This window comes from Gopherus evgoodei, chromosome 8 (genome assembly GCF_007399415.2).
Source record: "Gopherus evgoodei ecotype Sinaloan lineage chromosome 8, rGopEvg1_v1.p, whole genome shotgun sequence".
In the NCBI taxonomy this organism is placed as follows: domain Eukaryota; kingdom Metazoa; phylum Chordata; order Testudines; family Testudinidae; genus Gopherus; species Gopherus evgoodei.
Genome location: NC_044329.1, coordinates 95,302,542 through 95,590,899, shown reverse-complemented (window position 1 = coordinate 95,590,899; position 288,358 = coordinate 95,302,542). Strand labels below are relative to the sequence as shown.

Genomic DNA, 288,358 nt, shown 5'->3' with positions numbered 1-288,358 from the left:
CAGTTTCTGGCCAACATTCTGTCTCCTGGCAACTAATGACCCGGGCTCTTCCCCCTGCAAGGGGATGCTAAAGGTGTGGGAGAACAAAGAGGTCAGGTGACCTCCTGGCCCGGGAAAGGAATTCAGCAGAGAAGGAGCGGCTGGAGGGGGTTTCAGCTGGGAGCTGGCTGGGGATGGGAAGTGAGGGCAGAGGTGTTGTCTGGCTCGCTGAGCCCCAAAATGGACCCAGCTGATGGGTCCCATTCTCTGTACCTACAAGCTCTGTTTTAGACCGTGTTCCTGTCATCTAATAAACCTCTGTTTTACTGGCTGGCTAAGAGTCATGTCTGACTGTGAAGTGGGGGTGCATGCAGGACCCTCTGGCTTCCCTACGACCCCGCCTGGGCGGACTCCCTGTGGGAAGCTCATGGAGGGGCATATGCTGAATGCTCCAAGGTCAGACCCAGGAAGATGAAGCCGTGTGAGCTTCTTGCCCTGAAGACAGTCTGCTCCAAGGGAGAGAAGGCTCCCCACAGTCCTGACTGGCTTTGTGGGGAGCAGTTCCAGAGCACAGCCCAGGGACTCTGTGACACCTGGCTCCCCACTGCAGACAGGCAGGTCTGGGGTTCCACTAAGTCTGAGCCTTGTGTGGTCTCCTCGAGGCTCTTCAAGATTAATCCCATTGACTTTAGTTGGACTGAGCCCCCAGATATGGGCTACTACAGTGACACTTGAATTAGAACTTTTGCAATAATAACACAGGCTGCTTGGATCACTGGATTCTACCCTTAGGACTGCAGCAGCCATATATAGAGAACAGACCAAATTCACAGCTGTGTAAATTCACTGGGGCAGATCTTCTGCTGGTGTAAATCAGCAGTACTCCATTGATATCAAGAGAGCTACTTTAATTTAGACCTACTGAGGATCTGGCACAGTGACTTCAGCAGTGATTTTGGCCACATTAGTAGGAAAATTTTCAAACAAAAAAAATGAACAGACTAGTATTGGGAGAAAGTGAAAACAGCTCCCTCACTCTCCTGTCATAATAAGAAGTTTATATTAGATTTTTTTTAAAATTTCCATGACAAAAGTAAGTTCATATTTCATACAGGCAAACTGCTGAACAGCTCTTTACCCATGATGTTCGCTGAAACCTTGTGCCATGGGCAGAGCAAAGCTGCTGTTTCCCCAGTATTTTCCCCAGCATGTGTTTGGGTTTTTGTTTCCCCTTGTTGCCTCTATTTTATTAACATTTTATCACTGAATAAGGCCGGAATTATCATAAACAAAGATGACATTTATTTTAATATTAAGCTTCTCACCAATATTTATCCTTCATGGAAAATTAAATTATTTGTGCATGTGACTAAGAGAAATGCAGTGACATGTAATTAAAACCAACAAATAAGAGTCACATTCTATACAAGCGTAATTATGTTCATGTGGTATCACTGTAATTGAAAGACAGAAGACATTTCATTCTGTATTAAAAGAGAATTTCTTTCAGTGGGTTTCCTGAAGCTCATTAGATATTCCCTGGCCTATTCTCCTAAGTAATTAGATTTTAACAGGATTTTCAACAGATCAGAACAATCTCTGTGGGTGCCAATAGGAGACTGTCCCTCTGGCCTTACCAGCAGGGCAGCATGGATAACATCCAGACTTGGAGTTAATAGGACAATTACTGGCCTCTTTTAAATGAGTTACATTAATGCACTTTAACTAAATGGCTCTGCATATGATTAAATATTAACATCTGCAAAATATGAAATCATGATATGCAATCAAGTTTTGTTGTTTTAATTTCCCCAGCGTCGGATTTCAGTTGTGTATGTGAATTTGCATTGGATCGCGTACGTTAAACTTTCAAAACACACATCAACAGTATCTGCGAATTGTTCTTTTGGAGGTACTCAGTTAAACATCTTAAAATAGCACAAGCTGAAAGGAATCGTAACAACAATGGTATAATAAAAAAGTCCTCTTTAATTGCCTCAGTGGGAAACTGGTCAAGAATCTCCTGTTTACTGAGTACAGAAATAGGGCCTTTAAAGTCAGTGGCAGAATTCCTACAGACTTCCAAGGCGGGGGCAGGACCAGGCCTGCTTATTGTATGAGATGGTCAGTCTGAATATGTTTGCTGAATTTGTGACATTTGGAATAGATAGGATCATTTCACTGTCAGTTTTAAGACATCTAGGAGCTATGCATAAATTTCAGACTTTGCCGCTTTATGTAGTAAGTACCATGTATTCTACACATTGAATTGATACTATTTTGCAAGTATACCTAGAGACTAGTTCTTTGACTAGTACTAATTTTACTACCCCCTAATGCAGTGGCCTCACCATCCAAAGGATAGGTTGAATCAGAGCACAGTCCCATTTCTGGAATAGGGGAAATGGGGCCCGATTACACACTTGCTTAAGCCCACCAATACTGAGCACCAGTCTTTAACACTAGCTTAGTTTTAAGCATGTGCTTAGCTCCCATTAGCTTCAAGATGAGCATATGCTTAAGTGTTTTGCTGCATCAGGGTTCAAATGTACCCCAAATGTGACTTGGGCCTAAATTCTCCAGAAGGTAAGAGGATCAGGATCAGATCCTCAGCTGGTGTAAATCTGAGCTGCTTTGTTGCTATTAATGGAGCTATCCAGCTGAGGACTTGATCCTCATATTAAAACAAAGAAAAAAGTCTAGTGGTTGTTTTTTGTTTTTCTTTTTTCTTTTTGTTCTGATTTGTTGTTGTTTTTTTTAACAGTTACCTGTTCAGCTGCCTGTTAAACTGCAGGAAGGGTGAGAAATGACATGAATAAACTTTGGGAGTACTGACACTGCATAATACTTGCTTACTGACTATTTGCATGCACTATGATTTCCCAAGAAGTATTAATATATATAACTTATTGCAGCTGGATAGGAGATTTCTGCAAAGCAGCCCTTAGAAAAAGTGAACATTATACTTTACCATGCCATCCCTCATAGGTGGGAAAGGCTCCAGTTAAAAGCCACAATGCCACCATCTTCTCCTGCTTTAAGACCATCCTCAAAATGCCTCTCTGCTGAATGCACATGGAAAACGTTCAGCCTGATAACAACCGGGCAGATGATGGCTTGTGATCATTGCTACTGGTTGACTTAGAACTGAATGCATTCAATTACTTTTGTTACTTTGCATCTCCTGTCATCTCCCCATTCATTTTTTGGAAAGGAAAGTTTATTGTCATGGAACCTGATGAGTTGGAACCTCAAATCTATTCTTCATATGTGGACAGCAGTGAGTCAGGTACCTGCATTAGAAAATGATTTATAATGTGTGCAAGAGTGGAGTTCCCAGATTAGGAGGTGTGGTTTTTGGGAGTATGACCTGTTATATAGTGTTAATTTTATTACAGTCACACACTGCAAAGTGTGCTTCTAGCCAAAAGAGGTGGATAAATCTAAAGGAGGCTTTTTTGTTAACTACTGTACTCTATAGGCCAAATTTGGAGACCAATCAACAAAAAACACAATACTGCGTATGTCAGTACCAGGGTGGCAGCATGAAGAGCTATTCTTACAATGCAGAATATGCCTTTTTAAGCATGTTTGCAACTTATTCCAGGAAAGTCCAATTTTGTTCAGTTACACCAGTGCAAATCCAGCGCATCTGTATTGAAGTCAATGGAACTACTCCATGTTTAACTGAGCAAATTTAACATTGGATTAACTGAAGTTAGAATTTGGGCCCAAGAGTTTTAAGTAATTCTTAGTACATAATAATGGACTTACTAGCTCTGATTCAGCTGTCAGGTAAAGTCAGTGAAAGGAATTCCATTGACTTCTGTGGGAATTGGATCAGCCCCATTGTTTGAAGTTTATGTTTACAAGTGTACTGGAAAATATCTGCCAAAACCTACTTATGGAACACACTACCATGCAGACAGATACATAAGAGAGTGTGCACATAAGCGGATGGAGTAATCCAACTCATCCAGCAATAACACCAGGAATCCTGCTGTTGTCAAAGGCGTTGTATGATTTGAGAGGGGGTTTTTGTTGTTCGTGGTGATGGTAAGCTTTTTTGTTTGTTTTTGTTCTGGGGTGTTTTGTTTTTATTCTCTCCCTTATATAACCTAAGTCTGTCAAGGACTGCAAGAACAAGAAGGAATCTGTACCCGCTGAATGTACGTCTACAGCTTCATCTGGGTGCCAGGCAATAATAATAATACTCTGCACTTATATAGCACTTTCTTTTCAAAGTGCTGTACAAATATGAATGAGTTAATCCTCACAACTCTGCGAGGTGGTAGGGAGGTGTTATTGCTTTCTTACAGATGGGAAAACTGAGGCAGAAGGGCTAAGTGATTTGTCCAGAGTCCCAAGAGTCTGTGGCAGAACCAGGATTAAAACCCAAGTTCCTGGCTCTCAATTATATATTCAGCCTAATAGTGATTTTCCATCTTTTTTTAAGATTTTCCCCCAAGCCACCATATCACACAGGCCTTTGTGGCTACAAAGGATGGCAGGTGTTGAGTCATGGGACAAAATAATGGGATAGTTTTGGGTGCTGTGGAGTAACGGATGTTGAGCTAATAGAGGCTGCTACTGCTTCTGGTTGAAGTGGCTGCATTTTGTAATCAATTGCTTTAATTTTTTATATATTTATACACACACACACAATAAAAACTCACAGTGTAAATCCCCTGGGAGCTATGATGCTGTTAGAGCTGGATACATTTTGTATGGAAAGATTTTCCCATTTTGTGTCAAACTTTTCTCACCAGCTCTAGCCATGACCCAATCAGAATGGGAGTATGATGACCCACTTCCGGATCATGCCTCATGGTTTGAGAGACTGTCCTGGCCCACATTGCCTCAGATGGTAGCTCTGAATTGTCACCATCTGTTCTCCAGAAACAGTGCCACTAGAGCTTGACATGCAATACTGGCCTCCTGACAAATCTGAGGAAGAAACACAAAGATGCATATGGTGCAAGAGCTAATGATGGCAGCTTTGGAACCGGCATGGAGAATGTTAGTGTAACAGCATTAGCGAGACAAGGTGAGTGAGGTGATATGTTTTATTGGACCAACTTCTATTGGTGAAAAAGACAAGCTTTTGAGCTACAAAGAATTATTCCAGAGAAGCATGTCTCTCTCACCAACAGAAGTTGGTCCAATAAAAGATATTACCTCACCCACTCTGTCTCTTTAGTATCCTGGGACCTGCACGGCTACAACAATGTAACTACATGATAGCAATGGAAAGCCAATGAGGAATAGCACAGAGAAATGGAGAACTGAATTTGGAAGTATGAAGCGGATATAAATTTGGAGATGTTTCAGTCAATTATACCGTTATTAACAACATATAGATTTGTACCCTCCCAGGAGCTATCAGAGGCAGGCTCCTCTGCGAAGCATTACTATAGGCTGTGCAGATAAAGCCCATAGTTAGGGTTACCTGATACTTCCCATTATAAGACTCTCTACGTTGCCAAATTTTCATTTGGGGGATGCTGCAGAGCCTTCATTCCAGGACAAGTCATGCCTCAGAACTTCACCGAGTACAGAGGGAGAATGCCTGCTGTACCGTGCCATGGGGCAACACCAAGAATGAGCAGTCCCTTCACAGCAGCACAGGGCCTAGAGTTATGCCTCACCTTTGCATGGGAAGTAAAAAACAGATGACTCCCTACGCCTTCCCTCGCTTCGGTCTCCTGGACAAAAGCCAGCCATCATGTAGCTAGCGCACACGCATTCCAGCTTTCCTGGGAAGGTCTCTCTGTTTCCTTTTATGATCAGGACAAATGTGGATTTTACAGTAACATAAGAGTGTTTTTATGAGACTCACCCCTTGCAATGTGCAGATTTTATTAGAAACACGCCTTCCCCTCTGTCATTTATGGTAAATAATGTTTATTGATGTTCACTTCCTCCAGTGAAATAAAGTGTCAAACAGCACGTCAGTATTTGCTCATTTTCTTATCACATTTCATGTTCGGTGCTTTTTATGTTACATGCCCGATTAAAAATTTAAACACTGTCACCATCAGAGTTAAAATACGTTGCCAGAGCATCTCTAATTATGCTTACTTGTCTGCTCTGAGCAGAGACTGACATTTCTGGGTCGAGATCTGGCTGTTGATATGCAGCGTAGGAAGTAGCCACTCACTGAAAAACAGCTTCTTCTCACTTTCACAAATATTGCATGGCATACAATGCAGAGCAGTTACTACGTAGATATTAATTACATTATGGTAATTGCTCTGTAATAAGGATTTCAACTTTCCCTCTGTCCAAATGCAGACTTATCTACCATTCACACTCTGCTTGGAGCACAACTAACACTTCTTTTCTGCATGTCACTTCAGTCTGAAAACAGTTTATTAATCTACAGCAAAATGAGAACAGGCAACCCCCCTAGGATGAAATTCACACCTCTCCAAGGGAACAGTGGGACTAAAGTGATGCATTAGCTGGCCCTCAGTGTGTCCAATAAAGATGAAATTGTCATTAAAGGTGTAATTCACCCCTGTGCAAAGGCTCTGTGGTGATTTTCATAACGGCAAGAAGCACAAACACAATGTTCTTTCTCATCATTCATGCAGGGAACAAACCTCTGTTCTGGCCTTTACAGTGGAAAGAAGAGTTTTGAGAAACAGGTATTCTTGTACTTTCCTTACCACTCCATGTAGACGTAACTAATGCAGTAACTGATTAGCACCAGTCTTACAACATCAGTAATATTCCTTCCTGGTGTTGAGTTGGCAGAGAGTATGCACTTAGAAAGTGGGAGCAAGCCATGACACCTCCGCAGTTTGGAAGTTCTCAGTCAGTATCAAAGTCCTGGATAAAGTCATCCATACTGAAATCAGGTGGCCCTAGTTGTACAGACATTCACAGCAGCTTTGCAGGTTCTGGGTATAATCTCTCCAACAGAGGTTTCCATTTTTCTCCCCAAGAGAAAATCAAAAAGTTTAAAGATACCTTCATGTTTTCTCCCTTTTAAAAACAGATTTTAATTGTCCCTACTTTATGTACAACTTGTCCAAAACCAAAACACCCATCTCCACTTACTAAAACCTCATCATCCAACTCTATGGACATATTTTCAGAGTGGCCTCAAAAACGGCACCTGCTAGATTTCACGTATTTGAACATACTGATTTTACATTCAGTTTCTAGCTCATGCAGGAACTCAGAATTCTTTGCACAAGTTCCGTATGAGCATGCTCAGTCAAGTAGAGAGATGACTAAGAACCTGATTTATAAGGACATATGCAGGTTCCACTCCCCACTATGAGCTTTTGCACATATAAAAATGCCAAGCATGCTGTACATGTTTTGATGCTGAGCTGAGGCGTCTATAGAAATGTGGACAATTTAAAAAACTTACAATACAAGTGAAGCAATTTTAAAAATGGAAACACCCTAAATCTAATCAATAATGACCCAATTTTCAAACGGAGTCAACAGTCAGCTGCTCTAGTTGTTGTTCTTGTGAGCTGGTGGGTGACAGGTCCTTGTGAAAAATCTAGCCCTAAGTTACCAATGAGTATTGACGTTAGATATAATGATGTATGGATCAATAGTTCCCCAATAGTTAAGTATGTCCTTATTTGTTTTCTTCACAAAAGTACCTGAAAAACTAGTTGCAGGATCAAATCCAGACCTGTGTGAGCAAATATATCTCCACTGAAACTAATGGAGCTATACGAGGTCCAAATTTGACCACAACATATATCATTTATAAAATCCAGTATGTTTCAAGACATTCTGTACTTCCAGTTTTGGGGAAATCCTGTGCCATCATTGTCAGAATTTTCTGTGCATTTTTGTTTGCTGTCAGGAGGGTCATTTGCTGTCACTTGATGTTCACTGGAAAAGATTTATAAAGATCTTCTAAATGATCTAACAACCAATTTTAAAAAAAATCTGTGGTGAAGTTCTGAAGATTTTGGCTCAACTTCTCATGGATTTCTATGGATTTTGTAAAGAATTTTTTGTAGGAAATTCATAATTTGTGGTTAATGGGTCCTGATTTTAGAGGAGGGAAAAACACATAATTACAGGGAATTTGTAAACAGCATGTATTTAAATGCTTTGCTGAATCTGAGCCATAAAAATAAAAAAAGGGTAAGTGAAATTTTGAGCCTTCAGTTTCAGAAGCATCACTTTAAATAATTGTGATGGGGTTTTTATCCCACAAAGATGAACAAAACGTTAATAGCAGGCAGAGAAATCCATTAGCCCATTGGTTGCACCTGGGCTAGGCCGGGCAATTCATTATGAAACCCAGCTGAGGGAAGGGAGAGATTGTGCTATAAACAGAGGAAATTTTGAGATCAGGGACTTCAGGGAGAAACTCTGTAATTACTTTCCTGTAGTAGGAGCAAAGGGATCTGTAAGATTCTTGCAGGGCTAGGGAAGGACCCAGGAAAGAGAAGACTGAGAGTTCCTTCTCTCTGAGAATGGTCTCATAGAAGTAAGACGCAAAGTATCAGGGAAGACTAACATTCAAACCTAGGAAGGCTGGAAGTGGATGAAGTTTGTAGTTTTGATTTTGTGAGAACTCCAGGGAAGAGTCCTGTGAGCCACAGTCCTGAAGGATGATTGAAGTCTGGGACCTTGGCAAACCTGAGAGGAATGCAGGTAACATAGTGAACCCAGGAAGGGACTGTGGGAAAGGCCTGCTGACAAGCTGAGGTATGAAGAAGCCCAAGGAGGTAGCAGGCGGTAGGTCTACATATTGCTCTCCTCTTGGTCCTTGAGCTGGAACCAAGAGGAGAGGGAGGCCAGGGGTTCCCCTACCAGTCATGAGGGAAAGTGGTGTGCAAATCCCTCTGAAATAAGAAGAATCAGGAGTCTTGAAAGCTCTGCAACAATAGGGTGAAAGGACCATGAGGCCCAGAGTCGGGGGCCAAAACCAGATGTAACGACATTCTCTCACTCGGAAAGGGTGAAAACAAAATGTGACCTGGCAGGGGACTAAGTCACAAGAAGAAGCAGACCAAGCGTCCCTGGGGGGCATTAGAGGAGGAAAACCTGCTGTGCCATACCCAGCCCCCAGGGGGCATGCCGAAGGTGAGTCTACTCTTCCATGGTATCCTTTTACCTTTGAACATGAGGCCTTATAATCATGAATATTTTAGTGGTGTGTTTAACAAAGAGATGCAAAAGCACATGTATACTCCTGGTCTGAAGTGGTACATCGGCTTTGTGATGAAACTTTGCACGGAGCTGAATTTCACCCATTGAGAAGATTATACACCCTAATGGTTTTATTTATTTTGTCAATGTCCTGAAATTATTGGCTCTATTTTGGTTGGTTGTGGATTTTTGTTTCTTTAAATTTTCAACCGACTTTCACAAGTTTGTTTTTCCTGTGAATTGTCTGTTTAGCTTCTATTGCCTTTGTTGGGACCATGATCTGGCCTTCCATTAGTGGTATTCTGTCCACTGATACCCCATATTAAACATTACACCAGAGAGTTCTCATGAAGAGATCTATCTGAATGCGGAGTTCACATACAGGTACTGGTATTTTACCTGGCTCTACAAGGCAATTACCTGAGCCTTCATCCATAATTTATAGTTTATATTGTGTGTGACACAAAACAGGGGCCTATTATGGGTAGGATCAGACATAATTTTTGCTATTCTGCCATCTAGCACTGGAAGTGCACAAGAGGCAATGGAATAAAGATGGCTGACTGGCAAGCAATATCTGCCCTAGAATCATAAGTGTTACAGCTTCAGCACAATAATCCATGGGAAATTCACAGGAGAATTGCTTCAACACTATTTGCTTATGAGGCTTTTCCTGTTGCTGCCAATACTGTGGCCCAGAAAGTTGTCTGAACAACAGCTGCTTCTTGTGACAAAGGGAAATGGATCGCCAAGTGCCAAGATAAAGACTGGCACAACTTTCCCATGTCAGAATGGAACAGTAGCAGTGATAAAAGGACAATGAACTGATGGAATTTTTACAGACACCTCCAGGAAAAAAAAATCAGTCAAGACAAGAGGTGGAATTTTCACATGCATTTGGTCCCATTTTTCAAAAGTGGTGTAAGCTCTAAGGAGCCTGTGTCCTTTGAAAGTCAGTGGCTCTTAGGCTCCTAAGTCACTTAGGTGCTCTTGAAAATATAACCCAAGATTCTGGGCTCTGTCTTTAGGACAAAGGAAAGTGTTACCATTAATGTGCATGGAATTAGCCTTGCAATAGCTGCTATAAATGTTTGTTCAAACAAAAAGAAAAGTGAGAGAAGAAAATGCACAGTATGTGCCCAGTGTTAATGGAAAATCTATTTACTCCATCAATTTTGGAAAACTTATTGAACAGTTCATCCATGTGAAAATATTAGCCATGTAATTCTATCAAGGTCAATAAGACCCCGAGATTTGCTGAGAAATCACCTTCATTTCACCAAGTAAATAAGACTCGGTTTTCAAAGCAGCCTATCTGAGAAGGCACTCCCTAACACAGTTAAATTGTGAATACAGCACATATGTTCCATATCATATCATTTACAGCACACTTCAGCATAGACATAATGCTTTGTAACAAACTACAATACCATTCACAAAATGCATTTAAATAGCATAATTTAGTTCATTAAATCCAGTCATTTACAGTAAATCAAAATCATCACAGGAATTGAAGAGAGTACACAGTTGTTTGTTTGAATAGTTAAGCTAGGTAAGTCAATTTCTTTTTGAAGGTCAAGGACACAGTTGTTTCCATTTTCTGTTATAAAAAAGAAACAGCCTGTGTCGTGAGATAATTTAGTATCATCTGAATGTGATCAACTCTGTTTTCCCCCCTGGTTGTGCCATATTATATAACTGACATGCCTAAAATACATCTATGTCAAGAAAACACTTTGAATATAATATTATCAAATTAGACCACTTTCTTTCACAGATTGAATGGATGTGTTCCACCAGTTTTCAAAAAAGGATTTGCTCTTGCAAATCTGCAGCATATTACTTGAAGCAAAGATGTATGTTTTTCCCTAGTCCAGCCATCAATTGCTTGGCCTTTGGAAATATTATTATAAAAGCAAAGTGGATTTTTTTTTTGCCTTCTATGAGATTCTGACTCTTTCAGCCCGAGGGGGGCACTGTATCTGAGAGTGCACGGTATATGTGCATGCACAAAGAGGCCTTACTTCAGCTAGAGACCACAGAGAGAATTCTAGCTGAATCAGCCAGAATTGCTTTTGGGGGGCCCCAGAGAAGCTTCTGCCACTGCCATAGCTCTGCTCCCCTAGGAGTGGGTGCAGTACATATTGCCCTTCACAGCAGCTCAGCTCTGCTGGTGGTGTGGAGGCAGGGACAGGACCATAGCCTTATCCTCTCCACATCTTCCTTCTCCCCTTTTCAGACAGTTAGAGCCACTGGGGCTGAAGCAGGGTACAGGGCTTTCTCTGCTCTGTAGAATTGTAGTTGCAATGAAGAGCCATCCACCATGCCCACTAGAATTCTCATAGTGGAGAAAATGGAGTTATAATTTAGGATTTCTCATCGATAGACTATCTGTCTGAGCATCCACAAAGCTAATTAATGAAGCCCCATAACATCCCTATGAGATAGGGAAGGGTGTCTTTTTCTACATGGGATAATTGTGACAGACTGAGTGACTTGTTCAAGGTCTGAAGAAGAGCTCTGTGAAGCTCAAAAGCTTGTCTCTCTCACCAATAGAAGCAGGTCCAATAGAAGATATTACCTCACCCACCTTGTCTCTCTTGTTCAATGTCACACAGGCAGTCTGTGTCAGAGGCAGGAATATAAATAGCCTAGATTGCCTGGCTCCTAGGCTTGTGCCTTAACTGGAAAACCATCTGGCCTTCCTCCTGTCAATGGGGTGTACACTTATCTGCCCCTGCAATCAAGGCTGGCTTTAGGAAGTGCGGGGCCCAATTTGAACCATTTCAGAAGGCCCTGGCAGGGATAACTTAAAAAAAAAAATGTAAAAAAACCCACTCAGGGCTTGTACTCACCGGGTGGTGCTCCAAGTCTTCAGTGGCACTTTGGTGGCAGGTCCTTCACTCGCTCCAGATCTTCGGCGGCACTGAAGGACCTGCCGCCAAAGTGCCGCTGAAGAACCGGAGTGCCTCCAGGTGAGTTAAAATTAAAAAGGTGCATCTAGCCAGGGAAGGGATTCTCACTGGGTGCAGGGCCCTCTTAGGCGCGGGGCCCAATTCGGGGGAATTGGTGGAATAGGCCTAAAGCCTACCCTGCCTGCAATAATCTAAGGCCATGTCTACATTAGCAAGTTTACAGTGGCACTGTAAGACTTCGTGTAGCCATTGGAGGGACCTCTCTTGACAATATAATAAAACCACCTATGTCAACAGGAGAATATCTCTGTGCACACAAGCACTTATGCCAGCAAAATTTGTGTTGCTCAGGGGAGTGTTTTTTTCACATCCCTGAGTGACATAAGTTTTGCCAACATAAGTGGAAGTGTAGATAAGGCCTAACTGAAACACCCACAAGCCACACTTCCTGAAATCTACATTGACACAGCAGGTAAAGGAAGCAATTTGCATTAAAAATGATTCAGACAGGAGTAGCAAAGGCATGTACACTATATTAACACCCCTGAAGAGGCGCTAATGGATCACTCTTTTTGCATTTCATTTAGGCTTAAGCAGGAACTGGTTGGCTTCATAGAATGGTATGGGAGAAGCTGAGACAGGTTACTTATGCTAATGCTTTGGTGCTGACACTTCTCATCTTCCACAGGCTACATCTACATCACATCAGCTGGCCACAGAAGTCATAGAATATCAGGGTTGGAAGGGACCTCAGGAGGTCATCTAGTCCAACCCCCTGGTCAAAGCAGGACAAATCCCCAGGCAGATTTTTGCCCCAAATCCCTAAATAGCCCCCTCAAGGATTGAACTCACAAGTCTGAGTTTAACAGGCCAATTCTCAAACCACTGAGCTAAAGGGAGGACCACAAAAATTGCGTTTGAAAATACACTCAACTTCCAGCCCTATCACTTCAGCTGCCCACTCTCTGAACACTTATAGAGTGGGGAATTGAGCACTGGCACAGGAGCAGATTAGAGCATCCCCTAGTCTGTTTATGTGATTCAGGCAGAACACAGCAACCAGCACCTAGCCACTGACCGTTGACACCTCTCCAGGAGAGAGGAATATCTACCCAAGGTGCATACAGGATGGGACAATTAGGTCCCAAACAAATCTGAATTACCCTAGACACCGTGAGTTGCCTGCTGACATGGTTATACAACAAGGAGCTAGCAGCAGAAAATGTGCTTGAGACAAATAACCTTCCCCATCTTACAGGACATTGGGGTGAGAAGCTGTGAGCATGCACAAAGAACACAGATGGCAAATAAACTCCTTTGTAATAGACACTACAACCACAGCTGTCCTGGGATTGACAGCTTGGAAGGAAATGGGCCTGGTACAGATTATCCTGGGTATTGATGAAGTACCAACAGGCCTCACCAAGGTAGAAATGCTAACGTCTTTAGAGGGCTGAGTTGCCTGCCAGAGGTCAGCACCATAAAAGTTCAGCCTGAGCACAGCTAGTAATCCACCCTCCTTGCAAGATTCAACTGTGCTGAAAGAAAGGACTTTGCAGGAGCTGCAGCAGATGGAATAAGGAGTGGTTAGTGGTGAAACGAACAAAGATGAGTCAGAAAGGAACTGATCATAAAATAGCCTGGACCATTCCTCAACAAATTATCCTTCAGCCCAGTGCATCACAGGCCGGATTGCAAGCAGTTCTACAGGCTGGCAAATCGGGCTGCAGCCAAGCACAGTGCAACTGTGAAGAGATTGGGAAGGAAATGTCCAGGCCATGTGAGTTTGTGAAGTTATATTTATGTGCATTTCTAATGCACCCATCTGTAGTAAATCTGGGCACCACTAGATATTAGTTCTGTGCAGGGCCAGTGCAAGGATATTTTGCACCCAAGGCGCAACTTCCACCTTGCGCCCCCCCCTTCCCCTTGACCCCTCGTGTCCCCGGCCCCACCCCAACTCCCCTCCCTGCCCCATTGGATCCATCCCCAAATCCCCACCCTGGCCCCACCTCTGCCCCAAGCACACGCGTTCCTCCTCCTCCCCCCTGCCCCTCGTGTCCCCTGGCCCCACCCCCAGCCCCACCCCAACTCTGCCTTCTCCCTCCCCATTGGATCCCTCCCCAAATCCCCACCCTGGGCCTGCCTCTTCCCCAAATGTGAATCAGCTGTTTTGTGGTGCAAGTGTTGGGAGGGAGGGGGGAGAAGCAGGAGACGGCAGCACGCTCAGGGGAGGAGGTGGAGGCGAGCTGAGGCAGGGCGGGGTGGGCAGCTGCTGGAGTCGGCACCACTTTTTGATGCCCCCAAATCTTGGCGCCCTGGGCAGCCGCCTAGTTTGCCTAATGGTTACACTGGCCCTGGTTCTGTGCAGAAAGGATTTTGGTTGGAGAAACAGGCACAAGGCATAAGAACACATATCAGAAAAGTCTCTAACAACAGCCCCACCTCACTCCAGAGGATAATAATGAAACTGTCTAAATTCAAACTTAGCAAAAAGTCACACAGATGAATGGTTCCAAAGGTATGTCCCTGCTGAGTGGACCCTTACCACCCACAGATGCACCAATTCTCCACCTACCTTATTTTACAGCAACACTGGTTGACTGCAGGAGCAGTGCCAGGGTTTCTGGTGCCCTAGGCAGAATTCGGGGGGGGGGGGGGGGCATTTTGTGTGCTTCCCACGGGGCGCGCAGGAGCTTCCATTTCCACTCCCATCACACTGCCGAAGAAGGACCCTCCGCAGAAATGCCGCAGGCAACAGCAGCAGTCATTGATCTGCTCAGCTGCCTGCTGCTGTTTTCCGCGGCATGGCAGAAGGTCCTTCTTTGACTGCACGACGGGAGCAGAACCGGAAGCTCCCGTGCACCCCGTGGGGAGTGCACAAAATGCTGCCCCCTGAATCCTGCCGCCCTAGGTGACCGCCAAGTGTCACCTAATGAAAGTGCTGGCCCTGGTTGAATGCCACTTAGGGCTGGTACAACCCATTAGGCGACCTAGGCGACCACCTAGGATGCTAGCATTTGGGGGGGCAGCATTTTGGGTCCTTCGGCAGCAACCGCAGCGGCTGGATCTTCGGCTGCCCCGGTCGTTGTCGGCATTTAGGCAGAGGAAGCTGGGGTAGCAGGGTGCGGGGAGGGCCACCTGCAGCAAATAAGGGGGGACAGCACACAGGGTAACCACTCCCCACCCCAGCTCACCTCTGCTCCGCCTCCTCCCCGAGCACTTTGTCGCCACTCCATTTCTCCTGCCTCCCAGGCTTGCGGCACCAATCCCGGGCCAGGGGGAGCTGCCGTGGGGCGGGAGGTGGAACACCTCAGAGCAGAGAGGGGGAGCTGCCGTGAGGGGGGGGGGGCACCTCAGAGCATGAAACATCCTTGCACCCGCCCTGATGCCACTAATAGTTTGCACCAACATGGGTGTCCACTCTTCATGGAGAAGTGAACTTTAATGGCAGTTTGCAACTCAGGAACTGAATTGATTTCATTGGGATTAGTCATCTGAGAAAAGTTAAGCACAGGTTTAAGTGTCTACAGGACTAAGGCCTTAGTTATATCACATACAGAAAATCAGCTTATCACTAAACTTCATGCCGACACATGGGCCTTGAAGCCTGCTTCACATCGTCCACTGATGCCACTATCAGACACAGTATTTGAACAGTTTATATTGCCAGCCCCAACATTTCAAAAATCATGAGTCAGGTCCCTAAAAAGTTATGAAATCAGTTTAGCTATCATAAGATTTGTCTTTAAAAAAAATTCTGTTTTGCTTTTTTTTCTTTGGCTTTCCTGATTTTCAGCCTTTAGAATTTGCATGTTCCAGCTTTTTGCTACAAACACAAGATCTAGAAACTTACTTTAAAAAATAAGTGGCAGCTGACAGTGGATCTAAGACTAAGGGGAGAGAGGACATAACTGTCTGCAAGTATTTGGACGTATGAGCAGCTGAACAGCAGAAAAATTGTGTAGAATGATACAAGTGGAGATCATTAGAAGTAAATGGATAAAATCAAGCAATGGAACAGTTACTGTGAATCTCGGGGGTGCAGAAGAGTACGCTAGGAGCCTTCCTAAAGGAAAGCTCTATTAGATGGGGTATAGTTTTCCCCAGGAAAGCGGTGGGAGTCCAGAACATTAAAGTTATAGCAGATGAAGCACAAGAAACAGTAGGGGAAAATCCTGCACTGGCAAGATGACTTAACTGATCTATTTTATCTCCATCTTATGTAGTTCATTGCAGTGAAGGTCGGCCTGTTGTCAGGAGGGGGAGTGGGGGACTGGCTGTAACTTGCTCCAAAGTGGATACTGACATGCCTTATCTCAGGAACGTTTACAAAAAGAGAGATTTTGAGTGAGATTTTCAAAAGCACTAAATGTTGGCCTTACTCTGCCACCATTAAAGTGTATGGAAGTGTTACTTCTGACTTCAATAGGAGCAGAGTTTGATCAACAGTAATAATTCCTGGCTGTTTTTGTCAGTAGCTCTCAAAGTGCTTTATAAAGGTGGCCAGTGTCATTATCCCCATTATACAGATGGGGAAACTGAGGCACAGAGAGGGGAAGTGACTTGCCCAATGACACCCGGCAGGCCCATGGCAGAGCTGGGTATAGAATCCAGTTCTCCCATGTCCAAGTCCAGTGCTGAGAGCTTTTGAAAATCCCACAAAGGGATTAATCCTCTCTCTGAAGTTAAGAATGCCTTTAGCAATAGTCATGCATCCGACGAAGTGGGTATTCACCCACGAAAGCTCATGCTCCAATACGTCTGTTAGTCTAGAAGGTGCCACAGGACTCTGCTGCTTTTAGCAACAGACTGTGTCATCTCAAGAGCCTACATCTCTAATAGGTTTTAATTACCTATCGGATGGCTGTTGCTATGTTCTGTCAGATGGACACATCACTGCAAGAGAGTTTTTAAGATGGGTTATGTTTGTTGGTGGTAGTTTATTATTATTTTAAAACCACAAAGATAATTTACCTTCAAAAACTGCATTTCAGATTTGAGAGACTAACTGTAAAGCAATGAAATCCAGAGTTCACAATGAAAATTCTAGCCTGAATTGACATAATGGGATGACTTTTTTCACCTAGGTCCCAAATTAAGGCCATAGCATTGGCCCAGAATTTTAACTTTAATTCTGAATGTCCTTGTTTTTATGAGCTTCAGCCAGACTCTTCAGGTCATTTAATTGTAGGGAGGTGGTGGGGGGTTAGCTGAATATTTACAAAGGGCCTTATTCACAGAGTAGCAGAGTAGTAGTAGAAGTAACTTTTTGTAACTTCCCCCAACACCCCGGAAGCAACTAAACAGTGACACAAAGAGAAACTGGCATATCAGACACACTCCAGATGTCCCCTGCAGCAACCATTTCCTGTTATCATCAAATCTGCATTTCCAGTGATTCCTATGACAGTAAAATCACCCTCCCTGGCTCCCTTCTCTAATCAAGCTTAGAAAGACAGAGGCTTCAGCATGGAGGATGCGAAAAATCATCCGTCCAACATTGTTCTATTTAGTTGTACTTCTAAAGAGATTGTACTTAAGTACTCAAAAAAAAATTAAGTAACAGGGATCTGATCTAAACCCATTAAAATAAGAAAATTCAAGATTCGCCAATGAAAACGCAGACTCTCTTTCACCCTTTCTGCTCTTCCCTCCACTTTCAGAGTGGGGAGTAGAGGACATAGGAGGAGTATTCTGCTCTCCAGCAGTCCAGGGCCATTCCAACAACCACAAGTTAGAGCTGCCTCAGAGCAGCTCTAACTTATGCTGGGACTTAAATTGGTGCCTGGCTACCTCCAGGGAGGTGAAAATGTGGCTGAAATCTTACCCCAAGTTGTGACAAGTGTAGTGCAGAAGTACGAGGATCTGACTTTACAATGTTAATTATATTGGAGTCTCATGGAACTTGTGCCAGACCAGCACAACTCAGCAGCCTGGGAACTCTGGGTGAATTGGGGCTGAAATTAAAAGCAGTAATATAAGATTAACTCCAAGATCAAAGAGCCAAAGAATAATCTCTCCTGGGTGTTGAAGCTTTTTGCAACAATCGCCATTAAGGGAAACAGTGTGCAAAAGGATAGGATACCTGGGTCACCTAAAACCTTCTACAAGGCTTGTTTTTGGAAGTCTTCAGCTATCTATAGGTGAACTATTACCTTTAAATTACACACTATGACACCAAACTTTCTTACAACTACTGTGAATATTGGTTTTTGCCTGCTACCTGCTTTCTAGCCTCAAACAGTCACTATGTTTTTCACCCTTCTTATCAAAATGTGCTGACCTTTACCATAATTACATTTACATGTGCTAGTTATTTTTTGGTCTCCAGCACACAACCTAAAACATTTTCAGCAGAATCCTCCCACAATGATGGAAGAGACCAATAAATAAGATTCTTATAGCTAGGCAAATACTCTGCATGGAAATAGCTATGAGTATTTGCACAAACTAAAAACTGATGTTCCCTTCTGGGGACTGTAAATATTCTAGGAAACAGGTTTTGGGGCAGAAAAACTCATGTAAACAAGGAATTTGGAGCAAATATTAGAAATTATTTGCATACAAGGAATTTTTAACACATACATGTAGGCATTTACTCTGGAAACCTTATTATAAAATGTACTCATCTAAGCAGGAAGAGAAACAAGAGCCTGTGATCTGTGTTTCCAATAAAGACTCACCATATTGACTCAAATTTTGAGTTTCAAGTATTGAATAGTCACAATGAACCACGTGTGAATTCATTTAAGATTAAGAAGTATTCACATGATTTTGAATGGCACATACACTCATGTAAATCACAATCTGCTTGCAGGTAATTTGCAAACAGAAGAGACTAAATTCATGAAATAAATTATTCCCTACAGATTATTCACTCAGCACCAGAAAGTACATACAAGAGATTGAAACATTTGTCCCTGTCATAGGGAGGGATGAAAATAAGCACTAATAATGCAAAACCTGGGCAAAAATCACAGCAGAAAGGGAGAGGCAGCTGTTCTATTGAAGCTTATTTTAGGGTCAAATTCTGGATCAGTAGCTCAGGCACAGCTCCTATTGTCATGGATGGCCATTGCACACGGGGATCTGACATCTGTATTTGGCTCTTGGGAACTGTGGGCCAGATTCTGCTTTCCTTGAAAACCAATAACAAACTCTCTCTGACTCCAATGGGAACAGGAACATATTATGCACATTAGCCTTTCTTCTTTCAAATTTCCCTCTGTTGCTGCTACAGGCTCGGATTCAACAGTAGTAGCAATGGTGGAGCCTGCTAGTTTAGACATGGATCCAGTGGGCTCCATCATTTTAAACACTGTATCTCTTAATCCTATTAAGAACAGGCCCTCAGGGCCTTGTCTACATTAGGGCTCCCCGCAGGAGCTGCTGCCAGGAGTAGCAATGGTGGGAAATCTTAGTAAAAATGTCTTAGTGTAAGTCTTCACTACTGGCCGTATCAACGGGTAGCAATCGATTTCTCGGGGATCGATATATCGCTTCTCATCTAGACGCGATATATCGATCCCCGAACGCTCTCCTGTCGACTCCGGAACTCCACCAACGCAAACATCTGTAGCGGAGTCGACAGGGGGAGCCGCGGACGTCGATCCCGCGCTGAGAAGACGGCAGGTAACTCGATCTAAGATACTTCAACTTCAGCTACGTTATTCACATAGCTGAAGTTGCATATCTTAGATCGATCCCCTCCCCTAGTGTAGACCAGCCCATAGTGTGAACAAGGCTTAAATGTGACACTTCTTCAAAGATGGAGAAATATTTCCAATTCCTTAGGCAAATACAGGTGCCCATCAACTTGTTCACTGACATGGAGTGGGAAAATCGGTGTTTAATTTGTGCCAGGTCTGAGCCCCGGCACCTCTAGGCTTAGCAGTTCATAGTCCTGGCACCTCTGGGCTTGCTGCAGCTGTTATGAATGTAGAAAAATTGCTTGAGCTCCAGCACCTCTTTCATTACAAATTAAGCATTGGGGAACACCACCTTCCCTGCACTGTCAAATGCTCAAGTCTTCTCTCTATTGATATAGATATTGATTTATTGATTTATTCTCCCTGCTCCATTCAGTCCTTGGTCCTTCCATGGAGACTGCCAGCAGAGGTGGCACTTCTGGTGGTGGTTTTGTGATGTAGATCCTTGCCGTGTACTGACTTGGGCATATGTGGATCAAGGCCCTATGGGAATCATTCCTGCTCTACACTGCAATGTAGTCACTTGCACACAGAAGTCATTGGCCCATCAGGTCCCATCATGAGAGGTGAGGAGCACCCGCAATTCAATGGGACTTGATATGCTGGCTAGGGCTGGTTCTAAGCTCCAGCATTCCAAGCATGTGCTTGGGGTGGCCCTTTTCAAGGGGCTGCATTCCGGCTTTTTTTTTTTTTTTTTTTTTTTTTTGCTTGTGGCAGCAAAAAACCTGGAGCCAGCCTTGGTGCTGGGAAGCGCTTAGCACTCACAGGGTCAGGCCCACAGACAGGATAAAAACGTTGCTGCTGCCATTAACAGAGATTCTTTTTTTGCTCCAGGGAAAGAATCTGCATGGTTGGACAGCTCATTATTATTAATAATTATATTTATTCAGCATCACCTCCTGACAACACAGCTATCACTTCAGCACTATTCAAACTACCTCTAATTTCCATAATTCATCTCTATATGGAAAACAAATATTGGCCAGCTGGGATTATTTATTATCTGTATTACTGAAGGGCCTCGTGGCCCTAATCATGGATCAAGGTCTCGTTGTGCTAGGTGCTGCACAAAAACAGAACAAAAGGACCATCCCTGCCCAATGAGCTTAGACTTGGCTGTAAAAGATTAACCTAAATTGACATGGCAAATTTCCCAGAGTTAAGTCAACATGGAGTCAAATCCTGACCCCCTCTTATGTTGGTGTTGAAGGACCAGAAAAGAAAACCAGTGCAATTCCCCTTTGGAGGGCCAGGAGTGCAAGCAGGAGGTCCACATAGCATAGCTCCATATAGGTTTCTTCTACACTGCTGTGAACCATGGGTTTGGAGGCAATCTGGGTTAACCTGGCGAGAAACAATGGAGGCAATGAATCCATGACAATGCCCTCTCCCCTCTCCAGACACTGTGTGTGGTGGGGGCATCCATTCAGGTTATTATGAATTTAAAATCTCAGCCTAAAGCGGTATTAATATATTGCATTGGGAGTTTTGCTAGAATAAGGACTGTAAGTCTGAGTGCATAGCTGCCTGCACTGTGCATGTGACAAATCAGCACCCAAACAAATGTTTAATAAAGCAATAAATCTGTTGAAAGAATAAATTAACTGTACAGCAAGATTATGCTTTGAGTATGTCTCCACAATAGAAGAGGTATCTGCTGTACATAGTGATTAGGTTTATATTACAATGTAGCTCTTAAGACTCACTGTGCTGATTAAAAATTTAGCCAATTAATAATCTTATTTCTTAGGAAGAACTGCTTGCTATCGTATATTAATACAGATTTCACTCAATTAAAATTGTTCACAGTCAGCAAAAACAATTTCTGCACTGTAATGAAATAATGAAATAATTATATGCAAGGGAGAACTCCTGATCTTTTTAATTATTCTATTCTTCATTTTTAAAAGGGCTATTTGAAAACGAACTCTTATAATTGATTGCTATAAATCAGTCAAAAGCATTCTAAGGATCATAAATATTCTAACTTTTAAAAGACAAAGAAATGCTAAATATTCAATGAAATCCTTCAATATTCAGAAAATTTAATCTAGGGTAAAAGGATAGACTGCTCTTTGGAAAATAAAAAGTAAATTTGTTGTCCTGTGAAAAATGAAATATCTTGAATGTCAGTAACAGAAATGGAATTAACAAGAGATCTTTTTATTGTTTTTTAAGGTCATTAGGCTGTGAATTCTATAATTATGGAAATTGTCAGTCCAGTTCTGTAGAATGTTTGCTCCCATCCATAAGGTATTGGAATGTTCAATCAGTCTCTCTCGTGGGAAAGTTAGGTCATAACTGTAAGTGTACCAGCAAAATTGAATTAAGCAAAGAGATTTCATTAGTATTTATAGCCAGAAGGCATCTGTAAAAGTACAGGGCAAAGAAGTTATGTGGAAGTCAAAGGAGAAAAAAAAATGGGTTTCTGGTGACAAAGGCGAATCTGAAAGAGATATAACTGTATAATGAATAAGAGCTATTGAACGCTGCTCCAAAGAGGGAGTTGCAAAGATGTCAAATATTGATTTTCTTGTGTATGCCTTTGGACTACATATGTAATTGTTTGGATTTGCTGTCTTCATGATACAACAATATTTGTTGTTGAAGGTTAAAAAGCAGGGTGTAAAACAACCCAAAAAGTCTGAAACATGTTGGAGAATTACAATAATGTTACAAGGAGAATTACGGCAGCGAAGTCTATATTTCCTTCCAAAGATATATTTTTAATAATGAAAAGCACTTGTCTGTTTAAAAAAAAAACCACCACAGCCAAGAGCAAGGAAGCATCTACCATACAGGAAGCTATTGAACTATATTGCATTTATTGATTCTAAATATCAATTTACATGTAAATAATTTCCTTGCCTTTTTAAGGCACCAAAATACCTAGGGTCCGTGTGTATGTATAAAGTATGTCCTTTTGTTCTTTTGACTGTGTACGTATATAGAGACATAAATCAACTGATGGTTGGGCTTTAATACAGAATTGAGACCATGTTTCTCCTGACACTCATTTTAATGTGTCAGTCATGAAATAAACCTTTGCATATATTGTTTGGATTCTATAAAAACAGATAGAATGGTCAGCTTAAAAACTATTTTCCCCTTTAATAACTACATAAGGTTGACATGGTATTCAATGTAGAGAAGTATGGAAATAATTTGAATACCATAGTAACATTGTCTGGTAATAAAAGACAAAACTAGAAAAATGTTAAGGACAACCATTCTATAGTCATTACCTATCTGATTCCACAGTCCTTTTGCATTGGGGTGGAATTCTGGCCCTATTAAAGTTAATGGGAAGTTTGCCATTGACTTTAATGGGGCCAGGATTTCACTGTAGGAGAGCATGGATTGCAGAACTAGCTTCAAGATAGGCAGCAGCTAGGAGATATCCCAGAGTGATGTAGGTAACAAGGCTATCAAAGAGTTCTACTTGATAATTCAACTTTCCTTATGTTTTAGTAGAAGAAATTAATCCAACATGATTCAAATATAACATACAATGTACTGTATGTGGAAACAACACATTTCTAAAATTTCTAAACCACAAGTAATACTTTGTAGAATTTTTATTGCTTCACTTCTGATTAGAAGGCCCAAACCAAAAGCCTGGCTTCATATGCTACGCCAAAATGTTGATGAAGTTCAGATCCACATGCAGATCTGGATCTGCATTATGCAACTGGCCCTGTGTTTATATTATCTGACAAACCCAAGTCCCACATTTAGAGACCACTGAATACTGGGGAAGTTCAGGGCCAGAATATTCAAAAGTAGGTTTTGGTGTCTGTCTGTCTGTCTGTCTCTCTCTCAATCACCCTCCCCATCCCCCCGCCCTTTTTTTTTTTCTTGAGATGCACAATCTGAGACACTCTGGACTTGATTTTCAGAAGTGCTGAGCACGCACCCCTCCCTCTGAATTCCAAGGTGCTTGACATTGGGCACCCCAAAAACTGGGTAATCTAAAATCAGTGCCCTTTGAAAATCTGACTATAAGTAAGGATAGGATAAAACTTAGGGTGAAATCCTGGCTCCACTGAAGTCAATGGCAAAACTCCTATGATCTGCAGCGGGGTCAGGATTTTGCCTAAGGCCTGTGTGAGCTAGATAACAGTTCCATCTAAATGGGGAATCGCAAAGGTAAAATTTAATTCTTCTATATTTAAATACTACTTAATGGTGTAATCTGTACTAATTGTGCTTTCATGATCTGAGAAGGCTACTTATTGGATATATGTATATTTCTGGACATAGAATAAGTAAGATGATTTGCTTAGTTAAATACTATTAAGGCACATCATCTTAAATACAAGGATCTTTTGCAATGCAGTCTTTAATAAATAATAATAATAATAAATAATAATGCTTGATTAAAACACTATGCAAACATGAATTCAGGCTCCCAAATCTCTTTGTGAGATAGATAAGGATTGTTATTAGGGAAACTGAGATGCATTGTCCAGATTCTTCTCTCACCTCCACCACTTTTAAACTGGTGTAATTCTATTGACTCCTGATTTATAGCACCGTACATGACATTAGACTCAAGTACAGAGAGATTACGTGATTTACCAAAGGCTACATATTGGCAAGGCTGAATTCGGTGGCCCTGAGACCAAAATCCATATTCACACTTAGACCATGCTACTATAATTTCTTTCACTAACGATCATGAACTTGTCATAGGAACTCTTCATCAGAACACCCACTAATTCCAAAGGACAGTATTAATACTAAGTGTGATGTGTACTTGCTAGTATTACTAATTCAGATTCTGTATAAAGGATTTGTAAAAAAAAAAAAGATATGTTTAAAAAGACAAAGGTTTGAAAATAATTTTGTCAAATCCATTCCACTGGAAAGCTATGTAGTTCTGCAAACATCACGACTACGATACTATGTATTACAATGCTACCCACTCCACCAACCTGCTAATCTCACTGCATGTTCTACTAGAACTAAAGAGGTTGGAAGTTTTTGGAGCCCTGCTGTCAGAATACAATGTTGCCTAAGCAAGCATTAAGAGATTGTGGTAATAATCGGTGTGCTTACTCCAAATAAAAGGTTTCATTAATCAAGCCATATTGAGATAAACCTGTCGGTGGACAGTGGAAATCAGAAATCAAATACTGTGAAATTTCTGACAGATTATTAAATAGAAATCCTTTCAAACTGAATTTAATTTACTGTGATATTATAGATATTTATGCATCAATAGGCAAGTACAGATTGAGTTCAGAGGTCAGCTGTAGTGCTTGAAAATAAACGCATAGAATGAAACAAAAGGTGACAGTTACCTTTGTCAGAAATTAGGGTTCATTAAACCAAACATGAATCTCCCATCTGAATCGAACTACACATGGAGGCACAGAGCTAGACTATAATTTAGATGGGAGACTGGGTAACAGGTAAATACAATTAAAGAAAATGCCCCTTCATTCTGTTAAAGACTTGTCTATAAACTTTCCCAAAAGAAACTGAAAACAAATATTGTGCCATAGAGTCAGTAAGTTACAAAAAGGTCACTTAGTAAAAATAGGATGTGTAAAGAACTTCAGATATTGTTTCTGACATAAAAGATTTATGGAAGGCCACATTTGAGACAGGATTCTGCCAACCTTGGATTTTTTCCTGAATAGGAACTACAGGATCAGATCCTTTAATTACATCATAATTTGTTTAATCAAAAGTGGACTTTCTTTTGTGCAAGTTGCAACATGAGATTCAACCTTCTGATGTGTGATGCACAGAAATGAACATTCTGAAAAGTGAAAATGGCATTTCCTCACGGGTTCCATGCTAGCTAGGTACTGCTAATGGGCTTGATCCTTTCCCCTGTCATCACTGACATACCATTCAAACTGGGTTATTTCTCTTCCTTCCTCTTATTCCTCATTAACATTATACGGTCATGGAAAGTAATGGGGGAAAACACAAGGGGAGACTTCTGTCTACTTAACTCCATTTCATGAGCAATACCATCTTCTGTAAAACAAAGTTGCACAAAGTTGCCTTCAAAGAGAACCAACCTTTCACTTGAACCAGTGACAGGAAGGCAACTTAGGTTCTTAAAGTGAACAAAATTCTAGAGACTGATCTCTGAAGTGTCATGTGTTGGTGAAGAATGAAATAGAGTCCCTGTTTAAGGGGATTGCCAAGTATTTCAATATATATGTCTAGTATAGACTGACATATAGCCTATGATATTGACATAATGGATCCACCTTTACTGTTAGTATTTAACAAACAGAAATGCAATGAAACCCTCTTTGAGCAAAGTCATTTTTTCATAGCACAGGTTCACTGTCAGTGGAAGCTCATTATAACTAGAATCATAGTTTGCACATTGCATTACATGGAAATAATTTGAACTTTCATTCTAAACAGAACTTCTGTTTTATCTGAATTAACACAAAGCCGGTTCTACATTATTTACCCTCCCTTCAGCCATGTCACAGTCAGTTCTAATCTCATCAAATCATAAACAAAGCAAGATTGGCCCAGGGAGATACACGTGTTGCAGGAAGTAGTGCTGGCAATTCATTTGGTTGCATTCTTCATCCTGAAAGAACCAATGCTCCTCCACGCTAAAGTGCGCTGAAGTTACCATTATTCACATGAGATGTAAAGGCAATCTCCTGGCCACTTGTGGGCATTAAAGATCCTAAAGCAAACAAGGTTTCTAACCCTAGTGTCTTGACCAAATTCCAATGTAAGTAATTCTAGTCTGTACAGTTTAAAAAATCCCCTGTAGTTTCAATCTGAATAAAATATTCTGCAGCATTAAGTGAACCATATCAAGTAGCCATTTTTATCGTATGTTGTTAAACTGTTGCTGCATTTCATGCCAGAAGTGGTTGCTCTTCAGGTGGTGATTATAACTTCTAAAATGCATTTGGCCATTTCTGGATGCAAGGTACTACATAAAATGAAAATCCTTTTCATTATTTCAGGGTGAAACTATGATGCATTCAAAATGTCAGCTCGTTGTACAAAAATAGCATTCTTTGATCTAAAACTAAGATTTTTTTAAAATAGATCATTCAATCATTTTTGTTCTTTTATGTGGTCAGCTGCAGTATGGTGGCAAAATTAAGGCCTAATCCTGCTCTGGTTAAATCAGTTACAAAACTCCCATTGCCTTTAATGAATGCAGGAACAAGGCCCTAATTCAGGGGTAGGCAACCTATGGCACAGGTGGATTTATGAGCTCATCTGTTGACTCCTAAGTAAGCTAATGTATTACATTTCACCTTCAAATATATGACATACACTAGCTGTACATACGAAAGACCTACTTCCTTTTCACATGAGATGGGTCTGATCCTGCAAACCTTTCCTCCCTGAGTAGCCTTTATTCACACAAGTAGTCCCTCGGAATGTAGTGGGACTTAGGGACTAAGTGTGTGAGTAAGGACTACTATGCAGGATCCGGCTGAGGCCCTTGGCCCTTTTATGGCCCACTCTTGCATTCCATGCTCAACCAAAATCCCCCTGATGTGGAGATTTGTGTAAATCAGGAGTGCAGGATGGGGCCCTAGTTAACAGTGAACATAAATCAAAATGGCAGTACATAGTGACAATTCACACCATTGCCCCACATCAGCTTCAGTCTTCGCCTACGCTGCACAAAAACTATCCCTTAAGGCCATTCACATTGCCACCGTGTTTACTCAGCAGCTGCAGATGTTGCAGCTTTGACACTGGAATGACCATTGCTCTAGGTCAGGGTTCATGCAGAAATGAAGATATAGTAACTAAACGCCTGAAAGAAGCTCCAGTCAAGAAAGAAAAAGACAGTATCCATCTCTCTCCTATATGACAATAAAAATTTACCTCAAAATGTAAACTTAAAAAGACTTAGCAAGAAACTAAGGTTCCAGTTCAGCTTTAGAACATGCTTAACTTTAAGCAGATGCTTAAGTCCCATTGATTTACAGTTAAGCACGTGCTTACATGCCAGGCTGAATCATAGACTGTGAGGGTCAGCAAATATGGATAGATCTAAGTAAACTAATGTTCTAAAAAAACCCTAAATTTATAACAAATGGGCCGATATCCTGCTAGTATCGAATTCAATGGGAGTTTTAGCTTCAGCTTGAGCAGAACTTGACTCATGAAGTAAATTTTTATGAGTTTTACCCCTACTCCAAAAAGAATGATTTGACTATGTGGTGGACATAAGTGAAATATGTATTCAAAGGTTAGAGGCAGGAATCTATGTAATATGACATTATGATGCAGAAGAACTGCTTGAACATACAATTGTTACATGAATCAAACAATTTAAGCAATGGTCACTGGGAGTTTTGAGTGTGCAAGGAATGCAGAATCAGGCATCAGGCATTAATTTCCCATCCACATGGTGATAAAGGAGTAAAAATACATCATTTCAAAGTGGCCCCAGTAATTCTTTTCATTTCATTGCTGCAGAGCAGATCTCCATGCTGTAAGCATACAATCCTCTAGGGTGTGGAGCACCTTCTACAAAATGCCATGTACCCTCAGAGATTGGGGCACCGCATGCCTTGCAGGATTGGACCCTAGAGCAATATAGACCTTTTCTTGCGCCACCATTAACTTCAAGGTGGAATAGGATTGGGCCCCATCTATCTGGAACAAGACAGAGAATGAAAGCAGGAGCTGGGGAAGGAACTTGGAAGGACTTGCTGAACTTCCCATCTCACTCCATCAAAGGCTGTGTTGGCAGGGCTCTTCTGTGAAAGCATTCATCCTGGAGTGACTTAGTGGATCAGGAGACCAAACTGGGAGGAGGAGTGAAAAAAGGAGAAAACAAAAATGATTTAGTGATGTAAAGTAAATGATTTTCATCATATTCAATTCTGTTACATTTACTGGTTTCCTTATACTTTATAAGACTAGTTGACAAAATAAAGCACTAGTTTTTAAAAAGTGATTTTTAGCAAGGACAGTCTTGTCCTGTAAAAAGAATGACAGCCCATCATGCTAACCAATAGCATTTTGTTGTTTCCTTGTGCTCTCCTGCTTGTCTGCATCCATATGCTGTATTTTGTCTCCTACTTAGATGGTAAACCCCTAGGGGTGGGTCAGGGACCATCATTTGTTCTGTGTTAGTACAGCACCTGGTACAATGGTGTCCTGGTCCATGACTAGGAATTCAAGGTGCTGTGGTAATACAAATTAATAACAACAAAACAACACGAACGTGTCTGGACCCCATACCCTTTACACACCATTATGTCCATCTTCATAGGCTCGTTTCATTCCATTCACAACCTGGATCCACACTTGGTGTGATTTTGGGACTGGTGACGATTAAGTTTGGTTGTTTAACATAAAACAGAAGTAGCCCTAAAAAGAGGGTGAGGATGGTCCTGCGGCTACAACACAGACCAGCACATCAGGGGAGCTGAGTTCTACTCCCAATTCTGCCACAGACTTCCTGTGTGATCTGGGGCAAGTCATTCAACTTCTCTGTGCCTCCATTTCTTCCCCCGAAAAAATGGGAACAATAGGACTTCCCCCCAGGGCTATTATGAGGCTCAATTCACTAATATTTGTAAAATGTTTTGAGATTATTGGCAGGAAAGGACCATGTAAGCATGAATGTATTATTCTTACTCTAACTTTGCAGCCACACTAAAGGGTGAGACAACCAGTAATGAGATGAAATTAATAAATGGGCTCTGAAGGCTGACTATCAGGACAATCACCTATTAGGCTGTAGAATATTTACGCCAGGGATGTGGTGGAAGCCCTGTAAATTGGAATTCTTAAAACAGGATTAAACAACACACTAGAAAATGTTGGGAAGAGAAGAATCCTGCACTAGGAGTCGGGGATGGACTAAATAACCTAATAGGTATTTTCCATCTCTACGTATTCGCCTGGCACCCTGCACTCCAAGAGGTGGGATTCACCACAAAGGATTACAGGCAGTGGTACCGCAACCTGCTCTGCTTCAGGATGGGAGCAGCTTTCAAATCCACAGAGGGATCCCCCATCAACAGAGGCAGCTGTAGACATGCATTGAACCAGCACCTTCCCAATCAGAATTACCTGCTCTGGGGGCTGCACAGACCCTGCTGGCCACCCAGCAGAGAGTAGGTTGTGACTGCTCTGTACTGATGCTACAACCAGCCCGTTGACAAAGTTCACATCTCAGGACCCCGAGTCACAAGTGAACATAACTTTAGGCTGAAAATACTGCTAGGAGTTTTGCTGAATAAGCTGTGCAGAAAGATGCTCCTTTTAGCCTAAAACGATATTCTAGGGACTACACAGTATTGGCTGTTGACAGCCCCTCTAAATTTTACTTATTTAGATGAGTTTACAAAGCAATTAAGACATTTGGGCAGATTTCTTCCCACACAATGTATCATTCAGGGCTTTTTTTCCTTTTCTCTTCTGGGCAGATAAATATTTTACAGCCCCACAGGCATATTTCCTTTCTGTCCAGCTTCTTAGAATCCGTTTAAACATGTCTGCTGAAATCCTCCATCATGCAATATTTTAACAAGATATCCTAAATATGGTCTACTTACAGACTGTAAATACTGCCTGACATGCTTGATACAATGTTCTTTTCTTGCATCAGTGCTTCATCTGTTGGGGTTCCTCTTGGAAACCCTTCCTATCTAGACAAAAATAAGAGCTTGAAATCAAAACAAAAAATTGTGTCAATTTCGTTTAAAGGAAAAAGCCTGATTTCTAGCTATCTAGTTTCTTATATTGGTGAATATTATATAAAGCATTTGTGAACCTCCTGATTAATTGGGCTGTGCACCTCAGGACTATGTAGGAACTGGCTAGGACAAAATCCTCCCCATAGCATGAGGGCAACCACCGAACAACCAACATTGTACCATAGATCTTCAATAGCATTCATGGACCACCATGTTGCCCTCTGCTGGTGGATCTGCACAGGCATGGACCCACTGACCACAGCCCATTGAAGAGATTGCTGCAGGACTGAACTCCACAGCATGCTGCCTTCCTTCAGCTCTCTGTCCCTGTGCAGCCTCACTGCATGTTGCCCATCCCTACACTGGTTCTGCTGTCTTTGTAGCTCCCAACAGCTGGAAGGATTTGCTGCTAGGGCATTCCAACATGTAGGGGTTTATATTCAAACAGAATCCCAGAGGTGCAAGTATCTTTTACATGGGCGACATGTGCCTCTAATAAATAAATATTCATTTTTGTTATACACGCTGACCAGTGTTATGTCATTGTTTCCTTCCCCATCTGGCTGTATCAACTTGTGGTCTCTTGTACTTAGATTGCAAGGTTTTGGGGACAGCAGGAGTGTCTTGTTCTGTGTTTATACAGCACCTAACACAATGGGATCCTGGCCACTGACTAGGGCTACTAGATGCTACCAAACTAAATAATAATACTTTCTAAGGTCTCCATCCATTTAAAGCCTCACAACACACACAAAAAGAAACTACAATTACAAGTCAAACATTTAATGAAGGCAGACCTACCCAAACCATAGGAACCAGACCTGGCAAAAAGCAGTAAATAAACAACCCCACAAGCTAAGATACATTTAAATGGAAACAACACGCAATAAACACCTTTAGACTCACTCTGTGGGACACCAGAGTAGTTTTTAGGCCTATACTAAAACAGCAGAGCATTCCACACTTGCAGGATCTTGGGGTGGAAGCTACATCCTCTTGGTCTGACACTGCATCTTAGGTTGAACAGCAGCTCCAGCTCCAGTGCTATCAAGTGCCATAATGGGATGCAGGGTAACAGATGGCCTGATTTGAAATGTCATCCCTTAAATCATTTTTTACAAATCAAAATAAACTTGCTACCCACCTTCCCAGGCATTATTTGCAGTGATGAAACGTGCCCTACCCACATGAGTTACAAAAACTCTCACTGAGGTCTTTACGCTAGTAATGTTGTGGCAAACCTCTTGATTTTTTTCAAAGGTGCTTTTGAAATAAATAATACTTCAGATGATTCCTGGGAAGGCATGAAGAGACTTTAACAGAGTTGGGGGTAGCATAACACACACAGTCTTATTTAAACTCACAAAAGCAAGGAAATGTGTAGCTAAGGCAAATAACCTTTGCTTTCCCCCACTTGTTCTGTTGTGCCCAGTTTCTATAGCACACAGAGTATGGAAGGGATTATTATGTAGCATATAGTACATATTGTTCAGGCTCTTTGAATTAGAGCTAGCTGGAAAAGGGTGACTGAGGAGATTCTGCTGAAAATTTTGACTTTTCATCAAAAAAATTGGCTAAAAAAGGTTTTGTTTTTGAGATTTTCGGTTCTTTGACAGAAATTCAAAATTTTCTACAGAAAGCAGATACTTTTCACACAATATTTTTTTTGTCAAATAACTAATCCCGGGCGCCTATGAAAAACCCAATTTCCAGTTGAACAGAACAGTTTAGACAGAAGCCCTCCATGCAGTGCATAAGCATGGAGTCTCAGGATGGATCTTCAGCAATTCTGTTTTGTGCTATTAAATCAGAACCCTAAAGCTTTTGCTGTTTGAATTTTCTTTGTTTCTACAAGAAAAAAAAAGTTCCCATAAAAAACATTTTGAAAACTCTCCAGATAGACAACTACCTTGTTTACCACATAAATAAGTGGCTGGGGTGTTTTAAAAAGAGAGATTATGGACCTGATTAGATAAATATCTGATATGGAGCTTAACCTGCCCTATGCATATTGGATGAAATTCAGGGAGGCCATAAAAAGGCATATGAGACACTTAAGTTCCACCAAGGTCCTATTTAGAGGACTTTGGTGATTCACAGACTTTGCGTTGGCCTTCTGCATGGGGGAAAACATCCCAAATTAGGAATTAATAATATTGATTGTGAGGGGGAACAATATTGTCAGAGTAATTCTATTTACTGTAGTAGCATTTCAACACTTGACTTTCTGTTTAATAAAAGGAATCAAGGATATTATCCACGTAGCAGAATAACAGCCTATAAAACCGTATCCTGAAAGACAAAGTCTGTTTGGGGCCCTGGAAAACAAGAGTAGAGCTGACTTCACTGGAGATTTTGCCTGTGTCAAGATTTCAGGCTCTGACCCTGACTGCTGATTTTAAAAAAGCCCTGAGCCAGATCATGGTCTGCCATGAAAAAGCCCATGGGAGGGGAGAAATTACAGAGCAATATCTATAAATTGACAGTCAATGAGTTTTTGTAGCTTCATCCTGCTGGGCAGAAGGTTAGGTAGATCCCTAGAGGAGTCAGTGTTTTTATTCCAGCTGCAGAGATATCCCAGCTTCCATAGAGAAATCCCAGCCAGATGCAAAAGGCTGGAGTGTCCTCTGGATGGAGGGGACAGTGCCTGTGGCCTTCTCATGACCTTACTCTGCTTTGACAGTCTGGTTCCCTGAGGAGACAAGCCACCATCGCTTCCTCTCCCACCCCTGCACCTCACCTCCCTTTTTCATGGAGAAAGTGAGGACTTGATCTGGTGTTAGCTTTCATGGAAATTTTCCTGGGGGGTTGCCAAGGTACAACGCCTCATAGAGCCACTATCCCCCAGCCACGCTCACTCAGTCCATCAACAACTTGAGCCACGATCTAATGGTATTCCTGCAGGTCCTTATGGTTTACATTTACACAGATAATGCACAGTAATGGAGGATAGGTCCAGCAATGGCTATTACCCAAGATGGGAAGGGATGGTGCCCCAAACCTCTGTTTGCCAGAAGCTGGGAATGGGCAACAGGGGATGGATAACTTGATGATCACAGTTCTCTTCATTCCCTCTGAAGCACCTGGCATTAGCCGCTGTCCGAAGACCAGATACTGGGCTAGATGGACCTTTTGTCTGACCCAGTATGGCTGTTCTTATGACAGATAGAGAAGGATTACACTACATTGGCTTCCTCCTTTTACTTCAGTAGTAGAAGGTCTATCAAAAGGGATTTATGCTCCTTTCCTCCCTTCTCCTCAAGAGCCCATTCAACCTCCCTCATCCCTTCAGCACGTGGAGAAATCTCAGAGCTTAGAAGGGGAATGATTAAGTGAATGTGCCTCTCCACTGGCACCAACTCTTCCCTATCCAGTCATACACATCTTCTCCCAACCCAAAAATCCTCCAGTGAGGGAGGACACACATCGGGGCTTCCTTTGAGTGCTGGGGCAGTGGTCATATCACATTAGCTCAACTCCCTACCCCAACTCCTGAAAATACGGAGCAAAAATGCCACTTTCCCATTCCTTTCATTCCCTTTGTGAGCAAAAAAAGATGAAGAGGATGATCTAGATTTTGTGAAGACTACAGCATTGAACTCTATGATTTGTTCCTATGTATTTGATTAGTTATGCCTTACCGTATAGAGGCTTCCTGCTGGAAAAGACATTGCATAGAGTCCATTTAGTAGAGGAGTGGTTTCCATTTGCTGTTGATATTCCTGTCTACTTTTATATAAAATATAAAAAATGAGAAAATGTACATCCTTTTTGGAGCAGCTGCTAAAGGATGACTAGAATATCTAGCAACTGCAGAGAGAGCACTTGACAGATTTATTGTTAAGTCACTGTTTACATAAGACACTTTTGTATCTGCTGTGATCTGTGATATAAGGTGCTTGCTAGCCAAAATGCTTATGAAAATCTGTGGAATAAATTCACAGCATGTGTGTAGTAACTTGTCCATGTTTTGGTCTCAATGTCTGCCACATGTGCATGTCTTTTCAAGGCAAACAAAATGTGCCTGCTCTTTTAGTCACTCCATGTTGGAGTGAAGGGGATTTTCACTTGCCACCAGGTCCAAATTGTCTAAACTAACCATGCATTTTTCTTCAAAGACAAAGCATCTAAGAAGACACTTCTGTGGGAAAAGAGGCACTGGCTTTCCTAAAGAGAGGATTCCACTGAGGAAGGTTGAGGAGTCCCTGTAAGATCTTTTCTTACCCTTTGTAACACCACAAGCACCATAAGATCTCAGTTCAAATAGAAAAAAGGGAAATAGCCACGTGACACCAATTAGATGGGTGATTTCTTTAGGGGTGAAACAGATGGGTGGGTTTGGTTAGAGCTGAGCAGATAGTTTGTAACTAATAATTGATTTGATGAACTTTGCCTCTCTTTCCATCCACAAACATTACTTGATGGCATTTTTCATGAATTTCATTGACTCTATTAATTGCTAGTTGGTACTTTATATAGAACATCTGAGCTGTGTTCTGAGTTGTAATTGACCACATAGTATTCCTATTCCCTGACTGGATAAGCAGGTTTCCAGTACAAATACTAGTGAAGTGCTCATTTACTATTCATTGGACTAGGGCATGTAGATTTAAAATTAGCTTTTGACAAGCAGTACTTCTTGCTAGTATAATTCGGTTGCATGAGCCCAAGCAAATAGATAGTTGAAGTCAAATTAATATTTTGGGAGGTTTATTAAATTAAATTTATATATTTATATAACATTTTATTTATTTGTCTGTCAGTTTTACATAAATTACCCATCTCAGGTTTGGTGTTTATATTCCCCTTAAATCATGCATGGAGAAGATCCCCGAAGAACAGGATAAAACACACTGCTTAGGTGTCTAACCATGTAGAATCATGCAGGATCAACACGTTATTAAAGAGACACTTTAAAATAAATCAAACTACTGTCTGAAAATGTTTTACCAATTATTGTTATAATAAAATCACAGTAATTTAAAGAATTTGGAGATTATATGTGTTTCCAGTATGCTGATTTGGGGCATGTGACAGCACTTTGATAGTCAGTTAGGCCCTGATCTTGCAATCAATTAAGCCAGGGACTAACTATGCAGGTGAGTAGCACTATTGACTTCAGTAAGACTATTCATAAAGTAACCTGTAGTTTTGCATGCTTGGCTGCTTACTTAGTCAGTTTCCCTTTTGGTGTGTGTAGATCTTTTACTGGCTAAGGAGGAAAATTAAAAATTGAAGCAGGAAAATGTGACTACAAATCCACAAAAATTGCCCAGGGTGGAATCAGATGCAGGCCTAAGTATCAGAAACTACTTATAAGCGCTTTTTAAAAATTGACTAGATTTTAAGTGGACAGTGCTTTATATGGTTTATTGAGTCATGAGTTTGTCAAAGCAACCCTAGAAGGTGTCCCTTGTGCTAAAGAACAATAAGATGGTTTGCCATATGTGTTTGGCCTCTGGACTCACAGGTCTGTTTGTTTTTCAAGGAGAGAACTTGTTTTTACTCTAGCAGCCAACTCTAGCATCATAAAACAGAAGGTGGTTTCAGAGACTGGTCCTGGGAGAGCGGGGCAGCAGTTCCCCTCCTTCCAGGAGAAATGGATTAGTGCAGCAATGCTTCCCAGTAGAGTATTTACTGACATCAGCTGGTCTTCAGAGTCTCCCTTCCTGTGTCCGAGGGGGAAAGAGGCTTACATCATATAAAGGCCACTGTCCCTTAACGCTCACCCAGCCGATCTGCCCCAGCACCATGAAGCTGGCAGGAGGTTTCTGTTTTCAGCAGATCAGATCCGAATAAACACCTCCCCTAAAGGACGGTGTCCTTGATTCTGCTGAGACTTCCTTCTTGGATCGCATTTACCCCGGAGTGGGCTTTTTTTCACACGCAGAAGACAAAAGGGCAGCGTCTCTTCTAAGCAAAAACTCGCGTGTAACTTCCTAAAGAATCAAATACGCGCGAGACAGGCTCCCCGGTTACACTGCTCGCTTAGTCAGCCCCTTGAGTCTATCCCACCTGATTCGATCCAGTGGGACAAACTGCGCCATGTAGCAGCACGGTTGTATCAGGGATGAATTTGACTTCGTGTAGCTAAACTTTCCCACAGTGTCCTTCAGCTTGGCACCCTCAGTCTTAGGAGCCGTTTAAAGGGAGATAATCCCCTTTATTGTCTCAAGGTCAGGGGAGTTTTCCCAGTCGCCGTCCCCTTGTGCCCTCCCTGCGCTTTGGCCCAGAACAGACGAAGCTGTGGACTAGTAAAAGGCAAAGCTGCCCGGAAATTCATCTCGCGATTATGGGTGACACCAGGCTCGTCTTAAGCGGGGTCTGAAAGCAAAACTCAGCATCCGGCATTTCCTTGGGTAAACAAGATTCGCTGGTTATTTGAGTGAAGAATTTTAAGCCTATCAAAACTTTGGAGGACTCCAGTTCGGTGCCTGAGATGTTAGGAATAACGGACTTCCCTTTGGGAGCCCTTTTCTCTCCCAATTTAGTGGAGTGTTTCAGGAGAAATACCTCATCAGAAGCTTTTGGCTGGCATTAGGAGTAGCGACCTTGGCAGGTCCTTATAACACGGACGGTCATGTACAGTGTGTGTGTGTGTCTATATATGATATACACGTGCTGTACTGTATATGCCGTTCACAATATAACCTGCATACTTAAGAATGAAATTTGTATGAGATATAAATATACATGTTTAAATTGTATTCCCAAGCCTGTATCTGAGAAGCATTTTTGCATATTTGGATCCAGAGGAAAGAGGAATTGTAAAATAAAATACTTTGAAAAATATGCACAACTGTACTTTTACAATAGCATTAGTAAATATCCAGATTTTATTTAAACTGGCTGCATTTTCGATAGGATACCGATTTTGATTTTTTTGAGAGAGAGAAAGAGAGAAATATATATTTTCCCTTAGCTGAAGCATATTAAATAATGGCTTAAATACGAATGTGTGTCTGATTATATATTTCAGGTGGAGTTTCATGAGTCAGACCCATCAAGTTAATGTTAATCCTGAGTGTATAATATTCTCCAGAATCCTACGGGAAGTTCTGAGGACAGATGGCACTGGGAAATGTAGCATTAAAAGTATATAAATAGCTCTGTGTGATATGTGCCGCCGCTAATCTCGTTTTATCCACTTGATGCGATCTTTAAGCGAGTGTCCACAGTGAGATTTGCAAATCCACCTTTAAATCTCTGCTTGAATGATTGCACAGGAACGATAAATGTTTATAGGACAGAGGCCCGATCCTGCATTTCCCAACCGTTTAATCGATGGTTAAAGCAACACGGAGCAAAGGGTAGTTTTCAAAGTCACTGCCAGGGAGGCAAGAGAGAGAATCCCAGACTTTTTCCAGCTTCTTTCCGTACACCTGTGATCTGCTGGAAAACAGGCGAGGGTCTCACCAGCGTTACTGTAGCAGCGATTGTATTGCAATTAAAACAACAGGGCTGCTGACTGATGTTCTGGGAGCATTGAGCACTGCGGGTGGGGACCTGCTTTCCCATTAACTCCCAGACTCTGCCGGGAGTAACTTGTCACCTCGTAAGAGGGCGATTAGTGTGAGCCCCAGTGTATCGGAGCCCTCCTGGGGAGGGGGAGGTTTATCGGATTCCTATCGGGTTCGAACTTGGGAGTTCACTAAAAGTGAATTTAACCTAAATAATGAATTGATCTAAATTTAAACAGAGGAATGGACTTACTCTAAAAATAAATTAGCAGCTGCCTTCTCTGCATCCTCCTCCCATGGTGAAGAAAAGGGGGAGTGGGGGCTGAAAGAATCTCAGCAGAAGTTTAATAACTAAGCGGCCCCTGCTGACACTGCAAAAAAACAGATTAACACACCCTCCTGGCGGGCAGGGCCCGGCACTCGAGTGTGTGCCCACCCCAAGCTGATCTGTCAGAGGGTAGATCAGGAGGCACCAGGCGGAGGGGATCTTGTGCCATCCAGCTTGGACTCCGTTGACAAACTGAGCTTTACTGGGGCTGGAAAATCCGGAGCCTATGAAAGTGACAAACTCTTGGCACTGCGCGGGGGCTTTGTTTTCTCTGTAAACGCCCGGTAAAGGCACCACTGATTGATGAGTGGATGGTCCAGGACTGTCTTCTGAGAGGCCAGGGGAGGCACTGGTGTCTGTCCAGGTTTCCCCTGGTCCCCTCCCCCCCCACCCCCTTAGAAAAGGCACCTCGCTGTTTGCCAGATGTATATACAGTGTGGCTGTCCGGTTGGGTGCTTGTCTTCACTGTTTTTCAGTCCGATCCCTTCCAGGAGGGCACATCATCCGTTGCGCGGCTAGGGGAGTTATCAGCCCCCTCCCCATCCATCCTCCAACCTGAGGAGTACCCGAACTTCCCCACATATATAGCCAGGGCAGAGTTTTCTGAGGACAGGCAGGACTTTCCCTTTGAACCGACGCGCCCCACACATGCCGATTAGACATAGTGCAACTCAAAACATGACCTTTTAAAAAAAAATGAAAGCGTGGGGCCCACCATAAACAACTGCATCCTTTCCAGAAACGGCAGTGGATGTCCTGCCGCTACCTGGATTGCTGGTGCTGAAACGCAATCTTTGGGGGAGCCGGGGACACCTCCTGGCCCCCTTTCGCTACAACTAGGTAAGGACCAGGGGGGTGGGGGAGAGACAGCGGGCACAGCTCACAGACCCGTCCTGCGGGACAGCAGCCCCTCTTCAGAGGCAAGTAGGAGGGGCCCGTTAAACCGGTGGATGGGTTTGAACCTTGAGGTAGCTAGAAAGGCGCTAGCGCTGGCAGGGGAGCTGGGAGAATTTGTAGGGTGGGGGGCTGAAAGCCATTGAACCAAACTGTCATCCCAGCATATAACGGAAACCACTTCAAACCAAGGGGTGCAGCAGCACCCCTACTTCCAGCACCTCTGAGCGTTGGTGCCTTCAAGCGGGAGACGAATAATGCTGTGCAAATAGGATCTGCTGGCCAACCCCAACCAGCTCCGGGCAGGGGGAGCTCGCCCAGGCTCCTCTGCAAGCCCTGGGGCGGGGGGTTGATCTCAGCAGCTTTCTATATTCCCGGCTTGTCTCTTTTATTCTTTGGTGCTCGGGCGTGTTGTCCTGGCCAGCGGTGTGAATGGGGGTTTTGTAAACCGGGACAGATAAAAATGAGCAACATCATATTGTTTGACAGAATGATCCAGGATGATAAAGTGCCTGCTCCGAAGGGGGTGAAAATGGTTGAATTCCTAAAAAACAGACCTAAGCTCGCGCTCTCTGCCTGCAGTAGCCTAGAGGAATCTGCCGAGTGCACCAGACAGGCTCGAGTCCAACCCGCTCTTGTTCAATGGGAAAGTCTTTTTATTTAAAAAAAAAAAAAAAAGCAGTTCCGGCTCGGGACCCCCCTTCTCCTCATGGCAGATGAAAAGCACAATTTTCGAGAGAAAGGCTCGTTTTGATTAAATCTGACATGCTGCTGATAACTCCATGCTAATGTGAAATAATTAACATAATAGCCATAATTAAAAGCACGCTAACAATGCCATAAATTTATCACACAATTTTACTAGCTTTCTGCCCCTAACTGCTCTCTCATCGTTAATTAAACGTGTTGCCTTTAACAGAATGGATGTTTATACATTTCCAATACAAATAAATCCGCAACCGCGTTGGAAACATGACCAATTTTGTTTTAGCTGGTGGTCTCCTGGCTTTATGGACGATTTGTTGCGATTAAAACAGCCCTTGCAAATAGTTCTTTTTTAAAAAAAAGGTGCCGATCCATAAAATGGTTTGGAAATCAGCATCTTTCTAAAAGCCGGGGGGGGGAGGGATAGTTAGAGAAGGAAGGGGACACAAGCTACCCACTGTCCGCGGTCATGAGAATGAAATTGAACATGGGCTGCTTTAGGGTAGAGATTTGCCCCCTCCCGTGCTTTCAGGGGCACCTTAGAGTAAACTACCTCTTCCGCCCCGCCCCCCACTTACGGTAACACTGTGAAAATGTTATTTACAAATACTTGCAAGGGGGACAATAAAGGCAGACGTGGATAATAAACATCAGCCCAAGCGCATGGGGCACCGACCTCTCAACCCGGGTCAGTTTCATCTCAGTAACAAGACTGTCACCGAGAGCTAAGCAACTAATCTCACCCTCATTTTGTCTACATGCTTTAAGATCGGTTTGACAGTAAGACTATCCTACACACACACACACACACACACACACACACACACACACACTTATAACAAACCACAATGCTCGTCTAATCCAGGTCAGGTCAACGATTTATATAACTCATTAGGGAAAGTAATAGGCTTAAGGAGATGAAAGAGGACACCTTTGATTCCTCTTTCCTTTAAAACGATTACGGGAGAAGGGTCTGTCCCAGCATTGCCATTTCTCCTCACCCCACCCCCAAAAGCCAGCCTCCGGATTTTAATTCTTACTCGCTCTTCATCCAGGAATTTGCTTTGGCTTATGAGGACCAAACGGAGTTGTAATTAATTTCCCCTTCTCTATCATAAATTCTTCAATCTTCCCCATCCTGGATGCTAGATGTGTCTCTATTTGTCTCCATATCGATCTGGACTACTCAGTTTTCTTTTCTCCTGTTGCTAAATCTCTTTGTACATCCCCCCCACGTATTTTTTCCAGTCCCTTGCGCGCACGCTACCCTAATCATTTTAGTGCTTTGCTGTTTACATCCCCGAGTTTTAGTCCATGTTAATCCTTTAAATTTTAGTAGATTAGGTGGCAGCATGCCATCCCTTTCTACCAGATTCATTCTGGGAAAGTTTGCTTATTATTATAAAAGGTTTCTTCCTCCCTCTACCCCCAATCCTGGCTAAAATCAGGCCTAATGATGGAAGATTTATGGGTTTAATAACGAACTCCAATTAGTCTTAAAACAGGATTCACTTAACGCCCAAATATTGTCAGATGGAGAGGAGCACAGGTTCCTAAACACTTTCCTATAGCTTTGCCATTTCTACCAGTTCTGCACTTCTTAATCGTTCAGTCCTGCAGGGAATTCTTGCAACACAAATGTTACCGCCCCCCCCCCATATCATAACAGTGTTTTCCATAATGCTGGGCAAGATAGAAAGAGACACATAAAAGCAAGCGTCCATGCAGAATCAAGAGCTGGATTTGCAGCGGTCCAGCATTGACCCAAAGCAAGTCAAAATTGCATATCACTCCCTTTTCCCCCCAACTCTCCATCGATTTTAAAAAAGGGGGAACAGAGAAGTGCAGGATATGAACGCTCAGGGGAGAAAACTGAAGCACACGAGTCTAAGCTCTCCATTTCGAGTCGAAAAGTTTCTGTAAAAGAGATGGGCCCCCTATCAGATGGTAACACCGATTGAACAAGAGATTAGCACAATAGATCTCTAACAGAGGGGAGACGTTTCTTTTCACGCTAAGCACCGTAATTAATGGTATGAATCAATTAATTTGACTTTTATTGTGTCGAAGAAAAGCTCAACAAATGAAACGGTGGGTTTTCAGAGTTGATCTCCCCCCACCACCACCCCCGGGAGATCTCAGAGAGAGATAGTCTAATATACACACACGCGCACAGAGAATCCTATTTGTGTCTCTGTGTGTTAACAGTAGGACTAATTCAGCTCCCTGCGAGAAAGCTCGGCCATAGCTCCAGCAGGTTTTTAAAGCACCAGAGGAAGAGCTTTGTTGTCCAGATGGCAAAATATAAATTAGGATCATTTGGAGAAAGCGCAAAGAAGACACAAGACGGCAATCAATAAAGCACAGATACACACACACAAAAATCACCGAGAAAAACATTGGCTTTCAAAGCACCGAGCGACACTTCTGTGCGGAGAGAGAGAGCTGGGATAGTACGATGTTGGGGGCTTGCTTTCTTGTCTAAAATATTCATTGGCTGTGTGCGAGGGTTTTTTTGTTTGTGTTGGAATTTTTTGTTAGGTTTGTTTTTTAAATAATGCAGAGAGAGAGAGAGTCATTCTAAATCTGAAACAACCTTATTTCAGCACGGGAAAGGAAAGATATTTCCCCCCTCTTTCTCTCTCTCAAAACTTACAATCATATATATGAGAGTTCGACTTTTTTGGTTAGACACATTTATAATGGTATTTTTACCTTTGCATTTTAACTGTTGTCACTTTAAAAAAAAATACTCATTCGTTAAACTTTTGCTAGGTCAGCCTCAGCCATCAGATTTATTTGGAGGAAGATCTGTCCTGAAAATTAACGCTCACATTATCTCGAACTACTTTCCATTCTTCCCAATACAAAACCAACAGATTTAGCGCAAGTGTTAACGCCAAGTGGCCAGCGCCGCTCATTTAAATAGCAATACTGTACTGTATACCTACAGTATACACTGAAGCAAGTTTGATTAAGACCTTCTCCCCACTGGGTAGGGGATCAATCAATCTGTTGCCAAACGTCTTCTGTAAAATATTTCATCAGATCTTTACTCATCAATATTTTTATCCCACTAAAGCCAGCGCTGCTCTATAGTTGTGATATTCACCTGCTCGTAGTCGTGTAAAGTGAACCTCACATTTTTTGTTTGAACCGAATAAACCTTTCAGGCACCGGAAAGCAATTGACATGGTTCCCCCCCCCACCCCAACTGATAATAGAAAGGTGGGGAGGGTTATTGATTTCCCTTTGTGGACGGTTATATGTTCTTTTTGGGCAGGGAGGGATCTTAATGGAAGACCAATATGTTAATACAGACGTTACCGATCTCTCTGATTTATTTTAAAGCGGGAAGGGGGCGGGAGGGAAGAGTTTATGTGCCCTTTCCAACAATAATTGCTCATCGGAAATTGTTTATCCTTTTGCAGTCTTCTACTTAAATTTAAAAAAAAAATCCCAAACCCATGCGGTCGTTCAAACAATATATAGGGATTGAAAAAAAAGAAAGAAAACCACTGAGCAAACCGTTTCCGACCTACCCAGGTGTTATTGTTCTCGGTTTAAACAGCCCCCCTTGGCACAAAAGGAATAGGATTTGTAACCCTGCCTCCCCCTTTCCTTGGGACAAGGCTTACCTTGCACTCGGGTGAATAGAGTCTTCACATTCACACACTCCCTCATTTCCTACTTTTTCATATGCTAACGCTGGCAATGATTATGTCGTTAACACCTCTGCCAAAAAAAAAGGCAGCTAACGGCTTCTTTATTTATAGTTTCCCTTTGTTATTTTACGTCTTTTTTATTTCTCTCTGCAACTAATCTAACAGATTAATCAATAGCCATTTTCTGATCTTCGGTTTCCAGCTGATGCTGCTGTTGGGGAAAAAAAAAACCCACCGGAAAGTGATTTCAGAGCCAAAAGTTGTTGTTGTTAAGGATTAATATGATGATGCAGCCGTTTAGTGTATATTTGGTCAGAGGCGATGGTGCTCATAAAACATACTGGCAATGCCTACACCGTTCAGGTTCTACTCCTGACCTTTGGCATTTCGCAGGGTGTTTGTATTTAAATAAAAAGCAGCACTAACTTTTGTTTTAATGCTAAAATCAGAATGGTTGTTCTTTCGCTCTTTTGCCAGTTCATAGAATTCCAGCCTTATCATTGTTGAAAAAAGCTCCAGTCATCATGTAACAGAAATGAAATGCTTCAAACCTGTAATCTTAGAAAAAGGCAGACTAATGGTTTCGCACTGATATAGTCCTATTTTGGAGTCCCTACCTAGCGTGAAGGGAGGCTGTGGGCTGAAGTGATGCTTGTATATGATCATGATAAGTAGAGCCACTGTTGTCTCTTTGTTGACAATTCCATGAAACAACTTGAGTTTTGCATGGCTTAACAGTGGGGCGACTGACGTCAGGCGGTCATGTGGCCACGCCTCCTAGTATATCTTTAACTGGAAAGTAATCTATCAGCCAGTCTTTAAAAAAGGACTTTCAAAGTGGCAAGTGAGTTCTTATAACATCCTGATTCCCCCCCCCCTCCGCGTCTAGAAATACCTTTCCCCCTCTCTCCAAAAAGGGGAAAGAGAAACAAGAGAGAGGAAGTGTGTGTGTGTGTGGTGGTGGTGGGGAAGCTACTGAGAGGACAGAAGCAAGACACCCTTTAAGAGAAGAGGTGGAAGGGCTGAGTTTAAAGAGATCTAACCTGCAGCAGCAGCTCAGATGAACAGTAGAGGAGTTTTGATCGGATCCCAGTAGCTTGCTGGGGAAGCCACCAGCCCAGCTGCTAGAAGCGTTTGATCTGATCCCATATGTCTGCTGGGGGAAACAGGAACCGGCAGAGACGTTTGAGCCCAAATACCTGCTTATAAGAACCAGTAAAGGAGTTTGACCTGCTGGGGAAGCCGCCACGCTCAGCAGAAAGGAATCGGCGGAGGAGTTTGACCTGATGCCGGGTACCCTGCTGGAGAAGCCCCTGAGAAGCCCAGCAGCTCCAAGAGGAGTTTGATCTGATCCCAGATGCCTGGTGGAGAAGGCACCAAGCCCCGCAGACAGGGGACTTTGGTGTGATCCGAGGTACCTGTTGGGGGAAGCCACCAAGAAGCCCCGCAGCTGGGGAGGGGGGGGGTTGAGCCCAGGTGCCAGCTGGAGAAGCCACCAAGCCCAGCTCACCTCTTTCTCCCCCCTTTCCCCTCCCCTCCCTTCTCACTTTTTCTCGCCCCCAGCCCCCTCCCTTTCCCCTGTGCCCCCCTTCCCCTGAGCGGTGATGACCCTGTCAGGCGGCAGCAGCACCAGCGACATGTCCGGCCAGACCGTCCTGACGGCCGAAGATGTGGATATCGACGTGGTGGGAGAAGGGGACGAAGGGCTGGAGAAGGACAGCGACGGCGAGGCCAGCAGCCCGGCCGGGCTGCCCCTGGAGGAGGCGGAGGAGCTGCTGCTCCCCAAGGAGGCGGGGGCAGGAGGGGAGCGCAGCGGCAGCGGCAGCCCGGCGGAGGCCATCCCTAGCGGGGCGGCGGACGGGGGCAAAGGGGCAGGCGGCGGCGGGGTGGGGGAGGACGGCGGCGGCGGCGGGGCCCTGCCGGGGCAGAGCAAGCCCAAGAACAGCCTGGTGAAGCCGCCCTACTCCTACATCGCGCTCATCACCATGGCCATCCTGCAGAGCCCGCAGAAGAAGCTGACGCTGAGCGGGATCTGCGAGTTCATCAGCAACCGCTTCCCCTACTACCGGGAGAAGTTCCCGGCCTGGCAGAACAGCATCCGCCACAACCTCTCGCTCAACGACTGCTTCGTCAAGATCCCCCGCGAGCCGGGCAACCCGGGCAAGGGCAACTACTGGACGCTGGACCCCCAGTCCGAGGACATGTTCGACAACGGCAGCTTCCTCCGGCGCAGGAAGCGCTTCAAGCGCCACCAGCAGGAGCACCTGCGCGAGCAGACAGCGCTCATGATGCAGAGCTTCGGCGCCTACAGCCTGGCCAGCCCCTACGGCCGGCCCTACGGGCTGCACCCCGGCGCCTACCCGCACCCGGCCGCCGCCGCCCTGCAGTACCCCTACATCCCGCCCGTGGGGCCCATGCTGCCCCCGGCCGTGCCCCTGCTGCCTTCCAGCGAGCTGAGCCGCAAAGCCTTCAACTCCCAGCTCAGCCCCAGCCTCCAGCTGCAGCTCAACAGCCTCAGCGCCGCCAGCTCCCTCATCAAGTCGGAGCCCAGCAGCCGGCCCTCGTTCAGCATAGAGAATATCATCGGGGTGTCGGCCACCAGCTCAGGGAGCAGCGCACAGACTTTTCTCCGGCCCCCGGTCACCGTCCAGTCCGCCCTCATGGCCCACCAGCCGCTGTCCCTCACCCGGACCACAGCAGCCATCGCCCCCATCCTGAGCGTGCCTACAAACATTATCTCGGGACAGTTCCTGCAGCCCGCAGCATCCGCGGCAGCCGTGCAGGCAAAATGGCCAGCCCAGTAATTAAGAACTACCCCGGGCTCAGTGCTGATTCTTTGCTTTTTTATTATTATTATTTTATATCCATCTATCTATAAATAAGAGACTGGGGGGGGAGCGGAAACACCCGACCTCTCTTCCTATCAATCAGAGACAAAACCCTTGGACGCTAACAAAATCAAACTAAAAACCTGCACTGTACAAGCAAAAAGAAAGAAAGAAAAAAAAAAACAACCCCTATATTAAAAAAAAAAGCCAAACACACACACAATCACACAAGGAATGCTTTCTGTACAGGTAAAAAAAGAAAGAAAGAAAAGAAATCCAATCAACATTTGTACATATTTGTATTAAAAAGTATTGACTTTACTTTTGGGGTTTTTATTTTTTTAAAAAGGCAAATAACAGTAGGAATTAGGAGCTTTGAACTTTCACTTTTTTTGAAGGTTCTTACTCTCCAAACAGTTTTATCTGAAAGAACAAAAAATGTATTAAAAAAGCGGGAAAAATTTTAAATATTAAACAAACAAAAAATTGGAGGGGAAAAGGACAAAAAACCAGTCATTCTATTATAGAAGTCTGTTTATATATGAATGAATATATGTATTCTAAATGTTATTCCTTCGTGTTGTACACAACTTTGTAAATAAATTTTTAAAATGCTGTTTTTTGTGTTATTTAATAATTATATACTAGAGAGAGAGAGAGTCTGATCGGGTGACAACTTTAGGTGTATAATGTATAGATGAGAAGATATTTTAAATGATTGAATCTAACTAACCTTTTTCTGTAAATACCTAACTTTCCCTTTAATTCAAATAACCTTTCCAGGAGTTGTTAAATAACATGCTAGTTATGTTAGTTATTGTTTCTATAGATCTTGACTAATTTAAGATCCCAGATTTGTTTAGTGTCTGCCATAATAAAACAGACGATTAGTGCAGATAACTTCCGTTTATTCAGTCTAAATTGTCAGCGCAATTGCGCAGTGAGCAGGAAAGCAATCCAGTTGCAATACAGAAAGGTCTGCCATGGCAAAATCTAATTTAAATCAACAGTATAAAAATAAAACATTATCGCAATTAGATTATGTTTGAGACGCATTAACGCTTTAGAACGTGAGATAAAATTTCCCCAAATCACATTATTTTTCTACTATAACTGTGTGTATATAAACAGTCAGTTAAAGTAGCACAAAATTCATAATACCTATCGTTATTCTGAATATACTTTGTGTGTGCGGTTTTTTGCCATTTTAAAAATGAAGTATTAAATTAAACCTTCTGGCAATCAAAAGATTGTTACCAATTTATTTTGCGGTAGAATTAATATGTGTACCCAACCAATCTAGTTGCATGAATCTTTCTTAATTAATATAAGGCAAATATTATATTATTAAACAGCTGAACCTATATTTTAAAGAAAAAGAAATAACCTTTATCATATGAGAATTTTAAAATATATTTACAGTCATTTTATGTTATAGGCTTCTAATAACTAAGTTTGGAGAACAGTTGCAAATATATACTGTGTATATTTATATTTGGGGCAAATTAAAGTGACTACGAGCTATGCCGAAAATAATTCGCTATAAAATCTGATAGAATTAAAAACACATTTGTTTTCAGCCTGAAAAAAAAGAAGCGAAAGAGTAAGAAAAGTATTCATTTATATGCATTGAAAATATGTCATTAGTCTATTCTGTCCTCCGTCAAAAACGAGTCAATTTAACCAGAGGTACTGGAAATAAAATGTCAGCGTTCATATTCCACATAGACAAGAATCTCCTCTTGTTAGTAAAATGTAGTGCACAAAATGCATGTTCAATTAATCAGCTATATTAAGGCGTTAACGACTTCTTACTACAACACTGATTTTGTTGCCTATTTCAAGTATAGGATCTGCTGTAAAAATGTGTCCTTGCCTCATACGCAGTTTGTTTTCTTGGCAAACAGTAAATATTATTGCATCCTAAGTAAACATTTATACCTCGGGATACATATACTAAAATAAAACAAGCTGCCTGGTGACTGGATAGTTTGAACTTTATAAATATGGACCTGATAATCATCTGACACGGAAAGGAAAAACAGTCACCTTAACCAAGAAGAGATTATATATCAGAGGCTCCTCGTGCAGGTCCCTACATGGACACTCCTCTAATCTCTTTTTACAAGGAAAACTAAACAGATCTAAATTTGTTTGTGTGCTGCGGCTATAAAAGTAACAAGTTGTTTCACAGTTGTGGCTAGCTAATCGGTTTTACACAAACAGCAAATGGTGCATGATTTGTGCAACACACGCGGAGGTTATTTCTATATTTAGCCGATACCCCTGGGAAAAGAGAAAGGAGGCTCTTCTTGAATTCACTTTTAGGCTCAAGAAGCTGCTGATCCAGTGCTTCTCACTGACATTGGATAACAGGGGGCTCATTCCATTCCTGATCCTTTGTTACTTATAAAATTACTCCCTCATATTTCAGTACATAGCAATAATACCTCGCGGCCCTGCATGTGTGTTCAGAACAAGCAGCAGCCTTTAAACGGGAAGGCCTTTTCGTGCTATTTATCAGGCGGCCGGGGTGGGAAGAAGGCAAAATAGCCGGCAACTTTCTTCCCAACTAGTTTCCTTTGACACGGAGATTGGAGACATTTCTCTTTCTTTTCTTTTCCCCCATGATCTGCATAACAGGCCAGCAGAGCTATAGCGGTAATGAGGGGGGACGGGGAGAACTGTCGTTTCTCTAACGCTGCTGAATAGTTCTCTTCAGATTCCAGTTATCAGCTACTTCTTTGAGAAAGAAACGTAAATATAATTATAGTGTAAACGTTTTAGGCGCAGCAGGAAAATGTACAAATCGAATTAGAAAAGCAAACATGGTAGACGGAAGCCCAAGTATATTCCCCACTGCTTGGAACATTACAATAATTTAAATTAATAGGTTATAAAATAATACGGAGTTGATCAATTGTTCTCCTAGGTTCTTTATTAAATTAAGAGTGGATTAATTTTAATCGTATTTGGCTTGCATGTAATGATGGGATATGTTATGTAATTATTACGAGGATTTTTTTTTCAAAGAGTTTATTATAGCGTCTTTGTCTCTCGGCCCCCATGATCCGCTACACACACCGCTGACTCAGACCTAGGATTTGCCATTCTAGCTTCTGCTGTTGCCACCTCTGCAAAGCAAACGCCAAATGTCCTGTTGTCTTGTACTGTATTACACAGGCAAGAGGCACAAGGATATTGCAAGGCAAAGAACCCATCACCTAAAAGTAGGACGGGAAGAGAAATCATTAATTTAAACAGAAAGGAATCGGGGAGCAAAATGAACCCAGAGGCTGCAGGTGAAATCTCACTTTGGGGCTCCCAGAGGGACTCAGAATTGTAATAGCGGAGTGGGACCTGTAGGGGGCGTTAGGTATAGAACGAATTTCCCAGAAGTCTGGAGCAGCTCCTGACCTCCGCGATCTATAAAGCGGCTTCTCTAGACTTCTTCCCCCACTCTCCCCAGTCATACACAGAGGGACTCCTCGGGGAAAGGCTTGCGAGAGGCACACTCCAGTATTGTAACTTGGGAATGGGACAGATTTCTATAGAGGTCTGGAGGAAGTAAACAGGTTAACGCGGATGATGAGAAACAAACGACTCTGAAGTGAGGTGTGGAGGAAAGGGGGATCCTTTATTTTCATAGTCCCGTGAATAGCCAAAATATTTTGGGAAGATCCACAAATAACACAGACAGACAGGTCCACACATCACTGAATTCAGCAGTTATGGGTTTTTTCGTGCATTGTATTTCCAAAAAGCACTTTCTGATCCTACTCCTTCCCAAGTCAACGGGAAGATTACCATTAACTCGGATACCAGCAGGATCGGGCCCTTCCTTTGTATATTTGTCCGTTCTTGTGGCTTGAAAGGAAAGAAAATTTCTGGGCACTGATGCAGCTGGATGCCAGAGAAATATATAGTATTCCTTTATAAAACAGGGTTTAGAACAGGGTTCCTAGAACAGGACCGTTAGGAAGAGAGACGAAACATTCCTAACCCATTGCCATAGATTTTATCCAAGATGTCCAGCAAAAAGAAAATATTCGATTGCTGAGTCAAAAAGCAATTTGAAACGTGGGGACTCTCCTATGACTTCCCGCACTTCTATAACTGCGCCGTTTTACATTAATGAAAGTCCTGGCACAGCTCTGAACCCCATCTCCCTGACCCCTGCACAGAACTATCCTTGCAAAGTAGGAAAGTTTCCACAATGGGAAAACCGCTCAAATCAATCAAACAACGAAAGTCTTATTTGCTGGGGTGCCTTCCCCACCCCCATTTCCACAAACCGTCCGACACATATGGCAAAACTTGACACGGTTGGTGACAGATGCCTGTTAGTGTAAGACATGTCATGCTGGCCTCTAGGGTGTATTAAAAGTAACCAGATCCTAAACGCTGGGAAAATGACCATGCTCTGCAGTTGGTGTAGGTATCCAGAGCCATTTTTTCTCACTTTGGTTATTTATTAAAAATGCAGTAACATTCTTCATTCACCGCAGAGGAGGCTTAGCAGAATATATGAGCAATAATACTTTAATAATACTAATACTATTTACTAATACATGGTTGGAAATCCTGTTTCCTCAATTGCTGTAAATCGGTGTAGCGCTGCGATTGACACCAACTGAGGATCTGGCCCTTACATTTACAGCCGGTTTTATTTTGAAAGAAAAATCATCGGACACTCTTCTGAGTTCTTGCACTAAAGCGGAAATGCTCGTTGCAGACCCAAGCGCTGTATTCCTCTCTCGATCCGTTCTCCACGCATCGAGGTTACATACTAATTGATCTGTCACTGGGCATAACGGCAGAGGCGAGAATCCCAGCGCTAGGGTCATTCAAAAGGACACAAGCCGGGCTATTCCTCGTTGCTGAAACCAGAACCCACACAAGGGCTAGGCCTTGCACGGGGTATCTCCCCTCTCGGTGCTATCATAAATCGACTTTGCATTTTCCCACCGTGGGGTGCAGGCCTACGAGCCTCCTCTCTGGCTGGCTACATTGTAGAGGCAAGGCAGCTAGCTTCAAAGTCTCACTACACACACCAGCCTACCCGTCTCTAGGGCGGCAGGATCGGGTCCCAGAAAGGAAAAGCCCTAATGAGGCCCGAGAGGAAGAGTCTGTGTCTGCATTTTACGTGGGTCCAAAAATCCCACCAACTACTCTACCAATATAACTTTCCAAAGGAAGGGTCCCCTGATCTCTCTTTTCTCCCAAACTCCCGTACTATACATGGGAGGAGGCCCCTTTGAACCTCGTTAATGAAATAGAGGCTGGCTAACGCACTTAGCGTGAAGGGAACCAATTCGATTACTACATTTATTTTACTCATCAGAGTCAAGCAACTAAAGGTTTAAGATGAATGGATCCCAATGGACTTTGATCCCGAAGTTTCTCCCGTGGCAGGGTATTGGGGAGGTGGAATTTGCACGGCACCGTTGGTAGATGTGGAGTCCTTTCTTCCTGTCGTTGTCCTCCCCATGCAGCCTCTAAGTTTAATCAGGCCATGTATGTTTTATCAGCTTTTCCCCTCTATGAGCAGTCTCGCCTAGTCGTCGGAAGGAGTTTTGTCAACTGGAAGAGCGAGTCTGCACACGCTGGCGGCGCAGTGAGAGGTGACTTGGCTAAGAACCAGCTACCTGGGAGCAAAGATCACGGCTGGCAAAAGCTGCTTTCATCTGGGTAGGGGGAGATGGGGTGAGTGGGAATTACACTACAAAGGGCCCGAAGAAAGGACGTTCAAAAATGGGGCTCCTTTGAGGTCCTCGACTCAGCTAGTGATCAATCAAAAGGGGCACGTAGTAAAGGACCAGGGGCGAATGTAAAGCGTGGCTAAGTCCGGAGCCATGAGCCCCTCACCACGAATTTGAAGCGGGGGGACGGGCGTACTATCTAGCTTACATGTCGTCTATATTTGTACTCTAGTTCATGGCAGGTTTTGCCTTTTCGACGCTGTAAGAACACATGAATCTCCCCTTGGATGATGGAAAAGGAGAATATCATTTACTAAGGCGACTGGGAAATACCCGGTCTTAGTGAAATCTCTGCTTAGGTTTGTGTAGTGGCTAGTGCTTACGAAGCGCTACAGCTGTAGTGATTTTTTAAAATCTGCCTTATTTATAATAAAATACATGTTTTGGGGGTTGCATGATACTGCAATGCTGTGCATGATTACTGAAGTACTTGATGACAGGCCATTTGGTTGTGATAGACCAGGGCTCCTGTGTAAGTTTTGTCCAAGGAAGGTCTGCCTGGCTCCCTTCTATAAAGTTCTGACTCGGTTGCATGGTCTTCTTTACAGGCATTTATGCGCTACCACGTTAATAAGTCACATCCACTAAATTAAAGCGCTAAAATCCTTTAAAATTGTAATTGAAAAGCTTCCCCCCTCCCGCATCGTATTTCTTAATATAATCCATAGATCACTCTTTATTTTTCTCCCATGTTCTGGTATGAGAGCTCTCAAAAGTAATATCAAACCTTCACCTTCTAGTTGCTTGAGGCAGAATTCTTTGTAGGACTCTTGCAACTGAAACAATATTGTAAATTAGTGCATTCTTCTGATACCTTTTTGGAAATAGCAACACAGGACATTTTTAGAGGAAACCGCAGACCAGGCCCTGATCCGATCCCCCTTGTCCTTCCAAAGCTCCCATTGGTACAGGACAGAGCCCATGATTGCTAAATATCCAAGTGCACTTGCTGCCAATACAGGGCATCGGCCCCTGGGTAATTCCTTAATCTAGTAATTTTCCAATTACCCAGACTGGGTAATTAAATTATGCCTACCTAATTTCCTCTGTTTTAATTCATCTCTAAAAATTAGCTGTTTGGCGCTACTGTGCTCTGTTACCCTCAGAGATATGGCCCAGAAAGAGCTGGATTTATGAGGGTGAAGTGATTTCCATATACTTAGTGGTCACATCCAACTGACTTTACTAACTTCTGTTCCTTCGGCTGACTTCGTTTGAACCACTGGCATGAGTTAGACATGCATGATTTGACCTATACACCTTGAAGCAATTTGGATACTTCCAGACAAAAGGTGCTTTACTATATATTTGGAATGTATTATGTATATATTTATCCATGGCCACCTTATAAACCTCCAAAACAGCATTTTAGGATGAGAAGTTAGCACTAAAGGTTTCCGGTAGCATCACACTATTTAAGGGGGCTTGCCAGACTCCTTATAGTGCAACAATTTGTCAATGTTCCCAATGCAATATTATTTCCTATTTTCAGAATTGCTCCTGCGGCAGAGTATAAAAATATCCTTTGGCCTGAACAAAATCTCAGGCAGAACCAGGATTTTAAAACGTACTTGGAGCCATTCACTACCTTTAGTCTGCACACACATCCCATTGGCATGAACCAAAAGTTTCACAGCAGATGGAGGACAGTGGGTTTATGTCATTTTTAGGCTACAGTAATGTAAAGGAGAGGGGAAGGGGAAGGAAATCGGGTGCTTTGTTTTTAGTTTCTTGTTCAAAATGGTCTAGAGTTTAAAAATCACACTGCGCATGTTGTTGCTGGCAGGACAGGTTCGTTAGAGAGGCCACTAACGGAATTACTAGCTAGAGGGCAGGCTAAACCACCATCTCTCTACTGATACAGCTTCTGATTTCTGGTACTTACAGGTGATCACTGTGAAGAAGATCGTGCAATTGCTGCTCATTCTCTAGCGGTCTGTGAATCAAAGATCTTCACCTTAAAATTAATCACAGGGGGAGTCATCCTGGAGTCTAGCATGAGACTGGAGGATGGCGTTATAAAGTGGGATTTTCAAAGGAATAAGGCACTCAGTTCCCATGGAAATGTCCCAGTTCCCATACACTCTTTTGAAAATCTCATCCATAAGCAAAGACCATATCTTGTTTATTTGTGGTATACAGTGGACCTACTCCTACTGGGAAGTGAAGAGGAAGCCGTTGGCTTCAATGGGTACATGTCTCTAGGATATATTTTTAAATAGACCAGATAGTGAAATCTGAAAATGACGCGCTGCAATTATTTCATCAAACATCTGTTGAGTGCACAGATTGGAGAGATGCAGTTTAGTCTATCCATTAATGATAACAATGTTTGTATGCAAACTCTTTTGGTCCACTCTAAAACTAAAGTGCGTGAAAACACAACATATCACGTTTATCTGAACCAGTTAATAGTCTGCAAGCGCTTCACAGGCTACCGGTTATGTTTAACACACTCAGACCTAGTTTTCCCGTCTGGTTACAAAACTACCATTGAAAACGACCCCTGAACTGACAAACTCACAGCACCGAAGAGATTAGGAGGTAAAATCTCTACTCTGTTCAGACTGGAGCATTTAACCTAGTGATCCCAGAGCCATGCAAGGAGAGTTCAAATGGGAATGGGACGTACCTTTGATCCATTTGCTTTGTTGGTTTAATACAGATTGACAGCCTTACTTTACCATAGTTTGTGTGTTGATTTTCAAAATCTGGTCACCTTTAGATACCAACATTTGTTAATGGAGCAAGGAATGCATATAATTGGCCAAATATGAACAATATATTTTTCGTGAGAGACCACACTTAAATTCTAGGGACTTTTATTGAGTTACGTTTTACTAGTCCTAAAACATTTAGCGTTATGCACTTAAAAAGATACAGATCATAGGTATTACACCCACAGAAAGTATTTCAGTCAGTGAATGTTCAATGTAGCAGGTAGAGATGAACTTAGCACATCTTTGAGACTGAACTGGGAACAGACTCTTCAGCCATAAAATGCACTTAACAGTCTATTTAATAGTGGCGAGGTCCTTGAAAATGCAATATCCATGCTAATCTTGCTTTTTTCTAAATCAGAAATAAAAAATAGGTCAGTGAGGTAAATCCTTCCCCTTCCATTTAAAATGTGACATTTAATCTATTTAAATAACTAAGTAAACTTTATTAATTCAGGATTTGGTAAGCAAGCTGAGAAAGGAGGCACTCCACAACTTGATTAAGAAAACAAAATCTGAGAAGGAGTGTCCGTGGACTGAAGGTTTAATAAAATCCCTGCTTACTTGAGCTTCAGCAAGATGGGAAAAGCCAGGGCATACGAAACAACACAGCCTCTCCTTTCAATTAAGCAGTGAAATGGCTGAAATATACTTTATTTTACAGAGGTAGCAATGTATCATAGAACTGGGAAGGACCCCAAAAGGTCATCAAATCCAGCCTGCCCCCCACTTTCACTAGTGAGATCAAGTACTGATTTTGTCCTAGATGGCCCCCTCAAGAATTGAACTCATAACACTGAGTTTACTATACGAATGCTCAAACCTACCCCTTCCCCCAAAGAAAGTCTCAATTCTAGAAGCGTGAATGTCAAACAGGAGTGGTAATAGCAGACCGGCTCTGTTTACCTACAACTCACAGCAGAGGGTTAAACCAGTGGGCCCTGGTTTTAATCTGGAGTTTAATTTATTTGAATTTAATTAACAATAGTAGTAGTCAGTCTTAAGGTCAACCATGCCCTTCTAACTAGTTTATTTACTTATGTATTAATTATTATTATGGCACAATGCCAATCATCTTTCAGGCGGATTATGGTAAAGATTAAAAAAGAGAAATAAGAGAAATAATGAAAGTCGAGCTACAAAATAACCGTGGCTAACCCGCTCTGTTTACAAGAAAACCATCAGCGTGATGGTTTTCAGTGTTCCAGCTTTTCGACCAAATGCGTGTGACATAAGGACAGATACTTACAATTTTTATAGTGTTGAGCGCCCAACTGAAAACGTCTCTAGAGTATGTTTTCTCACTTCCTCCTGCATCCCAGCTCAATTCAGGAATTAAATCCTACATGAGCAGGAAAGTAACTTTTTATAGCTGCAGCTTCTTCCAAGCCTCTTTCCCTCCAATCCGCTATAGGAAAGACTTCTCCATCATTCCAATTGCATTTCACTCTAGAGTTACGGAACACACTAGCGATATTTGTGTTTCGACTATGCAGGTTTACGTCAATTGTAATAGCTGTAATAAAAAAAACCAATCGGCCAGCAAACTGATTCAAACGTCAGGAGGATGTGAAAAGGGTTAATAGAAACGATCTTCCTGATCATTATTCGTTTCTATCTCCTGGTAAAAAACCAAAAACAAACCCCGCTTGTCTACTGCCCCGTTGTTACAATGTGTCCTTAATGCCTTTTCCAGTCATTGATCTGGTCAAAGTCACTGCAGAAATACTAGTGACAGAGACTCGATTTCAGGCAACGTGGCCGATACAAGTATTTAGAAAGCATTCAATAAAATGCTTTCCTGGGGAAGTGGATGATTTCACCTTGCAACAAAGGGAGCTAACCTAATTGAACTAATGCACTTGAATTTACAGCAATATACCCTGACGCTCCATAGAAATATTAGGGTTGGAAGGGACCTTAGGAGATCTAGTCCAACCCCCTGCTCAAAGCAGGACCAATCCCCAAATGGCCCCCTCAAGGATTGAACCCACAACCCTAGGTTTAGCAGGCTAATGCTTAAACCACCGAGCTATCCGTCCCCCCAATACAGAACTCTAAGAATTCTCTGTCAAATGTACATGTGGAGATAGAGTGCCCCAAAATGAAGAGAAGTTAGGGAATAATATCAATAACCTACAGGATATAGCTTTATTGCTTTCATTGCTGAATTAGGAAGTTACTAACTCAGATACTATGAAAGATGCATGTTATTCTTGGATTTGTTTAACATTGCTCTGCTTGTTATTCTAAATAAGGAATAGCTATCAGTTAACCCTAGAGGCAAAACCATGAAGAAAGCAGAAAAAGGAACAGCCAAAAGGAGGCAGAGCTGGCTGGCTGGCTCCTAGCTAGATTAAAATAGTGTACTGGACTATCTATTATTTGCCAGCTCTGCCTCCTACTTTGCTAAATTTGGATCCAAACAGGCAATAGGCAAAATTTCCATTGACATCAACCAGAGCTGTTTTTGAAAACTGTAACAGAATTGATAGCATTGTGGCTCAGTCTTGCTGGATCAGTAATCTCAGGGAGTGGTGGCTATGGAGATCTCAGATAGATTTGTAATTACAGTGTTGTTTAACTCACCAGTTTCAAAGTGCTATGTACTATGCTAAAGAAGCTACAACGTCTATTAGGATTAACTCTTCACACAGAATTAAAATAATTTTAAAAAGGGGACTGCAAGTTAAATAGCAATCGTTGTTAGTGGTCTTTATACTTCACAGCATCTAATATCATTCCAGTTCTAATTTATTTGCTCTTGTAACCAATATATTTTTGAGTCTGAGTTTGTTATAGATTCATGTATTTAGGACCCAATGAGACATTCCCCAGAGTCCTGATTCATCTCTTGCACAAATGATTATTTAATTAAGTATCCAAATGAGTCAATAAAGTTTTCTGGTTTAGTAGCTCTCATTGTAAAAATCTGATGCTCTGATAATGTTATGATGTTCTTATCTATATCTACTATCTTCAGCTAGATTCAGAGATTCAAAGGTGCTCAGAGTTCTCACAGTTTAGAAACCAATAAGTGGTTTATATGTTCATCTGTGAAAGATCCTATAGTTTCCATCTTCCAATACTTAAAGAACACACTGAGTGGGATGACAAGCAAAGAGCAGAAATTGTTTCAAATGGTTAATAACTATATTTTGGTGATATGTTTGTTGCTGAATTCATTTATACTCAGAAGATATATGACTAGGAATAGCAGGTATATCCTATCCTATATATTGCATTAGAAAATACTTTTGGGAAGTAGTCAAAAGGTATTTCTGCTGATGTACAAGAGTAGACTAGACAAAACACTATTATCACGTCAAAAATTTTCCAAATTTTGTTTTTTTGACAAAAAACCTAATTTTGGGGTGAGAGTTTCCCACTGGATTTATTGATGTTTATTATTGTTAATAATACATAATATGAATAATTAATTAATATATAGTACCATCCAAAGGCCTTATTTGGGTGTGGGGCTTCATTGAACTGTGCACTGTACAAAGGATACAAACCCTGCTCCAGATGGATTACATTCTAGAAGACATAAAATAGACACAGGATAGAGGCTGGGGTTACAACATATGACCAAATGAATATGGTGAAGGATTCTCATAACTTGTTAGTTACAAGCTTTGTTGTTGGTTTTTAATATTTTTTAAATTGGGGGTAGAGGTAGGGTGAGGAATGGCGGAATGAGATTAGTGAGAGTAGGTAAATGCCCTACATGTTGCATGGATGTCCTTGAAAGATTCTCTTCCTCCCCCCACACTACCATCTCTGGCCCTGATACCACAAAGACTTAAGCAGCTGCTCAATTTTACCACCACGAGTCTTCACTATGATAACAAAGTTAACTACGTGCATAAGTCTTCACAGGATTGAGGTTTAAAACTTTAATATTTTATAGTTTAAACAAATGAGTTCCAGGTAATATTTTCCTGAAAAAGTGGTTAAGGAAGTGTGTCATCACATTGATAGTTTTACCTGTAGGTCAGCAAAAATGAAGTCTTATATATTTCTTAAAATGTATATGCTGCTCATGAAATGGTAATTGCCAATATAAATATCTACCTTCTGCAGCATTCAGGCTCAAATCCTATAAAACGCCTCAATTTGGAACTCCATTTCGTGAGAGTTCTGTGCCTGGAAGGCTTGCAGGATTGGGCCCTGAAAATCTTACTATCTGTGCCTTGTATTATTAGAATAATCCATGTTCTGCTAAAACCACTGTCCCAAGAATGAACACACACGAAAGACAAAAAACATTAATCAAGGAAGAAACTTGGAAAAATAGATCAATTCATATGATACTGTTGGCAATAGGTAATAGTCATGTGAATCTTTTCTAGGACTATCCACTGAATAATACTCTTTAGGTTAAGTTGTCAGGTTCCTCAACAGTATTACTGAGGGTAAAGAAATACTAGACTATGAAAAATTTGAAAGAGATGGTTGATGGTAGGTCTCTCCTTTGTTCCCAAACTGCTCCCTAGATCAGGGGTTCTCAAATTGGGGGTCAGGAGGTTATTACATGAGGGGTCATGAGTTGTCTGTCTCGACTCCAAACCCTGCTTTGCATCCAGCATTTATAATGGTGTCAAGTATATTAAAAAGTGTTTTTAATTTATAAGGGGGGGGTCGCACTCAGAGGCTTGCTATGTGAAAGGGGTCACCAATACAAAAGTTTGAGAACCACTGCCCTAGATACTTTCTCCCTGATGCACAGCAGGTCCTCAAGCTGCTCTCTTCCTTTGGGAAAGAACAGGACTCCAGACTGCTCCAAGTAAGGAAGCCAGGGCCAGATCTATGGGCATTGGATGCCTAAATATCTTCAATGAGCTGCACCCCAGTCCCTAGTTGTGTCTACCCTATCATGCTTTTTGCCAATAATTTCCCACCATTGTAACATTTCATCTCCACCAGTTGCAGCAACAGGAGCAGCACTACAGCAGACAGGGTTTTAGATGGCCATTGTTTTTTTAAGTACTGTCATAAAGATCTAATCTGAGTATGATAAAACAACAAGGTGCATAAATAGCTGGCAGCTGCCTGAAGCCATAGCTGCACTAGTGCTGCCACTAGAAGAGCTGAACGTTTGGTGAATTACAGGTCCTGTTTTTGGCAGTAGACAAGGCTTGTGTGTAGTGACTGAAGCAGCATTAATGTTATTCTGAGTGTTAATTTTGGTACCTTCTGACATTTACAATCTATGTATGTTCAGGCCAGGATGTTTCGCCTTGAGGAGGTGGCGGGCGTAACAAGCCATATCTGGACCAGGGCAAGAGGTGTTGTTAGCACTGGTTAGCTAGTAGGATGCAACTGACTATGCAGAAGAGGAACACATGATAAACTGGTAAATTAAAGCCCTGGTGGAGGTAGGGCTGGTGCAAGGATGTTTCACGCCTTAGGCAAAAGTTCCACCTTGCGCCCCCACCCTCCCTCCAGCCTGAGGTGCCCCCCACAGCAGCTCCCCCTGGCCTAGAGTTGGTGCTACCAGCCGGGGAGGCGGGAGAAGTGGAGCAGCCATGGCGTGCTCGAAAAGGAGGGGAGCAGAGGTGAGCCGGGGCTGGGAGCGGTTCCCCTGCGTGCCCCTCTCCCACTTGCTGCAGGTGGCCCTCCCTCCGCCTAAATGTTGACAACGACCGGGGCGGCGGAAGATCTGGCCACCGTGGTCGTTGCCGAAGGACCCGAAATGCTGCCCCCCAAAATGCTAGTGCCCTAGGTGACCGCCTAGGTCATCTAATGGGCTGCACCAGGGTGGAGCCTCCTCACCTGGTTTAGAGGAGGCCACAGGAGACCCACCTGTACTGCCTGACGCAGTGGGCCTAGTAGTGTTTAGGGTTGGTGGGGGCTCTGCTTGGCAGTCATGTGCCCACTCCCCTGGCCCCCATTCCGCCCCGCTCCCACTGCCCCCCGTGGCTTGTCCCCATTCACTCTCCCTACCCCCCTCCCTGCCCTCAGCCCTACGTCCTCGCGCCCGCGTTCACCGGCCTACTGCGCGCGCGCGCCCCCGTGACGCTGCCAGCGCCTGCCCGTCGGCCAGACCCGGAAACAGCTCGACTCGAGCGCGGAACCGGCGGGGGACGGGCGCGTCCCAGTGAGTCCGTCTGTCCAGTGGGATCCGCGGGCTCGCGCAGGAGAGAAGGGGAGAGGCGGGAGCGCGCTCCGTTGCTGAGGGAGCGGGAAGCAGCGCTTCCTGGTGCCTCGTGGGGGCGGGAAATCCGCGCGGGGCGCTTCCTGGGCTCCCAGTCGGGGCGCGTGAGGCGGTCCATGCTCCACGGGTGTCACCAGGGGGCGGGACCTCCGGAGCCGCGGCGGGAGGTTAACGGGGGGTTTGGAGGGTGCCCTAGCTGCCGTACGTGAAGGGGGCGCGCGTGGGGCCCGTTGCTGTGAGGCGGGCAGGGGAGGAGGGGCCCTCCGCAGGGTGACGGGGACGAAGGGCTGGCTGGAGGGGCATGATCCTGTCAGCTGGGCCACACGCCCCCCCGCGTAGAGCCCTGAAGGGGAGGGGGCCATGCCGCCCTGGCCTCTCTACTTCTGCCGTCTTCCCTTGGGAGGGGGAGTGTGTGGCCTCCCCCCTCCGCCCCGACAGTCAGGGGGAGGGTGGGTTGCCGTTGGGGGACTCCTCTTTGAGCCCAACGGTGCTGAGAAGTGGGTGTGGGTCTAGGGTGTGAAAAATCGGGACGGGGTGGGGGGTAATAGGAGCCTATATAAGAAAAAAACCTCCAAATCGGGACTGTCCCTATAAAATCGGGACAAGTGGTCACCCTATGTGGGTCTGTCCTGGTTTGTGGTGGAGACGGGGTCCTCTGCATACCGAGTAGGTAGGACATCTTTCCATCAGCGGCGAAATCAACTGATTGACAAATACATATTGGTAGCCTTTTCCTCTTACCCTGCTGAGCAGCACTTGGATTTCATCAGAGTGCTCATTATGTGCCTGATGACATCACACACAAACATATGGGGGGCACACTAGTTAGAGGCCATTAGTCTAGGGATCTTCTCTGAGGCTTTTTCTTCCTTTGCCTTCTTTATTAAAAAATATTTGTCTGAAACTGCCATCTTTGTTCAAGCACATCAGCGGCTTCTTCCTCTCCTTTTTCATCATACCTTTATTTAAGGCGTCACAATGAGAAAAGACTGGAAATGCCTCATACAAAATTATAACTGGAGTTGAACAAAACTCATCCATTTCTGTTTACAAGTGTCCAAGCCAATAGGTTTTCTTGGGATAGGTCCCAGAGGTTTGCTGTCTTGGCCTGGGTTTTTGCTTGGTCCATTTATAAATGACCAGTATTTCATAAGATTACACAGAGATAAATTAATAATTAATCACTAGCAAAATACAACTCTGATTTGGCAATGTTGCTTAATTTTTTCAGCTATGGTGGTTTGAGAGGTATCAGCACTGAAAAAACATCATTGTGATTCCATTTTGCCTTTTGACCCCTCTGCTCCATTGTAATGTGATTTTAGTGGCTGCTATGTCAAGAACTGAGATCTAGAACTAACACCATACCATGAGACCTTGTAATCATAGCCTGACTGCAGAGAGTATAAAACATGGATCTATAAAATCATGCTGGTATTGAAATGAGTGTCAGGATAAGGAAAATGATAATCAGAATGACTAGATTTGATAACTTGGGTGTCACCTCTTTTATAATGTATGTTCAGTTTTTTTGGTGGTGTTGAATGTGATTGGTTTCACAAAATGTTAAAAAATGCTAATTATTGCACCTCAGCTGCAATTTCCTCTCTGGTCAAGGGTTTAGAGACTTTGGAGCTGCTGCTGACATTTTAAATATTTCCTTTTCTATATTTCACAGGAGCTTCAACAGTCTAATGAAGTTAAAAGTTTTACTTAACATTCAGTAACAACAAAAATATGAATGACAACAAGCTGAAATCTAAAGTTTCATGGCTTGACAAAACAGAAACATTGTGATGGAGCAGTGCAATTACTTTCAGGACTAGTACCTTTTCTTAAGCACTCATCCTGAACCAGTAATCAGAAAGGATTTTTTTTTCTGAGTCACAACAGCATTATGCACCTGCACCCAATGAGGTAGCAGATTCTTGTTCAAATCCTATCTTCTCATCAAGCAGAGGGGGGACTTAAACCAGGAGTCTCCCACATTCCAGGTGAGAATCTTTAGGTCAGTGGTTAAGGTAATAAGTGAGGTCCTCCTTTCTCCTCTCCCTCCAGTCATTTTGTGAAGTTAGGCCACATCTTAGCACACCTACTGGGTTGGGCCAGACACACAGTATAGGCAGAGGAACATATATCTTCCCGCTGATATGTGGGTCACTTATTTGAGAGATTGGTGTCCAGGCACCTAGAGCGAATCAGTGGTGCATGTGTTCAGAGGCAGGAATGTAGTTGCCTAGGGAACTTTTATTGCAAAAACTTAGGTGCTGGGTGAGTTTAGCTACTTACAGGGTTAGACAGAAGCTGAGTGGGAGTTTTGTGGATTGCAGTGTTGCCTAAAAATGTGACTTAGGTGCCTGAGTATATTTGTGGCCAGGGCTGGCCTTACCATGAGGTGAACTGAGGCAGCCACCTCAGGTGCCAGACCGTGTGTGTGCCACTAGGACCCAGAGTGTAGAAAATTGTGTCTGCTGCTGGTGCATATGTATTCTCTCTGCTCTAGATGCAAGAGATGGTGGAGTGCTGTGCTAAAGGAAGGAGGGCACAAGAGACATAACAGGCAGGCAGGAGAAAAAGTGAGAGGGAATAACAGAAAGCAGCAGGAGCTGCAGGGAGAGAGAGGAGGCAGAGCCTCTTATGTACCTCTCTAGCTCCCTCAGGAGCCTGGACTGATTAACACCAGCTTCTCAGGGAGCTTCCTGTTTCCCTGAACCCACTTGAGAACAGGCAGTCAACTGGAGTAGTAGGAGCCAGTTAGGCCCTTAAGACGCTGATATCTTCCCTCACTCAGGCCCTGCTACCAGCCTGCTTACTTGTCCCCTTCAACTGAGTGTTGAGAGCCACTATAGCTGGCACAGAACAGCAGTCATGAGTGAAAGAAGAAAACGCCCCTCTGGGGCAGCATTCAGAAAAAGAAAGAAAGCAAAGAAAGCTTTTCTATCTAAGTAGGAAGGAGCTCTCCTGAGATACATAGACACAAATGTTCACGGTGAGCCCCCAGCCCCAGTGAGGATGTGAGTGGTGAGGAGATGCCTGATCTTCCAATTAGTCAGAGTGCAGGTGACCTGGAAGCTACTGCAGCGTCCATATCTGAATCTCAGATGGATGTAACCATGCACATTCCTGAAGAAAAGTGTAGATCAGAGAAGAGTGTGGTGGAGGCACAAGAAATAGCTGCTGCTGCTGAGTTTAGTTCCTTAAGTCTAGATGTTCCAGGACTATAGACCCACCTGAGCAATAGCCTGAGGGGCTTCCTTGTACTGCATGGGCCACAGCAAGTGAAAAACTTAATATTCCCCAAAGACAATGAAAATAGCTGTTTCCATCCAACACATTAGTGGCACGAAATCACCAATGGTGACAAAGTGGAGAGGCCATGGCTTATGTATTCAAATACCCAGAATACTGCATACTGTTTTTGTTTCAAACTCTTCCAGTCTCATATAAAAAATGGAAACTAGGTCAGATCACGAAGGATGAATATAGGCAAATAACACAGGAATGCAGAGGCAAGATTAGAAAAGCAAAGGCACAAAATGAACTCAAACTAGCTATGGGAATAAAGGGAAACAAGAAGACTTTTTATCAATACATTAGAAGCAAGAGGAAGACTAAGGACAGGGTAGGCCCACTGCTCAATGAGGAGGGGGTAACAGTAACGGGAGACTTGGAAATGGCAGAGATGCTTAATGACTTCTTTGTTTTGGTCTTCACTGAGAAGTCTGAAGGAATGTCTAGTATAGTGAATGCTTACGGGAAGAGGGTAGGTTTAGAAGAGAAAATAAGGAAAGAGCAAGTAAAAAATCATTTAGAAAAGTTAGATGCCTGCAAGTCACCAGGGCCTGATGAAATGCATCCTAGAATACTCAAGGAGTTAATAGAGGAGGTCTCTGAGCCTCTAGCTATTATCTTTGGGAAATCATGGGAGACGGGGGAGATTCCAGAAGACTGGAAGGGGGCAAATATAGTGCCCATCTATAAAAAGGGAAATAAAAACAACCCAGGAAACTACAGACCAGTTAGTTTAACTTCTGTGCCAGGGAAGATAATGGAGCAGGTAATCAAAGAAATCATCTGCAAACACTTGGAAGGTGGTAAGGTGATAGGGAATAGCCAGCATGGATTTGTAAAGAACAAATCATGTCAAACTAATCTGATAGCGTTCTTTGATAGGATAACGAGCCTTGTGGATAAGGGAGAAGCGGTGGATGTGATATACCTAGACTTTAGTAAGGCATTTGATACGGTTTCGCATGATATTCTTATAGATAAGCTAGGAAAGTACAATTTAGATGGGGCTACTATAAGGTGGGTGCATAACTGGCTGGATAACCGTACTCAGAGAGTAGTTGTTAATGGCTCCCAATCCTGCTGGAAAGGTATAACAAGTGGGGTTCCGCAGGGGTCTGTTTTGGGACCGGTTCTGTTCAATATCTTCATCAACGATTTAGATGTTGGCATAGAAAGTACGCTTATTAAGTTTGCGGACGATACCAAACTGGGAGGGATTGCAACTGCTCTGGAGGACAGGGTCAAAATTCAAAATGATCTGGACAAATTGGAGAAATGGTCTGAGGTAAACAGGATGAAGTTCAATAAAGATAAATGCAAAGTGCTCCACTTAGGAAGGAACAATCAGTTTCACACATACAGAATGGGAAGAGACTGTCTAGGAAGGAGTATGGCAGAAAGAGATCTAGGGGTCATAGTGGACCACAAGCTTAATATGAGTGAACAGTGTGATACTGTTGCAAAAAAAGCAAACATGATTCTGGGATGCATTAACAGGTGTGTTGTAAACAAGACACGAGAAGTCATTCTTCCGCTTTACTCTGCGCTGGTTAGGCCTCAACTGGAGTATTGTGTCCAGTTCTGGGCACCGCATTTCAAGAAAGATGTGGAGAAATTGGAGAGGGTCCAGAGAAGAGCAACAAGAATGATTAAAGGTCTTGAGAACATGACCTATGAAGGAAGGCTGAAGGAATTGGGTTTGTTTAGTTTGGAAAAGAGAAGACTGAGAGGGGACCTGATAGCAGTTTTCAGGTATCTAAAAGGGTGTCATCAGGAGGAGGGAGAAAACTTGTTCACCTTGGCCTCCAATGGTAGAACAAGAAGCAATGGACTTAAACTGCAGCAAGGGAGGTTGGACATTAGGAAAAAGTTCCTAACTGTCAGGGTAGTTAAACATTGGAATAGATTGCCTAGGGAAGTTGTGGAATCTCCATCGCTGGAGATATTTAAGAGTAGGTTAGATAAATGTCTATCAGGGATGGTCTAGACAGTATTTGGTCCTGCCATGAGGGCAGGGGACTGGACTCGATGACCTCTCGAGGTCCCTTCCAGTCCTAGAGTCTATGAGTCTATGAGTCTATGAATGTTCCAGCTACATTGGGTTCCACAGGAACAAAGGACTGGAAAAATCTGGCTAGAAATCTGGCATGCCATGAGAAGGCTGCAAATCACCAGAGAGCATTCCATAGGTGGAAAGAGCTTGAGAGGAGACTAAGGTTAAAAGCCACCATAGATGATCAGCATCAAGAGGAGATTGCATCAGAGTCTCTTTACTGGCAAAATGTTCTGAAAATGCTCATTGCCATTGTGAGAATGCTTGCTACCCAAAACCTAGCACTGCGTGGCACTTCAGATCAGTTGTATGTGCCAAACAATGGAAACTTCCTTAAAATTGTGGAGCTGATGGCTGGGTTTGATGCTGTACTCCAGGAGCACCACCACTACCTTGGAAAAACAATTCAAAATGAGATCATACAGTTACTGGCAACAAAAGTCAAAAGGAAGATTGTGGCAGATCTGAAGTTAGCAAGATATTACTCTGGTATTCTGGATTGCACACCTGACATCAGCCATACGGAACAAATTACTTTAATGATGTATTTTGTAACAACAGAATTTAGTGAAAATGTCTCTGCAGTGGTGACTGTCAGAGAGCATTTTCTAGAATTTATTGACATTGATGATACTACAGGAGCTGGTATGATAAATGTGCTTCTTAAAAAGCTGGAAGATATGGGAATTGCGATAGCTGACATGAGAGGTCAGGGCTATGATAATGGTGCCAACATGAGAGGAAAGAACAGAGGAGTGCAGACACAGATCCGAGAGTTAAACCCTCAAGTTTGTTTTTTTTTGTCCCATGCAGTTCTCATTTATTGAACTTGGTGGTCAGTGATGCAGCATGAGCTTCTGGTGAGGCTGCTGAATTTTTTAATGTAATTCGAAGCATCTATGTATTTTTCTCTGCATCAACTCATCAATGGCAAATTTTGAAGCAACATCTGGGAACATCCTCTCTGACACTGAAACCACTGAGTGCTATACGATGGGAAAGTCGAGTGGAGGCTATAAAGCCTATCAAACACCAAATTGGGAAGATAGATGATGCCATAGTTGCCATTATGGAGGATAATGTTATGACAGGAACTGTTCATGTGAGAACAGTGGCAGAGGGAAATGGAATCACTGGAAATATATGTAACTTCAAATTTCTGCATGGCTTAGCATTGTGGCTTGATATACTGTTTGAAATAAATGTAAGCAAGAGACTCCAGGGTGTTGACCTTGATATATCTGGAGCAATGGAACAACTGGACAAAGCAAATTCATACCTACAGTCTTATCGGTCGGATGAGGGATTTCAAAACATTCTGAAGCGTGCACAGAAGTTGGCGGAGGAACTTCACACTGAAGCTATTTTCCCACCCATTCAAGAATACAAGAGTCACTGAAGAAGACGATATTTTGATTATGAGGCACGGAATAATCCCATAAGAGACCCCAAACAAAAATTCAAAGTTGAATTCTTTAATCAGGTACTAGATTGTGCAATACAGTCAGTTGAAAAACGTTTCATGCAGCTCAGGGAACACAGCAGTGTATTTGGGGTGTTGTATGATATTCCAAAACTCTTCACTATACCTGAAGACCTACACTAGCAATGCAGGGCACTACAGACAGTATTGACACATGATGACATGCGCGATATTGATGCAAGTGATTTAGATGATGAACTGAAAGCTCTTTCAAGATACATTTCAGCAGGATCAACTCCAAAGGCTGTTCTGAAATATATGTGCACAAATAAGATGACCACCCTCTTTCCAAAGGCTTTTGTTGCTCTGCGCATACTTCTAACACTTCCTGTAACAGTTGCCAGTGGAGAACTCAGCTTCTCCAAGCTGAAGTTAATAAAAACACATCTAAACTCCACAATGACACAAGAGAGGCTGGTCGACCTTCCAACCATCTCAATAGAGCATGAGCTGGCCCAGACTGTGGACCTTCAGGAAGCAGTTCAAATCTTTGCAACCAAGAGGGTATGGAAAGCACCACTTTGATTATTCAACAGATGAAAATGCCAGTGTTTACTATAAAAAGAACAGGAGTACTTGTGGCACCTTAGCGACTAACAAATTTATTAGAGCATAAGATTTCATGGGCTACAGCCCACTTCATCGGACGCATAGAATGAAACATATAGTGAGGAGATATATATACATACAGAGAACATAAAAAGGTGGGAGTTGCCCAACCAACTCTAAGAGGCTAATTAATTAAGATGAACTGTTGTTGCCTCTTAGAGTTGGTTGAGCAACTCCCACCTTTTCATATTCTCTGTATGTATATATATCTCCTCACTATATGTTCCATTCTACGCGTCCGATGAAGTGGGCTGTAGCCCACGAAAGCTTATGCTCAAATAAATTTGTTAGTCTCTAAGGTGCCACAAGTACTCCTGTTCTTTTTGCAGATACAGACTAACACGGCTGCTACTCTGAAATCAGTGTTTACTATGCGGCCAAGAAAAGTTACTTTTGCTGTTCTGGTGTTTGAAAGTTAAAATTTTTTAACAAGGCATTTAAAGTTGTTAGTTCTCCTTTATTGGGGTAGGTAACAGCAGTACCATGAGAGGAGTAGAACAGGAAGAAGGCAGAATTGAGACCTTTAAAAGTTTTGGCCCAAGCGAGGGGATATAGGGGCATCATTTGAGCTCCCCGCCTCAGGTGCCAAAATGTGGTGGGTCGGCCCTGTTTGTGGCTCCCACCATAGGTGTTTTGTATTGTTATTACTACTATTTATTTTGCCTCCTATATCTACGCAGCACTTTCCTTATCAGAGTATGACGTGTTCTGTGCTCCAAGGAGCTTAGAGTCTAGCACAGACAAAACACAGGGTAACAGTTTAGGTAAAGGAAGATATGGAACGATTATTAACAAGGAAGATAAAGTAGTATGGAATTCTTTAAGAACTGGGTTTTAAGGAGGAGAGAGAAAGAGGGAACTTGATAGACAAGAAAAAGAAGATTGTTCTAATAGTAGGGAACTGTACGAAGGACCATGAAGGCAAGAGTGGCAGCAGAAGATGAAAGGAGCAGGAGAAAATGAGAGTCTAGATATAGGCTAGGATGGGGTTATTTAGGACTTTACAAGTATCTTAAATTTGATGGGATAAAAGAGCGGAAGCCAGAAAAGGGATTCATGATGGAGGCAGTTGTACAGCATGGTTAGAGGAGAAGATTACTTTAGCAGTGGTGTTTTGAATAGACTGAACCGAGGGCACATTAGGAAGGAGAAGCTCATTGTTATCAATGTCAAGGTGAGAAATATAAAGATGGTCTTTAGCTGGGATATAGAGATTTTAGTGTAGAAAGTTTCTCCCGGCATATCTTCTGTGGAAGAGGTCTGTGATGGGTATAGTGCCTTAAGTGGGAGATGTGGTCCCTGGTTCCTTTTTGAATTTAAAACCAATGTAAAAGAAGAAAATAAAACTCAGCTGCTGTGACTATGTTACACTTTCCCCCCTCTGCAGGTAACATTTGTAATCCCTGTTTATAGAAATGGACTTCATGTTTTAATGAAACTTTAGAGACTGAGGGCCTAGTTCGGCCCCGGTTCGTATCAGACTCATGGGGCCAAAAGTAGGTTGGGTTCAGAGGAGTAGCACCCACCTATGTCAGGACTGAATTTAATCCTATGCTTCCAAGATATTAAAGATTTCTTTGTTTTGTCTGCTATAAAAAGGGTGAGGAATCCGAGACTGAAACGAAAGGCATGGAATTTAAGGAATAGTTTCTCTTAGGTGTGGCAATGCTTTTCACACTGTGGCCTGATGGGATGGCTGTGGAGTGTATATAAGAACCCAAACTAAAGCCAGAGGCTTCTCATTCTCATGGTTTTCCTGTGCTGTGTGGAGCTTAGCTCTCAGGGAGATTGCAGAAAGACATGCATTCTCATAATTGGGTAAAAGAAAAAAAACATATAATACTTTTTCTTTCATGTTCTCTTTACTAAATATTTCTTGTTTAGCAAACTTTATAATTTATTTCAGAACTTTGGAATTAAACAGGATACTCAACATAAGTCATCAGAAGCTGTTAAAATTTTTCTCTCCTTTAACTCTATGTAGGAAGAGAAGGAACAAACAAATGGGAACATTGCTTACATTTAAAATTGAAGTGTTTTTAAATAAACAAATACTTGAACTGTTGGGATCTTAAATATTTGTCCAAATACGTAGATGGGCTTAAAACTCAGCATTTTGTAGTCAAATCCTCTTTGCGTAGTAGGATATCAGGTTAGTTTTCTTCCGGTAGAATGGATTGTGGTATAAATACCTAGTTAAGGGCAAGGGATGCAGCCTCTTGCTTAAATTTAGAAAAATGAAAAACCCTTTTGACTTCTGAAATGTGTTTATTTGTAACTTTAAGGCTTCATGGGTATCTGAAATCCTGACTTTTTTGTATATATATTTTTTTTAAAATGGTGTCCTGTTTTAACAAGTAGTTTAGGATTTATTTATTTTAGTGAAAGTCTCAGTTGTTTTTAAAATATTTTTGTGAGAGACTGGAGCCTAATCCTGAAAACAGCTAGTACCCAGTTGTGTAGAGTTTGCTGCTGTTAGTAGTCCTGTTAATGTAAATGGGACTACTCATTTCAGTAAGCTCTACTTCTGGGCATAAGATTCTGCCGAATCACGTCTGTATTGAGTATTGGCGCAGTGACATTAATCAAACATCCATTTTTAGCCTATGTCATCATGTAAGCAAAAGATAATGCAGTAGAAAAAGTGGTTAAATGTCACATTATCAGTTCTGTGTTTGCTGTTGCTAATTGATTAATGGTCAAGGAATTTGAGGAATTGTACAGAAATCCTTGAATATTTTGCACGTTTTCAGTAGTAAGTTATTGAGCTGCTTATGGATAGGAGCAGCCTCAGTATTTTCCCTCCTCAAACTTAAACAGTGTAACAGGAAGTTTTTCAAATAACAATAATCATCCGTAAAGAAACCACTCTCCACCTGTATGTATTACATATACAGTCCCCAACATACTAAGGAGATGGAGTCTAATAATGTGTATGTGTGTACAACATAATGTTGGTTTGAGATCTGGATTCCTCTCAGTAGTTTGAAATCTTACACTCTTTCTTTTTCTTTTGCCAGAAGCCTAGTCGGCTTGTGGCTCAGAAATGGGTGAAGATATTTCTATGCAGTGTTTGGTTTTATGCTTAGAAACTTTTCAGTGCTTGGAATAAACTGTCTAATTGCAGCATGCAGGAAGAAGCAGTATTGCAACATCACACTTATAGTGTGAGGCACAGTGAGACTATCATCAGTGTTACAAAATTATGATGGGATTCCAAATGCGTAAAGGAACAGAAACATAGGCAGAGCTACAATAGACTTTGTTTTCTTGTTTTCAGGTACCTTTGACTTGGTTTGAAGTGCAGCTATGGAAAAATGGAGCTTAATGACAATTACTGTCTTACTGGGACTTATTGTACGCTGGACGGTATCATTTGGTTCTTATTCAGGTAATGTATATTCACAGTCTGCAAAAAATATATATAGAGGTGAATTGCACAGCTTTTGTTAAGAGTTAAAAACTTGTTTGTAAGGTTTCATAAATGGGAAGCAGTATATGGCCATATTATAATAGCCGCCGTGCCTCCCTAGGTTCTGTCGCGGCAGTGCTTTAACGTGCCTTGTGTGGTCGCGGTGCAGCGCTGGGAGAGAGCTCTCCCAGTGCGCTTAAAAAAACCCACCTCTATGAGGGATGCAGCTCCCAGCGCTGGTGTACTGTCTACACTGGTGCTTTACAGCGGTGAAACTTGCTGCGCTTGGGGGGGGGGGGTTCACATCCCTGAGCAAGAAAGTTGCAGCGCTGTAAACTGCAAGTGTGGACAAGCCCTTGAGACTCTTGAGCTGCCATTTTCTCTGGATTTAGCAATGAGCAACATCACAGCCACCATAATCAAAATACTGAAAAAGCTATTCCATTCTAATGCCCCTATTTCTGTTAATCCTATTTTACAATGTCCCCCACTAAAATATGCTGGAAGTAATAAAAGAAAGCCAGGTTTCCTTTCCTACACCTTAGATAATACAGTAGTTGCAGAGTAGCACTACAGCAGTGGCTCTCAAACTTTTTTTTTGTATTGGTGACCCCTTTCACATAGCAAGCCTCTGAGTGTGACCCCCTCCCTTATAAATTAAGAACACTTTTTTATATATTTGACACCATTATAAAGGCTGGAGGCAAAGCAGGGTTTGGGGTAGAGGTTGACAGGTCACGACCCCCCATGTAATACTCTTGTGACCCCCTGAGGGAGCCCGACCCCCAGTTTGAGAACTCCTGCACTACAACCTCATAGTACAGTTGGTCAATCTCACTCTTCAAGCCTTACCACAAGTAAATTGTTCATTTAGTTAAAGCTATACTGGTAGAAGTGAAGGAAAGGTTATACAAGTGGTCTGGAATGAAGGGTTAGATTTTTACACCCATCATCCATATTTGCCTGAATTTGTTATGAGATAAATCACAGTTGTATTGTTTATTGGATCCATTTCTTCCCATTCCTCCCCCAACCTTGTGCTGCCTGCAAAAGAACTAACATAGTTTTTTCAAGACCTCCTGATGGCTCTTCTAAATTGGCTGTTGGAAGTGTCAGTCAATTTGTACAAAACTTGCTCGTTACTCCTTTGGTTAAATGCATCACACTTCCAATCCCTGCCCGCCAGAAGAAACACAAGGCGAGTCTGGGATCAACCCCTAATTTCTCTTAATGTAGCTGAGAGTCTCACACTAAAGCCACAAGAAGTGTCCAATATTTTGTTGTGATTAAACTGATGCATAACTGTTTGGTTTCATTTACTTGGAATGATAACTTGAAGTTAAACTGAAAATTTTCAAGCATGATTGTCTAATTTCATAATTTTTTAGTAAAGAGGGTTGACTTGAGCACCTTCTAAAGATGTACATTTGAGACCTGTCTGTTTTGTAGCTAGCTTAGGTCTTTGAGAATTCATATATTTAAACATATACACAAAATGTAATAACTTTTCTATTGCCACCATTGTGTTAACTTTTTATGTTGCTGTGCTGCATGCACTCATGTTAAAGGGACACTGTTAATTAGATTTCTTTTTAAATGGACTAATCCAGAATGATCCAAGTTCTGAGAGAGTACCCTTTAAATAATGTTCTGAGTTTTAAAAAAATCCTTAAATTTTTTCATAAGGATTTTGTTGTTCCATAATTTATCCTTACAAAAGGATTTTCAGCAAGGGAGCAACTGAGTGAGGTCTAAATCCAGGAAAGCATGTACTTATACTTGAATCATATGAGAGCTACCATTGATTTTAATGGGACTATTTTAACTGACTATTCAGGGGAAACAGTAAACCTGATTATAAACCAGTGCTGTCAGATGCATAAAGTACATTGGAAAAAAATAGATGTTTTTAAGGAATGTAATTTTCAGGATGATGGAGTCCCTTTGCTTTGCTTTGTCACTGTTGCTCAGTGAGATCACACACTTGATCAAGAGATTAAAAGTAGTTGTTTATTGTTCTCTGAAACAGACTATGCTATTAATGCTGATTCAGGATAGTCCAGAATCGTGTGGCATGAATGACCAGACACAAGGAGGTTATTTCCACTCCCATTAACTATACTAGTGTTGTGTTGCTACATTATGTTATTTATCTTGTTGCTTGTCCTGTTATGCCTTTTTGAGGCAACACTAACCTTGTTGAGTTAGGGTTATGTTTGGGAGAGGACAAACAACTAATGCATGGCAGTGAAGGTCACCATCCAGAGCAGCATAGTCAAGGCTAGTTGGTTTTAGACAATCAGGAAAAGTAGTTTATACTACATTTAGAGTCTAAGGACCAGATTTTGTCTTCTGATACATTTGCAAAGCTGCCATAAGTGAGTAGAAGCCAACTGCGTGTACCTGAAGGCAGAATTAGGCCCTTGAAATCTCAAACTTCCAGGCAGCAATAAAACTGAACAAAGCAAGTGTTGATTTAAAGTACCTGTATCTAGTATCTGGTGCATTTCTTATAAGAATAGAAAATTGGAATGCATGTGAACAACAATATATTTTTCGTACATTCTGAAACCTAGTTGGCTATATATCTGCTGCCAACTTCAGAAAGGTGCATTAATTACTGTGGTAGGATTCCTTTTGCCTTTCTTGAATAAAGATCCCTTAGGTATAGTTGACTTGTTATTCTCGGCTTGCTTTAGAGCATGCTAGTATTTACAAAATGTGAGTACCAATTCCTGAGCTAGCAAATTATTTAATTCACCAGATAGCTGAATACAGAAAGTGGGTCAGACTATGGATTAGGAAATAGTTTGCCAGTTCTAAAATGATCTAATTCTCTTTCTTCACCTCTTTCGGACGGAAATGGTCATAAAATTCCTGTACATCCACTAAAATCTTGAGATGGTTAGAAAAATCGGGTTAATACCATTCCTTATATTTAGTAAATTTAGTGACAGATTCTTTCTGTCCAATAGATTTATCATTCCAGGGTGGGCATTGATGAGGCTTTTACTCCCAGATGACTTGACCTGTTTGGGATCCTTTCATCTGAACGTCTCTTACAGAACTAATGTATTCTCTTTGTGTGACCATAAACAAATCACATATATCTGTGCTTGTGTGAATCCCACAAACATAGATCATGTGAGAGAATTATAGATGGATTTCCTATATCTAAAAGAACCTCTTCAATCTCCATGAGGTTAGAGTCAATATCTCAGTGGAAGAAATTGTCTGCCTAGTTTCTGTTCTCAATAGGTAATCACAAGATAAAGGCAGTGAATAGTATTTATACAGTGGCTGCATAATGTGGGGCTACGACAGTTAGACCACTTTGAGGAACTTGTTTGCGAACAAACCTATGAAGACTGCATTGATAAAGATTTTTCATGGCATACTGAACTAACTTCCCGAGAGCCTTGTAAATGGTGTATGTGTGTAAGAAGCTTCCTTCGACATTGGTCATCACTCAGTACTACTACATAACAATAACTCAATTGAAAGATGTGGGAAAAAAAGATTCTGGTAAACAAAAATGGAGCATAGACAGTCTGATAATTCAGAAAGCTTTGTAAAAATGAATTCTTCCTCTCAATCCAATCCATATGTGGGGCCATTTTAATAGAATGATATTACATCATACATTAGAAATAAGTAAACTGCTTACAATGTTAACTCTCTGTTAAGAACTAGAGGGGAAGGGCAATTTGTACAAAGGAGAAGGGCAACTCATTTACTGTTTTATTTCAGAAAAAGTAGTAGGCATATTCACACACAACAAATGTATAAGAATGCAGTAATCCTACATGCTCTTATTTCTGTGAAAATGCAACACTTTTCGTGCTATACACCTCTACCGTGATATAACGCTGTCCTCAGGAGCCAAAAAATCTTACCGCGTTATATCAACCTTGATTTGATCCGCTGGAGCACGCAGCCCCGCCCCCCCGGAGTACTGCTTTACTGCATTATATCCAAATTCGTGTTATATCGGGTCGCGTTACATCGGGGTAGAGGTGTACTTGATAACATTACCAATGACTTTATAAAACGATCTGGCTACTGTATCTGTTTCTTGAAAATTCTATAAGTTGATAACTGCTCATCTCAGAAATATTTGTAACACCAAAAGGCAATACTTTGTAACAATACTTGTTCTATGTTACATATGTATGTTTTTTTAGGAAACATGATCCATTATTCATTCTGTCCCAATTTTAGGTACTAATAATAGCAGTGTACCCAGAACAAGTATGATATTAATTTCCAGATGCATTCTTGGATGAAAAGCAGTGTCAGAAACAAAAACTAAATTTGTAAGCCCTTTTTGCCATCTCTTGCTTTCATAGGTGCAGGAAAACCGCCTATGTATGGAGACTATGAAGCTCAGAGGCATTGGCAAGAAGTTACTTACAATCTACCCATCAAGCAATGGTATGTGTCACTTTTAAATTTCAGGCTACGAAGTGTAATGAAAAAATTCAACTTTAAGGTGCATAAAAGTAAGACTTGAGATTTTTAAATCTGTTCAAAACTTTTTACCATTCTCTGAATTACTCTAAACAAGCTGCCTCTCCCTATTCTTAGACTGAGGTTCCACTGTTTTTGCTTAATAAATGTGCAAGTGTTCAGAACTTAAATTTGATTTGTTAGATTTTTGTATACAAAACAGAAAAGTTTGACAAGCAATAGTCTGAGAATGCAGTAAAGATACAAAGAATGTGCTATATTTTAGCTCATCCTGTGTAAAAGTAATAATATGAGCAACTGCCATTGGCACTACAGGAGACCATAATCTTCTAGTTTAAAATAGCAGCAAAGAATCCTGTGGCACCTTATAGACTAACAGACGTTTTGGAGCATGAGCTTTAGTGGGTGAATACCCACTTCGTCGGATGACATGCATCCGACGAAGTGGGTATTCACCCACGAAAGCTCATGCTCCAATACGTCTGTTAGTCTATAAGGTGCCACAGGACTCTTTGCTGCTTTTGCAGATCCAGACTAACACGGCTATCCCTTTGATAGTTTAAAATATACAATCTTTGGTATCTGTTGAATGAGGCGTTTTCTGTTAAATGAAACAGGCCCTTGGGTACTGATAGTATTCCAGAAAGTGTATGTTTTACAGTATCTGGCTTATAGCTCTATGTATTGTGGCTGTGTCTGTTGTCAGTAAGTAATTAACAATTGTTAGAATTATTAAGAATATCATACCTCTGGAATCTGTACCCTTGCGAAAACAGCCCACTTGTATTAATTTTTTTGGACACCAGGAGACTAGTATCTCAACTTGTATGTTCAATGGCTGAGTCTTGGAAGATTAAGCCTTGTTTTGGATAGGATGGACATGTTCATTATGGAAGGTTGCTACACTCCAATGTGTACAAGAACTGTTAAACTACAAAGGTTAAGAATCTGAGTAATTTTCATAGCACTCATTCAAGTTTGCTGTCCGTGCAGCAAAAAAAGAATTGCAATATAAATTTGTTTTGCTTAGCTACAAGGAGACATTCTCTGAAGTTGCCAAGCTCCTAAAATATCTCTTGATATTTTCATAGACGTAAATCCTAATTTAATATTAGATATGCATGTACATGTAATTTTGCTGTGTTCCATGTTTATTCCTTTTGTTCAGAAACAAAGTATATTTAAAAAATTGCTGCAGTAACTACAATATGATTTGTATATAGTTTCCTTGCATGAGATTTCTCTGAGCCAGAGGCTAGAATTTAAATCTTTGTCTTTTTTCCTATCCTTCTCTAGAACACATGCATACTTATCCAAGGCTGTGTTAATGATGTCCTGTCTTCTTGTATTACTAATTAAAAATGTGGCAATTGTTACCTCTTGCTAAGTATTCACTGGTACATGTACTGTTTTCCCATAGAAATACAAGTTTAGGGAAGGATAAGAGTAAAATACACAAAGTAACTGGGAAGCTTACTAGTAAATTGCAGAATATTAAAATCCATGTGAAATATCTGAGCTGTCTTGGCATGAGAAATCTTGAGTGTTAGAAGAAGCAGAGATGCAGCTTAAAGAAATACAATTTATCATCAGTTGTTCATAAGATACTCCAGGTTGCTCATAAGGAATTCAAGAAATATCATTTACTGTAATAAATGTCAAAAATTGGCTGCATTGGAGTGGGTAGACTGGAAAAGCCATGAACTTGCCCCTTGGCAATTATAAAAGACTAGTCAGTCTGTTTCATTCTGAGATTTAAAGAGTTGATGTCTTATTTTTATAACTTTTATGTTCTTTGAATTAAACCTTCCTCCTTTCATCTGGAAGATGTGACTAAATTCTAATGGCTGCCAGCCTTCCACAGAAACATTGGCAAAGCATAATTGTAGGCTGGAAAACCCTTTCCTTGTGTACCCTCACATATTATCCTTCAGAGTTTTCTTCCTGAGGTAGAATTAGGTGAAGTGGTTATTGCTGGGACATATTTGATCTAGGTTCATGACCTTGTGTCAGCTATTTAGAAGGTATTACTTTGATAGTTCAGTTATATCTGCTGTTAAATTTCCTTTAGGCCTTTGTTTCTTCGACATATTGGTAGAATTACACAGATGTGAGTGTGATCTCCCTCTGTGTGAAACTCCAGTTTGTGTGTATATATGTTCTTGTATGTCTGTCTGCCCCAATTGCTTATGGTATACTTTTTAACCTAAAAGTATGGGGTACAAGGTTCAAATTTCTCCAACAGTTGCTGTCATGCTTCACAAAATGCAATATCTTATCAAAATCCCAACTTCATTTGTCACTTACTCATTCCTGTCACTGATGATGAAAGGCAAGAGTCTGCCCTCAGACTTTAACAGCAATTCAAGACTAGGGTATTACTCTCTGCCCCTGCGTGAGGAACACCTGTTGTTTTCTCTAAGATTTCCTTGTATAGAGGAAAGCAGAACTGAACCCAAGATCCAGCATGTGGATCAGAGAAAGTGGACTCTTCCTTACAGTAGTTCTTTGTAAGCTCTCTACCTCCTTGTTTCACTCAGTGATGACACAGTCCAGCGTTGGGGACACAGTGTTTTCTTCCGAAGTAACCAGTTGTGATGTTGCAAAAAATGGACATTACAGAATGAACGTGTTGGGAGAAGCAGTCCTGGTCATAAAAAGGTTTCTTCGCACCTATATCATGCTGGGGCTCATCAGTGGAAGAAGTGAACTAGTGTGCTGCACCTGACTATTTAATGAGATTTAGGCACTGTATGTTAACAAACTAGTACATATGTCTGTATATGCACACATTGGATATTGTATTGAAGAAAACATATACATTTCCTGTATAGGATCTGTTTAAATAATTAATTGGCTCTGTGGCTACTTGTCTGCAAATGTTTTGCTGGAATTGGCTCTGCAGGTTATTGAGCCTTCTACTGATCTGTGGAGCTAAATATGACAATTGTGCAATATGTGAATTCAGTAAGGTTCACGAAGCATGGGAAAGGTGGCTGCAGACATATTTATGTAGTAGGGGGGTTCCCCTGTTTCCAGTCAGAAACAAAACAGGTGAGCTGAAGAGTCCTCAAAAGGTATAAATGGGCTACCTAATCCAAAGAATAGAAATTGAGAATCTTAATATAAGGGAAACCTCCCTATAGCTGAGGTCCAATCAATACTCTTTAAAAACTGCCTTTTGTTTGAGCTCTGCTAAGTCTATGTTCTCTTTTTGTGGTTGGGCAAACTTTCTGTTTCAGCCTTCTGCTGGAATAGCTCCTGGATCTGAAAAATGTAGTTCATGACTGTGGATGGAGTTGGGGATGATCCTATCAAATCAGGAATTGTGGGCTTTGGCGGGTGTGGGGAGCTCATTTTGTACAAGCATCCTATGTCTCAGTAGGCTCTGGATCCCTCCAACTAGGCTCCACGTAAAGGAATTTTATTCCTCAATGAATATGCTTAGTTGGGTGTAGAGCCAACATCTCTAACAGCTTCTTACAGTCTTCACAGTTGCCAGCAAAAGTATACTGAATCCTTTGTTGGTTTTGTTTTAGTGTTTTCAGTTTTTCTAGTAAAAACAAAACAAAAATCCCAATGGGCATGTATCGGGGTGGACACCCGCTCCTGCCTGGGAGGGCTGGAAAGCTGGGCTGATTGGGGAAGCGACCGTAGCTAGGCCATGCCCCAATCAGGCCACAGCTGGCCTGTATAAAAAGGCTGTGAGCCAGGAACCTAAACAGTCTCTCTCTGTTTGTAGAGGGAGATGGTCTTGGCTGCAGAGAGCTGGAGACAGGGTACCTGAATGAAGCAAGGCTGGGGAAAGGCAGGGGAGCTGGGGAGCTCCAGCCTGGAAAGCCCCAGTCTGCGGCCTAGCAGAAGGCAAATAGGTACTGGGGGTTGCAGAGGGCAGCCTAGGGGTAGGCAAAGGCAGCAGGTCCAAGCCCAACCTTGCTGGTGATGAGTAGGCTGATACTGCAGTCTGCCTCAGGGCGCGGGGGCTAGACGATGACAGGCAGTGGCCTTAAACTGAGGCGAGGTGGGGATAGTAGGTGGGGGTTCCCTGGGGAGGGGAGACCCAAAGAGAAAGGGGTTACTACCAGGGGGCAGCACCCCAGATAAATGGACACTGGGTCCTGGGAGGGACAAGGGGGCCAAGCAGTAGCAGATCACTGGCCTGCAGTGGGCACACCAGGCTGGAAATCAAGCTAATTCCCTGAGACACGAGCAGGAGGCGCCGCAGGGGTGAGTCCACATTGCTACAGGGCAATATTTAGTTCCTATGAATGTTTGACTATATGGTAGAGAGACATGGTTGGCTTAATGTGCAAACTCTTTAGGCTGATATGAAGTTACAATGCTGGAATCCTTGATCCATTTTTAAGTTTTTAAGTTCTCTTTTGTTTTTCAGGTACTTCAATACCAGTGACAATAATCTGCAATACTGGGGCCTTGATTATCCACCTCTTACTGCTTATCACAGTCTCTTGTGTGCTTATGTGTAAGTTAATCATTTTAGGATTATTTTAAATGTTTGCTGTTGGTGGAGAATGAAAGAAAAAACAAATGCATTCTCCCCCTCCTCCCAGAGGAGAGGAACAAAACAAATGGCAGGGATTTACCTCTTTGGCATAGTTCACTTATTATGTGCAATTATGGAACCGTAGAAAAACAGAATAGATGTGGAGTTATTGCTTCAGACCTAATCCTGCATTTGTTCCACAATGAACTCAGTTGGGGGACTTGGCCTACAGTAGGACTGCAGGATCAGTTTCTCTTGTATTCCAGTGCCTCCAGTGGGTGCAGATGACATTTTAGCTGATGGGTCATAGTTATAGGTTCCTGAATAAGTCATTTAGGGTCAGTGATGTACCTGGGAAGGCACATCAGAGATTGTTCACAGCAAATGGAAAATTAATCTTGTATTGACAGCCTACGTGGCATTTGATGAGTGGATCCTACATGATACCCTATAAATATAATTCTGTTATTGGGATGTTCGTCCTCTATGGTCTTTAACCAGTATTAAAACAGCTTTTAGAAAACTGGAGTGTTCTGTTCAGGGGCAGCAGAAAAAGGGTACTGCAGGTCAGGTTAAGATGTACTGGCGGAGCTATGTGGAGAAAGTTTGCTTCACATTTGTCTGCACTATGCCTACTTTCTGTTAACACTTACAAAAATCACAAGTTAGCTTTCAGTTTGAGAAGTGCTGAATGACATTAATAGGATTAAATGATAGTAATAGAATTAAATTTTTATCAGCACAAATAACTATTTTCAGTTTTTGTATTGCTGATTAGCAGCTAAATACGATAAAATAAACTGGTCTTGTGGTGAGGAAACCCCTTCCCTGGTCACTATTGCTTTTGATAAAGTTTGTCTTGTTCATCTTAATCTTCTGAATATGCCCCTGTGCATATCATTTTTATTGCTGAAAAGAACGTAAAGGGAAATGAGAACTGTCTGCATTTTGATGTGTCTATACTTTGTTTTACAGTGCAAAGTTAATAAATCCTGATTGGATTGCTCTCCACACATCCCGTGGGTATGAGAGTCAGCCACATAAGTTATTCATGCGTGCAACAGGTAGAAAAATTGCATTTTTTTAACATAATCTTCAACGCTTTTCTAGCTCACTAATTTAGCACATTTAATTTGGCATCCCTTGTTGTGTTTTTTTTTCTTTTTTTTTTTAGTGGTCCATTTCTGGTGCAAAATTGACTGATCTGAGGGCATTGCAGGTCTGGCACTGTTAACTAAGCCTTTGTGTCTTTTCAGTTCTGCTCACCCTTGTGAAAGTAGCAGAGAGTGTTAAACTTAAGGCAGAATCTTTAAATTGAGCTGGTTTTAGTAACTTTAAAAGGATACTTTCCAGCAGTTTGGATCTCAAATTTAAATTTTAAAGGTGACATGAAAAGGATTTTTTAAAATGGATTTTCAACCTTTCTAGTTCTTGATGATATCTAAAGAAGACCTGAAGGTTTTGTTTTTTTTAAATTCTGCTTGGTTTTTATCTTGGAAGTATCAAGTGTATCAAAACTGGCCATTAATGAATTTGGAGAAGGAACTCTTAGGGGCTTCAGGGATATTTACTATGAGTTTTCACATCTTAATTGGAGGGGCAGGTGTTTAATCTTTATAACAAAGACAACCTTTCTCCAAAATGTTTACCAGCCACTGGAATTAAATAGCTGTTAACAAAAAAATGCAAAATCAAAGTGTTTTTAAATAGTGTGATTAAAAATCTCAAAATCGCTTTTCTGTCCATATCAGGCCTTTGTAACAGCCTTTATAATGAAAATGTAATGTAATATATTCTGACTCCATTAAAATAGCAAATAATTTCATTTCTTCTCATGGACATGTTAGTGGGACAGCTGTTGATGTGGCCAATGGCTTCTAGCAAGCGAAAAATATGGGGAGCAGTGATGTGACAGTAGCCATAAGGCAGCAAAATCACCCCATTATTTTTTAAAGTTTAGTCAGATCTTTTGCTTCACATGGCAGTGCAGAGTCCTATAAAATGACTGTGCTGGATGAGTATCCTTATTTGCTGATTATATTGAGCAGAATCTGATGTTCATCAGTAGAAATTTCTTGTGATGCCCACAAACCTTTTAGCGTGGTTTCTAGTAATTGATTATATTTAGAAAAAAATCACTATGATGAAATTACCCTTGAAATGGTCTTTATTAATGTTAAAATCAACACGCTTGACAAAACATTGATGTACAAAGTAAGAAAACTGGTATACATTCTTTTAACAATAGCCATTAAACTAGTGCATCAGGATTACAACATTCAGTAGAGTTGAATGTTGACCATTGGTGTTATACTCTACAATTTTTAACAAATACATTTGAAAACATTTTCTTCAAGAAGTGACAAGTTGATAATGTTTCACAGACTGAGTAAGCCCTGACGACTTGCTCATTTTGGGTTTGCTCCTTCAGGGTGCTGAGCACTAGGCCCCAGATCCAGCAAAGCACTTAGCAGATTCTTAACTCTAAGCACGAGTAGTTGCATTGAATTTAATGGACTGTTCGCATGCCTAAGTGCTTTGCTGGATTGGGGCCTTAGTGCAGGATCAATCCTTTGTTCATTTAGATTGAAAAATATGCAGCAATGCAATTATGTTTTTGTAGAGAAACAGGCCAAGATTTTCAAAAGTGACTAGTGATTTTCAGTGCCTCAGTTTCTTGGTGCCGAATATGAGACACCTTAAAGGGACATGATTGTTAGAAAGTGCTGAGACATGCACTCTGAAAAATAGCTCTCTTCAGGTTCTCTCAGGTTCACCACCCCAAATCACTAGTGAATTTTTAAAATTTAGACCCCAATATTTTAAATTTTGAATTTTAATAATAGAATCGCAGAAATGCTGGACTAGAAGGGACCTTGAAAGGTCCTCAAGTCCAGCTGACTGCACTAAGGCAGGACCAACCAAACCTAGACCATCCCTGACAGGTTTGTCCAACCCGTTGTTAAAAACTGTGCAGTTAGAAAGTTTCCTCTAATATCTAACCTAAATGTTCCTTGCAGCAGATTAAGCCTATTACATCTTGTCATACCTTCAGTGAACATGGAGAACAACTGACCACCATCCTCTTTATAACAGCCCTTAATGTGTAATAGAGAAACAAGTCACAAAACTGGGAACTTTATTCTGCTGGTCTCACTCCTTCCTTTCCTTAGAATAATGAAAACTATCCTTCAAAGTCAGTTTTTCTTTAAACTTTATTTCTGTTGAATATCTTATTTTGCAATATTGCTTCCTCTCATCAGAAGGGTGAAGGCTCAAACAAGATATTACTAGAATATTTGTAACTATACTCTTTCTTATATGAATGGAAATTTTGGGATGCAAAAGTTTTGAAGAGTGAGTCACTTTTAGAAATATTTCCAATTGTTTTTCCATACAGCCCTATATACAAAAGAATTAAGAAAGATTAAGTGAGAATAAGTATTATCCATAATGACAGAAATACTGAGACATTTTAATCGTACAATACAGATGTTGTAGAGTAATCGTAAATAAGTGCTTCCAAAAACACCAACCTTCCCCCATCTATGCAAAGTTTGAACTAACTTATAGGTGGTACCATTGACTTGTACTTTCAAGTATATGAATACTTTATGAATTAGTACAACTTATTTGAATAACGCATATCTCCTCTTTTTTGTATGTGTCATGTCTGTTTTAGGCTGCTCTTTACACTATGGTGTGTATGTGCATATGGATGTAATTCCAAACAAATTAAATTGACATGTGTGTTTAAAACTTTCCCCCCTCTCTCATGTGATAGTTATACTATCTGTAAATAGTAGGTAGTGAGAACAAGGTGAGGTATATTTTTTTATTTTGGAAGAGATACAGTAAAACCTGCCAAGAGCGACCACTTACAGAAGTTAGCAAAAGTGGTTGCTTGTAAGAGGTGGTCTCTTTTCAAAGATTTGCCATAAAATGGGCACTTTTACAATGTACAGAAAGGCTACAATTGTTACCAGTGTTTCATGTTTAATTGTCTTTTAAGTGAACATTCCATACAATACAGTACTGAATTTAAAATCTCTTGGTGGGTTTATTAATACAGTAGTACAGTATATGTTACTCAGAAGAGGAAATTCAGTACACTAATACAAGTGCTTATTTTCTAGACTGAAGCCAAAAGAAAATTAGAGGTACCTGTGTTATCAAAAAGTCCTGGTTTCAATCTAGAGTAGCCTGTATTTATTTGAAAAAGCTCACTTATTCTTGTTTGCCTCTGCAACGATAGGAACATGTTTACTGTTACTACTTCTGCATCTTTGAACAGCTCCAAAAGTCGGTTGCTGCCCTTTAGAATGGCAAATGCTTTCATGTCTTTAGTTATATTCTTGGCTTCAGGTACAGAAATGATTCTTCCCGGGAGTTCAGAGGCACCATTGCTAGCCCCTTCATCATCATCATCATCATCATGATGATTAATTTTTGTGTCACTGTGTTAGTTGTCACATGGCTTGAAATTTTCTAGGAGTTTTTAGCAGGCTGTGACCAGCCTGTGACTTCTTCAGTTCTTGCAAGGTGTTCATCAATCTGGTACGTCTTCTCAATTACCACACCAAAAAGACTTAGCAACATGTTAACTACTGCAAGAGGGAGCTCATTTGGTGAATCCACAGTTGACTTGGCAATGGTGAATTCACATTTAGCAAAGCTTTTTTTTAATGGTGCTTGGTTCAATCTCACTTCATGCTCGATGAACCTAGTGTACTGCATTCAAGAGTGAAACTCTTTTCAAAAGTATTGGGCCCAATGAAATTACATCAGATTCAATTTGATGAAGAATAATTGAATTTTCCTTTTCCGAAATTTCAGTTTTAGGGTTTGAATAACCTCAGCATCTATAGGTTGTAACACGGAGGTGCTGTTCGGGGAAAAGAAGCAGAGATTAATGTTTGTAGATTTAACAGGGCAGTGGCATGGCCCATTATCCACAAACAGAATTTAATGTCCCTGTAGTAGCAATTTGCGATCAAATCTTTGTAATCATTTTTTCAAAAAGCTCAGAGTTTATTCATGCTTTTTTTGTTGAATTCATATCCCATGGTCAACTCCTTGATATTTAACTTGCCAGAGCATTGTGATTTACTGATCAGTATAGGTTTTTCTCTCCATTCATGTTGGTGCATAAAGCAAGGATGATTCTTTCCTTTGAATGTTTCCCATTTGAACACTGCCAACCTTTGACAAGGAGGGTTTTGCTGTTGCCACTGTCTTTAAAAAACAGTCCAATTTCACCCATGTTGTAGATCTCAGATAGTTGATAATCCTGTATGAGTTCAGGTAATTTTTGCTTCGAGTCTGAAACCACACCTTGGTTAATGTTTCCGCTCTCACCGCATCCTGTACAAAAGGCAAGGTTGTGCCTATTCTTAAACGATGCAATCCAGTCACTGCTGGCTTTAAACTCCTTATTTTCCACGTCATCTGCAAATTTCATGGCTTGTGCTTTTAACATTGGACCACCCGAGAGATTTACATAACGAACAACAGTGGATTTAAACCACTCGGAAGTGAGAAAATTGACTTGTTAATTTCCAGTTTTGGCATGTTTTAATTTTCCTTGAAGAATTTGTATTTGACTCATAATCGGCAAGGATTTCTGCCTTCTTTTGTAATGGGTTTTGGATTTGTGTTTTTCCAATTCCAAACTGTTTGGCAATTTGATGACAAATGGTATCTAGGTATGATATTGCTTTAACATGTTACTCTATTGAAAGAAACACTTTGGATTTGCATTTTTCTTTTTTGCTTCTGTGTTGACTTTGAGCTTTAAACTGTAACTTACAATAGTGTACACCTTTCATTTCAACACATTCATGTCTTCCTTACAAGTTCAACTTCTGGTTCATACACAGACTGAGAAGTAGGGCCCTACCAAATTTGCAGTGGTGTATGAAATCTGGTCATTGGTAAACTTTTACCCTATACTATAGGGTAAAAATATGCAAAAATACACAGCGTTTCTCAAACTGGGGGTCTTGATCCAAAAGGGGGCGTCAAGCCTATTGTAGCAGGGTTGTGGAATTGCCACCCTTATTTCTGTGCTGCCTTCAGAGCTAAATGGCTTGAGATCTATGGTTGCTGGCCGGGTGCCCAGCTCTGAAGGGAGCACCGCCTCCAGCAGCTGCAGAGAAATAATGGTGGCAGTTCAGCAGCTCCTGCTCTCTGCTTTGCCTTCAGAGCTGAGTGGATAGAGAGCGGCAGCTGCTGTCTGGGTGTGCTGTTGTCAGCAGCAGCACAGAAGTGAGGAAGATCAGTTTCTCCTACAGGTTTGTTTTCATGGATAGGAGTAAAGAAAACGTGGTTGCTGGTCACAGATGACATGTTGTTCTTCACAGTTTTTTCACAGTTAAATTATAGGGGAAAAATGTTCTGTGGCCTCTGCAAGAAGTCGCTCAAGACAGGTAGTCTCTCTTCAGAGGTAATCGCTAAGGCAGGTTTTACTGTCCATATATAAAAGATGGACAAAATCTCAGGTTTAAAACTAGACTGGCTGCATAAGAACAGCCTCTGAACAATTTCTCTAGCACCTTAAGCACGAGCAGGGCTTAATCCAAAACATAGTAGGCAGCCCTCCTTGTTCCAGCTCTTCTTTTGTCCCACTACAGACCACCTTTACAAATATTTACTGTGGGCAGAGCAAAGAACCTCTCTTCTGTGTGTCTCCCAGTGTTTCCTCTCTGAAATACTAACGCTTTGGCAAAGTACAGGACTGTGTTATGAATCCAGACATGCTTCTCTCTCTTTAATCTTCCATCAGCCCCCCAATGTCTTAGTAGGTTTGGCTCCAGGGTTTTTGCTGCCCCAAGCGGCGGGAAAAAAAAGCCGTGATCATGGTTGGTGGCACTTCCGCAGCAGCTCTCCACTGCACCACTTAATTCTTTGGCGGCAATTCAGCAGCAGGTCCTTCCCTCCAAGAGGGACTGAGGGACCTGCTGCCGAAGAGCCGGACATGCCGCCCCTCTCCGTTGGCCGCCCCGAGCTCCTGCTTGCTATGCTGGTGCCTGGAGACGGCCCTGTGTCTTAGAACAACTTGCAAGACTTTATTTGTAGTTGATGTCTTTTGAAAGTTGAGAATGTCTTTTCTCCAGCATGTAACGATCTAGAGCATTGCTCATGTACTGAGTGAAGCTATGCTGGGGCCTAAACAGTCTAATGCATGCAAGCTTCAGATTTGGGAGTATGTGTGGAAATATTAACAGATCAAATTCTGTACAGCCATTTATCCTACCCAATAAAGTTGAACTAACCCATTCCTATATCAGCCCTTATGTTTATATATTTCCTTTCTTTCTGCAAACACTTTACAAACTAGATACACATGATGTGATTTGTAAAGCAGAGCCCTCTCTAGAATCAAATGCTGGAGCACACAACAACAGTACATGACAATTGAAGACAGAAAATGAAGAATACTGTGGTCAGCTGAAACTGTAGGGAAACTTCAGAAGACATGAATTTGATGAGGAAATAGGTTTCCACTGTAGGGGATGGATACAAAATACACATTTAAAAATGTGTGGACAGCTGGACCTACCCATCCATGTATGTGGCTATATAGTTTGTGGGTTTTGTTTGGGCTAAACAATGTGCAGGCATTGCACCCATCTTGCAGATGCATGTAAGATTTAATCCTTCCACAAAATATCAGATGCAAGCCATGTAGGTTGGAAGGGGAAAATGGAGAATAAAGTCACATATTGACAATCCAGAGACAAATTATAAATGGAAATAGGTAATTTCAGTGGATTGTGATGAGCTATACTTGTTTGGGGAGACTCTTATGCATAGTTAATCTTTCTGTTTTTCAGTTCTTATTGCTGATTTGCTGGTTTACATACCTGCAGTTATCTTGTATTGTTGTTATTTAAAAGAAACATCAACTAAGAAAAAGGCAAGTATAAGTCTATGGTGTGTGTGGGGTGTGTGTGTGAGAAAGAGAGAGAATAAAAATGTTATTAACTAGAATATAAATTTAAAACACTGAAAAGGAAGTTAATTAATGATACAAAACCATGCAGTGCTTTGCATTTACATAAAATGGATGCCAATAAGTATATGTTTAATGAAAGACTTTTGAAGGTAATAATTGGAGATATACCAATCTCCTAGAACTGGAAGGAACCTTGAAAGGCCATCAGGTCCAGCCCCTCTGCCTTCACTAGCAGGACCAAGTACTGATCCCAGATTGCCCCAGATCCCTAAGTGGCCTCCTCAAGGATTGAGCTCACAACCCTGGGTTTAGCAGGCCAATGCTCAAACCACTGAGCTATCCCCTCTCCCAGTAAGAAAATGTGAAGTTACTTTACAGCAATTATTTTAATGCCCGTCAATAAAAGGTGCACTGGAGTTTAGTAACCATGAACTACTGAATTCCACTTCTTGTCAAATTTATTGCTTGGGTAGTAAAAAAAAAAAAAAAAAAATTTGTGCTGTGACATGGGGGAATCTAGGAACAGCCTTGGGTCTTGCACACTTCTTTTTTAGACAGCAGAACTGAAATGCGTTGTGAAAGTGACACCATGTTCAGGGTTTTTAATGCTCACTGGTCTCAGGTAGCTGGTCTGTCAAGGCATGGAGCAGTTCCCAGGGTTAAAGTGAGCAGTCATCTTTGTGAATTGGCTGGCAGAAGACACTCTGATGCTCCTTTTAATACTCTTTCCTACTAGGGATCCTTCATCTCTTCCCACATCACTGGGGGAGGAATAATTAGAGGAAAAGAGTGTTCCCCAGACAAATGAGTAAGGATCCACAGGAGTTTGACCGGGCTGGGCTTGTTAAAGGAGAATCAATCATGTTCTGGTTCCAGGGTGAAATGAATTGCTATAAAAGAAAGTGCCTTGTTTTTGTGTGTTTAAAGATTTTTCTCTTTCTCTTTCTCCCAGATTGCCAGTGCTCTCTGTATATTGCTTTATCCAGGCCTCATTCTCATTGACTATGGACATTTTCAGTATCCTTCCATTTGCTTTAAAATAAAATAATTTCAGTTATAAAATAACATCAGTCCCTCCTACAATAACATCACTTTTTTACTGGGGAAGAAGTTAGATTTATTAGCTGAAGGTTTGGCCCCTCCCCCAGCAAAAGGAAAGGTTTCTTTGAAAGGAAACAGCCTTAAATGGACTTGGAGCAAAAGATTGATATGGGGGAAATCAATCCAACATGGCATAGCTTTTATTTGCATCCCAAATTCACACTCTGCCTTGTTTGAGTAAATGTCGGTGACAGTATGGCTGTGAAAAAAATGGATACTCCTGTGATTTCTGCCTGGATAAGAGAACCATCGTAACTCTTGTTGGAAGGTGGAGAGGAGTGTCAGACGCAGCCATTCTGTTCAGTTCTATAAAATGTGACTGTCTCTAGCTTTTGCAACCACTAGCTGACTACAGAGAATGGGAGGAGATCATTAACATTTATTGAGTGTCTCACATGCTTCTGCCCAATTTCTAGCAGCCATGATGCTTGACAATGAGATATATCTGTATACCTGACTCAGTATACAACATCAATAGTAAATTAGAGTAGACTCTGCTTCTTGTGTCCTCTAATAGCCTTTGAGCCACTGACTCCCATGTTTATAGGTACCTTTGAAACAAATGGTGAATTTGTAAGCTATAAGTAGAGCTGAGCGAGTTATTTGCAAAGCAAATAACTTATCCAACCAGTGTAGCAGGTTGACTCAAAAATGTTCATATTTAATTGATTGAGGATTCCTAATTAGAGCTCTTTGTTAGTGTTTCTGCCCCCAGATTAAAGGAGTTCACAAGCACTTCTTTTGAGAATACCTATATTTAAGATTTGTGTTCTGCTAACACGTGTACAACTTCAAAATTCTGCTTTCACATTCATGGCAACAAAAGTCAGTATTGTGAGTGTTCACAGGAAACACATAAAAAGGTGTAAAAATTGACTTTTGGCTTTTAGCTGACCTTAATTTGTAACAGTTAACTTATCGCCTTGTACCACTGGAGCACAGATGTACTTGTAATGGAGTGTACCAACATACAGCACACATGGCTACATTGTTTTTTGAAATGCATTCTGTATCTTCTGACCTCCTGAGTTTTATTTCACTACACTAGTCTGTAATTAGAATAAAGCCTGTTGTTTTTTTTTTTCAAGGTGTATGCCACATTGACGAAGACTAGTGCAATAATCCCCAGATTTTCCAGGGAAAGTCGTGGTCTCCTTGCCACCTGGAATATTCCTTGCTCTGTATTGTAAATTGAGCCATTGGTTGCTTGCATATCATATTAAATGCATAAAGTTTCAGAAATCTGTAAAAGCCGCCATGTCAATGTTTATGTACCCACAATCTAGGCTGGGATTTTCAAAGCCACCAAGGGAAGTTGGAAGCCCAATTCCCATTAATTTTAATGAGAATTGGGCATGTCAGATTCCTATGGCAGATTTGAAAATCCAACCCCTAATAGTATTCATTCAGGTGTGTGTACTTTTTTAGCATTAGTTTACTAATAAATATCAATATTTAGGTCTTGGTTGCAGCTTGTATTAGAAAATTAGCTATTGTGCCTATCCATAAGCAAGTGCAGTAGTTGTTCAGTCCAAGCTGTAGGAAGGTGTGCCAGGTAATGGAGATGTGAGTAAGTCTTGGGGCTGTGATAAATGAGGACACTTTAAAATATGCTGTTAGGTCAAAACTAGGCACATGAAAAATTAAATTTTGTTCTTCCATCTCTAATAATACACTAATTGTGGTGTTCCCTCTAGAACAGTGGTCTCCCAACTGTGGGGAGCACAGAGGAATGTTCAGGGAGGTGCAGCAGAACCTGGGGCAGCGAGGGCGAGGAGGGTGCACCACCCAGCTCCACTCTGCTTCCAGCTCTGCCTTGGCCCCGCCCCCAGCCATGTTCAGAGCCTCAGCGCCCGGGCCTGGCCCTGGCCCCCAATTGCTGCCCAGCTTGCTGCTCCCAGGGCCCAGCCCTGCTCCCAACTGCAGCCACAGCTGTAGTTCCTGCCCTGAACTCAGTTCGCTGGCACCCAGTAGCAGCCTGGCTCCCAGCCCTGGCTCCTGACTACGGTAAGGGGGGATGCAACATAAAAAGTTTGGGGACCATCGCTCTAGAAAATGCGGCTCTCAGGTGAGAGGCAGCCGCAGAAACAAAACTTTTAAGAAACAGACTCTACTTTCATAAAAGATATTTGCTATATTTTGCTGCTGCCATTTATCCTGAAATCATAGCTTTGGCACTGATTCTGCAAAGACTTATGCATGTGTGTAATTTTATACATTGTGACTAGTTCAACTGAAGTCATTGGAGGTACTTAGAATGCAGAAAGTTAACTGCTTGTGTAACTCTTTGTAGGATCATGGCCTTTTGGCATCATGGTTAGTTGCTGTGACAGTATGACAAATATGATTATGATTTTTGATTAGGGAATAAATAGACTGAGAAATGATTTATAAAACCCAAATGTGTTGTCATGTAGCTATCTGTACTGGCCAAGACAGAGTAGGGAGAGAGACATACATTGTTTCAGTATTTCTTAGAATATCTGGCATCTCTCTTATTCGGTTTCTTTCATTACACTTTAGTTGCTGGTTTTGATGCATTTAGGGCCTGAACTATAGCTAATCGAAGTCAGTGAGTCTCTCTTAATTGACTTCACCGGGTTTTGGATGAGGCCTCGTGTCAAAAGTAAATAACAGATTTTTTTTTTTTGGTTGTAACTATTATTATTATTTGTTTTGCAGTAGTGTCTAAGGGCCCTAATAATGGATTGGGGCCCCTTTGTGCCAGGCGTTGTATAGACACATAACAAGAAGACAGTCCCTGCCCTGAAGAGAGTACAGTCTAAGTATAAGCATGCAGGAGTGGCGCCAGGGTTTTTGGCGCCCTAGGCGCAGGGCCGGCTCACCGGTCCCGCGGCTCCGGTGGACCTGCCGCAGGCGTCCCTGCAGACGGTCTGCTGGTCCCGCGGCTCTTGTGGACCTGCTGCAGGCGTGCCTGTGGATGCTCCACCGGAGCCGTGGGACCAGCGGACCCTCCGCAGGCATGCCTGTGGGAGGTCCACCGGAGCAGTCTGCCGCCCTCCCAAATCCTGGCGCCCTAGGCGACCGCTTAGGTTGCCTAAATGGAAGCACCGGCCCTGTAAGCATGTTTAAATATTCCAAACAAAGCTGTACAGCAAAAAGATTTAGGGCTTTTGAAAGTTTTACCGATAACCTGGAAAAAATAAGCACAAGAAAATGTGGAATTGCCACTAGCTGTATCCTATGAGTACTATGTCAGTGTAGTTTTTTATTAACTCTGGTTAATTGATTGTACAGTACTATTGTAATAATCTGTGCAACCATAAAACTCTCGTTAAGAAGTCTTTCCTTTTGACTCTATGGACTTTTGATCAGGCCCCCAAATCAAAGTTACAGTTGGCTAACCTGTTTAAATAGAATTTAAAATATTTCACCGTGTAAACAAAATAGCTGCATATTTGGCACTAGATTTTTAAAAATTAAGACTTAACGTATAAAACGTCTGTTTTGAATGTATTTTACACGTATCACCTGTGGCATTAGTTCATTCTTAACTTGTTACAATACTCAGCATGTTCCCTGTCTTGCACATCTTGTCCTTAACATAAAAAACATATACAACTCCGTGAGCCTGGGCTTTGCTTTGTGGGGTGTACTTTTTCTCTCTTACAATTGGGACCTTTTAGGATCACTGGCATTTTGCTTGGCCATAAATTATAAACATATGGAACTCTACCATTCACTACCATTCTTTTGCTACCTACTTGGAAAGTGCTGCCAAAAAGGCCTTACAGGAAAGGGGTGAGTATCTTAAAGGGCTTGTCTACATCAGAAAGTTGCAGCGCTGGTGAGGGAGTTACAGCGCTGCAACTTTGAAGGTGTACACATCTGCAGGACATCACCAGCGCTGCAACTCCCTGTTTGCAGCGCTGGCCGTACTCCCGTTTTGTCTCGGGTGTAGAGGATCCAGCGCTGGTGATCCAGCGCTGGTAATCCAATGTAAACACTTACCAGCGCTTTTCTTGACCTCCGTGGAAGGAGGAAGCCTCTGGTAATCAAGCTGATCTCCTTTCCCGGTTTGCTCTCTCGTTCCCGGAACCCCGAGCAAGCAGGTCTCCTTCTCTGCGGTTTGCTGGGTGGCTCCGGGAACGCGAGAGCAAACCGCGGCGAAGCTGGTCTCCTTCCCCGGTTTGCTCTCTCGGTCCCGGAACCCCGAGCAAGCAGGTCTCCTTCCCTGCTGTTTGCTGGGTGGCTCCGGGAACGCGAGAGCAAACCGCGGTGAAGCTGGTCTCCTTCCCCGGTTTGCTCTCTCGGTCCCGGAACCCCGAGCAAGCAGGTCTCCTTCCCTGCTGTTTGCTGGGTGGCTCCGGGAACGCGAGAGCAAACCGCGGCGAAGCTGGTCTCCTTCCCCGGTTTGCTCTCTCGGTCCCAGAACCCCGAGCAAGCAGGTCTCCTTCCCTGCTGTTTGCTGGGTGGCTCCGGGAACGCGAGAGCAAACCGCGGCGAAGCTGGTCTCCTTCCCCGGTTTGCTCTCTCGGTCCCGGAACCCCGAGCAAGCAGGTCTCCTTCCCTGCTGTTTGCTGGGTGGCTCCGGGAACGCGAGAGCAAACCGCGGCGAAGCTGGTCTCCTTCCCCGGTTTGCTCTCTCGGTCCCGGAACCCCAAGCAAGCAGGTCTCCTTCCCTGCTGTTTGCTGGGTGGCTCCGGGAACACGAGAGCAAACCGCGGCGAAGCTGGTCGCCTTTCCCGGTTTGCTCTCGCGTTCCCGGAACCCCCCTTGAAGCCGCCCAACAGCGCTGCAGTGTGGCCACATCTAACACCACTTGCAGCGCTGGTTGCTGTAAGTGTGGCCACTCTGCAGCGCTGGCCCTATACAGCTGTACTAATACAGCTGTAACAACCAGCGCTGCAAAATTTTAGATGTAGACATGGCCAAAAACTCAGTATCCAAACATTAGCTCAAGAATGCACTTAGGCAGCCTAGCCTTGGGAATTTGATTCATCCTATTTGTGTTTCCATTGTTTCTCTCTTAAGCTCCAAGGGAAGGTACTGATGTTATAATTTACTCTGTTCTTAGAGAACAAGTTTCTTTCTAGCCATTAAATGATACACTAAATATCTAAATAGTTTTAAGTGTTTAGAAAGTATAGCAACATATATTAAACTTATAGCTGGGTGAAAATTTTAGGCCAAATCTGTTTTCAGCAAAAAATGCAGATGTGGTGACACTGAAACATTTCATTAATTTGTCTGTTTTCCCCAATTGTTGATTTGGGGGCAGCAGGGGAGGAAGAGGGGAAGAAGGAGCAAAATATTTCAAAATACTGAAAGGCAAAAATTTTATTTTGACATTTTCAAAATGTAACATTTAAATTTTTTGGTTCAAAACAACTTTTTGTTTAGAAATTTCCTTTAATTTTATTTAAAAAAAAATAAAAAATGATAAATGCTCAAAATAGAAACAGTTTCATTTTTGGATGAAGGAAATATTCTGTTCAATCCAAACTGAATGTTAAAACTAAATTGCCAAAAATTTTGAAATATTTCATTTTTGGTTTTACCTGAAAATGTGTGAGTTCCAATATTTTGGAATTGCCAGTGAACCGAAAAAACTCTTCTTTGCTCAGCTGTCCTTAACCATCCTTTTTTTGCACACCTTCAACATACTGGAATCAAAGTTAAATATGGGCTAAAAGTCCAGGTTAATGAGACAAATGCCAGTATATGTGACACAGTCCTAGTGGATTACTTACGACTGCTCGAGAGATGATGACATACCTTTTCTCTAGTACTGGTAGCCGTGCTCAAATTTGTCACATTTGGTGATCTTACGCACATTTAGTTGTATACTGTAAATACACTCTGCGTTTAAGCGCCAAGTGCCTGATTTTTTATATATATAAACAACTGAGTTTTTTGCCTCTTAATATCTTGACTTAAACTCTTCTATTTATTCCAGGTTAGTGTTGTTAATTAAAATAGCATTTACGGTGGTTGCTTCTTTTGCGATTTGCTGGCTTCCATTCTGCACAGAAGTGGAACAAATCCTGCAAGTATTCAGAAGACTCTTTCCCATTGATCGAGGCTTGTTTGAAGTATGTGGGTTGTTTTGTTTGTGTAAATGTTCTGTATTCTTAGATCCCTTTAGAAACCTTCATCGTGACCTTTAGGGATTTCATGTGGAAGACACACCACAGAACTAGTAATCTGAGCTGCCTTCATTGGCAGTCATTTCTTGCCAGTTATTTAATCCAGTATTTAACCCCTAGCTGAGCTGGCATCTTCCAGGATATTATATGAGTAGACAACACTTATCCCATCATCAAACCCATACTTCAGTCATACATTTTTCCATTGACATAGATTCCATAGTAATTGAGTCAGAAGATACAATGTAAAAGTTAACAGCTTCAGAATCTCCCCTTTGGTTAGCAAAATACTCATCTTTATTGAAAGGATTTATACAAGTAGTAATGGTTGTAGTGTTTCAGATGTAAATTAAAGCCTGCTTTGTGTCTTAGCTGGTATTCTCAGTAACCACTTTTTACAAAAGTTTATTTAGACCAGTTGTGCTTTTACTATTCCTAAGTAGTAGTTTGATTCAGCACAGTGTTCCTGAGGCTTGATCCTGCAAGATGCTGAGCTCTGTTGCCCCAATCCAGCAAAGCAGTTAAGCACATACTTAAATCTAATCACACAAGTAGTCTCATAGATGCCAGTGGATCTACTACTTATATGCTTAAAAAGGCAATTCAGTGCTTTGATAGATTGGGGTCAGAGTGCTTAGCCCCTGGCAAGACTGACTCAAGTTTAAGAGCAAGTTCTATACCACAGGCTTCCTCACAGTAGAAACTGAGGGCTTGATTCAGTAATGCTTCAGTGGGACTTAAGTGCTTTGCTGAATCTGGGCCTACCTGACTGTTGTTAGTGTAAATGGTTTGCCTTATTTATGTGTTAGCTGTTAGCAGTTCTTCAGCAGATACAAATGATACCACAACCTGCAGTTATCTTTGCCCTGAAAAACTAACATTATGGATACACTGTGGGTGGCATTTAATTTAGATGCAGCCATAGGAATATTTTCAGAACGTATGCTCCTGCAGCTTGTTGAAAAATAATTGAAGCTTGGGAGATAAAGATATTTACAAACCAAAATACCTTTTGTCACTTTGCATTTTTTACCCTTTGCTAAGTTTAAAAATAAAAGCTGTAAATGTCAACAAACAATGAATTCAAAAGAGCCCAAGGATTTTAGTCTAATATTAGATCAGATATTTTCAGACTGAATAGGGGAGTGACTTACTTGGATACTAATCTGGATAAACTGAGAAATTGTCTATGTAAGCAATGCACAGTAAGTTTATACTCTGTTGCCTGTAACAGGTTCTTTGAATTGATTCCCATTTACAGAAACAGCAACAAATGCTGATGGTTGTAAAATATTACTGGCTATGAAGTAGGCATCTTACATGTTTGCTGGTGCTGCAAAACCGTCTGTTCACTTGTAGTTCTCAGCAAATTTGAAGAGCATATTCTGTATTGCTAGTAAGCACACAAGGAAGATGGCTTAGTAGTTGGTGCTAGTAGCTTTCTTGTTGTTATATCTACACAGCTGTGATTCTAGCAGCTGTTTAGGGATGAGTTTCATGGGCATGATAGCTGTGGTTACAAATGTAATTTTGAAAGTGATCCTAGCACAACTGCTAATGTCTTTAGACTTCTTGATTTATTAGTGGTTAACTCTGTCATTGCTAGTAAGCAGAGCTAAATACATTCAGGTGTGTAATAAATGTGAGAATATATTGAATCTAGGTCTGTCAAGCGATTAAAAAAATTAATCACGATTAATTACACTGTTAAACAATAATAGAATACCATTTATTTAAATATTTTTGGAGGTTTTCTACAGTTTCAAATATATTGATTTCAGTTACAACACTGAATACACCATACTCACTTAATATTTATTTTTGATAAGTATTTGCACTATAAAAAAGCCCCCCAGAAATAGTATTTTTCAATTCACCTCATACAAGTACTGCAGTGTAATCTTTATATAATTAAAGTTGAAGTTACAAATGTAGAATTATGTACCAAAAAAACCTGCATTCAAAATTAAAACAATGTAAAATTTCAGAGCCTGCAAATCCACTCAGTCCTACTTCTTGTTAAGCCAATCGCTCAGACAAACAAGTTTGTTTACATTTGTAGGAGATAATATTGCCCGGTTCTTGTTTACAGTGTCACCTGACAGTGAGAACAGGCATTCTCATGGCACTGTTATATCTGGAATCGCAAGATATTTACTTGCCAGATGCACTGAAGATGCATATGTCCCTTCATGCTTCAACCACCTTTCCATGGGACATGCGTCCATGCTGATGACGGGTTCTCCTCGATAAGAATCCAAAGCAGTGCAGACCGACATATGTTCATTTTCATTATCTGAGTCAGATGCCACCAGCACAAGGTTAATTTTCTTTTTTGGTGGTTCGGGTTCTTTAGTTTCCGCATTGGAGTGTTGCTCTTCTAAGACGTCTGAAAGCATGCTCTACACCTTGTCCCTCTCAGATTTTGGAAGACACTTCAAATTCTTAAACCCTGGGTTGAGTGATGTAGCTATGTTTAGAAATCTCATATTGGTACCTTCTTTGTGTTTTGTCAAATCTGCTGTGAAAGTCTTCTTAAAATGAACAACATGTGCTACATGCATGACTGCTATAACATGAAATATATGGCAGAATATATACACAGAGCAGGGGACATACAATTCTCCCCCAAGGAGTTAAGTAAGAAATTTAATTAATGCGTTTTTTTTTTTTAATGAGCGTCATCAGCATGGAGGCATGTCCTCTGGAATGATGACCGAAGCATGAAGGGGCATATTAATGTTTAGCATATCTGGAACGTAAATACCTACAAAGTGCCATGCAAATGCCTGTTCTAACTTTCTGGTGACACTGTAAATAAGAATAGGGCAGCATTATCTCCTATAAATGTAAACAAACTTGTTTGTCTTAGCAATAAGCTGAACAAGAAGTAGGACTCAGTGGACTTGTAGGCTCTGAAGTTTTACATGGTTTTGCTTTTGAGTGCAGTTATGTAACAAAAAAAAATTTACATTGTAAGTTGCATTTTCACGACAATGAGATTCCACTACAGTACTTAGTATTGTTCAGTTCACCTCATAAATTTCTTTTGTTTCATTTTTACAGTGCAAATATTTGTAATAAAAATAATAAACACTTTATTTCAATTACTACTCAGATTACTATATATATATATATATATATATATATATATATATATATATATATATATGAAAATGCAGAAAAACATCCAAAATTTTTAATACATTTCAACTGGTATTCTATTGTTTAACAGTGCAATTAAAACTGCGATGAATCACGATTAATTTTGAGTTTAATCGCATGACTTAACTGCGATTAATTGATAGCCCTAATTGAATATCTTCATAGTTGAAAAAAGTTTCACAGGTGCTATCATTTTGATGTAAATTTTCCTAGAGATGAATGTTTTCAGAGCTTTATTTTCACAAAGTGTGTGGACTTGACTTAAGACTGATGGTCTCTTGTGTTCAAAAAAGTATTTCTCAGTTATTTTAATACATGTTTTAATTCAGTTTATTTCAGATTTTAATTTTCTATGTTTGAGCCAAGGTCACACTGACCCGATATTGCCTTTCATTATAGCATATGACATTTGTGTATCAAAATTTATTTTTCAATGAAATATTAAATAATCCTCATATTATTTGAACAGCAAACTAACATAGATACAACTCATTAAATATCTTTTCAGGATAAAGTAGCCAATATCTGGTGTAGTCTAAGTGTCCTTATAAAGATAAAGAATGTGATGTCACCTCAAACCCAGCTTAAACTCAGGTAAGAGAACTGAAGGCTTTTAGGTAACTTTCACTTTTATTCATATCGTGGGGGATTTTCAAAAGCACCTAACTGATTTAGGAGCACAAATCCTATTGAAAGTCAAAGGGACTTGTGCTCCTAAGTCACAAAGATGCTTTTGAAAACCCCATTCATTAATTTTTGGGAAGAATTGAGAGATGAAATTTTCAGAGTTCTTAAAAAGACTTTTGTTTATAGTGTATTTTTTAGTTCCAAATAATACAAATAAAATTAAAGATTTTCCCCAGGTTTGTGTGTGTTTAGAATGTTGTTAAACTTTTTTCTGTGTGTTTGTATACTTTGAGCTGAATAATTAGTTAAAATTGGGAAGCTAGATAAGAATAACAAACACATGCATTTGACTTTTTCCATTATTTCTTCTAAATGTTTAAAGTTTGCATAATCCAAAATATTTCAAATAAGCAAATAGTTCAAGATGAGGCTCTTTCAGTATGGAAGATGGATAAAAAGTTACTGAAGAATAAAATTTTCATAAGTATATAAGTCAATTAGGAGCATACATCACACAGACTTAAGTGCGTGTGTGATTTGTGCTTTTGAAAATGGGACAGGGTCCCTAAAATCACCTAGTTGCTTTTGAAAATATTATCTGAAAACATGAAAGTGGTTATTTATATATTAAAGGATAAACTTAATATTTTTTTAAAATAATCTTTTAGCTTTGCTTTTACATTTCTGACTCTACTTCCGGCTTGTATAAAACTAACCCTCCAACCCTCACTCCGACGATTTAAATTTGCTCTGGTAAGTGTATTTTTTTTAATTGTTTCTTATATAAAATCTATCACTGAATGTTGGAGCATGGCCAACAGTTCTCCTTAACTGTGCAGAGTTATGTATATTGTTAAATGTCATTTGGTATCTGTTTGTTTAAAAAGCATATCACCAATAGAATTGAATATCAAAGTTGTATCGGAGGACCTAACTAATGTCTTTTAAATCTCAGGTTTTCCCCATGTCTATACTTCTTTATTTCTCTTATCCTCGGTTTTCTTTATTTTAATTCTGTATTTTTATTATTTTCCTCTGAAAAGCCGTTTGAAGCTCCTCCACACAATAAAGCTTTGTATGGGTTTGAGATTTCCTTTCGCTTTCGTTTTGTTTCCAGAGTGATAGGTTTTTTTTAATGCACTGGCTGCCAGATTCAATAAAAATTCCCACAATAGTCATTGCAGACTCATTAGTGGTTTGAAAAGGAATGATCCTTTTTTTGTTTTTAACAAATGTTTGCTTTTCTCTCTGTAGTCTAATATCACTGAACATAAATTTAGGCGTATTTACATGACATGAATGTAAAAAATTCCTTTTAAACTAAAAGCACTTTTATACCAAGACAGATATCACTAAAATTTAAACAGTAGTTGATTTAGATGGTTTTAAAATATACAATAATTTCTAAGTATTATTTGAGTTTATAATAGCGATGCCTATAACTAGGATTAATCCTTCCCAAGAATTATCTTGTAGTTTAATTCTTGCTCAATATATTTTTAGTTCAGTAAAAAGAATGAGACCTTTTGTTATTACTTCTGAGGTGCGGGTTGTTCATGAGCACAGTTGACTCAGCATAATACAACCTACCTCAGGTACGGTAGTTGCATAGTTCTGACTTTATATAGTAGGGCCCCAATCCTGCAATCACGTATATATGCGAGTGATTCAGTTTACTTTGATAGGATTACTCATGTGAGGATAGTTAAGCACATGTGTAAGTCTTTGCAAGATAGGGGCCTTATTACATGAGACATGTTCTGAATACTCTGGGTCAAACTTTCAAACGGCTCCTTTTTGCAGCCACAGTCTGTTACAGGTGCAGATCAGTGTACTTGTCCCTCTAACTATATTGAAACATGCAAATTGCTCTGGAGTTGAATATATTTAGTACAAATTAGATACTTTAATTAAATTGGACACTTCACACTGATGCCAGCCTTTACATAAAATTAGGCCAACTGAAAAATAAAACCTACACTTTGCATTGGGGAGATCTATATTAACCTCTTCTACTTGAATCTTTTTAGGTTAGTTGTGCATTGTCATTCTTCCTGTTCTCCTTCCAAGTACATGAAAAATCCATTCTTCTAGTATCAATGTAAGTAATTTTTTATATAGAAAATATTTTGATACCCTGTTCCCCAATTTGGATGATGCCACAGGCATCTTCTTCACTTAGAAATAATGTATCTATTAAAACAGAGACTTTTTAAAAAAAAATGTGCATATAGTTTTCCTTCTGTAAGAACTTCTGAATGATAAGTAATTCGGGGCTATGAAAGTAGAAATTTCCTTTTTGACCACTAATGGCAGAGTCAGCACAAAATATGCATGGCTGTCCAGGTGGTAGGGTTGACTAATTCTGGGGGTAGGAAGGGTGACACTGCCATGGAAACCAAAGAAAAGCCTGGACATGTAGTTGTCCAGAAAGCATATATAAGGTAAGTAATAATGGTGAGTGAAATAGAGTGAATTCTCCCTCATTTCTCAATAACTACATGGCAAAGGGCCTCCTGTCTTGGAAATTAATGTATATACACCTCTGCCTTGATCTAACGCTGTCCTTGGGAGCCAAAAAATCTTACCGCGTTATAGGTGAAACCACATTATATCGAACTTGATTTGATCCGCCAGTGCGCACAGACCCTCTCCTCCCCCGAGCACTGCTTTACCGCATTATATCCAAATTTGTGTTATATTGGGTGGCATTATAACAGGGTAGAGCTGTATTCCCCTTCTCTTTCCTTTGTTGGGAGATAAGTCTTAAGGCAAAAGGTCATCTTCTTCTCCTTGGATGAAGCATAGCCATCATGTGGGAGAAATTTGAACACTGGTGTGGTATTAATATTCCTCTCCTAGGTTTACATTACAAAGCTTACATAGAAGCCCACAGGGGACAATTTTATCTAGACCGGCCACTAAACTATTGTTTCTAGCTTCCTGGCTGAACACACAACTTTACCATTCTTACTAATGTGACTAGGCACGGATGCTTATAAACTGCAACTGTTCCTTTTGAATGCATATTGTGCTGCAAATCAACACATGGGGCAGAATATCTCTTGCACCAGAGCTCTGCTTGGTGTGGTCACAGCTTCTTTGTTTCTTGGGGTCAGCCTGTCACTGCTTTAGGACATGTCTACACAAACACCTAGTGTGTAGCAGCTGTGGTGTAAATGTACCGTGTTCCAACGTGTAGCACACTAACTGTCTGTGTGGACCCTGCTGCTACGTACTAAAAGTTCTCTAGTGCACACGCACATACTGCGGTTTGAATCAGCAGTAGGGCAGTGCACACTAGGGAACTTTTAGTGCACAGTAGCAGGATCCATACGGACAGTGCATGGCATGCAAGGGCACTGTAGATTTACACCTCAGCTTGCTGTGCACTGAGTGTTCATATACACAGCCCTACGGCAGTGAGAGGCTGACGCCAAGTATCAAAGATGCCAGGTGCTACCATCAAGCATAGCTCTGGTGCAAGAGATATTCTGCCCTGGTATATTCTTAATGGATCCTATGCCAGTGGAGTATAGAATGAGGGGAGTTCTGCCATGTCTCCTACCCTGTGTGAGAGGGTGGCAGGCCCAGTACTGGCACTCTTGCCCCAGGAGGGAGTTCTACCATTTGCAGCTAGTGTCTGGCTCCAGATGGCAAAAAAAGGAGCCAGACCACGATAGAGTCTCTGGCCCAGAATAAGTAAAACTTGTGTATAACAAAAGTTTATAGAGAACCAGCAAAGCTGTTGTCATTACAGTGTTTGTACACCTATTTTTCTTTTCATTGTAGACCAGTCTGCTTAATGATAAACGAAATTCCTTTGATGTGTACATGGTTTTTACTTGTGTCAACCTTCAGGTGAGTCAGACACTATTAACTTCAATACAGTATGCCTCCTGCCTTGATTCTTGTACATCTTTCTAAGCATATTCTTTTTTTCTCACCTTTTAATGTGTTGCTTAAAATGTAAATTTGTTAGAATGTAGACTAATACCCTTCTGTTTTAACAGCTTACTGCCTCTTCTGTTGAAGGATGGCCTGCTTCTTGCCTATGTGGTGACAACACTGGCGTTTCTGACAGTATGTGCAACTTTTTTTTCAATATTTGAAAAGACTTCAGAAGAGGACCTGCAGCTGAAGTCACTCTCCCTTTCTATTAGGGCATACATTCCTTCATTTAAAGCATTCCCAAAGATTATTAAGAGTCTGGTAAGAAACTTTTAACTGTTCATATGTTGTTTTTAAAATCATGATAAACCAGCATTATGCCCACAATTATGTACATTTTTGTGGCTATAGGATTTATATACTGCTTATGGAATATACTTGTTTGCACATTTGTTCTTAATAGAAGTTTCATGTGAACAACTTCATATGTTGAAAACCACACAAGAGACCCATCTGTCTTCTTCCAAGCTGTTTCCATATATGTAATGCTTTCCCAATTCCAGTGCGAGCCTCTTCCCTCCCCTCAATCTCCTCATTCAAATCTCTCCTAAAAGCCCAGAATAAGTAAGTTGCCTTACTTTGCAGCAACATGTCAAAAGAGCCCATTCCAAAATACTCCTTAATGTATTGAATATATAGTAGGAAACTGTCTAATCTCTGGGTGGTTTTTTTTGAGGTGATTAGCTTGACTGTGTTTATATCAGCTTAGAGAATGGCACACAAGATGTCAGTATAGATGCACACTGTATTTTCTAAGAGGTCATCCATGTAGAGGATGAAGAATTCAAGGCACCTGAGCAATGAAAGTAACTTCTTATTCATTTGACACTGTAAATCAATGTTAACTAATGTATCATTCTTTATCTTACAGTTTATTGTCTCACTAACTCTGATGGGCATCCTCACTTCAATGAGTGCCACACTGACTCCTCCACAGAAGCTACCAGATTTATTTCCTGTATCTGTGTCTGTTGTTTCCTGCGTACACTTCTTATTCTTCTTGATGTATTTTAATGCTATTGTACTGTGGGACTCAAGAAATGGTAGAAATCAGAAGAAAATCAATTAGTTAAATTCTAAGCTTTGAAAACTCAAGACTAAACTGGAAAGAGAATATTTTCAGTGAAAATATCAGTTACAATAGGCAGCTCTAAATCACTGTCTTATTTAGTATATTTTCCATGATCTAATGAAAACTAGGAAACAAATTGTTTTACATTTAAACACAAATAATAAGTTAATGACTTTTATTTTAAGGAGGAAGAGTAGCTATTACCAAACAGTGTTTGAAATTTAACTCAACTTGTTATATTCTCAAGAACTTCAGTACTTCTGATATGGTTTTCCAATATGAAAAGGCTATTTGTAAACTATAAATGATTAAATACAGGAAGTCTTGACCCTTAACTAGCAGTGCCAGTTTAATTTAGCAAAGCCATGAATATAATTTGCTAGTGTCAAGTCATACATTTCCCAGCATGAAATGTGGAAGAGATACAAATATGGGTTAAACAATAACTCTTGGCTGTTGCTTCTAAGTGGCATCTCTTGCTGGCTTCTTTTGATTTACATAAATTAAACAGCCTTGCACACTGTTTCACTGTCATGATGCTTTCATATGATATGCTTAAAATCATCAAGGCCACTGCATTGATATCCACGACTCACTATCCTAGTTCATGGTAACATGACCATCTTACTCTGGCAATAACCCCTTTACCAGCTGAAGTCCATTTTTATTCTAACAAGAGTTTCAGGGTGCTATGGTTGCTGCTATTGTTTTTCCAACATATCTTTTTTCATATGGGTAATATAACTTACAAACTACACATCTCTGTAGATAATTGTCAATTTTATGACCTGAATGGAATGGTCAATTTTTAAATTAAAATCTGGTTAAACTGCATTTTCTTCTCCAGAGTGTTTAAAGTATTCTGTAGGCCAAAATCCTGTTTCATCAGCCACAAGCGGAACTATAGGTTTTTGCTGAAACGAATATGAAAATAATTAATGGGCACAGTAGTCATTGCGTTATTTATGCTGTCCCAACACTCTGGGTCACAGAAATTTGCATTTCTACATTTTTCAGTACAATGTGGAAGTTGATAGAGGGGGGAAAGAACTGGAATTTTGAACAACTGGCTATGGGAGAGTCGATGCTTCTTGCACATGGGAGAGACTGTATCTCTCTCTACCTTTCCCTTATGGACTGGGCAGATGTGACTTCTTGTTCCTAGTAGTAGCTACCTCACTTACTTCCCTATGAATAGCCAAAACTGCATCAAGCAATACTGGATAATCACATTTACAGAAATCTATTACAATGTTTAACAGCAAAAGCTAATTTTGACATGTATTCTGTTAATATTAGACTTCAGATTTAATATCCTACTGAGATGAACTGAGCCAGTCTATACTTCTCAGTTATTGTTACAGACTGTCAGCAGATGCAGGAAGACAACACTGCCTAAGGGTATGGCTACATTTGGAATTTCAAAGTGCTGCGTGAGTGTAATCAGAGCAGCAGCGCTGGGAGAGAGATCTCCCAGCGCTGCATGTAAACCACATCCCTTACGGGTGTAGCGTGCAGCGCTGGGAGCCGGGCTCCCAGCGCTGCTGCCCTGATTACACTGACGCTTTACAGCGCTGTATCTTGCAGCGCTCAGGGGGGTGTTTTTTCACACCCCAGTTGCAGCGCTGTAAAGTGTGAGTGTAGCCAAGCCCTGAGTTTATACTGTTCATCTTTGGCTGAGTGATCAATGCTTCTAGGATTTTATTGCATTGATGTTGTGTTAAGGCCCCAAAAGCCTTGGATAAGTGTCTTTTAAATTAGTATTTAAAAAATAAAAAGGTTTTATATAAACCACAAAAACTTAATTATACTAAAATGGAAGCTGAGCTACCCTAGCATACTTGTGAAACAAGGAGCTAGTGGATTCTGCTACACATTGCTGTAGAATAACTTCCAGACTGAGCTACTTGTTATCCTTCTTTATCTGAATGGCACTCTGCACAGTGTATTAGCAGCTCAGAGAATCCAAACTAATTAATGTAATTATACAGCACAGTAGGACTGAATGGGGGGAAAAGAGCCCTTGAGCTGGTATCACTGGAGATAGATACAGCCTAGTAGCTGAAATCAGATTGGGCACACATGAAAGGATGAACCATCCTTGTTTAAGGGCATTCCCATATTAACCTGATTACTCTGAGCAAAATACCAAAGTCTCATTGACATTAAAATATTCCAGAGCTGTCTCTGGTGTGTAGCATAAGACATGAATGTATGTAGCAGGTGTTCTATGAACTTACTTCCCCATGTATGAATTACGAGATCACTAAAAAGAAGTTTCTACCCACTGAGTTTACATTTCTTTAATTAAAAGAGGCAGTGTATTTGTTGGTGAAACAACTTGTCTTAATCTTGTCAACAAGTAATTACCAGCACTTCTAGAAGGCAGCTTTATTTTGTAGGAGGTAAAACATTCCACTTAACATATAAGGCATTACTGAACTGCAATTATATATGTAGACAGACAGCACTTGACTTAGTGTATGAGAATTTATTCCAAGCTGTAACTGTAAACTTTCCATAAACATTTAACATTCTTCTGAGAGGGTGCTATCATGATAATTACCCATGTGTAAGGCATGCAAAATTTCCATCCACAGTAAAATCTTTTCTCTTTTAAAAAGGAGTGGGTAGTTACGTGTATCAGCCATAGAAAGAGTCCACCATGATTTTGAGAATTTTGCTCAAATAAACTTGTGAAACACTGCCATAAGTTAAAGCAATGTAGTGAACCTCTATTTTCAATAAAAGAATGTAAAACATCCAACTAAGATGGAAGAAAGTGGAATAGTTTCACATTTCAGTTAGCCTCTTCTGTCTTGTATTCATCACAAGATTACGGCCAAGTGTTCCCCACCATATAAAAACATTAGTTTTGTGTGTATCTCTTTTCTTTGTCCTTCAGATGGCCTCCAAGGGTGATAAAGCGAGAGTCATCTGATCTACCTTGTGTAGAATTGGGAAATGGTTCTTAGCAGACCCAGCTGTTTCTGAAAGGCAAAAGCTAAGTATACCAAGAGGTCAAAGAAACAGTAACGGCTTTAACAACATTAAGGTACACATAGTTAAGAGTAATATCTGGGGCAAGACCTTAAATCTTTTTCCCCATTCAGCCCGGAATTTTCTGTTTTCCTTAATAAAAAAATTGCTAACCTTGGTTATTCTGACATTATGGGGTCAAGATAAAAATAATTTATTAACTTGACATTAGTTGCTGACTGTCCCTTGTCTAACTTAAGACATTCTGTGTTCTATTTGCACACCAAATGCCTTTTTGGATCAGGTTGCATATCTACTAAAAAGGGATGTTTCTGCTACTTTTAAAATATCTACATTTACGGAGCGGTTGTAGAGTATACAAAGCTGGCAACATCTCTGCACCACTCATCATTTTAGCTTTGTCTAACTCAAAACTTCAGTTGTAAAATGCTAGTCGCCTCCTGGTTTGAGAAGCACTACTCTACAATGGTGAGACTCCTGCACTTTTTTTTGTACATCTCCTGTACTTTCTACCCAACACACAAGAGAGGCCACAGCAGCCTTTACAAATTTGGCAACTCTGGCTAAATGTGGAGAGTTTTCAGAGTAATCAGAAATAGGCAAAGGATGGCCGAAACAATAGCAAACCCATTTTTACGCCAACTCTTCCCTTGTACTAAGTATGTACACTAGACTAAATGAAGCACATAATCATTCTCTAAGTACATGCATGTAAACAGTGAGGGCCCGCCTCGGACACCTTTACTAATGTTCAGTTATGCCTTACTCCACAAACATTCTCATTGAAGTCAATAGCATCCACTTATGCAGTATAAATATGGCCCTGGGTTAGGGAACCTAACTGTCTGCTATCTAGCTGAAAACAAATTGGATTTGTTGAGTATTCAGAATGAACTCCTACCATAATGTAATTTACCAGGTTATTTGATCACAATCAACCAAAAAAATAAAATATTTGCAAACACTCCGTTTGGAGTATGTCAGCATTTGCTGAAAATGCCATGGAACTGCTGCAACTTATCTTATATAACATCTCAACTTTTGGGTGGGCTGATGAACTGCAATAAACAAAACCCTACAAATTGTCATTGCTGCTCATGGTAAAACTGGCACCCATTCCTAGAGATGGAGCATATCATTACTGTGAAATTTTCAGTCTCTTTGAAGGCCTGGGAATCAGTATTCATCCTTAAACATTCAGCGTCTTCCTGCTCAATGCTAAAACATATTACAGCCTTTACACCAAGGCAGCACAACTATTGTTTGTAATAACTGCACGTAGCAAAAGAAGTTTATACTCTGTACAGCAGTAAATCTAGATCAGCTTGTAGTACATAAACATGCATAAAAGAGCCATGAAGAAATGAATTATTTACATTGAGATTATCTGGTTGTGCACATTGTAAAGTTTAAATTAGATACCAGAAATTTTATCTAGATATGCACCTGCCTTGTGCAATGAGCAATCCTTAATTGGTATTTGCTGGGGAGATAGATTTACAGGCATTTCTTCTCTCCTTTTAAGTACAATAAAGCAGATGTAGAACTTTGTGTTGATATGGAATGCATTTTTCACATAGTGCCTGTGGGGTTAAAAGAATGACTGAAATAAGACTTAATTAGACAACTTTACCATATGCCTACTGCTCACAATAACATATCTGCCTATCCCTAACTTCATTATGTAAAAACACATAATACAACAGAAAATGAACAATTCTGTGTTTCTCTTACATTGGGGTAAAATGTTTTTGATGGTAGAAGATAAAAGGGTGTTTTTTATTCATAATTAGTTCTCCTGGTACTGTTGAAAATCAAAGCGGACAATCTAATATTGCCAACCGCAGAAAGCTTTTTCACCATCAGCAGATTTACTATGGGCCTTTTTATAGTAAGAAAATGAATGAACTGTATGTTTGTCACTTACACAAGAACACAATAAAAGCAGGAAAAGGTAAATATGCCTTTACTAGGAACAATTGACAGAGGTTGATATCACTGGCTACCTATTAGAAAGACTGAACAGTGAAGACATGATTCAAAGTTACACTGTAGATTTGTGGCATTTTACTTTTTTTAAATATACACATTCTGTGAATATCTGTGAGCCAACTCTCCCTTCTTCATACTGTATTATGAATATTCAGAATAAACTGACTTTCTAAAGAGGGCTATATGCTGATACCTTCCATCCATCCCAATTAATCTGCAGCTAAGTCTCTATATCTAAAGATGAAAATATGTCTGAAAAGAATGTGAAACATGACACCCTGAGCAGACAGTTTTCTTATGCATAAGTGGTGTTTTGCTGATTGACAGGGTCAGTCTCTAGTTGGGCTTTTGCTTATGTCACTGGAACAGGGTGAAGCATCCAATGGAATAACAGAAATTAAGCACCCACAAAGCTTGCCTTGTGGCTTCTGTTATCTCACCAGTGTGAATGGCACAAAATAGAGTATAAAACAATAGGTGAGCAGCTGGGAGAGGTGCCATATCTGTCTTAAATGAAATTAGAGAAAGAAAGGAACTTTGTTAAAAGGAAATTTTATCCAGAAAGTGCAAACAGTAAATTGTTAACACACTGCCACAAAAAAGAGAATTGAAAAATAGGCTAGCAGCAAACACAGGACTTTGCTGATATACGTGAGGAGGCCATAGGGAAGTGGCAATGTCAACTGGAAATGGTTCCCTACACAAACCCTCCTATTGCCCCTTTGAGCCGAGGAGATGGCATTACTGCTCAAACAATGGACAGCAATGTCTCCCGAGCAGCATAGGCGTCAGGAATAGAACAGAATAGAAAATCTATTTGTCCAGTACAGGGGCAGGCCATCCTCTTTGAAGCAGCTCATTAGAAGAGTCTCCCATAATATCTAAGAAGGTATAACCTGTTCTGGCACTTAAATTCTCTTATTCCTTTGGTCACATGTGCCTATTCAAGTGTGAAATATTTGAAAAACCTTCTAGTTATCACCTGACTTTGGTGACTTGGAGAAATCCTCCTGTAATAGTCTTCAGTATGATAGCTTTCTATAGGTTCAATAGGAACCAATTTGCACAGCAAATCAGCAGAAATGTTAAGAAGTAGATTTGTTTGTTATTACTGAGGTATTACATTTATGAGCAGCAACTGTCTTCAGATCAAAATATGACAATCTGATCATGCACATTTGTACCTATGATCATTCTGAAAATGTTCAAATAAATTCAGTCCTCATAATTACTGTTAATTGTAAACATTAGTTTGTGTAGTCAAACACTGAAGTGGGAAAGCTTGCTTACCTCAGTTAATGAGGGATTTAAGGAATTCATAGCTGTTACCAGATTGTACATGTTCTGTGGATGAAACAAAACCAAATGTTCACAAACAGAATGATGGTTTGTGAACCATCATTTATTTGTAAAATAAAAATCTCAAAATCAACATGCTGCTAAAGTAAAATATTCCAGAGTTCATAATTTGTCAATATTGTAAGCTGCAGCTTCTACAATGTATGATTTGCTATTTACATTTTCATGATTCCATTACTTAACTCTGACCAGTTAAACATACATTGTTTTTATATATATAAGTAAAAGTTTGGATATACACCAGGAAATGTAAAATTAAGAGCTACAGTAATTTAATGTGTATTCTATCAGGGCTTGAATGGAAATATTGACAGATAGAGAGAATAGAACTGTTTGTTTTTTTATATGCTTCTGCAATCTAGGATTAAATTGTTTGGGTGGAATCTTAAATTAAATACAGATGCACAGACAATATTAAGCAAAGTCTTATAGCCTGTGGATATTTTACATATGGGGCACAGTGGGCAAGATTTCCTGTTCCCCCTTTCCTGTTCCACCCCCTGTTGGAAGGGTGAAGTTACCACTTTCTTGGGGATTCTCTTACTCTAAGGGAATCCCACAACAGGGTAGAACTAGCACAGGTGGCCTTATGGAAAAGATATAGCAGAGGCAGGGCTGGGGCCTAAGGGTGGTCTGGAATGCTGCTGCCTGTCACTTAGTGGTCTGTGGGTATGTCTGCATTGCTGCCAGCTCAGGTAGCCAGACCTGCACTCACTGATTGTGTTTGCATGCTAAAACTAGAAGTATAGCTGTGGCAGCGTGAGCCTCAGGCCGGGCTAACAGTGTGCATATGTGCCTTGGACAGAATTGGCAGTTTGCTTGTACCACTGCTTGTGCCGCCACAGCTACCCTTCTGCTTTTAGAACGCTAGCTCAGTCAGAACTAGCATGGGTATGTCTACCTGAGCTGGAAATTACACCTCCAGCGCTGGCGTAGACACACCTTGTGATGGGGTATACAAACCCTGCTCTAGACAAGAATGGGTTAAAAGAAGTATGCCAGACTTAGAGGAGGAGTCTGAAAGGGAGAAACCTAGCTCAGAACTTCCTAGCCCCAAAAGGGGACAGACCTCTCATTCTTAGCTCCTCAAGAGGAACAAGCTGCCTTTGGTAGCCTGTGAACATGGAGCAGTAATACAGATGGCTGAAGGACCATGCAGGACAGAAGGGCTGGTGCCACTCTTTATTTCTGTTACACTGGGAATTGGGATCAGGGGTCTGGCCATAGGGCAGACCCTTACTGAGAATGCAAGCTCCCCGAAAAGACAGCAGGCTAATGCAAGAAATAGCCCAGGGAAGAAACAAGAAGTCTGACAAGACAGACTTTAACTGGTTGCAGGGTGCCTGGGCCTGGGTTCCGCTACAATGTCACCAAAGAGGTGAGCGTGAAGAGCCGACACAGTAGCACTATTGGGCCTAGATACAGGCCACTGACCTGATGTGAGGTTGTGGGGCTTTGCGTGTACTCCAAAAGGGGTGAGACTAAATATGACCTTGCCAGAGGGCCGAGTCACAAGATGAAGGGAACCACCTGTGGACCTGGCCAGCTGAGCTATGAAGACAAAAAAATCCTACAAGGCCACACAGGCCCAGTGCAGCGCATTGACTGGTGAGTCACTTTGTCACAGGATTACTGCAGCTGAGCAAAGTTTAGATCTGAGGCCTGTAACAGGATCGGGGTTGCTGCATTTTATGTGCTAAGGATTCTGCAGATTTTGTTTCTGTCCTTATTTCGGGCAATGAGCCAGTCAGAGTGAGCTCAAGATCATGTATGGCTGGAACATCTGGCCGTCACTCGCATTGTGTGAGAATGAAAAGGGAGAGAAGAAGGGGAAATGCAGAGATCATGGGTGGAAGGCTGTTAGGCCTTCACGGTCTGTTTCAGCCAAACTTGATGAGAATTGATGGAACCTGACTGTATTAGCTTCAGAAACGCACAAGATTAGATATGACCACATTCACATTCAGGAGATACTTTCCCCCTATATTTTCCACCTTAGGTTAGCCCTGCATAAGTAGTATTTGCTTTCAGTGGGTTTCCACCTTACTCTAGGTTTCAGTAGCACACCCCCCCCCCCGCCCCCCTATAATTTACTGCACAGTTTAAGTACTGTTTGGGTATTTTCTTTTCTGTTTACATCCAGTTGGGTAGGCTTTGGTGATACATGATCTAGGGCAGCAGGGACGTAGCTGGTCCCTGCATGACTGAGAGGAATAGCTCAATCAAGTGATCCATCCTTAGTGTGCACATGCTTACACCTACCATCTTTCGCAGATTAAGGCTCCACCTTTACAAAGGGTGCAGGGGAAGAGTGCACACACATGAAGGCCCAACATTCCCAGTTTGGCTGTTGCCAGCAAGGCTCAGGATGCCTGCCCCAGCAGCCCAGTGAAAGAGTATAAGCAATGGACTTTCCAAAATGGTGCCTGGGTCTGGGCCAAATTTGCCAAGGAATTTTGGCCTAATCTAGGTTTGATAAAGTCATTTCATAAAAAATGCATCCAGTGTGTCTTTGCACCATGTTTATCTTTATTTAGGCTTCTACCCACTAAATAAATTTTGCTGTTTACACAAGGAGCCATTAAAAAACAAAATTCTACTGACAGTTACCTGTATTTAGAATAGGGAAATAACTGACATCACAGATTGTATGGTGGAGTAACTGACAGTAATACAGTGATCAATATTAAATCAGTCTATTTCTAAACTGCTGGTTTCTTTGTGCTAACTGTGATTTCTGAATAAAAAATCCTTGTAATAACTCTTTATTTGCCCAAGTGCAAGTAATTGCATGAGAAATCCACCAGTGCAAAGAGATACAAGTCACACAGTCTGAAAAAGTACCTTGACAGAATAGCTAACTCACCCTGGGTTAGACTTAAACTGCATTCATTAGTGAGCTTTTTCTAAGAACTTTCACTCTAACATCTTTGAAAAAATATCTGTATTATAGTTTTCTTTAAACACATAGTATTAAGGGTTACGTATTTAAATAGCCAACAAATAATATGACCTATTATAAACTGCACAGATGCTCATGTGACTTACTATACCTGTCCTAAGTTTGAATTTTTCTTCTTTGTGATGCTCACAAGATGATCAGGTCCATCCTTTCTCTGCCTGTGGAACATAATAGTCTAGTCTCTTGGGGGCCTCATTTTCTTTAGTCTCATTTCCGATGTTGGGTTTTGTGTGCAGGTGTGGGGTGGTGCTGGTGGCCTGTGATACACCAGAGATCAGGCTAGATGATCTAGTGGTCCCCTCTGGCCTTAAAAGCTATGACTCAAAACATAACAATGAAGCAGCACTCTTTCATAATCGTCAGCACCTTTACAGACATACATCTTAATTATGATTCTCCCCCCACCCCTTTTAATAAATACAAACCTAACAAAATTTACCTAACCTTCACTAAGGTCAAATCCTGTCTTGGTCAGTGCAGCTAGAAGAAATGTTACCCAGTGTTGAAAATCCATCGGCCAGCGCAGAATTCTCTGAAGTTGGCCAGAAATGCAGAGATGGGAGGATTATCACTCTCTGCTCCAGTAACAGCCCCCAGCTAGCAGATGCTGCTCTCTGCAGCACACACACCAGCTGGAATAGGGGACTGGACATGATACCCTAAACTAAAGTCCTTGGAGTTTCAGTGCACAGGCATGCATGATAGTTGCCTGAATACTAGGTACAAATCCTGCCCTGCTTTTTCTGTGGTATGGCAGAAGTTCCCAGGAGCCTTCCCTCTCCCACTCCACAAGTATAGCAAAAGGGCAGGATCTTTGCAATGTCTGTCTCCCGTTCCTCCCCCTGGCCCCACCACTAAATTGGCCTGCTCTGAAACATTTACACATCTAAAAAGGAGAGAGAAAAAAATGTTCACCTGTCAGGTGCTATAAAACCAATCTTCTACTAAATGTGCCAGAATAATTTTTCTCCACCTCAACTACAGTTAAAACCTTCAGTCTATTCATTACTGTCTTTTTATAGTATTTTTATTTAATAAAACCTATTAAGACTACCATACAAATCTCTTTACTTATGCTTTTATCTTTTAACTGATCAATTTTTATATTGCTGACATCCCTTCTTCACCATTTGCTCATTTAAAAATTCATAGTATATGAGCTATGTCTCTGGAGAAAATGTCTATAAAATTTGTTACAGCTGGCAAATGTGTATGAGTCAGTGATAGCACATGACTAAATGCTTCACAGAAAATAAAATTTGTTTCTGTAGTAAGCAGAACTGTTTAAATGTTATTTATTTTTATGTTTCAAAGAAAATATATTGTGAAGTGCTGCATTGATTTAATACACAACAATGTCTGTGTACACGCTGTACAGGGAAAATTTATGAAACCTTTGCACAACTCCTTTAATTGAATTTTCCAAATCTCTCACCACACACAAATAATCAATATCTTCTGCAGAGAAAACCAGTCAGAATTATTACAGTCTTTCTTTTCAATTTTGTTGTCATCAGCACATATAGAGCACCTGGATATTTGTAATGTCTGGATAGCAAGTTATTTACACCTCTTAAACATAAGGTTGCTATTAAGTGAGTTCAAACTGTTTCTTTATTTAAAATAATTATATTCCCAGGAGAATACAGATAGAGTATTTATAGTCATGTAGGAGTTGCTATACATATTCATGTTGTAATGAAGCAGTAGTTCTTTTTAATTTTTCATTAAGCTTCATACTCTAAAGCCTTGATCTGCCAGATTATTTTTTTAAATGGATTCTGAAAAAAGTAGATAGGAAAATAGGGAATAAACAAAGGTGTGAAAGTTCATGAATCAATGTGGTTGATGATACCCACATAGAGATGGTAAGTTGACAGTCCAGTATATACATATGTCTGAAGTCTATAGCTGTGTGTATCGTGCATTTGTGTCAGTCAATAGTTAATAGCTTAATATTTCATCTGCATAGCACAGGACGTTAAATCATTGGAGAGGTTTGTAACTTACTCCCCCAAAAGCTCCTGTCTCTGACCTCAGACTCACGCACTTTCCAAATTTCAAAATGTATTTTATATTTACACTCTAATGTGCATATGCAACACGGTAAAACCAGAGCCTGCTGGGAAAGATTTTTTTTTTTTTAAAACAATGAAGAGAGAAAAAACAGTACACTCTGGGTCAAAAGAAACTGTCTACAATCTCTCTTACCCATCAGTGGTACTTCTCTAATGGACAAAGTTAGTTTCTCACTTCAACCAGGACAACCACTTGAACCTAACTAAAAATTCAGTGGCATTGCTGAATTTTGGCACTGGTCAAGACACTTGATGGCCCTATACGCTGGAGACGGCAACATTTTTTCCATAAGTACAATTCCAAGATGTGGGGAGGAGGACACTTGATGGAATGAGAAAAGAGCGCTATTCAAGCTTAGCCAAAGGAACAGCTTTTATCCAGACAGTGCAAGCAAAAATCTCTGAACAGCATTAATGACTCAACTATGCAAACAAACAAAACGAAGGGGAAGCTGATCTTTGTCTACTAAAGAAATCCCTTTTACAGTTTGCTTGTTCTTAATTGTCTAGTGTGTAAGTGGAGGATGACGTCCAACTAGTTTAGGTTTGTAAACACTCACTATATACAAGAGGGTGGGATTATTTCTTGAAAATAGAAGGTTGGACAACTCTTCCACAGGCTGTTTATGCAGAAATATAAGAGTCAGATTCTCTGCTTCATCAAGGTGAAGGCTGGTTTTGGCTCCTTAATTCTCAAACTGTTCAACAAAGGTCATCGTTAGCAGCTGAGTTCACGCTCTGAAATTGTCTTTCATTGAAGAGTGACCTGACGGTATTTAAAGACAAGATTTAGATGAGACAGGGATCTGAGACAATTTAGCTTGACTGGTGGTGAAGGTGAGGTTTTAACTAAAGGTCTCTCTCCAACCCAAGAGGCCTTTTAGGTTTAACAAAAATTATCCAGCTACATATTTAGCCTCCACAAAGGTGATGGCCAACACCTGGCATGGTCAATACATCTGGGAAGACAACAGCATGTCTCCTGATATAAATCTTGTTTGGGTACAATTGCTGCCTACTTGAGTACCTTGCATTGCTAGAGGCAACTTCTTTCTGGCTGCTGTTGAGGCAGTGAGTTTGAGCAACAGTAGTCTAGTAGCAATTGATGGTTGAGAGCATGATGTTTGAGAATTTTTGCATGAGTGACCGAAAGACCCAGTTGGAGCAAGGTGCACTGCTAGCATAGAGGAGTAGTTATTTTCTTCTTCTCAGCCTCCTCTGGTATATCAGGTATAACTAACCAGAGCCAAAAAAAGCTGCACCGTCCATCATATGAGGCACAGCAAGACTGTGAAGGCTAACAAGAACCTTGAAACCCCCTAGACTAGGGGTCGGCTCCCACTGGCTGTGGTTCACCACTCCAGGCCAATGGGGGCTGTGGGAAGAGGTGTGGACCGAGGGATGTGCTGGCCGCAGCTTCCCGCCGCATGCCAGAGGCTGCCAACCCCTGCCCTAGATTGATGTCTCATACAGCAGTAACTGCCTGTTCCCATATGATTGAGTGAAAACTCATCTGGTTAAAGACTGACTTCTTCACCTGAAAACCAACACTGTTAAAGAGTGTGTACAAGGAGAGGCAGAAATTGGTTCCATTGCCCTGTACAAAAAGAGGTAGGAAGAAAAACTTCCTTATTGGTGCTGAGGAAGAGTAATTGCAATACAAATACCAAATTTACCCAACTTTTTGCAAGGATGAGTATCTGGAATATGGGCTCATTTTCCTATTTTAATATAGCCTAGAGCTTAAGGCTCTGAATATACTTTTTCTTAATACTGTAAATATATGATCTTCTGGGACTCTTTAGCCAGAAGACACTCTATTGCGCCTCAACAGACTCATTCATGGGCATGGTTCATGCTCACTTTAGTGATACATTGTTTTTATTGACAGGAAATGTAGAGAAACTATTAATATTTTGTAACTGCCAGCTGAAGCTGCTTCACTGTTTAGAATTTTATCATTGTCAATCCTCTAAATGCTCAAACTGTCAAGTGCTCTTTAAAATATGCATAGTGCAACCTATATATTTATTCTCAACACACACACAAAGCATGTTTTGGACTGCAGCAAACTGACTAGATTTCATATCTTGGCAGTTGCTCTAGAGTTTGCTTACATTTTATTCAAAAACATTTTGTTTACTGTAAATGCTAGTCATGGACAAACAATGATGCCATTTTTTATGCCGATCACACAAAATGATGTACCGAGTTCTACATAATGCTGCCCATTGACTAAGGAATTTTCTGGATTAAGTTGTTTTAGGCAGAGGTTGTTTACGTAAAGTAAATAAATTTCATGCCTCACCATGTGATGATAATGTGACATTCCATGTGTATCAAGCCACAGAATAGTCATAGGTTTCAAGTCTTGGGCATAACTAATTAAAAATAATTATGAAAAAACCACATCCAAAACTAAAAGAGCAAAGTAAAAATATCTCCAAATACTTTCTTTTATCACACTTTTTTTTGCACCTCTTTTTCCCATATTTTTACAGAGCACAATGAAGCTCAGTCCTTGTTGAAGCAGTATGAAAATGGATAAAGTTTAATAAGTTTACTAACTTTGTTACAACTGGTAACTATGCTTCTGCCCTACTTTCAGACAATGAATTCAGATTCAGGATGAAAAATCTCATCGAATGAGCTTGATAGTTGGCACAGGCTAGTTTCTGTAGCACAAATGGGCCTATACATTTGTTTCACTGTAGCAGCTAGAAAGCATTCCACAAGAGAGGCACCAACTGCCTGTCAGCAATGGCCCAAGATGCTCTCCATTGGTTTTCACTGGCCAAGAGGCTCAGGGGACCATTGTGAAGATAGCAGCACAGACTTCCCCTCATGCTTTTCAAAACCTCAGCTTGCACAAATGATCACATTCCACCAAAAAATATGGTGCAACTTGTTTCTTTTCTCTCTGTCTTAGTCTCCTCTGAGCAAGCAAGACGGTCTTGAATTTCATTTTTTTCCACTATAGGAGGAGAATTCCACACAGCAGGAAGTATAGGGATCTGCAGCTGAGCAGAGGCAATCCACATTGATTTGATGTTGCTACCTGGAACAGTTTCTGTTGGCTGCAACTTATGGTGGACAAAAAGTTAATCTTCCTTTGCAGTTACAACATAGGACAGTAAAAATTCCCTCATTTTTATTTTTTTCAATTACACTTATCTACATTTTTAATTAATTGATGGGCTTTAGAGCAAGTCTCTTACCCTCACATTTATTTGCCATCAGAGAATAATGGGTACTTGATTGGGTTGGGGGGTGGGGGGAGAAGCAAGAAGAACACATGTAGAGGTCAGTGGTAGTGGACTGACTACTAATCGCTACAGTGTTTCATCAGATTATTTCACCACCAAGGAATTTCAGAAGTCCATGAAACTCAAAGAACCTGAGTTCCTATCTGGCTTTACCCTTCATGATATTAGAAATTACTACTCCCCTAGTGAGACTCCAATCACACCTGTCTGTTACATGTCTCCCTAAATTCCATCAGGTAAAAACAGAGAGGGAAGTTTGTTTACATCTGAAAGAAACTTTGTAATGACAACATACTTGAGTTATGAAATGAACAGAGATGCTAGAAGCTCTTAGTATGAGATGCACTTCAAATATTTTATTGGATATGGATCAGCTATTGTTCAAATTCATGATTGTTGTTTACACCTTTGCTACAAGAAAGATGGATTTTTTTTTAAGTTTAGAATTTGCAGAATGTGGTAGAGGTTTTGGGGGTTCAAAGGCCTGTTACTAGGAATTCAGTTTTGCTTGTTGTATACATTAGAAGATATTCATTATTATTTATTAAACACAGAAAAAGAAAGGAGGAGGAAAAAGCAAAAAATTTGTAACTTTAATAAACCAAGTCAGTCTTCAAATTAAATTCCTTTATAGTCTCTTCTTCCTCTCTCTCTATAGACAGATTTTAAAACAAAAAATTCTTTCTTGGATGTTTTTTTAAAATGGCATTAAATGGTTTTGTTGGGGGAAAAGAGTATTAATCATATAGTATAGCTCTCAGGCTTTGCAGTTTAAGTCTGATCCTGTTTCTTCCTAAACTAAACCAACTGTACAAGAAAATAGAATAACAAGAGACAGGAAAATGCATCTCTCTCTCTGTTGCTTGCAGATTGGCTGATGGAAAACCACAGATACGTGACCCAGTTAGCTCCTCTTGGACACCAGCTCTACTTTCCTGGGCCTGGTAAATGATTGGCTAGGATCGTCTTATTTCCCTTTGGCCAGTATAGGGGGTAGAGAATTTTTTATTGTGATCAGGCCACTCGGGAATCATTTTTAGCTTGCCAAACTGGATGTGCTCAAGAGTGGCAAGGTTATATTTACTTTGGCTGGCTAAGCAAGACTGTTTTTAGAAAACAAGCAAATAGAGAAAGAGGACAGAACTAATAATACCACCTAGCTCTTATATAGGGCTTTCCATCAAGGTGCTTAAATAGGAGGTCACTATCATTATCCTTATTTTAGAGATACGAAAATAAGGCACAGAGAGGGGAAGTGATTTGCCTAAGGTCACCCAGCCAATCAGTGGCAGAGCTGGAGACAGACCCCCAGATCTCCAAGTCCCAATCCAGTGTTCTATTCACTAGGCCACACTGACTCCTAACAAAGACAAGAGTGAAAACTGACACGAAGGAGGGGGTTTCCATCTTGGAAGTTGCTCAGGGTACAGCCTTGGAAATAGATACTGTTGTTTTGGTTCCCTTTCCTCACTTGATCCAGCCACAACATCTTTCAGGATCAGCAAAAAGGCCCAGCGACAAGATGGTAAATCTCTGGTTCCCAGAGTGGAGTGTGGGTTACTCTGATGGTGAGGCTGCTGCTGCTCCAAAGCTTCCTCCTACATTAAGTGCCACGTGCTTTCCAGAAAAGAAGTTCCCTTAAACGGTGTCAGTCTCATCTCATCAAAGTTGTATAGTCAGAACAAATTTGCAATAGTCATATATTGACACTTCTTCACGTCTTAAAGATTACACTGGTCTGTTGCTGGAAACATTCACCAGAAAGCTTGGAAGCCGCCAATCAACAATACATTAAAACTAACTCAGTTCACACGATTTCTTTGTTTTGTACTCTCCATTTTCTGTATTTAGAAACTTCTTAGCACGTCTCTTTCTCTACCCTACAAAGGTATTCATTTTAGTGTCCTAGGACACACGCATTCTTTTTCCACTGCAGTTTCAATTGCGTTTTTAATCAATTCTATCAGGATTTGTATCTATCAGAATAACTTATGAAATGATGTAACATTTAGTATTTCAATGTCCTCAAGAGTGTACTAGTCACCTCAAAATTTAGATAAGATGAGATGGTCTCTGACACAAAAAGATGCAAAGAAAATGGTGTGCGAGGGAAAACGGAGGATGAAAAGGAGCAACTGGTAGATGATATGTTTATAAATAAAAAGGCTAAAGAGCCTGATTGACTTCAGTGGCCTTTCAATCAGGCCCCAATGCAATACTAATATGTAACTGCCCTCCTCATGCATTGTTTCTGAAATAGGAACTTCTGTATACAACTAATCAGGCTAAAAAGAAACATGAAGTTTCAAAGAACAAAAAAGAAAAATTAGTTTAGCCTATATATAGGAAGGAAACACAAATCTGACATGGTTCTTTGCTAAAGATTATTTGAAGACTTTCAAAAGGAAGTCACTGAAAGGAACCCAATGATAGACATTAACCATCAAAGCAGATGCTAGATAACAAATTTAAAAATAAATATTACCTCGGGCAGGATGTTTTGCATTACTCCTCTTCAGCAGCTTTTGTTTTTCTGCTTGAGCCACTAATGAATAAAACACATTTAAAGGCCAAGAAAATTTTACTCTAAAGATTTTAATGAAAGCAGTTAAAGACAAGATACCTCGTCTTTACCCCCCCCTCCCAGCAGATGTATTTTTTAAAAGGATAATAAAAACAGCACATATATTGTTGGCTAAAAACCATAATAAAAAATAATCTGCAAAACCCAAGCACAACGTCTCAAATTAGTGCTTATGTCCCACCCATTATTTTTCTTCTAATCTTTCCCTCTGATGATAACATGGCACTTTGTCTCAAGTTCAGAGATGAGAGGAATGGTTCTTCTCCCTGTTACGGTCAGCAGAAATGCATGCATGCCTACAAAGGGTGCTATAGGTTCATGTAGGTTTGACATCTTGTTTACATCAGTCTCCTGGACCTGGCAATCTTATGCCCTATCCTGAATATACTTGCTCTGGTTAGTAATGTAAGCACAAAGACAATACCAAATACTAGCACACTGTTTATGAAAACTTCTATTTGTATTACAATAGCACTTAGTATTAGTGATTGTATTCATGCAAAATTTAAAATTAGTGTAAAATCTGACACGTGTTAGTTGTCAAATTATAGTAAAGAGATAAAAATTGTTGAAGCTTACTTAGCACTTTGGTCTTCTGCACTTCAGCTTTCAAGTTACAGGATGAGTCTGAGACACCAAAAATATTTTCAAGCTCTCTACTGCCCTCTAAAGCCTGAAAGTAGAATTAAAAACAATATTAATTTTATTCCTAAACCAACAAATTGCTATACAGACTAACAGAGATACTACGTAGGTGAAGTAATATCTTCTATTGGATTAACTTCAGTTGGTGAGCGAGACAAGCTTTTGAGCTTACACAGAGCTCTTCTCCAGGTATTACCTCGCCCACCCTTTCATCTCTAAAGTCCTGGGACCAACACAGTTACAACACTGCAAAAACAGTCTAACAAACATTTTCAATGCAACTTATAATTAACAACCTACTCCAGCAAAGGGTAACATTTTCACAAGCACCTAACTAACATAAGTAAATGAAAGATAGTGGGACTTAGTAAGTAGGTCACTTTTGAAAATGGAACTTGTGTATTTTTGAAAACATTATTTGAAAACTCCTGTTATGTTTGCTTCATTTATATATCTTCAGCTTTTTAAATAAAGAGATTCACACCTGATCCCCAGAAAAAAAATTCTAGTACATGTATAAATTTGCCTTAATACGTTAGTAAAGAAAGAAAATCTATCAGTTTTTAAGAATCTCTTGCATATGGTCTTCAACTTTAATAATAAATCTAAAAATCCTCATTGTATCAATTTCATTAGAAAGGCCAAGATTTTATTTTTAAACATATTTGTAAAAGCAAAATTGAAAATCTTTAATTAAAGAATTTCAAAAATAGTGCCAGGATGTCAATCTAAATAAGTCTTTTTGAAACAACAGTGTGTATGTAACAACATGTGTAAGTAAAATAAAACAATTTGAATATGCTGAATTATTTCTGAGGACACTGAAGAACACAAGAGAACTTTGTCATGAATTTATTCAGTATGAGAATATGAATAACAATATTGTGTGTGATAAATAGACATCATCAAAAGTTGACATATTAACAATGAATTTAATAGTATGATGACTTCAACACAAATAGATGTTTAATTTTCAAGTCCTTACATACAAGAGTAGGACTGCCAGAAGCTAGGACTGGATGACAAGGGCTGAATCACTTGATAATTGCCCAGTTCTGTTCATTCTCCCTGAACCACTGGCCACAATCAGAAGACAAGCTAGATGGACCATTATTATGCTCTAATGAAATCTATGCAGCAATAATTTATGACTCTGTCAATGCTACTTAGTAGTGACCTTCCATAGTATAATTTCTATACAACCTAGACACAGGGATACAAGTTAAAAACAGACCTTTTGGCTCATTGGTATAGAGGTATAAATTTTGCTTTCGCTGCAGGATTTGTCCCAGATTCAAATCCTGGACAAGCAAAGATTTTCCTGTGTCATACAGGAGGTCAGACCAGATGATCACAATAGTCTCTTCTGGCCTTGGACTCTATGAATAAAAAACTCGTTGTGCCAATGTACTTTGAAAAGTGACTTGGGAAAAAAATTAAATGGTATTGTCAGCTTCTATATTTGTGTCTCAATGATTTTCTGGTCAAAAGCTTTCTTTTCTCTCCTTTAAATCTCAAAGAATACTGTATATAAGATTTCATTCTTTTCTAGTTTCTTTTTGAAGTATATTAAGAAAATTAATGCCAGTAGAGACACACCTGTAAACTTGTTAAGCTTTGTCTCATTTTCAGAAATCTCACCAATGAATTTTCAACTTCAGATTGCAATACCATAAACCTACATAAAAGAGAAATGATTTAAATCAATGTCAGCATCTATTGGGAATAATCATTTAAAAAGTCTTTCTTAGAGGTCCCCCCAACAACAGTAATGTCTCAGCACTAGGTAAACAATAGTTTATCCTGATAACACTACTGTGAAGTAGGAAAGTATCATCTTTGTTTTAAAAATGGGGAAGTAAGGCCCAGAGAAATTAAGGCTATACCTACACTACAGCAGAACAAGCCTCCAAGTCCAGGTAGACAGACACACGTTAGCGGGCCTTGAACTAGTGAGCTAAAAATAGCAATGTGGATGTTGCAGCTCAGGCTCTCAAGCCTAAGGGGTCAGGTGAGCTTGAGAGCCTGAGCCACAATCTCTACACTCTTTTTTAAAAAAAACAAAATTTTAAACCTGTTCGCTTGAGCCTCTGGGGTTGGGAGGCTTGCTGCCACGTCCATTGTAGACATACCCAATCCGACTTGCCCATGATCACATAAGAAGGCTGTCACACAGCCAGGAACTGAACCCATGCAGTCTCGTTCAGTGACTGAACCACTAGACCATCCTTCAGTCCACAGACATGTTCTAATACTGATGTAAAGATTAGTCAGATTTTAGAGGCTGATGAGCGTAGTAAGAAAAGCAAAGTACTACACAATTGGATCAGGTTCTAAATCACAGATTATTCAGTGTATGATTGAGGATGTGCACTAAATACTTATGGGGGGGAACCATCAAATGTTCTTATAACAAAGATTTAGAACTGGTTCTTTTTGTAGCATGTCAGCATAGAAATCAAATATGGACAAGTGGAAAAACATCCATTCACTTTTCTTTTCCCCAACAAAAGGAAGGATCTCATTGTCATACTGAGCCTTATGGAAAAAGAAAGCTATTATTATCATCATCATCACATTTTTACACAGCAACAGATGATTACCCAGACGAGGAAATGCCAATGTCAGTGTATCATACAATATATTTTTCCCCTTAGAACATAAAGCGTATGGAAGTTAACATAAAATATTACTATGTAGGTGTTTGTTTGCACATGTGCTTTATTGACATGTCACTAACCACTGTTCTCAACTTCTGCAGTTATTTTTAAACATATTGAATACAAACATTTACATGTCGAATGTGACCATGCTTATTTGAATGGGTTTGCACTTGAAAGGTTACCACCACTTGGAAACAATGGTATATACATTGCCCAGAGATTTACTGTATCATGGGAAGAATATATTTGCTTGGATTAAGAGTTTTCCACACTAAAAACAAGACATTTGTAAATATTTGCCTAAAGAGATTATGCTTATTCAAAGATTTTTTTTTTAAAAGGTCCAAAGGGAGCCATTATGACAATCAAGCCAGGTCATACAACCTCACTCAAAAGTTTCTGCATCAAGCCCATCATTTCTTTTTGAGCTACAACATACCTTTTAGACCATACCTTGACTTAAAACCTTCCAGTGATGGAGAGTCAACCAGGTTAATTATTCCAATTGTTACGTACTCTCTTGGGATTTTAGTTTACGCATGAAGAAAAAAAACAACTGTTTCATACGAAGGAACTGTAGTGAATTCTTCCACAATTGAAAGCATTTTAGCTGATTAACGTTGACATTCATTTGTGACTTCCACACAAATTCAATGTACCTTTAGTAAAACATGTATGGAGTATAACTGTAGGTCCAAGGATATGAGCGCGATAAGATGGGTGATGCAATATCTTTTATTATACAAACTTCTGTTGGTGAGAACAATAAAAGATCCAATAAAGGATATTACCTCACCCACCTTGTCTCTTTAGTAAAATGTTTTCCAAAAATTAATAAAACCTACAAGTAAACCCACAGCTTTTAGTGTAAAAAAATTAAAATCATGAAAGAGGATTTAAATGCCATGCTCAAAATTAAAAAGATCAAGGTAAATTTTAAAATTGGTGTCCTATTATCATAAGTCAAAGCAGGTTAAGTTCCAGTTCTGCATGGGAATCTACTAGCATGGTCCCCTGAATTTGTGCAGATTGAGATGAAAGGTCAGGACATAAGATACTTTTCTTACATTCTTAAATTGTAAAGTAGGTATCAAGGTCAGTGTATGTGGATCCCTTTGCAGGACTGGGTCATAGTTTTTAATGAGCACTTAATGAATTACAGTCACTGATATAGCTGAAGGATTTTAATTCCTAACAACTAGAGTGCTGCTTACTGTTCTAGTGGGCTCTACCACTTAAATGATATTTAGTATTCTGCAATAAAGGAATCCCACATTTAAGCAAAAAGATGAAGCATCTAGTATAATAAAAAGAACCTTCTGAAATACTTTTATCAAAAGGAAGAGCTCTAACTCCAAGCACAAGAAAATATAATGCTTATTCAAATAAAGGTTGCAAATCATAACTGTTAGAAGCATTTTTGGAAAACTTATAGAAACTACTTAAGATTTGGAGGAAGTGAATAAGAATTCCTGTTTGACTGAAGCTGCTAAAGTTTCAGTTATAGGCAGGGGTGGTAGAGCCAACTATTATTAAAGTTGCCTGACAATTATCAGACCCTTTTTTCAGTTGTTTATAACTTTACCAGACTTTATGCTGAAATTTTCCATGCCAAGTGTCTGCCTCACACTGAACTTTTCGGGAAACTTTCAGACAAAATGGTTCTGCTGTTTCCAGGAATGAGGCTAGGAAAAAATAAGTTTTGCCCATTTAAAAAAATTCTCATGACCTTTTCTTTGAAAAGCTCTAGCATCCCCATGCTTTGGAGCAAGGGCTTGAAATTTGGCAGAGGGTGGCCTTTGTATCACCTTCTACCTTGTGCCACCCCTAAGAAAATCCACCCAGATTTGGCTGCATTATAAACATGCTCAGTAGTGGCTACTTAGATTTCAGCATCTAAAATCTCTGAAAATTCCATCCTTAGTTAGCATGCTTGAGGATCTCAGATCTCCTAGTGCTGACCAGATTGCACATGCACCATCCACAGGATTCTTACCTCATTCAGTGCACAGAGTGGGTGGACCTGCTCTGGAGATAAGCCAAGGTTGTGTAAAGAAGGAGACCATTGTCTGCAGGACAAATTGAACAATGAGGAAAAAACAAAATATTGAAGAGCTGCTCAGTAAGTGAGCACTGTCCATCCTGTCCACTGAATGAGGCAAGGGTGCAGTGGAAAAAATAGTATGCAATCATGTAATTAAATACTGTATCAATGCATATGCACAAGAGGAATAAATTACATTTGCACAGGCATTGACCTCGCAACCTTACTAGTGTTTTTTAATGGTGGGTTTTTCTGTAATTTTCTAGGTTTTTGTTTTTGTTTTAGATGAACTGAAAAAATAGATTCCCTCAAGGCATCATATTGACACCCACGTGGTTCATCAGCAGGGTGGAAACTTGAGATCCACCACATAGACTTCTGCCAATTAAGTTAACAGAGTAACTGCAGCAGTAGATTGTCATTCTTTATGTGGACCAGCATGGGAGGGAGAAAAGACACACCTTGACAGTGGGTTTCATAGTTATTTGCTGATGGCAGAGGAATGATGAGACTCAGGAACCTTTGGTTTCATTCCAGGCTCCTGAGAGGAGTGTACTCTAGAGGGCATAGACTCTTCTGCCCACTCCCACAAACCTGACCTCTTCTTTACCTTCCCGTCCCAACTGTCCCTGTCTCAGTCTCATTCTCCTAGTCAGTCCCAGTCTTCATTCCTCAGGCTTCTCATCTAGGCCCTATTCCCTTTGTCTAGCCAGTCCTAGTCTCCCCCATCCAGGCATGCTCTCTGAGTCTAATCCTCCTCCCTACACCTAATCTCTCCCTGTCCCCACATCCAATCGCAGTTCTCTCCTACCTATTTCCTTGCACAGTTCCCTCCTTCCAGCTCCTCAACTGATCTCTCTCCTTCCCCCCTGCCGACTCCTAGTCCTACTCTCCTCATTCAGTCTCCCCTCCCTCACCTCCTCATCCAGTCTCTCTGCTCACCCAGTTCCAGTTCTCCCTCTGCACCCCAACTCCCCATCCAATTTCAGTGTTCTCTGCCACTCCAGCCAACTGGTTCCCAGTCCTGTTTCTCTAACCAACTTCCAGTAACTTCTCTGTCCGCCCCCAATTCCTGTCCCAGTCTCACCAAACTCCTTGCTCCAATCTGTTAGTTTTCCTCCCCCTCTGCATTTCAGAGCTTTTGTCTCCTCTGCATTTCAGGTGGCTTCCTCCTCCATGCTGCCAGGGTAGTAGCAGGGGGGCACTTTGAGCACAGGAGAGACAGGATCCCTGCTTTCAGTGCCAATGCCCAGCCCCAAGCAGCTGGGGGCAGCAACAACGGGGAAAGTCCAGCTTGACCCCTGTAGCCCTAGTTCGAACATAGTTAGTTGCTCTGTGGGAATTGTACATTCACAGTCTGGTCACACACAGGAGCAAGGAGGGGACAGAGCATGCTCAGTGAGAATGGAATACACCAAGTCTATTCAAACTGCAATTTTTCAAAGGCTTATACCTTGGCAAAATCTGGATAGATTTTCAAAGGGACAGCAAAAGTCACATTGCTGACACAAAGGCCAAATTTCAAGGCCCTGCTCCAAAGCAAGGGGGCAATAGAGTTTTTCAACGAAAAGTTCACCCAGCATTTAACATAGGCACAACAGCATGTGTCTTCCCTAGCTTCATTCTTGGAAACAGTGGAACCATTTTGGATGAAATTTGCCCCCAAACTTCAACTCAGGCAGATACCTGGCATGGAAAATTTCAGCCAAACTGTTAAAGTTTGGTAAATTATAAGCAACAGAAAACAGAGTCTTATAATTAAGGCTAAGATTTTTGTCAAGGACATTTTTAGTAAAAGTCACAGACAGGTCATGGGCAAAAAAGAAAATTTCACGGAAGCTGTGACCTGTCCATGACTTTTACTAAAAATATACCTCAAAAAAATGGGGATCTGTGGGTCTCCACACTGCCTGAAGCAGGGCAGCTGTACAGGGGCTAGGAGCTTTCTGCAGCAGCTAGGGGCTGCAGGGTCACCCTGTCGCATGCAACTCCAGGGGTCCCCCGCTCAGGGCCGGCTTTAGGGCAATTCCACCAATTCCCCCGAATCAGGCCCTGCGCCTAAGAGGGCCCCGCACCCAGTGAGAATCCCTTCCCTGGCTAGAGGTGCCTTTTTAATTTTTACTCACCTGGCGGCACTCCGGGTCTTTGGCAGCACTTCGGCAGTGGGTCCTTTCACTCACCTGGCGGCGGTGGGTCCTTCGCTTGTTCTGGGTCTTCGGCGGCACTTCGATGGCAGGCCCTTCAGTGCCGCCAAAGATCTGGAGCAAGTGAAGGACCCACCGCCAAAGTGCCGCCGAAGACTCGAAGCACTGCCTGGTGAGTGCAAGCCCCACGTGTTTTTTTTACATGTTTTGTCTTCCCTGCCAGGGCCCCCTCGAAAGTATTAGAATTGGGCCTCGCACTTCCTAAAGCCAGCCCTGCCCCCACTGCCTATGGGGGCTGGGAGCTGTGGGGTGCCCTCACCCCCCATATCGTCTGGGCACTGCAGGGTAACCCCATTGGCAGCGGACCGGGAACTGCGGGGGTTTCCTCAGCACGGCCGGGAGCTGCGTGGTTCCCCGTCAGTGGTGGCGCCTGCAGGCTCAGAGATTTCTGCACCGCCCGTGGCAGCCGAGGGCTTGGAGGTCCTGTACCGGGGACTCTGGGATTCCCCAGTTGGCTTGGAGGTTCATCCTCCGCCACCAGTGGCTCAGGGATTCCACCGCTGCCTGCGGCAGCCGGGGGCTCCCCGCCACCCATGGCGGCTGAGAGCTGGGGGTTCCCCTGCGCCTATGGTGGCTTGGAGCTCCGGGAGCCGCCAGGAGCACCAGGCATACCTGGCAGTTCCCTGCCCTCACTGGAGGCAGGGGACCCTGCAGCTCCCGACCACCGGAGGCTGAAGTCATGGAGGTTGCTGGCAGTCACGGATTCCGTGACTTCCGCGACCTCTATGACTAAACCATAGCCTCAGTTATAATGGACAGTGCCAGACAACCTTAATATGTATCACGCTACCAGCCTCATCTATAATATATTTTACCAACTCTGACTCCTATTCAGTAAAACACTTAAGCATTCCTTCCTTATGCACACCTTATGTCCATCCCTGTTTAGCAAAGCACCTGAGAAGCCACTTAGCTTGATGTACCTGCATTAGTGCTTTTCTGAATTGATGTCTATAAACGTCCATCACTGTCAGAAGGCTTATGTACTAAAGTATGTCCATCACTGTCAGAAGGCTTATGTACTAAAGTATCTCCATCACTGTCAGAAGGCTTATGTACTAAAGACAGTTTGCAGCAAGAAAAACAAGATTCTTATGGGAACGTTTCAGCAAAACAAATATACATCTGAAGTTAGAATCATGACACATTGTGATGAGAGGTATCAAAATCAACCACTAGAATTTGGCAATGCATCTTTGCCACAAGCAATGCTTCCAGCAAAATCTATAGAGCTTGCACATGTGAAACAGTTTGGAAAAACAAAACACATTCCTTCGTGTACCTTAATTACAATAGTGCCATTATAGGTGGGATTTCTAATGATGAGTATGGAGTTAGGTTATCATATCCCATGGAAAAATCAGAGTTGGGTGTCCAACTCCCTTAGCTGCTTTGGAAAATCCCACCCTGTATAATCTCAAGTATAAAAGAACAATCATTCTAAATTTTATTTCTCTAAGGAAACAGTCACTTCTCTAATAACTGAAAATGATGACATTTTATCACCACAGACTGGTATACTTACTTATCATACTCTTCTGTTTGAGATTGCCCTCTTCTGGATAAACTGATTTCTGGGTCATTCAGCTCATCTCTGTCTCCTAAGTAGTCCACTTTAAAGAAAGAAACAAAAACACAGATAAAAATGAAACTGGTGTACTGTATATAGTTTGAAGCTGTAGGGAAAAAAAGAATTAGCATGCATCCTCACTACAGAGAAATCTCTTAAAAACAGCTTGCTTATGAAACAAGGACGACTGTCCATGAACAAACACACCAACTTTTTTTTTTTAATTTTTAATACAGAGGCTTCTGTAGCTTTTAGATGTAGACAATCTGGAACTACAGTATCAATGACTGGAATTTCGTATGATTCTGTCAGAAATTAAAAGATCAAAAACTGTTGAACACCTTGTTTAAGAATATTTTTCAAAATGCAGCATGTTGGAGAAAAATTGTTACCTACAAAGCACTGCTTTGACTGAGAAGTAAAACCTCCACCTTATTTATGCGACTAAAAGGAGACAGTGCAACTTCTTTCCAAATGCTCTCACATAGTACATTGATATTGCAGTATTCTAGCCAAGTGCCTGTCATATGACAGGGTGTGAACAAGTCATATTTCTGTATTTCCATGTACAGATTGTTAGAATATTTGCATCTTTCTGTCAGAAAATGGGATGAGAGAGGGAATCACCACAAAACTCCATTGCTATGGCTTTGTTAATTAAACGTGCAATATGGTGCAAAGAAAAGAAACTGCCTTTTGGATAAGAAATCTGTATGACCTACACAGTGATGCTAGCTGAGCAATTATAGATCACGAGCTTTAGACTGGTGTATATTCAGATCAATTTAACTTGAAAAAAGTTTTTCAACTGAACTATCAAACGAACAAGAAAGCTATTGTACTACTAACTAAATCTACTGCTTCTTGATTCGTATCTGCTGGAGCTATTCTGATAGCCATATATAAATGTCAAGAAACATACAGTATACTTATATTGAGGGACAAAAAGCCAACCTTAATCAAATATTATATGTAAAGCTCCTAGCCTGAGCCCCAGGAATCACTGTATGAAGATATTTCCCATGAGATTTTATTACAGGGATAGCAAAATATACAGTCCGTCTTTACTATGTTTAAATTTCACTTCCATGCACTTCAGGTGCACAGCAAGCAAGGAGCTGGATGATTATTCTCTCCCCCTCAACAATAATTTATTCTGAAGATTTTATAGAAACCTATCATTATGCTTTCATAACAAAGAAATAATTGGACGAGGATCAAAAGTTCTCAAAGCCAGAAAGCTCTCAAACAACCAGACCCAATACAGTGTTGTTTTTGAGTCAGAATCCCTACAACCATGAAATTCTATCCAGATAAAATAGTGTCTTCGCTTCTGATTGTCCTCTGACAGGTGACGGGGGGATGGTGCTCCAATAGAAAAATTGTACTAAATGGCAACAGAGATCTCTCTTCCCCGCCATTCACGTTGTTATGTCAGCTGACCTGACTGCTTGGACAGTGAATACATTATTTAAAATATAAATATGGCTTAAAGCACATTTACAAAAGGATAAAATGTGAGACCTAATTTTTTATCATATCTTCAACAATATTAGTGACTATCATCACTATGAACCACAACATTAACTTTTAGTTCAGAGATTTAGTTTTGTTATTTACATAGTGCCTTAGAAGTACATAGCATTTTACTTATGTGCAAGAAAAAAGGCCCTGCTCAAAGGATCTTATCATGTAAACCAGATTGATACAACACAGATTATAAAAGGATTAGTGTGAGAGTGGCAGCAGACAGCCCTGGAAAGGATACTAGTGACAGAAGAATAAGTGGAAGGATCAAGTTTTAAGGAAGGATCTGACAGAGAAGAAGAAAAAGCCATAAAAATTAGGGCTGTCAAGCAATTAAAAAAATTAATTGCGATTAATCGCACTGTAAAACAATAATATAATACAAGTGCTGTAGTGAAATCTCTTTATCATGAAAGTTGATCTTATAAATGTAGAATTATGCACACACACAAAAAACTGCATTCAAAAATACTTTTTGTTTGGCCAATCACTCAGGCAAAATTTTTTTTTACATTTGCAGGAGATAATGCTGCCATCTTCTTGTTTACAGTGTCACCTGAAAGTGAGAACAGGAGTTCTCATGGCACTGGTGTAGCCAGTTGTCATAAACAGATAAGAAAAGTTAATAGCACAGAAGTACTTTATATCTCTTTGACTGTAAAGGGTTAACAAGTTCAGTAAGCCTGGCTGTCACTTGACCAGAGGACCAATCAGAGGACAGGATACTTTCAAATCTTGAGGGAGGGAAGTTTTTGTGCTGTGCTGTTAGTTTTGGTGGTTGTTCACTCTGGGGGCTCAGAGGGATCAGATGTGCAACCAGGTTTCTCTCCAATCTTCCTGATACAGTTTCTTATAGATCCAAAATAGTGAGTACGAGGTAGATAAAGCGAGTTAGGCTTATGTTTGTTTTCTTTATTTGCAAATGTGCATTTGGTTGGAAGGAGTTCAAATGTGCATTTGGCTGAAAGGAGTTCAAATTTGTATTTTTGCTGAAAGGATTTTAATTTGTACTTGAATACTTAGGCTGGGAGAGTATTCCCAGAGTCTATAGCTGAAAGACCCTGTACTTATTCTATTTTAAATTTACAAAGATAATTTTTACTGTTTTTCTTTCTTTAATTAAAAGTTTTTTCTTGTTTAAGAACCTAATTGTTTTTTTTATTCTGGTGAGACCCGAGGGGACTGGGTCTGGATTCACCAGGGAATTGGTGGGGAGAAAGGAGGGAAAGAGGAGAGAGAGGCTAAATCCTCTCTATGTTAGGATTACTGTCTCTCTCAGGGAGAATCTGGGAGGGGAAGAGAGAAGGAGAGGGGAAGGTGCATTGTCCTCTCTGTTTTGTGATTCAAGGAGTTTGAATCACACAGTGATCTTCCAGGGTAACCCAGGGAGGGGAAGCTTGGGAGAGGCAACGGTGGGGGAAAGGGTTTACTTTCCTTGTGTTGAGATCAAGAGGGTCTGGGTCTTGGGGGTCCCTGGGCAAGGTTTTGGGGGGACCAGAGTGTACCAGGCACTGGAATTCCTGGTTGGTGGCAGCGCTACAGGTTCTAAGCTGGTAATTGAGCTTAGAGGAATTCATGCTGGTACCCCATCTTTTGGACGCTAAGGTTCAGAGTGGGGAATTGTACCATGACACCAGTGTCGCAAGATATTTATGTGCCAGATGCGCTAAAGATTCATATGTCCTTTCATGCTTCATCCACCATTCCAAGGGACATGCGTCCATGCTGATGACAGGTTCTGCTCGATAACAATCCAAAGCAGAGTGGACCGATGCATGCTCATTTTCATTATCTGAGTTAGATGCCACCAGCTCAAGGTTGATTTTCTTTTTTGGTGGTTCAGGTTCTGTAGTTTCCACATCGGAGTGTTGCTCTTTTAAGACTTCTGAAAGCATGCTCTATGCCTCGTCCCTCCAGATTTTGGAAAGCACTTCAGATTCTTAAACCTTAGGTCGAGTGCTGTAGCTCTCTTCAGAAATCTCACATCGTTACCTTCTCTGAATTTTGTCAAATCTGCAGTGAAAGTTTTCTCATAATGAGCAACATTTGCTGGATCATCATCTGAGACTGCTATAAGATAAAATACATAGCAGAATGTGGGAAAAAACAGAGCAGGGGACATACAATTCTCCCCCAGGGAGTTCAGTCACAAATTTAATTAACATATAATTTTGTTAATGAGCGTCATCGGCATGGAAGCATGTCCTCTGGAATGGTGACCGAAGCATGATGGGACATACGAATGTTTAGCATATCTGGCATGTAAATACCTTGCAAAGCCAGCTACAAAAGTGCCGTGCAAAATGCCTGTTCTAACTTTCTGGTGACATTGTAAATAAGATGAGGGCAGCATTATCACCTGTAAATGTAAGAAACTTGTTTATCTTAGCAATTGGCTGAACAAGAAGTAGGACTGAGTGGACTTGTAGGCTCTGAAGTTTTACATTGTTTTGTTTTTGAGAGCAGTTACATAACGAAAAAATCTGCATTTGTAAGTTGCACTTTCAAGACAAAGAGATTGCACTACAGTACTTGTATGAGCTGAATTGAAAAATACTATATTATTTACAGTTCAAAAACTTGTAATAAAAAATATACACTTTGATTTAAATTACCATACAGAATACAATAGATATGAAAATATATAAAAACATCCAAAACATTTAATACATTTCAAATGGTATTTTATTGTTTAACAATGCAATTAAAACTGCGATTAATCATGATTAATTTTTTTAATCATGTTTAATTTTTTTTGAGTTAATTGGGTGAGTTAACTGCAATTAGTCGACAGCCCTAATAAAAATATAAGAAAATTTAAGCTAGATTTAAGTTCAGGAAAAACAAGTTCAAATTCATATGACTTCAATAGGTTTTGCTTCATGTACAAATTCAGAGCTTCTATTTACAGACTCAAATCCTCTCTTCTCTTTTTCTATTTGACTGGGGGTTTTTTTTGTTTTTTTGGGGGTGGGGGAAGAGGGAGGATAATAAGTCTATAGTGACTTGTGGCCCAAGAGCAAAGAGTTTTTTCTTGTTGAATATAACAAGTCCATTCAAGGGACTACAGATTATACCAGAGATATTATAAATATATATATAAGACCGCACAGCATAAAAGCCTTCTGGCAGTGAGCCAACTATCATGAGTTGTAACTCATGATAGTGGTATTCTGCATCATACAGCCTACATAGGCAGCTTCTAAGTTACACATCACAATGGCTTAAATTTCAGCTACAATCAGAGACCAACTCTCCCTCTGTGTCCCATTTCTATACTTGCAGACTAGTGGAAGACTTCAGCTGTCTGTCCCAAAGGCTGAACTTGAAGGCATTGTACAGAGTAGTGCCTTCTCAACTGTGAACCCTTGGCTCTGGAATCTGCTCCCAACAAATATCCATCAAAGCCAATCCTTGTCACTTTTGCGTGCAATGTAAGATTTCTCCTTGTTTAGGCTCTCTCCTAATTATTGGACTTTCTTTTCCAAATCAGTTGGAATTGAGCAAAATAAGGAGTCATGATTAAATTATCCCTTGTATCTGCCATTAAGAACATAAGAACGGCCATACTGGGTCAGACCAAAGGTCCATCAAGCCCAGTATCCTGTTCTCTGACAGGGCAATGGCAGGTGCCCCAAAAGGAATGAACAGACAGGCTATCATCAAGTGATCCATGCCCTGTCACCCAATCCCAACTTCTGGCAAACAGAGGCTAGGGACACCATTCCTGCCCATCCTGGCTAATAGCCATTGATGGAACTATCTTCCATGAATCTATCTAGCTTCCTTTCGAACCTCACTATAGTACTGGGCTTCACAACACCCTCTGGCAAGGAGTTCCACAGGTTGACAGTGTGTTGCGTGAAAAAATACTCTCTTTTGTTTGTTTTAAATCTGCTACATATTAATTTCATTTGATGCCCCTTGTTTGTGTATTTTGAGTAGTAAATAACACTTCCTTATTTACTTGCTCTATATTACTCATGATTTTATAGACCTCTATCATACCCCCCCCTTAGCTGCCTGTTTTCCAAGCTTAAAAGTCCCCGTCTTATTAATCTCTCCTCATACGGAAGCTCTTCTATACGCCTAATCATTTTTGTTGCCCTTTTCTGAACCTTTTCCAATTCCAATATATCTTTTTGAGATGGGGCAATCACATCTGCATGCAGTATTCAAAGTATGGGCGTATCATGGATTTATATAGAGGCAATATGATATTTTCTGTCTTATTAGCTATCCCTTTCTTGATGATTCTCAACATTCTGTTCGCTTTTTTTGATTGCCGCTGCACACTGAGTGGATGATTTCAGAGAACTATCCACAGTGACTCCAAGATCTCTTTCTTGAGTGGTACCAGCTAATTTAGACCTATCACTGTATATGTATAGTTAGGATTATGTTTTCCAATGTGCATTACTTTGCGTTTATCAACATTAAATTTCATCTGCCATTTTGTTGCCCAGTCACCCAGTTTTGTGAGATCCTTTCGTAGCTCTTCGCAGTCTGCCTGGGACTTAACTATCTTGAGCAGTTTTGTATCATTTGTAAATTTTGCCACCTCACTGTTTACCCCTTTTTCCAGATCGTTTATAAATATGTTAAATAGGACTGGGCCCAGTACAGATCCCTGGGGAACACCACTATTTACCTCTCTCCATTCTGAAAACTGACCATTTATTCCTCCCCTTTGTTTCCTATCTTTTAACTAGTTACCAATCCATGAGAGAACCTTCCCTCTTATCCCATGACTGCTTATTTTGCTTAAGAGCCTTTTGTGAGGGACCTTGTCAAAGGCTTTCTGAAAATCTAAATACACTATATCCACTGGATCTCCTTTGTCCACATGCCTGTTGACCTCCTCAAAGAATTCTAGTAGATTGGTGACGCATGATTTCCCTTTTACAAAAACCATGTTGATTATTTCCCAACAAATTATGTTCATCTATGTCTCTGACAAATTTTGTTCTTTATGATAGTTTCAACCAATTTGCCTGATACTAAAGTGAGGCTTACTGGCCCGTAGTTGGCAGGGTCACCTCTGGAGCCCTTTTTAAAAATTGGCATCACATTAGCTATCCCCTAGTCATTTGGTACAGAAGCTGATGACAGTTAGTAGTCCTGCAATTTCACATTTGAGTTCCTTCAGAACTCTTGGGTGAATACCATCAGGTCCTGGAGACTTATTACTGTTTAGTTTATCAATTTGTTCCAAAACTTCCTCTAATGATACCTCAATTTGGGACAGTTCCTCAGATCTGTCACCCAAACAGAATAGCTCAGGTTTGGGAATCTCTCTCACATCCTCAACAGTGAAGACCGATGCAAAGAATTAATTTAGTTTCTCTGCAATGGCCATTCGTTAAGAGGAGATGATGCAAGTGTGATGCATGCTATTGTTCTCCGATATAGGATAGCGGGTTTTTTAAACTTGGTTATGTCAATGGATGCCTTGGGCCTGGTCTACTTTGGGGGGGTGGGTGATCGATCTAAGATACGCAACTTCAGCTATGAGAATAGCGTAGCTGAAGTTGACGTATCTTAGATCGAATTAAAATTACTTACTTCGCGTCCTCGCGGGGCGGGATCAACGGCCATGGCTTCTTCGTCGACTTTGCTTCTGCCTCTCGCACTGCTGGAGTTCAGCAGCTGACGGGAGAGCGATCGGAGATTGATTTATCGTGTCTACACTACACACGATAAATTGATCCACGATCCGGCGGGTAGTGTAGATGTACCCTTAGAAGCGCTTGTAATGTGTCAGTCAATTTTAGTGTCCACAGCACTTACAGGTCAGAAGACCCGATCAAATACAATGCCCAGTTCTTCTATTTCCAAAAATAATAAAAATCAGTATTATTTTTACCAAAATAATTTAATAAAGAAGCATTTTCACTTAGTTTTTAAAATACCTACCCCTACCTCAATACACACAGCTTCATTCCCAAAGTATACTACAGTGTCTCATTGCCTCTGTAAGGTGGAATACATTCAAGGGCAGAGGAGTTACAGCAAGCTGTGGGCTCTTAATGTGGGGTTTAAGAGGTGCATAGGTACCAGTGCAGGCCCACTGCACTGGGGTGGATTTCACCCTTAGCTATTATATATCACCTTTTTTACATTAGAAATAGCCCCATCTTCCCCTTGATTCAGTCTAAATGTTAAGTACTTTCACTTCTTTTTACTGGCTTTTAAATTATTTCATGTAAGTATTAGCGCTGTAGGATGGATTAAGTTTTAATTTTAATATTTTGTAAAGGGTTTTGAGATTCCTCAGCATGACAAAGTGTTATAAAAGTTTAAGTTGTTCCACTACAATAGCTGAGGGCCCTATCCCCAAGTTATTTAAAATTTAAATTTAAGTACTTGTAGCAAATTAACCATCAGTTATGAGACAGAAATTACCACTGGACCAGTGACGTAGAAGAGCTGAACCCTAAGTACATTTGAAAATTAGTAAATTAATTTAAAAATGAATCTTAAAAAATATACTAGCTATTAAGGAAGAGGAACTGAAGAAGGGATCATATCATTTATTCAGAAGGTAATAAATGGGCCATGTACATCAAGGTAGTCTGCCAATGCACACGTAAGTTCTCAGGCAGCCCACCAGAGCACTGCAACAACAAGTTCTTGATATCATGCATGTGTACTTACATCAGGGTGATTAGATTCTGAAAAATACAGTATACTTTTAACCAACTGTACCATGCTATAGGCATTTAGACTTCTTAAGGGCTTTACTTAGTCACTCTTATTCAAAGGAAAAACAATATTTACTGTGTTCTCAAATAGACAGCATTTATATATGGAACTTCTTGTACTTTGCATGGTGTAAATAGGAAAGTCTTTATAGCTAATAAAATACATTTTGTAATACAATTCTCTATTGTTGTATTCTTACATTACTTAGTAAAATCCTAAAACATTTAAAATAAAATTTGAAATGTCTTTAGGGAGAGAGAAGCAGTCTGCTGAAAGGATGTGATGCAGCAGTCAGTCTTTGCCCCCATTTTGTAGCTATATGAATGTAGAAAAAGGTAGTTAGTACTCCATTACTGAATAATTATCCATCTAAATGTCAGCTGTGAACATGTGATCAGTCTTTTTATGACCCAAAAGAATGTTCCCTTATGTCCATATTTAATTTCAGTATGGAAATACAGTACAGGCTCACCTTTCCCATTGACATCTCAATACACAAGCATTTTAGTCCTCAAGGCATTTTTTCCTTTTTATAAAAAAAGATGTATAATGCACACCTAGAGTTGTGCAGCTCTGCAGAAAATTAACACCTGCTGTACAGACAGACACATTTATGTATGACTTGATGAAGGTATTTATCAACATCCAAATGAAAGAGCTGTTCAAAAACGTAAATGCATACACAATGGGCTAGTGAATAATATTGCATATTTTAAAAGCCCCAGCCTGTTGAATTTTTGAAAGATTCTAAAGCTGCATATAATGCTAACATCAGGTATAAAATTAATGTATTAACCTTCTGGGGTATATATTCAACAAGGCTGAGGCACAGTTTCATTATCTGCAGGCACCCACAAAATCTGCAACTGCATTTCTGTGCTTACAAGAACAGATTCCTCTTTGTTCGTTGCTTTCTAAGACATGGCAACACTGGAAACAGATGAGGCCTCCTCATCTATCAGTCTATCAAGATGTAACCATTAGGACACAGGATTTCTATCCCACTTCCCTTTCCTCCCAGGGTGCAGGTAAGTTTCCCATGTTAAGAACACCAAAGCTGGAGCACAATTATGGTTAGTATACACTACCCTGATTATCTAGTCATTTTGCCCGAGCATGATTCCCGACTAGGTTGGTGTACATACCAGTGCTGCCACATCATGGAAAACAATGACCAAGGTATGAGAAATCTGCTTTTCCATGAAATGACTACTGCCATTATGGACAAATGAATCTGACTAGCAATGATCACATTCAAGGAGAGAAGGAGTAACTAGCCAAACTCAATCTAGTTTCGCCATAAAGTGGCAAGAAGGAAGAAACTGACAGAAGGAAATGGGTAAAGAACACCAGACAGAGCCAGTTGGGGCAAGTAGACCTCCCAAGAGCTGCTTTGGAAGGACCCCTCTGAAAACTTGCCAAAGGCCTAGTAAAATCCTAAAACATTTAAAATAAATATAAAATGTCTAGGGAGAAAGAGAAGCAATCGGCTGAAAGGATGGGATGCAGCAGTCAGTATCTGACACCAATTTGTAGCTATATGAACACAGAAAAACGTAGTTACCTCTCCTTTTACACAAAACTTTTCACAGAACTATGTCAGTTTGGGAGAAACTTCATCGGGAAAGTTTCCCAGGTCCAGGATGGGATTTCTGGTCTCAAAGAAGAGAGAAAGACCTACCCACACTAGAATTGCCAATAGCCCAGTGGTTAGGGTACTCATCTGGGCTGTGGACATCCTTTGCTTGATTTGAAGCAGTAGCTTGAACCTGGGTCTACCATCTGGGCTACTGGCGATTCAGCGGGGGTGTCTGTGCTTCATTTTTTCTGTGAAATTTCAAAAGGTCTCAGTTTTATCCTGATGAATGGGAATGAGAAACATTTTTGAAATCTCAAAAACTTTCACAGGATGGGAAAAGATTTCCACTTAGCTCTAACATGCAGATTACAAACCAAGGCTGGGAGCTCCCCAACTCTCTGGGCCAAGTGCTGGCCACTAAAAAGGTTACTTTCCACCATAGGGAAGAGAAAGAGAAGAATAGTGAGGGTGGATTCAAAAGGGTCCAAGCAGAGAGCATTTGGCACTAGTTTTAGGCTTCAAGGAGAATCAAGTAGTTAACAAAGGGACAAGGTAACTGCCTTGAGGAACCAACTGGGTTACAATGGAGTAGAACTTGACAGGGAAACCTCCTATAGACCCCCGCGAGAGTGACCTGTATTTTAAGGGCTAGCAGATATTTTTCAAAGGAATTCTGGAAGAACTGCAGAATGGAAGGGATAGTGGAGATTTTCTGAGACCTATACCAAGAAGACAGGCTACACCTCATAATAAGCAGAGAAGTATCTTTTCAGGAATTGAGATGATGAGGTCCCTGACTTAGTTTTGACAGGAGGGAATGTTCATGAAGTTAAGGAGGATAAAGGTCAAGATGAAAAGCAGGGCTCCTGATGTCAGCTGCTTTTGATTCTAGTAAGTGGAGGCCTAGACCTCAGGACAGCTAGAGGTCTGTGAAATAGGCCCACCTTGGCCACTCAAGCTATGAGAGGTACTGATGCCTGTTTTCTTCAAAACCCACCATGTCAAGAGTGGGGAAAGAAGGAATAAGCTACATCCCTTTCCTAGGACATGGAGAAGTTACCCTGTGGCCTGGGGGTCTAGGTATTGGCTCTCTGTATCTGAAAACTGAGGAGCTGCATCTCCACATGAAGTAGTCAGCCAAGAGGCCAACTGCTTTGTTGAAGACCTCCCAGTAATGAGATCATTCTCCCACAAAGAGAGGGCTCTGGCACAGACACTTTGCTTCAAGCATGACAACTCAGTACATGTGGATGTGGAGCTTTTATTCCCAAGAGGACAGTGTTCCTTGAACAGACTGATGAATACTGGGCTCCACACCCCCAATCTGCAGATGGCATTTGTAGTTTTGTAGAGGTAGAGGGGTACTGAAGTAGACCCTCATATTGTAAGACCTGCACAGCCAATTGAGAGATGAATTCACTCATTGAGGGGAAGGAACTGAGCAATCCACCTGCTCCTCTGTTGAATATAGGGAGCATAATAAAGGGATCCTGACTCACACTGCTCACAGTTATTTTGAGGAAAGTCTTTGGACCAATGCCAGACTGACGGGTAGAGTGTGGAGAACCTGTGGGTATGAAAATAGGGATGGGAGGGTTATCACCCTTCCAGTTCTCGAGCTACTACCATTGAGTGGAGAAAACCAGAGCATGGTCACCCAGTTAGGAGCTGCTCCTGCCATTGCTTAGACCTGAATTCGGCACAAGCTTGTGGGGAGTGGGAGAGCAAGATGGGTAGGAGGGATTCAGCTGATGAAGGCTGCAAAAAGAATATTTTTTCGCCCTCCTCTGGCTTTTTCTGGGAGGACGTTTTCTTTAATTTCCCGTTCCATGTTGTTGTGGGATTCCACTGAGGCTTTAAAGAAAGATTGTACTTCATCACAAAGACACCAGCTTTAGCTGATTCCGTTAAGACAAGAGGACAGCTGGGGATGCCCAGCAGCAAGCTGAGAGGAAGACCTGGACACAAAAATCAAGCAACTGGACTGGCTTCTGCCTGCCTGATATTTTGGTGAGGCAGACTCAAACACTTGTCCATACTAATGGCAGCACATGAAGGGAAATAAACTTGGTCGAAATAGAGTAATTGTGGTTCTGTCTGATTTGCTACCAAAAACGTTTAGAGGAACTAGTAAGCAGACTTGTAACCACAAAAAAGAGATTGGCCTTCTGAAAATATACTACAACAGTTTTTAACTCTTAAGGATCTTGGAAATGAATGGCTATATCTTCTAGGGCTAATTGGCAATACTTATATACTCAAAATATAAAGTAAAGACAACTGTTCTGATAGCTAATGATCTCTGGGTACTGTATTAGCATAATTAAAACACAGTTAATTAATATGACTATGGAAACAATGACAAACATTAATAGATTCATAGATTCCAAGGCCAGACGGGACCATTGTGATCATCTAGTCTGACTTCCTGTATAACACAGGCGATAGAACTTCCTCAAATAATTCCTAGAGCAGACCTTCAAGAAAAACATCCAATCTTGATTTAACAATTGTCAGTGATGGAGAATCCAGGGAGTGTTAGACGAGACGACCCTTGTAGTCTCTGCTAACTCTGGTAGAATCTATGAATCTACCAGGACCCTTGTAATGGCTAATTGTCCTCACTGTCAAAAGAACAAGAAGGGGTTCTTCAAATATGTCAGACAAAAAAGAAAGATCAAGGATGGTGTGGGTCCACTGCTCAACAGAGAAGGTGAGCTGGTAACGGAAGATGATAAGAAGGCAGAGCTGCTTAATGCCTACTTTGCTTCAGTCTTCTGCCAAAAAGAACATGTGATTGGACAACTAGTGAAGTTACCATAGACAATAAAGAAGAAGAGATGCAAATCAGGATAAGTACAGAATATATCAGATCTTCTGATCAATTTGAATGAATTGAAATCAGCAGAGTCAGATGTTATTCACCTAAGAGTACTGAAGAAATTAGCTGAAGAAATTTCTGAGCTACTGGCAATAATATTTGCAAACTCACAGATGAGAGGAGAGGTCCCAGAAGACTGAAAAAGGGCTAATGTAGTGTCCATCTTTAAAAAAAGGGGAAAAGGAGGAGCTGGGGAACTACAGACCAGTCAGCCTGACTTCGATACCTGGAAAGCTACTAGACCAGTGTATAAAACATTCAGTTTGCAAATACCTGGAGGATGACGGGGTAATCACTAGCAACCAGCATGGATTTACCAAGAACAAATCATGCCAAACCAGTATCAGATACTGAGGTAAAATAATCTCTCTTCGTCTCCTCGAGATTCCTGTTTATGCATCCCAGGATCACATTAGCTTTTTTGGCCACAGCGTGACGCTGGGAACTCACGTTCAGCTGATTATCCACCACAATGGCCAAATCTTTCTTGAGTCACTACTCCCCAGAATAGCATCTCCCGTCTTGTAAGGATGGTCTACATTCTTTGTTCCTAGATGTATACATTTACTTTTAGCAGTGTTAAAACACATACAGTTTGCTTTTGTCCAGTTACCGGGTGATCCAGATCACTCTGAATCAGTGACCTGTCTCTTCATTATTTACCACTCTCCTAATTTTATGTCATCTGCAAACTTTATCAGTGATGACTTTCTTTTAATGACGTTAAATAGCATAGGGCCAAGAACCGATCCCTGCAGGACCCCACTGGAAACACATCCACTTGATGACCCCCCATTTACAATTACATTTTGAGACCTATCAGTTTGCCAGTTTTTAATCTATTTAGTATGTGTCATATTAATTTTATATCATTCTAGTTTTTTAATCAAAATGTCACGTGGTATCAAGTCAAATGCCTTACAGAGGTCTAAGTATATTATATCAACAGTGTTACCTTTATTGACCAAACTTGTAATCTCATCAAAAAAAGATATCAAGTTAGTTTGACAGGAACTATTTTCCATAAACCCATGTTGATTTGCATAAATTAATCTCCTTTAATTTTTTCTTAATCAAGTCTTGTATCAGCTGCTCCATTATCTTCCTCAAATCAATGTCAGGCTGACAGGCCTATAATTATGCAGGTCATCCTGTTTATCCTTTTTAAAAATGGGCACATTAGTTTTTTTCCAGTCTTCTGGAACTTCCTCAGTTCTCCAAGACTTATTGAAAATCAACATTAATGGTCCAGTGAGCTCCTCAGCCAGCTCTTTTAAAACTCTTGGATGCATGTTATTGGGACCTACTGATTTAAAAATGTCTAACTTTAGTAGCTTCTGTTTAACATCCTCCAGAGATACTAGTGGAATGGAAAGAGTATTATATCACCATTTGATGAGACTACAAATATAGAACAGAAATATTGATTGAAAACTTCTGTTTTTTCTGCATTATTGTTAATTCTGCTATTTGCATCTAATAATGGATCAATGCCATTCTCTTTGTTTCTAATATATTTTAAAAACTCCTTATTGTCCTTAACTCTTCTCGCCATAAGTTTTTCCTTGTATCCCTTTTCTTTCCTTAGCAATTTTCTACAATTACTAACTTCTGATTATGATCAACTTTCCCCTTCTTCAATTTGTTGTTTTATATTTTACAGCTGTCTTTACTTCTGCTCTAAACTAGGTTTTTTTTAAAACCAGCACAACCTTCTTCCTCCATTGTGGGATTGTGGCTTTTTAGGCATCGAATAGGGTATTCTGAAATGATTCCCAAGTATCATTCAAATTTTTTCTGATTAAATCCTGTCTCCTAGCTGATCAGGCTCATAATTGTTTTCACCTTTGTGAAATTGGTCCTATTAAAGCACTAAGTATAGAAATTACCAGTCTGGATTGTATTCTGCATGCACATCTTAAATGTTACCAAGTAATGATCACTCGTACCTAAGCTATCATTAAGTTTTAGTTCTGTGATCAGTTCCTGTCAAACTAACAAGGTCTAATAAAGAATCCCCCCATGTTGGCTGCAGCACTTTTAGAGTTAAGAAATATCTATAATGGTTAGAAATTCCAAGGATGTTTTAGTAATTGCAGCATGAGACTTCCAAAATATGTCACTCAAATTCAAGTCCCCTATGATCACACAGTTTTTCCCCCTATATATTATAGATAAGTGCGCTAGGAGGTGGTCATTCTATTCCCTAGTGTGATCTGATGGTTGGTAGCAGACACCAACTAATACCCCATCTTGTATATGATGTGTTAGGGAATTGATCCATAAGCAGTCAAGATCATTTTCTTGCGAGTTATCAATGACTCAGAAACAGGTCATGGCATTTCTGACATACAGTGCCACTCCCCTTCCCCTTTTGCCTACTCAATCCTTCCTAAATGGGTGATAATTTATTTTAACTTTCCATTCATGCAAATAATCCCACTACGTTTCAGGAGTACCAATTAGATCAAACTTATGCTAGTAAATGAGCAATTCCAGGTCCTCTTGTTGTTACCCAGGCTCCTAGCGTTTCTCTTAGCATAAGAAATTCAAGAATTTCTTCTCTTTGTGTCCTAAGGCTTCTTGATTTCATTCTGAGCATCTCAATTTTTTATTGAGTGCTCACATCTTCTCTCTTTTTTACTCTTCCCTTTTGTTATTAGTTAACACTCTCCTGAATACTCTAGTCTGCCTGTCCCCAAGGAGACTGATCCCTGTTCTAAGGTGGAGGCCATCCAAACTATACAGCCCTACTCCCCACAAAAGGTGGACCAATCTTCCACAAAACCAAAACTCTACACCACTTACCTTGCCAGCAGATACATGAAAGAAAGCACAGGAGCAGAGTTAATTCACTGTACTTCTATCAGGGTAGATAAAAATAAATGATTTTTTTTTAAATAAAAAAATCAGATTTGTTTTGATTCAAATTGGATTTTTTGATAAAATGTTTTTTGAGGACAAAACCTATCTAAAAATAGTTTTAATTAAGATACATTATAGCTCAAAGATATCTCATCATGGAATAGGGATTATAAATTCTAATTCTAGAGTATGAGACAATATATCCATGTAATGTTTAAGAAAAGTTTTGTAAATGAGTTCCAATAGTTCATGGATTAGGGACCCAATCTTACGGGGTTCCAGGGGATTCTGTATAGATTATTTAGGTTAATCATTCTATCTACCCAATGGGATTCAGTGCTCAGGCTAGAAGATACCATCAGAGATGCTTAGTTTTGCAGTTCTCAAACTGTGGATTTGTGTCTCCAGAGATAACATATTTGTTAACAGCAAAAATGTTTTTAAATAAATAAATAAACAACATATAGAGAGGAGAAATAACAGACCTCAACCCTACTGTCCCTCTGCAAATTTGTGTAGACAATCAATCCCTTACCTCTATCTAAAAGTGCAAAATTTCAAAAAGTTCAATGAACAGAAGGTTGTTGGGGGCGGAATAGATCTGGACAAGAAGTAGTCTGTAGATAAACGTGAGAAGGGAGGGACAGGCAGTAGAAACAAAAGTGAAACTGTTTGAGCAGCATATTCCAGAAGTCTGAGGTCTTTCTGAGGGTAGCCTTCATTGATTTGAGATCTACCATACCATTCTCACACTAGAAGGGAAAATCTATAATGGCAGCAGGCCGCAAAAGAGACCCAGTTTGGGTCTCGTCTATCTCTGAGTTGTGAAGAATATGTATTAAGGTTATAACAACTAAGAAGAATACACTTTTATGTAGAGATCCACGATTAAATTGAGTCTTCCTGACTAGTGATTTAAATCAAATCCACCCTGACTTCTATATCACCTTTGAACAGAGGATACCAAAGCATCTTTCAAATATTCATAAAGACTCAAAACTCCCACAAGAGAAGCACGTACTACACCCATTTTACTGACAGGTAAACTGACATACAGAAAAGATTAAATGACTTGCCCAAGCTCAGTGGTAGAACTGAGAATACAGCACCTCTATTCTAGCCACTAGATTACACTGCCTTCCAAATTATTAAAACATGATTTTTTTTATAACATTCTCAGGTAATATGCAGCAACTCCAAAATATATGCTCCCTTTAATTCAGAAAAGTAGTACACACTGTCACTTTAAATGAAAACTGGGAGTTGGAGAGAGAGAGAGAATGTGCAAAATTTCATTGTGGGCAAAAGTTGGTCTAATTCCAGGAAGGAATGGAGTTGCCCCCACACATGCTAGTGTTTCTATATTGAACAAAGAAAAGAAAAGCCTTCTACAGAATGGTCATCATAATTACCTCAAAAGCTTACATTTATGTGATAAGAGCCCTAAAAATGTTGGATTTCACCATAAAGTTCAAAACTCCTTAAGAGAAAAAAGAAATCAGACATACCAGATGAGATATAAATTACTAAATCAAGACCCTGATTTAACCAATAATAAGAAATTTTTTGCAATAAGTAAAAGAGAATGTTCAACTAACCATTTGATAGACCATTTCCGAGCTTTTGTACATTATGTCTCGTGGGAGATGAAAATGCACTGATTTGGCATGTTCCTGTTGTTGGTGAATATGAGCTTAAATTTTTCTTTCTGGTCTTCAAAGGTGTTGCTTCATGTGGCTAAACAAAGTTTTAAAAAAGAATAAATAAATGTTGGTTCATAGGGAGGTCCTTCCATACCCCTTATGTAACCCTGACAATTCCAATCCCTCCCTCCAATTTCCATTCTCAGTGCTTCATAATTACAGCCTCCACACTTCCTGTTACGGCGGACTACACATTACTCCCAGAACCAGTCAGCATACAGTGTCTTAAAATGGCCCAATTTTCTAATGTTTAATCAAGCAGTATAGGCCAACTTGTAAGCGTATTTTCAAAGAGATTCCCAATTTTGAGTGTCCCCGTTTATAAACATCCCCAAATGTACATGCAAACAGCACTTAAACATGCAAATTAAACTGTTAGATGTCAACCTCTCAGCTTTCATACACAAGTCCAACTTGCGAGGTACCTAGAGATATAGTTGCCTAAACTGAGCGCCAAGTCCTCTTTCGAGCAGGTAGTCTAAAAGTTATTCTATTGGGGAAAATAAGTTAGTTTGATGTTACTATGGCATGCACTTTCCTTTATCACCAAGATTCGTTATGGTTAAAAATCATGGTCAGAATTTTTAGGCTTTTTATTCCACTAAAGATTTAGCTTATTTTTAATCATTTTTATCAAGTGTTTGATTTCCTAAAAACAAAAGAAAAAAGTCAGTGTTAAGACAGCCGAGGTCAATTAAAACCAAAATTAAGTCTCTAGTTTAAAGTAATGTGATTACTAACCTAAAGGTAGTTGTGTACCAAACTAGTATTCAATATTTTTGCAAGTGTTAGAAGAAAACACATTGACTGGAAGTCACTGGTACAGTAGAATCTCAGAGTTACAAACAGCCTGGGAATGGAGGTTCTACTGTATACATTTTGCTTCCTGGATCAGATGTTAAACTGTTAACTCGGAAAAAAATTGAGCTACACTGCATTACCACTACACAAGAAATTAGGAATCTGCTGGTACATTGAGGACCTAAGTTCTGATGATGATTTGCATCCTACTAAGGAAGAAATGGCAGCTTCAAGTAACATCAGTAATGACTAGGTCAAAAAGGAAACACACAAAGACACCATCAAACTCAAACAACACTAAAAAGAAAGTCTCCCACTTCACTGAAGCCAGGATTTCACTCATATCCTTAGGAGTGATATAAAGCCCCCAGACACTTTCAAATGGTACAATGGCCACCAGTTTTTACCTCTGACTGAATTTTAAGTATTAAGCAACATGTGTAACAATCAACACACAATCATATATTGATAACTTCAAAGTAAAATAAGTAACCAGCTGACCCAGTAATTGAACAAGGGGCCATAAGAATGAAACACTGAACCAACTGGAAGGCCCAGCTTCAAGATTGCATAATAATATTTCCCTTCTATCCAGCAGCTTTCATATCAAAGGACCTCAAGTCACCAGGCAAGATATCTCTACTATACACACTGCTGGCATAAAAGATGGAAATGGACTGGTGCACAACAGGTGCTGGAATAGTGAAGAGAAAGGGACATTTTGGCTAAGGCCATTTTTTCCCCATAGATATTTTACTGAAAAAGTTTCTCATATTAAATTTTTAAGCCATTAAAAATACCACATGTAGGTATTTCACAACTTTTTCCTCTCCTTGGAAACAAGAGCTTTCAGAAAGAACCCTTCACAGAAAAGCAGAATAAAAACCAAAAGTACTTTTTCTCATTTTTGTTGTTTTAATTGTTAAATTTAGTTTAGAAAGTTAACTTTGTTAATCCACACTTTCACAAATAAAAAACAGCTCACAAAACAGGAAGCAGGCTTCTCTCCTGTCACTACAATGTACTATACACCACAAAACTCAATATATATCATCTGTGTTTTTTCTGTGCATTACTCAGAATATTTCTTCAATTTTACACATTAGTTTACAGCAATTTTACTAATTGTGTTTATAATCTCTTCAGTTAAGCACCATATATTAATGATAGAAAAAATAATTACAGGGCTATATGACTATTACACAGTTTTGACACCATGGATAAAATATAAAATCACAGTTCTCCCTTTTTGTGCTCATTAATGATCCTCTGATACTTTACGTAGTGTATGAGCTGATTTCAACTTGATTATCTGTATTTTGCTTACCTAAATTTCCCTGCAGTTTCAAATGAATATAGTATTCCTTACTTTTAATCCTGAATTTTGTTCAATGTTGCTGTGCACAAATGTTCTTCTGGCGAAAGAACCTCACCTCACCCTGACTCCTTGAAACAAAGAGCCAGAGCAGCGTAAAGGGCTCCAGAGATACGTTTACACTGCACGTGGGTGTGAACCTCCCAGCCAAGGCAGACAGACTCGTGCTAGCGTGCTAAAAACAGCTATATGGACATTGTGGCTCCAGCAGAGACTCAAGCTAGTCACCCAAGCTCAAACCCACCCAATCCCCTAGACTTGAGCTCAGGTGGCTAGTTTGAGTCTCTACCAGAGCTTCAACGTCCACATGACTATTTTTAGCACGCTAGCTCAAGCCCCTCAAGTCGGTCTACTAGGGCTGTGAGTCTCACTTCCAGCTGCAGTGTAGACATACCCTGAAAGCCCATGACCCAGCCAGGGGAGAATTCCCCAGTGCAGGAACGTCTTGCATGCACTGATACAGGAGCTGTACTGGGACAAGGCTGGGAGCAGCAGGGTTGTTTTGAGGGCAGGGCTGTTACACAAAAGTCTAAGGAGAAAGTGCTGAGTCTTAGTTATGCGTGGGGCCTCTTCAGCCCTCAAGTAGCCCAAGATCAGGAGGGCACAGAGATGGCTTTAAGACACTTTTGCTGCTCCCTGCCTCCCACATGTGGGAATTCAGTGCTGTTACTTTTAGAGACACGGCTACATTTCAGCAATGGGTAGAATAACGTGTACTATCAACTAGTTAATATTTATTTATTTACATGATTCTAAAAGTTTTTCAGACAAGGATACTTTCTTATGGGGAGCATCCTTGTTGTCACAAGTCTACAGAGACAATAACCATGAAAAAAGGAGGATGAGTGTGTACCAAATGCCTAATGGTCAATTATGTAGCAACCTGCCCACAGGAGAAGTTTCTTCCTAACTCCAGGCAATCAGTGGTTGGTTTATGACAGACACATATGGGTTTATGTCCCTATATTTTCCTCTGTGTAGCTTTTTATGAATATTCTCATTATGCATATTAATGTCTATTTATTTCTAAGTCCTTTGCCCACAGCTGTTGTTGAGGTTATGAGTTCCACAGAATAATTATGTGCGGGGTAAGAAAAAAAATTTCTTTTCAGTTTTAAATATGCTGCCTTCCAATTTCATTGACTGTCCTCCTGCTCTTGTATTATAGGAAAGGATAAATAAGAATGCTCAATTTACCTTCCTAATAACATTCTATCCTGTCCCCTTTTCTTCATCTTCTTAAATTAAACAGTCTCAATCTTTTAATCTATCTTTATAGGAAAGTCTTTCCACGCTTCTCATCATTTTACTATCTGGATATGGACTCTTTCTGCAATTCCTTTTTTAACAGGGTGACTAGAAATGGACATAATTTCAGATGATGGAACACTGTTCTGTAGAATAGCCTTATATTTTAAGTAGTGCTAACATTTTGTTTGCTTTTTTTTTTTTGACTGCCTTTGCAGACTGAGCTGAAGTTTTCACTGAACTACCCACAGTGATACACAGGGCTTTTTTCTGAGCAGTTACTGTTATTTTATAAAACAGCAATTTTTATGAATTGATCTAATTCATTCTTCCAGTTTGCATTATCTTGTATATATTAACACTGAATTTTGATTTGGTGCTCATTCATCTAGCTTTCCTATATACCTCTGAATTACTCAATCTTCTCCATTGTTTTGAGTAGCCTAAATAATTTTGTATCATCTGCAAATTTAATAATTGTATATCATCTTTGCATCCTTTTTTTTCCAGTTCATTAATATTTTAAACAGCCCCTGTCCTAGTAGGAAACCTTGGACTACCCTACTGCTAACTTTTTGCCACATTAAGATGAACTGAGCCCATTACTGCCAGTAAAGACAGTTTTTCAGAGAAACATTAGTTATAAAACGCTATCAATGGTACATTAGGCATCTAACCTACATCCACTGTTCTGCAATATGGAAATCCTGTGCAACCACACTGAAGCCTCAAGGGGCCCTCTCTGTTTAACCTTGAGTGCCTGACATTGCAGCCACCATATTTCTGGACATGAAGGAAGCCTCCTTTGAGAATCTACCTGGGAAGAGAGTTAACTGCAGCACACAACCTCTGTGGCAATCAGGATAATACCTCTGTGGCAATCAGAGTTTCTCTTCAGGGAAAGAGAGTCCAGATCTGTTGCACAGCTGGGCAAATCCTTATGCTGTTATATCAATGTTACACAGTTTTAACCACTCATTCTTGACTTTTTATATAAAAAAGCAGAGGTCACATCAGGTGAGGGCATAGTGGGAGACGTTTGGCATTTTATGGCCATGGAGATGGTTCTGCGAGACAAAGGAGAAGCAGCAGTATGGGATGGGGATGCAATCTATGCAAGAGGAGAGGTGCCATATAAATGAAAACTTTATTGTATAATCATGTTACAGTTGATAGCCCCACAATATCTAAATGACATCAAGTGAATATTTTAACCCATCATATTCTGAAAAGCTGATGTAAACAAGGGCTTTTATTATAGTCATTTTGCTGCAGAAGGAGAGTCTAGTCTGAAATGCAATTCTTCTCTGTTAAAACACTTTTGTTCCCATTTCAGAAAAATAACAGCTTTAGGGTAGAAAAAAAACTGTGCTTAATTTCAGGCTGGACCACTCATCCACAAAAATGCTACTCCGACCCAAGAAACAGATGCAAAATTACAGTCACAGCTGCATTCTGCACAGAACAAGTTGGGTAATGGTACACTAAACTGCTAATTAAATTGCTAATGATTTTTTTTAGTGCCACTGTGGTATTTTGCCACCTTTATTTAAATAAAAAAGTATCCAGCAAATTTTTAAAATTGCAAGTTTCTATTTTGCTAAATACCAGTGAGACTCCTAAATATGTATCACATATAAACAAATCTCTCTAAAATGACATCGCCATGTGGAGATTTACCAGAGGCTCATTTACTGACCAGCTATTTTTTCTAATATACTTTTCCACTAATTTTCCTTCCCTTTAAGGCTACCATTCTCATGAACTCCTCCGTGCTAGTGTTTGTAGCAACACCCCCTGTTGGTATGGGTAGATAATAAACCGACATATGTCATGACATGCTGGCACTGGGAATATACAATGGCTGCATTTACAAAAAATAATAGCAACAGTACAATTTTATTTTTATTGTGATAACTGTAGTGAAATTTATTGTAGCGTTAGTATTTTATTGTTTCATTATGCCAGATTAGCTGAGGGATGTAATTATATCCTTGACATAAAAATGCTTTTAATGTTTTCATTTCAATTTTGCAGCTTATAATATGAAGATTATAGCATTATCATAATTCCATATTGTTACATGTACAATTAGATGGCAGAACATTTGCTTCCACAATTATGGAGCTAATTTCTAATAAATGCTTTCAAAAAGGCTCCTAATTCATTCAGCTCTTGGACAAGTAGTGAAGGTAACCAAAAATATGCCTATTTCTTCATGCAGATAAATACTTTACTTATTGACAGGAAATGTATACAAAAAACAATAATTTCACGCCAAAGATTTTTAGTAATCACTTCTTCTCCTTAGTGAGACTTTTGTAGACTGTCAGCCAATCTGCTATAACATAACCCTAATGAAATGCTGTGTATTTATGTAAATTCCATATAATTTCAATCACAAAACTGAATACAGTACTTACGTTTTCTTTTGCAAGAGTCTCCAACTTCAGTGCTCTCTTAACTCTGCAAGCAAAAGACAGACAAGTTTTACACTCCTTCAAATACAAAGTGTCTAGTAATAAGATCCATTATCTTTGGTCTTAAAATAATTATATTTTCCTAGTTATGAATGCATTAAATTTTCTATGCATTAAATGCTACTTTAGAGAAAGTAATTTCAGATACAGCAAATTTATTAACTAATTCAAAGAACATGTGACAAAAAGGTTGTTTTTTAGAAGCTGGAACACAAGTGTTTGTACTAAAAAACATCCACCTCTCCAGTATTTACCATTTCAAACCAAGATTATATATTAAAAAACAAATATTAGTCTCTTTCATATAAAATACCAATTAAAATAACTGTACACAAGTGCACTCCAACTTACATACCTTCTGGGTAGATGTTATAATTATTTTGCCATTAGTAGAAATAATGTATTAAGTATTTAAACATGGATACAGCAAGGTGAAAAAGGTAGTTCTTCCCATCATTTTAGCTCTTAACATGATTCAATGCTGCCAGACTATGACTTAACTGGGGAACAGATGCTCTATGTCTTTACAAGTCCCCAAACCATAAGAAACTATTTTCTAGTCTTCTTCACTATACTGATTCAGGAACATGCCACTCTCTCTTTGCAAAATTTGCTCTGCTGAACTGGATGACCAGCTGTTAATGACAACACTAGGAAAGGAAAGCTGAATATTTATAATTCTTATATCGTACAGCTGTCTTCTAAAGAGCAGTCATCAAAATTTTATTGAATGCAGGCTAAATACTCAAAGGAAAGAAAGGTCAACATAAATTAAGACTATTTTACCCAGAGACAACTGCAACTTAAGTACTTTCTTAAATCTTAAACAATAGCTTAAAGCATTATACAAAGTAACTAGAAAATTATAAAAATATTTATAAAGTCATTCTATAAGAACTTTACTCATTCATTTCGGATTAAACAAGCTTTGGAAAATACACTTTACTTCAAAATGTAACTGCACAGATTTCACCTTGGAAAAGATTGTTTTGACTCATTAGCAAGTAAGATGACCTCATTTAAAATATACCATTGTTTAGAGTGTGGCACTGTTTCTGAGTTTCAAATGTGAAGGCATCCAAAAAATGAATTAAAAATGCATCATTGAAATATTATTCATGTAATATTATTGTATGAGATAACACTGGTTTACAATTATCTGTGTTTTAAAAAAATAGAAAAATACTATATTTAAAAAAGCCAAACATGTAAGATTTACATTTTCTGTATTAAAAAAAAAACCAATTTTTGCCAAGAGACAGTCAAAGGTGTACAGTTTGATGGAATTCTTTACAACGTGTGTGGGTTTTTTTGTTTTTGTTTTAATATAGTGACCCATGTTGCTTAAGGAATGCAGACTCCATTATATCTTCCACCCCAGTGGCAGCAGAAAAACATTATATACATTAATACATTCTCTCGGTTAGGGTGCTCCGGGGGCCAATGTATTTGCATGTTATACTAAGGCATCCCTTCCAGCCCTACATTTCTGATTCTATATTATGATGGAAGTTTTTATGATGGACTTCAAAAGGAGCTGGAAGCCAAAGTACAGCAGAATCTGGACCTGAGGTAGCTTTATGATGAGGACAAATGAAAAACTACATGGAAATCCTAAATTACAGGGATTTGGGAAGTTTCTCGGAGAAAAAGTTGTGGAATGGACAGCCCCGTGTTATTTAAAATCTGTCAGATATTGCGTAAAGCAAGAGTTCTAGTCAGCACAAATTTGCCTCTGTTGGCCTGTGGAACCTCTATAAGCCCCTTGAGCTATCCAGCTTTAGAGGCAGATTCTTAGGTAAGTACTTCTACATCAGAAGGGGCTGCATAATGCCTTCTGTGATCATCTAAGCCAATGGTTTCCAAACTTTAACAATCTGGGAATCCCTTTCACTAGAATGTGAAGTCTCACGAACCCCCTCCTAAAAATGAATATTTCCAGGGATTTTCTCCTTTACCTGAGTATAAATTATAAAAGCGGTGATCTTGGAAATATAAAATTTGTTTTTATGACATGCTTATTACACACTATTTATTATTATTTATCATTACGGTATTTTTATTACATTATGAAAACTGCAACACTCTTCCAAGATCTCACTTTTGTAGCTTGTAACACTTTGAATAAACCTGTTATACACAAGGCTCGTATGTTTCATCAAGGAGCACCATTTGTGAAACAGCATGAAGATATTTAAGAAGCCAACTCAAAGAGTTCCTCCTACACAAGCTGTCAGGTCATGAGCAGTCCAAGCAAACAACACACATTACAGCAAAGCTTAAATTTGTTCTTCATAATAATTTTAAAAACAATATCAGCTGCCTATTTAATTTTAAAAACAGCAAAAAATATCCACCTCCCTTTCCATTTCTTATAAGGAGTCTTGAAGTTTAAATCTTCTCAGTGTAATAGATATGCTTGCTTTGATCTGCTTAGCTCTTGGCAGTCCAAGGGCTCCAGGCTGCTGGCCCTGTGATGCTCAGGGTCCCTAGGGACAGCTCTGTCCGCCATTAGGGAATTTTTTTCCCAAGAACCCCCTGTAACATTTCATGAACCCCAGTTTGGGAACTACTGATCTAAGCCTTGCTCTTTCCAGTGAAAGCATTAGATTCTATTCCACCCAATGCCCTAATGAGGGGCAGGTAAATTACTAATCAACTATCATTGAATCAGGATCATGTAAGACTGGCGGTCTTAAAGTCCAAACCACTGTCCTTGGCTAAAAGCTCTGAAACAAAGTTCATTTGGGAAATTAAAAAGGAGCCCCACTGGGCCGCAGGTATCTCCTTCCCTCCCTCCCATGTACATTCAAAAAGATGCCTATGGGGGAGAGGAGACAAAGCTCAACACAATCTAAACCGTGGAAATGAGAACCCCACACTACTTTACGATATAGAGCGCAGTAGCATCACCTCTGTTAGTTCCAACTCTCTTTCTCCCATGGCTGGACAAAGTTACTACAGCACCAGGACAGTAGTAAATGTCAGTCTGCGCAAGTAGGGAAGAGGAAGGAAAAACCAAGCACATGAAGCTAACGTGTACAAGAGCTCATTTACCTGAGTTCCCTACCCTCAAGCTGATCCAAAATCTCCAGTGACAGAGTTCATTTTGTTTTCTTAATTGTGCACAGTATACGGTGTTGAATGTTCATGTAAGTATATGCATACTAGTAATTGGTACTTTACACATAATACATCTCTACCCCGCTATAACACGGTCATAGAGAGCCAAAAATCCCTACCGTGTCATAGCTGAAACCCTGTTATACCAGGGTAGGACAGCAGGGCTCCAGCCGTGATTTGAAGAGCTCCGGGCTTCAGCCACTGTGGGGAGCCCCAAACCCTTTAAATCGCCAGCAAGCCCCACTGCCGCAGTCCCGGGGTAGCAGCGGCGGAGCTCCAGTGGTGATTTAAAGGGCCCCTGGGCCCTTTAAACCACCAGTAAGCCCTGCTGCCACAGCCCCAGGGTAGCAGCAGCAGGGCTCCAGCAGGCTTTAAAGAGCCCAGGGCTCCCCGCAGCAGCCGGAGCCCCAGACCCTTTAAAGTGTTGGTGGAGCCCCGCTGCTGCAGCCCCGTAGTGGTAGCAGAGCTCCAGCGGTGATTTAAAGGGCTCGGGGCTCCCCACAGCAGCCGGAGCCCCGGACCCTTTAAAGCGCCGCCGGAGCCCCACTGCTACCGCGCTATACGTGAATCCATGTTATAGCGGGCCGCGTTATAGTGGGATAGAGGTGTATTTACTAATCTAAAAAAAAGTTATAACCATAGTTTGTTATAACATATTGGAAAATCCCTTTAGGCCAGACTCAGAGTCTCTTGCTAACACTGGTGAGCATTTACTTACAAAAGTACTCCTATTTACTCCAGTGAAACAATTCATGTGAGTAACTGCTCATCAGAGAGAGTATGGGTTTCACCATCTAGCCCTTGGTAAGGAAGTGAGATTTTAGTCTCCTGGAACGCTAAGATTTTTTTTAAAACTTTGCATGTATTTAAGCAAATTATAAAAGAAATAAAATGAAGATGAGTGGGGAAAGGTATTTGTACGAGGTGGTAAAAAATGAAGTATATGGCATGATGAAGTGGCTGTATTTCTTAATGGAAAATTTATTCTGAGGAAATCACAATGTATTTTTGGGTGTTATACAGACTCCACTGACACACACTTTCAACCTTACTATTTTCTAACTCACTTTATAGAAAGACATTAAGTTTTACAAAAACCTGGTATGGTAGGTAATTAGTATTGCAGGGAACTAAGTATAAAGAGGTCACACATGAGGTCACTGATTGAATCACAAGCCTCAAGGCCACTATATCAGTGGTTCTCAACTTATCATCATGGGCTACATATGCGGCCCACAATGTGTTACCTGGGCCTCAGCGGCTGGGTGGCAGGGGAACAGCCTGGACGCCTACCATGGACCCCCGCAACGCAGTGCTGGGCAGCTGCCCGACCCGAACCCCGGAGCTTGCGGAGCCAGGCGGCTGCCCGAATGCAACCATACTGGGCAGTCGGGAACTCTGCAGACCAGCCTTTAACAGACAGCTGAGGTGGGCCGCAGGTGTGTGCTAATTAGGCCCTGGGTTGAGAAGCACTGCACTATATCATAATCCTATTCTAAGTAATGACAGCATGAAGACTTTAATAAGGAAGTTATATTTTTAATTTGAATATACCTCTCTCATTGTTAGTGGAAATACAAAAACATACACTCAAAAAAGAATCCTTTATTTAGTTTCCAACCTGAATACCAGTGTGAAAACAGCATTTACACTGAGGAAATCTGTATTTCACTTTTTGTACAAATGTGGGTTATAAATTTTCACCCCCAATGCATTCTGACGTCACAGTAAGACACCCCTACTAAAATAGCCTTGCCTTAAAAAAAATTGCCTTTGGGTTAACATTATATACAAAACTGATATTTGTAGGAAAGCATTAGTCAAATAAAAATTCAGAGATTCCTGTTTGTTGTGGCAGAATTGTTTAACTATGTTTTATATCTACTCCACATTGACACAAAATATCCCACACACTTTCCAAGTAAGGCAGTGGTTCTCAAACTTTTGTACTGGTGACCCCTTTCACATAGTATATCTCTGAGTACGACCCCCCCCCCATATAAATTAAAAACATTTTTTATACATTAAACACCATTATAAATGCTGGATGCAAAGTGGGGTTTGGGGCAGAGGCTGACAGCTTGCGACCTCCCCAGGTAATAACCTTACAACCCCCTGCGGGGTCTCGATCCCCAGTTTGAGAACCCCTGAAGTAAGGGATTTGCTCTGGTGTTCTGAATCTCCTTTTCCACCCCTGCAATATATTGTGCAGTGAGATGTGGGCTGGTAGCAGTCCTCATGGCTTAATTTTGCTGGCACTCTATGTAGAAACAATTAACATTTTCAAATTGGAGTAGCTTAGCTTTAAGCACTTAAATAGTAACCTGCTTCTCCAAGGCGCTGAGGACTCACTTAACTGCTGGGGGTGCTACAGGGAATGACAGCCTATTCAGGTGCCGAACTTTAAGGCACCCAAATCTGAAAGTGTCTTCACACACACACGCATCTGAGGAAGTGGGTATTCACCCACGAAAGCTCATGCTCCAAAACGTCTGTTAGTCTATAAGGTGCCACAGGATTCTTTGCTGCTTTTACTGATCCAGACTAACACGGCTACCCTCTGATACTTCACACACACTGACATCTGTGAGGGGCTGAGCGACTCTAGGGAACCCTCCCCACAAAGGGGCAGCTTATTTAGCTGGGAACTTTAAGCATTCAAGTTTGAATGTTTTGGCCACAGCCTGTACAGCCCTTTCCAAGCTGACGGGCAGATGGAAGGGCATTAAGGCTCGACTTCAAGTCAGCGTCCTTGTCTCCCAGCTTCCGCCCCCAGCTCTTGTCCCCTCGCCCCGAGACCCTGTCCCCAGCTCGTCTCCTCGCCCCCAGACCCTGTCCCCTTGTCCCCTCCCGCCCTCAGCGCCTGCCCCCCAGCTCTTGTCTCCTCGCCCCCAGACCTTGTCCCCTCCCGCCCTCAGCGCCTGCCCCCCAGCTCGTCTCCTCGCCCCCACACCCTGTCCCCTTCTCTCCTCCCGCCCTCAGCGCCTGCCCCCCAGCTCTTGTCCCCTCGCCCCCACACCCTGTCCCCAGCTCGTCTCCTCGCCCCCAGACCCTGTCCCCTTGTCCCTTCCCGCCCTCAGCGCCTGCCCCCCAGCTCGTCTCCTCGCCCCCAGACCCTGTCCCCTTGTCCCCTCCCGCCCTCAGCGCCTGCCCCCCAGCTCTTGTCTCCTCGCCCCCAGACCTTGTCCCCTCCCGCCCTTAGCGCCTGCCCCCCAGCTCGTCTCCTCGCCCCCACACCCTGTCCCCTTCTCTCCTCCCGCCCTCAGCGCCTGCCCCTCAGCTCTTGTCCCCTCGCCCCCACACCCTGTCCCCAGCTCTTGTCTCCTCACCCCCAGACCCTGTCCCCTTTTCTCCTCCCGCCCTCAGTGCCTGCCCCCCAGCTCTTGTCTCCTCGCCCCCAGACCTTGTCCCCTCCCGCCCTCAGCGCCTGCCCCCCAGCTCGTCTCCTCGCCCCCAGACCCTGTCCCCTTGTCCCCTCCCGCCCTCAGCGCCTGCCCCTCAGCTCTGACCGGTTGCCCCCAACACCTGCCCCCTTCTCACCACCAAGGCCCCCGCGCCGGCTGCCCTGCCCCCGTGCCCGCTACCTACGGCATGATGGCAGCGCTGGGAACCGCTCCGGGGACTTCTCGATTCCCGCCCGCCGTGTCCCACCCAAACCCCACCGGTGGGAAACACCATCCAGAGGAGGCGGCCGGTTCCATTCAGGCGGGGGGCGGCCCCTACCCGACTCACAGAGGCGGAGGGCGCACGGCGGCGGGCCCGGGCCGGGACAAGGGACGAAAAAAGGAGCCCCCCCCCCACCCCAGGTCAGCACAGGAGGGTCACTCCATCCCCCCCGCCTTCTGCTCTCTGCCCCTTCCTATACGCGGCCTCTGTGGGAGCCCCCGGCCCTCGCGCTCCCGTTTAGGGGCCGCGCACGTTCGTTTACAAAGCAAATCGGGAGACGGGAGCAAAATCCCCTCAGCTGGAAAGAGAACGCGTCGGCCCCTGCCCTTGCCCCTGCCCCTGGGCAAGAGCCTCAGTACCCGAGTGCTGCTCGGGCAGGGGTTCCCGGGGAGGTTATTACATGGGGGGTTACAATCTGTCAGCCTCCACCCCAAGCCCTTTGCCTCCAGCATGCAGAGTGGTGTTAAATATACAAACCAGTGTGTTTGTTTTTATTTCTGAGGGGGGTCGCGCTCAGAGGCTTGCTCGGTGAAAGGGGTCACCACCAGTACAAGAGTTTGAGAACCACTGTGCTAGTGGTCCCCTCGCCCCCCACAGTGAAATCAGGCGGTGGGATGTAATCTGGAGGGTTAAATTGCCCTAAACTAGCGTTGAAAATCTCCCCGAAACACACAGAATCAGGATTCTGTGAGCAGAAGGGGAGATGTTTAGGAAGTGGCTTAAAATACTGTTGTAAGAGAGCGAGCTTCTTGCTGTCAAATGAGTGAGACCTGGGAGGTTTGCCTTTGCTGTGACAAAATGGTAGAAACTAGAATTTTGATCACAGAACTCATCATAGAAATGTAGAGCTGGAAAGGGCTTGGAGAGGTCATCTAGCCCTGAGGCAGGAAAAAGTAAATCTAGACCATACCTGACAGGTGTTTGTCCAATCTGTTCGTAAGAACCTCCAGGGATGGGGATGCCACAACCTCCCTTGGAAGCCTATTCCAATGCTTAACTACCCATGTAATTAGGGTGACCAGATGAGATGAAGAAAATATCGGGACACATGGGGGTTGGGAGGTCCGCCGGTGGAGCAAAAAAAAAAAAAAAGCCGAGTGCTGCTGGCAGAGCAAAACAAAAAATAACCAGTGCTGTTGGCGGAGCAGAATATCAGGACAAATTGCGTCCCGACCAAAGATCGGTCGGGATGCAGGACAACCACCCAAATATTTTATGGGGACATCTGGTCACCCTACTTGTAATTAGAAAATTTATCCTAATATCCAACCTAAATCTCGCTTGCTGCAGATTAAACTGATTACTTCTTGTCTAACTTTTGGTGGACCCGGGGGACAACTGATCACCATCATCTTTGTAACAGCCTTTAACATAGTTAAAGGCTGTTATCAGCTCCCACCTCAGGCTTCTTTTCTCAAGAATCTTGGGGAGAACTGTTAGGTCATCTAGTCCCTCTCCTTTCCTCCAATGCACAGTTTTTCCTTACTGTATATATGTGTTAGTGCTTCATCATCTGTCCAGTTGAGATTTTAATGACCCAAGCCGTGGAGCTTCCACCAGTTCCCTTGGAAAACTATTGCACACTAGACTTCAAATAACATTGGCAGCACCACCTGCTGCACAAATAATAAATTGGTTGGTAATGAGTGGGCTGAGGGGCATAAACAACAGTTCATATTTTATAAAGCTAGTTACTGGAAAATTAACATTTATTCTCCTTTTCCTCCTTGACTTTAACCCACTTCCATTTTGTGAGTGTAACTGGTGCTTAATTATAGTGACACCCGTTTGCAGTACCAGACTGCATCACGGTGTCCCTGTGGGGTCCTTCTAATGCCAGTGTAATATGAAAGTGTCAGGCAGGCGGTCTGTGTATTATAAATAGGGTACTTCATCCATGATAAGCGATTATTATCTTTCTTTCCCAAGTGGAAAAGACCTATATAACTCAGGAATGTGTGAGTGATTTAGCCCTCCTGAGTAAGAATCCAATGAGTCCTGAAGGGGACCCTACCTATGCCGTTATCTTGTTGTTGAACTTGAGATATTCAATTTATTATACGAGAATATATTTTCAGAAGTCAACACTGGGTAAAATAATGTTAGAGGCTGTTAGGCCAACAGTACAGCACAATTTAGTGTCCCTCTGTGATGGCTTTCTAAAAACCTTAATCACCTTTGGTAAAGAAGAAAACCACTGTTAAAGTTCACTGCCGTTTATGAGCAAAAGGTGTTATTGTCTTGAATTATTTGAATTATTGAAAAAAAATCCGGATTTTCCCCCACTTTGTTTTGTGCAGTTTTGTGGTGGTATTGTGGTCCTAAATGCTGCAAAGGCTTATACTATGCTTAATTTTAAGCATCCAAATAGTTCCATTATTTGAATGGATATGCTTAACTTTATGTGTTTGAAGGATAGATGTGTAAAATTTTGACAGTGTTTCCACTGTTAGACAATTATAATTTTAAGGAAATTATAGCTAGGAAAAAAATTATAGCTAGGAAAAAAATTCTTCTGAATATGGGCTTTAAGCCAGAGAAATTAGTTTATTAACTTAATTTTTTTTTAGCTTGAATAGAAAAAAGATTTTTCCGGTAGATTTTCCCTGCTGAAACAGTGTGGACCTGATCAGCCTCATGGTTTCTAAATCTGCTGGATTTTCAGATTTGGGAGGATGAGTAAAACCCAGCAATAAAAACAACAAAGTATAATCTTTCAATGCACAGTTACTCTTACTAAATATGTCTCCAGATACAGCAAGTCTCTAGTAATAAGAAGCTTGCAAAAAAGCCAAAATATATGCTATACATGAGGACTTTTAGCTCGTACATTTAATTAAAGCACTTACCTTATCACTTTAGAGACTAACAAATTTATTTGGGCTTAAGCTTTCATGGGCTAAAACCAAAGTGCAACAAGGACTCCTCCTTGTTTTTGCTGATACAGACTAACATGGCTACCGCTCTGAAACCTATCTTATCTTATCAGTGTTCCCTGACCTTTCCAAATACATGTTACACCTACATGTTGAATTTTGTGTTAAATCTGTTAGCTTTTTGAGTCTAAGACTGTGTCTTACTCTGTTTGTATGGCACCTAACGTAATTGTAGGGGTTCATCCCTGGTTGGGGCCTTTTGATGTTACCCTTACACCTGTGCGGTGTCACTCAGGTCAGTCAGACTCTAAGCATAAAGACTCTGCCCTGATCACCTTGTATGACCTCTGTATCTCTGTGGCTAAAGTTCTGATCAGCTCCGAAAACTCAAGTATCAGGGAGTAGCCGTGTTAGTCTGTATCCACAAAAACAACAAAGAGTCTGGTGGCACCTTAAAGACTAACAAGATTTATTTGGGCATAAGCTTTCCTGAGTAAAAAACCTCACTTCTTCAGATGCATGGAGCGAAAATGACAGATGTAGGCATTATGTGAAAAGAAGGGAGTTACCTCACAAGTGGAGAACCAGTGTTGACAGAACCAATTCGATCCAGGTGGATGTAGTCCACTCCCAATAGTAGATGAGAAAGTGTCAATTCCAGGAGAGGCAAAGCTGCTTTTGTAATGAGCCAGCCACTCCCTGTCCCTATTCAAGCCCAAATTAATGGTGTTAAATTTGCAAATGAATTTTAGTTTTGCTGTTTCTCTTTGAAGTCTGTTTCTGAAATTTTTTGTTCAAGTATAGCTACTTTAAAATCTGTTATAGATTGTCCAGGGATATTGAAGTGTTCTCCTACTGGCTTTTGTATGTTACCATTCCCGATGTCCAATTCGTGTCTATTTATTCTTTTATATAAGCGAGGACTGGCCTTTCTCCCAAGGTCTGTGATAGTGAGGGATCATTTTCCAGGATAAGTTGTAGATCGTTGATGATGCGCTGGAGAGGTTTTAGCTGGGGTCTGTACATGATGGCCAGTGGTGTTCTGTTATTTTCCTTGTTGGGCCTGTCCTGTAGTAGGTGATTTCTGGGTACCTGTCTCGCTCTGTCAATCTGTTTCCTCACTTCCCCAGGTAGGTATTGTAGTTTTAAGAATGCTTGCTAAAGACCCTCTAGGTGTTTGTCTCTCTCTGAGGGATTGGAGCAAATTCAGTTGTATCTTAGGGCTTGGCTGTAGACAATGGATCATGTGATGTGGCCTGGATGGAAGCTGGAGGCATGTAGGTAAGTATAACAGTCAGATTGACAGAGTGAGATGGGTACCTGTCAACACTGGTTCTCCACTTGTGAGGTAACTCCCTTCTCTTCGTGTGTCATTATATAATGCCTTCATCTGTAATTTTCACTCCATGCATCTGAAGAAGTGAGGTTTTTTACCCACGAAAGCTGATGCCCAAATAAATCTGTTAGTCTTTAAGATGCCACTGGACTCCTTGTTGTTTTTCTGAAAACTCAGACTCCCAAAATTCTGTTCTTCCTCAGGACACAAATATTAGGGCACTCATCTGTTTCCGAATAGTTGAGCAAATATTCCATGCTGGATCTCTATATCAGTCTATCTCTGGGGAAATGTTGCCTGTTTCTTTATGTTTTAAGCAGTCGTTTACAGAGTGGTGAAAAAACGCATTCCACACACTTTCCACTTCCACTAGGGTGTGTCCACATCAGCATCTTTCCCCTAAAGTATGCCATCATTACTACTGCCGACTACATTCAACCAGTAGCACTAATAATGGGAGTGCCAGTATGGATGACGTGGCTGCTGGCCTGCCAGGGTTTTTTTTGTTTATCACTGTTCTGAATAACTCTGCCCACAGCAAGCCTAGACAACAGTGGTTAAAACACCAGAGGACACTAGTAGCTTGTCCATACAAGTGCTCCGACTGTTGCTATTTGCAGATGAGTTGAGCCAGTGATAGCAACAGTAGGACATTTTAGGAAAAAAGTATAGTGTAGACAATCCCTAGAGGCTTAATTCTAATTTTGGCTAAGGATGCATCACCTCATATGATATCTTGGAAAATTTGCTACCGTGTTTGCATTCAGTGTAGATAAATAAATAATAATGAGTAATACTTAGCACTTACATAGTTTAAATTCATGGATCTCAAAGCACTTTACAAAGGCAATTAAGAAGCATTATCCCCATTTTACAGCAGAGAAACAGATTCAAAGAGAGTTTAATTGAATCTGTGTGTGAGGGGACAGAACAGAGACATACTTACGCACTATGAAAGCAAAAGCAAAAAACTTTAAATATGTTTGTATTATTCGCAGAATGGCCAGCAGTCCTGGAAGTAATGCATCCCTTTCCTGTGAGAAAACCATACTCTCAGAAAGTTCTCAAGCAAAGAAATCACAGTATTCTGAAGAGGAGACCTTTTATATGAACTGCAGAGCAGCCTACCTAGCTGTTTTTAACAGCAGCTTAGAAAATATTAAATCAAAAGAACAACTCTGTTTAGGTAATGAGTAGGAGATAATTTTCTTTACTTGAATTTTGTGTGTGAAGATTACAGTAGATGATTTTCAAACCAACAGCCAGCATTTCACTGGTGGAAATACCCCAGCGCGTAATGGAGCTTGGTCACAATAGCTTCTTTTAAGGATTCAGGCAGTTCTTGGTGGGGTTTGGGTTTTCAAGCATCAGTGGCTGTATCTATAAAGACACTTCCAAAGTTTATACCTATTATAAAATATATCATAGTTTTTCAAATAGTTTACAGAAAGTACTTTATCTCAATATTTTTCATTTTCCTCAAATTCTTAATCTATATTACAGGTATTGGATGGTTTGTTGAAGTGAGAACAATATACAGAGCCTTTCACCTCTAAACCACCACTCTGAATGAGCAAAAGTCAATACCACCTATCAGCTATTGGGGGGCCTAAGTGAGTTATTTAACAGCAGCACATTTGATGGTAGCATCATTGCCTACTTGAGGTGGGCCTGGATACTGCTTTGTGGTGGTGACATTTTGCAATAAAGTGTTTTCCTCTCTCCAACAAGTGATAAATTACAATGAGTTATTCTCAGTTCAGTTTCTAGTGGACAAGTGTCCCTAGCACAGAAAATCACCATGGCAACTGGCATTAATTGGCACAGTGGTTTGCAGTCTCATCAGAAAAGTTGTTGATGAGAGATGGACCACCCCTTTCACACCGAGTCATGGTCCCCCAGATCAAGGTTGAGAAACACTGACTATGTGGTATATGAATATCTTTCCCTGCCTATGCTGAATGTGTTTTGTGCATAAATGGATGACTTCAGCGTTTCATAAGAACTATGTGCATTAATTTTTTAAAAATATAAATGTACCTTAAGTTAAAGCACTTCTCAATTTCCTAAATTTCAAGACAGATGTTTTATTCTTTTATCAGTATTATTTTGGGCTGTCGATTAATCACTGTTAACTCACGCGATTACTTCAAAAAAATTAAATGCAATTAAAAAAATTAATCGCGATTAATCACATTTTTTTTGCACTGTTAAAAAATGGAATACCAATTGAAATTTATTAAATATTTTGGATGTTTTTCTACATTTTCATATATATTTTATTCTGTGTTGTAACTGAAATCAAAGTGTATACTGTTTTTGATTACAAATATTTGCACTGTAAAAATAACAAACAAAAGAAATAGTATTTTTCAGTTAACCTCATGCAAGTACTGTAGTGCAATCTTTGTTGTGAAAGTGCAACTTATAAATATAGCATTTTTTTGTTATATAACTGTACTCAAAAACAAAACAATGTAAAACTTCAGAGCCTACAAGTCAACTCAGTCCTATTTCTTGTTCAGACAATCACTAAGGCCATGTCTACATCTAAAATTTTGCAGCGCTGGTTGTTACAGCTGTATTAGTACAGCTGTATAGGGCTAGCGCTGCAGAGTGGCCACACTTACAGCAACCAGCGCTGCAAGTGGTGTTAGATGTGGCCACACTGCAGCGCTGTTGGGCGGCTTCAAGGGGGGTTCGGGGAACGCGAGAGCAAACCGGGAAAGGAGACCAGCTTCGCCGCGGTTTGCTCTTGCGTTCCCCGAACCACCCTGCAAACCGCAGGGAAGGAGACCTGCTTGCTCGGGGTTCCGGGAACGAGAGAGCAAACCGGGAAAGGAGACCAGCTTCGCCGCGGTTTGCTCTCGCGTTCCCCGAACCACCCTGCAAACCGCAGGGAAGGAGACCTGCTTGCTCGGGGTTCCGGGAACGAGAGAGCAAACCGGGAAAGGAGACAAGCTTCGCCGCGGTTTGCTCTCGCGTTCCCCGAACCACCCTGCAAACCGCAGGGAAGGAGACCTGCTTGCTCGGGGTTCCGGGAACGCGAGAGCAAGCCGGGGAAGGAGACCAGCTTGATTACCAGAGGCTTCCTCCTTCCACAGAGGTCAAGAAAAGCGCTGGTAAGTGTCTACATTGGATTACCAGCGCTGGATCACCAGCGCTGGATCCTCTACACCCGAGACAAAACGGGAGTACGGCCAGCGCTGCAAACAGGGAGTTGCAGCGCTGGTGATGCCCTGCAGATGTGTACACCTTCAAAGTTGCAGCGCTGTAACTCCCTCACCAGCGCTGCAACTTTCTGATGTAGACAAGCCCTAAGACAAATAAGTTTGTTTACAGTTACAGGAGATAATGCTGCCATCTTCTTATTTACAGTGTCACCAGAAAGTGAGAACAGGCATTTGCAGCCGACTGTTGTAGCCAACCTTGCAAGATATTTACATGCCAAATGTGCGAAAGATTCATATGTCCTTTCATGTTTCAACCACCATTCCAGGGGACATATACTGTTTCTTTTGTTTATCATTTTACAGGTCTCACTTTCAGGTGACGTAAACAAAAAGCGGCCATCATTATCTCCTGCAAATGTAAACAAACTTGTTTGTCTGAAAGTGATTGGCTGAACAAGAGGTAGGACTGAAGGGACTTGCAGGCTCTAAAATTTTATATTGTTTGATTTTTGAACGCAGGTCTTTTTTATATAATTCTACATTTGTAAGTTCAACTTTCACGATAAAGAGATTGCACTACAGTACTTGTATTAGGTAAATTGAAAAATTCTATTTCTTTTGGGTTTTGACAGTGCAAATACTTATAATCAAAAATTAAATATAAAGTGAGCACTGTACACTTTGTATTCTGTGTTGTAATTGAAATCAATATATTTGAAAATGTAGAAAGCATCCAAAAATATTTAAATAAATAGTATTCTATTATTGTTTAACAGTGCGATTAATCGCGATTAATTTTTTTTAATCGCTTAACAGCCCTAGTATTATTCTACTTCATTGTGTGATTAGGTGACATCTGCAACAGTTCAACAATATATCTTTTTGGTTTGGTAAATGCAGTTAGTAGTAGTAAGTATAAATACTTGATTGAAAATTATGATGCTTAGAAAAAGTCTACAAAAATAACTCAAAATTCCACCGCTAATTGGGTGGAACTATGAAAACAACCAATTTACACAGTAAGTTAGTGAAAAAAATGGTTTCTAAGTTGGGCTAGGGGCTGGGAATTGGTTTACTTAAAATGTTTTATTTAGTTATTCTGTTAAATGAATATTTGGAATAGCTTTCACAGTTTCATCTAGAAATCAGTTAAGCTTCAGTGCTGCCAATTTTTGCAAGTTTATCATGTATCACAGTATTTGGTGTTTTTTCTTAAAGCCCCAGCACCTGGAGTCCTATGATTAAGAGAAAAACTTAGCTTCCTTTTCTTTTTCTTGTAAAAGTTTTTAGGCCTCATGATCGCAGAGAAAAGCTTGAAAACATGAGCCATAAAAAGGCTAAAAGCCAGGAGGCATATAAAAAGAACCCAAATCTATATTTTTTTTTAAAAATCCTCATGATTTTGAAGCTAATATGATTTTTGAACACTTGGAATTGGCAATGCTGCTGTGTTGCTTGCTAAGGGTTTATTAATAGTAGATTATGGTGTCAGGGAATAGCCTCTTTGTAGAAAACCATAGAGGTTATGTAATCACAGAAATAACAAAAAGTAAATAGTAAAGCATTCTGACACACTATGGTCAGTCATAATATTTAGGGGCACTGTACTCCTCTTTTCCTTACCATAAAATTCATTATCTCTAGACTTTCATTCTCTTTAATCTTCGTCCATACCTACATCATGTGAGCTTTTTACCAGGAAGCCAGTTAGCACGTAAATCTGATGGTTTCAGACTGACAGCTTCTCTCCAAATACCAGTACTTGAAATACCATTCTCTAACAAGCATACTCTTTCAGCATATGACTCAGTCTTCTGCAGACTGTCAGGGTTAAGATAGAAGCCCCTGTATAACATCCTAATGATGGTTTTAAAATAAGAGTGGTGTGAACAAATGTCATCTCTTTTATATATGTGCTGTGCCTTTCATCTCTATCCATATGTTACTTGGGCACATAGCAAGTGTTTAGGCATTTTGATTTCAAGGTCAGCTAAGAAAGGGCAGTTACTAGTTCACACACAGCTCGGAGCCTGAACGTTTTTCCCCTTTTAAACTTGTAAGTGTTAAGAGTCATTATAGGCTTATGTAAAAGCTTAGCGTAAATCCTGGCAAAGAATCAAGTCAGTGGTGTCAATATTGAAGCATCTGTGGTTACATGATGTTTGGTTAATAACACAAACTATGCTATTAGTTTAGAGCCTGCTCCGACAAAACCTTAGAGGAGTCGTAGTTGCTCACTGAATGTACTATAATCTAATGTCCTATCTTATTACTCAGGTATTTAGCAGAATCCAGTTAAAGAAACATACATAAAAGATGCGGTCTAAACAAACTTTCAAAAATATGGTCTTGGGAGACATGTTTGTAGCAATCACTTATCTCCCTGGAATGATAAATGATACAGGTAGCAGCATCTTGCTGTATATTTATCAAAACACATTTATTTAAATACAAGTGAATAATCAGTTCATGAAGGGTGCTAGACTGACAGCCCACAAGACTGGGTTATCCACATAACAACACACATTGAGAATGATTGTCCTTCCTTAGCTGACCTTGAAACAGAAATGCCAAAACAGTTGCTGTGTACATGAATGTACAAGAAGTACATGAATAAAGACACGAGCTATCCCATATTCACGAGCCTCCATTCTGTGCCCATTTGGTCCTTGGGAGTCACACCTTAGATTAGCAATAAAGGTGCTAATTATGAAAAGGGGTTCTTTGGAGATTCTTTCTTTATATGGCCCACCTACTAAGAATTGTAATGATACCACTAACCCATTTCAGATAGGCTGCTGAAAAGCTCTGAGCTGGTAAAGACTTACATTACAGACCTGGATAAAAAGCAAACTACTGACTTACCTAGAGAGTTCTCCTAAACCATCTAATTCTCTAAAGTGTGTCGGGGGTTATGACATCTTACTAACTAGACAGCATATTTGAGTTTAGCTTGAATTTAAGATCATACCTTCTTCACATTATAAACTGATGAAAGCCTAATGTAAGTGAAGATTTTTCAGAAGCTGGCTAGAACTAGCAAATCCAACTTCTGCAACTGCCATATACAGGAGCAGTAGGACTTGTTGCAGACATTTTATCAGCTTTATTATTTATTTATTTATTTATTTATTTATTTTATTTTTTATTATTGATTTTATTTTATTTTTTTACTATCTAACAGTTTACTGGGAATTATTTTTCTTTTTACATTTGAAATTCATGTTTTATAATATGAACTATTTGGTTGGTGGAGAAATGTACAGCTCATTTATGGTAGGCTGTACACTGAGAGCCTGACCCAATTCCTATTAAACTAAACGGAAAGACTCTCATTGACATCAGTAGATAGATCTGGCCAAGAATATGTGGCTTTACAAATAACAGGTTGTTATATTAAAGCCTGTGGATTAAACACAGTGGGCCAAATCCCACAGTTACTACTTGTGGGGGGAGTAGGGAGGAATTTCCCTTAGAGTCAGTGGATATTTTGCCTGATTGAGGGTCTGATCTTGCCGGTCTTACTTTTGTGAGTAGTCCCATTGAGTTCAGTGGTTCTGTGTACACAAGTAAGAGATAGCTGCTGACTGGATCCTAAGGGCTAAATTGTGGCTTTGCCACAGCCCTGTGTATGAGGCAGCACATAGTTATAGTAGCACTTAGACCCAGCCTGTATCTGGCACAGTGTACTTCCCCAGTATGCCACTGAGTGCATTGGGAGGGAAAGAAACTAAGGCACTGCCTATTCTCACCAACATGTACAGTGGGAATGTAGTACCCCATCAGAGGCTTTGGCTTCTCTGACCTTCATGCTGCTACCCCTGGTATGGGTAGCCTTGCACCCTCTTCCTTCCCAGTGCAGGTGCACAGGATGGTCCACCGTGTAGCATTATTTCAGGAACACAGGACTGAGTCAACATCCATGTCACAGCTATTGCAGTTAAGCAAAGGTTTATCATTCATGCCTACTTTTGCCTTTGATTGATTGGATTAAAAAAAACCTGTCTTAACCTATGAACTGATTACAGGATAGTTTGAAAAAATCATATCTATTTTGTCTGTCAATGAAGAGTTGATATTATATTTTACTGTGCAGTGCTTCAACAGGCTGGAAGAAATCCATCTCAGAAGACGGTTAATCAGTACTGGACTCCCCAGACCACCACACTGAATTTTGATGATTTTTGTAATATCTTAAAAAAAGAAAAACCAGCTACAAAAACAGAACTGCTCAAAGCATTTTTAAAAGTAGATACAAATAATGATGGATATATTTTGCACACTGAACTTCATAAAATTCTGACAATGGTAAGTATCGTGGGAAGTAAATTACAAATTTTGATATAGAGCTATAATTTGCAGAAAATTGGTATAGCAGAAGAACCAATCTTTTAAAATTTTAAAAATCACAGAAACAGTCCTGAATATTCAAAAATGATTTTGTTAGGGGGAAACAATCTATATCTGAGTTATTTTAATGATTTCTTTTTAAGTGTCATACTCCCATGGCTGTCTTTCTCTCCCTCTTTCTTATTTTTTCTCCCTTACAGTCCTGAAGTTGTGTGGTCACCCAACTGCACCTCTCAGTTCCAGCCCATAATGTACGAAGGTCAACAGAAAAATAATTAAATTACTTTTTTTTAAGGAAACACTACCTATCTGTTCCGCGCTGGTGCAGCTGAATTGGAAGCACATAGCCCTTGCTAAGTTCAGTGCCTGTTTTGTTCCAGCAACTTCTATGCAAATCCCCTGCTTTTGAAAGGGCCTTTTGCAGCCTTACAGGACAGTGTCATTAACTTAGTAAAGTTTGTTCAATTATCCTCCCTTCACAGATTTTGTCTCATTCATGCATGCTCAGAAATAACTACCCCTCTCCCCAAAACATGATAATTATAGGGTCCATGATCCCATTACAGCCATAACAAAAATACCACATCACTGCAGCCATACCCTTGAGCTCAGGCCCTTACCTCATCAAGTTGCACAATGTAAGCTATGATAGAGCTAGAAGCATAGTGCATAGCAAGGTGGTGTGTGAATTTACAGTGTAGTAGCTTGTTACACACCAAGTGGCCAGGCCATGTGAACCATGCTGCTGCTCACTAAAAGTTCCATAGTATACTTCTATGTGTGCACTATGAAGCATTTAATGCGCAGCAGCAGGGTCCACACAGACAGATGGTAGGACCCTTAATAATTAGGTGCTGTATGAGCACAATTATCGATAGTACCAACAACAGAGAAATGATCTTTGTGTAGTACAAGGTGAAAGGAGCAAATCTTGAATGTAGCTATAGCCAACACCATGAAAGGCTATAAAATCAGTAGGTCTCGTTTAAAGTAAATCCACCATTTTATAAGGAACCATGTAAGAGAACTCAGCATGGGCTTAATATAACAGCCTAAATAAGTGACTAAAATGTAAAATACTATTAAATTAGCTCTTGGTTGTAATATGTTAATTAGGTTATATGTAACACTGGGATTGAACCTAGGACCTCAATGCATGAGCCTCTACTGCATGAGCTAAAAGCCACCTCTCTGTTGGTAGACTCATTAATCTCTAAGTGGTTTAGTTGCCACTAGGGCCGGCTTCAGGCACCAGCCAAGGAAGCAGGTGCTTGGGGCACCCAATGGAAAGGGGCAGCGTGTCCAGTTCTTCGGTGGCAATTCAGCAGCGGGTCCCTCAGTCCCTCTCAGAACGAAGGGCCTGCCGCCGACGAATGAAGCAGTGTGGCAGAGCTGCCACCAAAATGCCGCCAATTGCAGCTTTATCTTTTTTTTTTTCCCCCACTTCACTTGTTGGGGCAGCAAAAAAGCTGGAGTGGGCCCTGGTTGCCACTGCAGGGGAACAGCACCACACTCAGCTGGCATGGGTTGCATATAAATATTAATTTAATTGACTGGGAGTTGCTATGCTACAAATCCTCAGTGCCTGGTACACCTACTAAAGTCAACATTAGTTCCACACATGGAGGGCATGTGGAATGGGACCTTGAAATTGCATGAGCTTAGCTATTCATCTTCCAAGTATTTAGTAGTGTTTCAAATATATTTAAATATCATTTACAATGCTGATCGCTATTTTGGGGATTCAAACTCAGACCAATGTAAATGTGCTGCAGATAAGATTTCTGGAAAGAATGTTAAAGTATACTTATTTCCTTTGTGTAATCTTCAAACCAGTGATGTCGGTGAACAATGTTCTTTAGTAGGAACTGATATTTAAACTGTTTATCACAGAGAGGTGAGAAGATGACTGCAGAGGAAGTGAATGCCATCACTAAATTGGCTGATGTAAACAGCAATGGCAAGCTTGATTACAACAAGGTATGGTAAACAAGGGGACAGTACTTTTGTATATGATGTTGGATTAATCAAATTCGATAGCTACTTCCTAAGCCACACTAATAGGTCTTACTGCTGATATTTTGAGGTTTGCAGATTACCAAGTGCTGGAGGGAGGGCTGGTGCAGGTGATATGGTTCCCAAAGTGCTTCATATTATTATTTATTTTATTTATTTATTATTAGTATTGCCATAGTGCTTGGGAAACCTTGTCATAGTCCAGGACCCCATTGTGCTAGGAGCTGTACAGATAATATGGGAGCACCATTTCCCTGGCGCACAATGCACTTCCTTCGGTAATATCCTCAAATAAAGGTCACTTTGTACTTGTGAACCTAGCTATGTTCAAGGATACAACCTGGTTCCAGGAGTGGGACTGGCAGCAGTAGCAGTCAAAGGTGGCAAATGAGAGCAAACCTGGATATTCAGCATGGATTAGCACTGTAATGCCTTTTTAATCTATATTATAAATACTTCCTTGGCTAATGTGCAATTTCTTTTGTGGAAGAGGTTATTGCGTGTACTCAGCATCTATTTTTCAAAGTAGAATATCTCTTCAGTTTTATGTTATTTCAAACTGAACCTCTAAGCAATGATTATATTTTTAACAGTCAACAGTCCACAAAAGACTTGCACCATAAACACAGTTTCACAGAAAAACAACAACCCTCCACTAAAAATTAGACATAAAAACGAGTCCACAAATGTCTAGCAGATAATATAAATCATCTGTTGGGGTGAAATTCATATTTCAATTTCACTTTATAGTGCGACCTCTCTACTGAATCATGGCTCCATTTTTACTATGTCACTTAAGAGTGGTCATTCTGATTCATGAAAATAAAATGAGCATTGTGCTTCAAGAGAAACTAGATTTCATCTATTGATTTATCCTGTGCTTACTAATGTGTGTGTTTTCCCGTAAAACTGTATTAAAGAACGTTTCACTTTTTTATTGTGCAAAGTTTTGTAAATTATATATGACAACCAATGAGCAATGTCGTAAGACTGCACTAGAGAAACTAGAAGTTGACAGTAGACTGAGGCGTCAGCAATTTGGAAGTCAAGTTGAAACCTCCTCTGAAAGAGCAACATCACCAACATCAAAACCATCGTCAAGGACCACAAGGAAAACTGATCACAAGCCAGCACCAAAGAGAGGTATTTACTTTTCATGCAGGGAAGCTCCATTCCAGGACTCAGGGCCCATTCTCCCAAGTGAATCAGCAGGTTGAGTAACTTTTTTTTTTCACTTTTCTCATACTAGCACAGACTTAACTAATAATCATTTTGACTTTGGCAATCACAGAAAAGCGCCACTCGGATATCTGAGCCCCTTGCTCAAATGGCCTTTGGGTGCATCTCTTATCTAAGACCATCAAATTTTTCTTAGGACTAAAATCACTTGATTCTTGTGTGACATAGCCCAGAGGGAAGAGAGAAAATGAGTGTACAGATGTTGCAGTATTTCAGGCTATTTATCTCATATCCTGATAAGAAATGAAGCCTAAAACATTTATCAACAGGAAAGATATTAGCTTGCATTTTTAAAGCAAGGTATTTAAACATGTGAGTAGTATTATTGACTTCAATACCTTACTGAAGAAGGGCCAAGATTACAGGAATATAATGACAGTATATGAAATTCCTGCATTTGTACATAGAGCATATCGGTCACTTTTGGTTTCAATTCAAGGAAAAATCATGCTGAAATTGAAAAAATGCAAAGAAATCCAACAAGAGGAAGTGAAAAGACTGGGATTGTTTGGTCTAGAAGGAATGTTAAGAATACTTGCTTGACATGTACAAGGAGGGAGATGGTGGTAGTAGTACTAGCCCATGGTCAAGTGATTAAATAATGATAAGAGAATTCAGTTTATTTTAATGAAGTTTTAATTTTTTTGTGTGACTTTGAATGCAAAGATATACAAATACAAATACTGAAACAATGGAAAACCGCCAGTGTAAATAAGTTAATATCTATGTTATAGGTGACAACAGAACTTCTTCAAGGCCTTCATCAGCCCAAAGTTGCAAGGCATCCGTTTCTTCCACTATCGGCATGGGCACCAGCAGTAACACAAATTCAGAGCTAATTGAGCCAAACACAGTAAAGGTACTGTGTATGTTAGTTCTGTTTAAATTATGCTGTTTTTGTTTAAGCATACACATTGTTGCATGTTAAATAGAAGCGGTTTTCCTCTGATTTTTTTCTCTTATGTTCGTAGTTTGTCAAGGACAGCTGTTCACTACAGAGAGATTTCATGATGCAAAATATTATTAATATTTTTATATATTGTTGGTTTTGTTGACATCTAGTTACTGAAAATAATTTTTCAGGTGTGAAGGTTTAATAAAACAAAGTGTATTTTTATAAATGAAACCACTGTTGGATAAAACATATAATGACTTTTTGAGAAATATAAAATTGAATAATTTATTAGATTGGTGAGAACTTTAAATGCTTAAGTAGTCTGAAAGATTTGTATCATAAACCTTTATAAGAATGGTAATTGGAAATAAATAACAGATCTCCAAACATATTCAGTTCAATGAATATTAATTTGTAAATATATCCTGTAGCCTGCAAATATTGATTTTATATTTAGACTAATATGTTGTATAAGTATTTTTGTTTAAATAAATCACTCATTCAATATAACTTCCTGTGGGAGAAAGACAACAAAGTCACTTTGTTAAGTCAATATTTGTAGAGTGTTAATATTGATCTTTTTCCTTTGTTTTCCCTTTCTTGACTCAACCTTTACTAGTTTTCTTTCAACAGAAAATAATAGCTACAGAAATATAAAACATTAACTGGAAATTGCTAGGATACATTAAAAATGTGCACCTTGAGACCTCTGTGTAAAAGGGAAAAAATGGTTATGACCACATAGTATAACTACTGCTAGAAAACTGAACTGATTGTTCTCATGAGGTACATTTTGTTTCAAATAACAACTCTGTATTTGTTATTGAACTCCGAAGTCCTTTATATCTTTAACATTGCTGGATAGTGACATTTGTTCTATATTAAAATTTAAAAACATGATCTCAGAGGAATTTTTTTTCAATCTGTTTAGGTACCTGCACTCCCATGCAATTTAACTGCAGTTCCAGCATGTTCAAACATGATCTGTAGTGTGCAAAATCATATAGGTTTCCAATATTGGACTCCTCTTTATTTTCACAAGCAAATAAAGTTTTAATGAAAAGCAGTTTCAGAAAGTGACCATTAGTGATTAGCAGCATATCTTTCATCAGATATTAAACCAAATATTGGTCAATAAAAATAAACATGTAACTGGTACTGCTAATTTGTTGCATCCATACTACCTAAAGGCCCTAGCCAAAGCCCACTGAAATGAATGGACAGACACCCAATGATTTCTTGGGCTTTGGATCAGGACCTAGGAGCATACATTGTTCTCGTTCTTTTTATATTCACGTTTATTTTTCTCCATGGTTCATCTGTTTTCTGGGACAATTAGAAAGAGTTGTTTTGGTGGACCTGGACCAACACTGGTGTTACTGGTCTGATAGCTGAACATAGTGTAATTCAGAACACTTTGAACCTTTATACATTAAAATTGCCGTGGACAAATGTAGCATATTATACCGTCTGCACAATATAACCCTTCCAACTATTCTTTATTTAGTGGAGCTGTGTGACAAATTCAAAAAAAGGCATGTCCAGTATTTTAAGGATCTAACAAATTATTTTAAGGAACACCACAGACTCCCAGCTATGTATCGTCTGTGTCCACAGAAAAATTAAAAAGGGGCCTCTTTTTTCAAAAGCAAACTGTATAGATAAGCTTCCCCTCCCTGCAGTCTGCATAGATCATATTCTATGTGGCACCCACTCAGGAAAGAATAACAAGAATCAGGCATCAAGTATAGCCAGGTAAAAACAGTTTGCAAAAAATTAAATATTGTTAAGTCTTATGAGGGCTGAGGATGGTCACTTGGGTCAATTCAGGCACAAGTCTGGAGTCAGGAGAACTGTGTTCTGTTCCCAGCTCTTCCAAAGACTACCTGTGTGACCTTGGGCAACTCACTTCAACTATCCATGGCTTAGCTTCTCATCTGTAAAACAGGGATAAAAATGCTTCCCTAATTCTCAGGGGTGTTGTGAAGCTGGTCACATTAAGGTTCCATTTCTAAATAGTATGTAAAGGGTACGTTAATAATCTGTCACATGCATGTTCCAGACATGAATATTATTATAGGTGGTTATGAGCATATTAGTGGAAGGTGTATAGATGGTGATAAGCAACCTGTTGGACTCTATCTATATGTGTACACTGCCTCTGGGAGGTGTGATTCCTAGTGCGGGTAGACAGACTTGAGTTAGTGCACTATAAATAGCAGTGTGGACTTTGCGGCACTGACAATGGTTCAGGCTAGCCGCCCAAGCTCAAACCCCAGGGGGCTGGGCAGGCTTATATTTCGGTGACTAGCCCAAGCCATGAACAGTGCCACAACGTCTGCATTGCTATTTTTAGTGCGCTAGCACCAGCTGAGCTAGCACAAGTTTGTCTACCTGTGGTGGGAATCACGCCTCCCTACTGCAGTGTAGACACACCTTACAACAAACTGTAACAACAACAATGTAAAACATTTCTTTATTTCTATGAACCATTATTATTTAGTTAGTCCTCCATGCAGATTTAAAGCAAAACTAAATAAAAAGCCTTTTTTTTTTTTTTTAAATGAAAGCATTGTATCCTCTTTTCATATTGTACTGGTGCATCTGGCAAGTGTATCACTGAGAACAAGCTTCTCCTGCCCAGAACGCTCACCTTCAACATTCTGCTCTCTGTGTACATGAGCAGCTCTCCACTGACATCAATGGGAGACCTGGACACATAGCAGAATACTGAAAAAGAGATCTGAGAGGAGCCTTCTGCCCCAAAGCAACATAGTTATATACCATTTTTTATGCAGTTCGTGTCCTGCATTGAAATGTAATGGAGAAAAACAAAAAATAAGCACAACCAGCTCAATTCTTAGTGAAGTATGTGCCAAGATACTGCCGTGGCCTATTCCTGAAGTGATAAATCCTGCTCCCTTCATGTGGAGGGGCCTCTTGCAGCGGAACTAGTAGGATTCTGTTTTGCTTGAAGTGTATGAATAGTCCCTTGCACTAAAGATGCCTTTTATTTGCATTTATGTGTAGGTAATTAGACATTTCTTATAATCCCCATAATGCTTTAGAATTGGAATGCCAATATGTAAGACTTACATAAAATTAAGTATTCTACAGTGATGGGTATTGAAAGCAATAAACATTTTTCTGATGTTTTCTCACTGATTAAAGTAAACATAAGTGTATGTTTTCCAGTTTACCTTATATTTTGTGCTTTTCCATTTCACATTCTCCATTACGAATTGGAATAAAATACACTATATGTAGGTTGAAAATCAAGCCAGGAAGTTATTCTTTAAGTGTTTATAATTCACATGTTTTTGCAATGTGATATTGTTGATAAGTTAAAGAGAGTATAGCACCACCTCATGCTCTGTTTAAGCATAACAAGCCAGTATTTGAATTCTCAAGGGCTCTCAAATTATTTCATAGTGTTGACTAGATGGAGAAAAATTGTCTCAAGACCCACTTAATCCCTGCATTTTGGGATTATAGCACATCCTTGTGATAACTCCCTAAATTACTTAACATGTAAAAGTAATGGTAGGAAAGTAGTAGCTGTTTTTAAAGTGATGTTACAGCTGGAAACAAGGAGAACCATCAGATATGTGGTAAGGTGGCTCCCCACAGACCAGCAATGGTCTACGGATCAGTTTGGTACCCATGCCCAAGTAAGAAAGGGGAGGTAGGAAATTATTTTTTAAGAGGCATTTTTGTATGTGATTGTCATAAACAGATAGTTAAGGGTTAACGTCTCTTTTACCTGTAAAGAGTTAAGAAGCTCAGTGAACCTGGCTGACACCTGACCAGAGGACCAATAGGGGGACAAGATACTTTCAAATCTCGGTGGAGGGAAGTTTTTGTTTGTGCTGTTTGTTTGGTTCGTTCGCTCTTGGGGTTTAGAGGGACCAGATGTACACCCAGGCTTTTCCAATCTTTCTGAATCAGTCTTTCATGTTTCAAAATAGTAAGTAGTAGCCAGGCAAGGCGGATTAGTCTTATGTTTGTTTTCTTAACTTGTAAATGTGTCTTTTTGCTGGAAGGATTTTTACCTCTGTTTGCTGTAACTTTGAATCTCAGGCGGGGGGGGGCGGGGTGATCCCTCTAGTCTATATGAATCTGAGTACCCTGTAAAGCATTTTCCATCCTGATTTTACAGAGATAATTTTTACCTTTTCTTTCTTTAATTAAAAGCTTTCTTTTAAGAACCTGATTGATTTTTCCTTGTGTTAGAATCCAAGGGATTGAGTCTAAACTCACCAGGGATTGGTGGGGGGGGAAAGGAGGGGGAATGATTAATTCCTCCTTGTTTTAAGATCCAAGGAGTTTGGATTGGTGTAAGCCTCTCAAGGCAACCCAGGGAGGGGAGAGTTTGGGGGGGAAAGGAGGGGGATGGTTAATTTCTCCTTGTTTTAAGTCCCAAGGGGTTTGGGTCTTGAGTTCCCCAGGGAAGGTTTTGGGAGAACAGAAAGTGTGCCAGACACAGACTTCTCGCTGGTGGCAGCGTACCAGATTTAAGCTAGTAATTAAGCTTAAAAGTGATCATGCAGGTCCCCACTTCTTGAACTCTAAAGTTCAAAGTGAGGAAAAAACCTTGACAATGATAATTTACTGTATCTTTTTGAAAAGATACAACACATTTGGCTGCTCTTTAAACAATTTACTGTGTACCTTTAAAGCTCCTAAAACCCAGTCCTACTATTTCATTAGTTTAACCCTTGAATTTTATCTCGCCTGAAATGCTGATTGTTTGTTTTTCAAACATTTGTGTAAGCTATTAAGTTTAGAGACTAAAGTGAGTTAACCAAAGGCTTTTGTTTAATTTCATCAGCTGTGTCAAATTTCAAGGACAAATCTCATTTTGCGGCATAAGGCTTTTAGGGTAAATAGAAGTTACGTGCATACTGTAACAATAGTTCACCTGGGGAGGAATATTCTCCTCAGTAATGATATAAGAGGCTATCTTGCACATTCTTCCTTTAGCACTGATTTATGTTAACACTAATCTTAGTATAATTTTAAAATGTTGACCCTAATTTCTTTTATAGGTTTATGGAACTCCATCTTCCACTCAATCTCAGCCCCTTCACCATTGATCTCCAGTTGTTTTTCACCTCTCTCTCTCTCCCATTTGTTCTTTGCAGCTTAGGTGACTCTTCCCCACCACATTTCTAGGGGGCAGGGTTTGTTTGGTAAAGGGCAGTGTAAAACGTTGAACAGACTCTATTCAGGGGTCTCATTGAGATCAGATCTTTTTCTTTCTACAGGTAAAAACCAAATAACTAACTATCTCTCCTAATTCCTGTTGAAAGGATTTAAAAAATAAGAACTCTAGCATGTTAGTCTTTCATATGAGTAGAACTCTGCAGTAAAGACGGTAGGTTAGAGGAAGGGACTTGGATACCTAGTTCCCATTAGAGATTGCAATTCCACATACCTATGGAGCTTTGCGTATCTGAGCTTAGAGTTTTTGGTAGAGTGTAGGTTGAGGAATTCTGTTTAAATGGAAAAAAGACTCTATAAGAATTCTAAAACATTAAGCAGCAAAGAGTCCTGTGGCACCTTATAGACTAACGGACGTATTGGAGCATGAGCTTTCATGGGTGAATACCCAATTCGTCAGATGCATGTGACATACAGGTTTCAGAGTAGCAACCGTTTTAGTTTGTATCCGCAAAAAGAACAGGAGTACTTGTGGCACCTTCGAGACTAACAAATTTATTTGAGCATAAGCTTTCGTGGGCTACAGCCCACTTCATCGGATGCATAGAATGGAACATATAGTGAGGAGATATATATACATACAAAGAATATGGAAAGGTGGGAGTTGTCCTACCAACTCTAAGAGGCTAATTAATTAAGAGAAAAAACTTTTGTGGTCACAAAAAACAAAAGTTTTTTCTCTTAATTAATTAGCCTCTTAGAGTAGGTAGGACAACTCCCACCTTGTCATGTTCTCTGTATGTGTATATTTATCTCCTCACTATATGTTCCATTCTATGCATCCGATGAAGTGGGCTGTAGCCCACGAAAGCTTTTGCTCAAATAAATTTGTTAGTCTCTAGGGTGCCACAAGTACTTCTGTTCTTTTGCTAAAACATGCAGTTTATCATCAGCTTCTTTTCAAGGGCTAAAAAAAAAAGTGAATTGAGCATAGTCTCAGTTACCACTAAAAAGTGGTCTACGTTACAAACTATAACTTAGCAGAATTTGGCATGATTGGCAGGCTGGAATGAAGATAATGTATATGCTACCAAAGATTGAGGCTGAAATAATTGTCACTAAGGGTCAAGTTTGAGGTCATTCACATGGCAGTGTCAACATGCTTGCATCGCAGATGTATAATAATAAAGTACTTTGAGTTTACAATAGTTTCCAGATGCTACCAGTATCATAAGATTCAGAATTATCAGTATTCACCCATATTAGCTTATAAAAATAAAGCTGAGTGGCCAAAATTTTGTTAAGAATATTTTTCTTCCTACAGTTTGAAGTTATTGTTTCAGTTGGATTTGTTTCTCTAGTTTCTTTTTGGGGTTGTTCTATTATTTTGTATAATTGTTTCTTAATAAATGAATGATTCAGAGGCTGTATGTGGAAGTAGAGAAAATATTTTTGATAGGATCTGCAGAGCTTTTTTTCTCCCAATAGCTGTGATGACCTTGCTCAAGGAAATTTTATTTCTCTGTACTTTTATACTCTTTTTACAGATAATTAAAGCAAATTTATTTATCTCAAAGTGATATTGTGAGTCTTAATTTGTAACATGCCATTAGATCCTCAGATGAAAGATGCTAGTTATAAAAGGGCTTGATCCTGCTTCCATTGTCTTTGTGGTGCAGTATTGGGTCCCAAAGGAAGACTTATGTTACTCAGTGACTGAATAGAGATATGCAGTTATGAATGGGCAGATCTGCATATAAGGCCCAATGCTGCAAACACTACTAAGTGTTGTACTTGGTGTCCTTAGTCTACTTAGGGTAGCAAACGCTATGGGCCCAATTTTGTGTTGCCCATCACTTGGTGTAGTCATTACACCAGTGCAAAACGCTGTCTAGTCAGAATGGCTGCATTTTACACTCACTTTTCACTGGTGTAAAAAGTCACATAAGGTGAAGTACAATGGAGAATCTGTCTCTTAAGTCCAGGAGTGATTACAGAATAAGGGCCATAGAAAATTACCAGTATCTTAGAACAAAAATAAATAAGCAGTTTACCAAGGGAGACGGATCTATCATGAAATGTTGTTATGGTGCATTATCCTTACAAGAAACATTGTATTTATTATGCTCTGTTTTATTGTTGTTTAAAATACGAGATGCAAAAACTACAATGGAAAGGTTCCAGAAGCTAAGCTATGCTCAAAACCAATGTCAATAGACTAAAATGTCAGAGGATAGTGTTCTCCCATTGCTAGGAAAATAACCACAAAAAACTTGAGGGATTTTAAAAAATAGGCAATATCAGTTATTCCTTTCTTCCCTCAAGGTTGGAAACATCCAGTGACAACACTCCTACAATGACTTTGTTTCTGTTTTCCAAGTGATAGGTTTGGAACATGCCATTTTTAAAATACCAAGTCTATAATTGTATCTTGGCAGTAGCAACATAACTTCTCTAGAAACCTTGTACACAAATAGTGCAATCTTCCTTTTTTATCTTTCCACTAGCTTCAGCAAGAGCCAAAAATAATTGTTTTCAGTAGGAAGAGGGAGAAGAATTCATACCCACTTTAGCGAAATTCTGGCAAGCCGTGTGTCAGGGTTCATGGCAACTGCACCTGGGTTTCCCCTTACTGACGCAGCAAGTGTACCCATTCTCAGGCTTCCAGCTCCCCAGCTATTGTTGGGTGGAGACACATCTCACTCCCTTCTGACTGGGGTATTTCCAGTTCCCTGCCCAGCCCAGACAGTTTGCCCAAATGTCCCTGCTTGCTTCTCTTTCAAGACAGAAAAGTGTAATTGCTACAGATATAAGTTGTCACACAGACTTCCTATTCAAGCCTGCTTTATTCATAAAGTAAAAAACACTACAGAGAAAACATATTTCAAAACAATAAAAGGACATACACACATGCTAATAAGCTTACCAGAATGAACCCCAACCTTAAAATGGACTTTAGCAGGATCAGTTCTTAACCCTCCTTCTCTTCCCCCACTGAAGGGGAACCTTGTGGTTACCAGTTCAGATCAAGCACACAGTCTTGTTAGGCTTCAATAGGTCCAGTCCTTTTAACCCTATCCTAAGGATTGGGGCCTTCCACGGACCAGAAGACCTGTCCCTTTGCTGGGTCAGGAAAAAGGCCATGAACCAGTTTAAAACCAGACTATTTATCCAAACCCCCTTCTTTTGTCTGTTGGTCTCTGAAGAATCTAGTTTGATCTAGTATATGCATCTCTCTCCAGCGGGATGGTTTCTCTGGAGATGTCACAACCTGAGTTAATTGCCTCATCACCCCGTTATCCTATTTACCCTTCCCCTAGACATACATAAAGTTCCACAATAGCACATACACAGCTGCATTTTTAATACAATGGACCCCAAAAGTTTAATACAGTTTACTTTAATTCAGTAAAGTTCATTCAGGATATTGCAGAAAATTGTCAATTTGTTGCATCCTGAATGAAGTGTGTGTGTCAGGCCAACTTGTGTTAGATTTATAAGGGTGATGCAGCTATATGTTCTCAGGCCCAGATCCCCCAAAGTTATTTAGATGCCTAACAACCTTTGAAATGAATAGGACTTAGGTGCCTAAATATCTTTTGAGGATCTGTGCCTCAGGACCCAATTCAGCAAAGAACTTAAGCACATGCGTTAGTCCCAGTGACTTCAAAGGAACTTTTGCATGTGCTTAAATGCTTTTCTGAACTGAGGTGGATTTAAGTTCATGCATAGCTGAACGGGGCTTTAAAAGAGTATCTTTAGTGAATAATTCATGATTAATTTATTTGACAAATGTTACCTGCTTGTGACTTGTCTGAACAAAGAATTTTTGGTAGTTCAGCCAGTTCATTAGGTTCCCTCATTGGATGACCAGATGGAACTAATAACAGCACAGTTTTCAAATTGCATATTCAAGTGGGAAATTCTCAGTTTGGAGTTCACATAATTGGCTAATTATGCAACTCAAAATTCACTTTCCACAAATATTTCAGCAGCTGAGAGTAAAATTTGTGAAGCAGGTTTGCTAGAATATCCGCAGAAAGCGAATACAAAAGAGGTGTACCTGCTGCTTAATTGAATTCATTTAAAAATTCAAAGGAGTATTGCAGGAGATTTTATGCAGTATTCACCCAGCTGAAGCTAAGACCAAAATAATTTACTGAGAGAAAAGCTGTAAAGACCAAGATGAACTTCTAATATATATATTTGGTTTTGCTTCCAGGATTGGCAGTGTGCACAGTCCAAAGGATGCTTCTTCTTAGAGGAAGATGGTGAAATCATTACTCATAAATATAGGTTGTACTTACCTCAAAGGTCAACAATATATATCACCATTAAACCTTTAAACCTTAGCCAGTTAGAAGGTAAGCATATTTATATTTTGTTTGTTTGGAGAATCAGCAGGGAGGTCTCAGAAACTGACATGTCCTACAGAATACCCTATGGAACTGCCAGGGGTTCCTCTGAGACAAGGTGGATGAGGTAATATCTTTTATTGGACCAGCTTAAAGCTCGAAAGCTTTCTTCACTCTATTCCTTCTACTAGCTCACCCAGCAGTGCATCCAGTCACCTGGCTTGGACATTTTTCTCCAAAAAGCTGTCACTTTTTTCTGCTCAGTCATGTGTAACAGATGCTGTTGGGTCCCAAACATGCCTGAGAATCTTCTGTAGTGGCTGCTGCTATTCTGAGACATATGATTCTGAGACATAGCTGAGAATCAAAAGCTCCTATCGCATCTGACAGAGAAAAAGGAGGTGGTGTATTGACTACATATGAAGCAGGAATATGTCTAGTAGAACAGCAATTCCCTTTTTTATGAGAACTTTAAAAAAATCTTTGAGGTTTTAACAAAGTAGAGGGCAATGCTTGTGGTATGTAGCATCAACCTAACATTAACTCACACAGAATTGCTAGATGGGAGGGAAACTGAAGCTTGTACTATGGTTTTGCTTTTGTTGTTAACTTGAAGACCACTAAGTAGCTAATTTGTTTGAGTGCACCAGGGCTTGAGAAATTGCACAAAATCAGATGGAATAAAATTGAATTATGCATAGTAGCATATACAGGATCAGGACTCCATTCAAACTGGACCTAGCACAAATCAAATAGAGGTTTTGATTCTGTGTGTGTGTGTCTGAGGTGCCTGCAAGGTAAAGCTCAACAATTATTGTGTCCTATCCTTCAGAGACTTCTGCACCCCCAGAATAACTCCAGATATGTGATCCATTGTACAGTAATTGAGCATATGTTTCAATTGTGAGTTATTTGAGGACAGTCATGCTGGTTTGGCATTCCAGTACCCAGGGATCTTCACTGACAGTGTATAGTACGAATACACATTGACACATTGCGCTGTTTATTAAGATTTTTCCGCACTATTAAATAAACAAAAGCTAGATTTCCAATCAAAGTAAATTGTAACAAAATTTACAGACCCTCCGAAGAGGGACTCTCAATTGCTGACATATCTTTAATTGCAAATGCTAGGAATGTCTTGTTCAATAACAAAAGTAATAAACAGTGTTGTTATTTATTGGTAGAAAGGAACTAGTGTAACTTCTATAGCTACCAAAAACACTTGGCATTTGAGACCTTTTAACAGTAATCACTATGTGTCAAAAACTAAGGGCAAATTATTTGCTCTGATATACCCTGGGGATCTCAAAAGCATATTATAAACTCATTCTGTGTGCAGCTCTTCCATTGAGGTCAGCTGGAGTTCTGCATGTGAAATGAACACAGAATATATAATAGAAAGGTTCACAGTGTGGAACAGAAGTGAGAATTATGCCCTACATTTATGCAAATATCAAATATTAGTTTTTTGGGGAAGGAGAGGGGGTTTGTTGGGTTTTGGGGAGGCGTGGGGTTTGGTTTTGGGGAGGCGTGGGGTTTGCTGAGTAGTTGAGGGTTTTTTGTTTTGTAGGAAAAGCTTCTCCATGGTTATCAGTGGACACAGCTTTGTATGTTCTCAAGGAAAATGAAAGCCAAGAAAACCTACAGCTTGTGAGCTTTACTGAAGCACAAAATAAAGAGGTCAGACATTTTCCTTACATTTCTCATGTTGATTTAAAAAAAATCTTTATGTATGTGTCAACACAGCACAGTTTGGGGCTGCACAGGTTTGAGAGGGCAACATGCCCGGGTGTGAGGAGGCAGAAATGAGGAACAACTGCTCTAAGCATCTTCCTGTGCAAAACTGTCAGGGTTACTGCCACAAAAGTCAGCAGAAGCTAATGTTATTCCTAGCAATATTAACTTCATTCCACACCTTTCGAACCCCAACACCTGAGGTGCAGGGAATTGCAATGCACAGGTAAAGAAGAGTTGCGGTTGCTCCTGGAAGAGCTGTGTTCCCAAAGGGTAGGCCAGGGAAAAATGTTGAGTTGCTGGTTCTCTGTACAGATGTTCCAAAATTCAAGGGATTTGCCTGGGGAAGCTCAGTTTCACCCTCAAAAGCCACCTTTCCTCTGGCTGCAAGAGGAACACCACAAGGTCAACCTCATGGACTTTCCCTTCACTCCTCTTTCCCTCTGCCATGGTATGAGTCCAGCCATAGTTACACATTGGTACATGCTCCTTTCCTGTGGTAAAACCAACAGAGGGAGAAATGACAATGTGAAATCATCTCCTCAGCTATCAAGCCATAGGGAAATGAGTTTGGGGCAGGGTTGTGCAGATATAAACCAAGCAACACTCCCTGGCCTGGGGAATTTACAATCTTATAAATAAGAGAGAACTATTATGTCCACTTTACAAATGGGGGGCTGAGACAGAGAAAGATTAAGTGACTTGCATAAGACCACACTGGAAGACTTTGGTAGAACTAGGAATTGAACCTACGTCTCCTGAATCCTAGCCCTGAGCCTTAATCATATGACAAGCCTGTCTCTTGCACCTCTTGTTGCTTGTGAACGTTTACAAGGAACCACACAAAACTTTTGTTGCAAATTTGATGCAGGTTGATGAATCAGGGCCAGATTGTGAGCCGGTCTGCAGCTGATTTACACTCTCAGGGGGAAACAGTGAGAAAGTTGGTGCTGTTTTGTCAACCTGCCTCCTCTGGCAGGAAAAGTGTTTTGTTTTGATTTTATTTTCAAGCTTAAAATTTTAAATTGGTTAAAAATCTGTGGGGCAGCAGAAATGTTGAACCATTCCAGTCAGGCTGCTTGTAGTCCTACTACAGCTAGCAGATCCACCAGTTCTCCTGTCTATATACTGGCATGAAAAGCATTTTGCTGGGATTTGCCATCTCTAAGGAAAGAAAATATGAGGGCGCTAACAGTGCCAACCTTCTGTTAATTGATCATTATTGTGGGAATATTAATAAAGAAGGCAGGCTTTGGATAAATACTGTAATGGCTCACAGATTTCTCCATTTTCCATTGAGAATAGATGTTTATGTGGAAAGGTGAACTGGGATCTGGTATTTACTGGCTAATTCCATTCACAACTGGCTGTAAGCTCAAGAAGATAAAAAAGCATATTACTGGAGAAGCCAAACTGGTTTATAGAGATGGAGATGGAGAGCTGGCCCTTACCAAAGAGTTCAAGTGAGTCATGTTTGCAAGGAGACATGCTAGCTGTCATAAAAGTATATATTCTCAGTATCCTTTATGCTGCTGAATTCATTTCTGTCTGGATAACATTGCTTTGGAAACACATTTTTCAATGTATTGGATCATTCACTGCAATGGTGTGAGGAAGGAAGCTGAAGCATTTAAAAACTGTCTCGTTTTCTCTGTCTTTTAGAGCAGCTTTATCAGACATATTTGAAATGATTGATTTAGATGGAAATGGCCTTCTGAGCCTGGAAGAATACAATTTCTTTGAACTGAGGACTAGTGGTGAGAAATGTGATGAGGAAGCCTGGGCTGTATGCAAGGGTAAGCTTATTACTCTGCTTAATTAAACTGTCCAGTAATGTTGAACTTTTGGTGAGAAGTATCTGAGGTATCGTGTTAGTCTGGATCTGTAAAAGCAGCAAAGAGTCCTGTGGCACCTTATAGACTAACAGACGTATTGGAGCATGAGCTTTCGTGGGTGAATATCTACTGTACATGCATCCGACGAAGTGGGTATTCACCCACGAAAGCTCATGCTCCAATATGTCTGTTAGTCTATAAGGTGCCACAGAACTCTTTGCTGCTTTTGGTGAGAAGTTACCTACATTCATATACAACGTTATTCTTAATACAGATTCATACATATATGTACACTAATTACTGGGTAGCCTAAAGCACAATAGTATGATAAATACTGCTCCCCGTCCCCATTGTTTTCTGTCCGCCACTGCCCCATCTTCTTTCCGTGTTTTCCTTTCCTCCACTCACCCATCACTTTATTCTTCTTCTGTCCCGTTTGCTTGCAATAATTGTATTTAACAGTCCATCTATAGAAGAAATGCTTCTCATGGCTATTTGTGCATTTCAAGTTTTGTGTGTGAGGGACATGTTCTGAGTAGAGAACTGAGTGCCAAGAACTATAAAGTTCTAATTGTGGGTCTTATACTGAATCCACCTGCTGTAGTTACTCTCTGTCACAGTTTATTCGTGTGTAAAATAGAGATGGTAATCCCTTCCTACTTCACAGGGTTTTGTAAGGTCAGTTAATCAATGTGTGATTGGAACATGAAAAACAGGACATTTAGTGCATATTATTATTATTGTTTTCATTAGAAAATATCAATTGGAGCAATGCTTCTGCAGATGTAGGTATTTTCCATTGGAAAGCAATCTTTTAAAACTTCATAAACAGTCCATAAAATTGTCCATATTGTCTTTCTCACAGCTGCAAACATGCTTTCTGAGACTTCTGTGCCTTCCATATTTTAAGACTCTTACAGCCATGTATCGCTCTTGATCTGTAGGCACTGTTCTAATTAATGCCAGTGAAAGTCCTGCACCTTTTGAGAGCATTATTTGGCCTTAAATGTCAGTTGGCAGGGGGAAAAACCACACATTTTTGTGGTATTGTTTAACACTCAAAATCAGTTATACACCTCTACCTCGATATAACGCTGTCCTCGGGAGCCAAAATATCTTTACGGTGTTATAGGTGAAACCACGTTATATCGAACTTGCTTTGATCCACTGGAGTGTGCAGCCCAGCCCCCCTGGAGCACTGCTTTACCACTTTATATCCAAATTCGTGTTATATCGGGTCGCATTATATCAGGGTAGAGGTGTATTTCAAAGCCCTGATGACATACAGCTCTGCCACACAAGGGATAAATTCATTAATGATTTTGTGATGCTCAGATACTACAGTGATGGGGCAGTATAAGTGACTAGATAGAAAGAAAAGTCAGAGTTAGTTGACAGTGGTGATTTGGCTACAATCCTCTCTTAACCTGCTTAATTCTGGCCACAGCATTTTAAATTTTGCAAGTCCTATTGAACATTTCTGTCTAAAACCCCCACAGTATGTCTGGAACTTTTTCTGAATGATAGAGAGGTCATCCAAGTACTGTTCTCCTGTAAATCAGTTTTTCTACTCCTGTTTGTTCCCCCTAGATTCTGCACCACCTTTTATACCTTTATTTATATTTGTGTGTGCCTATGAGAGAGGAAGTGTCAGTGAACATGGTGGATGGATTACCAGACATTAATCAGTCGAAGGATTCAGATGAATATCATAAATCTTGAGAGGAAAGTTCAAGCAGTTTGTAATAGCATCTCAACCCTGAGATAGATTTATTAAATTGGTAATCCCTTTTTAATGATATATAGTCAAGATTTAACATTGTTATGATGAGAAAACCATTTTTAAAATTCTCTGACATAGGAACATTTCAATTATATGTTTGCTGACACATGTTCTATCAAGAGGGCCCCCAAAGCACTACAGCTCCACTGGACTTTCATTTCCTGTTCCCAGAACTCTCTTTTCTTAAAATCTTATTCCACTGCAGATATTGCCGTGGGGGGAAAACTCATTCAAGCACACTCTCTACATTTTGAGACCTCTTCTCTCTTGGGCTAATGAGCCTGCGGCCTCTGCCATTCCCTAAAATCCTAGGGGAAGCCCTGTAAACAACACACATTTCACTCAAGGGAATCTTTTACCATTTCAGCATTTTATAATGAAATTTGGAGAACTAGAGGCTGCAAGACTAATGGCCAACTCTTGAAGTCCTCACTTAAGTCAATGGGATCTTTGGCTAAGAAAGGCCAGGGTGGAGACTGCAAGTTTGTATGCCTGAGGAAGAAGTAATTTAAGCGCTACCTTGTTTCCTTTTATACAGAGAATTTTGACACAAAGAAGAATGAGCTAACAAGACAGGGATTTATGGATTTGAATCTCATGGAGGCCAATGACCGTGAAGGGGATCCTAGTGATCTTTGGGTCACTTTACTGTCACTGGGCTACAATAAAGCACTGGAAATGACAGAGGTATGATAGCTGTGTATCAAAAATACACAACTTCCCATATAACTTGCTGCACGTTTAACTGCAACACTGCTTCTGTCCTTCATAAATTGATTTCAGTGGCCAGCAGTGCAGCTCAAAAGGTTTCCACTATGCATTTCAGGTCTGGCATTCTATCCCCTGGGCTAGCACTGTTGAGGGGGACAGCAGAGGAGGTAGAAATTGGAGCTGCTGCAGTGACAAGGCTCAGTGTTTAAAGTGAGAACTAAACTATCTTCCAGAGGTTGGATACCAGTATTTGACAGGACCTGTTAGAGAAGGGGACTAGGGACATACCTCCTGGAGGGCTTGGTGTGACCTGCTGGGGAGAAGCAGTTCTCAGTGAGGTGGTGGGTGGGAAGATAGAGGCAGAAAATTGTGGCCTGTCAATGCACCCAAAGGTGCAGGGCTCTCGCGTCCAAGCTCTGAATCTGGTTTCCAACGTTGCCTGGCTAACTGGGAAAGAATCCGTCCCCTAGTTCAAACCACAAGGGAAGCCAAAAAGCATCTGTGTGTTGCTGTGGAGAGCATTCCTTAAAAACAAATAAATGGCTGCTACTTGTATTCATTCCAAAATTAACCATGAAGGTGTCAGGTGCAGAATGAAGTATCAAGGATAGAAGCAGGGGATGAGGGAGGGTGTATTCACTGAGCAGGACAAGGAGAACCTACACACAGGTGAAAACAATAATAAATACACCTTCCAGGTAATGTATTTTTACATGGACTCAGAGGTCAAACTCTCCAGACAGGATTAACTAGCTATTTTAGGGTTTTTACTGCTGCTTCTCACCATAGTGTCATAGCAATGCCCAGAAAGTAACCTGTATCATATATAGGATCAGGAATTCTCTTCCCCATGCACTCATGTGCCCAAGTGGCACTGAGGTTGGCTTTAAAGGCCCACACTTTTTTACCACACCGTCAACAGAAGATGTTTTAAAAGGGTAACTCTAGCAAAGGGAAGAAAAGCAAAGCTATAAAGACACAAAAAACCCTCTATAAATATGTGGTAAAATCTAGTATTTATATCTTCTTCCCAAGAAAAGCTGTTTTTATCACCCTATGATCATTTTTTCTTTGTTTACTTTCTCTTAAACCAAAGTAACTCAGAGCCATGAGACTATGTAATTGCCAAAGAAAACCATTCAGTGCACATAAAACAAAAATCTACTAACATAAAATCACTGATGTGGTAGTATTTTGGGATTTGTGAGACTAGAATTAGCCATTCTCATATCAATGAGAAGATTAAAAAAAATTAGCAAATGGTTGTGAGCAATTTCTCACTGGGTTACACTTCACCACTTGTCCTACAAATATCCCAAACAAAGAGTATGTCTACACTATGGGATTATTCCGATTTTACATAAACCGGTTGCGTAAAACAGATTGTATAAAGTCTAGTGCATGCGGCCACACTAAGCACATTAATTCGGTGGTGTGCGTCCATTGTCCGAGGCTAGCGTCGATTTCCGGAGCGTTGCACTGTGGGTAGCTATTCCGTAGCTATTCCATAGTTCCCGCAGTCTCCCCCGCCCCTTGGAATTCTGGGTTGAGATCCCAGTGCCTGATGGGGCAAAAATCATTGTCACAGGTGGTTCTGGGTAAATGTCGTCAGTCATTCTTTCCTCCGGGAAAGCAACGGCAGACAATCATTTCACGCCCTTTTCCCCTGGATTGCCCTGGCAGAGGCCATAGCACGGCAACCATGGAGCCCGTTCAGCTTTTTTTTTACTGTCACCGTATGTGTACTGGATGCCGCTGACAGAGGCGATACAGCAGCGCTACACAGCAGCATTCATTTGCCTTTGCATGACAGCAGAGATGGTTATCAGTCGTTCTGTACCGTCTGCTGCGCCATTGTAAATTGGCAATGAGATGACGGTTATTTGTCGTTCTGTACTGTCTGCTGCTGTCCTGGGTGCCCCTGGCTGAGGTCAGCCGGAGGCGCAAAGACAAAAATGGGAATGGCTCCCTGAGTCAATCCCTCCTTTATGGTATCTAAAAATAGAGTCAGTCCTGCCTAGAATATGGGCAAGTGTACTAGAGAACCAGTGTATCAGAGAACCAGAGAGCACAGCCGCTCCGTGTCAGATCCCGCAGAAATGATGAGCTGCATGCCATTCTGAGGGGTGTCCCTGCAACAACCCCACCCGTTGCTTCCCTCCTCCCCAAACCCTCCTGGGCTACCGTCACAGTGTCCCCCCCATTTGTGTGATGAAGTAATAAAGAATGCAGGAATAAGAAACACTGACTTGTTACTGAGATAAAATGAGGGGGAGGCAGCCTCTAGCTGCTATGATAGTCCAGGCAGGACATTAAGCAGTGTGGGGGAGAGGAGCCCAGCATCCCGCTGCTATGATAGTCCAGGCAGTACAGAATCTTTTCTGTACACATGAAAGGGAGGGGGCTGATGGAGCTCAGCCCCCAGTTGCTATGATGAGGACGGTTACCAGCTGTTCTGTACCATCTACTGGGAATGACCGGGAATCATTCCTATTTTTACCCAGGCGCCCCCGGCCAGCCTCACCTGAGGCCAGCCAGGAGCATTCACGGGCTGATGATGATGACAGATAGCAGTCATATTGTACCGTCTGCCACCGGGGAGGGGAGGGGAGCGGATACAGCTCTTAACTGCTGCAGCATCGCGTCTACCACCAGCATTCAGTAGACATAGGGTGACACTGAAAAAAGTCAAGAAACGATTTTTTTCCCTTTTCTTTCATGGGGGGGGTGAGGGGTACATTGTCGAGCTATACCCTGAACCACCCCGGACAATGTGTTTGACCGTACAGGCATTGGGAGCTCAGCCAAGAATGCAAATACTTTTCGAAGACTGCTGGGGACTGTGGGATAGCTGGAGTCCTCAGTACTCCCTCCCTCCATGAGCGTCCATTTGATTCTTTGGCTTTCCGTTACGCTTGTCACGCAGCACTGTGCTGTGGACTCTGTATCATGGCCTGGAGATTTTTTTCAAATGCTTTGGCGTTTCATCTTCTGTAACGGAGCTCTGATAGAACAGATTTGTCTCCCCATGCAGCGATCAGATCCAGTATCTCCCGTACGGTCCATGCTGAGCTCTTTTTGGATTTGGGACTGCATCGCCACCCGTGCTGATCAGAGCTCCACGCTGGGCAAACAGGAAATGCAATTCAAAAGTTCGCAGGGCTTTTCCTGTCTACCTGGCCAGTGCATCCGAGTTCAGATTGCTGTCCAGAGCGGTCACAATGGTGCATTGTGGGATATCGCCCGGAGGCCAATACCGTTGATTTGCGGCCACACTAACCCTAATCCGATACAATAATACTGATTTTAGTGCTACTCCTCTCGTTGGGGAGGAGTACAGAAACCGATTTAAAGAGCCCTTTATATTGATATAAAGGGCCTTATTGTGTGGATGGGTACAGTGTTAAATCGGTTTAACGCTGCTAAAATCGGTTTAAACGCATAGTGTAGACCAGGCCAAAGCTGGAAAGATGTGATGCTCTGTCTTTCTGCAGTTTGGACACTAGAGAGAGCTGTTCTCTAACAAAGAAGGGTTCTCTGCCTTGTACAACTGTGCTTTTTGGGTTAGAAGCTTTGTTTCCCAAAGGATAACTACAAACAAACTATATATCGTGTGCTTGAATCGTTTGCTTCAATAGCACATATAATTTAACCCCTCAATTCCTGGATTACTCTTTCAGCAGCACTTTTTATAGCAACTACAGTAGAACCTCAGAGTTACAAACGCCAGAGTTACAAACTGACGAGTCAACCACACACCTCTTCTGGAACCGGAAGAACACAACAGGCAGCAGCAGAGACCAAAAACCCCCAAACCAAACGCAAAGTACTGTACTGTGTTAAATGTAAGCTATTAAAAAAAAATAAAGGGAAAGCAGCATTTTTCTTCTGCCTAGCAAAGTTTCAAAGCTATATTGAGTCAATGTGCAGCTGTAAACTTTTGAAAGAACAACCATAACATTTTGTTCAAAGTTACAAACATTTCACAGTTAGAAACAGTTCCTGAGGTGTTCGTAACTCTGAGGTTCTACTGTATAAAGTAAAAATGGAAGTAAAAAATGTGTTGGTGCTAACAGATAGCAGATTCTGATGGTCATTTTAAAAGCAGATGTACTCTTACTGAGCCTACTAAAAGTAATGCAAAATCTCATCGCCTTGTTGGCACACATACTAATCCTAAACAACAAAATGGAAGCGCAAAGAGTGTTTCCTACCACAAAATTTCAATTTTAAATCTGCATGCAAAAACCACTCATTTGAATGGTAAGAGTTTGCCGAAATACTGAGGAGGAAAGGGTTCTCTCTGGTGCTCAAATACCCTAGTGCTTCATCTTCGGTCCCTGATACAGTTTGTAATCTGAGAAGATGAATGGTACAGTATATTTGACTGCATCAAGGCTTACACTATCAGTGAGGGCTGTTTGCTGTGTTGATTTAGTCTAATTTCTGAATTACCAAAAAAGGTTACAAAGAACAGGAGATCCAGAGTTTTCTAAGTCTGTCTATTTTTTATACCCAATGGTGCACCTGTATTTGGATAATTCTGCATCAGAGCAACTGTGAAAACAGAGTTGGGAATAAAAATCCGAGGAATAAATTAGGCATAAGAACTAAACAATATACTGTATATCATTACTGTATTTTTCTTCTATAATAGGCATGCCCCTTTGTCATTGACATCTATGCTGAAAAATGCAAACCCAGAATTAAAGCTGTTTATCTGGAGGCAGGCAGCAGGCAACTTAACAGGGCAATTTGCAAGTCTGTTGTTAACAAAGGAGATGCCAAAGTACTGGATAGTGGTGGAAGTATAATTGTCTATACCTACAAAAGTGATACACGGATCACTTCTGTTATTGAAAATAAGGTATTGTGTGATATTTCTCTTATGCACATTACACAAAATAATTTTCAAACTAATGTTCATCATTGTTGTTATTCCGTTGTCATTAAGCTTTCTATAGTAACAATTTCTGATATATAGATTCTGTACCTACTTAATAAAAAAAGCCCCCTCTTTAAGGGATTGATCCAAAGTCCATTGAAAACAATGGGAGTTTGTCCATCTACTCAAATGGACATTGGATCAGGCCTAAAGAAAACATTCATTTACTAAGAAGATGTATGGTATTTGCATACTGTATTATCAGCTGAATTCCTATCTGTATTTACAAAGGCATTGCACTTTCGTGGTGTAAAAGATTAGCAACATTATGTCTTCATGATTAGAACTGATCAGGAATTTTTCAATAAAGAGTTTTTGTCACTAGAAAATGCTGATTAGTTCAAAGCAAAACTGTTCATGGAAAAGGATCAGTTTCTAAAAATTTTGCATTTAGAAAAAATGTATACTAAAAGTGAACAGTGATATGCACAGATTTTGGTTTTAACGGCTAATTATGGATGAAGCATTAAACTGTTAGCTTTAAAGGTATCTTCTTTCTGTATCCTCCTGCCAGAGTCGGATTATGGGTTTGGGGGGGCTCTGGGCCAGAGCAAGTGGGGGCCCGTTCCCACCCCTTTTGCCTGCAGTCCCCTCTGCACCACCACCCCCCAGTGGTCCTGCCAGGGAGCAGGCTTGCCTTGATCCACCTGCCCGGTGGTCCTGCCTGGGAACAGAATTGGGGCGCAGGGGCTTCCCCCACCTGCCCGGCACTCCAACTGGGAAACGGGGCCAGGGTGCAGGGGTGGGCCTTCCCCTACTCCCTAGTAGGAGTGCCAGGCGAGCAGCATGAGTCGGGGCATGGAGCACCCCAATTGGCCAGGGCCCTGGGCACAGGCTCCTTTGGCCCAGTGGCTAATCTGTCACTGCCTCCTGTACCCTGAGGTGCTTAGGAGTCCACCAGTTTCTACCATTTATTTTGAGTCTTGTCCGGGTCTGTTCAGGTTTTTGAGCATCATGCTGAAGGATTTGGCTTCTTTCTCTATTGTTGTGCAAAAGATTTACTTAATTATTAATCCAAGCTCATACATGTAAATACAGGCAAAAGTGTTCAGTGAGATGGAAGCAGAAATTTCAAACCCTTTTGCTTAGGGCCTAATGCCAAGTCTGTTCACACTCAGTTTCACTTACCTTAGGATTTCTGAATAAGGAAATAGTGTAGTCAGAAGCTAGAATAAAATTAGGGCCTATGTGAGTAGGCAGATTTTTTTAGAAGGGAACACTCACCGGGAGGGAATGACTTGGTGATCTAATAGTAAGTTTGAAATATCCAGATTCCCTGGAACCGCAGGTTCAAATCCTGGCAGGACTTTCTCAGCACTTCATCCTTCAGAGGTAGATAAATTAGATGCAGCTTGGGGATTTTTCAGAGAAGCTCTTAAATACCAAGGGCCAAATTCTCTGCTGGTTAATGGAACTGTCACTTACATCAGTGGAGATTTTTGGTTCCACAAGCTTCTCTGCTCTGCACTGGACCAGTTGGTTGAACTTTCATGAAAATCTTAGTAGTTTTATTTTTTTTATTACAAAAGACTGCAAAAGATAAATGGGCAATTTTATGCATATCACCATTCTCAATCTCCACAGAGTGTACTACTAACCTTTCAAATCATAAATGCAGGCACTGATTGCAAGTATAATGGAAATCATGTTTTATTATTTCTAAAGTTAATTAGAAGAGAATATGCTAGTAAGTAAGGGGTGGATTCTGTCTGGCCCTTCCCAGCAGCTATAGGTGGAGTAAAAGGCCTATCTCCCATCCTGCTGTGCATAGGCGACAGGTTATATAGTTTATGGTGCTCAGGCACCAGGAATATTCTGGGGGCCCTGCTCCAGCAATATTTGGGCTAGGTCTCTCCCCCGGCCCTGCCTGGATCTGGCCCCCACCCCCGCGGGCCTCCCCCTCACCCCACTGTGTCCCTGCCTGGAGTGGGTCCCGGCCTCCGCCTGCCACCCTTCCCCCTGCGTGTCCCCCCCCCCGCCACGTCTCTGGCTGAAAGAAAGCAGCGTGACACCTCTGCCATGCCTGCTTGTGCTGCCAGTGTAGCACATTTCTAGGTGGAGTGGCTGCTGGCAGAACTGCTGTCTGCTGCCCCAGGGTCCTAGTTCCTGCCATCCACTAGTGGCAAGGCAGGCTGCCCTTACCCTGCCCTTCTGCCCTACCCCTGAGACTCTCCAACGCCCCAAACCCCTCACCCCCAGCCAGAGCCCTCATCCCCCTGCACCATAATCCTCTGCCCCAGCCCTGAGCCCCCATGCATCATGAACCCCTCATCTGCAGCCCAAACCCTCATCCCCCCACACCCTAATCCTCTGCCCCAGCTCTGAGCCCCCCCCGCATCATGAACCCCTCATCCTCAGCCCCACAGTCCTCACCTCACTCCCCAACCCTCTGCCCTAGCCCTGAGCCCCCTCCTGCATCATGAACCCCTCATCCTCAGCCCCAACCCTCATCCCCCGGCACCCTAATCCTCTGCCCCAGCCCTGAGCCCCCTCCTGCATCATGAATCCCTCATCCTCAAACCCACAGCCCTCATCCCTGCACTCCCTCCTATCCCCAAACTCCCTTCCAGAGCGTGCACTCCCTCTCCCTTCCCACACACCCCTTCCCACCCCCAAACTCCCTCCCAGAGCCTGCACCCCTCATCTCTTCCTATGCCCCCACCTCCAGCCCAGAGCCTGCACCCAAACTCTATCCCAAAGCCTGCACCCCTCACCGCCTCCTGCACACCCACCCCCTGCCCCAACCCAGAGCCTGCACTCAGCACCCAAACTCCATCCCAAAGCCTGCACCCTGCACCCCTCCTGCACCCTGATCCCCAGCCCAGGACCTGTACCCCAGCCCCAGCACCAGCCCCCTCCCAGAGCCTTAGGCAGGTGGGGGCAGAGTTGGGGGGCGGGTTCTGGGCACCACCAAAATTTCTACAAACTTGCCAACCATGCTTCTGTAGTCTGTGTAAGAGCTCAGCAGATTTCCTGTCCCTGCACAGAGCCCCAAGGGGCGTAGAGAGTAGGTGGAGCCCTGGCTCTTGTCTGCCATATATGCCCTAAAATCAACTCTTTTATCAGGTCATGTAATTTGAAATGAAAATGTACTAAACAGTCTCTGCACCTGTTTCCATGCTCACTTCTTATTCACACACAGTACAGAATACTTTCTCTATGAACCATCTTCATCTTGCTTCCCATGTAGAAATGTACACCCCTCCCAAAGAAAAGATCAGGACATAATAATAATAATGAAAAGATAAACACAGAGTGGTGTTTGTTTTTTTCAGCCTCAGGATATTTCAAACATAATTATATTTGCATTCTAATCTACATAAACCTTTTGTACTGTGAGCATCACAGACAGCACTTCTGCCAATCTTATCTTTATAGAGTCATAGGTAGCTGTTAAGTAGGAGGAGGAGGCTGCTGTCTGATACAATCATATTTCTATTCCCTTTCACAATAAGGAGTAGCAATTGTTAGCATTCTTCTGAAAATCTCTAGCATTTTTCAATGCCCATGTGAAATCCAAATTGATCTAAACATGAGTGAATGACAATACATACTAGCATGTCTTTAATTTAAGTCTTGTTTTCCAGTTTGAAATAGTTGCTTTGATTGTTTTTCTGAGAGCATGTAACATGTTAGATCAGCTCTATGGGGCCAGTCTGGGCTATTTTATACAGCAATAAGTAGCGTGTTGAATATACCAGCTCTGCACTGGGCCAGTTGATAATTAGGCCCAGCCCATAGGGGCTTTGTAGTTTGATTGCTATCCATAGAAAAGCTTAAAGTTTCTTCTTATCTGTAAGCTTTCCTATGTAGATTTTGACCATTTCTACTCCCCACTGGGATGTAGAGGTTACAGAGGAGGGCAGGAGAGAGGGTTGGACGAGTTACCTCTCCCCATTCTCTGAGAGGAGTGGGGAGGGATCTTCAGCCCGGTTGACTGATAACTCCATTCAAGAGTCATTCACTGGAAGTTGGGAGCAGCATGGCTTGTTCAGGGAGATCCAACCCCACTGTTGCTCAGGTGTTCAAAAGTCACTGTGTCCCTGACACGGTGCTTTGACTGTCAGAGGTGGCATTTGGGGTGTAAGTCACCGTCTGTGGAGTTGGATGGTCACTTAGCTATTACCCATCTACCCAGAAGCAGGGGCCTGCTCTCCCAGAGTTTGCAAACATTCCTGTCTTTGGAGCTAGAGGCACCACAGAGCTGCTTGAGGTTGTGTGCTGTGGTTGGGCCATACCATTCATTTCTTAAAAACCAGTTGGACTGTCTCCTGTTTTATTATTGGGTTGTATTTCATTCTCAGAAGTGTGTGCACAGCTTCAGTGGGTGCCATGGACACACACATCAAAGGGCAGGATTTACCTCATTATTTAAACTATTTTATTTACATTAATTTTGTTGAATATTTAAGAATTATTTCATATGTAGGCAAGATGTATTTTGGAAGAGATTGTTTGTAATGAATCCATGATCTGCACATAATGAACATAATTACCACAAATCTATGTGTGTCTCTCGCTCACAGACACACACAAACACACACACACATTCTCTCTCACACACACACACACTCTCTCTCTCTCTCTTTGAGTTGAATCTTGCTCCATCAGCTCCCAAATCAGTCCCCTACTGCTTGAGCTAGAGATCTCCAGTAGTACGTCCAATATCTTGGATATAGGCCTGGCCCCAAAGCATAACATTGTTTACTCATCATGCATGCCAAACAAGTACATTGTGCACCAAATTCTCTGCTGGTGTGATTTGGCAGAGCTTCAAGGAAGTTAGGGCCTGTGCCAGGTTACACTAGCAGAGAATCTAGCACTGTGGGTAAAATCTTCAAAAGCAATTGTGTCACATAGGAGCTAAAGTCACATTGACTTTTAATCAGACTTGAGGTCCTAAGTGACACAGGTGCTTCTGAAAAAGGACTTAAGTCCCATCTCAGGTTACTTAGGTGCATTTTAAAATTTTACCCTACATATTTAAAACTTTCCATCCCATTATAATAGCAATTTCAGATGAAATAACCAGCATCTTTAAGTTGTTTTATAAAAGGCAGCCATTTAATCATGAAGACTAATGAGACCTCTAACATTTTTCCACTTACAGTCTGAAAACAAAGTGATTATTCATGTCAACAATGAGCAGAGTAAGAACTGTGTAAATAACAGGGGACTCAATATTTTTGCTGTTGAAGTGGCACCAAAATCCATGATGGTAATGTTATTATTTCCCTAATTTAAAATCTTAGTAAAAATATCATATGTGGCACCTTTAGAGTTTATTTTTGCAAAACTTTCTGTATTGAGTATGTAGATATGAAGCAAAAGGAGAAATGTCCATCTGCATGAGAAATATAGTTAAGATGGAGGGCCTGATTTTCAAAATTGTGCACCTTGCATGTGCAGGTATTTCCTTGTGCAGATGGCCAGATAAATGTACAACAAGCCAGTTTTTGCATGCAAATGTCTAATTCGCTTGCCCTTTCACTATAATTGTACATACTAATTATGAATACCTTTCAGCATTCACTCCTATTTAAAAAGCAAGCCCCTAATGTCAATAAAAGAGAGTTGTCATAGCAGATTGGTCACCAATTAATAAATCTTGTAAATGCTAATGCAAACCTAACACAATTATTTTCAAAGCAGATGTTTTGCCTGTATGAACCATCAATAATAATGACTATACTTCTTAAATGATTAGTGTAAATTAAATCATGTTTTATTATGTGTGTTGTTGCAGTAGAGAGATGCATGTTCATTATACTATTATTAAAGAGAGACAGTTAACCTAACATCCATATGCTGCATATCATGTTGTTTATATTAGTGACACATTAGATTATTAAAAATTAAAAACTTAAAAATCCAATTTACTGTAACTAGGCAGTTTCACTTTTGTGCAAAATCAATTTACTTCTAACACCTGCAGTGGCATGTTTATTTGTTTTCATTGGCATTATCATCTTAGGTTTTTTTTTAAAAAGCAGCTCTTAATCATTTTAATTTTGGGCCAAATTTAAGTTTCTCTTCATCTGATGCATTCCATGAGCATGAAGCACAGACTTAGTGTGTACTTTAACCAGTCACACACAAAAATACATGTATATAATGTACGTTATGTACTATATAATTTCCAACAGGCAGACTTTAAAAAAAAACCTTAATTTATAGACAGTGCTTAGCCAATTGGCAATTTGATTGGCTGACTCCCATTCCAGAAGTTGTACTATTTTTAGTAAAAGTTGAAATAAATGGGTATACAAGTTTAAAAAACCTACTCTATAAAGTGCTAAAAGTATAGTGTCTCTCTTTCAAAGGCAGATCATTCAAACAATATTACTCTGTATTCCATCATTATCGAACTTCTGGCCCTGATCCTGGCATGTGCAGATGGACTGTTGCACCCGGTTGGAGCCCCATTTCGATTGATGCAACTCCATGGGAGTGCAGGATCGGGGTTATTCTAACACCTCTGTCGATATCTTTGATCAGATATAGGAGGCTCCATGCTGCAAGGTGTTTTATTAGCTTCATTTTCCACTGGAACCAATGAGAATTGTAGGCTTAGGGCCCCTTGCAAGATTTTACCTATAATGTAGTTAAATGCAGTAATAATACCTATTATTACACAACTTCAATTTTGCATCAGCTAATTTTTTCAATACATACAAGAAATAAAATTATTAATGTTATCTTGATGGCGTTTTAAGTAGTAAATGTTCAGTTGGGTAGGAATTAAGGAAAGAATGGTAACTAACGATAGTTCATTATATTTTCCCTCTTTTTAAATGCAGGTTTGTCAGCATGTGATGCCTTTGAAAGAGCAAGAAGAATGGATATATAATTGTGTGCATTCTCTTGTACCTTAAACACCATGTTTAGAAAACAGTCCACTCTTGGAGCTACTAAAACAAGAACTAAATCAGGATTGTCCTGTGATTAATAGATAAATTGATTTATCTTGTCCACTTCAAAACCAAGACTGATACAGATCATTTATTTTGTATCTATGCTTTGCTCCCATGGTTTCAGCTATTCAAGCCAATGAATCACAAAGCCTGACTTCAATCCTATCCAGTCCCTCAGATCTGATGGCCAGATATGGCTTTTTGTGACTGCAGAGCCTGCAGCCACAAGCCCCCCCACTCTGCTGATTTGAGGGAATTAGAAATATATATGCTTTCCTTTGCTGGAGGGGAACACAGCCTTGAAAGCATAAATCAGCTGGTAGGCTTGAAAGGAATAATCATCTGCAGAAGGAACAAAGACACACACACACACACACTCTCTCTCTCTCTCTCTCTCCATAAAATGAATCATTTATGTTTTGAATGTATCCCAAAGAACCAGCTTGTTATGCCCTCTCTCACATCCTTAGCTGGTCCTGGGCATAAAGGTAGGCAGTGGTCATTGACATGTAGTGGAAGTGCAAGTTATTGTTTTTCAGCTGTGCCTCACAAATGTCAAGGCTGGCTCAGCCAACGACCTTTCCTATAACTTGCTGTGTAGTCCTACATGTGCAACTGTCTCTCCAACCAACTGCTCTTTCCTTTTGAATATCCCACCACTATCTCAAACTCCTCGTGTCAGAAACTGAGCTTCCCTCTCTCCTCCTTGCCACTATTGACAACTTCACGCCATCCATGTCACACCACCTCTAATTTGGTGTCAGTTTTGACTCCTCTCCTTTTTATCCAGGTTTTTGGCAAACCCAATTTCTTCTTCCTCCCTATCTCTAAAATCTATCCCTTCCTCTCTGTCAATGACACTGTGTTAAAAATCTAACCAGTTATCTTTTACCCTGATTAATGTAACTTCTACCTCCAGGCATCTCTCCTCTCCACTCTCTCCAGAATCCTGCAACTAAAATCTTCCTCTCTCTTGAGATAACACTCCCTTGAATCCCTTCACTGGCTTCTACACGTTACCCAGTCAGACTCCCTGTACTCCACTTTCAGTGCTGTGCTTCTCCACTCCTGCCTTCATCTCTGCTCTGATTCCCATCTGCACCTCTTTCACACACTCTGCTCAGTCCTTTCTTCTTCAAGCTTCCTTTGTCTCCTTCTTCCCATATTGACGTATGCCTTTTTTTCATGTTTCAGTCCATGTATGACCACACTACAAAGACTATACCAACACAGCTGTGTAGCTGTAGCTACCCCAGTATAACCCTGTAGTGTAGATGCAGCTTACACTAACAGAAGGAATTTGTCAATCCAAACTCCATCTTCCCAAATGACGGTAGCTACATCAATGGAAGCACTCTTCTGTCAGCATAGCTGTGTCTACACTGGGGGTTAGGCCCTTCTTCCTTCAGGGCCTCTGACAGACACTCTTTATTATGAAGAATGTTTGCTTTCCTAACAGAACAAATGCTTAGTTATTCCTATGCAGTTTCTTTCCGAAAAATTATTAGTGTGCAGAGTGAGCCCTACTAGAGGAATGTTGAATTTTATATAGAATTATGTAATCATGTGTATCCCTTTCTCACTTTCACCACTTCAACCCTCTTGACTTTATTTTGCAGCTCGCCAGCATAGCCATGTTGAGTTACCTTGTAAGTGTAGACCAGGCTGTATTTCATATAGCTTCCACTTTCCTGTATGCCAGATGCCATCCCTTTGCTCCTCCTTATGCTGACCTCATAGACTCATAGACTCATAGACTAATAGGTCAGAAGGGACCAATCTGATCATCTAGTCTGACCTCCTGCACAAGGCAGGCCACAGAACCCCACCCATCCAATTTTATAACACCCCCTATCCTAGGATAGAGTTATTGAAATCTTCAAAACTGGTTTGAAGACCTCAAGCTGCAGAGAAACCACCAGCAAGCGACCCGTGCCCCATGCTGCAGGGGAAGGCGAAAAACCTCCAGGGCCCCTGCCAATCCGCCCTGGAGGAAAATTCCTTCCCGACCCCAAATATGGCGATCAGCTAAACCCTGAGCATGTGGGCAAGACTCACCAGCCAGCACCCAAGAAGGAATTCTCTGCAGTAACTCAGTTCCCATGTCATCCAACATCTCCCCGCAGATCATTGAGCAGACCTATCTGGTGGTAATCCAAGATCAACTGCCCAAATTGACAATCCTATCATAACATCCCCTCCATATACTTATCGAGCTGTGTCTTAAAGCCAGGAAAGTCTTTTGCCCCGACTACTTCCCTCGGAAGGCTGTTCCAGAACTTCACTCCCCTAATGGTTAGAAACCTTCGTCTAATTTCGAGTCTAAACTTCCTAATATCCAGTTTATACCCATTCGTCCTCGTGCCTACATTAGTACTAAACTTAAATAATTCCTCTCCCTCCCTAACGTTAACCCCCCTGATATATTTATATAGAGCAAGCATATCCCCCCGCAGCCTTCTTTTGGCCAGGCTAAACAAGCCAAGCTCTTTGAGTCTCCTTTCATAAGGCAGTTTTTCCATTCCTCGGATCATCCTTGTAGCCCGTCTCTGAACCTGTTCCAGTTTGAATTCATCCTTCTTGAACATGGGACACCAGAACTGCACACAGTATTCCAGATGGGGTCTCACCAACGCCTTGTATAACGGTACTAACACCTCCTTATCCTTGCAGGAAATACCCCGCCTGATGCATCCCAAAATCGCATTTGCTTTTTTAACAGCCGTATCACATTGGCGACTCATAGTCATCCTGCTATCAACCAGCACCCCAAGGTCCTTCTCCTCCTCCGTCGCTTCCAACTGATGCGCCCCCATCGTATATCCAAAATTCTTATTATTAGTTCCTAAATGCATAACCTTGCACTTTTCACTATTGTATTTCATCCTGTTCCTATTACTCCAGTTAACAAGGTGGTTCAGATCTTCCTGAATAGTATCCCTGTCCTTCTCCGTGTTAGCAATACCCCCCAGCTTCGTGTCATCCGCAAACTTTATTAGCACATTCCCGCTCTTTGTGCCAAGGTCCGTAATAAAAAGGTTGAATAAGATCGGTCCCAAAACCGATCCTTGAGGGACTCCACTAGTGACCTCCTTCCAGCCTGACAATTCACCTTTCAATACGACCCTCTGGAGTCTCCCCTTTAACCAGTTCCTTATCCAACTAACAACTTTCATATTCATTCCCATCTTTTGCAATTTGACTAACAGTTCCCCGTGCGGAACCGTGTCGAACGCCTTACTGAAATCTAGGTAAATTATATCTACCGCATTTCCTTTATCTAAGTAATCCGTCACCTTCTCAAAGAAGGAGATCAGATTGGTTTGGCACGATCTACCTTTAGTAAATCCGTGTTGCAATTCGTCCCAATTACCATTGACCTCTATGTCCTTGACTACTTTCTCCCTTAAAATTTTTTCCAAGACCTTGCATACTACAGACGTCAAGCTAACAGGCCTATAATTACCCGGATCACTTTTATTCCCTTTCTTAAAAATAGGAACTACATTAGCAATCCTCCAATCATACGGCACAACCCCCGAGTTTACCGATTGCTTAAAAATTTTCGCTAACGGGCTCGCAATTTCACGCGCCAGTTCCTTTAATATCCTCGGATGGAGATTGTCCGGGCCCTCCGACTTCGTCCCATCGAGCTGTTCAAGTACGGCCTCTACCTCAGTTGCGGTAATATCCACTTCCATATCCACATTCCCGTTTATCATCCCTCCATCATCCCAAGGTTCACTAGTCTTATTAAAAACTGAAGCAAAGTACTTGTTTAGATGTTGGGCCATGCCTAGGTTATCCTTGATCTCCATTCCATCCTCAGTGTATAGCGGGCCCACTTCTTCTTTCTTTGTTTTCTTCTTATTTATGTGGCTGTAGAACCTTTTACTATTGGTTTTGATTCCCTTTGCAAGGTCCAGTTCAATGAGGCTTTTAGCCTTCCTCACTTTATCCCTACACGTTCTGACCTCGCCAAGGTAGCTTTCCTTGCTGATCCTGCCTTTCTTCCACTCCCTGTAAGCTGTCTGCTTTTGTCTAATCCCCTCTCTGAGTTGTTTGCTCATCCAGTTTGGCCTACGACTTCTGCCCATGGTTTTTTTCCCCTTTCTCGGGATGCAGGCTTCCGACAGTCTCCGCAGCTGCGACTTAAAGTAATTCCAGGCCTCCTCCGCATTCAAATCCACTAATTCCTCCGTCCAATCCACTTCCCTAACTAATTTCCTTAACTCTTTAAAATTAGCCCTCGAGAAGTCAAAAACCCTAATCCCAGATCTACATTTGTTTATCCTTCCATCTAGTTTGAACTGAATCAGCTCATGATCACTCGAACCAAGGTTGTCCCCTACCACCATTTCTTCTACGAGGTCCTCACTGCTCACCAACACCAAATCTAAAATGGCATCTCCTCTCGTAGGTACTTCAACTACTTGATGAAGAAATCCATCCGCTATCACATCCAGAAAAATCTGACCCCTATTATTCTTGCAAGCACTCGTCCTCCAGTCTATATCCGGGAAGTTGAAGTCCCCCATAATCACACATTTCCCCTTTGTGTTTACTTCATTAAAGACATTAAAGAGGTCTCTATCCATATCCCAATCAGATCCCGGCGGTCTGTAGCACACGCCAAGCACTATCTCAGGGGAAGCTCTAGTTGCTTTTTTACCCAATGTGATTTTCGCCCAGACAGACTCTGTCTTATCCATTCCATCGCTTCTTATTTCGCTACAGTTAATGTCATCATTGATGTACAAGGCTACTCCACCACCTTTGCCTTTCTTTCTGTCTTTCCTAAACAGCACATAGCCTTCAATACCTGTGCTCCAGTCATGAGTACTATTCCACCAGGTTTCAGTTATCCCTATAATATCCGGTTTCACTTCCTGCACCAGTAACTCCAGTTCCTCCATCTTGTTACCTAGACTCCTCGCATTAGTGTACAGGCCTTTTAATTCCCACCCACAGCTGATCCTTAGCTGTTTGCATTGTGTTTAATTGACAAGGTCAGAAACTTCTTGAGGTAGGTCCTTATTTTCCTACATGGCACCACAATGATAATAATGCGTATTTCCATTTTTGGTGTGGTACACTTTACAATTAAAATATGAAGCCTTTTTACATTTGTGACGTTGTTTCTCTACTTTTGGTGTGTGTTTGTAAAGCAGATTCCATGCTATAAATACTGTTGTCCCCAGTAATAAGAGAAGAATGCAATATATCTTTTATAAAATATTGCTGGCAAGGCACTGCAGTCAGTTGATTTCATCTGCCTTAGTAGTTACGCTTGGAAATATTGAAAAGGAGTCATCCCTTATAATTACAGTATTGTGTTTCCACAAAGACTGGATTCTGTAAATCCAGTAGCGCAATGTGAAAATCTGTGCTGGTTTTCCATCTGTTTGTAAACGCTTCCCTGAGGAAGAGCTTGCAATCTCAATTGGGCCTCGGGGCTCAGGGCTTTAATATACACATTTGTGGTTTTGATTGTATGTCGGACTGTTGTCTTAAGTCTGGTCTACACTACAGACCTATGTTGGTATAACTACATTGTTGAGTGTGAAGAATCCACATCCCTGAGCGACACAGTTATACCAACCTTAACCCCTGTAGGCAGCGCTATGTCGATAGGCATAAGAGCATCTTCACTTAAGTGCTACAGAGGCACAGCTGCACCGATGCAGCATTTTAAGTGTAGACCTGCCCTTAGTCTTGGAAATATTAAGAGCTGCGGCTCTTGGTTTTATTTTTCCAATCTATCAATGATTTGATTTTTTTCCCCCCTTTAGTGTTTGATGCTGTTAGTGCTTAACTTACACTTGCTCTGATTAAGCCACTGCTTGTTTTTTTATTCCTTTACATTTAAAAAAAAATCTGGGTATAAGGTGTCACACTCAAGCTCCACCTGCAGAACATTTACAAAACTGTTGGGTTTGGGGCCCAGCTTGCTGGACCAGTGTTATTTTAAGCTCCCCTTTTTCACTGGGTAAGCTCCAGCCACTGTCTCTCACTTCAGCCTCTCTGGCACACTTCCTGGCTGTAGACTCTTTGATAATCCTTCTGGAAGTGGAATCACATAGCTCAGCTATGTAGGCCCTCAGGACCAGACCAGACCCCCTGAAGACACCCTAGTAGCTTAAAAACAGCCACTCCCAGAGATCCCTCCTTGTGGGCCCTCTGATTTATAGTTTACCCCTTCAGGGATACATGGTAGTTCAATCAAGTAAATAGGCACAGACCTTGCACAGAGTTTCTAAAATAATAGCTGTTAATTCAAACAGCATAAGAGATTGTGACAAAGTTCCTCCTCTATCTTGGTGGCTCCTGCACTTATTGGTGGATTTGTTCGCCTCAGAGATTCATCATGTGGGTCAGGAAACAGCCCAGAGACCTTCCCCTCTGGTAGAACCGACAGTCCAGGTCAATTTCTCCTGTGTTTGATCAGGAGTTGGGAGGTTTGGGGGTGGAACCCAGGTCCACCCTCTACTCCGGGAAGGGCCAGCTCCAGCGTTTTTGCTGCCCCAAGCGGCAGGGAAAAAAAAAAACAAGCCGCGATCGACGGAACTTCGGCAGCAGCTCTCCGGCCGCCGTTTCATTTTTCAGCAGCAAATCCTTCCCTCCGAGAGGGACTGAGGGACCTGCCGCCAAAGAGCCGGACGTGCCGCCCCTCTCCATTGCTTGCTGCGCTGGTGCCTGGAGCCGGCCCTGACTCCAGGGCCCTGTGGACTGCAGCTGTCTAGAGTGCCTCCTGGAACAGCTGCGTGACAGCTACAACTCCCTGGGCTACTTCCCCATGGCCTCCTCCAAACACCTTCCTTATCCTCACCACAGAACCTTTCTCCCGGTGTCTGATAATGCTTGTACTCTTCAATCCTCCAGCAATACACCTTCCCACTCTCAGCTCCTAGTGCCTCTTGCTCCTAGCTCCTCACATGCATGCTACAAACTGAAGTGAGGTCCTTTTAAACTCAGGTGCCCTGATTAGCCAGCCTATTCTAACTGATTCTAGCAGTTTCTTCTCAGTTGGCTCCAGGTGTCCTAATTAGCCTGCCTGCCTTTATTGGTTCCAGCAAGTTGCTGCTTATTCCTGAAATGCCCGTTACCTTACCTAGGGAAAAGGGATCTACTTAATCCAGGACTAATATATCTGCCTTCTAACACTCTCCTGTAGCCATCTGGCCTGACCCTGTCACAAGATATACAGATCTAAGCAAAACAAACACCTATTTCCCATTCCTTGCCTCAGTTTCCTCTTGAGTGTTCTTCAGGATTTGAGTCAGTTTCCTTCCAGGGTTCCAAGTCCCCTCATCATTAGTCCTCCAAGTCTGGCATCTCTTCCAAATCACAGAGTCTCTCTGTTCCCTGCAGTCAGTGACAGTGTCCTTCACCTCTGGCCGGCTGCAGTCAAAAAGGTTCCCTCAAACTCATGATACAGGCCCCTTTGTCCCTCTCTCTTGCATTTTAAACATCTGCACTAACACCTGATTTCTTTGTTCCCTTTCTGGGGATTGTCCATTCCTCCAAATCCTGTTCCCAGCAGACCACCTGCGATGATGACTGCATTCTTCCAGTTTAGGCACCCTCCACCTCACCACACTCATTTTTCTGCCAGTCATTAAAAACTTCTTTTGTTGTTCTGTAGCTTCTTCCAGACAGGGATTGTGATGATACCTGGTAGGCCCTTATCAGCCTTTGTCTGATTTGCTCTGTGTAGAGGATTGGAATTACCCATAGAGTTCACAAAATCATCCAGAATTCACAAGTTGAACAGAGACAGGTCCCCCAGATTGTCACATAAGGTCATAAGGAAATAAGCTCTGTAAAAAAGATGACGGCTTTGCTTTGGGTTCTTAGCTGCTGACTTTAACCAACTATCTTCAGGGTGAGCTGGAATAAAGAAGCTGGATGTAACACCCAGGAACAAGTTGAAACAGAAATTACACACTTTGTCTATTGCAGTTTTTATAGTTATGCTAAGTGTCAACATAAAGAACTGTGACACCAGTGACTGGCTTCTTAAAAGGCATCTGTTTAAATAGGTATTAAATTTATGTGACCTTGTCTGACTGAGTAGCACGTAGTCTTGAAAAGCTATATTTATCCACCAGCAACTCTTGTACTCTGACTTATTCTGCTGTAACAGTATATTAGGCAGGGAAAGGTCAGTTCTGAAATGAGAGCACTGTTACAGGACTGCCACAATTTACATACTGTAGGTACCAGTGCTTAGACAGATCTAGGGTGACCAGACAGCAACTGTAAAAAATCGGGACAAGGGGTGGGGGGTGATAGGTGCCTATATAAGAAAAAGCCCCCAAAATCAGGACATATGGTCACCCTAGTCAGATCTTACATGTGATCTGGTTTTCTTTAACCAGACAGTAAAGGTCCGTTTTCAATATCATTTGGAAAAAGTGTAAGTTGTAGCAACATGCATTGTAAATATTTAACCTCTTGGGCGTGACAAGCTAAACCAGCCAACATTTAGAACCCTTCTCTAAGGGCACTGTGAAAGGATGGCAATAGGACACAACTTTCAAAAGGCTGCCCCAGGGTCTTAATAGTACACAAACATTTGCTGGAAGTTTCATGCCACTAAGAATAAGCTGGTTGATTGGCTGGGAAACAATAACAAGATCTTGCTAGATAAAATGGTATAAAATGCATTATTCCTGTCACTGCTGTCCCCATGTTTATAAAATCAAAGTCCAGCTGGTTGTAGCAGGAATCTGATACTCTTTGTATACTCATTTCAAGACTGCTCTTCAAAAACGTATGGACAAATTTTCTCCCAATTTTACAGAAACCATCCTTTGTCTTTGGAGAGTAAATCTGCCATTTTTCTGGCCACACTAGTTTTCCAAACCAAAGTTACAAAGAAGCTGAAATGGGCTTGGACAACACTAGTAGACTGCTACCTTAGCTATAGACGGGGACCTATAAAATCTCCATGATAAATGGAGGCACCAGGTATCGCATCCAGGCACTGACATCTTCAGAGGCTACTAACTGATATGGACAGTGGTAAGTCAATGGAAGAATTCTTCCGTCGACTGAGCTACCACCTCTCAGAGAGGTGGATTAACTACAGCAATGGGAGAACCCCTCCCGTCACTGTAGTGAGCGTCCAAGTGCTACAGCAGCATAGCTGCAGTGCTGCAGCTGTGCACTGTAGCATTTTAAGTTGAGATATTTTAAGTTTTGCTGGTTGGCCAGTACTATCTTGTCTTATGTCCAGCAGATTGTGGTTCTCCATGGTTGATGATTGTATTTGGAAATCTGTGACCAACGCGGCTTGTCCCTGCGTTGTTTCTGTAGTGGAAAGCATTTTTTCATGGACAGGTTGTCAACCTGACTCACAGCTCCCTAGGGGAAGGACAAGTGGGATTGCCTTGAATCTGGCTCCTACTCTTCGACCCATCTGGCTCGGGTGACCCTATCAGGATTAATACTCCAGCAGGCATAGCTCTCAGGGTCAGCAGAGCATGCGAGCCTTCCCACCCCATCAAGGCGCAGTCCCTGGGGAGGTGCAGGAGAAAATGGAGGATCCTGGACACCCTAGAGGACTCTGACTTACGCCCAGAGAGCACACAAGGGTGACAAGGAAACTGAAGCAGGGAAGGGCAAGTAGGTGTTGCACTGTTTTGTCCAGATCTGTGTATCTCTTGTGCTGTGTACAGTGAAGAATAAATGTTTTAAAAACGCTTTTGCAAAGATTGTGTATTATGCGTTTCAGTCATTATATGTCCCTGGAGAGATAAACTGCAAACCAGTACCCACAAGGATGTGCTTAAGTGACTGGAGTTTGAGGGTGCAGGGTGATCAGCATGGATCAGGGGGCCTACGACAGCTGGACTGCAATGTCCCACTTCAGTGAAGGGGTGACTGAGAGTCTGTGCCCAGGAAGTGGGTCAGAGAGGCCAAAGAAAGAGAATGTAAGGACCTATTCAGACCAAGAGATGCTTAAAAGGACCCAAACACAACAGCCTGGTGATTGTCTAGTTGGGAAAGCTTAACCAGAGGTGTGACTGGGTAAAATGCTGTTTCCAATTATGTCAATGGCAAACGCCCACTGACTTCAGTAGGGTCAGGACTTCACCCAAGAGCTATCATCTCAAAGCACTCATAGGGAACAAAGAGCAAATATATATCTTCCTTAGCTCTTGTGGCTTCTTTGTCTCCCTTCACCCACCTCTTGTCACCCCAGCCCCCAATCTTTCTCTCTCGGAAACTGGCTCCTTTGCCAGAGCCTGATATTTAACCACCGAGGCCCAAATCCTGCAAACCTCTGCAGCCACCTCTGGTGGGACTGGATGAATTAAATTATTTCCTTGATTTCAGAATGAAAATTAGTGCCTTCCTGCTCATGAGACAGAAGGACATTCTAAGTGCTTCTTCACCATTCAGAAGGGTAAGAGTAGTGCTATAAACAGCTGTAGATTGAGCTTCCACTGTGTTCATTTTCCCTCATGAACAATAATAATAAAACATGGCCCATCTATAGTGCCTTGCATCTGAGAATTTCAAAATACTTTGCAAACAAATTTTCTCCTGAAGTAGGTATTATTTTAGCCGTTTTACCTGGACAACCAAGGTACAGAGATGTTCAGTCACTTTCCCAAGGTCATATAGTGAATCAGCTGAAGAACCAGGAACTGAATTTAGGAGTCCTGGCTTGCAATCCCCCTGGTCTGGTCTTCAGACATATTGGGTGAAATCTTGGCTCTTCAGAAAACAATGATAAAACTTCCATTGACTTCAAAGGGGTAAGGGTGTCACACACTGGCTACATACATCAAAGACAACTGCAAGCTTATAGTGTATTTGCAGAAAATAAATAGTTACTCAAATGCATGTTGTGCAAAAATTCTGTAACACAACGGGTACAGTATGCACACCTAAGCTTAAAAGGAAGGTGTATGTTGCAATAACACTGATTGTTGGTATCCATTTAAAAGAAAGAAAAACAGACCCCCTGTTGCCCAGCTTTAGGTTAACAATTGCCATTGACTTTGGCAACAAGCTGTAAGAATAGGAAGAAATTAATCAAAGTAGTTAAAATAAATACTTTACCTTTTAATGTAAGCTCTGGCAGTGCTGCTCCCTCTTCCAAATCTACATTTAAAAAAAAAAACAACCCTTCAACTTTAATTTGAATGAATGCTGTTCCATTTGGGTGCTATAGTGCTTTAAAAACGAGTATTGATAAAACATTGCTAAAAGGTCCCACAGAAGGGTAATGTAATATACACCTTGCCATCTAGGAGCTTCATGATTGTCATTGTTTATGGGTTGGATTAAATCTCACTGAAACTGGGGGTTGTAACCACCGCCATCATTTAAAATAGTTATAAGACGCCCTTAATGTCCTTTATAGAACCAGGCGGCTTACACAATGGGGCCCCAAATCAAACCACAGGCCACCCAGGAATTTGCATGATGTGGGCAGAGGGCTGTAAACTATCTCCTGTTGTTTGATTCCTGCTGTGCTGTATTCAGGGAAGCAGGACTCTGTACATTCTTTGTAAGGAAATAGGATTGCACCAAAGAAACACCTATCACCAATTTCTCCCCTTAAGTGGAGCTACCTGTAAGACCTTGAATTTTCAGCTAAGTGCTCAGGTCACCATGGCTATTCAGAACTTCATGAGCTATATATCAGAACCTTGTACTGCAAATGCTCAGCTCTGTTTCCCAAGAGCTAAAAGAGAATTGGCTCTAGATCACTGGTTCCCAAACTTTTTGGCATCATGCCCTCTTTTGAATTTTCGAGACACCCTCACGCCCCCTACCTCTCCTTTACCATCATCCAACCCCCCCTTTTAACAAATTAAATTCTTAATTTAAAATTAAAAATAAACACAAAAACTTGGTATATATTTTTTTTATTTAAAATTAAAAATAAGCACAAATAGTTCTTGGCATAAAAAATTAATAAAAATGTAACTTAAAATAAGAAATAGCATAAACAAAACAAATTGAATGTGAAGGATGATGCTGAATTTTCTTCACAAGTTGGGAAATCCTAGGTTTGAAAGATAAAAGTGTGCAACACAAATAGTTTTCGACATCCAGTCAATTCCTTTGTTTCATTTTGTTTATGAAAGTTTCACAGCCTTGCGCCCCCCTTTGAATTTCTTCATACCCCCACCTCCGTTTGGGAACCAATGCTAGATGTTAGCATCATAGGGCTTATGTTACAGTTGTGCAGTTCTGATTTCAGCAACAGAGGGCAGTGGTGCACCTACACACACACACACACACACACACACACACACACACACACACACACACACTAACCTTTTTACTTATTAATAGAAGCAGAAAGATGCGGGCTTCAGGGACCTGGTGCTATTTACTGTACTCAGACACAGAAATACATGGTGTGTGCCCTAAAGAGTCTCCAATCTAATATATAATAATATGTTGTCCTTATGTAATGCTTCACATCTTTTAATTGCTTCACAGCCTTGACTGAATTAGTGCTCACTTTCACATCACTCTGGAGGTAGGCATTATTCCCATTATACAGACAGGAAAGAGAGGAGGGTAAGCGATTTATCCAGGATCTCAGAGAATCAGGGGCAAAGCATGTGATTATGGTCTAAACATATGTTTTGCACTGAACAACAATACATTCAGAGAGCAGAGGTCCACAGTATCCATGTATCCATGACCACGCTGTATGCCTTTATTTGAAGAACTCCACAGCATTATTACTGATTGGTACAGGCAGGTTAATCACAAGTGTGGTGACTGTGCCAGTCCATGGCTGGGCAGCATCCCCTCCTGACCTCAAGTCCAGTCTTCAGAGCTTGATATACAAGGTCTTCATCTGTGAGGCAGACAACATAACCTAAAAGGACTAGCCAACGGTAGCCAACGATGACTTCAGTCCGCTCGAGGCCATTCTTAAAACTATATCCTTATTACTGATCAAGTCAAGCCATCTTATACCCACCAGTCACTGCTGGCAATGCATATGAAATGCCTCTTGCCCTCCTGATGTCTTGTTTAAGCAACGTTCATGTTTTGCATCCATATGAGAGGACCAGAAATAGGCAGGTTTGATAAATCCATACTTTTAGATATCATTTCACCCTTGTTTGGTTCCAGGCCCTATGCAGGTCCTTCGTTGCTGAGGCTGCTAACCCAATACTCCTTAGGATGTCTGGCTGGCTGCATCTGTTTGCTGACAATTTACAGCCTAAATAAATTAATTAAATCATATACTACATCCATGGTTTGTCCATAAGCATAGATGTCTGATATCACAACTTTGGGCCAACCCACTAGATTCTTGTTTTCGCCCAATAAACTCTTAGCCCACAAGCAGCCGCCTCTTGCTGGAAGCTCTCTAGGGCCGTGGGCTCTCAACCTTTCCAGACTACTGTACCCCTTTGAGGAGTTTGATTTGTCTTGCATACCACAAATTTCACCTCATTTAAAAACGACTCGCTTACAAAATCAAACGTCAAAATACAAAAGTGTCACAGCACACTATTACTGATTTTACATTTATTTGATTATTATTATTATTATTACATTTATTTTATTTATATTACAAATTGCTTAGTTTTTCATTTTTATCACATAATTATAAAATAAATCTATAGGAACATAAATATTGTACTTATATCTCAGTGAGAATAAACAAGTCGTATGAAATTTTAGTTTGTACTGACTTTGCTAGTGCTTTTTATGTCGCTAGTTGTAAAACTAGACAAATATCAGAATGAGTTGCTGTACCCCCAGAAGACCTCTGAATACTCCTGAGAACCATTGCTCTAGTGCATCTCTGAGGGCTCATCTTCACTACTGCACTAATAAGGGCTTGTCTACATTACTCACCGGATCAGTGGGCAGCGATCGATCCAGTGGGGGTCAATTTAGCGATCAATCGACGGCAGAGCGCTGTCCCCTCGACTCCGGTACTCCACCAGAACAAGGAGCGCAAGTGGAGTTCACAGGAGAGCATCAGCTGTCAACTTACCGCAGTAGATCTAAGTACGTGGACTTCACCTACGCTATTGACGTAGCTGACAAACCCCAAATCAGCACCGCTGCATCAATGTGGTGGTGCCAATTAAGTGCTTCTGGTGAAGAGGCACTATGTGGACCATCGAGGTAATTACTCCACCTCAATGACAGCATCTCCCCTGAACATAACACAGTGTAGACATTGCTTTAAGTCAATGTAAGTTACCTCACTTCGGGGCGGGGGGGGCATTGCGTTCTGACCAAAGAGGGCAGTCTCCTGCATAATCCAGGTCAGCAAAAGAGGTTGCATATCAGTTATGCAATACTGCACTGACTGTAGATGATTACTGCCAAAGATCACCCAGGGGAAAGCTTATAGTGGCCTGATAGAATATTATGGTTGGAAGGGACCTCAGGAGGTCATCTAGTTCAGTGGGTCTCAAACTTTTTTACTGGTAACCCCTTTCACACAGCAAGCCACTGAGTGCCATCCCCCTAATAAATTAAACACACTTTTTAATACCATTATAAATACTGGAGGTTGACAGCTTGTGACCCCCCCCCCAATCTAATAACCTTAATCCCCATTTTGAGAACCCCTAATCTAGTCCAACCTCTGCTCAAAGCAAGGCCAAGCCCCAGGAAGATTTTTGTCTCAGATCCCTAGGTAGCCCCCTTAAGGGCTGAACTCACAATGCTGGTTTTAGCAGGCCAGTGCTCAAACCACTGAGCTATCCCTCCCCTTACAGGAGCTAATCTCCCTGTGGCTCCACTAGTGCCAGGGTCGCCCTTCCCCACTCAGAGCAGACCCGTGGGCAAAGCTACGGGTTGCTGGATCCCTGCTGCACTGCCCCCTCCTCCCGCGTGCAGGCCCCATCTCCGGCCTGTGTCTTTAAGCGGGCGGAGGCGAGAGCTGGGGGCGGGAGGCTGATGACAGCAGCAAGCCGCGCCCAGCGGATGCTCCCGGAGGAGGCGGGGAGCGCCGCTGCTGCCAGCCCTGCAGCCCGGACGCGCTCGGTCGCCCCAGCCCGGTGTGCACCATGGTGAAGATCGTGACTGTCCGGACCCAGGCCTACGCCGACCAGAAGCCGGGCACCAGCGGGCTGCGCAAGCGGGTCCGGGTGTTCCAGGACAACGCGCACTACGCCGAGAACTTCATCCAGAGCATCCTGGCCACGGTGCCCGCGGCCGAGCGGCAGGAGGCCGCGCTGGTGGTGGGCGGTGACGGCCGGTTCTACATGACCGAGGCCATCCAGCTGATCATCCGGATCGCCGCCGCCAACGGGGTAGGGGGCCCGGACCGCGCCCGACGTGCCCGCTGCGCCAAGGCACACCCGGGGCAGCGCCCCGTGCAACTCCCCTGCGGTGCAGCTTGTGCGCTCCCCGTGCAACTCCCCTGCAGCTTGTGCAACTCCCCTGCGGTGCAGCTTGTGCGCTCCCCGTGCAACTCCCGTGCGGTGCAGCTTGTGCACTCCCGTGCAACTCCCCTGCGGTGCCCGCGGTTCCCTGCCTCACAACCCCCCTTCCTGCTGCCCTCCCTCGGACTGTGCATCGTGGGGGGCAACATGCCCCTAAGTTGTGCCCCCCCAGCGGGCAGGGCTGCCCTGCCGCGGTCCCCGCGCCTTGCATGCCCAACAGCAGCGGGCGGTGCCACTTCTAGCCAGAGCCTAGTCACGGTGACAGCGGGTGCCTGAGTCCCCTTTTCCCTATCGCACGTCCCCCTCCTCTCCCTCTCTCCCCCCCGTCCGCATGGCCTAGAGAGACTGAAAACAGCAATCTGCAGTCGACTAGGCGGATGGGGGGCTGCAGGTGGCAACCAGTGGCTGGGAGATGAAGGCCCTAGTTATCTTGAGAGTTGGAATCGCTGTGCCCTTCAGGCACCGTCTGGCAGAGGACAGGCTCTGATGGCTCATTGAGGTGCTGCCTACCTGTGGATAGGTGAGTTACTGAGGTTTGAGGGTTTTTCCGCTGAGATCCCTGTTGGGAAGGGGTGGCACTGCTCTTGCATTCACCTTGGGGGAAAAGCATTAGGTCTGATGCTCTTTGACATTTAAGTTAACCTTTCAGGCGTTAGAGATACAGTTTCCCTAGCTTGCTTCAGCAGTGCATGCAGCCCTTACTTAGGCTGGCCAAAGGTTATTCTTATTGACTTTATAGGGCTTTTGTAACATTGCAAGGCAAGACTGCCTAGCTCCTGGGAATCCATCTGATCTGCATGGCAGAAACTTTTCTGGTTAGGCACAGTGATTTGTTTACCCAGTTGCAAGCTCACATTAAGGCCTGTATGTACAAAGGCTGCAGTGTTCCCACCCCCACCTGCATTTAAGGAAACAGCTCTGGTCTTGTTATGCTTCTGGTTCCTCACCCGCACTAATTTATACATTAGCTTTGCACTAGAAACCAGGGCCTCAGGGCCTGTTGGCTTGCTATGATTGTGGCAGAAGGCAGGAATGGTCTGTCCCCGACAGTGAAACTGGCTCCTAACTGCTCATGAAACTAAAGTAGTAATTATTATGAGTATTATTTCTTACTATGAAGAAAGTTCTGTCCAGGCCTGCATTTTACACAAGGGCTAATGACAGAAGCAGGAAACTGATGACATTTTCTGCACCAATTCAATGGAAGTAAATTGACTAATTATACAGCAGGCACTGTTACTAGAACCTTGAAACTGGGAGTATGGATTTTAATTAATGTTATCTAAGATAACTCGAAAATGTAGTCTGTTGATGTGGCTATGCACAAAGATTCAGAATTTTAGTTTCATTGCTGAACTATAGAAGCAATCAGATGTCTGTAACTAAAGATGGATGTATAACTTTGTCAGCAGTGTTCCCTTTAATTTTTCCCACCCATGTGCGGAATGAATTTTGTTACGTGCACCAGTATGGAGGTGATATGTGACACATAGCAAAATTTTGGGGTGGGTGAGAGGGTCAGGGTGCCTCTCCCCACTGCGGCACCTCCGGCTCAGGATCAGCGCCCCAGCCCTGGCAGGGGCTGGGGGAGAGGTGCCACGGCAGGTCCAGGCTGGGTCCGGGCTGGGATGGAGTTGGGCATTTGAATTCAGACAGTGCGGCTGCTTGATCAATGTTCAGTGTTAATCGTGTCCCTTGGCTTCTTTTTTAGCCCGCCAGGCAGGGATGTGATGCTGATAGGATAACTCAGTAGATGCTAAATCTGTGGAGATGAGCCTTGCCTCAGCCAGCTAGTTACATGAAATCTGACAAATTGATCGTATCATGCTGTTCTGGGCCTCCTGGCGGTTCAGATGCCTCATCAGCATGAGAGGCTCTCCTTTGTAGAGTGGTTTCTAGGCTGAGCTGAAGATACTGGCTAGTTGCAGACAGTCACTGCAGCAGTGTAGGAGCATGGGTAATAAAAGCCACTGAAGCCAGTAACATCTCACAGGGTAAAAATGTAATTTACAATTTACAAGAAAAGTCATATAGAACTTTGTCTTTTATATTCTTCTCACAGCAGCTGCTCACTTTGTAACGTTCAGTCAGTGCCCTAGTTTGTCGTCCCTTAACCAGAATGGTCCCTCCTTGTGTATAGCGATGAAAGGAGTGGATGAAGCAGCTTATTTTAATTTAAAAAAGAAAAGAAAACAGCTGCAGTGGAGCCAAAATTTTTTAGAAAAGGGGTAGAGTGAGAATATGAACGTTAATGTGTAGCATGCGTACCTAGCTGCGCTGGCAGCAGGGAGCGCTTCAGAGCCTCATGAATAAACAAATAATGGAATTAGTTTCAGCAGGATAAAGGACTGGTTTGTTCAAGTTTTTGGAAGCCTACCCAAGCGTCTAATGGGATCTGGTGCTTTTCCAGGAAGCTGATCACCACACCATTGGTGATGCTTCCGCCCACTCCAGGGCCCCCAAGAGGTTTGGGGAGAGGGATGGAAGCTAGGCTAGCCTGCATCCTAAACAGCCCTTTCGTTAGGTGTGGTTAGCGCTCTTATACTTCCCAATAACTGTTAGGATATAGATATTCAAGCCTGTCTGCAAAGGCCTATACTTTATAAGAATTTAGGTGTATTCTTATCACTTAGCTAGTTATAGAGGTATAAAAGAAAGAATCAAAAATCATTGTCTCTGTAATGGCCTTCTTTTACTGTGACAGGCTAAGGCCTTCAGCTAAGGCCACGTCCAGACTAGGGTATTAAAATCGATTTTAGATACGCAACTTCAGCTACGTGAATAACGTAGCTGAAGTCGAATTTCTAAAATCGAGGTACTCACCAGTCTGGACGGCGCGGCATCGATATCCGCGGCTCTCCGTGTCGATTCCGGAACTCCGTTCGGGTTGATGGAGTTCCGGAATCGATGTAAGCGCACTCGGGGATCGATACATCACGTCCAGACTAGACATGATATATCGATCCCTGAGCAATCGATTTTAACCCGCCGATGCCGCGGGTTAGTCTGGACGTGGGCTAAGATGTAGTTAGGCAGCCATAAGCTGGGAAGTGTATGGTCACATCCTCACATTCCAAACTAGTCACATTGAAATAAGGTGCTATTGGGCTATTAGGAATACAATCCTGCCCTGATATTCCTGTCACCTCCCGAGAAAGGGAAGAGCCTAGAAGATGTAAAAGGAAACTTAGTTTAATAGCATCCTGTCTGGCAAGAACTCACTTATCGATAGACACAGCTGGAAAACCCTTAAGTCTGTATAGATGTAGTTGTGAAATTCTCACTTCTGTATTGTTTTGTATGTTTATTTGCATGGGCTCTGTCTGGTTCTGTAATTGTTTCTGTCTGCTATATAATTAATTTTGTTGGGTGTAAACCAATGAAGGTGGTGGAATATAATTGGTTAAATAACCATGTTACAATACGTTAGGATTGGTTAGTTAAATATCAGTAAAATGATTGTTAAGGAATAGCTAAGCAAAACTCAGGTTTTGCTATATAATCTGAAGTCAATCAGGAAGTCGGGGGGGGGGGGAATGGGAACAGGGACTGCGGATGGGGGAATTGGGATCATGTTTTGCTAAAGGGGGAAATGGGAACAGGGACACAGGCAAGGCTCTGTGGTGTCAGAGCTGGGAAGGGGGACACTAAGCAAGGAAACTGGAATTGTACTTGCTGGAAGTTCACCCCAATAAACATCAAATTGTTTGCGCCTTCGGACTTCGGGTATTGTTGCTCTCTGTTCATGCGAGAAGGACCAGGGAAGTAAGAGGGTGAAGGAATAAGCCCCCTAACAATAACTGCTGCTTCTTTGAGGCCTTGGCTACACTGGCACTTTACAGCCCTATAACTTTAGCACTCAGGGGTGTGAAAAAACACCCCCCTGAGCGCTGCAAGATACAGCGCTGTAAAGCCTCAGTGTAATCAGTGCGGGAACGCTGGGAGCGCGGCTCCCAGCACTGCAAGCTACACCCGTAGAGGATGTGGTTTACATGCAGTGCTGAGAGAGCTCTCTCCCAGCGCTGGCGCTGCGACCACACTCACACTTCAAAGCGCTGCGAGCGCTGCCGCGGCAGCGCTTTGAAATTTCAAGTGTAGCCATACCCTAAGTGTACTGTAGTGATGGCTTTTTATCTAGGGAAAGGGACCCTCCTTAGAAAAAGAATTTCTGTAGTTTGTGGTTACAAGGTTTTCCTTGTAATGTGCTTTCTGGGGGACTGGGGAGAACAAGCCGGTGTGTTCTTGCATCTTGGTCCCGCAAACACTTATACGCATGTGTAACGTTGTGCACATGAGTAGTTCCTTTTAGTTCACTATGTGTGTAAAGTTATGTGTGTGTAAGTGTTTGCAGGAGCAGGTTCCAGGATTAAAGCAATCATCAGCCTATGCTTCCCATCCTCAGAAAGCACATTAGAAGGGTAAAACTTTAACCCCGACTACAGAAATATTTCTTTTAAGGAGGGTCCCTTTTCCAAGGTAAGCTGTCACTACAGTACACACAGCTGAAGCAGTTATTTGGAACCTTTAGTCAGACACAGTTGCATGTCATGAGAGGCCTGTTTGCCAGGGGTGTTTGCATTGCTCAGTAATTGGTCTGATTAGGTTAAAATTCTTTGTTAGACGGAATAGGGCTCTGAGGAAGACAGACATTCTGGAAAGAAACAGGGAAACACAAAGCAAAGGAGGAAGAAAGTAACTGATACAGATTGTGTGGGCTAGGAGGCTAAAGGCTGATATGTGAAGGAAAAAGGTTTACTTTATACAGAGCAAGGAAAGGTTTAACCAACTTAAAAACCAAACAGCTACTGCCAAAGACATCATCAGAATATTAGCTGGCTGATCATAGCTGAAGATTTCAGTCAAGAATATTATGGTGTTGCAACTCCTCGAAACTTCTACTGAGGCAAGCTCTGTATGCTTTCCTTTGTGAAGGAACTGAAAAAGGAAGCCACCAAGGAGAAATTTTTGTCATACTGAAAAGGAGAACCAAATTTCACACTGGCAGACCAGGTCTTCACTACGAACTTGGGTTGACAGAAGCTGCCTTACCTCCACCTAATAATGTACTGTATGTGTCTACACTACCAGGTCCGTTCCGCCAACCTAACTCACCTGTAATGTTGACTTAATTACTTCACCTCCACGAGAGGCGTAGCACCTGATTCAGTGTTGATGGGTCGACAGAGAGGCAGTGTAAATGCAGCCTTGTGTATGTCGATTGAATTGAAGGGTCCCACAATGCTCTGCTATGACCACTCTGGAGATCGTTTTCAACTCTGCTGCATAGCAGCCAGGTACACAGGAAACAGCCCCTCCCGTTAAACCCCCAGGAACTTTTGAGTTCCCATTTCCTGTTTGATCAGCGTGAAGAGCTTGCCAGCCCAGCTGATCATGGCAACTCTATGCTCCAAACGCACCTGGAGTACACTGGAGGTAGTGAATCTTATTCGCCTGTGGGGAGAAGAGTCGGGGCAGGCACAGCTCCAATCCAGCCAAAGAAACATAGCGATGTATGAAAAGATCGCATGGGACATGAGGGAGAAGGTCTACAGCAAGGACATGCAGCAGTGCTCCATGAAAATCAAAGAACTTCGGCAGGCATACGAGAAGACAAGGGAGGTGAACAGTTGTTCTGGTTCTGCACCCGAGACATGCAGCTTCTACAGTGAGCTGCGTGTGATTCTCGGCAGTGACCCCCAATGCAGCGTGGATACCTCCTAAGAGTCTGAGTCCCTGGCCACCTCAGGCAATGACGAGGAAGACATTCTGGATGAGGAAGAGCAGGAGGAGGAGAATGGGAGACAGACGAGAGGTGGATACATTCTCCCCGAGAGTCAGGAGCTATTTTTAACACCAGAGCCCCGCCGGTTGCAGGACAGCTTGGTGGCCAAGCCTGATGCCAGGGAAGGCACCTCTGGTGAGTATACATTTCCAATCAAACTGTAGGAGTTACATGCACTTATATTTTATGTTTAATCTGAAGAAAAAGTGAGGTGCAGTGGGTATCTGCTTCCCATGGCTGCCTTCAGCAATGCAGAGGGTGCCCCCCAGAAAAGACTGTTTACGTGCATAGTGATAGCCTGGGAATCCTCAATGGAGATCTCCAGGAAACTTTCATGGTGGTACTCTACAATCTTTTGCAGCAGGCTTCTGGGGAGGGCTGCTTTATTTTTTCCACCAGAGGAGGATGCTTTCGCACACCACTCCAATATTAACTCTGCTGGCATCATTGTGTTACACAGCATAGCAGCATAAGGACCAGGTCTGTACCCAGATGCTTGCAGCCTTGCTGCCTCTCTTACCCTCAGGAGACTGATATCACACAGGGTCACCTAAGGGAGACTGTGGAAGTTTTCATTACAAGTGCTTTTACTGCAAACAATAGAGCCTGTGACCCACCACCCATGGTGACTTCCGGATCCTTTAACAATGCTTTCCCTAGCATGCCGCTGATTTGGTTGGCAGGGACTGGCGTTGACCTCAGATTCTGCAAGTCCAAGGTGACTATTACCAGACGGGTTAAGGGAAGGTGTGTGTGTGGGGGGGGGGGAGGCGGCTTCATGTGTTCTCTCATGGCCGCAAATGACCCAACCCTTCCCACCCCCGGAGCCAACTCGGACAAAGACTGCAGTTTGGGAGGCTTAATGCTGGTTCCTGGTCTTAAAGCTATGTCCATGTTGCTAGCAATGTCCATGCTGTCCACCTGGGCTCCTGATACGGGTTTCCCACAAGTTGTAGCACCAGGTCTGTCACTCATGCCACTAGCCCATACTCACCACGGCTAAATAGCAAACCGGTTTGTTGAATACCTAGGGAGTCTCATTATGTTTGGGGTTGCATCTGAGTGTAAAAATAAGGGGAGTGTTTTTTAAATGGCAACATTGCACTAGACTCAAGGTATGCACTGACAACAGTTGCCTTGTGCTTTGCATGCCTTACAGTGAGAAGCTTGGCCTTCAGCACATCCTTCACACTGGGAGAGAGGCTTTTGCAGATTAGAAGGTGGAAAAAGAGAACACACAATGAATGTTCAGCGAGATAATGAACGCCTCTGCGACAGCTGAGACGAGCTAAGAGCCTGGAGGATTCATTGTCTGAAAAACTGGACATGGAGCGCATCCCAATAGCATGAGCATGCCATGCAGGATGCATTGCTGTGGATTATGAAGGACCAATCAGACATGCTGAGGCATCTGATTGAGCTTCAAGAAAAGCAGCTTGAGGTTAGACTCCCTCTGCATTCCCCGCAGAACTGCCTGCAAACATCGCCCTGTTCAAAATCCCCCCTCCAAAAACATTCCAGGAGGCAGGGGGTGGGTGGGAGGTGTGGTATCCTTTCCACTCAACACCGGGAGAGGGAACTGAGAAGAAAAGGCAGCCATTTGAAGACCTTTGATGGGCAAGACTGCTGGGCTTTTACAGACAAACTGACTTTTTCTTCCCTCTCAATTTTATCCCACCATTTTTCCAAGGTTAAATTATTTTCCTGTTCTTTCAGTTTCTTTGTGCAATAAAACTCAACATTTTGAGAATGAAATGCTCTATTTATTTCAGTCATGGGGGCTGGAGGAAGTGGGGTACAGGGAAACTGATGCAACGGAAGGCATGGTGTGGGAAGGCACAACACAGATAAGCGGCACACATTACTGTGGCTCATTACTGAAACGGGCTTTCAAAGCCTTCTGGAGACACAGCTCCTTGCTGGGCTCTTCTTATTGCCCTGGTATCTGGCTGCTCAAAATTAGCTGTCTGCGCCATCCCTGCGGAAACTTCTCTCCCTTTGATTCACAGATATTGTGGAGCACACAGCAGGCAACGATACCAATCGGGATATTGCTTTCACTGAGGTCTAACTTAGTAAGCAAACTACGCCAATGACCAATTAAACACTCAAAGGCACGTTCCACCATCATTCTGCACTTGCTCAGCCTATTGTTGAACTGCTCCTTACTGCTGTCCAGGTGGCCGGGTATGGCTTCATGAGGCTGGGTTTCCCAGGATCTCTGTTGGCATTTCAGCATAGTTAGTTAGTGGTTATTTTGCCATCTGGAAAGAAAGTTCCTGATTGCAGCTTTCTGAACAGACCTGCGTTCCTAAAGATGCTTGCATCATGTGCATTTCTTGATCATCCCATGTTGATGTTGGTGAAACGCCTCCTGTGATCCACCAGCGCCTACAATACCATTGAAAAGTAGCCCTTATGGTTTATGTATTTTTTGGCTAGGAGGTCTGGTGCCAAGATAGGAATATGCATGCCATCTATTGCCCCACTGCAGCTGGGGAACCCCATCATGGCAAAATCATCCACTATGTTCTGCACGTTTCCGAGTCACAATCCTTCTTAGCAGAAGTCAATTAAGGGCCCTGCACACTTGGATCACAACAGCTCCCATGGTGGATTTACCAACTTGGAATTGATTTCCCCACTGACTGGTAGCAGTCTGGCACTGTTTGCCACTCGCTTCTCCACTGTCAGAGCAGCTTTCATTTTAGTGTGGCTGTGCTTCAGGGCCGGGGAAAGCTCTGCACAAAGTTCCTAGAAAGTGGCCTTCCGCATTCGAAAGTTTTGCAGTCACTGCTTGTTATCCCATAGCTACATAATGATGCAATCCCACCAGTCAGTGCTTATTTCCTGGGACCAGAAATAGCGCTCCACCATGTTCAGCTGCTGTGCAACTGCCAGGAGTAACCCGGAATTGTTTCGTATTATGACTTGCAGCAGGGCTGCTAGAAGAATATCACAGTATTCTGTACGGCAGCTCCTGTCTTGGCTCTGGAAATACTGCAGGATAAGGCACCAGGTGTTTTGTAATGATCACAAGAAGAGTGCATGGCTCTGCCGAGTCCATGCTTTTTGGACTATGGCTAAGGCTAAGATTTAGTCAGGGGTATTTTTGGTAAAAGTCATGGACAGGTCATGGTCAATAAATACAAATTCACGTCCTGTTACCTGTCCATGACTTTTACCAAAAATACCCCTGACTAAATCTCTGTTTCTGGGCCCCACTGCTTTGGAGGGTGCTGCTCCGGGGGGGCCTGCTCTGATGCCAGGGGTTGACTTCCCCTGGCTGCTGCTCCCTGGGGACTGCTCTCCAGACAGCCTCCAGGTGCCTCTGAGGCCACTGCTGCTCGGGCGGTCCCTACGGCGCCCCAGGACCTCTGCTCAGGTGCTTCCCGGAGCCAGCTGCCTGGGACCGCCCGAACAGTGGCCGATGCGGCTGGTCCCACGGACTGCCCAAGCAGCTGGCCCTAGGTCGCTCCGGCAGCAGCTGGTGGAGCTGGCTGTGGGGCACCCTGGAGTCAGCCACAGCAGCTGCTGTGGAAGTCGGAGAGAATCGCAGCCTTAGTTATGAATGCATAGCAGGGTTTATGGGCCTGCTGTATGTGTGCTAACAAATCAGAGAAAAGTGCTAGAAATTAGAGTGGGGAACACACTGAACATTTCATATTCACATGCTGTAGACACTCATAGTCATCTTGTGTGTAAATGTGGAGCTGTATAGACTGTAATTCACTTGGAATTCTTGCAGTTAATTAATCTGGAAAATGTAATTCCATCTTGATCTAGAGAGAAAGGCAGGTTCATTCGTTCTTTCTGTGGGCTTTCCCAAAACTGTTTTGATTCCAAAATGTTTCTTTCACTTTAGAACTGATTGTTGTAAGGCTACTTTATCCAGTAACTTCTGCTCAGGTCTCTCATCCCATAAGATTCTCTGCCAGAAGGTGAATGTCATTCAAATAAAAAATAGTGCTTATAATACAGAGTAAGAATCACTATTACTGGTCATATAGAACTTAAGCAATATGGAAAGGTGACTTTGAGAATCTTAGTACTGAAGGCTAAAGGCAGAATTTGGTTCTCTGCGTTTTTCAGAATCACACAGGCTTCAGTTTGTGGTACTGAAAGCCAGTATGTAGAAATAATCAAAAGGTCATTTTCCTGCTAAGACTCACAGTCTAAAGTTTACATTTTCTGAAAACACAATCTTGTTTAGTCTTTTTTATCATTAACCAAAGTCAGCTGTTAGCAGGAAAAAGTGCATAGCCCTGGCCACGTTCTTGCATGTCCAGTTCCTCTTGGTAGCAAACTAGAAAACTGCACCAGTAAATACTCCACAGCTTTTCTATCTTTAAAAAACAGGCGGGAAATCCAGGATTTTGCGAGAGGTGCCCTTCCTCCCACCACACCATTCGTCCTCAGAACAAGGATGGCATGGGCAGTGGCAGGGCAAGCTTTCCCACACAATCTCCACTCTGCCAGGGTGGAGACACTGGGTGAAATCCTGAGCCCACTGAAGCCAGTGGCCCACCCACTTCATCTCTCGTTCTGCCTCAGACCTTTTTTCTTTCTTTTGGGTCTGTCAAAAGAGATACTAATTTTAATGGTGATTTTTTTTTTCACACAGACACTTGCTCATTAAGGGATAAGCTGTGAAACAGCCATCAGGTAAAAAATAAAGGTAAAAGGTCTTGTATTCCATGCCTATCCCCAACCAGTCACTGTTGATCGGCACTAACATCAAAGTAAAGTAAAAGGTTGATTCCTGTTATCTAGAAACCTCTAGAGTACCTGGTCTAATTTCAGTGTGAGAACTCTGTCGGGACTGCCTGAGATGCCTCTGAAACTTTGTGACAGAAAGTCAAACTAAATGAACCCATAGAAATGTATTAGACTTTGGTAGCTGAATTCCACTGCTGCTTAATTATACATGCATTAGGGGGTGGTGTGTGTGTGTGTGTGTTGTATAAGTATAAATCATTGGGTTCATAGTGACCTTCCCCCCTGCCAATGGGTGCGTAGTTTCATGTAAATCTCCCCCATGCAATAAAAGGGGAACATGTTCTAAGGGTAAGTCCAGACTACCTGCCGGATCGGAGGGTAGCGATCGCTCTATCAGGGATCAATATATTGCGTCTCATCTAGACGTGATATATCAATCTATCAGGGATCAATATATCGCATCTCGTCTAGACGCGATATATCGATCCCCGAACATGCTCCTGTCAACTCTGGAACTCCACCAGGGCGAGCGGCAGAAGCGGAGTCAATGGGGGAGCCGCAGCCATCGATCTCGTGCCATGAGGATGGGAAGTAAGTCAAAATAAGAAAAGTCGACTTCAGCTACGCTATTCCCATAGCTGAAGTTGCGTATCTTACATCAACACCCTCCCCTCCCCTACCCCCAGTGTAGATCAGGCCTAAGAGTTTACTTTTTGCATGTGTTTGAATAAAGAGACATTTCAAGGGGTTGGACATTCTACAGTAAGTTGAACTTATAGTGCCATCTGGGAGTGAGATGAGAAACTGCTTGCCTAGATGTTTTAATAAATACCAATGGGAATTTCCTATGTAAATCCTCCTGCAGTGATCAGAAAGCAGACCCAGTGTATGAACTGAGTACAAGTAGAACCTTGTTAGTCAACCCTGGGAATTGTTTTTCCACTTCTGTACCACAAGAGGGAAACCTATACCTAAGGACTTAACCACAGTGCCTGTGCATTTCAGGACACCAAAGTAAAGATGAGTTAGTTAATACTAGTACAGAGCTTTAAAGATGTAAAATTATTGTATTTGGCTTCTTAGCCTATTTATTTCCTCCAGTTGCAGAACTGAAACCTCAAGAAATCATCCCCATAGAACACTTTGCAAATGGTCACAACTATCGAATTGTATTAAAAATTATGACTTTTTTTCTTTTCTTTTTTTGCTTCAGTAGCAGATAGGCTGGACCGTAATGATGTGTGGCTTCATAAATTGCTCAATTAATGCTTGTTAAATGTTTAGAGATACTTGGACTAAAGACTCCACAGAAGCACAAAGTATTACTAAAAAGCATTGTTGGTTATTTTTAACCAACACGTTAACTTCCCAGAATTCAGAAGGATAGTACTGAATGCATTTTAAGAAACTTGGCATCTCACCAGCCCGGATGACATTTTCTTGGGATTTCAAATAATTTGGCTGTCATACTCTTCTGCCAGAGTTAATCATATTTCAGTATTCACAGCTTTATACAAATGTAGTTTTTTCTAAAATAATAGCATTTTATAAATGCTTATCTGGGATAAACTCTGTTCCTAGTTGGACTGTGGTCAATCTGGAGTAACTCCATAGAAACCACTGCAGTTATTCTGGATTTTTCCCAGGTGGATTTTGGCCCATTTTGCCCAGCAGGTAACTGCAATGTTTATTAGAGGAAAGCCATTCAATTGAGCACTATAGAATACTGGCAATGGCTGTCAATGCCAGTAATATAAGGAAACTGTAAGTAACTGAGATCTTCTGATTGCCATTTTAAGAGTGACCTTTAAGTTGCTGGTCTCCACAAAATAACTTCAGCTGTGTACAGCCATGCTTCCTAAACACTTACCTTCTCAGTATTCACTTCCCTATGAGGTCTCTTTGACAGTGAGAGTCACAACTGGCAGAACTTTATGAATCTGCTTGTCTGTCTAAAACGATTCCAGCTCTGCATTGGTTTAGAAAGCAGAGCCCAGCAACAAATCAATGCTTTTGACTGAAGGGCTGACCTACTAAACAGCCTCTCTTGCTATCCCCATCCTAACAGATAATTGGACAGAATTAACGCTGCTGTGGTCTAGTCTGTGATAATACAAGAACTGCACAGAACTGCTGTCACAATCAGAAGACTACTGCAGACAAATCTCTTATTTTCTTTCCATTTTCATGAGGGATTGCAGTGTGGAATTATATGTATTCTTTCTGACAGTGATCTTGCAGAACAAGTGCAAGAAAACTTCTTCAGTTACCGAAACCACATTCAGCACAAGGTTCAAGGAGCTATTTTTGGGCACTTGACTGCTTCACAGAACTTCTAACTAGTAGATGTGCCATTGCTGGTGTCAAGATTTCTTTTATTTTCACCATAATTTATTTTAAATGTATTTATATGAAAAAGAAACATGGAAGACCGTCCTCTGCTTATATTGACTGTGCCAACAGCAGCTTACTTTGACCAGAAACCGGGAACCAGTGGATTACGGAAGAAAATCTATTATTTTGAGACCAAGACAAACTACCTGCAGAATTTTGTCCAGAGTATATTTTTTTCCATAGATCTAAGAGATCGACAAGGATCTACTATGGTAGTTGGAGGAGATGGGAGATATTTTAATAAATTGGCAATAGAATTGATAGTTCAAATGGCAGCTGCCAATGGGGTTGGTATATGATAAATATGACTAAATTTCTAGTACTGTAGCTGATCTAAGCAGAAGTATAAAGTCATAGTAATTAAGCGGTGTTCTAAGTTTTAATGAACTAATTTCCCATTGTCTTTTAAATGCCTGGTATTGGTTAACTGAGAATTATGGATCATCGTGAAGTGTTTAATGGAAAATTATCCTTAGTGATATTGAAATTACCCAATTAAAATTTTTCAAAACAATGTTGCCATTTAGCTTTGAAGAAAAGTGAAAATACATTTGCAATAGGGTAGAAACATGTAGAAATACCAGTGTGAAAAATAAATATTGTTAGTTTCTCATTAATGCTCATTTTGTTGATTTGCATCAAGTTATTGGCATTTGTGCATTTCGTAACTATCTTCATCAGCTCACAACGCCATTGTTAGTAAGTAACTGATTGGTAGAGAGATGGGCTCTTTGTGCTCAGTGACAACTCTGCTTTGCTCTGCAAAAACAGTTTCATTATGGTCTGAGCTGCTCAACAAATGAAAAGGCAAAACACAGTGTTTGTGGTTTCTCAATAGATACAAATAGCTATGTCATGAATGTCACCAGAGCTTTTGAAAATAAGGATATCACGTGTTTTAGCAATACAGCTGCACCCCTTTATAGTGAACTCCAGTTGTGGTGACATTCCACATGTTGGCATTAGAACAAAAATCCTAACATCTTTTAGTGCACTGCAGCTCGCTTCAGTTTTTAATGGATTTCTAGATATGAGGTTTTTCTGTGAAAAAGGCAAAGATTCCACTGAAGATTTTATTTTATTTTTAAGGCAGAGAGAAAATAATACTAGCTGCCTCTGCTATTAAATAGCTCATGGGGAATTTATGTGACCAAACCACTGATCTGGTGGCATTATAGTTCATAGCAAACAGGTAGAGAGAGTTCAGCCTCCCGCCTCCCCCCAAGCTCTTGGACAACAAAATAATTTGGGGTGTGTGTGTAAAAATTAGAAATAGCAGTCCACCTTGTCTGCCATTGTAAATCAGTGTAGCTCCATTGAAGTCGATACATGGTCCAAACAGAAGATCTGTAGGATGCAAATTTACATCAGGTAATGATCAGGCCCACTGTTTGGACCATAAATATTGTGTCAGTTGCCTTTGATTTCCAGTTTCTTTGTAGTTCATTCACTCTTTTAAAAAGAAATGCTAAGTCTCTCAAAAAGCATAAAGCTGGTATCTCAGCTTGTCCCTCGTCAAGATGAAGCAATACCCATTTACAGTAGCTGAGGATCTGGAGCTGTATTTATTTCCAGTAAAATTAGCCCACACGTGTCTTCCGTAAATTTGACTTTATTGTAATTTTTATATTCTGTCCTTTCTGTCACTAATTAGCAATGCCTATTGGTTTATTTATCAACTTCATGCTAACCCCAGTGCGTAGAATATAAAGTATAATTTTGAGAATATTTTCAAGTGTAAAATTATTATAACGCATGCATATCTCATTTTAAAAGTGTAAAAGGCAGTTCCATCGGTATGTGATGTAGGTGGATACTGTCACCTCTATGAATGTGTGATCAGAAGGATTTCCAAATAAGACCGCCACACTTGGTGTCCCAGTAGTCTAATTTATATTGCATACTTTAAATCTGATTTATTTAATTAAAGGAAATGACTAAGCTAATAGTCCACTAAACCTGGCATGTATAAATAAAGACATCTATATTTAGAGGTCGTAATTATGGCATGGTGTAAAGGATTGGTGAGTCTGCATGTAGTGTACTGTATAGTTCACCCCCCTTCCTGTTAGATAGATGTACTGAAGATGGGGATGGTGGTGCAGACTGCCACCTGCTTGACATCCTTGCTATTTCAGAACCGTAGAGAGCATCCACCTGTATTATCAGTGAAGAGGAGAATAAGAGCTGGATTCTAGCATTTATCTAATTTTTTTATTATAAAGGACTTGCATCCTATAGGTTTTTCTGTATAACGACCCAACACTGGCCTCTCAATAAGTTTAACTGGTGTATTTGAAATTCAGATCTGAGCATTGTGAGAAGGGGATTCCTATGTTATGTATGATATATTTCCCTTGTAACAAGAAACTCAGTAAGTTAAAGCTTTAGCTGCAACTTCTTCCACAAAGAAACAACCTTCACGTTGGGGAGTTCACAGAAACTGCTTGGTTATTAAGTAGGGAATGGATGATATTTTGGCATTGGACCAAAATCAGAGGTAAATCTAGATGGTGTTTCTTTTCTCCACCCTCTCCCTTCCGATCTGTACATTCCACAAATATAGATTCTCTAGACTTACTTTGGCTCATATACATTTATCAATATGTAGCTTACACTCTCCCTTACACATTGCTTCCAAATTTGACCTGCTGGGTTTAAGAATCTAAGGGTATGTCTATACTGAAATAAAATACTCGATGCTGACTTATGCCAGCTGACTTGGGCTCATGAGGCTCAGGCTGCAGGCTATAAAGTTGCAGTGTAGATGTCCAGGCTCAGGCCAGTGCCTGGGCTTTCGAACTGTGCAAGGGAAGAGGGGGCAGTTCTAGAGTCCAGGCTCCAGCCTAAGCCTGGATGCCTGCACTGCAGTTTTATAACCCCGCAGCCCAAGCCCAGCGAGCCCAAGCCAGCTGATATGGGCCAGCTGCGGGTGTTTTATTGCAGAGTACACATACCCAAGGGCTTGCTAACAGCGGTGCATATTGCTATTCACACTCCCGTAGTCCGACCTGCAGGGCAGAGTGCTGCACTGTAACTCCCTCGTGGACATGGTGGGAGCAAACTAAGGTCTGGTTTTCACTACGGGGATATCGCTGCTGCTGCTGCTGCAATCGATGCAGCAGGGATCAATTTAGCGGGTCTAGTGAAGACCTGCTAAACTGATGACTAAGTGCTCTCTGTTCGACCCCGATACTCCACCTCTCCAAGAAGAGTAAGGTGAGTCGACCGGAGAGCGTCTCCTGTCAGCGCCGCACAGTGGAGACACCGAGGTAAGTCAGCTTAAGCCACGTCAACTTCAGCTACGTTATTCACACAGCTGGAGTAGCGTAACTTAAGTCAATTTGCCCCTATAGTGAAGACAAGTCCTGAAAGTAGGCTTGGAAAGATTAGGTTTTTATCGGTAAATGTCAGTAAATGTTGATTTCACTGTACACACACAAACAGATGAAAAAATGTTCCCATTTATAATAGACAAAATTCCCAGATAGGCAAATAAGAAAAACATGGCTTGAGAACTTATTAGAGTTTGATTGAAGGATATCGATTTTATATTTTGACATTGACAATTTGTGTTTTTAATAGTTATAAAAATTTAACTTTTTGAATCTCAACAACTATTGTCATTAAATAATTGCTTGACTGCCCCTCATAATTTCCCTCCACTATGAAAATTTGTCTATAAAAATAGAAAAAATGCTTTAAAAATGAACATTGATATCATCTGTCAAAATTATATAAAATAATTCTGCCAAGTCTAAAATTTACACACAACTGTGTGAGTGTTCCATAAATATCTGCATCTGTAAAGTTGCCATTTCTAACTTTCATGCTCTAGTAGTCTTTAAAATTGTGAATTTTTTTGATAGTTTGTTTTAAATCTTTGTTTTAGATTGGCCGTTTAGTGATTGGACAGAATGGAATTCTCTCCACCCCAGCTGTCTCCTGTATTATTAGAAAAATCAAAGCCATTGGTGGCATCATTTTGACAGCCAGTCACAACCCTGGTGGCCCAAATGGAGACTTCGGCATTAAATTCAATATTTCCAATGGAGGTAAAGTTTTCCCTGGTGGTCAACATTTCTTACATCAGTCAATATACCTTCAGTACTGTCAGCAGTATATTTCACTAAACAAAACAAGTGTTCTACTTCTCTTGTAAAATATTATTGTTCCCAAGAGAAACATTCTCATCCCTTGTCTTCTGATGTACCTATGGAATGCATACTTACAGCACGCACTAAAAACTTTCCTTCCTTTTTCACTTGTAGGTCCTGCTCCTGAAGGTATTACTGATAAAATTTTCCAAATTAGCAAGACTATTGAAGAGTATGCTATCTGCCCAGATCTGAAGGTGGACCTTGGTACCATTGGAAAGCAGCAATTTGACTTGGAGAACAAGTTTAAACCATTTACAGGCAAGTGACACATTTATCCTTGTATAAATGTAATTTTTACTTTCATAGGGCAATTACATAGTATGGTAGTGCCTTCGTTTGTCAAGGTTATTTAATAGATTTTAAGGCCAAAAGGGATATGATCCGCTAGTCTGGCCTCCTGCATAACACAGACAACAGAATTTTACCCCATGATTCCTGTATTGAGCACAACAACTTGTGGATGAACCAGAGCATGGGTTAAATTTCCAGTAGCATCTGAATGCGTTAGGGCCCTAAGTCCCGCTTTCAATAGTGACATAGGCATTTAGGAGATTACATCCCATTGACTTCCTGTGAAAATTAGGTTCCCAAGGGCCAGATTTTCAGAGGTATTTAGGTGCCAAGTGACATTGTCAGATGCACCTAGGTGCCTAAATACTGTTGAAAATCTGACTTAAGTGCCTATCACTTTGAAAATGGGACTTCTGAAAATTTACCCCCATATCTTTTTTACATAGGCATCTAATCTTGATATAAAGACTCCAAGTGACGGAGAATGCACAATATCCAATCGCTGCAATTTAAAATGTCTTATCATAGAATCATAGAATATTAGGGTTGGAAGAGACCTCAGGAGGTCATCTAGTCCAGCCTCCTACTCAAAACAGGACCAACCCCAACTAAATCATCCCAGCCAAAGCTTTGTCAAGCCAGTCCTTAAAAATCTTCAAGGATGGAGATTCTACCACCTCTCTAGGTAACCCATTCCACTGCTTCACCACCCTTCTAGTGAAATAATTTTTCCTAATATCCAACCTAGACCTCCCCCACTGCAACTTGAGACCATTTTTCCTTGTTTTGTCATCTGCCACCACTGAGAGCAGCCGAGCTCCATCCTCTTTGGAACCCCCCTTCAGGTAGTTGAAGGCTGCTATCAAACCCCTCTCACTCATCTCTTCTGCAGACTGGATAAGCCCAATTCCTTCAGCCTCTCCTCATAAGTCATGTGCCTCAGCTCCCTAATCATTTTCGTTGCCCTCTACTGGACTCTCTCCAATTTGTCCACATCATTTCTGTAGTGGAAGGCCCAAAACTGCATGCAATACTCCAGATGTGGCCTCACCAGTGCCAAACAGAGGAGAATAATCATTTCCCTTGATCTGCTGGCAGTGCTCCTGCTAATGCAGCCTAATATGCCATTGGCCTTCTTGGCGACAAGGGCACACTGTTGACTTATATCCTGCTTCTTATCTTCTGTAATCTCCAAGTCCTTTTCTGCAGAACTGCTGCTTAGCCAGTCGGTCTCCAGCCTCTAGCAGAGCATGAGATTCTTTTGTCCTAAGTGCAGGACTCTGCACTTGTCCTTGTTGAACCTCACCAGATTTCTTTTGTCCCAATCCTCCAATTTATCTAGGTCACTCTGGACCCTATTTCTACCCTCCAGCATATCTACCTCTCCCCCTAGCTTAGTGTCATCCATGAACTTGCTGAGGGTGAAATCCATTCCATCATCCCAGATCATTAATGAAGATGTTGAATAAAACTGGCCCAAGGACCAGCCCCTGGGGAACTCTGCTTGTCAACTAGACATCGAGCTGTTGATCACTACCCTTTGAGCCTGATGATCTAGCCAACTTTCTATCCACCTTATAGTCCATTCATTCAATCCATACTTCAAGTTGCTGGCAAGAATACTGTGGGAAACCGTATCGAAAGCTTTGCTAAAGTCAAGGTATATCATGTTCACCACTTTCTGCCATATCCGCGGAGCCATTTATCTCATCATAGAAAGCAATCAGGTTGGTCAGGCATGACTTGCCCTTGGTGAATCCATGTTGACTGTTCCTGATCACCTTCCTCTCCTCTAAGTGTTTCAAAATGTATTCCTTGAGGACCTGCTCCATGATTTTTCCGGGGACTGAGGTGAGGCTGACCAGTTTGTAGTACCCCAGATTCTCCTTCTTCCCCGTTTAAAGATGTACAGTATAATTGCCTTTTTCCAATCATCCGGGACCTCCTGCAGTCTCCACGAGTTTTCAAAGATAATGGCCAATGGCTCTGCAGTCACATCCACCAACTCCTTTAGCACCCTCGGATGCAGTGAATCTAGCTCCATGGACTTGTGCTCGTCCAGCTTTTCTAAATAGTCCTCAACCTGTTCTTTCAGCACTGAGGGCTGCTCCCCTACTCCCCATGCTGTGTTACCCAGTGCAGCAGTCTGGGAGCTGCCCTTGTCTGTGAAGACCGAGGCACTTCAGCATTTTCCACATCCTCAGTCACTAGGTTGCCTCCCCCATTCAGTAAGGGTCCCACACATTTCCTGACCTTCTTGTTGCTAACATACCTGTGGAAACCCTTATTTCCAGTTTGAACTTTTCTGGCTTCTATTTAGTCAGTCTTGTTGTGGCTTTGTATGCTAGCTTAAAGCATTCGCTAGTATCTGATATCTTCTCCCTGTATAGGTATTTATAGAACCATATTGAATCACTTCTTTGTCCTCCAACAGGCACTCTTTTCATGTATCGCATGTGGTTCATAACAAAAAATGTTCACTTTAATTTAAATGAGACTGTTGGGCCCACTAAAACTAATATGAATGTTATCATTCCATTTGTGCTACAGTATAATGATACCCTTTGAAAATATGTTAGCAATAGCAAAACTTAGACAATTTTGCACTTACATTCCCCCCCCCCCATAAAAACATTCTAAAACGTTTTCAGGTGTTTTTTAAAGTTTTGAGTTGATTTTTACTGCTGCATTTGCACTTAAAAAATCCATCATGTTGCAGGTTTTCTGTAAAATTAGACAATTTTTGCAAACTTACAATGAAATGTTATTTTTTTTCAGATTTAATTGCATATATTTCACACTGTGTGTGCATGTTAAAAAAAGGAACAATTTGAATATTTTTGTAACAAGGAACCTGGTAAAATTCTTAGTTCCTTCAGCCCCCAGTGTTAGTACACCGGGACTTTGCATTAATACATTTTCCACCACATTGCCTTTATGTGGACCAAATTCCTTTCTCAGTTTCAAAGGTACAAATGAGAGTTAGGTGTCTGATTCCCACTGACTTTTAGTGGAAGTTGTAGTCTAACTCTGGTAAATGCTTTTGAAAGTTCCACTCTCATTGTAACTGAGAGCCGAATTTAACCCTCTGGAATGAAGAACAGAGAGATTAAGTTGTACTGGGAGCTACTTTTATCTTCAGGTTTCTGGCTGTGTTGATTAGGCTGGAAACCAGCAGGGAATGGCAGTATGTAGTAATATTGAAAATCTTCTAGAAAGTAGAACTGTAAAGTGAGCTGTTACCTCAGATGATTTTCTCCATTGCCATTATTAGGAACTGATACTATGGGATGTTCAAAGACCTTCTTATTTTGAATGGCAGGCCTTTGTGCTAAGGAATGTCATCGTTGTCATAAGTAGCAAAGTTACCATTTTGAATAGGATTGTAGTCTATCTGATCAGTCTGGTCATTGCTAGTCTCTCAGTGTATTGGGTTGTTTGTATTTTTTTGGCTCTGCAGTTGAAATTGTGGACTCAGTGGAAGCTTATGCGAACATGTTGAGGAACATCTTTGATTTCAGTGCTCTAAAAGAACTACTTTCAGGACAAAACCACCTAAAGATTCGTATAGATGCTATGCACGGAGGTATGAAATAATTACTGTCTCCTCATTTTTTTTAGCTATTTCTTGGAGGGAGAAACTTTCATTTAAGAACTAGCTCACTCTTTTTTTTGGCTATCTTTTATTTTCCTCTGTTTGAGAAGTGCATTGCACCGTCTTTAGTCACCATGAATCCTCATTTGTTCCAGCAGAGCTTTTGGGAAAAATTTTCAGAAGCACCTGAGTGACTTAGGATCCTGAATGTAATGGACTTTCCTTCTCCCTGTCCCAATCTTCCACATGCTAATTTTCAGTATTTTATTTGTAATGGTGGCAAAAGGGGAGTAGGTAGCTTTAGAAGGGTCTTATAAATCGAGCCACTTACCACACCAAGTCGAAGACTCACTTCTTGCCTTCTCTAACAGAAAAATAGAGCAGCATGTGCATTTAAAAACAAAATCCTACACTACACAAACAAGTCTCCCTCTGGGGAGAGGATGAGAATGAACCACACGTGACAGATGTTAGTCACATTGCTTAATACCCCACTGGAAGGCGCTCAGAAACCACAGTGATGAAGTTAGTATGAGAACCTGTGTAATACATACATATTATTGTAGGTATGTCATTGAGGGGAGGGAAATCTTATTTAATGAGCTTGTGGTTTTGCCTTTCTCCCTCTCATTTGGCATACGGGATGGAAGAGTTGGAGACAAAGAATTGAACATCCAGCTGGTCAATGCTGTCGCTGACTGATATCCTCAGAACCCGGGGACAAAAACGTATTGCGTAGAATATGGAGTACCGCATTTGTCATGCCTCATAGCAGTCTACAGCTGTATTTGGGAGGGAGGTTGTTGGTTTTTCTCCTTCTGCTCTAGAGAGATGAGCCAAATTCCAGGGAGATGGAAACATCTGTGTAAATTACACCTCTGTGTAAGGAGGAAGGCAAGTTCTACACTAAGGAGAAGGACGGGCAAGTGGCAGCAGGGGAAACAACCAAGAGGAGAGTATGATGAGGTGAAAGATAAAGAAGGGGTTTTGCTCCACTTATGCAGAACTTGCCCCTTTGTGAGGTGAAATTTATGCCATCACTTACATCACTACTGAATTTGGCCCCTTCTCACTCATGCTGCCTTCCTGATGTCAATGGAGTCACTAGGGTCTAATGGCAAAATTTGGCCCATAGTATAGAGAACAAATTTTAACTTTCAACTGTTTTAATACAGTGTATTGAAAGCAGCAAAAGCCAACTGGGGTCCTCAGGCCTGTCAAAACTCCAGAATCAGCTACATAGTTGCTGGACCAATCTCAGTTGCTGATGAATTGACAGCTGACGGCTGCTGCTTTAAAGAGAGTGTCATGATATTAGACACTGACAGACTTCAAAAGAATCTTGCTAGTAATCTTATGGTAAATAGAATACGTCCCCTAATAGCAAGGTTACTTCCGAACTGCACTGAAAAAATTTTAAGTTAGGGATGTCAGACATGTTGAATCTTTCAGGTTTACTTTTTCTAACTTTTCTCTCTGGTTTGAGTATTTAACATAATAAAAATACCGTGATCTCAAGAAATGAGTGAGGGGGAACTTTATAGTGGCCAGCGGAAATGCTGCACTGCTCAGGTGTGTCGCTCTCATTAAAACATTATTTTCTTGAGAGTGAAACAAGGGTGTAGCCCAATCCTGCAACCAGATCCGTGCAGGAGGAATTTTAAATCCAGGTAAAGTCCCCACTGAAGTCAATTGGGCTCCACAAAGTGTCTGTCCATCTTGATCTGATTGCAGGATTAGAGCCTTAGCTGTAACTATGTAGAGAGAAATATTTGCTTTAGAAGGTTTGTGTGCCAAAGACTTCGTAGATAACCTGCCCACAATGTTGCTACAGTAAAGCTTATTCTGTGGGGCATTCTCAGCACCCTGTTTCCGTCTTTTTCATACCACAGTCATGCTTACTCTGAAATTCCATGCTAACTTTTTTTTTTAATTGCTTTGCTTATTGGTGTGTGAAACACAGAATATCATGCTGTATTGTTAGATGTTCAGGGCAAGCCTTCCCATTTTCTCTCCTGTTCCATGGGCTATCTTAGTGACATATATAAATTGTGAACTTTTGGGGAGCAGGAAACATCTTTTTGTTGTGTTTTTGTACAGCATGTAGCACTGTGAGGTCCTGGTCCAGGACTTGGACATCCAGGAGCTACCGCAGTATCAATAACACATTGAGTAACTACGTGCTTGATCTTTAAAAGCAGCAAAGAGTCCTGTGGCACCTTATAGACTAACAGACGTATTGGAGCATGAGCTTTCGTGGGTTAATACGTGCATCCAACAAAGTAGATATTCACCCACGAAAGCTCATGCTCCAATACATCTGTTAATCTATAAGGTGCCACAGGACTCTGCTGCTTTTACAGATCCAGACTAACATGGCTACCCCTCTGGTGCTTGATCTTGTCACTGTAGCCCCAATCCAGCAAAACATTTAAGCTCTTACTTAACATTAAGCACATGAGTAGTTTCATTGAACACTTTGGGACAACTTGTGTTTAAGTGTCAGGATCACAGTGCTCTACATTCCAAAAACCCACATGCTCCCAGTATATTAAAACGGAATGATCTTCTTATAGTAGACGAGCAGCCTCTGGCTGAATTGTAGTTCGAACAAAATGTGCAGCTGGTTGAAGTTTAATTTAAAAAATAAAATGTTTAATTGTTTCTCTTTTTTGCTCCATTAGTTATGGGTCCCTATGTAAAGAAGATCCTGTGTGAGGAGCTTGGAGCGCCTGCAAATTCTGCTGTGAACTGTACACCTCTAGAGGACTTCGGTGGTCACCACCCAGACCCAAACTTAACCTATGCTGCTGACTTGGTCCAGTCTATGAAGACTGGAGAGTATGACTTTGGAGCTGCCTTTGATGGAGATGGGGTAAATGAGCATGTGGCTGTTCTACAGAACCTCCCACCCCCACCGCACTGTCTAGTTGTTCTTAACTACAAACACTAGGGCACAAGCCTTAAAAGGAAGTGCTTCAGTTGGAATAATGATTGATGGATTCATTGATGCACAGTCTGCACTGGATTTATCCTGGGCATAAGCAGATAGAATTTCCATGGATGTCAAAGCTGAATAGGTTGTTGCAGTCTAGTGATATTTAGCAAATGGTAGCTCATCCACATGTTATGCAAAGATGCCAAGACTAGACATTTAATAATGATGCTCCTGTGGGTGATTGGGATTTTTGCCTTTGATTTCAGTGGAAGCAGAATAGGACCAAATGGGTTACAGCAGCGCTGCACTGGTGCCCAATCAGATGCTCACACAGTGCAATTGATAGGAGATGAGGGATTTCCCTCCCATTCTATAGTTATGTATGAAGAAAAATCGCTTGCTCTAGTTTGTCACTATGATAGCAGTTTACAAAGTTCAGATTATACTTAACAAGCTTTGAAGTTATTGATGATACAGTGCTGCTTAAATGATTCAAAACTCCACGCTAACTTTAATCCAGTGGAAAGTAACTCTATGGTGCTGTATGATTTTTATATGGTGTGCCTGAAAAAGAATGTTTACTCTGATATCTTTGTGCGCACAGTTGTAGCTAGAACTGATTTGTCCTCCTTTGTCATCTTCGTTAGGATCGGAACATGATTCTAGGGAAGCACGGGTTCTTCGTTAACCCTTCAGACTCTGTTGCTGTCATCGCTGCCAATATTTTCAGTATTCCTTACTTTCAGCACACCGGTGTTCGTGGCTTTGCACGAAGCATGCCTACCAGTGGAGCAATTGATAGGTAGGACTTGGGGTATGGGGGTTGACAATTGTTCGTGTCAGTTTTAAACCTTCCGTGGTGGGTGAATTGTGCTCTTCCCCAGCAGTGACCGTATTATAACATGCCTGAAACAATATCTTTAGTGGGAACAATGTTTAAAAGCCATTTTCATAAGATACTGTTTCAAAAGCTATTGAAAACTTGCGGTTGGGTTTTCTTCAGCTTAGATTCTGGTCCTGAGAGATGCTAAGTGCCATCAACACCCATTGAGGCCAAGAGGGACTGAGGACACTAACCACCAGATGGGGGGCTGGAACAATTTGTGTAGTGGGGGTGGTGAGAGCCATTGAACCAAACTGTAAACCAGTGATTCTCAAACTTTTATACTGGTGACCCCTTTCACAGAGCAAGCTTCTGAGTGTGACACCCGCCCCCCTCCCCCCCCCCCCCGTTTAACACCATTATAAATGCTGGATGTAAAACAGGGTTTAGGGGGGAGGCTGAGAGCTCACAACCCCTCACATCATAACCTCGTGACCCCCTCGGGTCCCTACACCCAGTTTGAGAACCCCTGCTGTAAACCCTATGTATAATGGAAACCACTTCTAGCCAGGGGGCAGCAGTACCTCTAGTTCCAGCACCTATGCAGCCAGAGAAGAGAGGCTCAGCAGTTTTCACTCATATGATCTGCTGAAACCTATTCACTAGGGGAGGAGGAGGCAGCGCTGGACTGGGACTTGAGGGAATTAGGTTCTGTTTCCAGGTCTGCTGACTGGCAAATCATTTCACCTCCCTGTGTCTCAGTTTCCCCATCTGTAAAATGGAGATAATGATACTGACCTCATTTGTAAAGTGTTTTGAGATCCGCTGATGAGAAGTTCTACATAGGAGCTAGGTATTTTTTTTCCTCCTTCTTCTGCACTTCCCGATCAGTCCTCTCCCTCTCTCTCCCCAAGGTAACACAGGAATAAGGCAAGGGACGAATATACAAAGAATTAATATTTTTAAAAAATCGGACTGACTTGCCTTCACTGTTATGTTAAATGAGATGCTTGATAACAACAATCGTTACTGTTGCAGCATTTCACAAGAGTGTGCTAACAGTCCAGCTGTGATATAACTTACCTTTCTTGCCTTTGAAGAGTGGCCAAAGCTACAAAGATCGCTTTGTTTGAAACTCCAACTGGCTGGAAGTTCTTTGGAAACTTAATGGATGCAAACAAACTGTCTCTGTGTGGAGAGGAAAGTTTTGGTACTGGTAAGTTTTTGTTCCTAATCTCATTAATGATGATGATGTTTCTCGCATTTAAACACAGTTTAGCTCTTTCTGCAGTGGTGGGATTTATCTTTCATGTGTAGGAGTTAATGTTTCCTAAATCATAAAAACAAAATTTGTTCACAAAAATGACTTATGGAAAATATACACAACTGTAAAAGTTCCCTGGTAAGTTGAGTCAGGGAAAAGCCAGTTTTCCTTTCAGGAAGGTCTATTCAGGAAGTTTAAGGGCCCCTTCACTAGCCGGTCATTGGGTCTATGGGGATTAAGTGCAGTGCTAAATGTATTTTTTTAACTCTTGGTGGCCAGGAAAACCTTATAAATGTTTTCATTTATGGGAAGAAATATGGTTTGGTGAATGTGGTTTTATTAGGGGAGGTTTCAGGTTGCTATTAAATCTCTGAGCTTAATGGGACCCTGGTTTTCCGGTTCTAAAAACAAGGTTTGATTTATAAAGGTTAAATTAACACTTGCCTTTGAACTGTCGAAGCAAGGTGAATTGAGATAAAAAATGAATATCTTAGTAAATCTATTGGAGGTGGGCACGTGACTTAATACTGTAATTTGCATAGAGAAATTAAAATGTATAGAACTTTCTTTGCATAAGATAATGTGCTACAAAGCGTGTGGTATTCCAGGAGAAGTTTTAGGGCCAACTACATAGGTTCTTCTGCATCCATCACATAACATCTGAGTCCTCCTCCTTGCTCTAGCAGGGTCTTCACTGGTATGCAGGAGATCAGCATCTGATTCACAGAAAAGGTCTCTTGCCCTCTCTGGCCCTGATTCAGCAAAGCACTTAACCACAGGGCCTCCCAGAGGTGGGGGGCAAGTGGGGCAATTTGCCCCGGGCCCCACAGGGGCCCCCACGAGAGTTTTTCGGGGGCCCTGGAGCGGGGTCCTTCACTTGCACTGGGGGCCCCAGAAAACTCTTGCGAGGCCTGGGACCCCAGAGCTTGTTCCGCTCCGAGTCTTGCGGAAGGACACCCTGCTGCCGAATTATCGCCGAAGCGGGACCCGCCACCGAAGTGCTGGGTCTTTGAGGCACTTCAGCAGCAGGTTCTGGAGCGGAAGGACTCCCCCGCCGCCGAATTACCACCGGAGCGGGGGCCCCTCCGCCGCCAAAGACCCCAGGCCCCCTGAATCCTCTGGGCGGCCCTGCTTAACCATGTGCTTAGAGGTTTCGCTGAATAAGGATGGACTTAATCATCTGCTTAACGTTGAGCAGCACATGGTTGGGACTTGTCGTGGCAGCTGCCTGACTGAAGTGCCATCAGCCTATGATGTGAACATATCACAGCTGTCTGACCATGACTTCTTGGACAAGCTGCATCATGGACGAGCCTCTGGTTGAAGGATGTTTTCTGCAGTTCTGGGCCAGTCTTCACTGATGATAATGTTTTTGGAGGGCAAGTGCTATTCCTCTGGATGAGAGGGAGAAGGACAGTTTTGGAAAAATCAGGGCCTCTCTATAAACGGAGCAAAGAAATCTTGGTGATTATCATAAGGAAAAGTGTTTGAGTCATTGCCCTCGGTACCTATATGCAAATGCCCTGTTGTGTGGGTAGTGTATGAGAGAGCACCAGAATTGAAGTAAATGACTGTAGCTAGAAAGGGAAAGCACTGGATGGCCTAGGGAGTTGCTGCTAGGCTGTGGGATGGCTCCAGATCAGTGATTTTTAGGTGGTCCCAGATGAATAGTTTCCTAAAATCATTACCATTAGATGCCCCATGTGAAATGGCTTGGTGGTTTCCATCCAACCCAGGAAAGTGCGCGCCACACTGTAACTGGCACCTTTTGAGAGCAGGGAAGAGAGTGAAAGGTTATGATTTTATGACTCCATGGCCATGAAGCCTCTCCACCCTACAGATTGACATGCTGGCACAGTTGATGCAGAAGGCAGGATTGCATGTGTTGCACTAACACTGCCTGTGTTTTATCTGCTTTGTGGATAAAAAGAGGATGCATGTCCAGGGTTGCCAATCTAGCACATAATTCACTTAAAAGAATTAAAGAGGACTGAAATCCTCTTTACTGTAAGTTACTTGGGTAGTATGGAGCTTGAGGGAGCGTGTGGGTCATGTATAACTGCTATGGGGACATTACCTATGGCAATCATATAGTCCAACAGAATGGAAACAAACTTGTACCTTCTGAAATCAATCACAACCTAAACAATTCTGTGTAATGCAAAATGACAGAATTTCAGACTTCTTACTTGAGCGCTTTATTCCAGGGATGAGTGGATACATTATATAGGACCTTTATTTGGGTATGTACACCTGCTGGAAAAGAGTGCCGGTCTATATGCTCTAGGTCAGAGGTGGGCAAACTGCGGCCCGCGGGCCACATCTGGTCTGTGGGAACCTCCTGCCTGGCCCCTGAGCTCCTGGCCCGGGAGGCTACCCCTTTGGCCCCTCCTATGCTGTTCTCCCTCCCCTGCAGCCTCAGATCACTCCGTCACTGGCACAGTGCTCTGGGTGGCAGGGCTGCGAGCTCCTGGAGCAGCACAGCTACAGAGCCCGGCCTGACCTGGTGCTCCGTGCTGTGCAGTGGTGTGACTGGCTCCATCCAGGCAGCGCGGCTGCCTGTCCGAGTGCTCTGGGCGGCGCAACTGTAGCACTGCCAGCCACCGGTGCTCCAGGCAGTGCAGTAAGGGGGCAGGGAACGGGGACGGGGAGGGTTGGATAGAGGGCAGGGGAGTTCGGGATGTGTGTGGACAGGGTTCGGGGCAGTCAGAGGGCAGGGAACAGGTGGGTTGAATGGGGGCAGGGATCCCAGAGGGGTAGTCAGGAAGGATGAGGGGGTTGGATGGGGCAGCGGGGGGGCAGGCAGGGGCAGGGAGAAGGGGTGGTTGGATGGGGTAGGGTCTCGGGGGGGCAGTCAGGAAAGAGAGGAGGGTTTGGATGGGATGACGGGGCAGTCAGGAAGGATGGCGGGGTTGGATGGGGCAGCCAGAGGTTCCGGGGTGGTCAGGGAGAAGGAGTGGTTGGATGGGGCAGGAGTCCCAGGAGGGCAGTCAGGAATGAGAGGAGGGTTGGATGAGGTGGCAGGGCGCAGTCAGGGGTGTGGGTTCCGGGGGCTGGCAGGGGACAGGGAACAGGGGGGGTTGGATGGGGCAGGAGTCTTGGGGGAGCTGTCGGGGCATGAGAAGCAGGAGGGGTCGGATAGCGGGCTGGGCAGGGCCATGCCTGGCTGTTTGGGAAGGCACAGCCTCCGCTAACCGGCCCTCCATGCTATTTTGGAAACCTGATGTGGCCCTCAGGCCAAACAGTTTGCCCGCCTGCTCTATGTTCTCTTGTTTTAACTGTAAAATATCATCAGAATAATATCCCAGTGTAATACCCTAGCAGTACAATTCAGTATAAACCCTCAGTGGTAAACCAGCCAGCTTAAGGAGCTACCAGCCAGAGTTTTAAAGGTATTCAGGCACCTCCTGGGATTTTTTTTTAGGTATTTAGGTGCACTAGCTACTTTGAAAATCCCACTAGGCACCTAAATACCTTTTTAAAAATCTGTCCCTAAATGTCTAGTTCATAGATTCCAAAGCCAGAAGGGACCAATGTGATCATCTAGTCTGACCTCCTGTATAACACATGCCATAGCACTTTCCCAAAATGGGTGTGTTTGGGGTGGGGAATTTCATTTGTCTTCATGTATTAAAACAATAGTTAAAAACAGATGAGCTCTGTAAATACTATAATCCAAAGGATGTAGTTCTTAAAGTTCATCATATGTGTTGGTTTAAGTCTGTGTGGTTGGCAGCTTGATGGACGAGAGCTTTATCACGAACTCTCAAGTAAAGGAAATTGTTCGGTTTGTTTCTGCTTTTGCACGTTGCAGGCTCTGATCATATCCGTGAGAAGGACGGGCTGTGGGCAGTCCTGGCATGGCTGTCTATAATAGCTGTCCGCAAACAGAGCGTGGAGGACATCCTGAAAGATCACTGGCAGAAATATGGGCGGAATTTCTTCACGAGGTGAGGGACGAGCCAGGTGATGGCTCACTATGACGAAGCAGGACCCTTTGCGGGGAGCAGAGTGTGCTCAGCCCCCAGCCCTGGGACAGAAGGGAGAGAATGCTAGGAAGGGGCAAGTGCCCTGACTGCTAAATACTGAAAACTTCTCCAAAACCATGTGAAGTGTGTCACTTACACTGGGAGAATCTTGAGCTCCACAACTGGGATGGCTTCTCTGTCCTTAACTCGGCTTTGTTATTTTAGGGCATTGCCGATGTCTCAGCAGTTCAGTTTTACATGCCACGAATATTAAAGCATCTCGGGGTAAATTTAAAATGCTAGACTATTAGTCTTAATTCTGCTTTCTGCCCAGTTTAAATTGAAGCCTGTATATTGTTTCAACACCTTCTTTTGGGTATTGATTTTTATGCAGGTTATTTATCTTCTATTAGACTAGCATCTGCATTGAGAGCACAAATGGCAAATTAATTTGTAATCTCTTCAGTGATAGAGCTGAACGGGGTGTGCAGCTCCTAGCACATCTTGTTCTTAGTGTGGGGACTCTGACAGTACTGAAATAGGAATAAACGATATACCACAAGCCAGTGCTGTTCCGTGTCTCACTTCTATAACTACTAAATTCACCCACTCCAATGTATTCCTTTGTTACTGTTTGTGGGATTTGCTTAACCAACTGTAAGACACTCGGGTGCCTTGAACTGAAGAGACCATTTATAAGGGACTAAACCCAACTTTTAAATCAAACGAGATATTTTTAAAGTGGTGACTCCCAAAACATTGCTTGTCACCGATATAAAGCCTCCCTAACTTTTCATTCTACCATGGCTGGTTCTAGATATGACTATGAGGAGGTGGACGCAGATAGAGCTAACAAAATGATGAAGGATCTAGAAACTGTGATGTTTGACCGTTCTTTTGTGGGAAAGCAGCTGTCAGCTGGTGATAAAGTTTACACTGTCGAGAAAGCCGATAACTTTGAATACAGCGATCCTGTGGATGGAAGCATCTCCAGAAACCAGGTGAGACTGGAAACTACTTTGTCAATAACTTGCAGTGCTAGATATTTTGAGTTGAATTTTCAGCAAGGTTATCCTTAGCTTTGTGCCAAAAGCTTTATCCCACTATTAACCCCCCCCCCATCCCAGTTACATGCGTTTTATAACTATAGGCCAGATCCTGGCCTCTGGTTGGTGCTGCCAAGGAGGGACTGAAAGAGGAGGGGCCTGGAAGGCTGTTCTAACCTGACCCAGCTGACAGTGGTCCCAACAACACTGTTAGGGCACCCAGGGATCACCCTGGTGCAGGGGTGGCCTGTTCTGGCCTCTGCCCATTCCGCCAGCTCGATGGAAGATCGTGTGAGAGCTATGATGATGACTTTGCACTACCTAAGGATTTTTCTGTGCAGGGGAAACCCTTCAGGAGTTGGATTTGCTGGGTTTAGGGCCGCTTTGCACAGAAAGAGTGGCACAAACCAGGTGAAGCATGGCTCAGGCCCCTAATCTTTAGTTCTAGGTTAGTGATTCCAAAAGGCAAATAAGTTTGTTTTATATCCTGTTACTCTGTTGCAAGGCTTTGTTGCCATCCTGCAGAACTCAGGCAGCACTGCAGCAGCTGTCAGAGAACAGCGGTAGCTAAGGACTGAATTCCAGCATTTGAAAGTCAAGGAGCTATTTAATATATACAAGATGAGTTACTTCGTACTATGCAAGTTATTTAAATAAAATTGTTCTGTAGATGTGTCTGGTTTGCAGCATAGTGGGGAGAGGGGCATATTAACTGGAAAGGAATAATGGACAAAAGCACCGAGAATTTTTACTTTGCATATTAAATGTTTGAATTATTTTCTTTAAATGGAGTTTGCACAGATGTGCAGTGGTAGCATGACAGGCTGATATGCAGAGAATCAGAGTTGGTCTCTTGCTCCCAAGCCAGTAATAGGACTAGGGTCTTCATGATACTTTGGATTAAAAAACTGTCATAATCTAGGAAATGCTCAAGAGTGGCTCATGAGGGACACATAGTCAGCCAGAAGCAAGAGAAACAAACAGGTATTGCAACTTCTGTTGCCCTCTGATGAAGAATGACAGGTGAAATGACATGACAGGTTTGCTGGAAGATACATCAGGTATTTGAAGAGGCATATAAACAAGTGTGTATTAATTTTGTTATTCTCATTTGCACTTGCTAGGGTTTAAGGCTCATCTTCTCTGATGGTTCTCGCATCATCTTCAGGCTAAGTGGTACTGGCAGCGCTGGAGCGACTGTGCGACTATACGTTGATAGCTATGAGAAGGATGCTCCAAAAATATATGAAGATCCACAGGTAACTGTTGTATCCAGACTTTTGGTACCACTCTGTTCTGCCTTTTCTTAAAAGCTCCCTTCTTTGAGGGGGGCATGGCTGAGAGAGCCACTATGAGCGTAGGTGCTGGAACTAGAGGTGCTGGGGGTGCTGCCGCACACCCTGGCTCGAATTGGTTTCCATCGTAGAAAGGGTTTACAGTTTGGTTCAGTGGTTCTCAGCTCCCGCCCTATACAAATTGTCCCATCCCTTCTGATTATGAGGTGACAACTATTTCAGAAGCAGGTGTTACAGTTCCTTAAATCTCTCTACTCTGTATGAAGCAAGTAGTTTATTATTCAGCATTCATCACAGTTTCCTCCACAATTGCATTTTATTTTGTCGACTTGTCTATGTGGTATGCAGCATGGTTGAGTATTTGGTTACAAGCTGGGGAAGACACTGCTTCAAAGCGGAATGATACTTTTGATTGGAGAATTGAATCCCCAAGGATCAGAAAAATATTTGGGAATTACATGTTTTAAAACAAATCCCCCAAAATCCATGGGGCATGGAAGACTATGCAGCCCTGAGATAACAGAATCTGTTATCATGTTCTGCACTAGATTTAATGTACCTTCTCCAAGGTTCCATTAAAAAATGGTGGTAATCTCTCTTGTGCACCTTTTTAACATCTCCCATCAATGTCTCTGAACTCTTTTAGACAACCTCTATTAAGCCAGAAAAAAAGGAAATAATGTGGTTATATTGAGGATGGGGTACTGTGGTTGAGTGAGTATCATTTGCCATTTGTGGAAGATGGGAAAATCTTGATTTCAGAACAGCATAGAACTGAGAAGTATAGAAGTCACCAAAGTAACAATATTTGTTCACTTTGTGAAGTTCCATAGAATTACTACATCTGTCTTCCTATCTGGGGCAGAATTCACCGTTCATCTTGATTGTGTATTATTTCACAACATTGAAATAATAGTACTCCAATCCGTTGTGAATGAGGGTTCAGAACTGTGTTTTAGGGACTCCAATCTAACACTCAACAATCTGTTAGAAGAGATTGAGCACTAAAGGCTTAAGCGGTAACATGCCATTGGTCATGGTTTTGATCCGTCTTTCTCCTTTTGGCAGGTTATGTTGGCTCCTCTCATTGGTATTGCACTGCAGCTTTCACAGCTCCATGAAAGAACTGGCCGCACCGGCCCCACAGTCATCACATGAAAATGGCTAGGACCTCATGCTAACTGCGTGCAGTGCTGAAACAGCTGGCTGTGCTGAATGAGTCAAACAAAATCATCCAGTCCTTTTTATCAAATTGGTCACTAAAAGCAACATTAACTCTATTTAAAAGTATTATTTAAACTGATAAAAGACTAGATGTTATTAATAAACCAGAATCACCCGTGTTTACACTGTGTATACTGACGCATTGCCTCTTTGTCACATGGCACTCCTGTTATTTGGGTATAGTCCTCACTTAGCATAGCCTTTTGGTTTAGCATATGTAATTTTTCTTTCTCTTGCTAAAACAAAAAGCTGTGAAGAGAACAGTGGTGATAATGGCCTTGTTTTCTGTCTCATGATCCTGCAAGTACCCTTTCTTGATTATACATAATTTCTTTTACATGTCGTGTCTCAGGGCTTGTCTACATGGTTCCAGCAAAGCGCACTAGACAGGTTTGATTTGTAAAGCTCGCTAACATGTTACACCCTAGCTGCCCTGTGTAGCTCCCCTACCCCCTCCTCCAAAAAAAGATACCCAGTTTGTGTTAATACGTTCCTGTTTCAAACAAAGCACATCAGAAGGGTTTACATGGGGCAGTTAGAGTGCAACAGGTTAGTTGATCTTTACAAATGGCACCCTTCTGGCATGCTTTGCCATGTCATGTAGACAGGTCCCCCATGCCCGCCTGATTAGTTTTCTTTTTTAAAGAATGAATTTATATAAATTGATCTTTATTTGCCACATTCAGTGAAACAATAACCCCTCTATACAATGCTAATAATAAACATGAGAGACTATTAAAGTGAAATGGACCGGTATTACTGATCAGTCCTTTATTTAAAAAATTGCTTAAAATTGTAATAGGTTTGTTTTTTGAAGAAGAAAGATACACCCTGAATGTAACTCATCAAAATGTAGTGTAGTGATAAGATAGTTGAAATAAGATTTCAGACTCTAATAACTACATTGGTTATTATACTCTTGAAGCCATTAAGCCAAAAATGGTTGCTCTGTGGATGAGAATGGCTTGAATTGCTTTTCCACCTGTGACTCATATGCTCATGTAACCTGCACTAATACAGTATGGTGCTCTGTCCCTTCTAGTGGTGGCTTAGCCATATACAGAGGTTGATGAACCTGCTACTGCCTCAGGTAACAGACTGGGATCCCATAGCTCAGGCTGTAGATGCTCATGCTTTAACATCCTGAGGTCCCAGGTTTGATTCTGGCTGCAGATGATCCATACAGAGGTATGGTATCGGGAATTCCTTTAAAAAAAACTATTGTGAGACTGAAGTGGATGAAAACTGAGAGGAGATTCCCTTGGTTTCTGGCTATGAAAGTGAGAGAACCCAACAGCAGCCAGCTTAGAAAGCTGATAGGCGAGGCAGAGCCAACCAATCTGAGAGCTAGTCAGCACTTCCCCCAAATAGTCACCTTTAACACCCTCGGATACCATTTAGCCTCTTAGAAACCAGCCAAGGACTGTGTCGTGAATATATTCAGCTCAGCAACACTCAACAATGTCAAGTGACAATCTCCCCTTTCCTCTGGTCTAATGAGGTGATGCACCTCCATTACCTAATATAGTCTGTGGCAAAAACCTTAACAAGAGTCTCTGTTTACTATGAAAATCACCATCAAGAATATACGTGTTCCTCCACAGCTTTCTGTTTTTCTTCCTCCAGGAACAGGAATCCAAATGCATGGTGTCAGACCAGGCTTTTGGTCCGATCGGGGATTTTTTTTTGGGTTGGTTGGTGGGTGTTTTGCAGACTTTAACGTGGCCTCCCCCTTTATTATCAGAAACAGGTATCTAAAGCTCGGCTCCAAAATCCATATTTAGGTACCTGAATAGTTAGTCAAAAAAACTAAGCAGTCAGCAACTCCCATTGTGGCTAATGATTTTAACACAGCTCCATACTGGTGCAGGTACCTGCAAATATGAATGGCTTGCAGGAGTGAGACCTTAGTTCATAATAAGACTGACTTATTTCTGGTTCATTCTGAATTATAATTTACTGTATGCTGGATACTACTGACCTTTACCTTAGTTTTACAGTACATATTATAAGTAATATCTCAAAGGCGGTTTTGCAGAGATGCAGGGGTCTGCATACCTTTACTAGATAGAAAGAACAGAAAAAAACTTGAACCGAATAAGACTGTGCCACAGTCATTTAAAGAAGTACAATTGCCTTGAATTGAGAAGCCCAGCAAAGTGTATAATTTCTTCCAAAGCAAGTACATGCTGCGTGTGTCAAACCCAGCAATTAGAAGTTGCAAATGAATGTGGTCCAACCCAATTCCAACCCAGTTCTTAGGTTTTGGGTTTATATTATCAAAGGCAAATAAAACCAGAGTCCAAGTGCAGTCTTGGCATAAGGCAGTTACCCCATTGTATCAAAGAGATGCAACTGTTTAACTCAGGAGATGGTTAATGAAATACGGAGGCTTTCTAAGTCACTGTTTCAAATCTTGCTCAGGTTGGTAACAACTGAAAGTAATCTTCCGATGGCTGTTCAGTGTCTTATGTGGAATGAGTTGGTGGTTTCAGTCCAGCTCCTAAGGGAAAGATGTCCACAGTACAGAGACCCCCATCACTTACACAATTTTGGAATAGGACTATAGTAAAGAACTATGAATCCATTTTATTCATGGCCTGTGCTCTACAGGAAATCAGACTGGGTGATCACAGTGGTCTCTTTTGGCCTTAGAATCTATGAAAATTAGCACTTACGAAAATTGTAAAGTCATGCCAGTGCTGCAACTAACACGATGAAGTTTGCACTCCATTTGAAATTTGCCTCTCCCGGTTGCCAACTTAGCTACTTTGTCACTAGATTTAGCGACTTTTTGGTTTCCCTAGTGAGAAAATAAGTGTCAAAGTGACCAGTGACAAATCTAGCAACCTCTGCCAATTACAGTGACATTCAGAGAAAGAAGTCACCAGTATGTATAGTCACAAAATAATTCATACCAGCTCAGTGTTAATAAAATCCATGCTTTTCTTACTACTCTCCCTTGTACATCCTACGATGCAGGGAAAGATGGCTAACGAAGTGGGCAGGGCAGGGGAGATCAGGTTAGCCAGTGAGGAGAGCAGCATGGATAGAAGGGTGGGGTGGGATGAGACTGGGCACCCAGGTCGGCTGGGGTTGGTTAATTTCATCCGAGCTTTGCCAGCCTGGATTTGAGCCTACAGGTCAGTGAAAGGGAGGGCCCAGAGCCAGAGGGAAGAGGGCATTCACCTGACCTGAGCTTGATGCTTTCAGAGCCAAAAAAGTAGATTTACAAACAAAAATCCAGTAGCTGGACCCCTTCCACCAGTTCCAGGGTTTGATTTCTTAAAACAGCTGGGAAGCTAATCCCAGGCCAAGCCAGGGGAAGGAGTAAAGGGAAGCAAAATCAAACTAGCTTCTCCTTTGATCCTGTAGTAAGGGCTTCCTCCCTGGAGGCACAGTGCTGCCCCCCCCACCCCATTGGGGCACATGGCCCTGTCTCATCCCACCCCACCTTCCATCCGTGCGGCTCTCCTCACGGGCTAGCCTGCCTCCCCAGCCCTGCCAACTTCATTAGTCATCTTTCCATGCATCACAGAGTGTGCTACCTACTACGGTACATAGCAGCACGAAAGAACACATTTGGCTAAAAACGAGCTCTGGCTAATGTGCTGCTCTCTCCAAAGTGCGCCTGGCTTTAGCAAAGTATTTAATTAGCTTCCACAAACTTATTTTCCTCGCCTGCAGATTATAGCGATCCCAGCCCAAGAAGCCCTGGAATGCGGTTCCTTCTGAGGAGATGCTCAATTGAGATGTAGTGATATTGACTTGGTGTCCAGCAGAATGTAGTAAGAAGAACATGAAATGGATTTTAACAACATTATAGCGCTGCCTGTGAATGATTTTGATGTAGCTGTTTACGCACTCAAAAGGAGTAAAAAATGTAACTAAACTAAATTTCCAGAGAATTCAACAGAGATTTTTGAGTGCGTAAACAGCTACATCTAGTGACTTTTCAGAGTTTGTCTGGTGACTTTCCATAGGCAACACTGTGGCCCGCCCTCTGCATAATCTCTCCAAGTCGAGGGCAGTATCTGACACACTGTGATCACTGACGCTGCAGGTGCAGTTCAACAGAGAAATCAGTATCAGGGTTTTTTTAAAACCTTAAAGAACAAAAACAAAGCCTGCCCATCCACAAGAAAAGATGACCCCAGAAACTTAACCACTGTAAGCTGTTGTGGATATGGCATGTGCCCATCTTTGCCCACAGGCTTAATTGTACTAACAGCTGATCAACAGTTGTCATACATGTGTGCTCAGCTTTGTCATCCAGCTACAAGGCATTCTGCTGTTACAGCAGAAGCTTATATCTCAGTTTGGGAGAATATTATTCCCTATGCCACAGGGCTATACGTGTTACTGTTGAGTTCAATCCTTTAGTTTCATCCCTTGTCTCTGATCTTAAAGGGAGGGTTGCAACTTGGACCACAAAATAAAAAACTAGAAATGAAGTTACATTGCTGAGACTAGTGGGGAAAAACAATTCAGCCTCATCTCTCAGCCTGATACGCTTTTTACAGTCTTTGTGCCCAAGTGACCCTGCAATTTATGGTTGGCCTCTTTCTGAAGCAGGTCAGTCTTGACTTCTTTTTGATGAAACTGGTGCCAGTTTCAGTAAAATGCTTCTCATTAAAAGTTGTTTTCTTTAAAGAGCCTAGTCTATTGGAAGTGTGATCCAATCATCTAAAGGGACTCCAGAATTATTATAAACATATCCAGAACTTGGTTCACAGCTAGCTTCATTGTTGCTTTATTTGAGAGGCCATACAAATAGCTGTGAGGTGGTTCCAATTGTTTCTTTCCAGTTCACCTTGTAGTATTACAAAGCAAAAATGGAAATGTTCCCCTCTGTCATTATCACTCCCCCACAGAGACAGTTTGTCATTTGGGCTTGTCCTGAATATGGCAATTTAGGTCAGTTGCTTTGGATGTATGAATGGGACAAGGAAAATGCTTTAGGCAAAAGTGGATTGATCACAATTCCATGCTAGCTGCATATATGTAACCACCCAAAGCGCCTCAGGTACCTTATGAGTGTTTGCTGTCGGTGGATGCTATAGGTAGAGCAGTACCCATGCAAATTTGCCCCTTTGGTCTTAGAAAAAGACTTTGTACCTCAATATTTCTATTAGTGCCAAATGATTCCTGCCCCAAAGGCTGTGCTGCTCCCAGCTTCCGAACTCATCACATTTAAAAATTTTATTAAAGCTAATGATAAAAAGTTATATAGTACCCAGGTTAAGAAAAGCAACAGAGTCCTGTGACACCTTATAGACTAACAGATGTATTGGAGCATACGCTGTCGTGGGTGAATACCCACTTCGTCAGACACATGTCGTGGAAATTTCCAGAGGCAGATATAAATATGCAGGCAAGAATCAGTCTCGAGATAGCGAGGTTAGTTCAAAGGTTAAGAAAAGAGTGTCTATACATCTGGGCATAGGGCTTAGGTTATCCACAAGTACAAGGTTTTTTTTTTAAAGTCATAAGATACTTATAGTGCCTAATCAGCAATAACTCAAATTTAGGTGAATAAGAATACAATTTAGATATTAGCATCCAAGTATTCAGGTATGTCACTCATGAAAAGTTATACAGAGAGTTGGTTGTGGAAAGCAAATATAGCAATGAGTGAGGATTGTCCCTCAGTAATTGAGAATATAGGGTAGGTTGTCCATTTACAATCCATGAGGAAAGTCTTTCAGTTACTTTCCCCACTGCTCTTCTCTTCGGCACTCCAGCTCATCCCTCCTGGTATTGCTGATGTTCGGTGATGTGTTCTATGTAGATGTTCCTTGACCACCTGATGGCATCCGACACCAGAGATGAAAATAAGCTGGTACGGTCCGGTACAGCATACCAGCAAGAGAAAGACCTGGTCGAAGACCCAGGCCCTTTAAATCACTGCTTGAGCCCCGCTGCAGGAGCCCTGGGGTAGCGTCAGCAGGACTCTGGTGGTGATTTAAAGGGCAAGGGGCTCCTGGCCACCGCTACCACAGCAGAGCCCCAGGCCCTTTAAATCTCTGCCTGAGGCCGGGGTAGCGGCAGCAGCCGGGAGCCCCTGGGGCTCTGTCGGCGATTTAAAGGGCCTGGGTATTTAAAGGCCCTGCCTCTTCCTGTTGAGGCCACAGCCTCTTCCAGTTGAGGCTCCTCCTCCTGCTCAAGACTCCAGAGCACCAGTAAGTCCTTTAAGTTACTTTCACCCCTGTCCAACACCATGAGTTGCCACATCAGCTGAGCATAGCGCTGACCGATTCTGCATTCTCTCAACACTTGCTTGTTACTAGGGTCCCAGGTACTCAGGGCTCTGACGCTCTCAAGGTTTCAGCCAGAGGAGAGTATTTCTCTACTTTTCGAGCTCGGGCGTCGCAGAAGGGCACTGTGACATCCACCATCATGATATTTTTCTGGTCCTCATTGGTGATGACAATGTCTGGTCACAGTTGGCTGTCGGCTCCAGGGATGGTGGAGTTCGTGGCCACCTTCCCCACATGTGGCAGTATGGCTCTGACTAGGTGATCTTGGATTGCGTTATGTCAGAGCTGCCAAGCTCTCGAATGGGGCTTGCAGCTACACAGGCCGTGGGATAGCATCTCGTTGGCGTAGCTGCACTTCCTGCATCGCTTGTCCTGATTACCACTTCTTCTCCACTCCTCCCCTTCTCACCTCCCCCCACGGGGCGTTATATGAAATTATTGCACAGAATGAAGGCAATAGGATCTGTAACATTGGTAGAACCTTTAAAGGAGATATAAGTCTTTAGCAGAAAATTCCAGTATCTTGTATCTTAAGAGACTAAGTAACACAGCGGGGCAGCATTCTTGTCCAAGCAGCAGAATGGCTTTGAAATCCCTTGGTTTTCTATCAGCTGGTAACTGTGTAATACCTAATATTTCTCTCTAGGTGGCAGTATTGGTAAAGGGTCCCTGCCAAGCCAACCTGCTGAAAACAGATTCAACCCCCTCTTCACCCATATATTTCTGTGAAATTTTATCTGTAAACAGTGAGTTTATTCAGATTTTTAAAATTACCGTATATCCTTAAAGTGCCTAAATGACTACATAAACTGTGAAGCCAACGACTAGCTTTTCATATTGAAGTGTGGTCTCCCGATAATTTTGTTTTCAAGCCTGGTAAGTGTTTGTACAAAACCAAAACCAAGCCTGTTAAATCAAAGGTCACTTTTACACCTGTTAAAACATTTAAGGAAAACGAAGTGTCATGCCATTTACACAGCCCGTTGCCACATGGTAAGAGCAAAATGTCAAAAAGACTACCACAAGCAACATTTCTAGTTACCAGTGGGAAAAACTATGTTCATCCACACTAGTCATGAAATATGCGGGGTATTTAGTATGTGTTTCACTTGGAATTATGGAGAATTTCTTTATAGTTTGTTTAATAGCTTTAAATTGTAGTTCAGTTTGCACAGGCTGCCCATAGCATTCCTCCTGCATTTTAGTTCTGTAAATTCTAAGTTCTTCCAAGGTCTAAATTGTCAAACATATACATGGTTTCAGAGTAGCAGCCGTGTTAGTGTGTATCCGCAAAAAGAACAGGAGTACTTGGGGCACCTTAGAGACTAACAAATTTATTTCAGCATGAGCTTTCGTGAGCTACAGTTCACTTCTTTGGATGCATAGAATGGAACACAGACGGGAGATATTTATACATACAGGGAACATGAAAAGGTGGAAGTATGCATACCAACTGGAAGAGTCCAATCAATTGAGATGAGCTATCATCAGCAAGAGAAAAAAAACTTTTCGAAGTGACAATTGAGATAACCCATAGAAGGTGTGAGGAGAACTTAACATAGGGAAATAGATTCAATCAGTGTAATGACCCAACCATTCCCAGCATCTGTTTAAACCTAAGTTAATTGTATCTAATCTGCATATTAATTCAAGTTCAACAGTGTCTCTTTGGAGTCTGTTTTTGAAGTTTTTTTGTTGCAAAATTGCCACCTTCAAGTCTGTCACTGAGTGGTTAGAGAGGTTGAAGTGTTCTCCCACTAGTTTTTGAATGTTATGATTCCTGATGTCAGATTTGTGTCCATTTATTCTTTTGCGTAGAGACTGTCTGGTTTGGCCAATGTACATGACAGAGGGGCATTGCTGGCACATGATGGCATAAACATGTTAATTTTGATCATAGGTGACTAATTAAGTGTTTATGAGGAAGAAGCCTCATGAAAAGTACCAGTTTTCTCTAGTATATATTAAATATGGCAATCTAGTCTTGTGTACCTACAGTAGAGATGAACCAAAGCAACTGTAAAGTGAGATTGGTTTTATCCAGTAAAGTGATGTTATTTAAACATCCATTCTTATGCTATTTTGAATATGTTGCAATTCATAGATTTTTGAGTCTACTTGTTAAATAAAACCCTGATTATCTGCATGAAAAACAACCACATGCTTAGATTCTGGGATGCACTATCAATTACAAAGCAAAAAAACAAGCAGACCTGTTGGGGATTGACTGGATTCTCTGAACATTTGTTTTTGGAGCATCTCTCTAATGATGTTGTGGGCTAATTATTAATGTTGAACCTGTGAAGGTGAGACGGTATCATGAAACCATGAGACATCACACAATCTAACTGACTTATGGACAAATCACAAATTCATTATACATACCCACTGAAATTGCATCAACTCAAAGTTTATGGGTGAAATCTTGCCCTGCTAAATTCAATGGGAATTTTGCCATTGATGTCTTGTGGCCAGGATTTCACCCTATATACCTCCTTGTGTATTTTCATCTTACAGTAGCAGTGACTTCAGCACAGGGCATTTCCTGGGGACTAATGACCAGCCAGGGTTAAATGTCCCAGCTGAATCAACTTCTTCTGGCTGATCATTCATTAGCAGGAAATCACATGGCTGTTATTACACACACGCACACCCGTCCCGAGAAAGAAGAGTGCATCAACCCCAAAACATTCCCCACTTACCCACACCATATCAAAGGTCATCACTCAAAAAAGAAAGTAAAAAAGCAAGATTGGATATTGCTGATGGGAAATTATTGTTTGTCAGGAATGCATTGTCAGAGTGTTAGTGAATGATAGGAACTTCATTACCAACCTTGTTCTAAGCCTTTTAGCTCCTCAGACCCTGCACCTTCCTTTTTCTGAGAAGGACTGAGCTGCCCTCCAGCTGCCTTAACTGAATGCATCAAATTACTGCGTTAAAAGTATGGTCCTTTTAGCACATGGACGTTTACATCATTTCAAATGGTGCTTGGACTATGACATCACCTGAAGAATTCCCACATGGCTGGAGAGACTGTTTCGAGCTTATGGGTGTGTGCAACCATTGAGAGGTTTGGCCCTATTTTGTGTCGGTTAGACATGGTATCTCTCACATTAAATTCACACCAATTTAAGATGAATTCAGAACTGTTTCAAAGGCATTTTGGAGAAGTTGTTAAAACTTTTTCAGGCTACATGAACCAAATACCCCATAAGGTTTTAACACCACACAGGGCCAGATTTTTAAATGCAGTTAAGCACTAAAGATGCAGATAAAAGCATCTAACGGGATTTCCAAAAGCACCTAGGAGCCTAACTCCTTAGACTTGACACGAATCTGCATCTTTAGGTGCCTAAATACCTTAAAAATCTGGCCCATAATGCTTATGTTTACTCGTGCAGGATATAACCTGTAGTAGGCAGAAGCTCTACACCTTGACTTAGACTGTAAACCCTTTATAGCAGGGATTGTCTTTTTGTTCTGGTGTTTCTACAGTGCTAGCACAGTGGGGCGTGGTCCATGACTGAGGCTCTTAGGACTATAACACAAATAATAATAAGAAGAAATGAATTCATCTGGAGAGAGATTAAGGCAGAATATATTATACTGGTGCCAGGATCTAAAAAGAAGTGCCTCGCAGCTGACAATAAGCATTTTTTCCCCAAGAGTTACAATCAGACAAAACAGAACTTGTAACACTATCTGTAATAGCACCTCTGGTGACTTCCAAGCATATTACAGTCCCCATGTCACCGAACTATTCTCTGGGGTAGCAAGTTCCCACATGTGCATCCTGTCATTTTCAGCTGCAACTACATTTCAATGTGTTAATGTCTTATAACAGGGTAAAAATAATTACCAGTTGAGGGGGGAAAACATCCAGGGAAGAGCCATGTGTCACTGTTAGTGAGTATGCAAAGCTCTGAATCATTTAATTCTGTTTATCTACTGTTCCTTTGAGAGCTAGAAGAGTTTAGGAAGTTAGCAAGCAGAGTGCTGATGTTGTTGCTAGCATAAAATCACTCTGTACTGGTCATCTGTGTCCATTCACAATGCCTTTAACCTCCCATGGTTAGTCTTATAGAACTTCAGAATATGATCAACTCAACTGTTGTTTTTAAATACTAGGCTCTTGACTCTGGCAGCAATAAAGCTTAGATTCCTGGAAGCAGCAGTGGAAGAGGTGTGGCGGGGTGAAGTTAATTCAGAATAAATCTGATAAATGCAGGTTAAAGTGTTAATGTTTGAGGTGGCTGCTACTGAAATGAGAAATGGCTCTCTCCAAACTATGCCAGAGTTATGGAATTATAAGTTAGTAGGAAGGGATAGAATTCATCCAATTCAATATAGAAGCATCAAGAATTAAAGAGCTGGTTTGGATAAAGAAACTTCTTGTGTAATGAAACAATAACATGCTGAAACTGAGTGTGGAATGTCTTTAGAGAAGCATCCGCTGTGCAGTGTTTCACTCTGAGATTGTCTGTGGGTAACAGTTGTGGGGTAATGCACAGATGACTCTAATTAGGGCGCATTATCTGCATGAAGGCCCCTTTACAACTAGATAAAGAGAAGGCAGCGTGCCATTATTTAAGTGAAGTCTAGAGCAGAAGTAGGTTGTTTGCTGTCAGTTAAACAAGCTCCTGGCTTGACCAAGCAGGTAATGTTCTGCCATTTAGGAGCAGGATAAACGTTGCTAATATTTACCTTTTACATGTAGAAAGTTTACTGTTTTATGTGTGAGTAAGACTAGCTACTAAAATACAGAGAGAAACACAAAAGCTGGGCAAGGGCAGTGGGCTAAAGTTTTATCCTCTCTCTAGACTAGACAATTGCCCAAACCCCCATCTTCTTTTATTGCTGCCCTCCTCTCTTTTCTTATTTGGTTTTTCTCCAGGGTTGCTGGTCTTACTCACACACAAAACAGCATACTGTGAAGATAAAAGCATTAAACTGCTCTGTAATTGTAACTAGCCTCACAGAGGCAAGTTTATGATGGCAGTATTGAGATTCTTTGCTTGTAAGGTCCATGGCACAAAATGAAAGGATATAGTTTTAAACAACCTTGGGCTTTTAATTCTGCTCAGCAGCAGTTTAAATATCATTCTACTTTGGGTAGAAATTTGAAGTGGCTACAATATTCAAACCATGTGGGTGACAGCTAAAGTACATATTTTAATTCATAGTCTCTATCTTAGTCTAAACAAACAGGTGCCCACATCACAAAAGCACAGGGAACACACTCCTTTCCAAAAAGGCTGGAACAGGGCTAATGCATTAGTCAAATCCCACTTAAGTTTATGCACCGCTTAAGTTCCCAAACATTGTGTTAGCTGTCTGAAAAGGAGTGAATTTCACCCTTAGTTTACTAAAACTAATGTACAAGTACTGCATGCTCAGGGTCTGATTGTGTCTCCTCCCCCCAGAGGTGGGGAGCACTTGGACTCCCATTGACTCCACTGAGATTTTTGTGTGCTCAACGCCACCACAAATCAGCCCACTGAGTTTTTTAAAACAAAATTCTGAATTGAAAAGAAGCTACCATTTTGGAGGTTAGAATCATAAAATCCATTCTTATCCAGTTAATTTATAGAATTTAAATATAGGTTTCCATTTATATGAGATTGCAATGTTAAGCATGCTTTAATTACCCAAAACTTCTTTTCTTTCTGTGTTCTACTGTGCAGTTTTCAAAACAAACAAAACCTATTGTCCCTGATTACATGATCTCATGAGAAGTCCTGACCTTGATTCACCTGAAGCAGCTAGGAACTAAAGGATATATAGTGTGATGCTTTAGTTATGAAAGGAACATCAGCAGTCTTTGCAGTTTCAGTTTAGAAGAAGATTTATTTTACTGTTGTCACATACTTTGGTTTATACAAGCAACAGGCTTCTATGCAAATTAGAAATAAGCGTAGTAAGAACAATACTTAGCTCTTACATCATGCTTTTCATTGGTAGATCTCAAAGTGCTTCACAAAGGAGGTTGGTATCATCATCTCCATTTTTACAGAGCTGGAAACAGAGTCACAGAGAGTGAGGGAATCTGGATGGGTTTATTTTCCAGATTTATCTTCTTACAGAGATAGGCAGATGAGCCACACACTTTCCTTCACTATCGACTCAAGTGTCCTGATTTTTTTTATAAACACCCTTTAAAATGGTGTAAGGGTTTTGCTGCTTCACGTATGAACATAAGGATGGCCATAATGGGCCAGACCAATGGTCCATCAAGCCTAGTATCCTGTCCTTTGACAGTGGCCAGTGCCAGAGTCTTGAGATGCAATGAACAGAACAGGGCAATTATCAAATGATCCACTCCTGTCGTCCAGTCCTAGCATCTGGCAGTCAGTGGTTTAGGAACACCTAGAGCATGGGGTTGCATTGCTGACCCTCTGGGCTAATAGCCATTGATGGACGTAATCTCCATGAACTTCTCTAATTCTTTCTTAAATTCAGTTATACTTTTGGCCTGCACAAGATTCTCTGGCCACAAGATCCACAAATTCAGTGTGTGTTGTGTGAAGCAGTACTTCCTTGTTTGTTTTAAACTTGCTATCTATTCATTTAAAGAACTCTTGATTCTTATGTTATGTGAAGGGGTAAATATTTACTTTCTCCACACCATTTATGATGTTAAAGACCTCTGTCATATCCTCCCTTAGTCAACTCTTTTCTAAACTGAACAGTCCCAGTCTTTTTAATCTCTCTTTATATGGAAACTTATCTTCTTATCTATCCCTTTCCTAACGGTTTCTAACATTGTTAGTTTTCTTTTGACTACCACTGCACATTGAGCAGATGTTTTCAGAGAACTATCCGCAATGACTCTAACATCTGTTTCTTGAGTGGTAACAGCTAATTGAGACCACCATTTTCTATGTATAGCTGAGATTTTTTTTCCAATGTACATAACTTTGCATTTATCAATATTGAATTTCATCTGCCATTTTGTTGCTGAGTCACTCAGTTTTGTGAGATCCTTTTACAACTCTTCACAGTCCAGTCACAGTACAGATCCTTGGAGGACTCTTCCCTCCCCAACTATTTACCTCTCTCCTATCTGTGAAAATTGACCATGTATTCATACCCTTTGTTTCCTATCTTTAAACCAATTACTGATCCATTAGAGGCACTTCCTTCTTATCCCATGCCTGCCTACTTTGGTTAAGAGGCTTTGGTGAGGGACTTCATCAAAAATTTTCTGAAACTCCAGGTACACTCTATCCATTGGCTCACCCTTGTCCACATATTTGTTGACCCCCGCAGAGAATTATTGATAAGTCATGATCTCCCATTACAAAAGCCCTGGACTCTTCTCCAACATATCGTGTTCATCTGTGTGTTTGATAATTCTGTTCTTTACAATGGTTTCAACCAATTTGCCTGGGACTGACGTTAGGCTCACCTCTGGAGCTTTTTTACATAGCAATATGCCAGTCATCTCGTACAGTGTGTGATTCAAGCAATAGGTTAATAGTAGTCCTGCAATTTCATATTTGAGTTCCTTCGGAACTGTTGGTTGAATACGATCTGGGCCTGGTCACTTCTTATTGTTTAATTTATCAATTTGTTCCAAAGTGTCCTCCACTGACACCTCAATCTGGGATAGCTCTTCAGATTTATCACCTAACCCTTTCCCACCAAAAGATGAGGTTTTGATGAACTGGCATTTTCTAACCAAAAAAAAATCACCTAGAAATTGCAACCACTTCTTCTCTTTGGCACTGGATCTGGCTCAGCTCCTCCCATGCCTCACCACCACCAGAAAGATAGGGTTTCTTTTAAAAAAGACAGTTCCATTGGCCTCAGGATCTGGGATTTACAGTTAAGGTAATTCATCTTTTAGCCCCTAAGTATCTCATACAGGGAAGGTGTGAAGTTATGAGCCAGAAGGAAATCTGCCAAAGCAGAGTGGGAAAGGATAGAGGAGGGAGGATAAAACAAAAGGGCATCTTATCAGGCTGGAAAGAGTTTACTATTCAAGTACAACAAGGGTCTGTGTTAGAACTCTGATAATATACCAGGTTATTTTTATAAATAATTTAGATTACAGTAATAACGTGGTATTGTATGCATGATTTCCATATTTGCAGATGATTCTTTGTAATTAAAATCCCCACCTACTGAGGCAATGTGTGATCCCTGGTAAACAAAGGAGACAAAGCTGGAACTCTAGCTGTATGAAAGCTTCTTTGATTGTCTGTAGTTGGAAGCTATTTTCTTTAAAAAGCAACACCTGTTTAAGGAGGATTGTGATTCCATATATTGTGGCACTCCACATCCAAATTTCTAAGGGCAATCTCTTTTAATGTTATTTTTTACAGGTGACAGGCCATTACCTCTCGTCTGAGTAGATGTTTCTAGACATGAATGAAGAATGTGCATTTGAATTTCTGAGTGCATCTGTGATGAGGATGTAAGTGAGAGGTTGCAGGGCCCTAAACCTTGAAATCGGGTTTGTTAAGGTATTACAGTTTAAGGGTCCAGTCCTACACTTACTGCTTGTGCTTAATACCCCCAAATGGTCCTCACCTGCCAATATTTGCAGAATTCAGTCCTTAATTAGCATCTGGGCTTTGATTCACCATACTAGCATCTGCAACAGAATTTTTGGCAGTGTTTCAGATATACATTTTCATTTTAATACTTCATCTGTTTCCAAGCATACAGAGCTGATAATTTTTATGCTACCTTCCAGGCAATGTAAGATTTTTTTTATTTACTTTTATAAAACAATGGTGATTTGTTAAATCTTACATTGCAAACTAAAAATCAGCAAACGAAACTACATGTTAGTGGTTTCAAATTCCCCAACCATGCTTGGGGAAAAGTTCTCATTCCTCCCATCCAGAAGGGAATGAAAAGTCAGTGCTCAATCTGCTATCACAACTTCTACTTCATCCTGATTATTATAAATGTTTTATAAAAAGTAGCTGAGTGGCATTTTTCAATTTCATAGTGAGGGTTTGAAAGCCACTAACTAGCTAAATATGTGTGTGCATGTGAAAGTTATTGCATGATGGATAATAAGGAAACAGGACTTTCATATCTTGCAATATCCCTCCTAGGAGAATGGATTTCTGCTCAGACACATAAATAAAATACAAATATTTTTAGACAGAACTGAAAATGTTGTTAGGTTTTTCTCATGACATTGCAAAGCAAGAGATCTGGGGTTCCCGGTGCCATGTATCTGCTGGCAATTGTAGCAAAACTACCTTTTTGGCTGTAGTGAAAGGTCCTAGATTTTTTTCTCTCTCTGCTTCCCATTCATGAAGAATTATGTACAGTGATTTTACAGCACAGTACTAAATGCAGGGGCGGCTCTGTGTATTTTTCCGCCCCAAGCATGGCAGTAAGGTGGCTATCGGTGACGTGCCTGTGGGACGTCCACTGGTAATACTGATTTGGCAGCATGCCTGCAGGAGGTCCACCGGTCCCACGCCTTCGGTGTACTCACCACCAAATTGCCGTCGAAACTGTGGGACCAGAGGACCTGCCACAGGCATGCCACCAAAGGCAGCCTGACTGCCACCCTCACAGTGACCAGCAGGCTGCTCCCCCGGCAGCTTGCTGCCCCAGGCACACACTTGCTGTGCTGGTGCCTGCAGCCACCCCTAACTACATGCTCCTCCTATCAGAGTCTGTTTTCCTATATCTCTCTCCCTCCTTTGTTTCCAGCCTCCTCCCCACTTAGTTTAAAATATTTCCCTAGTCACTTCCTTACATCAACCCATACTGTGGATCACAACTCCTACCTTCCCGTGTGATAAGTGGTCTGTTCGTTCATAAGTACATTACATGGCAATCATCCCCTTCCCCCCACCCTCCACAAGCACATTCATAAAGCTGCTATTCCCCTCTGCCATTGGTGCATGCAAGACCCTAATGTGGCAGCACAAAGCATCTCTGACTTCTGTTGCCTGAGTGCATCCAGCTCCAGCTGTGGTAGGTGCACTTTCCGGCTGAGTGTACTGACGCTGCAGCCCTTCGCTGTCATAGGTCCATTCAGGGGGAAATGTCTCACCTCTATATTCAGACAGATTGGGAAGAGCACAGCAAGCCACAGTAACATGCACAGTACTGATGACACTGGCATCCAAATGGGTCTGTAGATATCTCCAATGGGATTTCAATCTGCCAAATGCACATTCAGCCTCCATCCTACATCGCCTGTGTCATAACATTTTTCCCAGATCTGGACCTTAGCGTCCAAAATATGGGTGTTAGCATGAAAACCTCCAAGCTTAGTTACCAGCTTGGACCTGGTAATTGCTACCACCAGCCAGGAATTATATAGTGCCTAGCTCACTGTGGTCTCCCCAAAACCTTCCTGGGGGACCCCAAGACTCAGATTCCTTGAGTCTCACAACAAAGGGGAATAAACCATTTCCCCTCCCCCTCCTCCCCTCCAGGTGTTCCCTCCCTGGGTTCCTGGAGAGATATACAGAAGCAAGCTCTGTGAATCTAAACAAAGGGATTCCACCCTCCCTGCTTCAAGTCCTTGAAACACAAGCACCGATAGATCTAACCTCTCTCCCCCCTCACCCCAGAGGGTATGCAAAGTCAGGCTTAGTAAATCTAACACAAAGAGATTTTCCCCCTGACTTCTTCCTCCCACCAATTCCCTGGTGAGCTGCAGACTCAATTCCCTGGAGTCCCCACTAAAGAAAAACTCCAACAGGTCTTTAAAAAAAAGCTTGATATAAAAAGAAAGAAAAAGGACATAAAATGATCTCTATATTAAGGTGACAATATACAGGGTCAATTGCTTAAAGGAAAAAAATGAATAAACGCCTTATCCAAAAAGAATACAATTTAACACATTCCAGCAACTACACACATGTAAATACAAAAAAAAAAACCAATATAAACCTATTGTCTTACTATCCTTGTACTTACAACTTGGAAACAGAAGATTAGAAAACCTGGAGATAGAAAAATCACTCTCAGAGCCGAGAGAAGGAACAGACCAAGAACAAAGTACTCACACCCAAAACTTCCCTCCACCCAGATTTGAAAAAGTCTTGTTTCCTGATTGGTCTTCTGGTCAGATGTTTCAGGTTACTGTTGTTACCCCTTTACAGGTAAAAGAACATTAACCCTTAGCTATCTGTTTGACAGCCTGAGCGAGTAATTAAATCACCTTTTGCCAGGTCCTCTGATATCAGGGTACAATGTCATAAGCCCAGGCAAAAGGGGGTATGCAGGGACCCCCAGAATAACAGTAGGGGCAGTAACTCTGTTTATGACAATGTTATCTGGCAGGAATAGTGTCCTAGCCTGTCTGTGAGTGTAGACTTTTGATTGGCAAAAAACCCTGGCAGCATGAACTTTTCCAGTGCAATCCATGTTGACATTCATAAATCGACCTCTGTGGCTATCAGGGACGGCTCCAGGCACCAGCACGCCAAGCGCATGCTTTGGGCTGCAAGCCACTGGGGGCACTCTGCCAGTCACCTTGAGAGCGGAAGGCAGGCTGTCTTCGGTGGCTTGCCTGCAGAGGGTCCGCTGGTCCCGTGGCTTCAGCGGACCTCCCGCAGGCATCCCTGTGGAGGGTCCGCTGGTCCCGCGGCTTCGGTGGACTTCCCGCAGGCATGCCTGCGGGAGGTCCACTGAAGCCGCGGGACCAGTGGACCCTCCGCAGGCAAGCCACCGAAGACAGCCTGCCTGCCGTGCTTGGGGCGGCAAAATGCCTAGAGCCGCCCATGGTGGCTATGAGAGCCTGATAACGATGGAGCAGTACTCTCTATGGTTTATGTACTTGTGCTCCTTGAGGAAGGCAAACTATGGGTGCATGAGTCCCATTGGTGGCCCCCTGCACAGTTTGGAAACCTCTCAAAGCCAGCAATTGCTTCAGGATTTTATGCCCAACACATGGGGTAAACCACACACCCGACTGACTCAGAAACCTCCACCACCACTTTACCCAGAGTTGACTTTCAAATACCAAACTGTCTGGCAATGCCCTGTAGCAGGTTGGGGTAGCCAGCTTCCAAATAGCTATACCAACCTGCTTCTGGACCAGCATGACTTCCCTCATGCATGTGTGTTTATGCTGGAGGATTGGGGTAAACTGCTCACGGAGCTCCAGAAATGTAGCTTTCTTCATGCAAAAGTTCTGGACCCACTGCTGGTCATCTTGAGTCTGCATAACAATGTGATCCCTTCCACCAGTCTGTGCTGGTGGCCCTGGTCCGGAAGCGCCAGTTTTCATAGGTGGCATCAGTGGCTATACTAAGTATCATGAGCTGCATCAGCCAGTTTGAGTCTGCCATATCTGAGTCCTCCTCCTGCTCCATCAGAAGCTCTGCCAAAATGGTCACCAATGCCACTGTCCATTTCCTGACACAGGAGTGAAAGTGCAAGTAAGAGAACTTCTTCAAACAGTGCTTCGCCATATTGCTGGCTTCGGCTGCTGAGCGCACGCAGACCAAAAGGACAACTTGGCAGGATGAGTTGGCAGCCTGTTCAAACTTCCTGTAACATGTGAAAGGGCTGCAGCAGCCACATTTTGGGAAGGTCATAGGGAATCTGGGTTCTAGTTGGTTTGACTCAGGTCTGTGTACTGCACTGTGGAGGCCAGAACCCAGGGTGCAAGCCTGGGTTAGAAAATTCTTCACCTAGGATTGACAATCAGTGTAGACACTCATGCCCTGGGCTCTCTAACCCAGGGTCAGCTGACTCAAGTCCCACTGACCCTGGGCTTACTTTGCAGTTAGATATACCCACAGGGCACGTCTGCGCCGCAGTAAAAAACCGCAGCTGGCCCATGTCAGTTGACTCAGGTTTACAGGGCTCGGACTGCAAGGCTATAAAACTGTAGTGTAGATGTTTGGGCTTGAGCTAGGACCCTGAACTCCAGCCTGAGCCTGCATGTCTACACTGCAGTTCTATAGCTACGCAAACTGGAGTCAGCTGATGGGAGCGGGAGTTTTATTGCAGTGTAGACATACCTGTAGAGACTATGCTTTTCTGACTGCACATTTGGTTGCTCTGATTCAAGGCTCTGCAGTAAGGACCTTGTGAACTGGGTTCAGCAGCTCCTCAGCTGATCTGACCCTAAGAGAATGCCCCCTTCCTAGAGCAGCATGAGAACTAGAAACACCTCTGGCTGGGGTCAGTTTGTAGGCTTTCTTAAAGGGGATATTTTTGTATTAGTTTGGTTTTGGTCTCACCCCTTTAGGATCCTGTACACCCTGGCTGGGAGTTTCTTCTTCAACTCCATGTAAGCTCGAAAGCTTGTCTCTCTCAGCAACAGAAGCTGGTCCACTAAAAGATATTACCTCACCCACTTTGTCTCTCTAATATCCTAGTGGGATTTTCAAAAGCACCTAGGTGCCCAAAACTCATTAATTTCAATAAGTGTGAGGCACCTGTTGAAAAACACACTAGGCATATAAATACCTTTAAAATATGGCCTTAAGGAACTGTTAAGCACTCAAGTCCCCAAAGCTTATCCATACGTATTGCTAAGATTTGTGGGTGTCCTTCTCTGGTTCTCCAAAGGAGTGGGAAACAGATGAATTGGAGAGGGAGCAGAAGAAGAAAAATTATTTCTAGTTTATAAACCTAATTGAATAGTTTTATTCCTTAGATACGGCAGTACAGCTCAGCAGAGGCTGGCTCAAATGACTATTTCTCCCAACAGCAAAGCCAACTTCAACTTTCACAGGCTGACAAATGGTCGCGTAAATTACCAAAAATCCAAGACTTCAAGCTTGAACTTCTCCAATTGTTTTCACATGATGCAACTGTAAATCTCTCTTTTGAACAGTATTACATTTCCTTTCATTCCCATAAACTTCAGAAAAAGTTGACTGTTCTCACATTTCAGACTGTGACCTAGCTAGCTGGCACTTCCACCCTCCACTAGTCTGGAGAAGGAAATAATGACATTCAGACAACAATGACCGAATGTGCTGTGTAGAACTTTCTTCTTACAAAACAAATGAATGCTCCTGGGATCCAAAACACTCCAGGGAACAAAACTTTCAAATCTTGTAGATATAACATAGTAAGCTTAAGTGGTGACTTCATCTCTTTTATCAGATCAGAAATGTTTTGACAGGCATTGAAATTAAAACCATTTTTTAAAATGATAAATAAGATAAATGAATTTAAAATTCCCATTAAAACAAGTAATTATTAAAATAAAGCCTGTTTTCCAGAAACACTGATGCAAGAGTGGAAAATGCATTTCAGAGTACTACAGAGATGAAAATCTTTATACTTATAGTCATAACTTACAGAAGTGATGTTGCTGAATATAAATTTTCTTTTATAAGGACCAGAAAAATAAGTTACTTAATATTTGAGTTTACAAGCAGTGAAATGTACTGTATGTTCTGATTTTGACAAGGGCTTGTAGAAAATTGCCATGACTATGCTCAGCGAGGGGCTGATCCTGCAATTTTTGGAGTACTTCTTGTAAGGTGCTGAGCACTCTGAACTCCCATGGAAGTCTATAGGAGTTAGGGCACCCGATACCTTGCCAGATTGTGCTCTACACTTACATAGCAGGAAATATACACTTTACTCCAACATCTCTGCTGGTGTGAGTGCAGTTCCAACGAAGTCCACTGTAAATTTAGCTATTTCAGTCAAAACTAAAGCAGCCAAAATGTATAAATTCAACAGAGAGAATTTATGGAGAACTAAACCAAACACTCTGCCTACAAGATTTAGTGTAGCTAAATTGTTATAATTAAATGGGGTACCTACATCATGTTGTCTCCTTGGGTCCTAGTCTCTACTCAAGAGGTATGCTGAACTCGCATTGATATCAGCAAGAGATGTATGTGCAGAATGAGTGGACATTATGAGATGTTGGATAGCATGCTATGGATCTATAAATCTGTCTGATACCTAAAACCTGCCATCTTTTTTGCCCGCCCTCGACTAACTTCCAGGCAAGATCTGCTCATAGCTCTATGACACAGTTTGTCTTAATTTAGCATCTGAAAGGTGAACTGAAATACCATTGGAATAAATACTTGTTTGAGGTGCCAACTCCTTGACTGGATCTCTGTGTAGATTCATAAATACATTTAAAAGGTGAATGTAAAGGCCTTTTTATTAACCTGACAAGACACAGATACAGGAATCTTTATTTCTTCTGCAAGGGTTGTGATGTTCCTGCTCCCCTACATAACGAAGCATTGTACTGTTTCTGTTCCTGATGGTAAACCCTTTGAGATCTACCGATGAAGTGCTAGATAAAAGATAGATATTAATTATTATTGCTTAAGAATGTGTTGAGATGCTGCAGTGGAACTTCCCTAATTCACACTAATGATTGGAAAAATCCATTGCCAGTAATGGCATTTTGGGAATTGGTGAGTAAATCTCAGATGCCTCAGCCCATACTGTCATGGGTGAGCCCACTGACTTTGTGAGCTAGGGCTACTTGCAAAATCTTCTAGCACAGTATCATTTCATAAATCAAAATATTCGACAACATTAGTTCAGTCTCCCAGAAGAGTATCTCAGTAACTCACTCCTCTCTGTGCTGTATTGTTGAGGGTTTGGATGCATACTTTTTTTTAAACAAATAAGACGACACACTGGCTCCACTGAAGTCACTAGGCACATTGCCATTGATTTCAGTGGGGTCAGGATTTTGCACCATGTGTTTTGCAACAGTGTAAACCCAATATTTTAGTTTAGGAAGCCGTTACCACCATCTTTTCAAGCTCCACTTCTACTGATCATGGGAAGGTCAGAGGCAGAGGTGAAAGTAAGCCAGTACGGTACGGCATACCAGCAGGAGCCAGCATGCCGTTCCAGACTGGACCTGCTTCCCCAGGCCAGCGATTTAAAGGGCTTAGGGCTTCTGGCAGCGGCTGGAGCCCTGGGCCATTTAAATTGCCACTAGAGCCCCGCTGCCAGAGCCCTGGGGTAGTAGCAGCAGGGCTCCAGCGGTGATTTAAAGGGCCAGGGGCTCCCAGACGCCACTATAGCAGTGGAGCCCTGGGACCTTTAAATCTCCACCAGAGCCCCGAGCCTGGGGTAGCAGTGGCAGCTGGGAGCCCCTGGGGCTCTGTCGGTAATTTAAGGGACCCGGGGTTCTGCTGCAGTAGCAGAAGCTGGAGCCCTGGGCCCTTTAAATTGCCTGCTAGCCCCAGGGCTCCTAGCCACCTCCACAGCTGGTAGCTCCGGGGGTAATTTAAAGGGCCTGGGACTCTTGGCCGCCACTATCGCAACAGGAGCCCCAGGACCTTTAAATCAGGATTTAAAGGGTCCAGGGATTTAAAGGCCCCGCCTCCTGCTCAGGACTCCAGAATACCAGTAAATCCTTTAAGTTACTTTCACTCCAAGTCAGAGGCAAAACAGCAACAAAATACACACAACATTTCCCTCCCAAGACATCACTAAAAAGCCCAATACTTATACTTGCACATAGGCTAGCTAGATGAACATCTGGAAATATTACCCACATCTTCCTTCATCCTTTCACGCCACTAGTGTAAACCCAATATTTTAGTTTAGGAAAATATGCTCACTTGCCATGTCTTGTTTTAAGTTAATGTTTGTCAAACACTCAGCACAAAGGGGAACCAGTTCTGAACGGGGCCCCAGGGCACCATCACAATACAAAAAAAAAAGAATAATGAATGATGATCTGCAAACCAATCATGTGATAGCCTCAGCTTCCATTTCTTGACTCTCATTTCACCCCAATATTATTACTATATATTCTTGAGATATTTATAAAATGTAGAGCATAGAGAACTTGTGCTATACACAAAATTCCAGTATATTATAATTTATCACACACACATATGAGGGAGAGAGAGCTGTGGTCTAATTTTTTTTGTTGTGATTTCTGCAGTTTCTTGCCAATTTTCAAAATATTCCAGGCTCACAGACTGAAGTGAGCTAAAGTCCAAGATTATACTGACTACTCTAAATATGGTCTGTTTAGGGCTAGATCCTGCCCTCTCTCTTCTGGTGCAGGGCCGGGGTCCAATCTAGCTGTGAAGGAAGTATTAAGAAAATTGGCTACTGTGCATGGCTGGCACAAACGTGACCCCAAGATAGCATGGCTTGTTAGCTACAAAACAAAGCCATGGCCCCATCCAGATGACACTTGTTTTCCTGCCACGTCTCCCTCCACATATACATGCACCCACCTAGCCCACTCAGACAGGGAAGAGTGGTATCATCAGCCAGCATCTGAGCACTGACCGTGCATGACTTGGACCCCAACAGTGGCGGATCAGCCACTGGGCCGAAGCCCCCAGATCCCAGCCTTGGCAGAAGCTGAGGGTGGCAGGGGAAGCCCTCAGTGCCACCCTGACCCCATCCCCAGCAGAAGCCAGAGGACAGTAGGGGAAGCCCCAGCACTGAGACCCTGCTGTGGCCCTGGGACTGGAGGAGCTCTTGCTACCTAATGCAGCCTCAGGGCTGGGGGAACTCTCACTGCTCACAGTGGTGAGGGACAGAGTTTCTCCAGTCTTGGGGGCCACAGTGGGGAGGAAGGCAAAATGGGGGAGACCCTGGGTGGAACAGGGCAGGGCCCTGGGGAAGGGCAGAAAGGGGTGGGGCTGTGGGTGGGATCACATGTAAAGGAGGTGGAACAGGGGCAGGACCACAAGTGGAAGGGCTAGGGGGGAGCCTTTCACTGGCTCTGGCCCAGGGCTCCAGGAAACCTTAATCTACTTCTGGCCCTCAAGTTCAACTGCAAAACAGTAAATCAAGTACAGTTCATTGTCTGTCCTTCAGCCCCTGGTCCTATTAAAGACACCAGCATTGATGCCAATGGCTAAATGAAGGCATTTGATTAAACAAAGGATATTAAATATATACGGTTAGATGCCTTAATAGTACCGAAAGCGAAGGGAAAGCCTCTGGAACATAGTGTTTTATCATGTATCAGAGGGGTAGCCGTGTTAGTCTGGATCTGTAAAAGCAGCAAAGAATCCTGTGGCACCTTATAGACTAACAGACGTTTTGGAGCATGAGCTTTCGTGGGTGAATACCCACTTCTTCAGATGCATGTGTTTTATCATGATAGCCAGTTTGAGCATTGTACTCAAACAATAACAGAAAACTGAAAAACACAGTGCTTGTGTTAAATTATCCTATAATGTTTTACTATAAAAAACAATGTACTTTCATTTCTCAGATATATATTTGTTTTCTTAAACACTGTCTACATCCGACACTTGTAAGAAATTTAACTTGCTGAAAAAGAAAACAGTAATACGTAAACTTTTATTCTCTGAGCCTAGTCTAGTCATGTTTGATATTTTCAAAACAATCTAGAGGATTTAGACCTATAGTTTCCACTAATTTTAATGGGCTAAATTATTGTTATTGTTTGTGGTGCAGTAGTGCCTAGATGCTTCAATTGGGGATCCTTTTTGCTAGACTCTTTGTATGTGTCTGTGTGTGTATATATATATATGTTATAAAAGATAGTCCCTCTCCCAAAGTGTTTACAGTCTAAGCAACGATTTGTGTTTAAATCCTCTAGCCTATTTGGAAAATGTCAACCATTGTTTTGTATCTTATACTAGGATTTACAAATCCAAGTAAAAGCCTTGGATTAATACTGCACACGTTTTCTCTCCCTCAATCTTTGGCATTTCCAGAAGCAGAATGAACCTTATCCTAAAATTCTAGATTGTGTAGTGTAAATGGGAGTTTTGAATGAGCAAAGAACGCTGGACCTGGCCCAAAATGACTGAAACACATCAATAAAATATGGTATTTATTAGTGAGATAAGGAACTGTGAAGTGGACAATGGATTTGGGAAAGGAAAATAAGGACATTTTTGTAACGTGACATGATCGTAAGAACCAGTTTTGCCAGTATCTTTGTAATGTTGCTCTTTTAACGTGTTGTACTTCTGAGAATATTCCCTTACAACATTTTTCTTAGCATCCCCTTGTTAGCTTTATTGTACTTACAAATCATTCCCAGATAGTGGGCTTCTTAGCTCTCTTTTCATTTAAAAAAAAGTGTGTAATGCATTTTCTCTGCGGGAACCAATTCTGCAACGATATTAACTACAGGCATTTTGTTGTTTTAAATATATGTAGACGTGCATAAGACAGTTGCTTCTGCTCCCCAGAGTGACCCTTCTGAAGTTTTATCTGAGCATTACATCACCATGGAATCTAGTGGATTAGGCAGGAGAAATCTAATCTAATCACTATACCCAAAGCAGTGAGTTTATGTTTGCCTTGGTTATTCTTTGCCATTATGTACTTATGAATACTCTGTGCTATTGGTTTTTCTTTTTTAATATTTAGTCTAGTGCTTTGCTTATCTAGTTTAGTTTTTGTCTTTAATATATTTTTAGATCTTCCGCTGTGGCACATTACAGATTTCCTGACTGCAAAATGTTAAGAGAAAAATAGGAAAAATATTTGTATTGACTTCGGAATGCTTCAGATTAAAAGCAGATGTATTCTGTATTCCCAAAATATCATTTTAACTTTCATTTATGTGCTGTGCTGAACTGTCTTCAAGCCAGGAAGTGATTTATATTTGCTAATTGAATGCAGTTTGGTAGACATGCAGCTAAAAATAAGTGTTTTTATGTTTTATTGCTATACATTTATTTGTTCCTCCCTTCACATTGAATATACCTGATCAATTTACTTCATAGATCTCTTTCATATTAAATGCACAGCAGTGATTCCCAACACAATGGCTGAGAGAAGGGTTGTCCAGTGGTTACAGAGCAGACCTGGAGTTCAGTTCCCTGCTCTGTCACAGACTTCCTGTGTAATCTTGGGCAAGTCACTTAGTCTATTTTACCTCCGTGCCTCAGCTTGCCATCTGCAAAATGGGAATAAAAGTACCTCCTTACCTCACAGGAGTGTTGATATTAGGATAAATACATTAAAAGCCTGTAAGGTGCTCAGATACAGTGGTAATGGGAACCATATAATTACTGAAAATAGATAATGATCATCAATGTTTTATATGCTCATGCAGCCTCAGTATTGTCTTCTTATTAAGAAGACTGATATGGTTTGAGCTAGTCTTTAAATGCCTGTTGCAGATAATAAAGGTACATTATTGTTACCCCTTTTGACCTGCATGGTTAGCCAATATTCAGGGTCTTGTGGGTTGTTTCTGTTAAGAGCGGAAATTGATCATGGAGTCAGGTGTTTCTTTGATGCAATCCTGTTTATTTACAAAGTGTGTACACAAAGTTCTGTTTATATTAACACAGTAGGAAGCAAACAACAGGAGGCAGTATTTTTGCTCAATATTCCAAGCCTCTTGTTCCAGCCAGCATTCCACCCAAACAGCTCTCTGAATTAGTTTTTTTTCTCAGAATCATGCTACAGGTCCTTCTCTGCCTTTCTCTGATGCTTCCTTCCTGCCTCCTGTGTGTGTGTCTATGGCAGTGGTTGGCAACCTTTCAGAAGTGGTGTGCCAAGTCTTCATTTATTCACTCTAATTTAAGGTTTCGCGTGCCAGTAATAACATTTTAATGTTTTTAGAAGGTCTCTTTCTATAAGTCTATAATATATAACTAAACTATTGTTGTATTTAAAGTAAATAAGGTTTTTAAAATGTTTAAGAAGCTTAATTTAATATTAAATTAAAATGCAGAGCCCCCCAGACTATTGGCCAGGACCTGGGCAGTGTGAGTGCCGCTGAAAATCAGCTCGTGTGCCGCCTTTGGCACACGTGCCATAGGTTGCCTACACCTGGTCTATGGTGTTTCTGACTGCATCTGTCCACACAGAGCTCCAACAAAACAATACCTAGCTCTCTGCATTTGCATTCAGCCCCTATAACTCAGCTCCTGACCAGCCTTGCCAACTTCATGGTTATAACAATGATGCAAATCATGTCCCCTTAGAACTTTATGTTGGTAACAGTGATAAAACCCTAACCCTCCTGGTCTAGGAGCACAGGCCCCCAGCTTGAGATAAAGGAGAATCACCAGTAGAGTATAGGTACAGTCACAAAGTCACATTGTGATTTGTTGACTAGACTATTTTTATTATGTGCACAAACTTCCAATGGTGCACAACTGGAGTCTCATCACAAACACCCAAAGAACACTTCTGCACATTATATTAAGTGTGTGTGTGAGCCAAGGTTTGATGGGTGGTGGGGAGGAAGAGGAGAGTAAAAAGTGAGTTTAAATGTCACCCCCCACTCCCAAAGTGTAGGGTGACCACATCTCATCTTGCCGGGACAGTTCCCTTTTTGAGCCCTGTTCTGGATGTCCCGATTTGTTTGGCAAAACTGGGCATTTGTCTTGTTTGCTCTTGCTAACTGATCATCAGTTGGCAAGAGCAAATGGGACAAATGCCCACTTTTGCCAAAAAAGTGGGGTGTGCCCTCCTAGGGGGATGAGGAGGAACATTAAGTGGGGCAAGCACTGATGCCAGCTGGTGGGATTTGGGTCATCATAAGCAGCGCCAGCCCCAGGTGGCGAGGCTCAGATGAGCAGCAATGCCAGGTGGCTCAATCTAGCCTCATGTGTGGGGGAGGCTCAGGCGAGCAGTGAGTGACACCAGGTGACTCGGGTGAGTCTCATGCGGGAGGGGTAGGAGGGTCTCGGGCCAGCCCCTCACAGTGTCTCATTTTCACTTTGGGAAATATGGTCACCTCACCAAAGTATAAGGCAGCCGTTTGTTTCCCTTTCATGGACATTTAACTCAGCTAAATTGGGAGATATTTAATATATTAATATTTTTTTTAAGAAAATGAGTTGAAAATGGATGCTGGGCTGCAATCTGATGCTGAAAAGGCAGTAGGACCTCCTGGGACCTGGGTGTGGGGACAGAGAGAAGGGGTCCAAATAGTCTAGGAAATCTAAAACAACAACAAAAAAGAGTGTTAGAAAAATTCACACACAAATATATTCAAATTAGCAGAGGAAAAAGTATGTATAGCTTCCTCCTAACTACTAATCCTGCTTATTCTTTTTACTAGAAACTATTTTTAAGCAGGGCCGCCCAGAGGATTCAGGAGGCCTGGGAAGTTCGGCGGTGCCCCTCCCACAGAATTGCCGCCGAAGACCTGGAGCGAAAGAAGCTCCAGGGGCCTGGGCCCTGTGAGAGTTTTCTGGGGTCCCCAGAGTGAGTGAAACTCCCATACTTAAACACAGGGCCACCCGGGGTGGGGGGAAGTGGGGCAATTTGCCCCAGACCCCGGGCCCTGCTCCAGGGCCCCTGAAAAACTCTCATGGGGGCACCTGCAGGGCCCGGGGTCTGGGGCAAATTGCCCCACTTCCCCCACCACGGGTGGCCCTGTGTTTAAGTATGGGAGAATATACCTGTATAGCCCCACCAGACTATTTTTAAAAGTTTTTTTTTAAAAGATGTAATATTAACCAGCCATCCTGCATTAGCTCTCAGTCACTCCAAGATATACATTGTAGCAAATGGTGTACTTTTCAGGTATGGAAAAGCAGTCAGCTTTCTGTCATTTTCTCATACATCTAAACTATACACTAATAGCCTCCTAACACACATCATCTCATGGATTATTGCTACACTATCTACTAGCTATACAGGAGTCATGATCCACAATGGAATATTGCTTATTCTATTAGAGCATTGTAGGTTTGTGCTTTCCATATACACAGTAGCCAGCTTGTCCTAGCACACTAAAGCCTGTTATACCATAATACTGCGAAACTGCTTAACAGTTTCTAGATGATGTGTTGTCAGTATTGTTTTGATGTAGGGATTTGAGACTCGTTCTTTTAAAAACACCAAGAGATCTGTATAAGTGATTTTTGTCTGTCAGTTTGCAGTTGTTCTGGGTCAATTAGGAGATAAAGGTGAAATATCCAGATGGATGCTGCAAGGTTCAATAAAGTAGAAATTCCTCCTCAGGGCAGGCAGAGTCGAACCCACGTTGTTTAGGGTCAGAGACAAAATGACCTTTTCCTGCAGTTGTGAATGAGCTCAGAGGAGATCTTTGTGTCAATTTTGCCTACTCACTTTCAGATAAAACAGCATCCACTGGATCACTAACAGAGCCGGTTTTATTTACCATTTTAATTAATAAGATGGAAGAGGGAGTAAACAGCTGCCTCAGTGAAATTTGCAGATGATAATATTGTAAATTGATAGGTGTTCCAAAATCCCTCAAGGACAGAGAAATCATAAAAAAAAAAAAAGGTGTCTGGAAAGATTAGGAATATTGGCAGCAATAACAACTTAAAATTCATTCTGGAAAAATATACATTAATACATCTGGGGAAAATAATCTGGAACATGGATATTTAATGGGGGGGAGATGTTTAGAAAGATGAATGGATTGCAAGCTTGCATTGAATTTGCCATGAGTTATCAGGACAGCAACAAAAAAGCTAATGCAACTTAGCTTTGAAGGGCCCTCATACTACTGAATACAGAGGCAGCAGTCCCTTTCTATTTGGCTACTGAGAGGTACAAACGTGTATTTAATTCTGGGCACCTCAAGTGCCAGAAAGATGTTGACAAATGGGAGTAAATTTAGGGAAAGCAACCAAAAAGTAGGATGGGTCTGGAGAGAAGATTAAAAGAACTAAATATGCAGCTTTATTAATAACTAAGGAGGATGCAACAGACATCTACAGGTATCTGAATGTGTAAAACAGACAGGAGGATTCAAAGTTGTGAAGGGTAATACAGTGGAGGCTAGCTAGGAGTAGTGAGATTAAATTCAATCAAGGGACATTTTGGCTACATATGGATCTATTAGACTTAAGGCCATGCTGGCACTGATATCCTAAGCAATGATGGGACTGAACCTCTCTCCTTCATTTCCCACTCCCTTCTCACCAAATCACCCCATACAGCAAGACACCAGATCTCCTATTGTTGCTGTTTCTTCTCCTTGAAAGTTCTTGCCTTGGCTTGCATTTATATCCCAAACATATACAAGAATCCTTTGCCTTAGGATCCTTAGCTTTGAACATAGGTGACACGTAATTGTTAATAATCAGAGGGGGCATAATTTAAAGGTTCTGGAGGTATGTAGCAGAGTTCAGAGCAGAGCATATAAACCCTGGCAGAAATCTCGGAGGGGTACGTGACCCCGTGTGCCTCCCCTTCCCACGAGACACTCTTGGCTTTGAAGTGGATGTTGCAGCAGCTGGCGCAAATGATTCTAGGGCATATCTGGGCATTAAAGTTTACTGATGTACATGACTAATACAGAAAACAGGAACCAGATGACAAACCATCCACAGAAAAACTATTTGGGACTAGTTTTGAGTAGTGATCCTGGAAGTCACAGTGATATTTTAGCATTGCCCCTAAGGCTATGTCTACAGTACCTGCTGGATCAGCGGCTAGTGATCTATTGGGGAATCGATTTATCGTGTCTAGTGTAGATGCGATAAAATCGATCCCCAATTGCTCTGCCATTGACTCCAGAACTCCACCATGTGTGAGAGGCGGAAGTGGAGTTGATGGGGGAGTGGCAGCGGTCGACTCGCCGCCGTCCTCACGGCCAGGTAAATCGACCTAAGATATGCCGACTTCAGCTACGCTATTCGCATAGCTGAAGTTGTGTATCTTAGGTCGACTCCCCCTCCAGTGTAGACCTAGCCTCAGGATATGGGGCCTTAGGTGGCCAACTGCTTAACCTATGTCCATCTCTGATTAGAGCAAAAGGAAGTACTGGAAACTGCAGAGACATAATTAGAGGGGACAAGGAACAAGAAAGTGGCCAAAGGAAACTATTCTGTGCCAGATTGTTATCCTACGGAGTGTGACCCCCAGGGGTGCCTGGAAGGAAGGCCCAAGGATCATACCAGGGGCCAGGTCCTTCCTGATGCTGTAACCACCCTTCCCTGTCCGATCCACCCCACTGCACTGCACTTCTCCCCTTCCTCAGCACAGCCTTCAGCTGGGGCCAACAGTGAGTTCTCCCAGAGGGGGCAGAGTTGCCCCAGAGTTGAGCACTGTGAGCGTGAAAAAAAAACGCTCCAGCACCCAGTCCCTCCCTTCACACAGCCACCCCACTGCCCACAATCAGCCCCTGGCTCCTCGCCATGATCCCAGTTTCGGGTGGCTCCTGGCCCTGGCAAGAAACCAGGGATTGTTTGAAGTCCTGGGGCGCACAGAGACTCACTGGACTAAATGACCCAATAGGTTGAGTCCCTCTCTGGTGGGAGGGGGGAGCGATCTAAGGGGAGGAGGCTCCCAGGCACCCCAAGTTCTCCCTCTCCCCAGCGGGGCTGGAACAGTTTTTATAGTAGGGGTGCTGGGAGCCACTGAACCAAACTGTAAACCCTGAATATGATGGAAACCCCTTCGAGCCAGGGGGTGCGGGAGCACGCCTAGTTCAAGCCCCTATGCCCTCTCTCCTCTGCCTCCCAGCGCCTTCCCTGTCCCAGGCTCCCCCCGCCGGCCCGGTGCCTACCCCGGGCTGTGGGGCGAGGCTGACGGGGGGCGCGGGTCTCTCCTGCGGCCAGGCCAAGGTTCGCAGGGGCTGGGAGTGACTCGGCGCGGCCGGCAGGGGGCGCTGCTGGGCCAGGCTGGGCCGCCCGCCGGTGGGGGTGCGGGGCCGGGCTCCGAGGGGAGGTTTTGGAAAGTGACAAGTGAGGGGCTGAGGGAGGGAAGCAGCCGCCCCCGCTCAGTGCCCGGCCGGCGTGGGGAAGGGCTGGGCGGGCAGAGCCCCCCCGGCACAGCGCGGCGGGGAGAGCTGGCCCGGGCTCCGGGCGCAGTCCTGCGGATGTCGGAGTAGCGCGAGCCGGCTCAGGAATGCCCCGGCCGGGCGGCTGGGCGCGGAGCCTCCCGCCGCTGCTGGTGCTGCTGCACGCGGGGAGCCTGGCGGAGCTCGGGGGCGCAGCCCGAGGTAAGACGCGCCGCGGTCCCCGCTCGGCTCCCGGCGCCGGGCCCTTTGCAAAGTTACTGGCCGCTGCTCTGTGTCCCCCGGGGGACGCGCAGCGCCCCCAGCGCTCCCTGCGGCTCCGCTCCTCCATCCCCTCTGCCCGCCCCCGGGGCGCCCTCTCGCTGCGGGGCCGGGGCGCTCCGCTGTCATCCCGGCGGAAAGAGGGTGGTCGGCTTCTCTCTCCCCTCCCGTCCCCGCCAAAGAGCCGGAGGCCGCTTGGCTTGGCCCGCGCCGATGCCGGGGGGGAGCCCGGCGGTCTTTCCGCAGGGCTCGCATGTTAGTCAATGAAACTGGGTGACCCCAGACAATGCCTCGATTCACCGGTTGTTCCCTTGTCGCTTCCACCCTTCCCAGCTGCAGCCCAGAGAGGTGGGAGGAGGAGCAGCAGCTGCGTGTGTGTGCGCGCACTATTTGCATTTGCAAAGTACGGTAAAAACTGGGTGCATCTGGGCAGTGGTTTCTAAGCCGCAGTCTAATGCATACTTGATTTGGATCCTCTTTAAAGACAATGGCAACATTTAGAGTAAAGCTAATAAGAAAGGCAAAGCGTATTACCTTCCCCTGCGGGAAGCCATCAGTGCTTCCCCCTCCTCTCTGTGCTGGGGCACAATGAAAGGGAAGATGGGCTGTTCCTGTGGACACAACTGATTCTTTCTTTCAGGAGGGGTGAAAAGTTGATTCAAGATGTCAGGGTGTGGGCTTCACTTTAATATGCAATCTGCAAGAGGCAACCCAGTTTGAGTCTCTTTGGCAGGGTATCTGTGTCTGGTTAAGACAACTGAAAGAAACCTCTTGTTGATAGTGTTTTAAGCTGTATTTAGAAAAGCACCGACACAGCATAAGGTACCAAAGAGAAAGAGAGTAAGAATATCTTTTCAAGAGGCAACACTGAACAAGAGGCTTTTTCAACCATCCATAGATATTAGAATGTAATTTTTTTATTAACCAAGACTAACTTGGAAGCTGCTTATAACAGAAACTGTATGTATCTTTGGGACAGATTTTGATATCTTTACTCCCTTATTGCATGAATAGTCCCATTGATATCAGTGAGGCTATTTACAGAGTAATTAGGTGTTCATCCTAAGGGTACTAGAATCTGGCTGTTTAAGATTAAATGTGTATCAGTTGATAATTTATTAACTGAGTTTTTGGAATGAAGGTGAGAGTATAACCAGGAAGCAGACAGAAGTAAAAGCTTGAACATCAGTTTGTTCATCCTGAAGAATATCCTCTTGATGAATTTTAACTCTACAATTTACTTCTGTCAAATTGCAAACATTTTAATCCAGTAGTTAGATAAAGTTTTGTTAGGACTTTATATTTCACATCAATATTCTTCTTGAAAAATACTATAACCAGGCTTTTTCTTAAGAGATGTATTTGGCTTATTTTCCTCTGATTTCCAGCATTTCTATATTCCCATTAATGAAGTCAAGTTTTATACTTGATCTGTACAGAATTGCTTTATAAAAACACTTTCCAAGAGTTGGCTGAGTTGTTAGCTAAATGTAATTATACCTAGGCCTTTCATTCTGCTTTTGATAATGTGACTTATGGTCTGTAAGGTAATATTATCAATGATGATTTGTCTTTTTAGTTCCAGCTATGTGGAATGTTTTGCCAACTTACTGCATATATATAGTTCCAGGGCAAATTGATAACAATGACCTTAAAGCAAATCTCTTGTTTAGTTTTAACCAACAATATTTGTGATCCGTTCATTTTAATAATGTTTTGTTTTATTTTTAATTGTAGTCATTTCAATAATTTTAGATTTGAGTTGTCATATAACACATACATAAAACAAACGGAGGCTGATAGCCTGGATTGGCATTAGGTAAAGTGTGCATATTTAGGCTAAGATATTTTAAAATGACTAGTGATTTTGCGTGATTTTTGAAAGGCTTAAAAAATGCTGAGCATGCATGACCTAACATCAGGCCCCTGTAAGGTGTGTCAAGTTGGTCATGTCACTTTTGAAAATCTTGGCCATAATGTATATTCAAAAAAGAAAAATATACATTAATGCCATGTTAAGTTTGAGTTTAAATACTCAGAGGTCAAGCAATGAAAAAGTTAAGGTTTTAATAAAGGGTCAAAGTGGATGAGGTAATATCTTTTATTGGACCAACTTCCATTGGTGAAAGATACAAACTTTTGAGCTATAGAGAGCTCTTCTTCAGGTTCTAGGACCAACATGGCTACCAAAATGCTGAAAACAACGTTTTAATAAAACCAACTCAGCCAATGGCCATATTGCACATGCTATGGAATGGTTTCTATTAAAAAGTCAACTGTAGCCAACCAGTTACCACACAGTGGTCTGAGATTATCCCTATCTTTCACTATGACCCCGATTCTGCTGTTGGATCCATGTGGATGGATCCTGTTGACGTCAATGTGACAGTGTGGGTTCTAGGGTCTAATCATACACATTTAATTGCTGGATCAGGGTCTAGCCTTAGAGAAGGAGTGACAGCTGGCTAATGTTGAGTTTGAATGTCTTCTGTGGAATATTTTATGAATATTTGACAACATAAACATTAAAAAAGCTAAGTTAATGTTACTATGAACCTTCACGTTTTCATTTCATGACCTTTTAGTGTTTAAATTAATAACCTTAATGTTATCTTAACATGAGGTTTTGTTTTCTTTTTAATAAAGTAAAAGTTAAAAAAAACCCCAAACCTTATTATGTTCAATCAGCTGTTTAAGCCCACAATTTGCTCTCTTGGATTTACTCTAAATTCTGCAGGAGAGAGGCTCTATTCTGTGCTACCTACAAGCTGCGTAGGAGCATAAGGGTTTCAATACAGAATCAATGTCTGCATTAAAATATTTTCTGTAGAAATGTTTGCTATATTGTAGACTTTTCTCCTAGATATTAATTAGTGTTAACTTGGTGCCAGATTTAAGTATTGTATTGCCTCAGATTAGCAAACATTATCAGCGTGCAGTGAGAAATTTTTAAATAC

At 41.7% G+C, this 288,358-nt stretch overlaps 5 protein-coding genes across 12 annotated transcripts; 4 read left to right on the top strand and 1 right to left on the bottom strand.

The window, feature by feature from the left end:
• Window positions 1-44,322: 44,322 nt before the first annotated feature.
• Window positions 44,323-46,909, top strand: FOXD3 (forkhead box D3). The gene has a single exon (XM_030572724.1). It carries the CDS (start codon window positions 45,077-45,079, stop codon window positions 46,274-46,276), a length of 1,200 nt encoding a protein of 399 aa, XP_030428584.1. The 5' UTR covers window positions 44,323-45,076; the 3' UTR covers window positions 46,277-46,909.
• A 13,893-nt stretch (window positions 46,910-60,802) lies between these two features.
• Window positions 60,803-105,581, top strand: ALG6 (ALG6 alpha-1,3-glucosyltransferase). 4 transcript variants are annotated; one of them, XR_004001574.1, is made up of 16 exons: window positions 60,803-60,885; window positions 71,659-71,769; window positions 76,140-76,224; window positions 80,654-80,743; window positions 81,740-81,828; window positions 88,600-88,682; window positions 89,674-89,738; window positions 93,399-93,584; window positions 95,743-95,878; window positions 99,606-99,691; window positions 100,393-100,477; window positions 101,755-101,825; window positions 103,517-103,585; window positions 103,738-103,936; window positions 104,079-104,239; window positions 104,547-104,637. XR_004001574.1 is itself a non-coding variant. In XM_030572290.1 (15 exons), exons 2-15 carry the CDS (start codon window positions 71,688-71,690, stop codon window positions 104,742-104,744), a joined length of 1,524 nt encoding a protein of 507 aa, XP_030428150.1. In that variant the 5' UTR covers window positions 60,803-60,885; window positions 71,659-71,687; the 3' UTR covers window positions 104,745-105,581. The 4 variants fall into 4 exon arrangements, 3 of the variants coding, with proteins under 3 accessions (XP_030428150.1, XP_030428152.1, XP_030428151.1); XM_030572290.1 differs by lacking the exon at window positions 104,079-104,239 and having other exon boundaries at window positions 104,547-105,581; XM_030572292.1 differs by lacking the exon at window positions 104,547-104,637 and having other exon boundaries at window positions 104,079-104,529.
• A 1,455-nt stretch (window positions 105,582-107,036) lies between these two features.
• Window positions 107,037-161,070, bottom strand: ITGB3BP (integrin subunit beta 3 binding protein). 3 transcript variants are annotated; one of them, XM_030572293.1, is made up of 9 exons: window positions 160,990-161,070; window positions 154,222-154,264; window positions 148,270-148,408; window positions 131,070-131,157; window positions 124,233-124,311; window positions 122,568-122,661; window positions 121,890-121,949; window positions 111,030-111,083; window positions 107,037-109,330 (listed from the first exon to the last, which is right to left on the bottom strand). In XM_030572293.1, exons 1-8 carry the CDS (start codon window positions 160,992-160,994, stop codon window positions 111,031-111,033), a joined length of 561 nt encoding a protein of 186 aa, XP_030428153.1. In that variant the 5' UTR covers window positions 160,995-161,070; the 3' UTR covers window positions 107,037-109,330; window position 111,030. The 3 variants fall into 3 exon arrangements, with proteins under 3 accessions (XP_030428153.1, XP_030428154.1, XP_030428155.1); XM_030572294.1 differs by having other exon boundaries at window positions 131,070-131,145; XM_030572295.1 differs by lacking the exons at window positions 107,037-109,330; window positions 111,030-111,083 and adding an exon at window positions 115,183-116,904.
• On the top strand, window positions 161,043-204,463 carry EFCAB7 (EF-hand calcium binding domain 7). 2 transcript variants are annotated; one of them, XM_030572285.1, is made up of 14 exons: window positions 161,043-161,207; window positions 166,278-166,465; window positions 172,549-172,760; window positions 174,696-174,782; window positions 175,766-176,030; window positions 176,792-176,916; window positions 186,338-186,479; window positions 188,044-188,153; window positions 189,513-189,670; window positions 189,870-190,003; window positions 192,364-192,512; window positions 197,194-197,403; window positions 202,592-202,699; window positions 204,282-204,463. In XM_030572285.1, exons 2-14 carry the CDS (start codon window positions 166,279-166,281, stop codon window positions 204,354-204,356), a joined length of 1,962 nt encoding a protein of 653 aa, XP_030428145.1. In that variant the 5' UTR covers window positions 161,043-161,207; window position 166,278; the 3' UTR covers window positions 204,357-204,463. The 2 variants fall into 2 exon arrangements, with proteins under 2 accessions (XP_030428145.1, XP_030428146.1); XM_030572286.1 differs by having other exon boundaries at window positions 161,045-161,207; window positions 175,766-175,961.
• A 14,874-nt stretch (window positions 204,464-219,337) lies between these two features.
• PGM1 (phosphoglucomutase 1) lies at window positions 219,338-253,425 on the top strand. 2 transcript variants are annotated; one of them, XM_030572289.1, is made up of 11 exons: window positions 219,338-219,664; window positions 236,584-236,746; window positions 236,963-237,109; window positions 240,603-240,728; window positions 243,422-243,612; window positions 244,323-244,477; window positions 245,599-245,714; window positions 249,577-249,712; window positions 250,548-250,731; window positions 251,901-252,035; window positions 253,140-253,425. In XM_030572289.1, the coding sequence occupies exons 1-11, from the start codon at window positions 219,419-219,421 to the stop codon at window positions 253,227-253,229; spliced, it is 1,689 nt and encodes a 562-aa protein (XP_030428149.1). In that variant the 5' UTR covers window positions 219,338-219,418; the 3' UTR covers window positions 253,230-253,425. The 2 variants fall into 2 exon arrangements, with proteins under 2 accessions (XP_030428149.1, XP_030428148.1); XM_030572288.1 differs by lacking the exon at window positions 219,338-219,664 and adding an exon at window positions 232,381-232,978.
• The last annotated feature ends 34,933 nt before the right edge of the window (window positions 253,426-288,358 follow it).

Coding starts and splice junctions, on each gene's coding strand:
- ITGB3BP (XM_030572293.1), bottom strand. Junction 122,662..124,232: donor AAAGCTTAACAAGTTTACAG/GTGTGTCTCTAC, acceptor TTCTACTTTCAG/GCTTTAGAGGGCAGTAGAGA. Junction 111,084..121,889: donor TGCAAAACATCCTGCCCGAG/GTAATATTTATT, acceptor TTTCATCCACAG/AACATGTACAATCTGGTAAC.
- ALG6 (XM_030572290.1), top strand. CDS start 71,688: ATGGAAAAATGGAGCTTAATGACAATTACTGTCTTACTGGGACTTATT. Junction 95,879..99,605: donor TTGATCGAGGCTTGTTTGAA/GTATGTGGGTTG, acceptor ATATCTTTTCAG/GATAAAGTAGCCAATATCTG. Junction 103,586..103,737: donor TTACTTGTGTCAACCTTCAG/GTGAGTCAGACA, acceptor CTGTTTTAACAG/CTTACTGCCTCTTCTGTTGA.
- PGM1 (XM_030572288.1), top strand. CDS start 232,721: ATGGAAGACCGTCCTCTGCTTATATTGACTGTGCCAACAGCAGCTTAC. Junction 236,747..236,962: donor ATTCAATATTTCCAATGGAG/GTAAAGTTTTCC, acceptor TTTCACTTGTAG/GTCCTGCTCCTGAAGGTATT. Junction 252,036..253,139: donor AAATATATGAAGATCCACAG/GTAACTGTTGTA, acceptor TCCTTTTGGCAG/GTTATGTTGGCTCCTCTCAT.
- EFCAB7 (XM_030572285.1), top strand. CDS start 166,279: ATGGCCAGCAGTCCTGGAAGTAATGCATCCCTTTCCTGTGAGAAAACC. Junction 192,513..197,193: donor AAGCACTGGAAATGACAGAG/GTATGATAGCTG, acceptor CTTCTATAATAG/GCATGCCCCTTTGTCATTGA. Junction 202,700..204,281: donor TGGCACCAAAATCCATGATG/GTAATGTTATTA, acceptor TTTTAAATGCAG/GTTTGTCAGCATGTGATGCC.
- FOXD3 (XM_030572724.1), top strand. CDS start 45,077: ATGACCCTGTCAGGCGGCAGCAGCACCAGCGACATGTCCGGCCAGACC.